At 51.9% G+C, this 271,984-nt stretch overlaps 2 protein-coding genes, 1 long non-coding RNA gene and 1 pseudogene across 11 annotated transcripts; 1 reads left to right on the plus strand and 3 right to left on the minus strand.

Annotated features, from left to right (window-relative positions):
• Positions 1-294: 294 nt before the first annotated feature.
• Positions 295-60,872, minus strand: DNAJB6 (DnaJ heat shock protein family (Hsp40) member B6). Of its 4 annotated transcripts, XM_072964049.1 has the most exons (11): positions 60,719-60,868; positions 35,079-35,169; positions 32,415-32,524; positions 30,569-30,628; positions 29,693-29,803; positions 20,685-20,816; positions 19,122-19,263; positions 18,547-18,617; positions 5,416-5,631; positions 1,341-1,456; positions 295-904 (listed from the first exon to the last, which is right to left on the minus strand). In XM_072964049.1, the coding sequence occupies exons 2-10, from the start codon at positions 35,141-35,143 to the stop codon at positions 1,374-1,376; spliced, it is 990 nt and encodes a 329-aa protein (XP_072820150.1). In that variant the 5' UTR covers positions 35,144-35,169; positions 60,719-60,868; the 3' UTR covers positions 295-904; positions 1,341-1,373. The 4 variants fall into 4 exon arrangements, with proteins under 4 accessions (XP_072820150.1, XP_072820151.1, XP_072820149.1 ...); XM_072964050.1 differs by having other exon boundaries at positions 295-1,456; positions 20,685-20,813; positions 60,719-60,869; XM_072964048.1 differs by having other exon boundaries at positions 295-1,456.
• An 82-nt stretch (positions 60,873-60,954) lies between these two features.
• LOC116278578 (uncharacterized) lies at positions 60,955-69,381 on the plus strand. Of its 3 annotated transcripts, XR_012074099.1 has the most exons (5): positions 60,955-62,113; positions 62,681-62,959; positions 67,434-67,637; positions 67,947-68,246; positions 68,413-69,381. It is a non-coding gene; the product is annotated as an uncharacterized lncRNA (long non-coding RNA). The 3 variants fall into 3 exon arrangements; XR_012074100.1 differs by lacking the exon at positions 62,681-62,959 and having other exon boundaries at positions 60,968-62,113; positions 67,434-67,560; XR_012074098.1 differs by lacking the exon at positions 62,681-62,959 and having other exon boundaries at positions 60,984-62,113.
• A 23,153-nt stretch (positions 69,382-92,534) lies between these two features.
• Positions 92,535-95,056, minus strand: LOC102531959 (large ribosomal subunit protein eL18-like; annotated as a pseudogene).
• Positions 95,057-103,149: 8,093 nt separating this feature from the next.
• On the minus strand, positions 103,150-203,632 carry UBE3C (ubiquitin protein ligase E3C). Of its 4 annotated transcripts, none has more exons than XM_072964053.1 (23): positions 203,191-203,632; positions 179,791-179,844; positions 176,726-176,800; positions 176,237-176,383; positions 173,073-173,188; positions 172,758-172,915; positions 170,050-170,203; positions 169,308-169,528; positions 168,664-168,818; positions 165,880-166,067; positions 158,964-159,050; positions 154,780-154,937; positions 154,417-154,649; positions 146,892-146,996; positions 144,372-144,459; positions 143,960-144,057; positions 142,578-142,710; positions 134,608-134,855; positions 120,285-120,497; positions 114,653-114,841; positions 114,510-114,576; positions 109,758-109,888; positions 103,150-104,659 (listed from the first exon to the last, which is right to left on the minus strand). In XM_072964053.1, exons 1-23 carry the CDS (start codon positions 203,254-203,256, stop codon positions 104,489-104,491), a joined length of 3,255 nt encoding a protein of 1,084 aa, XP_072820154.1. In that variant the 5' UTR covers positions 203,257-203,632; the 3' UTR covers positions 103,150-104,488. The 4 variants fall into 4 exon arrangements, with proteins under 4 accessions (XP_072820154.1, XP_072820156.1, XP_072820153.1 ...); XM_072964055.1 differs by having other exon boundaries at positions 154,780-154,844; positions 168,589-168,818; XM_072964052.1 differs by having other exon boundaries at positions 168,589-168,818.
• Positions 203,633-271,984: the final 68,352 nt, after the last annotated feature.

The raw sequence follows: 271,984 nt of genomic DNA on the forward strand, positions 1-271,984 counted from the left end.
CCTTGTCTCGCCGGGCCCGAGTCCAGCACATCCGGGACGGGGCCTGAGGGACGCCTCTCATCCCCCGTGCTTCCCGCTGGTGACCGTCAGGCTGCTGGTCTCCCACAACGAACGCGCAGTGGGAAGGGCAGCTTTAGAACGACGACGTCTCCACCCTCCAGGAACGCACCTCAGCTCCAGCCTTTAGCCCCCAAAACGTCACTGTGTCTCTCACTGAAACGACGGAGAAGAAGCCGTTCCTCTGCCCACTAGTAACTGCAGCCTCCTGGCGTCTGCAAATGACGGCAAGGGAGCGTGAGTCAATGCGCTTGCACTTTATTGACGCGGGGGGCACTGAAAACCCACGATGCTTCCATGGTTGCGTTTTCCACACCAAGCATTAAACCCTGTCCACTCTTCCCCCGAGTCCGCACCGCCTCCTGCCACCACCCGGCCTTCAAACACAGGGCACGCTCGTTCCTGGCTTCCACGCCCGCGGTGCTGCCGCGAGGGCCGTGCCCCAGGTGCCCAGTTCCAACACTGCAGGGTCAAAGCTGCCACCACTTAAAAAAGCTGCCAGTGTCTGAGAGCAAAGGGAGGGGGACCCCGGGGGCCTGACCGCAGGTGGCAGGCGGGCGGGGAGGGGGGCAGCACGGGGTCCAGTCGCCCTGGCGGGAGGGAGGGGAGGAGGCACGTCCCGCAGAGAAGTAACCGCGGGAAGCTGTCCAGGGCGCAGTGGCCCCGAGGAGCCGGCACTGGCTGAGCACAGCTACCCAGGTGCAGGGAGTTTGTCGAACCTCCAGCAGGACCGGAGCTGAGAGCCAGGGTGGTGTGGCCAGACCGAACTCTGTAGAACCCCGTGCACACGCCCAGAACAGCTATGGGTCCAAGAGACGTGGGATAACTCCAGCTGCATCTGGACCCCCTGGAGAGGATTAAAATTAAAACCACAAACACGAGGATGACCACACGCCTGACGTGACCGGCCAGGGGCCACCGTGAGGGTCTGGCTCCTGAAACCAAGGAACGGCCGCCCATGTTCAGGAGGCACCTCTACATTCCCTACGCTGCACTGGAGTCTAGAGGCAAGCGCTGCGGCCAGCAGGAGAGGAGGTCGCTCCACGAACACGCACACGCCGTCCGTCCTGGGCACACAGCTAAAGCTACAAGCGTCTTGGCACTGCGCGCCGGGGGAGCGGGGAGGCGCCCCCGGCGCAGAGCCGGGGAGGAGAGGCAGGGACGGCCCGGGTGGCTCCGCGTCCCACCACCGCCACCCGTAGGCCCCTCCCCGCCTCTGCCAGCGCGTCCCCCGCGCCGTGAGCAGGTGTGGTCTCGGGACGTGGAGAAGCAGGTGCCACTACCTAACGCGCGCGCACGGCCACGGAGCGGCCCGTCTAGAGGTGCCCTTTGGTCGACTTCTTCTTCTTCGACTCCTCCTTCTGCTTCTGCTTCTTCCTCTTGCCACCTTCTCTGAATCCTAAGGAAACAGGCGTGTGAAACACTGGGCAGGAGCAGCTGCTTCCCCACCGAGAGGCAAACACCCCCCAGGTCAGAAGACACACCGGTCACGCCCCCTTCCACCTGGTCCGCACCCAAGCTCAGGGAAAACGGGGACTCACGCAGAGCTTCAACACAACCCAAAGAGCGCCACAGCCCCGCAGAGCCGCCCCTGCCCGCCACCCCCGCGGCCCGGCCGCGGGCTCCAGGCTCGACGTGGCTGAGGCCTTTCGTCCCCCATGTCATGTGCCTGCCTGGAGCCCACGGACAAAGGAGCCAGCGTGACCCGCTCGCCCTCCAGTGGTTCTGTCCCGGAGCCAGCCATCCACACGAGGGCTGGGACGCAGGGAAGCGCAATGCTGACCTTGGGTCACAAAAGATCCACGGGGTGGCCTGCCTGGACCCGGCCTGGACCACTGCACTTAACACACACGGGCCCCAAGCCTGCTGGAAAGATTGCCTGAAGGCACTGCCAGGATTTTAAACTTGATGGCGCCCCTCTGGAGCAGACACACACGGAGGGCAGGACCCTCACGCATCCATGCCGGGGCCTCCGGTCCTCACAGAACGGCAGTCCCCGGCGGGCTGGGCCTGGTGGCGGTCAGGTGGGCGCCTCCAGCCAATCCATAACGGCCCGCGACGCCTGTGACCCATGGGGTCAAGGGAGACGCACGTGCCTTGGATACCGCAGGGCTGCAGGTGCCCCCGCCCGCCAGCCTTCCCACCGACTCAAACCTCACACACACGTGCTTGCCGCGGCCCCGGCTGACGTGTCCCGAGGGCTCCGTGAGGCCTGCGTGTCCTGCCCACCTCCCTCGCAGCTCGGAGGCCATCCGCCCATCAGGAGCCGTCAAGGCCATGGGCTTAGGGAAGTGGCCCCGACAAAGGGTCTGGCTCACGAGAGGGAGAGGACGATGGCCTCTCTTCCCCCACCGGGCTCAGCTACATGCACAACAAGCCAACAAGAAGGAGGGCAGCACCTGCCAACGTACCAGCATCCACAGACTCCCGAGGTCCCTGTCCCTGCGACTGGGCTGCCCCTGGGCCAGGCCAGGCCCCACGGAGGCACTGGCAGGCCCGGTGACGTGCTCCCTCCTCCCACCTGGGCCCCACACCTGTCTCTGGTCATGAAATCCTACCACCTGACCCAGAAGGGACCTGGAAGCTCTGGGGACGCAGAGGGCAGAGCTGGGGCTCAGCCGTCCTCCCAGCCACGGCGCCTCCGGGGAGACCGCCTGCTGTCACAGCACAAGGCGGTGGGAGTCAATTCCTCACTCAAATTTCTTATTTAAACGCCACATCTGCAACAAGACACCTTCAATTTTAAGACACAGAAAAATAACCGCGGACAAACTAAAGGAATTCAGCATAAATGACAGGATTCCAGGGTACGTCCCACCGGGCAGGTGCCAGTCCTGTGCGTCTGGGGCGCCCGGGGGACACCGACCGGCCCGGCTACAGACCCGAAGGCAGGCACCAGTGTGGAAACCACCTCTCCTCTGCCCCTCCCCGCTTCAGGGACCGCTGCGGTCCAGGGAGCAGCCTCCAGGTGGCAGTGCCTCCCGTCACCAAGGACAGTCCTCGGATCTGAGCTACGAAGAGCAGTGCCGCTTATCCTGAGAGCCGGCTGTCAGCAGGAAACCTCCACCTTCTGGAAGGTCAGCGTGTGGTGGAAACTACCCCAGGGTGACGCGCGTGAGCCCTGCGCACGACCTGCACTGGTACCCGAGGCCTCAAGTCGGGGGGGAACGGAGTGTCTGGGGACATGGCGGGCCCCCGGCCACACGCGTCACACAAATCTCAGGGGGAGTCAGTGCAAACCCGGACAGACCTGCTGCTGCGCCACCACCAGGGCGGCCGGGCCACGTCGCTAACCTCCCAGACAAACGCAGCCGAGATTCCAGCCCAAAGAAATCACAGGTGCTTCTGGGAAGAGAAGCAAGCAAGCAAAACCGCAGCTTCCTTCCTGCAAACCGACAGGACCGCCGTGCAGCGGCCACGGCTCCACCACCCGGAGCAGAGGCTGTCAGGCTGCGGGAGCCAGGCACGCGGCCCACCGTCCAGCAGAACCAGGCGGTGCTTTCTCACAATGCGCCATGTTTAGGCAAAACCCACGTCTTTAACTCTTTGGTGACTTCACCCAGACACTCCTTTGAAGGCCTCATGACTTGATTTCAAAGGAAACAAGAAACGAGGTTGACTCGGCAGCCCTCAGAGCCCGCCGGCTGCGCTCCGCCACCACCCGCCACAGGCAGGGGTTCAGCAGGAGCCAAGTCCGTCCCTCGCCCGTGTGAGGATTCGAGCGGCTCCTAAGTCAGCTGGGCCTCCCCACTCAGAAACAAAACCTGGTAGGGCCCTGGGGGTAAAACTGACAAAACCCCGCGATTTCAGAAAGCGGCAGCACCTTCTGCTCTTCCTGCAAACCCCTGCTCCCGGGGTCCCCCGGCAGCGCCGCCACCCCGGGACCCATGGCAACAGGGCCTTCAGCTGGCAGCCCAGCCCGAGCCCCACTCCCTCGTCCTGCTCCAGGGGCCGGCGGACCCTGCTCCTGCGACTGGGACTTCCCACCTAGCGTCCTTCCAACCGGAGGGACGCAGCCGTTACGTCACTGCTGGAAGGTCACCTGTTTGGGGAGACTGAGGCACAGCCCTGCCCTCACCAAGGCCACCCCCAGAGCGGCCAGCCCCGGGAGCTGACCACAAAGCCGGGGGAGCGTCCGCACACCTATTCAAGGCAGAACAAGTTTCCGCTGAACTCACACAGCCCTTCCAATCACCTCTACTCTTCATTTAATCACACAGGAAAAGGCCGTTTCTGCCCATCTGCCTTTGCCGGCTGGCTCCCCGGCAGCCGGTGGCCAGGTCTGCACCCTTCCGCGGGGCTCCGCGCCCCGGCTGGAAGCCCAGGATGTGCGCCTTCAGGGGGACGCAGGGCACACTTCCTTTGGTCCTGCTCAGAGCCCGACACACACCTCTGCTGCACCTGAGAAGGGCTGGAAGGGGCTTCGTGCAACGGAGCTCCCACAGGAAGTTCTGGAGGAGGGACAGGCTTCATCCCGGGAGGTCCTTGCCCAGAGGCACCGCCCATCCCAGGCCCACAGAACCGGCCTCCAGCACGCACCGAGACGCCGGCCTGACGCGGGACCAAGGACGGACGCACACCTCACAACCTGCCGTGGTCACCCTGGACACTCCCAGCGCTGAGAACCAGGACACAGACGCTTCAAACTGACGGATAATTCACACTAAATCACTGCGGCCTTTCAACTCAGCCAGGGTCAAGCCTACGTGCACAGCCACACCACCACGCCGGCAGAGATAATCCAGAAACTCCTATGGGGAATTCGCTTAGAAGACCCACCTGGGCTCTCTAAGAAACTGTGCGCCAAGACGCAGGAAGGGGGCAGAGCTGGGGCCCCGGAGACCCAGGGCAGCGAGCGCCCAGGGCACCGGGGGAGCGGTGAGCGCCCAGGGCACCCAGCGGGGGGCCTCCCCTGGTGAAAGCGTGGTCAGCACCCGTCCAGTGGACGGCAGGCCCCCTCGGCGGGTGTGAGGCCGAGCTTTCAACTCAACACAAAGGCGGGGAGCAGCACAAAGGCGGTGGTGGGGCCCCCAGTCTACAAGAAAAGATCCCCAGTAGTGAGCCGAAAGCTACAGAAAGGAGCGTCGCATGTGAACACAGCACCTGCCGTCTTCCACCCACCAAGAGAGACTGCACCCGCTTTAATGGGGGGTCTGGGGAGGGGAGGCGCCTCCCCCTGCCGCAGCCCTCAGGTCAGGACGCAGCAGCACAGGAGCGACTTCTGTCCTCTCGGGGCCGGGGCTGGGGTTGGGGTTGGGGCCGGGGCTGGGGCTGGGGCCGGGGCCGGAGCTGGGGCCGGAGCTGGGGCCGAGGTGGTGGGGGCCGAGGTGGCGGGGATGGGCGGCTCCCGGTGCACACCTGCCGAGAACACAGAGGGGGGCTCCCAGCTGCCGGTGGCCCAGGGACGGCCTGGCTCGTCCTCGTCATCACCAACGTAGTGGGATGCGTGTTTGGGCAGAGAGGCGGGCCGGTATGACCTCAGTGAGCGAGCGCTGGTGCTGGCGGGCTGGAAGGGCAGCGCGCTCTGGCCTCGTCGCCGACACTCCTCCTCGAAGGCGTCCTCGTCGGCCACACCTGAAAGCACAGGACAGAGACGCACGTCAGGTTCTCCTACCCGACCTGGACACAGATGGGGCCACCACCCCCACCGCCACCATGGCCCCGCAGCAGCAAAGGAGGGCATCGCCTCACTCCCCCCACCGCTCTGCTGGGGCCTGGACTCGCCTTCCGGGGAGCAGCCGCTCCCCACCAACCCTCAGCACACGTTAGTGGGTCTGAGAGAGAGAGGGTGTCCTCTCGGAACCACGGTCAGGCTGGACCAACCGCCACAGTCGCATCGTCAGAGTCAGCCCAGGAGCCCCCGGCAGGAAGGGCTCCGGACTGTTGGCCTCCCCCGTAGGCAGCTTTGGCTCCGGGACCCGCACGCGGTGCTGAAACGAGCCTGGGGTGGGGGCAGCGGCCGTGGGCCCTGCGGCCCGCCCGCACCAGGCGCCTGCCACACCAGAAACACCGCCAAGGACCACCTCACCGCTCGCAGGCCCGTGCTTCTGCTGGGCTTTTGAAACCAGGAGTTCTGCAGGTTAGGCGGGATGCTGGGGATGGACTCCAACACAGCGGTAACGTTCACCGAGAGGGTCAGCGCCTTTCTCTTGAGACGTTTTGATGGCCAGTCACGTGGCGGAACGTGAGAAAGGCGCTGCTGGAAGTCCAGTAACGAGATGGCAAGCCCACCCGTCTGCTGGGTGGGCGCAGCGGCACCCTTCCTGGGCCCCTGGACACTCGGCTCCATGTGTGCAGGGGGCGGGGGGTCCCAAACACCACGGCAGCCAGAGCCTCGAAGCCTGAGCCCAAGCAAATGAGCCGGAAGGGTCACCTCCTCGTGGAGTGTGAACCGAGGCTGGACGCCTGCGTGAGCTCTTCCTCTGCCCCCTGTGCAGGGGCCCCTCCACTCCTGCCTCCCCCGACCACTAGGCAGACCTGGTCGGGGAGGTGCTCCTGAAATGAGGCGTTTGTTACGAGAGACCTGCACTCACGGGGCTCCTACACTCACAGCTGCCTGTGCTGCACACGTCGGCCCCGAGTGCCAGGCTGGGCGCGGGGAAGAGGTGCGGGGCCGCCCCTCCACCTCACCACACACCCGCACGCACGGCCCACCTGCACACCACACCTGCTCGGGCCCCGGCGTCCCCCCTCCGCCGGGTGCGCTGTCCGAGTCCCACCACCCACACCACAGAGCAGTTCGCGCCTGAGACCCCGGGGAGCCCATAACCTGGGTGGGGCCTGCGATGCAGACTCAGTTTCTGCTCCGGGACGGGCCACGCCTTATACAACCCAAGTGCCCCCATCAGGGAACAGCATTCTGGGGCTGGCGGAGAGCTGGCCTCCAGGCCACAGACCAGTCACAACCCCAACCCTCAAATAGAAGGGAGACGCGTTATCTGTGGACCCACGGAGGCCCTAAGGCTGGGAGGGAGGCCTGGCGCTCCGTGCCCAGGGCCTTGGCAGCCACCACGTCAGATGCCCTGTCCTCAGTAGCCCTCCTGAGGACCACTGGCCGCCCCCACTGCGGGTCCTCAAAGTCAAAGGCCAGGCTGAAGAAACAGGCCCCGGGCCCGGCTGTCACTCCAGCCTCAAGCAAGCCCTCCACCTGGGCGTGTGCTCCGTGGGCCCAGCCTCGCCCCCAGTGTGACTGCTGAGGAAGGGGCCACAGGCTTTGGAATGAACACGCCTGTTTGCCTGCAGGAGGGCGGTGTGTAGGGCGGCTCCTGGGGCAGGGGCACTCAGGGCTGCAAAGTCTAACACCCACACGTGGGCCCCGTCTGATTCCCAGATACATGGAGCCCTTTCAAGGGAGTGGGACCCATGGAGCTGGGTCCAGGAGGTCACTGCCGTGGAGACCTGACATCAAACCTGCACTTGAAGCAGAAAGCAGGGAGGCGCTGGCGTCTCAGCATGACCCCAGCCCACGCTCAGCTTCTCCCCACCTTGGATGGAAGAGGACCTGGACCCTGTACGGGGAGGGGCTGTGGAGACTCCCGGGGGCCTGAGGCCGAGCAGTGGTCCACTCCCTGGTGGTTCAGATGATTTCAGGGTGACACCTTTGGGGCACAGGACACGCTGGCACGTTTGATCTGAGAAGGGGGGTGACCACAATGGCCCTAGACTTGGAGGAGGCAGGGGCCTGAGGGCCATTTTCAGCGGCTTCACTCACCTCACCTGCAGCGAGGTCCGCACCTCAGGTCACCCCAAACCCACGGGTGCCCGTCAGCTGTTCAGGGAGACCCGCCTCCACATCCCCCATGTGCAGCCGTGGCTCCGCCGAGACTCACCTCCCATGGCGGAGCGCGAGGCTGGTCTGTCCCGCCGCTCGCCTGCGCTTCTCCGGGATGGTCTCCGGGAGCCAGAGTGCGGGCGGGGAGGTCCCCCCGGCCGTGCTGTCACCCCAGGCACACCGGCCCATCGCCTGGCTCAGCTGCCAGCTTCCTCCTTCCGGAGCCGCCCCGCCCCGGGCCCTGCCCCTGATCTCAGGGCTGCCTGCACACCCTGTGTCTGCTGTTCAGAAGATGAAATAGTCACTCAAGTGTTGAGCTTGGCTGTCAGAGAACAAGCACTCGAGCATGGGAAACAGTCACCACCCAGGCTTAGGGTCCCAGTCGTCTCCCCAAAGGTCAGGCACTCTGGGACCCTGGGACACACTCCGCGTCCAGAGGTGGTCGGACCACTGACCAGAGAGCACGGAACTGCAGGACTACAGCGGCCTGGCATGACGGGCCGCTCTCTCCTGGGTGTGGAGCCCCTCCCTGAGCATCAGGGCAGCTGTGCCTCCCCGCCACTGCCCAGGGCAGAGCCAGCTCAAGCCCCTCTCTCCCACACAGGCCCTGAGCACCACCCGCTTCACGCCCCGCCTCTGCCAAGCCCCCCTCTCAGCCGGCCCACGTTCTCTGCATCAGGGGTCACCCAGGGGCAGAGGGAGGGGCAGCAGGTGATGGCCAGGTCTCGGGCTTGGCCTCCCAGAAAAGCCCCGTCTGGGGACACCCAGCCGGGATGCCGACTGCCCCATGTGGTCAGCCCTGGAGGCCCCCAGACAACGTCCCGAGCTCCAGAGGTCCTGGGTCTGGACCCCACAAAGTCTCCATGACGCCCGGCTGCGCCTCAAGTACCAGGGAAAGGGTTTGAAGAAAAGAGAGAAAGGTGGTGACTAAGAACCTTACCCGAGCATCTCTGCTGGGGACCTTCTGGAAGGAAGCCCTCGACGTGCGCTTGTTCCAGCACTCATTCTGAACCCACTGTACTAAACCCAGGATTCCACCAGGTGCTGACAGATTCACAAAAGGACGCCCCATCCTCAGAAGGGACACAGCGGTGCGTGGCACACACCCACGGGAGGGGAGCTGACTGGGGCGACAGCTTTTGTCAAAGCCAGTGGTGGGATCCTCCTCCCAGACAAACTCAAGTGGCCTGGCTCTGACCAGGCGGCCAGTGGGGCCCGTGGCCTCCAGCGCTGTGACCCGCACTGTGGACAAAGCGTGAACGAACTGGACTGGTGCCACCCACAGCTTCTGAGCAGGACAAACGAGAAGAAAATGGGGAGTGGGTCAGCAGACACGCGCAGGGGAAGGAGGGCAGTCCCGGGCCGGGAAGGGCTGTCCTGTCCCAGTGACCCCAGGGCCAGCTGGCCCCTCAGAACAGCAGCCCCGACCTGCTCTCCACCATGTGCAAACGGGCTACGCCCCAGGAGCACTGACCTAACTCCTCCTGGACACAGACCGGCCGGGGTTTGAGAGGACCCCAGCCCGGGTCCTGAACCACTGCCCCGAGACGCCCCTCGGGCCTCCTCAGGACAGGTCCTGCCCAGAGCAGAGGCGGTCCTGCCTTCGGGGCAGACAAGGCTGCCGGACATCCGAGCTTGGCACTGCGGACACCACATCCCTGGGGGCCGTGGGACCCCAGAGTGGCCACCCATCAGCCAGGTCCTGGACCAGAAGTACCAGGCACCCTGGAGACGAGCGAGAGCGGTGCGCAGAGCGGGGCCTCTCCAAGGCAGGGGGGTCTGGGGGGCGCGACCCAAGAACGCATGGGAACGGCCGCTCCAGCCTGAACTCCGCTGCAGCGCATCATCTGTTTTGGGGCTTTCCTGTCGCAGTGCCTCCAGACCTCATCCTCACAGCCTCCCCTGTACCCCAAATGTCAGAAGGCCACGTGACACTGGACACGGAGGCACCTGGCTGCTCCCCGAATGGGCACTGGCAGAGAATGCCGTCCCCCGACTGCGAGTGCAGGTGGGGAGCCCCTGAGCTGGTCTTCTGCTCCGGGATCCCCGTCCTCCCTGGCCTCCAGCAGGGCGTCCTCGGCGGCAGAACTGAACTGACCTAGACGGCAGGGACGCACTGGCCTGAGGGCGCAGCAGACGGTGAGCGGGCGATGGGAGCCCCGCTGAGCAGCCAGGGTCCGGAAGTCAGATGGCAGGGGGGGCACACACCACCTGCCCAGCTCCGTGAGTCGGGCTGTGAGCCCAGCTGTGCAGGAAAACACGGCTGCCCTGAGCCCGATCACAGAATTCTCGTCTAAGACCGTGCTTCCCAAAGCAGAGGGGAAGCTCTCCGCTGGTGGCGGGAGCACCACCAGGAAGTAAAGCCCCGAGGCTCTCCCTGGCCAGGTGCTCTTGACCGGAAGACACCATCGCTCTGCAACTACACAGAGCCGTGCCCTCCCCAGAAGAGGCACTCAGCCAAAAGCAACTTTTCCTTAAACGTCTCAGCCCCACAGCACTTACTTGTTACTGTCAGGATGAGCCCGGCCCACTTTCGTGACTAAAGACCTGGGGTCGGTCTCCTTCCTTTCTTGGTCCCCCCACGTGGTCGTCCCAACCACGGGCTAAACGAGAACTCAGAACGCCCGTGCTGTAAGTTAACATCATCTGGCAAAAACACTCTGAAGCATCTTCGAGTCAGAGAAGGTGAGCCCGCAGTCGGCACCTGGAAGGACACGCTGCCGCCCCCTCACGAGGAGAGAAGGCTCCCTGCGGGCCACGCCCCACCCTGGGCCACCACGGGGAGCGCCCCAGCCCTGCACACGGCTCCAGAAGACCCCCACCAACTAAGACCCAGCGACACTACGCTGACACCCATCCTCATGGACCCACATGGTGCCTCGGGGTGGACCCAGAAAGCGAGGGTTGCCACTCCTGTCTCAGCCCCACCCACAGTCCCGGCTTCTCTCCACAGACTCTTCCAAACTCCCCACGCTGCTGTCAGTCGCTAACACACTCCTCTTCGGTGGAAGTTTACCACTAACTGTTTGTAGACACTGTGAGTTCGGCAATCTGCGCTACATAAAGGCCAGACGCGTTACTTAGAGAAGCACAGATGAGCCACATCTTAATTCTACAACCCAAACGGAACTGACTGTTTTGGTATAGTTTCCACTAGCCTTTTCCTGTGCACAAATTAACGATTAAAGCATTCGAATTAACTAAAGTTTACCCTGCTTACAACGGATCAGACCCCCTTCTCATTTCGGAAGCTGAACACACCAGGACACCCTGCCCTCTAGGACCAAGTTCAATGAAATTTAAAAACAAAGCCGAGATCTGCCAGGATCCCCGCCAGAGCACACTGAAATCATGGAGCAACTATGAAAGGAATGTTCCGGCCGCTGTCACATGTGCACAGCCACCACACCAAACACTTCAGTTCTCTCCCCAAATGGAGTTCGAATGCAGAACAGGAATCCGGCTGATAACATGCAAATAAAAACAAACTTCCACATATAAAGGCACAATCACTTTACCCAAATATGTACAACCCAAGAGGCCTTGCTTATGGCTGGTTTCGGGCTTTTTTTTGGTTGGTGGGGGCGGTTAATCTCATACTTAATCAAATCATGAATACCACCCTGACATTTTTAGATTATTCAAACATCCAAAAATGCATCCATCCCTGGACGCAACACTGTAAACTGACTGTACCTCAATCAGAAACGAAGAGAAGGGAGGAGGGACGCTAACCCGTGGTTCCGGGGGTGGGGGCACGGGTGCACACGCTGCACAGCGCGGCACCGCTGGCCAGCACGGGGAGCTGCGCGCTCAACTCCTGGCAGCAGCCACAACGGAGCAGAGCGTGAATGCGAGTACCTGCACATACATACGTGCAGGACGGAGACGCCCTGAGGCAGCCCCACACGCGGACTTGACGTCAGTTCAGCGCACTTCACTGCCTGACCTGCGGGCGTCGCAGCTCAGCCCACCTCGCACGTGCCGGGACACTTCCATCAGCCCACAGCCGGGCCGTTGTCTAACACAGCTGATTTTATAAAGCACTGAATATCTAAAAAAACAAAAAGCAGCACCAGCCGGCTAGAGCCCGGCAGCGGCCCTGGCCTCGCCCTGGCCCTGCAGGCACGCCGCAGGCAGGGGCAGCAAGGGCGGGGCTGCGGGAGGTCGAGCCGTGATTAGGGCGCAGCAGAGAGCAGCTGTAAAGGACGAAGTGCAGCACAAGACATACCCAAAAATACCTCGTAAGCTCAGGAGCTCTGAGCGGCTTTAAACAGGGGAGTGACTTAATCCTCGTAACCAGATCTCGGGACGCGGTGGCCACGCAGACGTGGACGGAGAAGTGGTTCCAGGAAGGGGACACCAAGTGGGGAGGGCGTCCAGGCTCTGGCGGGAGGGGCTGGCAGCAACTACGTGGATACAGGAACACGGGCCCAGAGTAAAGGTCAAGGAGGGCACAGAAGACACTCCAGCCCGAGCCTCTCGGAGTTTAAGACGAGCTAGTGCACAGAATCCACACCAAGGGCAAAGGTCCCCGCCCCCCGTGCAAGCGCAGCCGGGCCTCAGCGGGTCACACCTGAGGACGTGCACCACTTCACAGCCGTACAGAACGCAGGATGTTCTCACACGGCAGCTGTCCCGTCACCGCACGTCAAGTTTTCTCCCAGTTAACCCAGCAACTCCAACCAAGCAGGGGCGCGGGGGGGGGGGGGTGCCCTGAGCTGACTGGGCTTCTCATCTCAAAGAGGTAGAACCCCCGGCAGAGCTGGGAGATGGCAAAGGCGACGACTGACAGACAGAGACTGGGGATCAAGTGAGACCAAAGCACAGAAGGAGAGGCGCCCGAGGCAGCTGCAGGCCCCGCAGAGCTGGCAGGCGGCAGCCCTCAAGAGGAAGCTGGGGGAAAGCTGGGTGCAAACTAGAGCAGCAAACACAAGCGAGGGCACGAAGAAAGCACGCCTAGTGTGCGCCTGCAGGACGCCCACGGCGGTGAACCTGTGGCCACCAACACACACCTTTCCACTGAAGAAACCGGGACCGCGGCGCAGGGAGTCACAGGAGCACGTGGCGACCGCACAGGACCACCCCTCAGCAGAGCAGACAAAGGGCCGGTAAACCTGGACTCAGAGGCGCTGGGAGGCAAGGCTCTGCAGAGAGGCAAGCCTCTCCCCGCCAGAGGCGCGCCGCCCCGGGCCTGAGCGGAGAAACTGCTAACAGTCAGTACAGGCAGATGTGAGGGCCCCACCGTCGACAGGAGCGTGCTCTTGGTGCAGAACAACTTACGACGACTGGATTCAAACATACACATTTCCCAACCCAGTCATGCCACCTCTAGGCACCTCATTTAATGGAACTCCTCCGACAAGAGCACAGACTCGATGCAAATACCTCAGAAATCAAGGGAAGGAGATACCAACCTCTACTAGGCTGCGCCAGGCTCTCAGGCCAGGGCCCCAGCGGGTGCAGGTGTGCACAGCCAGCGAGCACGCACCACGGGCCTGACCACTGCTCCAGCCTCGCGCCCACCAGGTGACGACTCAGGACAGCAGGTGACCAGCAGCAAGCGCGGGAGTCCGCGGGAACCTCTCCTGTTCCTTCTGAGGCCACCACGCCTCTCACACGTCATCACGGGTCAGCTGTGCACAGACTTTTCATCAGAGTCCCCAGAAGAGGGTAACACGAGTGGCGCATGGACAACCCCATTCCCTTCCTGGCTGGATTCCACCCAGAATCTCAGGTAGAGGCACCAGCCTCGGCTCAGGCCTGGCTACCAGCAGTGCTCCCAACTTTAAGGGCGGGCAGGACCTGGCAGCCCAGCAGGGAGCCTGCAGGTGCCTCCTCCTCCTCCCCCCGCCCCGAGGAGAGGCGGGCAGCAGGGCAGGGTTAGGAGACCCGCCTGCAGAAGGGGGGGCGGCCACACTCTGGGCTGGTTCCCCTCCTCCTCGTGTGCAGTCACTGGGACTCGCGGTCAACTCTGGTGAGCGCTAGGTTTTCAGGAGCTCCGGGAGTGTCTGTAATCAGGAGGGAGGGCCACCTCATTCCAATTGTAAGTACAAACGCTCCCGAAGAGGTGAAACCCCTGGAGCTGCCCCGTGGGCACGACCGAAGAGTGGCTTCTGCAGGAGCGCCAGCCAACACTGCGTGGATGCTGGGGGTGGTTTTCATATCCGCGGTGGAGTCCTACGTTTCCCGCACTCTGAGATCTTTACTTCTGTCCCCCTGTTGGCTTTTGCTACAACTGTTTCCTAGAGAAAACCACCCCTTGATCCTGGCTCTCCCCGTCAGAACTGGTGCCCTGAACACCTGCAGTCCAGGCCTCCTGGACACTCAGCTGACGTCCGCACATGCGTTCACACCTACACACAGCGCGGGTGACACTAAATTGTGTATCGGTGGGACTGGGAGATTCTGGTACCCAGCACCCTCCTGAGGAAATTCTGCCTCCAAATTTTAAGCTGGAAAGCCATTTAGAAAAGAATCACAGCGATGGGACTTGTTAGATTTTTGGTACACATGTTAAACATTGTGTGCAGACTGAAACGCCTTGTCTGAGTCCCAAAACCACCAATAAATCTCAACTATGAAAAGAAATGGGGGGAAAGGCCTAAGATGAGCAAGTCTCAGAAAGCGGGCCACGCTGAGCTCACTCTCGGGGTGGGTGGGCCGCCCCCCACCCCAGCTCCAAGCTGTCAGCTCCACACTGACCACACAGTAGGCAGCCCCCCCAGCTCCCAGCCCCACACAGGCCACCCAGTAGGCAGCTCTAGTCCCGTTCGCAGAGCAGCAGGAGACAGGATCCCACCAGGTTTCTGTACCCGTTTCCAGCTCTGGGGTCCCACGGCACGTCTCCCTGGGACCTGCTGCAGGTGAGGCAGGCCTGCCCGCGTGCAGGACACACAAGAGGAAGGGGAAGGGGAGAGAAGGGTGTGACGCAGCTCCTTTTAAGAATCAAGCCAATCCCCCTGGGATAGAAAAGGCTGGCGTGGGCCCAGCCGGCTCACCAGGCATGGAGACAGGGTGCCCCAGGCCCACACTCCAGGGGCACCGGGGAGGTGAGCGCTGAGGACAGCAGCACGCTCTGGGCTGACTGAGCAGGCACTCGGGGACGCTCACAGTGCCACATGCTGGGAACGCAGAGCCCCTGTCTCACGGGATCTGTGCTCCGGGGGGGCTGGACTGCAGGGCAGGAGGGAAAGGGGAAGTCTCAGTCGTCCCTGAAGTGCACAGCTGACCCAGGTCCAAAAACTCAGTTAATGGTTTATAAGCAGTTTGGTAAGATCAACGGACAGAGGACACGAAGCCAAGGAAGCAGAGCAAGTGGCAGGCCTGTGACGCCCAATGCCACTTCCAGCAGCCAAGACGCCCAGGTCCCAGCCAGGCCTCGTCTCTGGAAATCCGGAGTCACCTAACTGCTAGATTTCTGATGGACAGAGAAAGAGCCGCCGTAACTTTCCCTCCTCTGACCTTCCAAAAAGCAGGGTGGGGGGAGGGGGAGCGGACAGGAGCCGTTCATATGATCGATCGTGTGTCAACGGCTGGTCACACTGAGCACCAAGTCTCCACCTCGTTAACCCAATTTATCAGGAGTACAGGAACTAGCAGACACAAAGGCGCCGAGACGGGAACGCAAGGCCTGCCACGCAGCCGGCGTGGGCAAGTATCTAGAGCACAAGTGGGAGAACGGACGGGGGAGACGTGACAGAGGGAGACCCTGATCACTTCAGCAGATGTCTCTAGACTCGCGTCATGAAACCACCGTCAAAGCACCAGCCACCTTGGAAATACCTCAAAGGGAGACAGAATCTTGTACCTGCATTTAAAAAAAAAAAAGGGCCGTCGGATCGCACGACCATCCCTCCTGGACCAACAGTGCGTGCGTGACCCTGCCGGAGGCTGCGCCCTGAGGTGCAGCAGCACAGACAAATCCAGCTCAACATTACTGCTGTATTCTCTGAAGATGTTTTCGTGGGATTACATCGAGCTGAAAGGCAGGGCAAGCAGAGCGGGCCCCTGAGGAGGCTCACGCAGCCCGAGGGCGACCAAGCCGACACGGGGGCTCAGCAGGCGGCGGGCAGAACGAGCCCTGGCGGGGGAGGCGCTGCCCAGAGCGCCCCAGAGACGTCGGCAGACCAGACCCACCGGGCCTAACCCGGGGTATGTCAGGGAACTGAGGCCACCGCGGCAACGTCCACAGCCCGCCCTCGGGAGGACACAGGGTGTGGGGGGCCCCCACGCAGGCACTCCGGTGCCGTCTGTACCAGACTCAGCTGCTGGGTTCCCACAGCCACAGCCGAGAGCTTGGGGACTCGCCTGTGTCAGACAGGACACGAGGCAGCAGCACTTACTGAACTACGTCAAACCCGCCCAGGGAGGAGCCACGGGACGAGAGGAGCAGAGCCCAGACAGCCGCAGCACACGGCCGCCCCGCACGATGCTGCCCGGGGAGCTGCACGAAGACCCGCGCCTCCAACGGCCGCGCGGGTCCCCCAGAGGACACGGAGCACCCGCCAGTCCCCGCCTGGACCGAGCACACCGCCACCGGCAGCTGGGGGCAGCGGGCACTCGGCTTTCCTGCTGCAGAGGCATTCAGGACCACAGGAAGTTGGTTTGGTTTTTTTTCTCTTTAAAATCAGGAAGCATAGGGACCAACAAATGGCCAGAACCTGTCACGTAAATTACCTGCTATTCTTCCAAGCTGCTCCTTCTGTGAGTGGTGCTCCCAGTGCTGGAAACACTGGCCTAACTGTTCCAAGCCACCTCCCAGGACGCTGGGCTCAGCCCCCAGGAATGAACTTGACCGTTTTCAAATACTGGAGGAGCGAGACCTGACAGCAGCAAGTCCTCCCACTGCTAGATCAACCGTCCCACTGGCAGAGTGCAGAGCGGCAACTGTCCCAAGTGGAAATGACAGACCGCTAACTGCGGGGGTCCCTCAACAACACTTCACATGAGTCACCTTTACCTGCAACGTCAAGGTCAAGGTAACCGTTCACAGCTGGGGCTGCAGTGGTTGCAAACTCTGCCATCCGAGGACGCTGAGGCATGTGAAACCAAGGTTCCGATCAAACGGTTCCTCGGAAACCAACCTCGGTGGGCTGGACACGACTCCGTTCCTTTCCCTGGTCTCCCTGGGGACCCTCAAGCTGGCTCTATCCAGTGGTTTGTTCCAACCATCTTGACAAGTATGCGCGCTGCGTCTGGGGAGGGCCAGTTACTCCCATGTCTCTCAGCAACACAGAACCACCCACCCTAACAGCAGGAACGGACGGAGGCTCTCTGGTGCTCAACTTTTGAGTTCGTGAAACTGTATTCTACAGTGTGGTTTCCAACACGTGACGTATCTGCACATCCCCCTTATCCAAAGGGTCTGTGAACTAAGATGGCGCACTGACGCACCTTTTCCACTGTTCCCCTTATTTATCTTCGGGTACTTTTATTTTGCAATGACTTTTTAAAAAATACATTATTTGAGGTTTTGAGATTTAAAAAACACCTTTTACTTGTTTTCAGGACTACATTAGATTCTTTAAAGACTGTGCGGTACCGTCTGCCTTCAGCCAAGCCTGCACTGACAGGAATAACCCTCAGCAACCGCTCGTCCGAAACACAGGCGAGCGTGGCTCTGTGAACGCACTCGTCTTCCTCTGCCAGGAACTCTCGTCACCAGTGGTCACCACGACAGAGTATACAGATTGAAAACCAAAACACCTTCACTTTTGCCCACACCTGTGTCGTTCCACAATCTTACCATTCGTATCTTCTTTAAATGAGCTGGCGTCAAAAACCACCCAGGAGACTAGAGCGCACTCTGCAGAGCAGAGAGTGGAACAGCCGCCTCCCCTCTCCCCGCAGAAACGTTATCCCCCGGGACATACACTGCCGGTAGTCACTCAACATAAAGCCGAGAATCGTCATACAGATCTTCATACGACTCCAAACGTACCGAAGAATACACGTAACAATTTCAGCGTCCGCCTCAGCGGGCAGACGCAACCGTCAGGAGGCGACACTGGAAGCCCAGACACAAAGTCACACGGACACAGGAGGCCGCGCCTCGCTCAGGAAAGGATGCGCCAAACACAGTTGCATTTATTTTCTTTTTTTAAGCAAATAACAAAGACCCAGTTTACCAGCTTTACTTTTTTAAACCTAAGCTTAACGTTACATATCTAAACAATTTTCAAAACTTACTAAGTTGCCAGCAATCATGCACAACTAGAAAACATCCTCAATTTATACTGAACCAGAAATGTGTTACCATTAACGCGTTAGTGTCTTTCGCTACTGAAAACACTGAAGAAAACTGGAATTACTTTTGTGGAAGGTTCGTCCTGGCAATGTTAGCTTCACAGCAGGCTGACACTACTTGGCTCACGCTGCAAGCAAATGGGAAGCAGGCCCGTGCTGGTGTCAGTGTACGAAAGAGTCACGGCCGCCTTGAGTCACGTTTAATAAAAAGGCAAAGTGCACACAGAGATTTACAACAATCTTAAAGACAAAAAATGGTCCTATCATGTGGTCCCAACAATAAACTCAAAAGTCTATGACAAACAGGGCTCCGACGAGCTGCGTATAAATACGTTAGATCAGGTACAGTTACACGGAAAGGCGAGTTCGTCTGAAACCTGCCAGTCCTCGGGGCGCCCGCCACACGGAACGTTCCTGTGCCATGCGGGCCGGGAGCTACTTGTTCTCCAAGCGCAGCAGCTGCTCCTTACCATTTATCGTCAAGGACTTTAATTGGCCGTTCTCTTCAACTTCCACTCTTTCCTGACCGTTCTCGACAATCCTGGGGGATAAACAGCATTTTAAAACCTTTTTGTTAAGTATGTACATGAACACAAACGCATGTTTTAAGAAACTGCCACAGAGACACATGAAATCCCTCCTCTGTGGCCGAAAAACACAGCTGGAGACAAGCTAACTCGCGACCAGTGTGTCTTCGCGGGGTTTATTCCGACAGACGGAGCTCGTCTCTAACACCGCACCGCGGAGCACCGAGCCGGGGACAGACACTGTCTCACAACGGCCAGTTTCACTGCGAACGGCCTCCCTCTCAGCACGCCGCCAGGGCTGCCAGCACCCACTACACGCTGACGATGGCTCCAAACAAAGGCGACGTCTAACAGTCAGCACTCAGCCAAAGCTTAGAAGGAAGAGCTCGAAACCGAAGACCAAGAATCCCGTGGTGCCAGGCTCCCCGTACCACCTGCGCCCCCCACGCTGCAGCGTGCGAGCAAAGCGCGCCACCAGGGAAGCACGCCGCCTGCCGATGAGAGCCACCGCCACGTACCTCTTGGTGGTGATTTTCCTGCCGTTGACCATCTTGGTAGACGTTGACACAGATTTGTAGTTGCCCATTCCACCACCGCCAAACGCCGTGGAAGAGAAAGACGTGATGCCTCCGTGGCCTAGCGAGCCGAAGGACGTGAATCCTGAAGGAAAACAGGAAAGAAAGGACATCAGAACCAACACGCCTGGTGCTGACTTAGCACAAAACTGGCCGCTCTTCAGCTTTTCATCAGAGCCACGGCGCGGGAGGAAAGACGTGCTCTCCTCTGCATCGGGGGAGCAGGAGGAGAGCCAGCCGCCCCTCCTCTGCACAGGGCCCTGCGGCCTCACCGGCACCTCACCCTGCGGATGGGGACAGCCTGGTGCGCACGTCTCAGGAGCGCAGCGGACTTCTGCCACAGTCTGGCAAGCCCAACTCGTTTGTGACCCCCCACTGCAATGTGCCCGCAGGGGATGAGAGTCCATTATTACAAAGCTAAGGCCACTTTATGAAGGGGGCTGCAAATGCCCCGGAAGAGCACAGATCCAGAGCTCACGGACTAATGCCCAACACAGCGTGTCCGCTACACACACTACAAAGTCCTGACTTCCACGTGTCACACTGACGCAACCTGAGGCCGGTCTGCTTGTTACGAGCTCACTCCCTGTCCCGCTCCCAAACGTGCCCATGAAAGCAGCCACCCGGTAACTCCTTGGCGTGACCCTACACAGGGCTCGTTAAAGGTAAGGACTGCAGCCCCACAGCCCTCACGCCAGCCGCACGTCTCTTAACTGAAGCACTACTGCACTGATACTTTTAACCAGCTTTCTCTTGTTCTCCAACTTCAGCATATTACCTGGCGCCTGACGAAAGAATCTCTTAAGAAAGTTACCCCTACAACTGCCCTTTGTCAACTCTGACCACAGGTCACTTCCTCAGCGCCGTCCTGAAGGGACAAGCACCGGGAGCCGTGACACGTGGGGCAGCCGGCCAGTAAGCACTGCCATTCAAGACCAGAACAGACGGCAAGCGGCTCCCGTGAAGAGGAACTGGAGGGCGTGGAGGACGAGCTACGAGCCCCACCCTGCAGGGGAGACCCGGGGCTCCACCTGCCGGTGCACCTGGCACCCAACTCAGCACCAGCCGCCTTCGCCGACAGCCACAAGTGACTGCACCTCCCAGGGAATCGGTGTGGCTCTGGCCACACACGGACCTTATGAAGCCCCACCTTCTGACCCCGCCAACCTGGACTCGTCCAGGATACGAGAGTTGGTTTTTTGATTTTTCAGTGAGGAGGTTAGATACAAAAAGATATAGTGAGACTGTCTAGTAGGCAATTTCACATTTGCCCAAAGCCACAGGATTCATTACATGTTGGCTTCAACAGTTAAGAGCAGAAGCGGGTTCTGCAGTGTAACTTCTTGGGAAGAAAAGGGGTAAGAGCCAGGTCACTAAGCACAGCTCTGTGCACATCCACAGAGCTGTCCTAGCAAAAAGCGTCCACACGCTTCAAACTGCCCTAAATACGAGAACGCTGCGCTATGTCTGCTCAGACACTGGAGACTGAGCCCGAGGGATTCGTACCTGTATCAAAAGAAGGAAATCCCCCTCCAAAGGCAGGAAATCCACTGAAAGCGGAGAACAACGACCCTGTGCCTCGGTTCCGGCTCCTACGGGTGCCCCTCTGATTCCCAAAGAGGTCCTCAAATGGGTCTTCTGAAAACAAACAGAAGTGCTCTGTGAAGCCTTTATCCAAGTCTGTTTTCTCACGGGAGAGCTGCAACACGGGGAAGCGGGTTAGCGCCTCGTATCACGGTCCCATCAGGAACGACGGCCGACCCCCGAGGTCCAGCAACGCAGCTCGCGGGACAGCAGCTGACGTCCATCCAACCGGCGTTTCACGTACCTGTTCAATGCAACTAAAGCTAGACCACAATGCGGACTGATTTAAATCAAAAAAAAAAACACAAGGTACATACATGTGTAAAACTCCGCACCACTAATACACAGACTCGGACAGAGAGCTGCTTTGATACGGATTTTCCCTGAACGTTCTGGCAGACACTGTCCCAGCAGATGCCACTTAAGAGGTCAGGATGGTTTCACAGCTAAGTCGTTGTACTGCACGGAGTCTGGGCTGCTCCAAAATAATTCAGGAATAAAAAAAAAAAGGATTCCCCTTACATATTTACTTGTGACACAGAGAATGTTGCAGCAAGTGAGGCAAAATTTAACGGCTGTCATGCTGTACCACGTGGGTGTTCAAGAATCCCTTTCACTTTTCTGTAAGCTTGATGTCTCCAAAAACTTTTAGAAAACGTTAGCTAAAGTCAGATTTGGCTAAAGGTCAATCGGCAGACATTACATTGTTCTTTGATAGAAAACCAACACAACAGGCATTATACAGCTACCAAAGCTGCCACGATGCCCCTGGAAATAAAAACAAAATTAGCCTCGACACTTTAGGGATTGGGGAGGGGGATCAATGAACACTTACTGAAAACATGAACTATATAAACTTCGTAAAACATTAGCTGAGGGTCTGTTTTTTATATTTATCAGTGCTGTATTTTTTTGAGGATATGGGAGTCCTTTCAGAAATAAAAACAAGGACCCCTGATGGATGGACAGCAATGCACGAAGGGAAAGAGAAAAGCAACCTAGGACACAGAAACTATCAACTCGTACGGCATATCCTTAAGACAAGGCAGGAGTGACCACAGCAGGGAATTAATACATTTGAGAAGCGGAACAATTAAAGTAAACAGAACAGCACACAGGGAGCATGAAACCAAGTAGAAACTGAGATCCACGGTGCGCTTATGTTTCCAGACAACATGGCCGGAGCAACGTGCCACCCGCAGCGGAACTCGGGCAGCGGTCTGGGAGGACGAGCCCCAGGACAGGGCACCTGTTCCCCGAGACCTGGTGACGACGCAGGGGGAGGTGAGGCCAGGGCGGCCCCAGGAAAGCACGGGATGGTGGCGGGGGAAGAGGAGGCAGAAACAAGGCCTCTCAGAAACAAGAGAGGCACTCAGAGCGCAGGGAAATGGGCCTGGAGAAGAAACATTCAGAAAAACCGGTCACCGCCAGCTTGCTGAGGGACCCAAAAGAACCAAGCGCTAGCGGAAGGACAGCGCAATCCCAGCAGCCCTGGGGCGGTTCAGGAGTCCTAGCCAGCGGCAGGCGACAGCTGCTCCTGCTCACAAATTAGCCCCCAGATTGTGCTAATTTTACCCAACACATTTTGGGAATTTCTACAAAGCATCATCCTGTTCAAATAAAATCCAAGCGTTCTCTAAGGCACCTCATCCCTTACTGTCACGGCAGCGCCGAACTCAGACCCAACACCCCTGCATCATGACCCCCCCTTCCCCGTTAAGAGAAACTTTACAAACTCAGTTGAAACTCACAGTGAAGTAATTTTCTCTCTCACTCCCAAGTGACCATTAGAAAGCATTCACACGGCCAGCTCCAGGCTCTTGCTCCCCACCCCGCGTTCCTGAGCCCGGCGCTCTTCCGTGCACTGAGAGACTTCATCTACGTCGGCGCACTGCAGCCTTCCACAATGCGCCTTTTATCACAGCTATCACGTTAGTTACTGTTTCTTAAGCTTCGTACACAGCAGCGAAACCTTCCAAGGTTGCTCGTGAGGCTTTTGAGGTGTCCGCTGACACCAGTACCGAATAAATGGTTTTAGTTTGTTTACGCCGAGCTGATTAAGACTTCCCCAATTACAAACCACCTTCTTCAGAAGCCACTTCAGAGAAGGCAGCTGAGTAGTAAGGATGGACAGATTGTGTCATCCTCAAGGGCAGCACGGTGCCCTGCCATCAGTGTGTCTCAAAGTGCTTCTGGGTGAGTGAGTGGACTGAGCAGAGCAGGCTGGCCTCCCCAGTGTGGGAGGGACCCGCCCAATCGGCTGCGGGGCTGAACAGAGCAGAAGGCTGACCCTCCCCTGAACACCTGCGGATTCTCCTGCCTGTCCTGTCGGCTTCCAACCTGCAGCGCAGCTGCCTCGGCCTCTGGGCTCAAACTGGGACATCAGCTCTGCAAATGTGGAAGCTGTCCGTCTCCAGTCAAGTGACCAATTACTTAAACACTGAACTTCCTTAGATAGATTTCCTAACTTCCTGTTGGCTCTGTCTCTCTGGAGAACCTAGCACAGAACTCACAGGTTTCTAGAAACTGGTCATTTCACAAGTTCTTTCGTCAGGTCTGTACCCCGTAACAAGACGGTGCGTCCTGGGCCACCAACGTCACAGGAAACAGGCATCGGCCTGCAAATGAGCCCTGACCTGTCCTTTCAGCGCCCTGGGTGTCCTGTATCAAACTCGCCCTCAACTTTATACCCGCCTGCTCCTCTGAGATATTACACCAAGTCCAAGAAGGTGACATCCACAAAGCACTCAACTGACCGACAATCCAAGTGACAATGTCACATTTACGGCAAAAAAGTACACTGAACTGAACGCTGTGGGAAAAAACCGAGCGCAAAACGTGACAAACGTTCACATGCACACGTGTTAAAAGACTTGAGGAAAAACCAAGTCAAACAAATGTTTAAAGCCATCCATTTCCTTGAATTTTACCGAAATTCAGTATCTGACAGACTAACCACACAGCAACAAACAGACATCAGCTCAAGTCCAATGCTCTACGCCCGTCTGAAGGGCACCGAGCAAGGCTCAACGCCAAGGTGATGGCCAGTCCTGCCCTCGTCCTGAAGGAAGACGTTCCAGTGAACACGAAACCCAAGCAATGAGAGGCCAGAACCAATGACCCAAGGTGCCAGCCAGCCCCCTCCTCAGGGCCTCCCACACCGACTGCCCAGGCACCCGGGAAAACTGGACAAGACACAAGCTCTAAACACATCACGGACTTGTCGAACAAAGGAAAAGTCCTCACAGTGCACCACAGGCGTACCCAGAGCGACCCTCACAGCGCACCACAGGCACGACCAGAGCGACCCTTAGGGAAGAGAGAACACGTGAGATTCGAAGGCCGGGGGCAAACAGACCTCAGGGAGGCGATCTCCCAGCTACCCAACACTTCTTCAGGACGAACCAGATTTTTAAAGCATTATTTCTTACATTTTATTTGAAAGGATCTGAAATAAACAAAAATGGGAGCAAACTAAAAACACAGCCATGATGGTGTTAGGCTGAACGGGCCCCTGGGGAGCACGGGGTCGGGAGTACATGCTCCACTGCGGCGCCTGGCAGCACACAGTAAGCACGTAGTAAATACCCGCCGAACACATCACCACACGTTCAACTTTCCACACAATTGTCTTCTTACAAAATGTAACTTCCAATCACATCACAGGTCTGTTTGGGACAATATTTTCTAAGGGCTGCAAAAACCCATCCAAGTCAAGAACCAAAATACAGACACTGCATCCAAATCATCCATCTCAGACACCAAGGGCCCAGGTTCCTCGAGAACCTCGCCCCCTCAGAGAAGGACCCTACAGGTAACAGCGTGTCTTGCCTGGTAGGCTCCCTCTGCCCAACACCAACCAGCCAGAGATACTTTCTCCCTTGCCTCCGCCCTATGACTCCCGCACACCCTGCGCTGTGCCTGTTTTAATTCCCCAAGTGGGAGGAGGCCGGCCAGAACATGACTCTGCCTCACCCGCCACCTGCGGTCGCAGAACATCTCCAACCGCCCTCAGCCACAGGGACCACAATTCCACGAGAAAGAGATCACGAGCAGACCCTGCAAGGCACTCAGGAAACCCTGACCCACGTGGCCCTGCAAACTGCGTCACAAGCCTCCAAACCACAGCACAGGGAGGGCTCTGCTGCCAGCACGGTGCGGCTGAAGACATCTGCAGACCTCACTGCAGGGGGCACACCCGCGGGGAGGCGCACTCCAGCTCTCACCAGAAAGACCTTGTCAAGAAACCCATTCCTCTCCCTTACTGGGAGCAGGGGTGATCAGCAGAACACAAAGTACACAGAAAAGCTGAATATCGCCAGAACATCCCCCCACGTTTGCCAACAGATGAAAAAGTCTTATGTGAAAATGAACTGTTTTCAAATACCAGCTCCACATTCCAACAGGAAGCTCTCCAGGCGCAGAGAGCATCCTTCCTGCCCCCACGCCCACCACACCGGGGCACCACCCACCAGGCAGAGGAGCGGGGCGTCGGAGCTGCCTGCTCCAGGACCTGGCACTGAACGGGGGCCTGCAGTTGTTTCACAGCTGCGTGAAAAGTGCTTTCAACTACCTTAGCTGGACACCTGACACGTTTTCATGTAGATCTGAAGTCTTACTCCTTGCTTCTCTCAAATGAGCCGCGAGCAAGTCAGTCTGAGCCAGAGTAAGGCGGGTACCCCGGCCCCGCACCGTGTCAGCCCCGCAGGAAAGCTGTGAGCTCGCTCTGCACAGCACCGCACTGCACCGTACCTGACTTCTACTCCCAGTGCATCTGACTTCAGAGGTGTCCCCTTCTTTCCCCTTCAAAATCTGCTGCTTCTAAACTGTATAGACAGCTCCATACATTGGAGGATGAATTTGGGCCCCCACCAAACGGAGTGAAATTCACCACCCCAGGGCCAGCGAACGCAACCCTATGTGGGAAACGGGGGTTCTGCAGACCACAGGGTCAGGATGAGCTCATTCGGGTGGACCCTGACCCCACACCCCCATGTGTCCTGATCAACAGGAAATGTGGGCAGAGGCAAGACGTGGAAAGAGGGCATGAGGCGAAGACACAGAACGATGACACCTGCAGGCCAAGGACCATCCGAGGCCACCAAAGGCCGGGGAGAGGCCTGGAAGAGGGACGCAGCCCTGCCCACACCCTCATCTCACACCTCCATCCTCCAGCACTGGCGTCTCCACCACTCAGTATGGGGAGCTTCCCGGGTAGCCCCAGGACACTGACACAGGCAAAGACACTGTTTCCAGGGTCTTCAAAGTTCAGGGTGGCCTGTAGGACAGCTGGCTGGATGCTCCTGGGGCCCTCCTCTGCTGTTTCTTCAGTCATCCCCAAAACAGCTGCTGGAATTGGCCACGGACGACATCAAGGCACTAGCAGCAGAACTTTTTATTCCAGGTACACTGAGCAGGCAGGCCAGCCTCCTCTCGGGACACTCGCGGGTACACGAGCAGGGCCTCGAGCTCAGGCCCACTGTCTTCGCTCAGCGGCCCCTCACACTCCTCGATGATCTCCTCCAGGTCCCCCAGACTCGCCCCACCCTCACTGGACAGGGACTCCAGGTCCTCCCTGGGGGGCCTGCCCAGGCCCCAGCCCCCGCCCTCACTGGGCTCGTCTTCGCTAAAGAGATCGAGCTCCTCGCTGGACACCACGTCCAGAACCTCACTGTCCTCACTCCAGCTGTCTTCCACCGCCTCCTCTTCAGGCTCCCACTCCTCGCTGGCCACCTCCTCGGACCCTGGGTGAGCAAAGCGACTGACTCACTACCCCCTGCTTGCAGAGGGCAGAGCAGAGGCCGCCCCTCCACACCCCACCTGCCTCGTCTGCACGCCCAGCACTCCCTCTGCTGAGCGCAGTGACTGTCCGCCACCGAGACCACTGCCGGGGGGGGGGGGGGGCGCTGAAGTGAGCACGCTCTCTGGAAGCAGTTTCCGGCTGCAGAGCGTGGTTTGGGCTTTCGAACGTGAAGGCACAAGCCAATAAGCATGTCTTCCCAGCAGCACTTCCTGCCCTGACTCGCTGCTCTCCTGCCTTAGAACACGTTACAGAGCAGCGGAGTCCTTCACTAATAACGAGATCACCCTGATTCGAATTACGGTAATCCCTACTCATTTGCTTCTCCAATTTACATTCTCACAAGGGCTAGTTTTTGTGTGCTCCATATTTGGGGAAGAATTTAAACAAAGTCGGCTAGCCTTGAAAGTCTGGCCCGCACCCCTCCGTCTCAGAGCCAGTGCTCAGGGCAAGTTCAGAATCAGCCTCCACTACCTCCCCACCCCCGGAGGAGGGCTCCCACCAGCAGGACCCCAGGTCCACATCCTCTCTTCACAATGTGACGTTTCTCAGAGCTTGGTCCCCAGGCACAGAATTGCTTGCAGCCTGTCCAACGCCCCTCATACCTTCACTCTCCCCACCAGCTTGCTGGCTCTTCTCATTTCCTTCCCTTTTATTTGGGGAGTCTGAAGTCAGACATGGCATTTTATATTCTGACAAATGCACAATCAAGCTCAAAATGTCTTTTAACAGATTTCGAGCTATTTTTCTTGGTTTTTTGGTAAACCAAACAGGAGAGGGGGAAAAGTGGGTCGTGTCAAAAGTGAAGATGAAAAGACCACGCACTACTATGAATGGACATGGCAACAGTGCTGAGGGAGCAGGATCTGGAAGCTGATAAACACGAACCCAATCACCACCAAAGCAGAACCCCCAGCCCTATGCCCACGGATCTGCCCTGGACGTACCGCCAGCGCACTGCACCGTGAACTCAGACACGCAGTAGCCGTGGGCCAGCTTCTCCTCCTGTGTGTAAATCCTGAGAGCCTGAAAATGGAAGGCACCTAGAACACCTAGAACGGATGAAGACGGAATCACTGCCACACCGCCTGTGGGCACCACAGGGAAATGTCTGCTGTTAAAACCTCAAGCGCCCCAGGATGGAAGGCAGAGGCTGGAGAGCCCTGAGTTACGGGAAGGCTGGGCACCTCCTAAACTCGGCTCTGAGTCCAACAGAAGGCACTTCTGCGAGCGGGCCACAGCGGCAACCTCTCGCGCTTCTCTGTGAAATGCACGTGCCCGCCAGTGCTTCGTGTTCACAGTGCTCCGTCTAGGAGACGTTGAGCCAGCACGTTTAACAGCTGACAGTGGGGTAATGGTTACTCACTCACCCACCCTTACTCTAGAAAGAGCTGCTCAAGGAAAGCCACTTGTAATGAGAAAGCCTGGCCTGTCTGATCTGTTCCCAGGAAAACGAAATCTGGCCACCATTCAGGTACTAAAGGATTCGCCCTCACTGTTCTTTCTTTTGAAAGGAAACTAAGTGCTCAAGCAACATGAGAGAGGCCCGGCCTCGGCAGGGCCCCCGCCTCATGAGCCTCCACCTGCAGCTGGAGGTCCAGAGAACAGAGATGGGGCCCAGGAGATGCGGGCTACCAAACACAGGCCTCACCCAACACTGCCTGCTCCCCAGACCAACGCTCTAGGGTGTGCCTCAGACTGTGATGAAACACAAAGGTAATTTTAAGACAGGAAAGAGAATTAGAATCCTCTGCTTTTCCTACAGTAAGATTTCTTACGTCCATGAAGGACAACTGATAAAGGACATGTGCTACTGTCTGTATTCACAGGGATCCTTCCCAACACGCGCCTGTCTGCGGTAGCCGTGTAATTACAGCAGAAAGTCTTCCAAACCCTTTCATGGTCTCCTCCCACAATCAGCTCCTGTTGTCACATGTCAGTGAAAAAGTACATACATTAACACACACACACCACTCCCTCCATAAGCTCCCTTCTTAAAAAGTCACATCACACCACAGAAAAAACGAAGGACGGTCTCCGAACCCCCGTCTGAAATAAACCGAGGGGTGCACCATTTAAAAGGCCCAACACCTACCAGACACGGCGGTGAGGATCCCTCCTCGCGCCCGCGATGGGCAAGGCCCACCGTCTCCCTGTGGGACTGTGCACAGAGCTGTGCTTCGTGTCTCCCTCCGGAGGGGCCACAGATGCTGTTCAGTCTTCTCAACCAGCCTCCCGGGAACCAAGGGGCAAACACAGGATGTGTTTCCCCTCAATGAGCCGAAAGACAACAGTGGCCACAGCAGCGCAGTGAGCCCAACCTCCCAAGTCACCCAGCACACCGGACAGTCCCTGCAGCGGAGGAGCAGCTCCAGCAGACACCACCGTGGGCTCGCAACACTGCCCACGTCCAGGACTCACAGGACAACCCGAGTCGGGCACGGGGGCCAGACGTGCCGCTGCTGAGAGACCCTCTCCTACGACGAGGCAGCAGCTAGAGCGGCAGGGTCTCCGTGAGCATGACTGTCCCTCCAAGATGGGAACCGGCGACGCCTCATCCCAGAGACGCCCCTTCTTCCCGGAAAGTGTGACCTTGACAGTCACAACACAGCACAATCAGAAAAGCACGCGCAAGAGGAATATGGACACAGTCTGTATTGCACGACTGAAACATTATCCTGTGCACCAGAAACTGACACATAGTATACTTCAATTAAAAAAAAAAAAGCACGCACACAGATCAAATTTCTCAAAGTCATCTGCTATGATGCACAGTGTCTACTCAGGGTGTGACAGGGCAAATTCACACAGAATTCACTGTTCAGTCAGAAACAGCACTTCTGGGCCCTTCGTGTCCACAACCTTATCACTGCCTAATCACAGTGGCAAAAGAAGTTAATTAGAATCAAAAACAGCAAATGGATACATTACAGCCTTTATTATGCTCATGTGCAAGGCTTAAATTTAAAGCATTTTCCCAAAGGGAGAAGAAAACGAGGTCTGGTTAAACCCCTGCACTGCTCAGACACAGTTTAAGAACAAGTCCCAACCGTGGGTAAACAGAAACAGGACGTCAGTCTTCACGTGAGCCAGACAGCCACGTCAGCGACGGCCCAGACGAGGAACTTACCGAAGAAGTCGAATGAAAATGGGTCCCTTCCACCAAAAAATTCCCTGAAGACTTCCTCTGGGTTTCGGAATGTGAAGCCAAACTCAAACGGACTGTCAAAGTGACTTCCACCTGCAGAAGCACAGCACAGCTTTCAGTTTTTGGACTCCCAAGCTTAGCAGGCAATTACTTGTCTACAGAACACTGTATAAATCGTGACCTAAAAAAGGAAGTATTTCATAACCCCGAGGCTCCCTCAGGCCCTGCCTCGATCAAAAGGACCTGTGCCTGGAGTTGGCGAAACCGCTGGACTTCAGCGCTCCTGAGATGCCTGCACACAGGGCCCACCACCTCTACATCTGTGATTACACTACTTGCATTTCCGTTGTGAAACGTCCTGGAAACCAAGCACATAAACATTCACTCACACGACGTGTGTGCGGCTGGCTGCAGCGTTCACGCCCAATGCCCACCGTGGAGCCGACAGGACAGTGGTCACTGCGGGAACTTTTCATCAAAAACACACACATCCAGGCCTCACCACCAGAGGCAGTTCCTCTGGTAATTTTCCAAAAGAATCTGTTTTTCAAAACCTAAACATATTTTGACAAAATATCAGGTACTGACCTATGGGTACAAACTCACAGTAAGGTTTTAGATTACTTCATAGAACATTAAATATACTCTCTAGCCTAATAAAAATTTTTATTAGACTTTTCCAATGCTATCAATTTCTCCTTCCTCTCCCCAATTCAGTCCACTCTCCAGGCTGCAAGTATACTATTTACTGAAACACAACTGTCCAGGGGAGTAACAAACTGAAGCCCTTGTGAGACTCGGGTCATCAGACCACCTCTCGGCAAAAGGCCAAGAGAAGGACCGCATGCACACACGTACCTCCACCGCCACCGTTTAATCCTTCTTTGCCATATCTGTCGTAGATGTCCCGTTTTTTAGCTATAAATTTAAAAAGAAAAGTCAGTAAAGACTAAGCTCTTTACCTTCAAAATTTAATAAAGCATTTCCAAAGTTATAAATCAAAGAACCGATGCAGTTCTCAAATTTTCACCATTAGTTTAAGGAGCTAGGCCGCCCTTACTTTAAATGCAAAGGGGGAAGAGGGAAAATCTAAGTACTTACCTCCTTAAAAACAACTCAGTACAAAGTCTAAAATATTTATTCCCTCGTACTGCCCACAGAGCCCACGCAGACCACACGAAAGCCACACTACGAAGCTGCAAAACCATTCCACCCTCCAAGTGCCCCTTCTCACTGTCAGGTCTGACTGGGGGTGAGATCTGCAGCACTTGGTGAGGGTAGAAAGCAGAGGTCCGCAAAGCCAGAATAAGAGCCAGTCCACACCCTACAGCCTGATCCCCCAGGAAAGCAACAGGCCAGCCAAAGCCTTATGATGCTCTGCTGTGCCTGGTCATCTTATCTTTCATGTTCTAGAAGAAAAAGGATTAAGATGTAGCCCTTACAGACACATAGGTTATTTTGATAGACCATCTGTATTCCCCTAAAATCTCAGGTTCTACAGAATCGTGTGTGAAATAACAGGGGTGACAGAGGAAACAGGTGGAGAAGCTAACCATTCAGACACCCTTTGATCATCAGTCTCTTAAAAACAACTGTGCACCTGTGACAGTTAACTCCTGACGCTGAAGGCGATGTTAAGAGACCACGAAAAATACAGTCTCTCGAAAAAAAAATAAATAAATAAAAAATAAAAGTAAAAACGAACAAAAGCATTCCTATGGGAGTTTAAAGGTTCTCTTTCTGCCAAAAATCAAGTTTGACTTTAGTCCTCAAATTTTTCTAACGCCCCTGGTCCCACAAATGTGGGAGTAACGGGTCAGCAGACAAACAAACGGCAATGACGATGACGAGTTACTTGTGAAGTAAGACATCGGGGCCTTCCTTTCACACAGAGGGGGAGGGCTGCCAGCAGCTAAAACAAGCATGGGCACGTGTTAACCGTTATCACGTGGTGAAGGTTACACAGAGCTTTTTCTAAAATAAAAAAATGTCTTTCATAGTGACCCTGACCATATGTAGCTACACTTGGCCCAAGTGTCCACTCTCTGCGGTCAATGACATGCTTCTGCTGTGACTCACACCAGGCCACCCAGCACTGCTTCCAGGCAGAGTGATGTCAGCAGTTTTCATACAAAGTTCTGCAGTCTGACCCTAATCCCAGGACCCTCACACGAGGCTTTTCTACCGAGAACCCAGCGGTTCTAACTGGCGAACAGCTACCTCTGCATGATCCATGAAACTAAGCCACAAGATCTGACTTTCAGTCCCTACTTTCAACACCTAAGCTCTCGACCTGGGGTGGGAAAACCTACCCACATGTTGTGAAGTCTGAATCTCAGGGGCATGCACAAAGCTGTACTTCCTGAAACTAAGGAAATCCTTTCAAGCAGTAAACGCAGAGTGGGCTTCAGTAAGGAACTGTGGGGGAGAGATCACGACACCAACAACACGGGTGGCCTCACCACCACTAACCCGGAAGGACTTCCCCATCCTCTGACCAGGGGGTCAGGAAATGGCCATGCTAGGAGAACTCGCCAGAGGCCAGGGTGCTCCACAGTAACAGAGGGGCTGCCGGGAACAGCAATGTCAAATTGTCACAAGAGGAGCAGCTTTGTTCTCAGTGACCCCAGCCTCACTCAGCCATATGTGTCCTCCCCCTCTGCGAGCCCTGGGGAGGGTCCACCCCCAACGCGAGGCTGCTCACCGTCTGATAACACCTCATACGCCTCAGCCACTTGCTTGAATTTTCTCTCCGCTTCTTCTTTATTCTCAGGATTTTTATCTGGATGCCATTTCAGGGCCAGTTTCCGATATCTTAAAAAGAGCAAAATGGTACTGTTCACATCCAATGTCCAGAAATTCAACGGACTTAGAAACATAATTAAGCACAATAAGAGCTTCAGAGCTGCAAACTAGTGAGATTAATATTAGTTTCTATTGTAACATCTCCTTTTCTCCCAGAATGAAATCAACAAGTTCTAAAATCCAGGCAGCATAATACAAATCAACCTCTAGAGACAGGAAAAACATTTTAAAAATGTCTGAGGACCAAAGTGTTATGCACAGTGTGCACTCATGGTGACAGGCTGATGGAGTCCGGAGGGCCCTGCAGACGAAGACCCAGCATGACTGCGTCCGCGTGTCTGTCAGTGGGCAAGGCCAGCCAGCAGCCACAGCACAGGCAAGTGCTCCTGGTATCTTCACAACTCAACATCTCAATTCAGGATCCACTCAAACAGGTCACGACCAAGGTCGGTCTGCTCCAAGGTTCCAGTTAACTTTCACAAGCACATGCTTCCCAAACACCAAAAAACAAAATGAAACAAAGCAACCTCTTTTCTAGTTAACCAGGCATAAGCAGTCCACATTGCAGAGGGGGGACACAAGGAGGGGAGCGGGTGTGACCCTTAGAATAAGAACCACACTGACCTTTCAACACTTACTAATGTAAGGCTGCTGTGGTTCGAGTTCACTTTTGTCATTTTAATAAAAAGAAAAACCTCAGCACAACTCATTAAAATCTGATTAGAGCTGGGATCGTAATGCTAAGCCAGTCCTTTATTCTCCCATCACTGTGGCCCATCCGTGTAGTAGCAGACCAAGACCCCTGAAGTGCTACAAATCCTCCATTAAAAAAAGAGACAAGCCACGTGAAAGACTAGAGAGAGAAAGAACAACTGCTCTGCACTAGGGTGCTCACGCGAAAATGAAAAAACGGGAGTCCAGGGTAAGTTTAAAGTGTCTATGCCTTGTGGAAAACTACACATTTTTTCAGACTCCAGGCCTAACACATTAAGTTAAGGAGCACCACACCCCCTTCGACGTGGACCTCTGACTCAAGTCTGACCAACACACCACTGCTTCAGTGCCGGAGGGGAGGCTAGCACTCAAGTGGAGGGGAAGCGCTCGGCCTGCAACTCAAACACAGAAAAGGCTGCAGGATTCGCAGGAGAAATGGGAAGGGAGGTGCCAGCCACACACGGCTTGTCCTCAAGGAGAAGTTCCGTGGTCCCGGCACATAAACAAGGGCAAGAGTCAACAAGAGGGGCTGTCCGAAGAATACGCCACCAGCAGCTCATTAAAAGTAACGAGGCGGGGGGGGGGGGGCTCGGGGGCAGAGCGCGTGCTCAGCATGCACGGGGTCCTGGCTTCAGACCCCAGAACCTCAGTTTAAAAAAGAAAGAAAAAGAAAAAAAGAAATAGGTTAAACTGTAGTCCAAGGCAGTATTTACTCAACTGCACACTTAACAGAAAAATCTTGATCCTTTCACCAGCAGCAGACTGCACACTTCAAGGTCCCCCCGGAGACTCCGACCAGCCCGATGAAGACCTGCTTTTCCCTGAGTGAGTCATGGTGCTGTGCACATACTACATTTATTCAAGTACAGTACAAAATTTCCAACTGTATCAAGCTGTTCTTGATCGTGCCTGTGACCAGGTGTGAGCAAGTTCACAGGTGACACAGCTCTACGGTGCGTCCTCATCACCTGGCCCTGACTGAGCAGCTGCTCCTACCCAGTGTCCTGGCCCAGGTTTGACCCGGGGTGCTCTGCAAGCAGCTTCAAGTACGCCCAACTCCGCGGCCAACCTGCTGTACTGGGGTTCAGCATTTTAAAATAAACCACTTGGCTCAAAACCCCTCAATTTCCACCTACAAACCTAAGACTAGTAGCACAGACTTCATCATGTATTAAAAAGCTGGTTCCTACAACACAAACGGGAGCTTCGTTCCCATTATTTCAGGCATCCTTATCAGTTTGGAGCTACGCTAAAAACCTGTAAAATCTAATGACATTTTCTGCTATTCATTAATTCCAGAAGACTTAAGCAGATCCCAATTTACCTTGAGATCCGCCTGTGACCCAAGACTTGCCTCGTGTGCTCACGTGGGGCAGGCCCTCGTCACACAGGTGAAGGCAGGACAGACAGCAGTGCAGGCCTCAAGCTTTAACGTGGACCAGATGGGGTCACGCAGCGGGGATGCTTTTCAACGACTGCACCGAGGGGGTTTTGGCAGCATGTGCTGTGAGTGCCAGGGCAGCTGCACTTCGAAGCCCAACGTCAAAGCTCTCTGGGGTTCTTTCACATCCTCAGTTAGTTTGCATCTAATTCCAGAGGAAATGGAATCCACTGTCCCAGGGCAAAGTAACAGGAGCTCGAGTGCCCTTCTCCCTAAATGCGAGTGGTACGGTGGGCCTAGGGCTGAGACGGCAGAAGCTACTGCGCTGCCTGCTTCTAAAACTGTAACTAAACCATGGCCTTCAAAGACTTACACCACGTCCACTGCCACACTCAATGTAAACTTGCACCCCCGAACGACCAACGTACAACTGCACAGATTTACTGTTTCAGAAACATGATTACTTACGCCTTTTTAATGTCCTCAGCTGAGGCATGTCTCTGCACGCCTAGAACTTCATAGTAATCCACCATGTTTCAACAGGCTGCTGGAACGAGTCCTGCAATCAGAAAACCGTGGTCAGTGACAGGACTGCCGAGGCTGGGCTGGTCATGGGGCTGGGAACAGAGCAGGAGGGAGAGTATGTCACCCGGCTGGGCACGAAGCACCAGCCTGCTGGCTGGGGCCTCCTCTGGGAACTCATTCTGAGGCTCGTGCCCTGTGACCCTTCTCGTTGCGGGGGGGGGGGGGGGGGGCGTGCTCTGAAATAGGCTAAGAATAGCCTAAACTAAATAAAACTGACAGATGACCCCGAGGCAGAGACTCAGGCCCCGGGGGAGCGTGAGTTCCCTCCTCCCTGGTGCACTCCTATGCGGCCACCAGCATGAACACGCTGTCCCTGCCCCGAGGACCCAGCATGGGGGCCACACAGGCACCTTCCAGGTCAGGCGGCTCTCGCCAGGGACCAGCCAACGCCCTCCCAAGCGCCCTTTGGAGGGAAAAGGGAAAGGGCTCTGACTCAGGGCTATTCCTGCACCGTCCTCCCTCTGGCCTCAAACGCCCGTCCCTCTGACAGACAAACTTATGGTGCCCTGCTGCCAGTAGAAGGAAAAGATGCCCCGAGACGGAGCCTTCACGGGAAACTCAGCAGCGGAGACCCGTTTCCCCTGCAGCCGCTTCCAGGGGCCGGAGGGTACAGTCCAACAGGTTTGGCCTCAGGCCCCACATGTGCTCCCTCTTAACACGGGACATCTAACGGATGTACACCTCTACTTGACTGGCTAAATCACTTCATTAAACCAATGACCAAAAACTAACATGAAAGGCCTATTTCACACAGCAGCACAGAATAGCTTTGCCCAATAAAGTAAGTTCTTTGCTCAAAACCGAAGCTAGCTTTCCTGCAGCCCTTCCAAAAACTCAAATTTGAAAAGAAAGGTAGTGACTGTAAACAAATACATGAGATCATAACCTCCCTGAGGCCATTTTGCTGAGGTAGAACAACGTTAAAGTTGTGTACTGTCACAACTGGGAAGTATTCCTTGTCTCAGGACAAGATGCACAGTTGTATATTTCTACTTTCCAATCCTGGGGAGCAACCACTGGTTGGGAGGGGGTACCTGTTACAACATGACTCCGCTTGAAGTCATGTTGTGACTCTCATCAAACACAGAACTCTGCACAGAAGGGTCAGGAAGAAGCACACACAGAGAAAGCCAACTTGGTACCAGTCCAAGGACCCCAGGCCAAATTCACTCAAAAATGTCACAGGATAGTCAAAAATAAAAACCCCTCCTACCATCTCAAAAAAATTCCAAAGACCATGTCTGAAAAGACAGCTGAGCTCCCAAGGAAGCGGCAGCTCAGAAACCACCTGAGAACTAACTGCAGCCGGAGCGGCGCTGGAGGCGGGAGGGCAGAACTGCTCCTGAGGCACAGGAAGCTGGCGGCGGCGAGGAAGAGCCACACAACGGTGGAGGCTCCTCAAAAGGCTGCAGCTGAGAGAAAGGGGGACAGAGAAGAACTCTTCTCTACTGAACTGCAATGAAGGGGCGGGGAGCACCCTGAGAACCCACGTCTTCAGCCTCAGGTGCGCAGAATGGACTCTCAGGACCGCCATCAGCCCACAGTGCTCCGAGCTCTCCACCACATGCCACCCCAGGACAGGGAAGCACACACAGCTGCACTGGACAAGTAAGTGTCTACAACCCATGTCACAGAGATGCCAGAGGAAGACAATCTCTGCTGAGATGAGCTCAGAAACACGAGAAAAGCATCAGATGGGTAAGAGCTAGAAGCCCTCCAGGAATGTGAAATGAGAACAACCCAAAAGGGAACACATCATAAAGTGTTCAGAAAATAATCACAATAAAAGTGGAAACCACATTGGGGGTGGGGGACCATCCACTGCTCTGGAAATAACTGCAATAACGGTAGTAACATTAACACAGCCGCTGTGATTTACAAGTGGATTAAACAGAGAGTGATGTGGAAGTTAGAGCTGAGAAAATCATCCAGTGAAGGAGAGACACTGAAATAGAATAAGATAAAACATAAACCTAGGGGAGGGGATGGCTCAAGCACTAGAGCACGCGCTTAGCAATGCACAAGGTCCTGAGTTCAATCCCTAGTACTTCCTCTAAAAACAAATAAATAAACCGAATTGCCCTCCCCCTCCAAAAGTTTTAAAAATAAATAAAACATAAATCTAAAGATAAGCAAGAGGCCAAGATCAAGAGGAATGAGAGGTGGTGTTGAAACTGGTCACTCGTCTCCAGAACTAATCAAACATAAAACAGGGCCAACTCACAAACCAAATCCAACAACACAGTAAAAGGCTCATACACCACTAAGCAGGATTCATCCCAGGGACGCAAGGATTTTTCACAAGTCAATCAAGGTGATGCACCACACTAACAAACTGAAGAATAAAAACCGTACGATCATCTCAATAGACGCAGAAAAGCTTTTAATGAAATTCAACATCCATTTAAGATTTTTAAAAAAAAAAAAAAACCTCCAGAAAGCCAGCACAGAGGAAACATACCTCAACACAGTGAAGACTGCTTATGATCCACTCACAGCTAACATCACACTCCATGGTGAAAACCTGAAAGCATTTCCTCTAAAATCAAGAACAAGCCAAGGATGCCCGCTCTCACCACTTCTGTTCAATGCAGTTTTGGAAGTCCTAGCTAGGGCAATCAGAGAAAAACAAACAAATGGAATCCAAATTGGAAAGGAAGACATAAAACTGTCACCATCTGCAGATGACATGATTATTCTCCATATAAAATCCTAAAGACACCACCAGAAAACTACTAGAACTCATCGATGAATTTCGGTAAAGCTGCAGAATGCAAAATCAGATACAGAAATCCACTGCATTTCTGTACACTAGCAACAATACCAGAGAGAGAAATTAAGGAAATAATCCCATTACCACTGTTATCAAAAAGAATAAACAACCAGGAATAAACCTACCTAAAAAAAGGCAACAGACCAGCACTCTGCAAGCTGTAAGATGCTGATGAAAGAAAGTGAAGATAACACAGATGGAAAGATACACCATTTTCTTGGACTGGAAGAATCAACAGTTAAGATGATCACAGTACCCAAGGTGATCTACAGATTCGACGCAGTCCCTATCAAAGTACCAAAGGCATTTTCCACAGCACTAACCAAAAAATAAAACATCTGCATGGAAACACAAGACCCCGAACAGCCAAAACAGTCTTGAAAAAGAATGGCACTAGAAGAATCACGCTGCCTGACTTCCGACTACACTACAAAGCTAGTCATCAGAACAGCACGGCACTGGCACAAAAACAGAGATCAACGGAACAGGACAGAAAGTCCAGAAATAAGTCCATGTCCTCACCTTCAATTCATCTACAAAAAGGAGGTGAGAACAGACAATGGAGAGAAGACAGTCTCTTCAATAAGTGGTGCTGGGAAAACTGGACAGCTACATGTAGAAGAATGAAATCAGAACATCCTCTAACACAATATAAAAAAATAAACTCAAAATGGAGTAAGTACCTAAATGTAAGACCACACACTATAACAAAACAAAAAGACAACCAACAGGATGGGAGACAGTATTTGTAAATGATAGGACAGACAAGGGCTAATTCCCAAAATATACAAAGAGCTCAATACAGCTCAGTATCAAAAACAAACCCCATCAAAACATGGGCAGAAGACCTAAAGAGACATTTCTCCAAAACACACAGAGAGCCAAAAGGCACATGAAAAGATGCTCAACATCGCTACTTATCAGAGAAATGCAAATCAAAATTACAGTGAGGTATCACCTCACAGCAGTCAGAATGGCTATCATCATCGTCAAGTCTACAAATGATAAATGATGGAGGGAATGTAATTTGGTGCAGCCGTTACAGAAAAGAGTATGGAGATACCGTGAAAAACTAAAAATAGAGTTACCACAAGATGCAGCAATCCCACTCCTGGGCATGTAACCAGAAAAGACAAAAACTAATTCAAAAAGACACACGTGCCCCACTGTTCATGGCAGCACTATTTACAATAGCCAAGACATGGAAACAACCCAAATGTCCATCGACAGATGACTGGATAAAGAAGTTGTGGTACACACACATACACACACATAGGAATACTACTCAGCCATTAAAAAGAATGAAGTAATGCCATTTGCAGCAACGTGGATGGACCTGGAGATCGCCACACTAAGTAAAGCCAGTCAAAGACAAACATATCATCTGTATGTGGAATTATTAAAAACTTACACAAAGGAGCTTATTTACAAAGCAGACTGTGGTTACGGGGCGGGGGGGGGGTCTGTAGGTGCACCTGCTGGCACACCACAGATGGACATGGTCCTGCCGCACAGCCTATGAGCATCTATAATGAAAAGGTGCACGTGTGTAACTACATCACTACGCCGTACACCTGAAACACTGTAAATCAACTACTTCAATAAAAAATGTTTTAAAATGGAAAAAAGAAATAAAAAGATGATTTAAAAACCAGGGCCAACTCCTTTTTTCCCCAGCTTGATCAAATTACACTTGACAGAATTCTTAACATTTAAGGTGTAAAACGTGCCGACATACACTATGAACTTACTACAATCCAGTTCACTAGCTTTTCCATCACCTCAGATACCATTTCCTTTTAGTGCTGGGAGCACCTAAGACCTCCTCTAAGCAAACTTCAAGTTACGTGACACTCCACTATTCCCTCTACTCACTGCGCTGCACGTGAGGTCTCCAGAACTCACTCGTCTCTTACTGAAGGTCTGCACCCTCTGTATGACATCTCCCGGAGCCCCCAGCCCCAGGCAGTCACTCTTCTACATCTGCTTCCTTCGTGTCAGTTTCTTAGGTCCGGTACAGACGTTGAGATGCAGGGCTTGTCTCTGCCTGGCTTACCATCCTCCACTTTGTCACAAGTGGCAGGCAGGATTTCCTACTTTTTTAAGGCTGAGTAGTTCAGTTCACCCTCAGCCCTGCCGCCACCTGGGAGCACCCAGAGCCCAGGGTGCCATGTGGACAGCAGAAAGCACAACCTGCTGCTCAAGTGTAAGGATAAACACTGGTCGAAAACAAGCTTGAGGACAGCACACGAGGAAGACAAATGCGCAGGACGTCAGTTCCACGCGGACCTTACAAAAGCAGGAACAGTATCATGGTGGTCACCGTGGGCTGGGAGAACCGGGGAGGTGTCGTCCAAAGTGTACAGACCTGCAGCTGGAAAACGAATAAGTTATGGAAACTGGACGCCCAGTACCGTGATTACAGCCAACAAAACAGGATTTTATAACATTCAGAGATGCTAAGAGACTAGATCTTAAATGTTCTCACTGCATAAAAGGTGATTACATAATGTGACAGAGGTGTTAGCTAACTCACGTAGTAATCATACTGCAGTACATCAATGATTCAAATCAACCTGTCTCAACTCAATTACATCTCCATTTTTAAAAATAAAATTTCAGAAAGAAAATGTAACCTTCCATGATGAGAGGGAGGGCCACACAGGGATCCTCGTGGGAAAGCGTAACACAGGACTCCAAAATTTTTTAATTTAACAAAACATATAAGCAGGCATAATTCTAAGTGTCCTAGAAACATTAACTCATTTAACTCAAATACTTCAGTAGAACAAAATAAAGATATCCTAAAATTGAATGTTTTGTTTTCTCAGCTTTTTTAAGACACAACTGACATAGAACATTGTACAAGTTTAGGGTGTACATCATGCACCTTAATTTCATTAAATTTTTTTTTAAAACTACAACTGACCCTTGAGCAACGCAGCTTTGAGCTTCCCGGGTCCACCTGAGTGCAGATTTTCTCCTTCTTTCTTTCTTTTGCGTGTGTGTGGGGCGGGGGGGGGGGGGTGACTAGATTTGTTTCTTTTCTGAGGCGGCGCCGGGACTGCACCCAGGGCCTGGTGCACGCAGAGCACGCCCTCCACCACTTGAGCCGTGCCCTCTCCCTCGGATTTTCTCAGCGGACATGCTAGTAACTTTTTCAGATACTTGCCACAATTTGAAAAAACTCACAACTGTGCAGCCTAGAAATATTGAAAAAAATTAGGCACATTATGAACACAAAAGAGATAATGTAGATACCAGTCGATCCTCACATAGGCATAAGGTGAGTGATACTTAATATAAAACTAGTAACATCTTAGTCTTCTTACTGTTTTCAAACTTTGCTTCCAAATTATTACATCACCATACAGAATGTCTCTCCCTCCCATGTCAGCTTATCATCGCAAGGAAAAGTGTTTTTTTATGTAACAATGTTTCCAATACTGTATTATAAGTAATTGTAATACTGTAAGCCATAAAAATGCTGTAGGATTCGCTCCTTAGTGTGCAGGCCAGGCTCTCTGAAGCCTCACAGCTATCACACTGTGCTGCCTCAATAGTCATTCACTGCTGCTTCGTTATCAGTGCGTGACTCATCACACCCATAAAGAGACGTGAATTTCTTTTCCACAGTATCTTTTCATTTTTGTTGTCTTGTGTTAACATCTACAGTGTTTTGTATCACATAAGACAATACTGATGTAGGTACTGACAGACAATTCACATTCTAAACAGATATTGTGGGGGGGAGGGTACAGCTCAGTGGTAGAGCCCATGCTTTTAGCAATGCACAAGGTCCTGGGTTCAATCCCCAGTACCTCCGTCAAAATAAATAAATAACCTAATTACCTTCCCCGCCTAAAAAAAAATTAAAATACAGATAAACTAAAAAAAAATTTTTTAACTGTGTAAAAACGGTATCAGTTAAGTACAAAAATGTATTTCTCTTTATAATTTTAATTTTTTTCTACCTTTCTCTATGGTAAGAATACCATGTAATAAACACATAAAATACGTGTTCATCAACCATGTTATGAGTAAGGCTTCTGGTCAACAGTAGGCTCTAAGTTAAGTTTTCAAGGAGTCAAAAGTCGTAATTTTCAACTGTGGGGGGGTCAGCGCCCCTAACCTCATTGTTCAAGGGTCAGCTGTACACTGTCTTGAGACAAACTCATGGGCAGGAAAGATGCACGAGGCGAACACTAAGTGTGTGCACAGCAGCATGACTCTCAGGAGGCATGCACTGGAGGAAGAGCATCTTCAGGAACAGTAACTTCACGAGGATAAAGCACAGAATTCAAAAACTAGCGTGGCCTCAAAACAGCCCGACCAGCAACAGCATTACAACATAAAAGGAAGCGTGCAGGACGCCAGCGGCTGGGGGGGACGGGGGGTGGGGAGTCACTGCTTTACGAACATAGTTTCAAAGCGGGAGGGCAGAAATGTTCTGGAGACGACGGTGGTGATAAACACACAACAGTGTGAATATGATGCCACTGAACTGTTCACTTAAAAATAAGGTGCTGTTATGCAGAAACACGGCACATTAGATTTAGAAGCACTTTTTATATATGTTTTCTTTTTATACATTATGTATCTGAAATTGTATATTACGCTGTTTTTATTTAAAAAAATACTTTTTAAAAAACACACCCACAATCGTATCATGAAGCAGAGAAAAAGTTAACTGGTAAGATTTGAGCACATTTAACAAGCTTGATGTAATGGACGTTGAAATAGGGCCCCACAGCGGACATGAGAAAATACCAAGGCCATGTGGTCTGGCATGCTTAACACTCACGCTTAGAAGGCTTACAAAAACTATGGAATTAAGAGAAAAATCAATTATGACAAACCACAAAGAAATAGCTGCGAAAACAACACTTTCTTCTTTTTTGAGAATGCCCTTGGGTCGAAGAAATCATAAAGGTATTAGGATATATTTAGATGTACAAGAACTACGTATCAATTTCATCAACTGACCACAGTGAAATTCAGAACCTCAAATACATTAATAAAAGTTCTAGATGGCAGAAGGTTAAGAACTCAGAACAGGCTACAAGATGTGCCATCTTTACAACATACAAGTATATGAATGTAAAAATACGTATCTTTGTCAAACAGAATCTCAATTTTTTAAAATTACAAATTAGGGATAAAATATGGTTACTGTTTTCTTGTAATTCCTCCCACTTCACGTTAAAATCCTATCAGCTGTGACAGATACGCAACAGATAACCAAAACGCTAACTGGAGAACATACTCTGGGTACACGGTTGCTCAATGCACAGCTTTTCTCAACTGTGTTCAGGTATGTTCAACATAAAGTCCCGGAGAATCTGTTCTGCACACAACCAGTTATAGGAGCGAGCACCCAGTTACAGAAGGTTTCTCTGTTGATAATTAGAAAATGCGAAGCACAGTGGTTGGCTGGTGAGAGCAGCAAGTTCAGTCTGGAAATCACTAGGCACAGAAGAGCTGGCCGGCAGGAACACAGCAACCTCGGATCTTCTGGAACTAAACTCTTGACCATGAGCCGCTCAAAAAGCAGCATCCCTTCACTGGGACTTCCAAGGGCTGTAACCACCTACCCAAGACCAACCCCTTTCACTCTGCAGCCCCAGGACTGCCGCGTGGGTCTGCAGGGACGCGACGCGCGGGGATTACTGGGGACACCAGCTCACCGCCACCCACGGAACCAGGGGAGGATCTCCCCTTTCCTAACAGCTGAACCACTGCCTGAGCCACGCGTGACCAGAGGTCGTCCAGTGTGTCCGATGGCACTGCTCAGACATCTCTGCTACCAGTTCGCAGCTCACGCGTTTTGTCTCGTGTCCGCAGTAAGGTGCCAGCGTCTGGGCGGATGACGACGACGGTGAGGAGGGAGATCCTCGGGGCAGGCAGTGCCAGCACAGGAAGGTGGGCTTAGACTCCAGTGGCCTGCCTGCCAAGCGGAGTGCCGAGACGACTTACTTAACCTCCTCGAACACCCCCTGGAAGGCTGATCTATCCCCCAGAAGGGTCTCTGGGACTGAGGGCGCGCAAGAGCACCATCAATTAACAGCGCCCGGGATACGAGCAGCACTCAAGTGTTGGCTGTTTCTCTCTCCTCCTAAAATGGAGACTACCCCACGAAGAAAGTTCAAATGAGCCAATTGTCCAAGGAAGAGCCCCAAACCTCACCATCCAAGGCCCCTTCTGTAGAACTCTGGACACACACCACCTCCCTACTCCCTCAATCAGTCCTGTCCAGCTCCCACCCCTGCACCAGAAGCTTACTCGGCCTTAAGGTCAAGAGGGGAAAAGCCTCCCCCAGTAGTATCCATGCACTCAGGGCTCATGTGTCTGACTCCCCAGACCCTAAACGCACGAGGGCTTTCCAGTCACATGGCCCGCGGTTTGCCTGCTCCCCTCGGTCAGCCGTGAGCATCAAGGAGGAGAGCAACGGGCCTCGAAGCCCTTCTCTCCCCCTGTGCCTCTGTGCTTCTGTCGCTCTCATTATTCAAATACCGTTGATGCAGCAGTGATTCCCTAATTTTAGGTCCCACTTTGGCGCTTGAGACACAAGTGACAGATGGCTACCTGACGTGGCCATCTGGATGCCTGACAAACATCCCAAATAGAACATGACCCAATGCAGCTGCCGCCCGCCCCACTCCCACACCTGGTTTCTCCCTAGTAAATTCTACCCCGTGCCCAAACTGCTAGGTGGGAAACTGTCCCCAGCAGTGATCGACACTGGTACACCCACATACACTCAACTAACCAACCCAGAGCTCTGCCTCATTTCTCTGCAGAACAGCTCAGTCCCGCACTCTTCTCTCGTTATCCGCACCAGACACCCCACCCTGAGACACCGCCAGCCTCTCCTCTCACAGCCAAGGGAACACATCACAACAGACACAACACCCAACCCGGCGCCAGACCAGAGCGGCTCTCAAGGACGCCATCAGCTCCACTGGGGATCGCTGCCCTGGCTGCTTCGAGGTCCAAGGCAGGGAAGGCACAAGATGCGCCGAGGGCACACGCCAAGCAAGCAGAGATGCTAGCAAGAGGTACAGGCCTAGGCCTGGAAACCGAGGGAAGACCATGCAGCTGTGCCAGGGTGGAGGGGCAGGAGTACCTGACAGCTACGTGCCACGTGGGCTCCTGGACTGGTGTCTGGAGCAGGAAAAGAATGCCAGGGGAAAACTGGTGAGATGTGAATGAAGTCTGTAGTTAACAGGAACGTACCGATACTACTTACTTAGTTTTGAGAAACACAATTTAGTTACATGCATTATACTAATGACAGCTGGGTAAGAAGCAGGCCGGCAGACTCTTTACAACTGTTCTGTAAATACAAAATGGTTTCAAAATAAAGTTACTTTCACTTATTTTTTAAGTCAAAAAGAGGAGTACAGCCATGTCAAAAGGGTATCGGAACACCCCTGATGAAGCCCCACAGACCAGCGGGCACTCTGGGTGGCCATGCACCTTTTTCTTGCCCGTTTTACTGAAAACAACCCGCCACAGAGCGCGCTCGGTTAAGGGTACACACAGCATGCAGCAATCCCCGGTGAGCTTAGTGCCTATCACATCACAGACACAGAACAAGACAGAGGGCCTCTCCTTGCGATGGGGACCCAGGAGCTACCCTCCACTTTCACGTGTGAACACACAGCGGCATCAGTCGCACTTCCCAGGACGCACACTGCTCCCAGCACTCGCTCATCTCGTAACTGGAGGGACCGACGGGCATGGCGCGCACATGGACCAGCACCACCACCACCACCACCACCACCACCACCGAGCGTTTATTTTACATCACCGCACTGTCTCTCCTGTGCATACTGCCCCTGTACCCTGACAGCTGTTGAGCCAACACTCTTTTTACAGAATTCCAGCAGACAAATGCAGGAGAAATGTGAGCACTGGAAAACTCTCATCCTGAAACCCCGACTCTGCGGCTCTCAGAGCACTGACGTGACTGGCAGCGTCCGCACCCTCGTTAAACAAAAAGGGCCTTGACAGAAATCACATAAGCCTTGCCGCAGAAAGCACCGCCACCGCGTAAGCACTAACCTGTCCCCACGGTCGCTGCTGAACCCACTCCCGGGAGCAGCCCGCAGTCTGGTGGCCCTGGGCTCCCCTCGCGAAGCTCGGCAGCAGGCCCCACAGAACGGCCACGCCTGGTCTCCGCTCAGGGCCCACAGCGCAGCTCAATGTCCCCTCCGTGCAGCTGTCTTCACACATTCAAGAGCTTTACTTCCTATTTACTCTCCAGGCCGGCACATCCTCACGTCTCTTTCAATTACTCCCCAAACCACCGCCCTGGCCTCGCCATGAGCAAGCCCCAAAACTGCAATCCCTGGGCACCCAGAGTCCAACACTGCATCGAGGACACACTCCCGCTGTCACAACAGAAGACTGTTCCCCACTTCCCTCCTGACTCCCAGGGAAGCCCAGAAGCCTCTGGTCGCTGTCCTCCCTGTCACTCCCTTGGTGCACCAGTGGCTCCTCAGACAGGTGGGGGGCACGGCCTGCCCCACAAAGTCCACCCTGGGTATCCTGGCCCACTGTCCTAACACATCAAAACCTTCTGGGTATCAATTACATCACCAACACATTCAGTCCCAGGAAAAAACAATGATGCGGTTTTGAGTGCATTTCACTAAATAAATTTAACATTTGTAACAATCATATGCTACTTCTGGGGCCAAGTCACCCAACTGTAGGAGACAGATGCGCACATACAATGAAATGTGTACGGTGTGCTGTGGAGAGGTTGTGGAGACAGCGTAGCAAAGAAGGCTTAAAGGAACACTCCATTCACTGAAGAACTGAAGGACAGGAAGCAGTCCCCTGAGCAGAGGGAAAACCTCAGACAAAAGCACAGCTTATGCGCAGTAAACATGATACAAGCACACAGCTCACGTGAAACTCAAGAAGTCAGTGTGTCAAGAGATTTCAGTATGAGGTTTACTAGCAAGGGCTCAAGACAAAAAAACAGAAGAATTTCAGAACATGCTCCAAATTTAGGACTTTTCAACTCTAAGGGCTCTTAAACATCAGTGTAAAGTAAACGGGGGCGGATTTGAAAAGGTCACGTATGGTGCAAAGTAAGCAGAGTTCCAAAGGAAGAGAGAGATGATGGGGTTGGGGGAGATCCGTTAACAAAACATTCTGGAGAGATGCATGTCCGAATCAGAGCCACGACAGCAGAGACGGAGGATAGAGTAGAAGAGCGAGGAGATGCTCTGACAGCTGTTGAGGGTCACTCTCTAAAGCAATGAAATGTCACTGAAAAGGTTCCATGCACAGCCACAACTGTTGTATGAAAAATGTCAAAAGACTTCCTTCTATTTCCATTGAAAACACAACAATTTTAAAAAGCTTTTCAATCCGCGTAATTACATCATCCCGCTCAGTTTAGTACTAATGACGGCTCTACCAGGTAAGAAGGAGCTGAGCCGGGGGCTCCCGCACTGGGCCTTCTGATTAAGCACAAACCCTCGTCACAAGCACAGCTGTGGGGACCGGGGCAGCCAGAGGAATTCAGGCCACTGCCCAAAGTTCCAGTAAACTCAAAGCCCACAGTCTGCCTGCAGAGCTCCCACCACCGGGGCCAAACTGCACTGCCAACTCAGCTCACCAGGACAAGCGAGCCCAGGGCCGAGGGCTTCACATGAGCACACTCTTCACATCAACACCATCTCTTCAGTGTTTAACAAGTGCCAGCCAAGTTACCAACTCTGAAGACAAATTCAGATAAAAATGTGCTCCACACAGACAGTAACATGAGAATACCCCAAGGTCTAGAAATGGAGATCCAAGTAAGGTGCTGAAGACCTCAGACCTGAGATCTGAAAAGCTGGCCTGAGTACTGCTACTGCAGCTGCCACCCGCAGCAGGAGCCACAGGTCAATTCACTTCCCGCTGCTTCGGAGTAATCCGGCACAAAAGAAACAATTTAAAATTTGACAAAATCCAAGAAAGGTTAATTGCGTTCACATTACTTCTGATTAGCCCCAGAGTTTTACACAAAAAGCCACTTACACATTTGTATCAGCAATTTCCCTACAGAAGTCAGTATTTCTAAATATTAACAGCATTATTTTAAAAAACTGATAAACTTATACACTAATACAAAAAAGAAAAAAAATGTATACATTAAATGCCCAATATTTAATATACATTAGATGAGATGAAAAAAGGACCGTCAAAACCTAGAAACACTACCCAGCTCCAAAACAATTTTAAGTAAACCGCTTAACCAACAGGTAACAGGCTAGCATACAAATACTATTTCACACAGAGACTATTTCCCATTGACACAAACCTTCGTTTAGCTTCAATCTTTCTAACACCATCTTTCTAAAGCACCGAATATATATGCCTTTATTTTCAGAAGGATGCCGTCCATGGCACTAAGACACTTCCCACGGCCTTCCCACGACGGTCGGCACTGGGGTCCACGCCAGGAGCTGGTCTCCTGACCTGCCTTTCCTCTCATCTCCCTCGTTCGGGGATCAGAGGAGGACAGGGAATGCCAGGAAAATACAGGCCCTCAGAGGGACTGAGCTCCCCCGGCGCCCGCCTTCCTTGGGTCAAGGGCAACAAGCTCCCTGCTCACTGCCCCAGCCCACTGCCCACACCCGGAAGCCAGTGCACGCCCCTCAGCGCTGGGGGCAGCGCAGGGCCCTGCGGGAAGAACAGGCAGAGCAACGTGCCCACCAGGACTTCAGCAGGTGGGAACGCAGTCAGCAAGCACCGCCTCACACCGCACTGCCCAAAAACGAATCCGCCAGCCAGATCAGCCACTTAAACTTCAAGTCGTTAAAACCAAATACTATTTGAGAACGCATTCCCTCTGGCACAGGAGCCGCACTTCCAAGGATCAGCAGCCAGAGTGGCTACTGGCGTCCGTCCTGGAAAGCACAGGTAGAGGGCACAGTCCTCAGTCGGGGCCAGTGGGAAGCATCCTAACAGAAGTCACCTCGGACTCCGGGTTAGGAGCGGAGCGGTGCTCTTAGACTGCACTCATCATCTTTCCTGTAACTTCCCACGGACACCACCTACTGTGTGTTAAGAAAGCTATAGGAAATCAGTGCTTTTATTCTGAATTAAGGGAAAAAAGCTTCTTAGGACAACTAATTTGTTAATCTATGCAGTTTCCAACAAAATAGGCCTAATCAAGTGAAAAAGATTTAACTCGCCCTCTTCAGTAAAGCCACTGTCTACCCTAGTAACTATTAACCCAAAATAACTGCCTCCTCCAATAAATCTAACCCCCTTCATGTTAGGACTTTGAGAAAGCATGTCACATCCAAGTCCAGCAGTATCCACTCATCTGAGTACCACCTCAGTGGAAAAGTGTACATGCACGCATATTTATAAATTATGTCCAGATGCCTCAGAGATGTCGTGTGTGCAGTTCCAGACCATCACGGTGAAGCCAGTGAAGTGGGTCACACACTTTTAGGGGCTTCCCAGTGCATAAAGATATTTTACACTGCAATCTGTTAGGTATGCAATAGCACTATGTCTAACAAAACAATATGCATACCTTAATTTAAAAACAATTTATTGTTTGAAAAAACAAAAAGGTAAAATAACCATCATCTAAGCTTTAGCATCTTTCCGCTGGTGGAGGGTCTTCCCTCGATGCTGATGGCTGACAACTGCTCAGGGTGGTGGTTGCACGGCTGTGGCAATTTCTTAAAATAAGGTGATGAAGTTTGCTTCATTGGCTGACTTCCTTTCACAGAAGATTCCCTGTAGCAGGCAGTGCTGTGTGATGTTTTACCCACAGGGGAACCTCTTTCAAAACTGGACTCAATCCTCTCAGACTCTGCCCTGTCAGCTAAGGTTCTGTCACACTCTAAACGCTTTGTTGTCATCGGGACACCGTCACAGCGCCTTCACCAGGAGAGGATTCCGTCTCAGGAAACCACCTGCTCTGCTCACCCTTTTCCGTGCACGTTTATCATGAGGCTGCAGCAGTTCAGCCCCAGCTTCAGGCCCCACGTCTAATCCCAGTTCTCCTGATGTTTCCACCACGTCCTTCCTGCACTGAAGTCTTGAACCCCCCAAAATCATCCATGAGGGTTAGAGTCAACTTTTTCTGAATTCCTATTAATGTTGATGTTTTGATCTCTTGCCAAGAACAGTAACTGTTCTTTGATGAATTTATGATGGTGAATCCCTTTCAGAGGGTTTGCAGCTGACTTTTCCCAGATCCATCAGAGGAATCAGTCTACAGCAGCTACAGCCTTATGAATGCATTTGTTTAACACATGCAAATTCAAAGTACTCCCTGATCCGTGGGCTGCAGAGTGGACGCTGTTACAGGCATGAAAACAACATGACTCTCACTGTCCGTCTCCACAAGAGCTCTTGGGTCACCAGGTGCGTTGTCTAAGAGAGTAATATTCTGAACACAATCTTTATCTCTGAGTAGGTCTCAAAAGCAGGCTTAAAATATTCAGTAACCACGCTGTAAACGGGTGTGCTGCCACTCAGGCTTTGTTCCGTTTACAGAGCGCCAGCAGAGTAGATTTAGCATCATTCTTAAGGGCCCTGGGGTTTCTGAAATGGTAAATGAGCACTGGCTTCAACAGAAGTCACCAGCTGCATTCCAGAAGCAGCCTGTTCTTTGCAGCCAGGCGCTGACTTCTCTCTGCCGTCCTAGCCGGCACCGCCCTCAGTGTAGCGTCGCCTCACCACAAAGCCGCAGCTCAGTGCGGGCCCGCATCAGCCCAGCTGGACCTTCTGGAGGAGCTTGCCGGCCTGCACCTCCTGCTTCACCTGCACTTTTATTTTATGAAGACGATTCTCTCCTCAAACCTCACGGACCAACCTCTGCTGGCTCCAAACTGTTGTGGGCTGTCTCACCTCTCCCAGCTTTCACAGAACTGAGCGGGGTCACTAGCACCGTGCGCTGGGTGAGGGCTTGGTTAAGGGAATGCTGTGGCTAGTCTGATCTTCTCTCCAGACACTGAAGCTTTCTCCCTAACAGCAGTAAGCCTATTTCACTTTCTTACCACTGGTGGGCTCACTGGAGGCGCACTTTTAATTCCCTCGAGAACTTCTCTGCGTTCACAACTTGGCTGTCTGGCACTAGAGGCCTAGCTCCCCACCTATCGCAGCTCCTGACAGGCCTCCCTTTCTGGCTTCTGATTTAAAGTGAGAGATATGCAACTCTTCCTTTCACTTGAGCAGAGCCCACTAAGGAGTAATTAACTGGTCTAATTCAATATTGCTGTGTCTCAGGGAATATCGGGAGGTCGGACGTGGCAGGGAGAGACAGCCCCCTCAGTGGCACAGTCAGAACACACAACATTTATTAATCAAGCTCGCTTTCTTAGATGGGCGTGGTTCGTGAGCCGCAAAACAATTACAACAATAACATCGAAGATCACCGATCACCATAACAAAGTAATTCAAAATACCTCAAAAATTACCGAAGTGTGACAGTGACACAATGTGAGCAAATGCTGTTGGGAAAACGGGGCCAACAGACTGGACAGAGGCAGGGTTGACACAAACCTTCAGTTTGTTTTAAAAAACAAGGCAGAATCTGAGAAGTGCAATTAAAGCAAAGCACTACAATGAGGTCTGCCTGCACCTGCCCTACTACCGTGTACGTTAAAGCCAGAAGTACAGTTACAAACGAGGAAATGAAGAACATTGTTTGTACTTACCAATTATGATGGCTTCACACCATCATCAGCTCATCTCGAGGGACACAGTCAGGAGGAGAGACCACCAGAAGGCCCTGACAGTGCCCCCTTCCCCCTGGCAGGTGGGGGTTCCGTGCAGAATCTCCCCCGATGCCCAGCCCCTGCAGTCTTTTACCCCTAGACTGGTTTACAAATACAGGTATCCCTTGCTTTTCCAGAGTCCAAAGTTCCCTTAACACGTCACTTTTAAGAAAGAACCACATTAGTACCTGTTTTCACTAACCAAAAGAAATACAAAGAGGATTTTCAATTTCACAGGAAAAAAAAAAAGCAAAAAGTGAAAATCTCATCCAACGTGTTCTGCAGCGAGCGCTACAAAGGAAGCAGCGCCCAGAGCAGTGGGAGGGGCCCCGCCAAGCCCCTTCCTTCCCGGGACCACCCACGGCGTCTCAGCGCCCAGTCCCACAGCTGGGACTGTGTCTTGAGTTTCACCTCTAGGAGTGCTACCAATTCCCCGGAGTGAATACTGGAGGAAAAAAACGTCCTGGTGCTTCAGTCAAGGGGAGGGGGAAAGGAACATAACTGAGGAATCTGATAGGACAATAAAAACCTCAAAAACTGAAAAACAAAGAGACTAAAACAAAAATAGAACACCCAAGAACTGTGGGACACACATAAGGAGGCCACCAGGAGAAGGGAACAGGAGCAATGTTTTCAAGCACGAATCAGTCCTGAAGCAATGACAGAATTTCCCTCAAATTCACATCAGACACCAAACCACACATCCAGGAAGACCAGAGACCACCACACAGGATAAATTAAAAAAAAAAAAACCAAGCCTACGCTTATTATATGCAAACTTCAGAAAAATCCAAGACCAAAACATCCTGGAAGAAGCCAGACAAGAAAAACCCCTCCCCTACGCTAGCAGAGCGGAGTGGGGGGGAAAAGAAAAAAAGAAAAAGAAGCAGAATGGAAGGTCTCAAGTGCTGAGAAGGGGGCGGCGGGGCACCAACCTAGAACCCTGTAGCTGCAAAGTTATCCTTCAGAAGTGAATAGAGATGTGCTCTGGCAAAGAAAAAGAGGAATGTGTTGGCATCACGTCTGTCCTGTTAGAAATATTAAAAGTTCTTCAGAGAGAAGGAAGACGATACAGATCAGAAACACAGATCTACATAAAGAGCATTAGACAAGAAACAAGTAGATGTAAGATAGACACTTACTTTTCTTAGGTTTAGTTGATCTAAGAGATAAGAGTGTATTCAAACAGGAGCAGCGATGTGCTCGGCTGTGCAGGCTTCTGTGCACACCTGAGCCCATGTGCAGGTAGGTACAGTCAAAGAGGCCGACACAAGGGCGGGGAAGGGAGACTTAGGAAAGTGTGGTGGGCCAGTGCCCAACTACCTCCAGAGCCACGCAGCACTCATGACTGTGTACTGCAAACTCTAGGGCAACCATTTTAAGTTTTAAAAACATACATTAAGAAAGAAGAGAAAATGAAAGTATGCAAAATGTTCCATTTAAATCACAAAAGGCAGAAACAGTGTGGAAGACCAAAGTATCAACAAACAATAACAATCACTTTAAACATCAATGGTCTATACACCACCCCCACACCTCCCTACCAGAATTGCTCCCAGAAGCTGCACCTCTTGGCCCTTCACACAGGCAGGACCTGCTCACCCTTCTTCAGTGAAACTGTGAGTGGAACTGGGGCCATTTAAATTACTAGCTTTTTCTTAACTTTTGGTAGAGCATGCAAAGTGGAAATTGGCAAATAATGAATCCATGTGAAATCAGAAAATACAAGGATGATCACGGGACATGATGAACGTCCAGCTGCACTACTGTAGTAATCACACCGCAACATGCAGATGTGTAGAACTAACACGCTGTACACCTCCAACTTCCATGTCAATCACACATCAGTAAAAAATTTTTTTAAATCCAGGATACATTATCAAAATCAAAAATCTATGTACCACGACAAAAAAACTGACAGTGGAGATACCAACAGTGGAACAGTCAGCTGGCAAGTCGACACGAGGCCTTCCCCTGAGTGGCTGAGAACTGGCAGGGCCGCTTTGGAAAAAATATTTACCGTCCACAATTTCCCATTTTAAAATGAAAAACACCCTGCAGGGCGGAGGGCATGGTGAACACGTGTGGTATTTGAATGCTTCCGTGTCAAGCACTGGTCTAAGCAGTAGGCAGACACTACTGCAGCCTAACCCAAGGCCAAGTACGGGTCTGGGTCAAACACCACAGCGGGGAGCTAGGAGTCAAGATCACCCCTAGGTGCTCCAGTGACAGCTGCCGTCTTCATCAATGCTCTGTGTGACAGGAACCATCTCTCTAGGCAAGATGTAGAAATTTCTGCATCAAAAAATTTATGCAGCTGAAAAAAAAAAAGACTGCGTAACTGTCTTCCACAGAGGTTACCAACTGCCATCCTAGCCAGTGTTCTCGGCCTCACGTTGGGCCTGAGCCTCAGCCCTCAGAAACAATTACTAACCTGTTCCATTTTTCCAATCAGTTAGGTGAAGCCTATCTGACTGCTCTGCACTCATGGAGCTGAGCGTCTCTCCCAGCTCAGAGCTCTCTGTAAGTGCTCCCTGAGTCTACATCCTTTGCCCATTTCTCCACTTAATTGTGGGCCTCTTAACTTTTCTAACCACATCTGACAAAGGCTTACTGGGATCACTGGAAGTCAAGTCTCGACCACGTCTCCTAATAACTCCTTCAACATGGGGATGTCCAAGGGTGTTGTCCACTGCTAAGCTGGAAGAAAGCCGCACGTCAACAGTGCTTCTTGGGGGCGGTCTAGCTCAAATGGGGACGGTCTAGCTCAGTGGTAGAGCGCGAGCTTAGCATGCATGAGGTCCTGGGTTCAATCCCCGGTACCTCCATTTAAAAAAAAAAAGTAAATAAACCTAATTCCCCACCCCCTCAAGCGTAAAAAAATAGTACTTCTACCAACACGGGACACTGAATGGTGTTGAGAAGTGAAGCAAAGTAAGGGTTGCGGAGAAAGGAGCACGTACAGACACCAGAGAGACGGGCACGCAGTGTGCATGGAGAAGGGGAAAAAGGTATGCGCCTAGATGAGGATTCCTGGCTCCATTCCAAAAGACGCCATCTCACCCAGCAGCATGGCAGCCTGCGAACCTGCATTTCACACAATACCTCAGGTGACTGACACAAACATCCACCCAGAATGTGAGCCTGACACTGCAGTCCACTTACCAAGATGAGCCATGAGAACCCAGGCACAGCAGCAAAATGCGAAAAAGGTACTGCACACACAGTACACGCCCGTGTTACACACTCTGACCCCGGCCTCCCACCAGGCAGCTGCATGCACCCAGGCGACCAACTAGCTTCTCTCTGGAAAGATGAATTCCTGCTTGTCTGAACTCACATTTCTGCAGTCCCTCCAGCACAGAAACAAGCCCTGTGATCTGGAGCTTCGTTCACCTGAGGGCTAGTGCTGCTGGAGTCCTCACAATACAGATCCCCTCTGCCTCCAAAAGGCCGTCCCTGCTCCCTATTCTCTAGACCAGCAACCAGCTCCCATTTCCACCCCTACGAATCCAATCCTGCCCATCCAAGACTCTCACTTCCTCCAGATCTTACAAGTACAAGAAAGAGCAGAGGGTATACACACACAGGACCCAAGATGCTCCTTCTGGGTGGGAGTTCAAACACCCATTTCGCTACTGGTGTGCACACTTTAAGCAACACCCAAAACCAAGTTCTGGCTGCCAAAGCTAAATCAGCTAGCATCTGTTACAATTACGGTACAGGTGAATTAAACTATTATTAAGTGCATTTGTAAGTTTTACTTTATTACTAGACAGTTCTTGAAAGTAAAGTCTGGGTAAAAATCTAAGATTTTCCTTCTATTAAAAGGAGGAAAAAGTGCATCATGAACATCTACACCTGTGCATCACTGGAAAAGTACTAGAAACACACTTGACAGGTTCCTACACCCCTTTGTTACCTTCAAAAATTCACTTCATTCGCTTTACTTTCCTTGACCTATCTCACCACTCCAAGTTCTTCTGAATTCATGGGTAGTAAATACAATACAGCCCCCTTGAATCACCTGCATGCAGCCCAGGATGCAGCAGACAAAAGATCTAGCTACAAAGATAACACTCCAAAACAAAAATGTAAGTTAAACTTAAAAGATTCACAGACACCATTAAAACAGTACAAATTTAACTTAACCCACTCCCCCTACAAAAAAAGAAAGCAGAAGACAGAAGCGATCCCTGTGGGACAGGCAAAGATGAGGTCCATCCCAAGGAAACAGCAGGGCCAGAGTCATCTCCCAAGACCTCAATCGCCTACATATAAGGCGCATGTCCCTCCTCCTTCCATGCATTCTCACCCAGAAAACTGCACCTCCTGACACCTCAGACTCTGAAAAATACATCCAAGTTTTGGCTATTTGAGGTGCTCTGTGGTGAGTTAGTTCTAAAAGGCCAAGTTTTTTTTTGAATAGCTTAGCCGATCCCTTTGAATTATACAATTTTGGTTTTAATGATTTCTAAAGAATTTCCAAGTCATTACATATGGCCCATCTTCTTAACAACACTTAAAAAAAGTGTACGCGCCCCACATGACTGTTACAAATATATCACCCTCCTCGCCTCCACAAGATCATCCCTGAGTCAGGTTACTCAAGCTCGCTGCGTGGCACAGACCCCTGCATTCCGAGGCCTTCTGCTAGCTCTGTCCCAAATCTTGGCCATCCACACATAGAAGGTGTGTAACTGGGCTTAAGTGATCGTTTTTCCACCCACAAGACCTTTCTCAAATCTCTCTCCATCTAACCCTAAGAAACCCTGCTCTGCTTGCTATAAAAGTTGCTCCTTTGTTCCTTTCCAGTCCAAGAGACTGGATGTTGAAACTGGAGCTGAAGGGAGGAAAATTACCTTCCTCCTTCCAGAAAGCCTTTCATTACTTTTCACCCATAGACTGCTACTACCCATTATACGCTGTTTTACACAATGCAGTTTGTCCACTGAACACATTCCTTACCTTTAGCTTAAAAACCAGCAAATAAACTCATTACATCTACTAACTTGGAAAAGGAGAAATTTTAAAGGGAATAGTCTCTCTAAAGGTTAAATTCATGTCATGACATGAAACTGATTTTGTGCATTACCTACCTAATGGAATGAAAGCAGGCAAATATAAAAGGAAATGGTAGATCTTGTGGTAGCTCACAGCGAAAAAAAAATGTGACAATGAATATATGTATGTTCGTGTATAACTGAAAAATTGTGCTCTACACTGAAATTTGACACAACATTGTAAAATGACTATAACTCAATAAAAAAATATAAATATAAATAAATAAGTAAATAGTAAATCTGGACAAGTATCCTACGTATCATGTCATTATCTGAAGGATTCCTAGCACACACATAGGTAAGAGGAAGACAGAAATCAATCAATATTCCTTATTACAGATCATCTGCTTACATATTTTGTTCTTACCCGATATGCCCTGAAGTATTACTGAAACAAAGAAGTTATTTCCTCTATAATTCAAGATCCAAGACCATTCTTTCAACTAGCAATCATCACCTATTAGACACCTACAGGCATGACTAACCTCGTTCCATTAAAATAAACTATAATCCATGGCAGGTACTCAGCCTCGGTTATAACACCTGGCAGGTACTCAGCCCAGGTACTTGTAAACTGAATTTGTAGATGCACTTTTCCCCCAACTTTCCTGAACTCTGGATTCCATTAGTAACTTCGGAAGGGTAATGGGGGAACAGACAAACCAGGAAAAGGGATCCAATTCAACCAGTATTTTCTGAGCACTCAGGTGCAAGACAATGCTCTGGCCGTGAAGGAACACAGACGTTCAAATTCCAAGCCTGCCTGAGGGAGTGCACAGGAGGCCCGGGTGTGCCACCTCACACATCCAGCAAACTCTCAGCGCCTTGCTGACAAAGGCAGGACGAGAATTTTAAAGGGCACAAAATCACCTGCTGCCTGAGGAAGTCGCCCTTCCAAAGACAACTGACCCTTGTAACTGAGTTTAAGAATCCTAAACTACTTGGAGTATTCTGACATACAAATAGTTCTACTGCCTCACAGCCATCTGCAATGGTTGCTGCTTTTTATTTAGAATGATCAAAAAATCCTTACAAATTTTAGAAAGGGTAACAATTTTAAGAGAAACCTGAGCTATGCCTAAATAAGGTAGAGCTTTTGAAATGACGTGAAAGATGTAACTTAGATCCTCTCTGCTGTGACACGCTCTGCAACCCTCACAGATGTGTCTGCTTTCACTGTTTTTTCAGAAAGCATTTCCCCCACCTTAAAAACAGACTGTTTTTTAAATTTACTTTTCTTTTTTCGGTTCAGAAGCAAAGTTTTATTCTTTGTTCAAGCAGGGAGGCGCTCACTCCCGCTCCAGAGCGGCCTCCAAAATTTACTTCTTTCTTAAGTAGAATCAAAACAAAAGCAAAACAAGTTTATACTGTATAGCACAGGGACCTATATTCAGAATCTTGTAGTATCTTATGGTGAAAGAATATGAAAACGAATAAACGTATATTCCTACATGACTATGCCGTATACCAGAAATCTACACATTATAAACTGACTATACCTCAATAAAAAATACTAAAACAAAACAAAACAAAAAAAACTAAAAACAGTCAACTGGGTTTTTGTATGTCCCACTAAAAATACAAACTTCGAAAAAAAAACCTTATTATCATATATAATAAAAACATCAAGATTTTTCTAGCTGACACATCCAGTAACCATTCTCTTCACAGGCTTTAAAACTGCCTTTCTATTCCTACATTATCATTTTTAGCAGTGTTCTTATTTTCACAAATCTCATTTTTCTTCTCTCACTTCACTTTTTTGAAGTGTGAAATTCTCTCAAATTCCATTCACCAGCGAGAACTACAGCTCTTCTTAATCCTGCCACCGACCCCGTCCTGATTCACTGATAAGCCGCAGTTACCCGGCTTCCACCGCTGGGTGGTGTCCTGGACAAATTTTAAGCAAAGCAGAGTTTAAGCACAGAACACCATCCTAAATTCAAGATTATTCCCACAAAAAAAAAGTTTTCTAAAAATCCTGTGAGAAGTAACGCCAAAATCACTAAGGTGACATGGTGAGGATTACACTGCGATCCGGAAAACCCCAGATAAAAATAACTCTGCCCTCTTAGAAACTAAAAAATGCACATAGACCCTCCCCCCACCCCAATCCAGGTTTCTGAGTTTGCTAGGCTGAAAACGGCATTGGTGACCAGTACAACTTCCTTGTTTGCAACTGTCCAAAACAGAGTTGACACGAGGGTAAACGTTTCCACCCTTGGTCCTAACACCTGAAAACTAACGGGCTTGTTTTGCGAGGAAAACTACTGTATGCCACTTGGTTGCAGGTATCACACTACAATTCCCCATCCCTAACTGAGTACTCAGAGTATTACTCAAACAATACTCTCTATCCAGGCCTCCAGGTGAGTCTCAGTTCTGCAGCCAGAATCTCCCGGATCTACCGCTTCCAAGTCAAGAAAACGAATTTTAAAATACTGCTATTTCGAATTATTATACTCACCACATGCCAAATTCCTTAAAAGCTCTTCAATTCCCAACTCGCCTGTCTTGTACAACACACCGAGCCTGTTAGACACATTTCGGGAAAGCGGCTCCTCACCCCCTTTTGTTCTCCTCCCACTTCCTGTCAAGTCATTCGCACCTACAAACCACTGGACCAAGCCAATTTATGCCCCAAATTCATACGCTGCATAACCCAAAAAATCCCACAGCTCACTAGATAGTATGCACAAAGGGCACTCATTTTTATTAGGGACCACACAAACACTAAAGTCCTAAACCCATGGGAGCTGGGGTCTCTTCCTTGGAGCAAGTACAGCCTGGGTTAAACCTCCCAGACAGAATCAGAGGACGGGGTGGTCTGGGCAGAGGGAGTACACGACTCCTTCCAGATACTGAGAAAACATTCTGATGCACAGAGTTACTTACAACGTGTGGGTAAAACCTGAAGAACAATCAGCAAATAAACAAGTTCAAATGGTTAAGAGTTTGTTTCTCTTTCCTTTTTTGGTCATTCACCCTAACTTCCAATAAATCAACTAATTCTCTCAAAAGATTTCAGCCATAAAATACAACTACGAATCCACACCTAAAATAAAAAACGTTGAGAATACAAAGGGCGCCGTCAGCCTACTCTTCCCCGGGGAGGCGGTGGGATTTTTCCGCAAGGGCCTTTCCGTGACTCACGGGAGTTAGCAACGAAGCTTTCATGTCTGACTAGCAAGCCACACATCTCTGAAAACTTTCTGCGACAATACGAGGTTCGCAATTTCCACTTCTTGCGTTAGTTCTCTCCTAACTTGTGCAAAAGTTGATATAAACTTGAGTTATATAAACTGCCGTACACCTTGAAGCTAAGCCAAACAAACCGGCTCTTCCAGCAGACTGAAAGCTAGGCATCTCATTTCGAAAATTAACAAACTTTGGGAAAGCCAGCGGGGAGTCCCGGATACGCGGCCCGGCCTGCCCTCGCCCGCTTCCCGGTCTCCGTACTTGGCAGCGCGACCTCCCGCGAGCTTCTCTCTTCCTATAAACCTACCTCCTCCTGCTTTCAGGGTCACGTACGTGGGACCTTAAAGAGTTAAAAACAAGCCTCCCCCGCTGTAAGCCCCCGGCCCCCGGCTCCCGGCTCCGGCCGCAGCCGAGCGAGACACGGAGCCACCTCGGCCCCGCGCCCGCCGCTCGCACGGGCCCACCCCCAACCGCCTGCTCCGGGCCCCAAGGACGCGGGGGAAGGGGACCTGAGAAGGGACCGGTAAGGCGGGCGGGAAGCCGACCCCAAACGCGGCCCCCGACCCGGGGGCCCCTTCCCCCGCATCCCGGCCGGCGGCCCCACACCCGGCCCCGGCCCCCGGGCTCCTGCCCCCCGCGTCCCCGACCCCCGGCCCGCCGCGGCCAGGCCCCCACACGCCGTGGCCAGGGCCGGGTCGCGTCGGCGGCCGGGCCCGCCCCCCGGTTGCCGGCGGCCCTCACCAAGGACTCAGGAGCCGGCGGCGGAAGGCGCGGCGGGGTGGCGGCCGGGGGTCCTCGGCTTCGGCTCGGCGGCGCTGGTTGGAGGCGGCGGCGACGGTCCTCGCGCTTTCCTTTCTCTCCTTTCTCCAACAACAAACAGGAAGTGCGTCACGCGGCGGCGGCGCGGCGACGGCACTTCCGCCCGGCCCCGACGCCGCGCATGCGCTCCGCCCCGCCCGCCCCCGCCTTCCCGAAGGTTCTGCGGGGCCCAGGGCGCGGCGGCCGGCGCGCGTGCGTAGTGGAGGCCCCACCGCGGGAGTCGGACGGTGGCGTGAGTGGAGTTGGCGCAGGCGCGCCTGTGCGGCCGGCGAGCGGCCGGTCCCCGCGTCCCCGCCCCTGTCCTCGCGTCCCTGCGTCCCCGGCCCCGGAGCCCGGTTCCCGCCCGCTGGTCCGGGCCGCGGTCTGGGGCGCCGGGAAAGCCGGGGGCCCGCGGTCCCCGTGTTCCCTGCGTCCCCCGGGTCCGTCTGTCTCTTAAACCCTCGTCGTCTCACCTGGAGCTCGTGGCAGGTGACCAGTTGGCCAAAGGAAGAGCGTTTGAGTCAGTCGTCTGTGCCTTTCTTGGCAGGTTATATAAATCCGCGTCCGAGGAGGGCAGGGCAGCGGCCGCTGTCACCGCACCCGCCCGCGGCCCGGAGTCGCTTCCCTCGGTGTTGACAGTGCTGTCCTGCGACGCCTCCCATGGAAATAGGTCCCTGCAGCAAGTGTGGGCTAATCTTGAAACGCAGACAGCACGAAGACATGAATTTTAAATAGTAAGTGGTAGGCTGGCCACAAATAACTTTCCCCACCTCGCTCCAAAACATAAATAGATAAAATATTTATTAAAGCATCTGTCAACGCGCTGAACTGTACGTGAGAAAAATCAACCAGTGCAAAACAAGGCAACCGGGTGTTTTTCTGGGAGAACAGGAAAAAATACCTTGGAAATTAAAGAAGTGGCAATGTTTAAGCAACTCTGTGAGACAACAGGGAAGATCTCTCAAGAGAAGATTAAAGGCTTATTCCAAAGTCAGTGTTACCCCGATGGGGCGGTGCTGCTGGAATCTGCTTCACTGGAAGGTCACTTCAAAATGCAACAGCAGGGGTTTGAACTGGTGTGAAGGCCTTTGGAGAGAAGTCAGGACAAGGTACAAGGGCACCCGGTGGGCCTGGGGACAGCGAGCAGAGGTGGCAGAGACATGGAAGGTACTGGGGCCTGGAACCTGCTGGGCGAGGGAAGCCAAGCCGCGACAGGTCGGGTTTGCCGGACGGACAGAAGAGCGGGGAGACTCTGTGACCGTTTCCTCAACTGCAAGATGGGGATAGCAGGCTTGACGTGAAGGTTAGCTGTGTGGGCTTGGCGCACACTAACACTCAGTAAGTAACAACTTTCCCGTGTCTTGGCCTCGTCAAGAAACTGACGAAAGGCAGGGACTTCTCCCCAGCAAAGTGCAAATGGCAGGAGGGAAGTCGTAGACACATGTTCACACACACCCTGCCACCCCCACCCCAGGGTCCAGGGACCTCAGGTGAAGGTCTTGAGTGACACAGGCAGTTTTTACTATTCTGTGAAATTTACCTTCAATACGAGGGTAACATTTGCAAAAATTTGCCCTGAGGTGGTAAATTCAAGAAAAGAGAAAGAAAAAGTAGATACATACAAGGTTATTGATCACAGCTTTGCAGATGACCGGTTCCTCCTTACCAGGAATACTTTGCAGGCCAGACAAGTGATAGCGTAGTTACACTTACTAACATCCCATGTATCCAGTACGCTACTGAGGTAATATCCCATTTTTGTAAAGTTGTATTCGTGTGTGTGTATGTGTTTGTGTGTGTATACATATAATTTCCCCTCTATGCTTTTGAGTTCTCGGCTGAGACTCCCTATGATCAAAGATAAAGGAGAAACACAAAGAAGTTTACTAATAATGTATACTTCAGGAATGTAGGAGATATACCAGGAAAATGAAGCAAACTGCACAGGCTGGCCCAAGCACCGCCCGGCATAGCGTCTTCACACAAAGACAAAGAAAGTTGGGGGAAGGGAAGCCAGTTAAGGGAGATGAATCAGGAAAAGCACAGCGACCAGGGGCAAGGTTGTCATGCAGATTCCCGTCTGCTGTCTTCTCCACGGACAAGAGACTCTTGTGATTTAGAATCAGCCTCCTCTTCCTGGTACCGAGAGAGACTCGTTTACAAATGGAGAGTTCCCTTTTAAATGTAAGTTTCCCCTACAAAAGGGTAAATTTCTATTCTCTTTTCAGAGTTTCTCCTGCTTCTGCAGTTTCTCAAAAAAAAGAAAGTTTGCGCAAAATAATCCTTATGCCAAAGAGGCATATTCTGCTTTAAAACACACATGGGAAACTGGAAAACACTAAATTATTGCAGTTGTTTATATCTAAGTAATGAGATTTCACATCATTCTCGCTCTTTTGCATTTTCACTATTGTTTGAACTTTTCTGTTTGCGGTGTGAGACGGTAAGAGGCTGGAGTAAAGTGTCCGATGAGCATGCTTTTATTTATCCACTTAATCGGTCTCATGAGCATAAATTGAACACCTACTGATGCAGGAAAACAGATGTGGGGTGTGAGGAGGGCTGTGTCCCAGGTCTCGTCTGAGCCCCTGGGACGTGCCCACCAAGCGTGGGTCCTTGGTTTCGCGCAGGAAGGAATTCAAGAACGAGCCACAGTTGAGTGAAGGTACGTTTATTCAGAGAGAGACATTGAAAGGCAAGAGAAAGGCCACGAGGTATGGGGGTCGGGTGCTCAGATTAAAAGTAGGTGCACACTCCATAGACAGAGTACGGCTGTTTCCGAAGAGGGAGAGGGAGGGGCGGCCGCGAGGCGCCGTGTTGCTGGTTTTTATGGGCTTGGTGGCTTCATATGCTAATAAGTGGAAGGACCCGTCTTAAGTAGCCTGTGGAAGGGGCTGGGATTCCCAGGAAGTTGGCCATTTCACACTCTTTGACCTTTTGTGGCCAGCCTCGGGACTGCCATGGTGCCTGTGGGCGTGTTATTCACCATGTTAATACATTACAATGAGCGTATAATGAAGCTCAAGCTCTGCTAGAAGTTAAATCTCTCATCATCCTGAGCCTCAAGGCCTCCTGGGGGTTGAACCTTTCACCATTTTGATGTTAATTGCTGTGGCATTCCTTGCATGGCTGTGCCCTGCCCCCTTCCTGTCTCACCACCGTACGGCAGCATGACCTGGGCACAGGTCAAAGAAGGCAGGCCTCTTCCCATTAGGATCTTACAGCCCCATGTGGAAGGCGCCTCTACACAGCAGTAGTTCCCGTGCCCTGTGCCCAGGCCCCAGGCCCAGGGGAGGGGCCCCCGAGCCAGGATCCGAAAGGGGCAGGTGGTTGTCAAGACAGGCTTCCCAGAAGAGGCACGGAGGGTGGAGAGAATTCCAGACAGGAGACATTTCCAAGGGTAGCCAAGGCCAAAAATAAGTAAATAAATAAATAAAGGGTACTATTTTTAAAACTAAAGCTGTTCCACGTTCTAGGAACAGCAGCAGGATTCTGATTTCAGGAGGAGAAATCTTTTGGTTATGCAAAGGTAGGGATACCAACAAGGTCTAGAGGAAAGAAATGCGGGCAGAAAGACTGCAGTGAGGTGAGAGACCTCTCAGTGGGGAAGGGCATCTCCGCAGAAGGGCTGACAATTTTAACTGAAGAAGGGGGACAGGAAGGGAGGACGGGCAGGGAGCAGGGCGGGGGGTGGTGAGTGGAGGCTTGAACGGGGAGGAGGGCCAGTAAAGGTAGCCTTGGAGAAAGGGTGCAGCCTGGGGTTTAAGAGCCTCATTCCCAGAGAAGCAGTGACAGCTGACGTCCCAGCATAAAGGGTGGTCTCCGAGCTTTTCCAGTCCTTTTGTGACATCTCAAGTCTTCAGGAATGTCTGTTAATCTTTCTGGCCTGCTGTTACCTTTGTGTGTGAACGGGAGCCTTGAAGAGTGAAGGAAGGGCAGGTGTGTGCGCAGGAGGCGACAGTGACAGCTGGACCGGTGCCTCTCTGGGGGCCCTAGAAGAGGAGCCCAGCGAGGGGCCAGGTTCTGGGCAGCTTGCAGTCATTTTGGCAGGAGACCCAAAGTATTTTATTGGACAACTAAAGAAAACAGTGACTGTGAAGGCCTTGGAAACGTTCAGGGTTATAAAAGAAAAATCTAGAGCACTTGTGCGGACGACGGGGTGAAGGGAAAGGAACAATAAAACTTAACTGCGCAGCATGAAGGTGTTAACCGGGAGAGGTGACCCTCCCGGATGGGGTGATCAGGAGGGACAGCCACTTTCGGTGGAGGGGAGAGTTAGGATGTTGGCCCCGCGGAGAAGGGGGACAGCGTGGCTGTAAGAAAAGCACCCGGCAGACGTTGTCACCGGTCACCGGGGGCTTCGAAGACCTGTGGAAGCGCCAAGTCACAGTTTAAGAGGCTCGTGGCTGTGGGAAGAGAAGAAGAAGCTGGGACCCAGGAAATGGTGCCTGCTGCCCTCCAAGAAGAAGGAATTTCTGAGAAAGGCTTGGGTAATGTCATCCTGCGAGAGCCAGAACGAGAGCTGAGCAACGTCGTGGTTGAGTGTTGGTGGCCCTTGCTGGCGTCGTTGCAGGAGACTGGACTACAGGGGGGGCATTGTGGGGATCCCAGGCAGCAGGTAGAAAGACGTACCCCCAGCAGAGAAGGGAGGAAAGACGCCACCCAGAGCAGGAAGGTTGAAGAAGGCCTGGCGTTTGTCTGGTTCTGTTGCTCCTTTCTGCCTGTCAACTCGACGACGCACCTGCGTGCGTATTGCTAGCCGCAGGGCCTGTGGGCAGAAACGGAACTGAAGGCGTTGGAGAGACAGCGATGGTCGAAGTTCAGTCTCAGGGAGTCTGGAGGTTTCAGGCCCAGCGTAAAGGTAGAAGAACTCACCTTGAAAAAAGGAAATTTACACCTTCCTTCAAAATAGATGGTAAGAAGAAGGAGGTGGAGACGGAGAGGTCAGATGTGGAACTCTGCCAGCACGCGGCCCAGCCAGCGCACAGAGGACTAGGGAGGAACTCTTAGCTCTCAGAGCTGTCACTCTGCCAGGCCTCAGGACAGTTTGGTTCCTTGGGTGAGTCGGGGAGGACAGAGCACTGGCATCGGGGACGGTAAGGAACCCTGGCTGCTTCTAAGTAGGGACCGCGATGATGCAAGACTCGGTGCCTCACGTCCCCGGGATGCCCAATAAAACATCGATGATGACGGTGCCACGCCTTTAACCAGGCCCCGGGCCTCAGTTTCCCCATCTGTGAAACAGGAAGATGCTGGCCACTGCCCCGTGTAGATGGGTTGGAAGTAACTAGTCCTTTGAGATTCCCAGATGAGAGGGCGCACCGCAGCACAAGATGTTGAATGAGAAATGGGCTGTTTCACGTACGCAGGTGAGTGTCTCTCTAATCAAAACACTGCCTTCAAAGCCCCGGAGGAGGAGCGTGCATCAGTCAAAAACCTCAAGGGCACCCAAGATTTCATCACCTTCGAAGAGTCCTACGTAGATAAATGGTTTATCTTTTAGATGGCCTGCTTTCAAAACAAACTGCCCACAATTTGTATTAGAAACGGCAGCCTATTCCTGATTGATCTAGCACATTAAACAAAACTTTCACTGTACTACAGAATTATTCAGTCCCACCTACACATACATTCGCAGGAATCACTGTTAATGTCAGGACGAGTTGCTGGGGGAGGCACAGCCCAGCGGTAGTGCCTGCTCAGTGTGTGAGGTCCTGGGTTCAATCCCCGGCACCACCTCCGTGAACAGCAGAAAAGACACGTTGCTAATCGGGAGAAAAACTGTGGAACAGCGTGTGTGTGTGTGTGTGTTCTGCCTTTTGTGTGAAAGAGGAAGAGTAAGGGCCATTTGTGTTACTTAGAAACTCAGGGATCACACCCTGGAGACGCGGAGGGTGGGCCTGGGGTAACGTGAGACTTTTCCCTGAACGCTTCCTCTGTTTAGAGTTTGAGGCTATGTGAGTGTATTCCCTGTTGAAACTTTTTCAGAGGTAGGTCTGCACACAACAGGGAGAGAGCCCCCATCCCACAGGCTCAGCTCAGAACAGGGCGTGGAGCAGAGCCTGCTGGTGCGCACGGCTTCCAGGGCAACCTCCCGGGGAGGGCAGAACGGGGCTGGGGCGACTGGGGACCTCAGTCTATACTTAAACACCGTTTGAAGTTTTTGGTGTTTTTTTTTTTCTTAAAAAGAGGATTAAAAAGAACCCAGCATCTTAAGTAGTCTCCCAGATACCTTACGACAACACTGGGTGGCCGTGGCTATGATTCTGGGCAGGAAATGAGAGCAGGAGACCATCCCTGCTGTCAGGCACCAGCCACTGGAGGCCGAGTGAAGTGACGTTTGCAGCTGACTGCGAATGACACACTCCGCACCCAGCTGCACGTGTGCAAGTGTGCGAAATCATCTGAAGCCAGCTGCAGACACAATACGTGTGTGTGTGCGTGTGGAGAGAGACAAAAGGACTGTGGCAAAATGTTAAGAATTGTTGGATCTAAGTGAAAAGTATAAATATTTATTTATTCTTTTTCTTTTCAATGGAGGTACCGGGGATTGAACCCAGGGCCTCGTGCTTGTCAGGCATGCGCTCTGCCCCTGAGCTCTGCCCTCCCTCCCATCCTATAGCTTTAACTTCTCCTTGTCTTTGATATTTTTCAAAAGGGTTGGGGCCGGGACACGGGAAGCAGAGGATGAGAAGAGGAATTTGTCCACCTGGTTGTTTGACTCTTGCCCAAGGAAAGTGGATCCACCAAGAGCACGAACAGACGCCCGACAGGAGGAGCCCCTGGTGAGCACCGTGTGACGGGTCTGCACGTGTCACACCCCCAGAAGGCCCGCTGTCGGGGTTTCACACCTCCTGATCAGGTGAGAGTGTGTTCTGTCCGCTGACCTTGAACGTGGCCCAGGCCGCTCTCAGCGGCTCTGGTCCAGCCCTGAGGCATCATCCACTCACTCGGCATCGGTGTGGAGCGGCTGTGCACACCGAGAGGCAAAGGCCCCTCACTGCCGACGCATCCCCGTAGGTTCTTGTTGGCACCACAGCTCTTCTTTGCTCCCCGCCTGCCTGACCAACACCACGGTAGTCACCTCACAGACCATGCGGCAGTTTTTTTTAAGTGATGAAAATATCCAGAAATGGTTTGTTACTGAGTTCCTTTTGCTTGACCCGCACAGCGTTCGCAGCTGCGGGGACACCCTCAGCCGGTGCTCCGCAAATGCCCCTCCGTCAGTTCCGGATCCCAGAGCTCCAGAGCGGAGCCTTGAGGGCCTTCAACAAAGCCTGAAGAGGTGGCCCTGAGGGGAGATGCAGCGGGAGACGCAGCGGGAGCCGCAGGGCGGCCAGGCTCGTCCCCACCATGCTCAGAACTGTGGGACGGTCAGTATTTGGAAGCTGCTGGATTACTGCACGTGGCTCCCCGATCCACTGCGGGAATCCAATCCCCTTCCTCCAGCCCTGAAGGGCGCACTTCACAGGTAGGTTACGCCTTATGTACAAATGAGGTACCTCTGTGCCTGCAGTTCACAAATGAATTTATCTAGAGTCAGCAGCTACACAGGGCCAGGACAGAGCAGTCCCGCTTTCAGCACACTTGGATTCTGTGAATTTGCGAGTGCCGTGACTTGTGTTTATGTTCTGCAGAGGTGCCCCAGGAAATCGGCAAGCAGACGAGAGACTTCCACGAAGTATCGGAACACCTGGATAATCACTTAAAGCAACCAAAAGCTGCCTCACGCCGCACACAGAAATTAGCTCAAAGACACCAAAATGTAAGTCTAAATCCATGAAACTTTTAGGAGAAAACAGGGGACCATCTCTGAGACTCTCACAGGCAGAGATTGTCCACACATGCAGAGCATTCGACATAAAAGAAAAAAATTAATCAACCAGGCTCACTAAAAGGAAGAACGTTTGTTCTTCAAAGAGCACAGTTAAGAAAGCAGAAAGACCAGTCGGAGGCAGACGAGCCCAGCCCTGGGACCAAAGCCCTGATTCCTGCGCACCCCTTACACCCACTGGGACGGTGGCTGTCGCAAAAGCAGGAAGTAGCAAGTGCTGGGGGACTGCAAAATGGGGCAGTCAGCACGGAAATGGTATTCCCGTTCCTCACAAAATTAAAACCAGAACTTCCGCCTGACCCAGCAATTCTAGCTTCTGGGTGCTCTCGCTAAAGAACAGAAAGCAGGTCTCAAGGAGACGCCTGTGCCCCGTGTTCCTGCAGCGCCATTCACACTGGCCCAGAGGTGGAAGCCAACAGGTGTCCCTCGACGGGTGATGGGTGACAAACGTGGTCCCTCCCTACAGTGGAACATCAGTCAGCCTTAAAGAGGAAGGAAATTCTGACCCCTCCTGCAACACGGATGGAGCTTGAGGACATGTGCCCAGGGAAACGAGCCGGTCACGAGGGGACAAGCACTGTGATTCCACTTACATGAGGTCCCTAAGGTGGACAAGTTTGTAGACAGTAGGACAGCGGGTGCCAGAGACTGGGGGAGGGGAGAGGAGCTGGGGTTTCATGGGGACGGAGTTTCAGTCTTACAAGATGCTTTGTGGAGATGATGGTGGTGAGTGTGTTTAACACCAGTAAACAGGACACTTAGAAATGGTTAACACAGTGAATTTTATGTTTTGTGTATTTTACCACAAGAAAGAAATAGGAGGGGGAAATCCTATGTGGGCTCTTTCTGGCTGACCGCAGGCCATCACAAGGCTTTGTCCTAGGCTCGGCCCCACCCTTTGTCCCTCTCACTGGACTTCAGCCCTCACTCCGGAGCTGCCACTGTGGACAGCCCGCGGGACCCTGGCCGGCCCCGGGGCAGAGGGGGCAGGACTCGGGCAGGAGATGGTGTGCCTGAAACTCAGATCTTCCCAAGTGGGGCGGGCTCCTGCAGGGCAGTGAGACCCCCATCCTGGAAGCGTTCAGAGTGTAAACTAATACAGTGGGAGTGTCTGAGAGGAGACTCAAGCCACGAGGGTTTTTCTGGAGGGGAACTGGCTGCTGGCTGGCTCAGAGCTTGTGGGGCGACAGGGCTGGTAGAGGCTCCCACAGCCCGTGGCACAGCGAGTGGGGATCCCTTCCCTTCCAGCCACGTATCCGTTTCTTTATCTAACCAACACTTACCGAGCATGTAGTATTTCCCACATGTGCCAAGAAATGCAGAGCCGGTGACAGGCGGCCTCGGCCCTGGTGGGATGTGCACCCGCTGCACTTTCTCCGACAGCTTCGGGAAGGCCGCCTCTGCTGCTCGCGGAGCCTGGTTTAGGGTTAGTCACGGGCAGGGGGGGGGGGTGCTGCGCCGGCTGGGCTCAGGACCATCACCGCAAGGACGAGCCCCTGATCAGGCCACTCCACCAGTCGTGTCTGCTCTTTGGAAATGTCTCAGATACCTGCTGAAGGAAATCTCAGTCAACAAGTGCATGCAACCTTAGGCAGCTGGGATTTTAATAAAAAGCACTGAGAGTGTACGGAGTCCCTGGTCGGTTCCTTCCTCTTTCCTCCCCCAGACATAAGACCAGCTCTGCCACGGCGCTGCTCACCCGGCACACGCTCACTCGGGTTTCCCAGACGAGGAAACTGGGCTCAGGGACACTGGCTTCCCTGGGCAGTTTCTGGGTCTGGGAACTGGAAAGAATGGCCTGGGTCTCTGGGCCGGGCCTCCTCCACCGGAAGGTCACTTACTCCCCAGCGGGGTGACATCAGCTTCGCTCCTCCACCTTAGACTCAGACCAGCTGCTTTTACGGAGCCCACCCAGCTGAGCAGAAGAAGGAAAGTGAAATCTGCTGGCCTCAGAAAACTGCCGCCTGTCGCAGTCATGTTTGAACCCCGAGAGTGGAAGCAGAGTGAGGATGTGCAGATTCTGTAGCGGCAACTGGCACACACGCCTGTCGCTCTTGAAGGCTTCCCCAGCGCTCCACCTCTCCAGCAAAGCCCCTGCGGGATGGCTGTGCTCTGAGGTCCGGGAAGCTAGCATGTTTCCCCTCACTCTCCCTACTGTTTCGAAGCCCAGGTGAGTCTGGGGAAGGCCTTTCCAGGGTTGAAATGGAATCTGTAGCCAGAGGACCACTTCCCACATTCAGCGGCCCTGCAAACGGAGCCCCCAAACAGAGCCAGGGCTCCTGGGTCCCCACGGTTCAGGCAAGCAAACCGGGGCAGCCCCTGTACTCTGAGAGACTGTCTCTTCAACACAGACCATTCCCTGCCGTCCCGAGTCCTTATTTAATTTTTCAGACCTACAGGAAAAGTGAAAAACCAGTCAAATGAACACAGTGACCCTTCCCCTCCGTTCACCAATTGCTGCCGTTTCCCGGTAGCTTGGTCTCTTCCTTTTTTAGCTTTTGCTGAACCATTTGAAAGCAGGTTACAGACAACGTGACGTTTTACTCCTGAATATTTTAGCATCTGTTGCCTAATGAGGAAAGGTTCCTACAGACCCTCAAAACTACCATCACTTGTAAGAAAACAAACATGTATTCGCGAATACAGTCTGCCAGGTAACTGAGGGGGCACCGCTTGGCACTCGGTCGTTTGAGCTGAAGGCAGCTAAGACCCAGCAGGACCTGCCTTTCCTCTGCCTTAACTGCCGGAAGGAATGCGGACAGGAAGAGCGCTGCCGCCAGAGACGGCTTGTACATCACAAAGACTTACCCGCGCGGCCTGGCGAACACCTGTTCCTGACCAGCTGCTCTTCTCACCCTCCTGTGGACCAGCTTCCTCCGCTCTGAAGCCGGGCTCCTGCCCCCGCCCCGGAGCTCGGGACGGTGCAGATGCCCCCCTGCCTGCCTGCCTTGGAGTCTCGTGTGTTTGTGTCTGAAGTTGGCTCTTCTCCTGTTGATCTGTCTTATGTCAGCTTAATTATTGGACCAGCCAACGAACCTCGAAGGGAAGAAGGAGAGGATTTTCCTCCCCAGCAGAATCCAGTTCTGAACATCCCCAGTTGCCTCCAAAATGACTTTCACCTGGTCGTTACGCCCAGGCTTCGGCCACGGTTCATGCGTTGCTTTGCTCGTGTCTCTTCTGTCTTTTTTTTGGAGGTACTGGGGATTAAACTCAGGACCTCATGCACATAAGCACATGCCCTACCACTGAGCTCTGCCACCACCCCTCTTCTGTCACTTTTGTCCTAGAATAGTCCCCCGAGCCCCCACCCACATCTCTTATTTTTCTTGCCAGTGAGTTTTGACAAGAGCCGAGACAGGCCAGCTTGCCGGATGCGCCACACTTGGGATTCATCTGATTCTTTCCTCACGATTACATTCAGGTTAAATGCTGTGGCAGGTCCTGCCCCTGCCGAGGGCCAGTTTGTCCCCACGGTGAGAGGTGCTGGAGGGCGATGGACAGGCTGTCTCGATCGCAAAGGCTCAGGTTTGCCTTTGCAATGAACACGTCGTCTGAGAGGCGGCAGGCCGCGGTGGCAGCGAGGACTTAGTCCATTAGCAGGGTCGCGGATCGGAAGGCCAGCCCACCGAGCTCTGCATCTGCCCTCTGCAGATTAACACGGGACACGTCCGTGGGGATGGGCGGAGACGGGGTGGTGCCGCAGCGTTCACCATCGCTAGGTAGTGGTGAGCTTGCCGATGATTTTAATTGCCTCCCTTGCCATTTTTGCATCTTCTAGATCTTCTGCAATGAACACATACTGCGTTTATAATTCTGAGGGAAATGTGTTCAACAGTTTCGAGAAGAGAGGACGAGGGCAGGGAGGAGGGAGGTGAACCCTCAGTCTGTGTGGGGCAGGCTGGTGTGGAGTGGGGTCAGTGTGACGGAGGAGCAGTGGGCGCCCAGGTGCTGGTGCCTGTGTCGGGCCACCTCGGGTCGGCCTCGCTGGCCTGGACAGAAGCCTGTTCCCTCTTGCTCGCCGTGTCCCCTGGGCTAGAGGCCTGGCAGCTGTGCAGCCACCCCCAAGTCTGTCTTCCTGCACCCGGCACCCTGGGGATCAGTGCCTTTGCTAAATAAACTCACCTGGGCTTCTCCTGGTTGGAGTGAGCGGTTTCCTCGTGGACACCTTGGGTCCCTCCTTTGGCATCACTGTCCCCAAGCCCTCCTCAGTGTTGGCTGCTCCTCTAGCCGGCAACCCCGTCCCTTGTCCACCCTGGAATTCCCGGGGCCTTCCACAGTCTGAGGTGCAGAGTAGGTCCCCTAGAACACTGATGGACTAAATGAGTGGTGAGCACGCCCGTGGACGTCTGGAGGCTGGAGGTCTTTGTGCGAGAGAGCCAGAGGCTCAGGGACCTCACTCCAGTCGGAGGGACCCTGACCACAAGCCTGGGCCCGAGAAGCCACCAAGAGGCGGGGCTTCTGTGACGGGGCTGATGGGCCAGAAAGGAGTCTCTGAAGGCCGCCTGCCAACCCAGGCTGCAGAGCAGAGCTGGGCCTGGGAGGGTCCCAGGGCGGCCGGTTTGAGGCCCATAGTCTTGCTGGCCCGCAGGGGGGTCAGGCTGAAGTCCCTGACCCCCGTGGAGGGCGCAGAGTGGCTCCTGGGACCCTGCGTGGCGCCAGCCCCAGTGCGGGCCGGGAAGGAGAGCCCGGCCACACAGACGTCCCCGAGTGCCGCGTCCGGGGCTCATTCCTTTCTGCGTTCTCCCCTTCATTCTGTCTCCGGTTCATTCTCCAGTTCAAGCGCCGTCCAGTCGCCAGTGCTGTCCCTCTCCTGGGAGGAGGGGCCTGCCTCTGCTCCCAGGGATGCTTGGGCTGGGGTGGGGGGGACGCAGGCAGTCGGCTTCCAACGGCTCCAAGATGCAGAGAGATTAAGTTTCTCTGCTGGGGTCGCAGGGCCGCCCCACCAGGACTCTGGCAGGCCCCCAGAGCCTTCCGCAGGGACCCCAGGTGGGCGAGGGCACGCCCCCAGGTTCGAGTACATTTTGTGTGCACCTGCTGAGGGTCGCTGAAGTTAGCTTTTGACACAGCCTGGTGTTTTCCAGAAAGAGTGAGGGGTGGGGAGGCTGCACGGCCACCTGCTCCGTCACTTAGACACTGTCGCATCTGCAGAGCTGTTCCAGAAGCACAGGGCACGTGCGCATCGCCGAGGTGACAGCAGAAAAGCTCACACCGCGGAGCAGAGGAGAGGGGTAGTCAGAGTGACGGCTGACAGCAGGGAGACGCTTCTTGTCTTGACTGCACCTTTTTTCCTTCGGAGTAAAAGTAGTTTCAAAGTTGGAAAATCATGACAACTGTGTTGCTCACGAGAAGCGAGATCATCACGCTCTCACTGCCGCTTTACCCGTGGGGCCAGGTGGCTCTGGGTCCAGATCAGGGAACTGTAACAGGGCTGCCGTTCTGTCGGCATCAGGTGACGGGCGTCACGGCGACCTAACCTGACAGGCGAGGACACGCGGGGCCGCCCTGTCCTTGAGCTCCCGCTGCGCCGGGCGCCCCCGGGCCCCCACCACCCAGGAACCCTTTCTGTCCGCAGCCGCACACTCTCACCACAGCTGTAACCGCCTCACCTTCCCAAGCACCCCCATCACTTGGCCAGTATTCCTGGTGTTAGCAGACTCACGGGCCAAGCCAGTGGCGTCTGAGGAACAAAATCTGACCGGACGACACTGAGATACCTTCAGAGCCAAAGAGCTGCAGGCGCACCTGCTGCGAGGGGCCCACCACGAGCTCGGGGCCGCGGGCGGTGCTCCAGGGACGGTCCCCACCGGGGGCCTCCGGTCCTCAGGGAACGCGGGGCACTGGGAGGCAGACCTCGGCCCAGCTGGGTCAGAAGGTGGCTGTTCTCAGCGGCGCGGTTTCCCCTTTGTCCCAAAGAATTAAACCTCGCGTTCTAGCTCCTTTTAGAACGAAGACTGCATCCCAGCGTTCCTGGCAGCTCGGCTCAGGCCAGCGGGACCAGGTGAAGGGTCACGTGGCAGATTTCCAGCACTTTCTTTAAGATGCCCCAAGACTCCAGGAGCAGGGCCTGGACTCCTCCCTCCGCCCGCCCCCGGGGCTTGGGTGCAGCGCCTGTCCCTGGGCCTCTGTCGCTCACTGCTGACCCAGTCCTGAGTAAACAGCAGGAGGTACCTCGGAATCCCGAGAAAAGTTCGGCTCGCGTGTAGAAATGGCTGTGACCCGAGCCCAGCGGGTCGGCCGGGCACCTGTGACAACACGACGGGAAAGTAAGTAAAAACACTCTCCTGCCAACCCGGGAAACGGAGAAGGGGACGAAATCAACTCGACCCCTGAACGAGCATGACGTCAGAAGGAGACACGCATCCCAAGGGGCCCACGAGAGAGGCTGTGAGGACAGGAGCCCGTCTGGGGGCCGAGGGGACACACCCTGACCCGGCAGGCTTTGCAGTTTGGAGTCGGGGGCAGCCGAGGGCAGCCCGCCGCCCCGCAGGCGTCAGGCATCCGGCGCTGCGCGCTCCCTTTCAAAGAGATGCTCCCAGGCCCTCGAGGAGTCACTCAGGGCTGGGGGGCGGCCAGGGGCTCACTAGCCCTCGGAAGACCACAGACCTCTGAAAAGGTGGGAAGAAGAACTTTTGAGAGACACTCCGGGCGCAAGTGTCAGGCGGGCAACTGGATGTTTGGATCTGGAGGCAGATGTGTGAACGGGAATCATCTGGACACTGAGGGCAATGAAAGCCTTGGGCCTGGACGGGTCCACCTCCCTGTCTAGATGCTGACAGAGGAGGGTAGCAGGAGGTCCCCCGACCCCGGGCAAGAGGGCCCAGGGGCTCAGAGAGGAGGCTGCTCCAAGACATCTGAACCGCCAAGGCCGCCGGGCCAAGGAGGGGCTGGGCCAGGAGAGGGAGGGGAGCCCCCAGGGCTGGGGGGCACGCCGGGCGGCCTGGGCTCGGAGACCCCATCCTCTGAGGGCACATTGCCTTCCAGAACCACGGCACAGCCGGTCTGCCCTCTCTCTTGCTCCAGGAGAGCCCCAAGGTCACCTGGACCTTTGCCCACCACTGCTGGCAGCAGCTGAAACCCCGCCTCCATCAGGCCCTTCATGTGACGGTCCCTCGGGTTCACACCACGTAAGCCAAAGTTTCTATGACCAACCATTTGGTGTCCTGAAAAATTAATTCTTCTCTTGAATGAATGCCACTGTGCTGATGGGCTTATTTCTGGATTGCTCATACCGCCCAGCTGTGGAGATGAGTCTCTACTTAAGATGACAATTTAAAATCTAGGAAGCGCCCCATGGAGGTGAGTGTCCAGTGAGGCCACACCCCAGCAGGTCACGTCCCAGCAGGACACTCTGTGGAGACACATGAGCCCAGTTCACAATTGTTCAATCCAGGTCAACTCAGCAAATGTCTGCAGACAGTGAGAAGATTGTTCAGGGTTAAGTGGGGCGGGGTAGGGGAGGACAGGAGGGGACAGGAAGGGGCAGAGGGACAGAAGGGGACAGGGGGACAGGAGGGGACAGGAAGGGGCAGGGGGACAGGAGGGGACGGGAAGGGACAGGGGGACAGAAAAGGGAACAGGAAGGGGGGGGACAGGAGGGGGCAGGAAGGGGCGGGGGGACAGGAGGGGGCAGGGGACAGGAGGGGACAGGAGGGGGCAGGGGGACAGAAAAGGGAACAGGAAGGGGCAGGGGGACAGGAGGGGACAGGAGGGGACAGGAGGGGGCGGGGGACAGGAGGGGACAGGAACGGGCAGAAGAGAGCAGGTGGGGCTGCTGCTTCTCAGTGATCCGTCCTGGGCCCGAGGTCACACAGGCAGGGAGGCAGTTCAGTAACCTCTGTGCTGGGCGTTGGGAGCCATCAGCCTGACCCAGAGGAGCCCAGGTGGAGGGCTGGGACAGCCGGGTGGTGGGGGGGCCCACCAAGGTCAGGGCCGAGGTCGATGCCTGTACAGCACAGCTGCAGGGCGGCTCTGGACAGCATGTGGTCACAGTCCTGGGCTGCTGGCTTCAAAGGGTCGGGGAGCATTTGCCCCTCGAGGGGGGCAGACAGAGCACAGCAGCGTGGTTACAGGGCACAGGACACCGAGGGGGTGTCTCAGGGAGATAGGGGCTCTGGTGGGGCCAGCAGATTGGGGGTGGGGATGCAGCAGGCAGAAGGGTGTGACCATTTCGAGGACCGCCAGTGATGCTCATGAAGCAGAGAGGCAGGCACCGTGGCCCCGGTGAGCGTGTGCCCGAGTGACACTCCCTTCGCTTAAGCCCAGGCCGCACAGCAGGAAAGCAGCCGGGCCCGGCACAGGTGCGCTGGAGGCAGGGCTGGTGGGGAAACCATTTCACAGAGGCCCCTCAGATGGCACTGTGACCACCGTGTGTCCCCCAAAAGATATGTCAAGTCCTAAACCCCAGAACCTCAGAACGTGACCTTATCTGAAAGCCAGTCTGCGCTGATGTAATTGGTTAAGACCAGGTCACCCTGGAGCAGAGCGGGCCTGGGGCCGTGACGGGAGTGTCCTAAGAGAGGAGAGACGCAGACACAAGAGTGGCGATGGAGGCCGGGGTGGGAGGGTTGCGGCCAGTGCCAGGCCACCTAGGATTCCCGGTGGCACTGAAGCTGGAAGAGGCCAGAAAGGATGCTACCCAGAATCTCAGAGGGAGCGCCGCCGGGCTGCACCTGGCCAGTGCAGACTCCTGGCCCCAGAACTGTGAGAAAGTGAACTCTTACTCAAGCCACACAGTGTGCGGGCCCCCGTCACAGCAGCCCTGGGAACAAGTACCCATGGTTAGGGAGTTAGGCCCAGGTATGACAGGGCTACCTGAGATGGTCTGAACACCCACCCTAAGAAGGAGACTGACGCCACTGACCCGTCCCCATGGCTTGTGTCCAGTCCCTGGTCACTGGCCAGGACCAAGTTCGGAGTTTCCTTTCTGTATCAATGGAGGAGGCAGAGGGAATTCTACCCAGGCTGTGAAACAGATGCATTAATCACTTGGTTTCCAGGTCTGAAATCTGTTCATCCTGCACAGGCGCTGTCTGAGCAAGCCTTTCTATCAGGACGGCTGCCCCGCCCTGTTCTGACTCCTGCAGTTCCTGGGCTGGACCACGGAAAGCCGTAGGAAATTGCTATCAGGTCAAAAACTGTCAAATGTTGGTAAAAATCTGTCAAATAAATTTGCCATTTCATAGGAACCTGCTGAAAGTCAGCAGTTCCATTGGGTTCCATCTAACAAAGAGATTAAAATTCAAGTATAATCAAAAAAGCAAAACGAAAACTTTAAATAACACATGCTTCTACCATAGGATCCAGCAATCCCACTCCTGGACATATATCCAGAGGAAAATATAATTTGAAAAGACACCTGCACCCCAATGTTTACAGCAGCACTGTATACAATAGCCAAGACATGGTAACAACCCAAATGTCCATCGACAGATGACTGGGTAAAGAAGACGTGGTATATTTATACAGTGGAATACTACTCTGCCATAAAAAGAATAAAATAATGCCATTTGCAGCAACATGGATGGACCTGGAGATTGTCATTCTAAGTGAAGTAAATCAGAAAGAGACAGAAAAATACCATATGATATTGCTTATATGTGGAATCTGAAAAAAAAGGACACAAATCAACTTATCTACAAAACAGAAACAGACTCACAGACATAGAGAACAAACTTATGGTTACCAGGGGGCAGGAGGTGGGAAGGGATAAATTGGGAATTCGAAGTTTGCACCTCTTGCGGAGCGATGGAAGTGTCAGCTATCTTGATTGTGGTGGTGTTTCCATGGGTGTACACATCTATCAAATTTCATCAAATTGTTCATCTCAAATATGTGTAGTTTACTGTACAGGAATCATACCACAATAAAGGTGTTAAAAAAAAACGCACTTTGGGGGGGAATGCCAAGATGGCAGAGTGGGACACATAGCTCACCCTCTCCCACGAATACACCAAAAATTACAACTACAGACCAGCCAATTCGTGCGGAACACCTACTGAACTTGGGCAGAGTATCTCTTACTTCGAAATATAAGAGGATTCCTCACAAAAATGGGTAAACAAGTTTCTACTGTAGAGCACAGGAAACTGTATTCAATATCTTGTAGTGACCTATAATGAAAAAGAATCTGAAAAGGAAAATAGGTGTGTATCGGTGTGACTGAGACATGATGCTGTGCACTAGAAACGGATACGCTGTAACTGATTAAAGTTCAAATAAATAAATAACTACACGCGTTACAGCAAGTCATGGAACAGGTTTTTAAAATTATCTTTCATTCTCACCTAAGGATAAATTCCTAAAATACAGTTGCTGTGATGAAATATACATTTCGTATTTTAATACATATTGTCAGATTGCCTTCCCTGAAAATGGTTCTAATTTACACTCCCACAAAACAGAGCGTGAGAAAGCCCATTTCCGTACACCCTCAGCAGTGTCCAACTCTGTTTATCTCAATCTACGGCAATCTGATAGGCGAAAATACCTCGTGGTTATATCGATTGGTATAATACCAATAATTTTTACTGTTGATGTTACGATGATTTTATTCTTGAAAATAAAGAATGTTGTTAAAAAAAAAAAAGAATATTTTCTTGGCCTCGGGTACCAGGCTTTTCTCCCAAATTCTTCGCCAGTGGTTCTCAGATTGTAGTGTCAGTTGGAATTTCCTGGAGCGTTGTGACAACACAGAGTTTCCGACTGAGCAGGTCTGGGGTGGGGCCTGAGGCTGTGCATTTCTGGCGAGTTTCCAGAGGCTGCTGGCCCAGGAACCCTACTTTGAGAACCACGGCTTTAGGTGTGCTGTTTGGTGACTGACTGATCCTAGGTGACTTCTCAGGAAGTGAGGCCGGAGGCCGGTCGGGCCCAGGATTTGCTAGGGTCTCGGCAGAGACTGAGGGGACTCAGAGCAAGCCAAGAAGGTGGCACTTCGGTGGAAAGATTATTTTAAGGTGAAGACATTTGACATCAAGGGGTAAACAGACAAAGGGAGAAAAGACCTTCCTGGCACTTCCCTCACCTGACTAAAAACAGCGACCTCTGGGAAGTAAGGCCAGAAATGTCTCTTCTGGGCTGATCAGCTCCCAGAAGGGAGAATAAAACCAGCCCAAATCCCTCCCCAGGGGAAGGCGTACGGCTTCGCTGGAAATGGAAAGATGGCTCATAACTATGTAGACAAACATCCTCACAAAGTCTATCTCCTGTTTGTTCTCCTGAAAACCATTGATCTTTCTAAAAGTCATGTGTCTTCCCACAAGCGCCTTCCCCCGCCCCTTCACATGCTAACATGGTTTAGAAACCCCAAATTCTAACCACCTCTCAAGTCACTCACCACTGAGTCCTCCCATGTCTGTGTGTGTTACATGTGGAAATAAACTCTGCTTTTTTAAATCCTTCTCCTGTTAATCTGACTTTTGTCATTTTAATTTGCAGCACCCTGTGAACTGAACATAAGAGGGTAGAGGGAAAAGTTTTTCCTCCCCTGCAAGATCAACATGAACTCATGGGCTCGAGTCAGATTTTACAGTCATGCATACCAGTCTAGAGCCATATCCTGAGAAGAGCTGACATGCCAACAAGGAAAATCAGAACCCCTACCCTACAAGAGCTTACATCTAGCATCTCAGTTAATGCAAAAACACAGTTCACGATAGAAGGGCCCCAAGCAGAACACTGGCACCGTCTTTAGAGGAAGTGATTAGCCCTTCAGCTTCCACACTTCAACCCCTTTAGAGGCTTGAATGGATAATAAAATCAGGTGTCCAGCATTTGTGGATTCTGTGAAGCCTGGAGAGCGGATACAGAGCTGTCTGAAATAAGATAAGGACTCCCCGCTTTGTCTCACTGGAGCTGGGGTGCGGCCAGCCCAAGCCCATGGATGCAGGATCTTAGAGGCTGAGCCTTGCCCCATCTTATGCAGGCTTTACAGGGCAGCTGCAGTGAGATGCCCTCTAACCAGGGCTGGCAGCTGGCCTGCAGCAGCGCTCAGGGCTCAGCCCCACTGCACCTGCATTGGAACAAGGCCAGGAGGCAGCCCCAGGGGCCTGGGCCTGGGGCCGGGGGGCCAGGTCTCGGGACCCACGGCTCCTGCTGCTCTGCACACACAGCTGGAGGGGAGGTGGGGTGGCCCCCAGGGCGGCTGACCTGCTCTGACCCTTTTCTGCCTGGAGCCAGGCACTCACGGCTGAGTGAAAGTAACGGGGCTTGCTCAGCCGGTATCTCAGGGGCCTCTGCCCTGGGGACAGCCTTCCCTCTGGCTGCCAGGCCCCCCTCACACCCCGACCAACCTGCTTGGGTGTCAAGGCTTCCTCTTGTGAATTCCAGGTGACCCAGAGGAGGGTGCAGACACCCCGTCCCCAACTGACCCAATTCCTCACTTGCCACTCCAAATTCCGTGTTACCAATGATTAAACATCTTCTAGAAATTTCAAAATTGAAATGATTTGCATCTTTACAAATCATTACCAAGAATAACAATTAGGATTCTGTGAGAGTCTGAGGCTTTTTTAAAACAGTCTATACTTGTACGGAACGGCTCAAAAATACTCCAACACGTTCTAGAGCAAAGTCAGGGGGCCGAGGAAATCCTTCCACCAGCAAACAATGCGGGCCCGGGGCATCTCAGGAAAGCAGGCCTGAGAAGAAGGTGGAGAATGGGGGCTTCCGCGGGCGGACGGGGCGAGGAGGCAGGAAGGCCATCCGGCGGGGCTGCAGAGCAGGGGGGCTGGAGCAGGGAGGCCGGGCCCTGGGCTGAGGAAACCAGCCTGGATCCCGCGTCAGACTCAGCCAGCCTCCCGGGCCAGAGCCCTGCTCCTCAGACTCACAGGGATCTCGTGAGTCGCAGAAGAAGAAATACAAGGGGCCAGTAAACAGAAAAATAAAACGCTGCTAGTAAGTGATCAGAGGCACGAAAGCAAGACGCAGCCTCTGAGCGGACCGGCAGCGCCGGGAGCTGGGAGACTCGGCCAGGTCTCGCGGGGGGCGCGCCCGCCCCGTCGGGTGGCAGATGTGCAGCCAGCTCGGTGTCCAGACCCCGCGTACATGTTATCTTCTCACGTTCATTTTATTCTTAATTTCATTTATTTATTTTTTAATTTTTGTGGGGGAGGTAATTAGGTGTATTTATTTTAAATGGAGGTATCGGGGCTTGAACCCAGGACCTCAGGCACGCTAAGTACACGCTCTACCACTGAGCTGTACCCTCCTCCTATTTCTAGCTTTATAATCAAGATACAATTCTCACATAGCATAAAATTCACCCTCTTTTTTTTTAAAACACCTTTCTTGTGGTATGATTCCTGTACAATAAACGACACATATTTCAGACATAGGATCTGATGAAAAATTCACCCACTCATAGTGTATAATCCAGGGGTTTTGTGCATCCACTGAGTTGTGCGACCACCCCCATTGCCAATTGCAGAGCAATTTCTTCAGCCCCCACCCCCTCCCCAGGCACCGTCCATCTGCTTTCTGTCTCTGCATTTGCCTGTTCCAGACAGTCCATGTAAAAGGAACTGTTTTCTTTTTCCCTTTCAACTTAACTCGGATTTTATTAGGCGCAGCAGCGTCTGCGTATATTTGGATCAGTAGCATGTGTCCATGTGAGGCGCATCCGTTAAGCCGGCCTCCGAGAGCCTTCGGCCCACAGCCTCTGATGCACCAGCTCTGCTGATGGGCGCCTGCTCCCCAGGCACCTGCAGGAGAGCACAAAGCAGTACAGGCTAGCGTGTGCTGCGTGACTGGAGTAGCGGGAATGGAGTTACCCCAAGTGCTCGTTACTAGTCAATTGGTGGACTTAGCCATGGTGGCACTGTGCGGTGGAGTAGTACACAGCCACTAGAAAGAGGGCAGGTCCAGATGTTCTGGCTTGGGAGGCTGTCATTCTTCATGATGGACGTGTGTTTATGTGTCACAGGGACATAGATTAAAAGTTAGCGATAACAGTCAGCCAACAAAAGAAAAGACCCACACCAGACACATAAGGAAAACCATTCAAGACATTCATCTGTAAGCCACACTGCCCACGTTGAGATCAGAACCCTGTCTCCACCGTCACAGCCTGACCACTTCCTGGTACCAAGCTTCCCAGAAGCCACCTTTGTCATCAGCGTTGCTGGGTGAACAGCCCCAGGCAGACACAAGTGCGTGGTCTTGGTTGCTGTTCTTGCATTTATTTGGTTTCCAGAACAGCGACTGGTGAAGTGTCGCTGGCCCCAGATGGGGTCCACCTCCTTCTCCATGGCAACAGTCAACATCCGTCCTCAGACGAGGCTGCACCAGCGCCGACTAAGCTTGCTCTGCGACTTCCCCTTTCCTGGACTCCTGGAAGATCACCCCACTTTTTTTCAAAGGCAAAGACTTGAACTTTTTTACTGCAGCCCTGTGTTAGAGGCTGAACTGCGTCCCCCAAACTGTGTCACATGCTGGGGTCCTAACCCCCAGGACCTTGCATGTGACTGTACTTGGAGACAGTTCTTTAGGGTGAACAGGTGAAGATGAGTCCTTCCTTAGGGTCCTCAGGTCAATAGGGTGACCATCATCTGGCCTTATACAAAGGGGAAATTTGGACACAGAGATGGAGGTTGAGGGAGGGTGACGTGAGGACCCAGGGGGAGTCGGCCGTGTGCAAGCCAGAGAGAGGCCGGAGCAGTGTCTCCTTCCAGCCTCGGTTGGACCCAACACTGCCGACACCTTGATCTGGGCTCTTGGCTCAGGAACCATGAGACAATCAGTGTCTGTTGTCTAAGGGGCCGGTGCCTCGTTTCGGCCGCCCCGGCAAACCAGCAGGGGCTCTGTGCGCACGGAGAACGAGCACTCTGACTCCGGCCGTGACACACTGAATGTGCGTGACTGCCGTGTCCCATGCCATCACACAGATGCACAGCTGTGACAGTGATCTGAATCACTTACTGGTTTTATTTCTGTATTTCTTTTGCGGGGGGGAGTGTAATTAGGTTGATTTATTTACTTGTTTGTTTAATGGAGGCAATGGGGAGGGAACCCAGGACCTCGTGCATGCTCAGCACGAGCTCCACCCTCCCTGCCGCCCAGCTTTTATTTCTTTTTGCTCTGTGGCTGTGTTAACTCCCCAGCACAACATCCAAACCTGTTAAATGCTTCTCTTTAGACACATCTTTCTCTGTTACATTCTGACCTTATTGGATGTGTTTCCAAAATCCTCTCATCAGGTGATTACAGACCAGCCCTTGTACTTTTATCCTCCTTCATGAATCTTGATAGGTTCAATGCTAAGAGAGCACCCTTATCTCCACGTCCCAGGGACACTGCAGGGGGCAGGGCTCCGAGAACTTTCAGTCAAGGGCAAAGTAGTGTTTTAGACCTTCTGGGCCACACGTGGTCTCTGCTGTATGTTCCTCCTTGCTTGCTTGTTTTTTGCAGCCCTATAAAAAAACATGGAACCCGATCCTGGCTCCAGGGCGGTACAAAAACTGACTGCATTCAGTCCCAGAGCTATAGTTTGCTGTCCCCTGACTGGGAGCAGGATCGTGGAGTTTAAATTTCTGAAGAATTCAAAGGGGTGACGCTAAGTAAATGCAGTGAGAGAATCACCCGGTGGGAAAGGCGAGTTTCAGGGACACAACCTGATGGTCCAGGGCCCCTACGTGGGTCCTTGTCCGGGGAGAGCTCAGGTGCAGCTCATCCCGTGGACTCGGCCACGCTCTCCTTCTCTGCAGGTGCGTCTTGTGTGCCTGCACCGAGAGGGAGTGCAGTAACGGCTGTCAAAAGAATGAGCGAGTGAAATTCTCGTTGTTGTGCTGAAGATTCTGTGGGGGGCCTGGTTTCTGTCCTCCGGCTCATTTGCATCCATATCCTGTCCTCTTGCCAGCTCTGCATGCACTTGGGCCAGAAGCGGCCTCTGTCAAGGTCGGGCATCCACTCGACGGCCAGACCAGGCAGGTCCCGCCGACACGACGCCCAGATTTGTAAGTGAATTGAGGAATTCCCTGTTTCTCTAACAAATAAACGCGCATGAAATCATCATCATCAGGGAATTACAAACCAAAACCATTCTGGGCATTTATCTGCGGGAGAGCAAAAAGACGTTCACAGGGAAACTGTACCCAAGTGCTCACGGCACTTCACTCGTCATAAATAACCGTGACAAACTGTGACGGTCACACGGAGCGTGCAACACAGCCCAGCCATAGAAAGAAACGAACCGCGGGTCCCGCGGCCCTTGGATTAATCCCCAGGGACGAGGCTGAGTGAGCAAGCCCCCCAGTCCATTGCAGTGCCCGGCTCACAGCTCCCCAGACCCAGGCATTCCCTGAGCAATAAGAGCGATGGGGTATTTGTGGCTTGTCCCCCTTCCAGAAGGTGACTTCTGGATCCCACCCAAGGGCGGGCGCCGGCTGCCTGGGTTGGAGGGCTGGAGCTTTCAGCCAACCCCCCACCCTCAGCCCGGCCCACTGACCCCGACCTGAGCAGAGACGGGAGGGGCTGGGGCTGAGTCGTTCACCAGTGGCCAGGGAGTCAGTCGTGCCTCTGCAGTGAAGCCTCCACAAAACCTGGAGGACTGGGCTTGGGCAGCGGGGACGGGGAGGGTGGCGTCTGGGGGCAGGGAAGCTCCGCGCCCCGCGTCCACGCCGTGCCCTTGTCTCTCGGTCTGACTGCTGTTTCCTTCCCGGAAAATCCGTTGATCATAAATCGGAGGCGGGGTGTAGCTCAGCGGCAGAGCCCGTGCCTAGCAGGCACGAGGTCCTGGGTTCAGCCCCCAGCGCTGCACTCCACTAAAAAGCAAAAAAGTGAGTAAATAATCTTAATTGCCTCCTCCCAAAAAACAAACAGGACAAAATAATACAAAAAAATACATAGAGCGGAAGTCTAGTGAGTCTAGTAAATTTTCCTCAGTTCTGTGAGCCTCTCTGGCCAATTAATTGACCCCAAGGAGGACATCGTGGGGACCTCTGAACTATAGCCAGTGGGTCAGAAGCACAGGTGACAACCTGGACTTGCAACTGGTGTGCGAAGCGGAGGCTGGTCGTGGGGGATGGCCTCCACTTGTGGGTCTGACTCCCCACGGAGACGCGGTCGGGGCTCCGCCCCCTGCTGGTGCCCGAGGCTTGCTTGCTGGCGTGGGGAAGCCTCCTCAAACGCGCGCACACACAGGCACACGCACAGGCACAGGCACACGCACGCACACGTGTGCTGGAGCTGGAGCTGAAGGGGGAGGCTCTGGCCCAGGCCTCTCCTCCAGTTCCCGGTGGTGGCCGAGGTCCTTGGCTGGTAGACGCCTCACTCCAATCTCTGCCCCTTGTCACGTGACCCTCTCCCTGCGCGTGTATGTGCCTAAATTTCTGTCTCCTTAAAAGGCCACCTGTCATTGGGTCAGAGCCCACCCGAATCTCCTGTGACCTCACCTGAACTTGGCCACGTCGGCAAAGACCTCACTTCCAAGTAGGGCCCCACTCACAAGCCCTGCGGCTTCAACATGTCTTTCTGGGGGCACAGTCAGCCCCCCGCAGCCAGTGCCTGGAGAAGACGGCCTGTTTGCCTCTCGAGGCTGCACCCCCAGGCCAGGGGCTCTTCCTGGGGGACCACCGCCCAGGAGACGGTGCACACAGCAAACCTGGGCCACTGGGGCTTGTAGAAAGGCATGACACGAAGCAGGGAAGGAGCTCTGTGTTCTACAGCAGGTCACTCAAGGGATGCCACCTGTGAGCGTAAGTTACGCAGCACGGCCCACCTCGGAGAACCCGCCTCCCGGTGATGGGCGCTGAGCTAAAACACCTCTATTTGGCTCACAGGCCACATCCTGACCAGGCCCCGCTGATAGTGACCGGGAAGGAAGAAATTAACACGTCCCTTCCGGAGGCTGAGCAGAACCAGGAAGCGTTTGACGTGACCCCCTCCCCTTTTAGTATAAAACAAGCCTGAATTCTAACTCAGGCAACGTGGATCTTTGGGCCACACTAGCCCCCCAGTTTCTCAGTCTGCTGGCTTCCAGGATAAAGTCACTGTTTCGTGTCCTGACACCTCGTCTCTTGGTTTGCTGGCGCATCGTGTGGCGAGCAGTACCAGCTTGGACTTGGTAACAGTCTGATTAATGAAATAAAACTCATTTTAAATGTTCCTGAGTTTCCCTCCTTTCATAAAAACCCAAATTATAATTGCTGCTGCTTGAAGGGCCATGGTTACCTTCCGGTGTCAAACGTGGGGATCGAGCAGGACCCTGGGGGCCCTCCTGGGTACAAAAGCCCCTCTGCATTCTGTTTCTCGTTTGTAGAAAAAGCCTTCTGTCCCGAGCCTTCCCTGCGCTCCAGGGAGCAGGCAGGTACTAGGTAGGGGAGTGAGGGACCCGCAGAAACAGGGAGAGCGACCACGCAAGGGAAGCGCTGGGAAGGGTTCAGGGCTAGCCCCCCACCCCGCCCCCCACTCACACAGCCGCCTGCACCTCATCTGTGACTTGTCCTGTGGAGACTAAGACCCCTCCTGGAGGAGGGCTAATAAAATGGCCGCACTTAGGCCAACAGATGGCCGATTTGCAGGCTCGCCCTTGCAACGGCCCACTGGCCCCGCCGGCCAGTCGCTGCTCACGGCTCCAGGCCTGTTGTTGAAACTGAAGCTACTGGTGTTCCTGCTTCTGCTTTACTCCCGTCATTGCAGGTCATCGGCCTGCTGGGTCTCTGAGCCCTTCTCCAAGGAGGTCACAGGACTGTCACCTCACAAAACAGCCTGAATGGCCAGGAAGGCCACGCCTTGAGCGCTTACGAGATAAAGAGATCTAACTGCTCACTGGCCGCCCAGAGGCCTCTTGCGCCATTCTGCCTTCTGATGAGAAGATGGCTGTGCTGCTCGTCATCGGTGCTTTGGCGTTTGGGTTCTGCCTGTGTAACCGCCCCACCCCGTCCCAGAGGGGCTCGCAGTTCTGCAGGCAGCAGCCTGCGGTGGGTCCCCTTTGCCCAGCAAAGCAATAAAGCTGCCGCTTCTAAGCACCAAGGCCTTGTCTCTGGGTTGTTCGGCTCGTCAGGGACGGGGCCGATCTTTCGGCAACACTCCCAGGTGGAGGACGGCGGCTGCGCACTGACCACAAGCACGGAGACCCCAGACGGGACAAAGCCAGGAGGCTGATGACGGGGATTCCTGAAACGGGGGGTGGGGGGAGGCTACGGCTCGGTCAGAGCATGTGCTCAGCTCAGCATGCACGAGGCCCTGGGTTCAACCCCCAGTCCCTCCTCTAAAAATAAATAAGTACACCTGATTACCCCCCACCAACACACACACCAAAGGTTCCTGAAACGTCACCCTGTTACCTCGTCGCCAACCAGTCAGAGGAAAGTCTACCAGTTGCAACCCTCACCCCACGTGTTGCCTCTGCAAACGCCTCCCCTGAAAGCCAGCAGGGGTTTGGTCTTTTGACAAGTTCTCCTTGCTTGGTTGTGAATGAAAAATACTGCAGACCATATCAGTAAACAAAGAACGCTGAAGCCATCAAGTCATCAGCAGCCGCCACCTCCCCCAACCCCAGTGAGGACCAGCCTGCCGCCCGGCCTCTGCAGCCACTCACAGTGGTGCCCCCTCAGGGGACTCAGAACAAGAAAGGACAGGACACTGGCCCTAGACAGCAAGGTGCTTGTCAGAGGAATGGATTCAACGAGCCCAAGTGTTTGCTTCCTCCCATGCACAGAATAGCGCTAAATTCTTTCACTTAAGATGCCTGGTTTTCTTTAGATAACAAGCAATCTTTCATTGTTCCAACTCCCTGGTCTCTGTCGTAAAGCTCCTGCATATCCTGGCTCCTCCCCTGCCTCTTGGAGCAGCTCCTCAGAGCATCTGAGAGGCTGTCAGCCCAGCTCGAGTCCTCCCGCCAAATAACTCGCAACTTGTAGGTGTGTGTGTGTGTCAGTCAGCAGCGCCCCGCAAACGCACACTGGGTTCCTTCCCCGCAAGCTAGCGTCCGCAGGCTGGCTCTGCGGCCGGCCGGGGAGCGGCTCACGCCGGGTCCGGCACAGCGAGGCCCGTCCTGTGGGTTTTCCTCACGGCGCTTTCCAGAACTCGAATTAGAGCCCTGATCGTGGAGCCGCGTGCTCAGAGTCTGCTTCCCCACCGTGAGGTCGGGGCTTCGACCCGTGACTGCAGCTGGTCGGCGGCAGGCGCCCCGCCAGCCGTGGTCGAGTGCACAGGAAGGAACAGTGGGGAGAGTGGACAGGGTGGGGGTGGAGCTGACAAAATCACGCGGCCGCTGGGCTACAAACCAGGGACACAAGTACTACGGTTACAACAGAGTAGGCTGCTCACACTGTGATCCGGTAGCTCATCTTCGTGACTTTGAAATCTTTGCATTTTGAGCTTAAAGTCTGCAGACCCGGAGACGGGAGTCCTGACAGAAGGGTCCCTGAACATCCCCTGAAGCAGGACTGAATCTCCCTCACCGACTGCTCGTGCTCATGCTGTGACCACGGGGATACCGTGCACACCGGGGCAGGCGGATGAACGCCCTGCCGTGGAAAAGGCTCCGAGCCCTTAGAGCCCAGGTAACGATGTGCTCACCTGGGCCCCGACTGCATCGCAGGTCAGAGCTTTCCAGGAGGTTCTGGTGCCGGCTGAGGTCAGGACCCACAGTGTCCAGGGGCGGGCTCCTGGGGCCCTCGGGCCGGGATAAGATAAGGGCCTCTCTGAGCCTCCAGGGCCAGACGGCCCTCCTGCGGTCTCACCTGCTGATGGTAGGCGCGCCGCGCCCCTGGGGGACAGGCTGACCCTCAGCCCACAGTCCTGGGCCATAGTCCGCGCAGGCCCGGGGCTTTCTGGGGCTGGTCCTGGGATTAGCTGCGTGGCAGCCCCACCCTGCCCTCCCCACCCCGGCTGAGCCAGCCGTCCCAGCCAGGCTTACTCAGCACTCACCTGTGCAGGTGCTGGAGCCAGTGCCCCGCCTCCTTGACCCATGGGCCTCGCAGTCCGTCCCACGGGCCTGCCCCGGTCTCCCCAGCCTGGGCCCGTCCCTCTGCTTGGCAGAAGTGAAGGTCGGGGCTCTTGGCCCAAGTGCCCCCAGGGGAGGAGACACCTGTCCAGCTCTCAGGTGTGTGGACGGTTTTCCTCCAGGACCGGCCTGGGCCAGGGGTGGTGGAGGACCACAGGTGCCCACTGGCTCACACGCATTCACACGCACGCACTCACCTACACTCGCATCTCTGCACAAACACGCATGTGCTCAGCCCGCTCATGCTCCCCCTCCCCTCCCAACTCCTGCCCCTCAAAGAGAACCGGCATCACCTGTCCTCGCTGGGGCAGCTGAGGAAGGAGAGGTTCTCACCTGGAGACACTCTAAGCTTTAACATTGGTCAGGTCTCTGCTTCATGTCTCTTTAAATACCATGTTTTCAGTTGTGACATTAACATCAGCCCAAAGTAAATATTCAAACAGCACAAATGAGCCTCCACCCCAAAGGCAATTGCAGTCCCTCATCCAGCTGTTTGTCTATCCCTTGCTGTTTGTCTATCTTGTATGTAGTAGTATCTTCTGATCGCAAACTCCTAATTCATCCCTCCCCGCGACCCTTTTCTCCCTGATAATCGTAAGTTTGTTTTCTACGTCTGCGAGTCTATTTCTGGTTTGCAAATAAGTTCATTTGTATTATTTTTTTAGATTCCACATGTAAGTGGTATCATGTGATATTTGTCTTTCCCTGTCTGACTTCACTTAGTATGACCATCTCTAGGTCCATCCACGTTGCTGCAAATGGCAACATTTCATTCTTTTTTAAGGCCGAGTAGTACTCCGTTGTGTACACACACCACATCTTTATTCATGCATCATTCTTTAGGTTTTTTTTTTGATTGTAGTAAAATACACATAACACAATTTGCCACCGTGACCACTTTCATTGTCGAGCTCAGGGGCGTTAAGCACGTTCACAGTGTGTGTAACCATCACCACCATCATCTCCAGACCTTCTCATCTTCCCAGACGGAAACTCTGTCCCCATGACACGCCGACTCGCCATCTCCTGCCCCAGCCCCCGGCCCCCTTCCTGGTCTCTGCCTCTGTGGCTCTGATGCCCTAGGCCCTCGCATGAGTGCAATCACGCAGCCTCGGTCCTGCTGTGACTGGCGTAGTGCCCTGAGCACCCGTCCTTAAGTCTCTTCCGCGTTGCAGCAGGTGTCAGATTTCCTCCCTTTAGGCTGAATAGTTTGGGACTCGGACCTCGCAGAGACGGCCTGGCACCCCTTTGGCACCCTTTCACCCCTCTCCGTACCCTCTCTGTGCTGGGTCAGAGGCCTCCCTGCCAGATGCTCCAGAATCAGCTCAGAATTCGCACTCCTGGGCCCCAAACAGGAAGATGGAGGAATAATGAAACAACAGGTGACGTTTACCCTCCCTGTCCTGAGGGCTTTGTGGTCACAACCACTGCTCTTAGCGGCACCTCATCCCGGAGCCAGTGGGAAGGGGGCTCCTCAGGGTCAAAGCCCTGCTGCCCGGGCCCATCCCCCACTGGCACCTTCCCGGGGCTGCCTTCGTTGCGGGGCAGGGGTCCTGCTGTGTCCACCTCCAGCCACTCGGGCGGGGGCAGGGGGTGTGGACTCCTGACCCCTGTCCCCCGACGCCCTCCTGGCCACGGGCATCCCAGGTACCCGGCAGGTGCCCACCTGTGCCTGCCCCGCCCCCTCCTCAGGCACCCTGGCCTCGACCCAGCACCTTCCCTGGAGAGGCAGCCTCCAAAGGCCCCTGGAGACAACCCTCCCAGCTGGCAGGCAGGCGCTCCTCTGCCCTGGGGGCTGCCAGCTGTTCACACGCTAGCGCGAACAAGCTGATCTTGCAGTCTGGCTGAGACAGAGGGCCATTCAGGGGAGGGGCAGGGAATTTCCCGGGGAGCGGGTCTGGGTGGGGCCCCAGATTTCCCAGAGGCCTGCAGGCGATGAGCTCGGGGTGGGGCACAGAGAGGACAGACGTCAGGGCTCCCGTTCTGCTCGGGGCGCTCTTCCCAGGGACTTGGGGTGAGCGGCAGCCAGGCCTGCAGCCACTCTCCCTTGTCCAGGGCCGTCCTGGGACGAGGGACACCATCTTCTAAGTCTGCGTAAGCGCTGGGGGGTTGGGCAGGGGCCCAGTACTGACCCGTCGTGGGTCTGGCCCCCAGACGTCTCCCCCAGGAGACTGCCCAGCATTCACTCCAGTTTAACACTTATCCCCGGTCTCTCCACCAGGAGCCTATTTTAGTGGGTCTCATGTTTCTGCCCGTTTTGGGGGCAGAGACACTGGCTGCCTTTTCACGAGGCTGGCGCAGCACCAGTCTTGGTGGCAGCTAAGGACTTGCTGAGGGCAAAGGTCAGAGAAGACTGGTCAGGCACCCGGCCACCGCAGGGCCACCCCGTCCACGGGGCCTTCTCACCCCCGCGGGAGCTCGGGGTCAGGAAACCCACAGACACCAGGCCAGTGCCGGGTCCCCCTTGCTGCCCCTGCCTGTGACAGGGCTCCCTCGGCCTGCCCCGTGCGGGGCCCCTCGGCCCGCCCCGTGGGCCTGCAGTAGGGTGGGACTCAGGCTTGCCCTGGTCTTGTCACCTGGGAAGCACTGGCCTTCTATTCTCCGGGGGAGGGAGCCCTCAACAAATACAGGAGCAAAGTGCAGGCCCCTAGGGCTCCAGGTGGAGCTGCCGGCCAGTGGGGGAGCTCCGGGGTGCCCCGAGGAAGGGCCAGGCCCTGCGGGAGGCCCCCACCCCCAGCAGTGTGAGGACACCTGAGTGTGCCTCAGGGAAGTGAAACTCACTTTTCACAGCTTCTGGGGGAAGCTGGTATTCAGGGAAAACTTTCCTCTCTCTTCACCAGCCCTGCCCCAGCCCCTGCCTGGGTGCGGCCAGTGGGACCAGGCAGGGACACCGTTCCAGTCCTGGCCAGAACCCGCCCGCAGGCTGCAGAGTCCCTGGTGCCAGGCCGGGCAGGGCCTCGTGGGCCTGGGGTCCCGAGGTGGGGTTAGTGTTTGTGGCCACGGCTGGCACGTTGCCCTCTGGCACGCCCGAACTTCCGGCCCTTGGACCATACATAGGGTTTGGTGTGGCTGTGTGGGGTGCCTGGGGCCTGCACACGTCTTGGCCCTCGTGAGGACCGGAGAGCAGACAGTGCCACAGCCCTTGGGCGAGTCCAGGGCCAGCTGGTCGAAGGTGAAGACCTTGCCCCCGGCCTTGATGCAGCAGCTCCGGGCACGGCTGCTCACTCGCAGGGCACGTGCCTTCCGCTTGGGCACCTCCGGGACACGCACATCGTTGGTTATGGTCCCCACAACCGCAGCTGTTCTGCCTTCCTGACCAGGAAGCTTCATCTTCCGGATCGTCCGAGAAAGGGACAGAGGTGGCCGGTGGGTGCGACTCATGAACCACCTCTTCAGTACAACCTGACTGAAGGTGGAGTTCATTCGTCCGGCCAGAAACGGTACAGCTTGCCCAGCAGCCTTAGGTAGATGCCTGGCTCCCGGGCTCCTTGCGCCGACCCTTTCGGCCTCGTTGTGGCGGATGTCAGCTCCCACGATGGCGCCGCCTCCTTAGCCAGGTCCGGAAAAAGGGGAAAATACACATTTTCTGCATCCCGAGAAAAACCACTTGAGAAGCTGGTAGAACAGGAAAAAGGATCATAATTCTTCCGCAAGAATTAGGGTTTAATAATCCACCCAAAGACGTCACCAGCTGGGGGGACTCCCTGGGGTCAAGTCAAAAGCTGGAGCCAGAAATGCGGACCGCGGTGTGGGAACTGGGGCAGCGGCCGAGAGCCGGGCAGCATCGCTGGGAGCTGCCGTCCCGATGGAAGCGCGCGGGCAGGCCCGTCCGCGGCCGGCGGCCAGTCATTCCCCGCCGGGAATCAGCGCCAGCCAGCACACCCCCCCAGCTGACTGCTCAGACCCTGCGAGACGTGCCCCCGCAGCAACGCGCTCTGGACGCCCCTCGGCCCTCAGTCTGTGCGAGAGCTGCCCTTGCTGGCGGACGGGCGCCATGTTACCCCAGTGCTCCCCCGGAACGCCGTGTCACGGTCCGCAGGCCTTGTGCGTGCTGCTAAACTGATGCTCCTCATTGCACAGAAGTCTTCAGTCTCCAGGACGGTGAACACAGAGTGTGAGAAGTGTCACAAGTACTTTCAGAAAGATGAAGGACATTGACCAAGATGTGGCCGGAGCTGTTTTAAATCAGACTGAACCATGTGTTTATTATTTTATCTTTTTAAAACAGAAAAGCCCCCAAACTTTTCACGTGACCCTATCAGAGAAAAATGATTTACTCGTTTTAAGCAATCAATACTCCTTGGAGACGTGCAAACGACGTGTTATAAAGAAATACAGATTAACTCAAGATTGTAGGAATTTCTGATAATTCTCAGGGATTCTGACTTCTCATTCCCAGATCTTGAAGATAAAAACCTGGCAGAAGGACCACCTGAGTCCCACCCGAGTGTCAATTCCTTCTGCCCATTGCCTCCTCCACCCCTCCCCTCTGCTGTGTCAGGCCCCTTACTCATTCAACAAACGCTCCTTGAACTCCGACAATGCCTGGGGCTGGGTGAGGCCCTGGCGGGCAGAGTGAGTGGACACAGGCTCCGCCCTCTGGGAGGACACGCGGGTGGGGGTGGCCATGAACCCAGGGTTAGAACGGGGAGGGCGCAGCTCAGGGAGTGCCAGCAAGTGAGGCGGGTTACCTACCGCGCCCCGACAGGCCTGCTGACAGGACGCACCGGGCAGGCTGGCCTGAGAGGACAGGGCGTCGGGGTGCGGGGTGGGAGGGGTGGAAAGGACAGGGGGTAAGGTCTGCGCTGAGGACTCCAGGCCTTGGGGACCCCGTCCTGGCATCACCAGCAAAGAGCCTGGGAACCACCCCTCCCCCACTGTGGGCCAGATGCCCGAGTCTGTGCACAGCAGATGTGCGGGGGCAATTAGAGACAACGCATTAGGTCATGGAGTCTGGGCTCCTCCTGGGGCGGGGCAGCACTGATTCGCATAGGTGGGGGGGGCAAGCCGCCGGGAGCCTGAAGGGTGAGTGGCTGCCGGTGAGGTCAGGGAGCAGACGGCTCTCCCCGGGCAGCGGGAGGCCGTAGTCCTTCCTCTTAATGGCCCCCGCAGTGGGAGTGTCCTGGCTCCAGGGGCTGGTGGGTGTCCCTATCGTTACCTGGGCCTTGCACCGACTAGGACAACACTTCCAAGTGTCCGCCTGGCAGTCCCCAGGCTCGGCACCCTTCCCCAGCCTTGCACCTGCCAAGACAGAGGGCTGGGATGAGGGTCCTTCACAGGAAGGTGGCTCTGAGACCTCACGGTCACCCTCGTCCTCTGGAGCCTGTGACGCTGGCCGGGGGGACAGGCTGCCTGAGTGTCCCGGGGCCATCTCAGAGGGCAGCGTCTGCAGGACAGAGTTGGGTGCGCTGCGGCCCGGGTGCAGGTGTTCGGGACCTCCGCCACCCCGCTGGCGGCCCCCAGTGTCGTTTAGGGGAGACTCAGGGGCCCTCCCTCCCTCCCCCATCCTCCTACGGTTGCGCTCAACTTCTTCCTTATCTCTAGCCTCTAAGGTTCTGACCCTTTGACCCCAAGGCTGGGCTGGGGCAGAGGGCAGAGGGCAGAGGGCAGAGCTGATCCTGTCCCCAAAGCTCTGCCCCAACCTCTGCCCTTGGACTTGGGCTGTTTTAGCACCTGAACTTTGGGGCAGACGATTCTGCCCTTTGCTGCCACCCTGGCCGGGCTGGGGGCCTCCTAGTCAGGAGTCAGGCCAGGCCACGCTGTGGCCCGAAGGAGCACCGAGAAGATGCCAGGTGGCCCTGAGAGGGGTTGGCTATCCTGGCTGCCACCTCTGTCCACCCGTCCGCCCCGTGCTGACCGTGGACACACTGCGCTCCCTCTGCTTTGGCTGCCGGGAAGGTGGGAATCCTAGTCAACAATCTGGGGCACACTTGGGTGTCAGATACTGGTCCCTGTTTGCCTGAAACTCCCTTCCCACTGGACGTGGGCGCCTCAGGCCTGGGGCGGCCAGGACCTCCCCGGGTGGCTGGTTCTCGTGGCCCCGGCACCTGGCCCCGTAGCAGGGCCCTGGGGGGCAGCGCCGGGCACTCCTCAGCCCAGGAGCCCTGGTGGAGGGGCTGCGGAAGCAACGTTCTCCCCACTCCATGATCTGTAACGGAGCGAATGCTCCTACCACGGCCTGCGCCCTCCTGTTGGTAGAGTTAACACGACCCAGGGCTTTGCTGAATTGTGGATAATTGAAACTGCCGTTGGCGGGCGAGAGGCAGCGGCCTCCAGGGCCGTGTCGGGTGTGAGGTCAGGAGCTGCGACCTGGGACCGGGGGTCTTGGCCCGTGCAACATTCATGAACTCGTCTGTCCACGCATCCCAGGGGCCCGAGCGTGAGCTGGGTCAGGCAGGGCTGGGGACCGGCTGTGACTGTGTAACTGACCAAGGTGACATCAGGTCGTCAGCTGCTCACTTCTTTGGGCTCCGGAAGCCTCCGAAAAGAAGTGGCTTGGAAGTAAGGCTTCCGGGTAAAGCCGACGCCGCTCAGCCATTAGAATGCAGATCAGCAACAATCCCTTTTTAGTGCGAGTGTTTCCCACACGTGGCCCGAGCCGTGCACGCACTCTTCCTTACGCGTGGGAAATTCAGCCGTGACAGAGCCCGGAGCTTCCCTCTGCCGTGCCGGCAGCCCTGCGGGAGGAGGGGAGTTCTCTGCACGTGACCACAAGGACTGAAGAATCAGCACCTCTTCCCTGCAGGGGCAGGTCCAGCCCTGATTTGACAAAAGCAGCAGCTGAAACACTTATGATGAAGGGAGGGGTTGGGGGGGGTCCCTGTGGGTGGCTCCCAAGAGCCCCGCCCTGAGCCCCTCCGGGGGTGTCGGCTGCAAAGGCCTTTGACCCACTCGTCAGCGCTAAGGTGCATTTTACAGCCAGTGACACTGGGTCCAGAGGGGTGAGGGGCTGAAAAAAGACAAATTTAAACCCCCACAAAGACAATGTAGTGAGTGACACCAAAGAATCCAAGGCCCTGTGGCCTCAGGTCCTAATCCCAGCCCCTCTGCCCTGGGTGGGCACCCCCAGCTGGGTGTCACGCACTGGCCGAGTTCCAGCGGGGCCAGGACAGGGAGACCCCACAGCCCAGGGTGGGGGGCAGGTGGGACCCAGGCTCCCCTTGTGTGCTCCATGCTCACACGGGGAGTCTGTCCGATGACAGCAGGCTCCCCTGGGTCACCTGGGCCTGGGAGGAGGGAGGGGGTGCCCACGGGCAGCAGGACATGGCCTCTTCTTTCTGAAGATACATTAGAAAGGAGATAAGTGTGTCCAAACTTTAGGAGAAGTCCAGCCTCTCATACAGGCCTGTCAAGACCACCCCTCCACTCTCCCAGGAGCAGGATCCTGCCGCGGTCATCCAGTGTCAGCTGGGACGGGCAGAGGGGGCCCTGGGAGGGGTTCATCCCTGCTGCCTCCCCGGAGTCTGGCTCCGCAGGGAGCAGGTGTGAGTTACCAGTGTGTGTGCACGCATAGCGTCATGTGAGCGCCTGGGTCCCGTGTGCTGTGTGCAGCCCCAGCGCCCCCTGCTGGCCACATCGGGCACCGCGGCGCATGGGCCCAGGCCGGGCGGCTTGGTGGGACGCCGGGAGGCCTCCTGTCTCCTGGGCCCCCAGGGAGCTGCTGGAACCTGCCCGCGAGGACCAGGGCAACAAATGTGACTCACACAACTAACCATCCAGAAACTAGGACCAGCGAAGAGACGGCCTCGTTGGCCAGGAGCGAGGTCGCCCGAGCCCTGAGGACCATGCAGGCTCCTTCCAGGCCTGCCAGGGCCGCCACACAGTTTGAAGCAAACTTGATTGTTTCGTTTTATTCATTTGATCTTATTCTTTCCAGCTTTAAGGAGCTATGGTTGACAAGAATCGTTATCTATTTAAGTTGTATACTGTGGTTTTTTTGAAGGTGTACAGCGTGACGATTTGATACCCGTGCACCTGTGCGATGGTTCCCACAGTCGGGCTGCTAAACAGACAGCCCCTCGTAGGGGTGTGTGTGTGTGTGTGTCTGTCTCTGTGCGTGTCTGTGTGTGTGTCGTGTGTGTCTGTGTCTCTGTGTGTGTGTGTCTGTCTGTGTGTGTGTTGAGAATGCTTAAGACCCACTAGTCTGTTAAAAATCCAAGTATTGACTACAGCTTCCACGTTGTTCACCAGCTCATCAGAAAGTACTCATTCTAGTCTGTGCCCTTTGACCAAATCCTTCCCCCGCTCCTGTGCGTCCCCCTCTCAGATGCCCCAGGCAAGCGAGATGGTACAGCGTTTGTCTGCCTGCCTGAATTCCAGTCGCATAATGAATGCCCTCCCTGCGGTCACACATGGCAGCGTTCCCTTCTTTTTATGGCTGAATAACACTCTGCTGTGTATATATTCACAGTTCCTCTACCCGGTCCTCTGGGGACATTCAGGCTGTTCCCAGGCCTTGAGTGTTGTGCCCAGAGCTGCAGTGACCGTGCGGGTGCAGGTGTCTCTGGGAGGCCCTGACCTCAGTTCCTCTGTATACATACGCAGAAGTGGGGCTGCCCGTGGTCCTGACTGCTCGAGCAACCCCCACGCTTCTGCACGGCGGCTGCACCAACAGCACGCGGGGCTCCGCTTTCTCCACACCCTCCCCAGCGCTGGTTTTTCTAGTCTTTCTGATGGTGGCCTTCCCGACAGGTGAGGGGTGTCTCACCGTGGCTTGGATCTGCAGGTCCCCGACGGTTAGAGATGCTGAGCGGCTTGTGATGTCCCTGGCGCCACCTCCGTCTTCTTTGGAAAAGCCTATCCAGGCCCTTGTCCACTTTGCAATCTGTTCGCTTTGGCTGCTTCTTTCTGCTGTTGAGTTGCACGGGTTCCTGTGCGTTGTGGACAGCAGCCCCTCGTCGTATGTGCGGCTGCATGGATCTCCCCCGTCAGGCCGCCTTCTCACTGTGTGATGGCTCCTCTGCTGCGCACGTGCGCTGTGGTCTGACGAAGCCCCACCCATTTTTTCTGTGGTTGCCTGTCCTTTTGGTGTCATGTCCAAAAACAACCATTTTATCATTATTCGTCAACAACGGATGGTCACTGTGAGTCACAGGCTCTGCGTGGACCTGTCCCCGTCTGCCGGGGACAAGCCTGGAAGTGGAAGCGCGTGCTCACGTGCCTAAGTTCTGAGGAGCCAAGGCGGTGGACGGTAAACCCCATTTCAAGCTTTTATTGAAAGCCTGGCTTTACAGCCGGCCGCTTTATCAGCCACCTCAGGGTGAAGGCACAGGTGGGACGGCCCTGTTGACCCCGTGATGGACGCAAGTCCCGAGACAAGTCACTCGCCCCCAGATGTGGCCAGTGGTGGGATCGCCCAGGGAACCTGGGACAATATGTGGAGTCACTTCCAGGGCCAGCGGGGAGGCCCTGCCTGTCACGTGTTGGTCACACAGACTCGCAGGCCCTCGCTGGCGACCACCAGCTGGAGCCTGTTCGCCATCCAGGAACAGACAGGCGGAGGCCTGGCGAGGAAGCTGCACTGGGGAGGGCAGGAAGGCCCCTCGCGCTGGATCTGCAGGCACCAAAAGGTAGGGCTGCAGAACCAAGTGCCCGGGCTTCGGGGCGGGTGGCCGGCAGCGGCAGGTGGACTGGTCACCACAGGTGCAGAGGGCTTCTGACTTGGGCCCGATGGGCCAGAACCTGGAAGCTTGTCAAGGCATTAACTTGGGCAGCAAGAGCCGACTTCAGAGGAAAACCCACCCATCCGACAGTTACTGGGCACCTACTGTGTGCTAGGCGGCACCCTAGCTCAGTACAGCAGCTGCCTAAACAAAGTCCTGCCCCACTGAATCTCGCAGTCCAGGGGCGGAGACACAAAACACCAAGTGCGTGAAATGCAGCCTGCATCAGACAGAAGCAGCGCCCCAAAGTGGCAGTGGGGGACAGTGACGAGCCCAACAGGTGGAAGGGAGGCGACTCCCAGCACAGCCGCGCCTGAAAAAAGCAAGGGAGCAGTCCGCTGAGCGTCGTGGGGAGCGGCTTCCAAGGGCCGGGAGTGAGCCAAGGCCTGAGGCTGGGGAAGGAAGCAAGCGGGGCGAGGCCGACTGCACAGGGCTCCCGCCCTCCACCCCTCATGCTGCGGACCCTGGGAAGCCCTGCCTGGAGGCAGGGAAGGCACTGCCGGGCCCAGGCCGAAGTTGGGGGAGGACAGGGGTGTGGAGGACACCCGGAGGCCACTGCAAGTCCAGGAAGATGGCTTGGGACAGGGAGTCGGCTGGCGCTGCTGCGTTCTAGGCGGGGCTGCAAGGTTTTCATTGGGCGCAGGGGTCAAGGAAGAGCCAGTGGTTTGGGGCCAGCAGTCTTGGCCTCAGGGGGTTTGGGGTGCTGACTCGAAGGCCAAAGGCAGAGCTCGGGGTTGGGCAATGCCTGCTGGAGACACGGGCCCCATGTCTGCACTGCAGTCCCCAGGGTGGATGCCGCCTGTGTGCCCGCAGCGGGTGCGGGGGGTGCAGGCGGTGCCTGGCCTTGCCCCTCCTCCAAGAAGCCCACACGGGAACACTGTGCTGACCTGACCGCTCGGGAAATTCTGAGCCTCTGAGAGGTTCTCGCGGTTATCTGACAGCCTGGGATGCTTTTAAAACACGGACTTACGAAACCCTCCCCCAGAGAAGGGGCCACCTCCAGGCAGGCTTGGGAAGCTCCAGGCCACACGGCAACGGCTGAGCGAGGCGGCGGCGTTTGCAGCTTCCAATTAATGGACACATCTTCAGACCAGATGCAGTGGGTTGGAAGTGAGGCCCACGCCCCGAGTCCAAGAGCTGTGAGTGTGACCTGACTCGGAGAGAGGGTGGGTGTCATCACCTTGAGGCCCCTGAGGTGCAGTCACTCTGGGAGTGGGGGGGCGCTAATTCCAGCAGAGGGGGCAGGACTGCGGCCCCTGACCCCGGTGTCAGACTCCCGGCCCCAGGACTGGCAGTAAACTTGCTCTACTCGCCCCGCTTGTGTGACCCTGTCACAGTGGCCGCGGGACCTCTGGGTGGCACAGCCCTCCCCACAGACCCTCTATGGGCAGCAGTGGCATCTTACCTCCCTGCCTCCGACTCCCGGGTCCAGGCAGAAGCCGCTGCCGGCACGCTCAGTGACTCACGCGCTGGTCCTCCACCTGGAGGGGCGACGCTGCCACGTGGGGCTGCATCCCTGCCCGGCCCCACCTAGTTCAAGGACCGACTTGGACCCGACTCACCAACAAACCTCAGAAACTCTCCCAGGAAAATTTGGAAAATCTCCACATCAAATTCAAGATTCCAAAAAGCTATCTCCCAGGAAACAGAATCCCTGTCCTGAGCCAGTGACACTGGACATGCCTTTTGTTTTTATTCTGAATGGAGAAAGAAAAAAGGCCACGGGCCTCTGCAGAACTGGGTCAGGTGTGCAGACTTTCAGCTCTGAGTTTCACGTGTAAAGAAGGCGCCTGGTGAGGTCACAGTGAGCCGTCAGTTGCTGCAAACATGGAGACTGGGGACCGGAGGGGAGGCAGAGCGAGAACCCGGCCCTCACAGCCCGCTGCAGCTGCGCCAGCTGTGTGTTCAGAGCAAGAGTGCGGGGCAGGGGGGTGGGGAGGCTTCACGGTGACTGTTTCCTGTGTTCGCAGCGGAAGAGGAACGACGCTGTCTGAGGGCAGCGCTGCTACCACTAAGGCCCTGGTCAAAATGTGGCGGCTGCCACCCAGGAAGTCAAGCCACTTAAGCCGAGGGAAAAGGCATGTTTACGGCTCTGAGCACACCTTCACAACACGCCCGTGAGGCCCGAGAACAGCTCCCTGCTCTCCTAGGGCAGGGTGTTCCCAAGACAGCTTTCCTAAGCTGAAAAGGCATAAAGGGAAGAAGCAGTTACCTGGGGACCCGTCTCGCTCAAGGGGCACAGAATCAACGGAGGTGAAGCACAGGTGCACACGGACACGGTCACAGCTGGGGGCTCGGCGTGGTCCTGGGGAATGCGCGGTCCCGGGCGGGCGCTGCCCTGCAACTCTCGGAAAACGCACTGGGCTGAATGAGATCTTTGCTTTTTTTCTGTAAAATTGAAAGTCCTCTTCGGATTTCTTTCGGTGAGTGAACACAGGTTCTAACGTGGCCTTTACTCGTGGGGGAGACCTGTATCTGGATCATCTCCATTTCACAGATACACAAGCTGAGGCACAAAGTATTCAGAGTCAAGAACTCGCAGGATTTTCTGCAGGCAGAGCCCCCAGGTGGCCAGTGACGCGCCGAAGCCTAGAGGAGCCTCCAGTCTGGGCTGCCTCGGGCCTCCCAGCTCTCACCCAACCTGCCCACCTGGACCTGCCGGTCACCTGGCCTCTTGAGGGCATCAGCTCTGGCCACCATGGCAGGGCCAGGAAGAATCCTCCAGAAGCTAAGAACGAGCCCAGAGACTCACCGCCGTTCGTTTGGGGAGTGCAGGTAACTCCCCCACGTCGAATCCCAGGGACTCTGCTGCCTGGTGTGGGACAGACCACCATGACTGTAAGAGACTGTAAGAGACCAGCTAAATCCAGCGTGGCTAGCTCACCCCAGGCTCCTGTGCTAGGCCAGGAGTTTTTACTTTATTCGCATTATTACATCTGTTTAGCTTTTATCTCCCTATAAAGCATGAGGCAGCTTGGACCTCAGATTATGCCCAGCTCGGCAGTCCGCCCTGTGGGAAGTGTCCCCGGGCAGCTGGTCCCAGCGAGCCCTGCCCGAGCGCCAAGCCCAGGAGCCTCACAGCTCCGTGCGCGCGTCTGTCTGGGCGCCTCTCTGGCTCCCGCAGGCTCCCCGGTGCCCAGAGCCGGGCCGCACCCCCCGCACCCCCCAGCCAGGGAGCGGCCAGCACTGCAGCAGCACCACCACGGCCTGAGCACCAGGTGTGACGACACCGCCCCAGTGAGCTCTCCCAGGACACCAGGCAAGTCTGTTTGCAGACAGCAGGTCCTGAGAAGTATCTGGAACCACCTCCCCTGGCTTGAGCACAAACTTAGCAGCAACAAGCAGAAAGCGGGACAGGACAAAGGCAAACAGGACAATGGAGACGGGAATCTTCCTTCAGGCGCAACCTCTCTCAGTAACGTAACGCTAAGCCCAACGAGAGCCGGCCAGGTCGCCCGGCAGGTGACGGTCGCTCCGGGGAGCCCAGGCTCCCAGCTGAGCACGTGCTGCCACAGCCCCACCGTCTCGGGCCGCCTCTCCCGGGGCCTTTCGGACGACAGGCACCGCGGTCGAGCACGTGACCTTGAGCAACGGGCTGTCGTCGCCCTGTACTGACCGACGACGGCCGGACACCTGTGGTGGCGCTTCTGCTAGGGCAGAACGGAGCGAACCGCAATGATCTGGGGTGTGACTCCACACAAACTTGGGGGAAAAAATTTAATGCAAATACGTAGCCACTGGAACATACAAATAAATAAGTAAGCAAGCTCGGAACAGCTGAGGGAAAAAACCCCAGAGACGCGTAGCCGCCCAATTCTCTTCAGTCCCAGATACTCCATTTCCAAAACACTGAAACTGAAACACATAAATCACCTAGCAAGAAAGAAAGATACAAAACATCCAACACAAGATAGCCCCAAATAAAAACAAAACCAAGGACAAGCCCTAACTGTTTTATTTCTGTGTATCAAGACCACAAACAGCATTTAGACACTTAATTTATTATTCAAATTAAGAAATTATACATTTTGTTTTGATAATGGTCATTACCTTAAAAGTGTCATTCGGCTCCCCCCATTTAAAAGTATATTGCTAATTCTGTCAACGCAACGGCCAGCCCCAGAGCCCCCGTGACAGTGAACACCAGCCGTGGAGGAGAGGAGGCGGGTGAGACACCTCCGGCCCCCCGGCAGCAGCAAAGGGCCACTCTGCTTTCACAGGTGATGCCTGAAACGCTCTCCGCTTTCAGAGGCCAAAACCACCCAGCAACAAGTCAGGTCCTGATAAAGTGCCGTATCTCGGGGGGGTCACCAGCACGCCCCCTACTGGTCTGGGGCCGGCCCGCTTGTCCTGCACAGCAGCACCGGGGCTGGGGGGGAGCGGAGGAGGCAGGAGCACAAGTCACCCCGACACCCGGGAAGACCGCCGCTGCAGCCCAGGCGAGGGTGTGAGAGCCGCAGTGCAAAGGCGCAGCGCCACTTTGGTTCAAGTGACTTGAGACCGTGCCGTGGGGTCTCCTCCCCCTGAGCCATCGCTCACGTGGGTCACACACGCCGCAGGGACTGGACGGAGACCCCTCCCCTGAAAGCTCTCCAGGCACAACGTGGAGACAGAAATGGAGAGAATGAAGCACCCACCTCGCACACACCCACACACAGAACGTCCAACCATCCCGACGCAGGTCAGTGGCACACCGGGAGCAAGCGTGCTCGCCCCGTCTGGGGGAGATGGCTTAGAAAACACAAGTAAAATAGCATCACTTTATCTATTTTCCAAACCTAACCACTTTGGGAAAAGGCAGCAGGAAAAAAAAACGCCTTTATAGTTTTAACAATCAGGCTTGTAAACAATTCACCCACGCGAGAAGCAGCGGCCCTGAGAGCAAGCGCCTCCCGTCGGCCCCGGGGTCTCCGCGGGCAGGGCCAGTCTGGGCCCCCAAGCAGCGCTGTCCGTCTCCCAGGAGCCCCCTGGCCGCGTGGCCCAGGGAGGGCCCGGCTCCGTCCGCAAAGCCAAAGCTTCGTCTTTGGTTAATTTCACTGAGTTGCCACTAGTCTGCAAACTGTGCTCTTCTCGGCAAAATTACTAAGTGGGCCACATGGCACATAACACATGTTATTTTAAGGATCTGAAAAGCAACGTCCATCTATGTAAGTGCGCACAACTTAATCAACCACTGAAAGATGAAGGGGGCTGGGGGGTGGGGCCAGGAGAGCTTCGGAGTCCAGCCCGAGCGCCCCTCGGCCTGGGCGCTGCTCACCGGGCGGGGTGCTGGCGGCTCAGCTCAGCTCGAAGCCGGCGGCACACTCGATGGCGTAGAGCAGCTTGCTCCGCAGCAGCGCCTCATCGTGGAACTCGGGCAGCTTCAGCAGGTTCATGCAGGTGCTGGCCGTGGGCAGCCGCTCCAGGTCGGAGCCCCCGTTGTGGATGCAGAAGGCAGGGTACAGCTCCTGAAAGACAGCAGGGCAGGGGTGCGGTCAGTAGGCGTGGCCCCAGAGGAGTTTTTAAGAATCACACAAAACTGGCTGTCAATGGTGAAAAGTGACGGCTGCTGTCACACTTTCCCAAGAGGACACTCGCTTTTTTGTCACACTCAAGGCTGCTCTGGGCGTCCTGAGCATCTGACCACAGACTCAATGCAGAGACGAGAAGGTATTTTCTCCTCCCTTCACTTAAAAACCAGCAGACATTACACACACCCCTCTGTGCTGCGACTGCTCGTCACCCACTAACGCCCACCGCTCTGGGAGACTGCGTGGGGCTCCCCGGACGTGCAGCACAACTTGTAAACAGACACTTAGGTAGTTTCCATCTCCTACGAACGACTACGCAACAAACAAGCACACGTTACGGCGTGTGGCACGGCGAGCGCGTCTGCAGGCGTCACACGCAGACCAAACACGTGACACCTCCGGAGACGCTGGTCCTCTGAGGCCACAAACGACCAGACAGGCTCTCAGACACGAACCTCAGCAGACACAGGGTGTGACTCACACGCCTCCCTCCCAGAGGAGCCCCACCAGGGCCTCGGCCTGCCAACTCTGGGGCCTGGCGAGCTCACGGCGGAGGCCGGGCTGCTTAAACATCCTCACAGAGAATGGGCCCAGCGCCGGCGCCTGGCGACAGGCGGGAACCAGGAGCCACTGGCGGGGCGCGCTTCCTGCTGAGAGCCGTGATGGCAGGACAGAGGCTTCAAGTACCAACATGAAAGCCGGTCTCAGCGGCGCTCCCTGCTGACAGTGGGGACTGCCAACACTTCTCCAAGCTCCACCTGCCCCGGGGGGCCGGCTGACTCTGGGGGGCAGCCTGGCAGGAAGGTGAGGGGCTCACACACATGAGACCCTTAGCACGGCCTCGACTTCTAGGACCGCATCCCGAGACGACACTTGGAGCCGTGGCTGATGGTTTAGGTACCAGGATGCTTGCTGCACTGTTAGGAGGGAACAGCTGTAAACAACTAACAAAAAAGCAGTAAGTAAAGGAGGTAAACTCACATAATGGGACATTATGGAGTTGATCAAAGATACTTCAAAGGCGATTTAACTTTCAGAAAAGTGATGTTGGTGTGATGCGGAGTGAAAACCGCCACCTGTAAAGCAACACAACACAGCTGAAGCTACGTTTTAAAATGACGCGTATCTGTCCAAGCCTGCGCCCACACGTGTGGAAACATGAGGTGGGCAGAATGGGGGAGTGATGGGTATTTTTCCTTCCTTACACGTAACCACAACTTCCAACTTTCTGTAACGAGAATGCTACTCTCGCTGCAAGGAGAAAGCCAGACAGTACACAAAGACCCCCTGCTAAGCACCACGGAGGAAGGCAGAGGACAGGACCGAGCAGGGGCCCGACGGGGCCCCCAGCTGGCCGAGCTCACTCGGCTGGATTTGGCTCCATCTGCCTGCTGAACTCAGCATGTGACGTGTGACGTGGCAAGACCGGGCGCGAGCACAGCCCGCGAAATGCTGAATAAAAACACGGTGCTTCTTGTCAAAGTCCACGCGATCTACGTGCATGTGACACGTGCTCAAAAGCCACTGCTTTTCCTCCCTAATGTAGTTTACATGCTACTTTAAATCTCTCATTAAAACGTCAGAGCAGGAACCAAAAGAAACAGAAAGAACATGTACTACTTATCATTTAGCGTTCTAGGTACTCTGGGGGCAAGAATTTCCCACACACTTGAATGTGCTAAAATAAAAACATCACATTTTTGAACCAGAAAAGGACTTCTGAAGGCAGGTCAGTGAGGGCTGGATACGTGACCGGTAAATGGAAAGTCTGAAATACATTTTGCAGTCAAACACCACATTTTAGTGTTTCTTTCATGTTAATTGAATTTCCTACTTGGAGTCTTAAAAGTTAAAAAAAAATGAAGTTCTGCATTGAAATCAGAATCAAGAGCACCGTCTGTGCACCATTAAACAGAGAGCAACAGGAATTTGCATTAATTCAGTGAGGAACTCAGGGATTCATTCTGTGGCCTGATGGCGACTTCACCATTTCCTACAGCACTTTAATGATTTTTTTGTCTGTAACAACCACACTCATTAAACACATTAAACTTTAATCGGCTTTAGAGATGAGCCTCTGCTCCAGTCGCCCGGCAGGAAGGGGTTTCACAGCTTGTACGAGCTGCGCTCCTGCCACTGCTACTCACAGGACTCCAGCGAAAAGCGCCCTGTCCTATCAAGCCTGAATCCCGTCGGCCCTCTCCCAGGCCCGCGGAGCTAACTAGAAAGCATGCGCCTTACGGTGATCTCCCCAAATCCGGAGCCTAATGACAACTGCAAAAGCATCTGAAAACTCCTAAATACATTTCACATTTGACATGTTTTAGGTCATTGAAAAAAAATCTAAAATAGGAAGGCTGGCTCATGGTCCCCAAAACATACTTTCCACCATGTGGCGGTAACTCGATTCTGATTACATGGGGATCGTCACCAGGGGACCAGAGGACCGTCACTGCAACTCGGTTTGGGGTCTCAGAGCTACTGGAAGTCCCTCCACTTTTCCCACTGGCTGCCAGAGTCTAGAGCCCACCCCTTCCGGCAAGGCTCCTGGCTCCCACCTCAGCAAACACCCCGCACCACTAACGAGCGAGGAGCCGGCAGAAGCCTCCGCGTCCCCCACTCGGTTTCAACGGACAAGGTGTTCCAAACTTCCCTTTTTGAAACTAGGCGCTTAATTTTATTACTTCCAGCTTTGGTGTAGTTTTGAAACTGTAAGATACTAGAAGCTTCATCTCTTATAATACATGTTACTGATAAAATTGTCCAATCATATCAAAAGCTTAGCATGTAAGAGTTCAGTTCACACGACTGCTTCCGTCACTGGCCGATGGCGCCTTTCACCAGCCCCACTTACTGCCGGCGCTGGCCCAGCTCACCTGCGTCCTCCTGCTCTTCAGATCTGACTTGGCAAGGCTGCTTGACTTCACTACACGCCCAAGAGCAGCCAGAAAGCAAAGACGTGTTTCTTGCAGGTTGATGGCTGCCCACTTTTCACTAGACTCACAGAGGCCAATGTTCATGTTCGGTTTCATGGGCCAGCGCTCAGAACTATGAAGTAGACCCACCTACTTCTCTGGGAGGAGGGGGATGACCCAGCAAGCCAGGGCACCACCAACCCGTCCTGAGTCACCGTGCTCAGGTGTGGTGCTCTGTACACAGCAGTTTTTTCTGGCCCAGTCTGACCCCTCCTTCTAACAGACGAGCTGATTCTGGGCGTGGTCACTGCTGCCACAGTTCTGCCTGCCCCTGGTTCTGTGTTTTCTACTTTACGACAGCACTTTTGATAGCTGCATTAAGCTACTGATGTCAATTTCTAAGAACATGATAACTGAGGTGTAATTTACACACTGTAAGAATTGCCCATGTAAACGTACAACTCAAGGAATTCAATAAATTCAGTTTCAGAATGTTGCCATTTCCCCTAAAGCGCCCTGTTTCTGCCTCAGCCCTGGGCAACCACTGGCCTCATGTCTCTGGGCACCTGCATTTTAAAGACATTTCATGTGCGGGAAGCCACATAATTCACAGGCTGTGCGCTGTGCACGTCTTCACTCGGCGTAAGGTCTCCAACCTCCACACAGGCGGAGTGCGTAACAGTAACGCGTTCCTTTCATTTCTGAACGTACCCCACTGTGTGGACCCACTTCCAGCGGGGGACAGCTGGACTGACTGTCTCTGGCCGTCACTGGCAACACTGGTCTGAACACTCGCGTGAGCGCGGTGTGCACGTGTGCTGCCTGTCATCTGACTGAGGACTTCATTCCCAGGAGCGGGGGCCCCACTGTACTGAGGACATTCATTCTCAGGACAACGGGCCTGCACCTGCTGAAAGCGTCACAGACAGACTGGAGGAACCAGCGGGTGGTCTCGGGCTGGACTCCGCTCGGGGAATGGGGTTCTACGAAGGACACTGTGGGACAGCTGGGGTCACTGCAGTGGGCCTCAGACACCCAAGGGGCAGGTTCAGACGGGAGGGTTGGGCCTGCTCCCCGAGTTGGTTCTGTAGGAGTGACAGGGGGAGGCCTGAGAACGTTCACTTCTAACGTGTTCTCAGGTGAAGCTGCAGCTGCCAGTCTCAGGACCACACTCTGGAAACCACAGGATGAGACACACTGCACAGGCCTTATTTGCAGCCCAAGCTGCGGTTATGTGTGTGGTGATGTGAGAAGCGTGCAGAACACCAGGCCTTCAACTTACTCCCAAATGATTCAGAAAACAAACGTGCAGAAGAGAACGATAAAACAAACGCGGCAAAACGCTAACAATTGGTCAACATGGGTTAAGACGGTCACTGTCCAATTCCTGCAACCTCTCTATACATTTAAAACCATTTCAAAGCAAAAAGTTAAAGAACTGATACACGCCTCGCCCATCCAAGGTTCCTGGAAGGTGAATGCCTCTCTGCAAGCTTCACAGGCACAAGAACAGACGATGCTTATCTGAGTCGACACCACCGTCCTACACGGCACTGAGTGTCTCTCTGAACTGTTACTAAAGCTCTATTTAAATTACCAGAATAAAGGAAACACTAACTGTCCCTTGACCAGTTTTAACTGCTAAAGATATTAAGCCACATCATGAGGTCAAGACTCAGCTGTCAGAAATGGTTCGCTAAGGCTAGGTAACACAAAGTAAGTAACAGGAACCACCAGGGAGAAACATACTTGTGTTCACACATCACGCTTACCAAACACACGTCATCACTTGTAGCCTGTGTTTTCTTCAGTTCTGAAGTAAAAATGGCCTAAGATGCAGACAGACTTCTGAGGCTGACAAAGTCCACTTCAGACAGCCCACCCGGCTGCAGTCCCCGTCTGTTCACAGGCCACCCCCACAGCCACAGGAGAACACGGTGGATGTGCTCAGAACACCCACCACTAAACCGGCACCAGGTACACAGACAACAGCCAACACTTCACTGACCAAGCTGAAGTGGTCAGCATCGTAAGTCGCAGTCACGCACGACGATGGGGTACACAAGCGCGACGCGCTGGGAGCGTGTGTGCAGCTTCCTTCGACCCCCCAGCCCCCCTACCTTGAAGCCCAGCAGGGGGGGCCGGGAGCAGCTCGTCACGAACTTGAGCAGCTTGCGTTTCTCGGCGTCCGTGAACCCCTCCACAACTCTCCAGAAGACTCTGATCACGGGGTGGTCGGCGGAGTAGCCTCCTGTGACAAAGGGAAGAGATGTCCGAGGACAAGCAGGGGACCAAAGTCCGGCTCTCCCAAGGGCGCCCGGGCACGAGCCACAGGAGCGGCCGCGGGCTGTGCGGGTCGCGGGGACCACAGCCGCCATTCCGTCCTGGGAGGGGACGGGAGCCTCCGAAAGACAGGCACCAGAGGCCAGAGCAAGGAACCAGGCCTGTGGCTCCCGCTGCTGGCGCGTGGGGCCCGAGAGCTGGGAGCCCGCGGGGCGCGTGCCCCGGCCTCTGCTGGGCAGCACAGGCCCAGGCCCAGCAGCGGAGGGTTCACGGGCCGGTCACACGCCTGACGACGCAGGCGCACTAGAAGCTTTGTTTTTAATAGGGCTTGCTGCTTTGCCAACAAATCTCAGTATCTAAATTCCTTTTATCAGCCGGCCTTCTGACAGTTAAGGCACAGACCACGTCTACCCGGCAGCCCAGTCCACGATTAGACCACTGTCCTGAAGTGTAATGTCTGCTACTTACAGCTTTTAATCTAGTTAAGTGCTTCCTAAAACTGAAATAATTGCCATATATTGTTCCCTCATTGATAATATACTCCAGAAATAACATCAATAAAATATCTTAAGTGCATTAATTGGCACCAAAATGAATATGGTAATATTTTAAACCTATTTACTGGAATAGCTAAGGTCACTAAAGGTACACGTTCCCAGTGCAGACAGGACAAAGCAAACTGCCCAAGACAGCTTCTTGGCGAAGGGAAGGCTGGACTGATTTCACTTCTTAAACCTAAGACTTGACGGAGGACAACGTGACCTGAGGTGTCACTTGCCTTTACACGTGCATCAGAGCCCAGACTGGCAGCAACACAAACTGCAGAAGCGGAGACGCACGCACACACGCACACACACGTAAGCAACCAATGCCTCAACCCACTTACAGAACATTTCCACTTCCTCAAAAAAATCCCACGTCCACGCCTCCGACAACCACGGCCGCTCTGTGCCTAAGTGTGCCCTCAAAGAGGTTTCGACTGAAGGAAACTAGGCCCATACGCTGCGTGGGCAGTGCCCACTGGGGCCACACCCAGCATCTAAGCAGAACGGCCCTGCAGGGAAGGCTGGGAGGAGACTCAACGCAACAGGGGGTCTGGAGAGGTTTCCCTTTTAAATTGGGGTAAAACATGTAACACAGAATTTTGCACGGAAGCCATTTTCAGGTGCATAATCCAGAGCATTAGCTACATTCACACTGTTGTGCAACCATTTCTGCTGTTTTCAACCCAAACATTTTCTTCACCCCAGCAGAAACCCTGTGACCACTAAGCAGTAGGTCCCCCCCCTCTCCCCAGGCCCTGGTGACTCAGTGGCTAGTAATCTGCCTGTTCTAGGCATTTCACATGAGGTGAACCACACAATCTATGTCCCTTTGTGTCTGGCTCACTGCACTCGGCATCATGTTTTCAAGAGCCACCTGTGTTGCAGCCTGTATCTGAACGTCACTCCTTTTTAAGACTCAGTAACATTCCGCTGCATGCTCACGACACACTTGTCCAGCCATTCACCTGCAGATGGACACGCGGGTGTCCCACCTCCTGGCTACTGGGAACACAGTCTCGGTCTCCGGCTCCAGTTCCTCTGGGCACAGACTCAGGAGCAGGGCTGCGGGGCTATACAGCAATTCCACGTCCAGCTTTTTGGGGAACTGCCAAACCACCTTCCACAGGGGCTGTCTGACAACCCCAGCAGCAACAAAGGGGGGCTCCAATCCCCCTGCATCCTTGCCAGCACCAGTCACTGTCTGTGTGTGTCCGTGTGTGTAGGGACAGCCGCCCTACCACCATGACCTGCTCCGCGGTCAGCGGTGCCGAGCGTGCGTCTGGGCGCACTGGCCACGTCACCTTCCCGGGAGAAAGGCCCACGCCCGTCCTCTGCCCCCCGGAGGCGGCTCGCGGCCTTCCTGCTGGCCCGCGGGCCTTCACGTGCTCTGGACGCCAGGCCCTTCCCAGACGCGTGGCCTCCAAGCACCTCCTCCCCTTCTGCAGGGGACCTTTCCACTTGCTTGATTCTGCCCTTCGATGCAAAGCCTATAATTCTGATGGCGTCCAGCTGATGTGCTGCTTCTCCTGCTGCTCCTGCCTTCAGTGTCATGTCTGAGAATCCACTGCCAAGCCCAAGGCCACGAGGACGTGTCCCTGCGTTCTCCCAGGAGCTTCAGGGGTGAGAGTTCTTGATCCATTTCGAGTTAACTTTTGTGTACGGTGTGAGGTGAGGGTGGAGCTTCATTCTTTTGCAAAAACCCCGTTGTTCTACAATTAACTTTGTAAGCAACTGTAAACTTTCCCGAAGAGGTTCCACCATTGCACGCTGCCACCAGTCGAGAGGGTCCACGTTTTTCCACAGAGTAACACTGGGTACTGCCTGCCTTTCTGTAACATTCCAGTGGGTGAGTAGTGGTGTCTCACGGGGATTTAATTTGCATTTCCTTAACGACTATTGGTGTCAAGCGTCTGTTCACGTGCTTACTCTTACTTGCTTACCAGACATTCTTGTATATCTTCTGAAGTGAAACTTTTTTTTTTTGCATATGTTTTAAAATTTTGGTTGTCTTATTACTGAGCTGCAAAAGTTCTTTATATAGCCTGGACCCAGGCCATTATGAGACGTATTACTTGAAAATATTTTCTCTCTTTTTTTTTTTAACATTTTTTATTGATTTATAATCACTTTACAATGTTGTGTCAAATTCCAGTGTTCAGCACAATTTTTCAGTCATTCATGTACATATGCACACTCATTGTCACATTTTTTTCTCTGTGATTTATCATAACATTTTGTGTATATTTCCCTGTGCTATACAGTGTAATCTTGTTTATCTATTCTACAATTTTGAAATCCCAGTCTATCCCTTCCCACCCTCTACCCCCCTGGTAACCACAAGTCTGTATTCTCTGTCCATGAGTCTTTAGATTCCACATATGAGCGATCTCATATGGTATTTTTCTTTCTCTTTCTGGCTTACTTCACTTAGAATGACATTCTCTAGGAGCATCCATGTTGCTGTAAATGGCGTTATGTTGTCAGTTTTTATGGCTGAGTAGTATTCCATTGTATAAATATACCACATCTTCTTTATCCAGTCACCTGTTGATGGACATTTACGCTGTTTCCATGTTTTGGCTATTGTAAATAGTGCTGCTATGAACATTGGAGTGCAGGTGTCATCCTGAAGTAGATTTCCTTCTGGATACAAGCCCAGGAGTGGGATTCCTGGGTCACATGGTAAGTCTATTCCTAGTCTTTTGAGGAATCTCCACACTGTTTTCCATAGTGGCTGCAGAAAATATTTTCTCTTAATCTGTGCCTTGTTTTTTCTTCCTCTTAATGGTATCTTTTGAAGTACAGAAGCTTTAATTTTGAGGAAGTCCCATTTTCTATCAATTTTTTTTCTGGATCACGCTTTTGGCATACAACTAAAAACTCTGCCCAATCCAAAAGTCATGAAGATTTCCTCCAGGAAGTTCTTTTGGAAGTTTTGCAGTTTCGGCTTTGCCTCCAAGTCTCTGATCCTGTTGGATTCATTTCTGCACATCTAAGCTCATTCTCTTCCACGTGCACGTGCACGTGCACACTGTCCCAGCACCACTGAACTGTGACGTCGCGCGTCAATTAAGTGTGGCCCCCAGGGTGTGTCTCTGAGCCCCCCATTATGTCCATCCGTCAACATGCCGCTCTTTGTACCAATTTCAGTGTCTGGATTATTGGCTTTATAGCAAGTTTTAAAACAGAGCAACAGTCCTTCAACTTTGTTTCTACAAAATTGTTTTGGCTATTTTAGGTCGTTTACATCTCCACATAAATATGTTTATTTATTTATTTTAATAGAGGCACTGGGGATTGAACCCAGGACCTCGGACATGCTAAGCACATGCTCCACACTGAGCTATAACCCCACCCCCCTATTTAAATTTTAAAATCAGCCTGTTGATTTTTACATTTTAAAAAGCCTGCTGAGATTTTGAGAAGGTATTTAATTTGTAGATTAACTGGGGCGAATTACATTTTGATGACGAGTCTTCCAACCCATGGGACTGACTGTCTCTCCGTTTACTTACAGCTTCTTTAACTTCTCTCAGCAGTGTTGGAACCACTCACACTGTGAGCATCTGTCTGTTCACTTACTGGACACTTAAATGTCTTCCTCTTAGTCTTTCATCTTCTTAAAGAGCAGAAGCAGCCAAGTTTAATTTAATCAAATACAAGTATTTCTATGTGGTTCAGTCTGCAGTTTTCTCTTTTATTGTCAGTGGGGGTTTCTTGCTATCACTTCTTTTTAAAAGCAAAGACCTGAAGCAACCCAATGCCCCAAAGTAGAGACTTAAGAGGACAAGCTGTGAAGAGAAAAAAGCAAAATGCAGAACAGTGCACACACAGCAGGAAGATAAGGGGCAAGCATGTGTCTGTGTGTGGCACATGGTGGGCACGGGTGGGGAGGGACGCAACCGCAGGAAACAGGACATGGAGGGGGACGCTCACCGTTCACCTCGCTGCACAGTCTGGGTTTTAAACCATGTCAGTGAATCGATCACCTGGACACACAACCACCTGCAGCATTTTCAGAAGCAGCCAGCAAGGGCAGCGTACCTGAGTAGTTCGTGAAGGACTTCAGGTCCTCCAGGCTTATGGGGACTTGCGCACCAGAAATCAACACCTGGAAAAGAGATTTCAGGTCATAAACTCCGAGGCAGGTGTTCCGCAGCCTCCGTCCCCGAGCGTGAGGAGCGCACCTGAATCTCCTGCTGGTCAAACATGCGCAGCCACTCCAGACTGACCACGTTGGCCAGGCCCTGCCGGAAGGCCAGGCAGTGCTGGCGGATCTGCCGGTTCAGCCTGTAGTCGGCCACCAGATGGATGTACGCAATCCGGTTGGCGCTGGTCACAGGGATGTCCTTCCCGCCCAGCTTCAGCTCCACCACCTGGGAGATTAAAGCAGAGCCAAAGTTCGGGTAAACAAAAGCGAGAAACAACTAGGTCACGGCAACCCCGCGGGGCTGCTCCACACACGAGCGCCTTGGTAGGCAGCAGCCGCACAGACGCGCCCCTGCCTGACGCTCGGGGCCGGCCCTTCACCCTGTCCGGCGGTCATCACCCACCCAAGTGCCAAGGGACCACGCAGCAATGCAACCGCGGCAATTCCATTCAAAAAACTAGAAACCACAGAGGGCAAAGCTATGAACAGAATGCCCAACGTGAGTCAGGAGGGTTCATCTTGGAGAAGACACAGCGTGAGGCACTGAGGTGTGGTGACATGATCGCTCGCGTCTGTCCGCATCGGCGGCACCCGCTCCTCCCTGCGTTTCTGTGCTACCGCTGCAAAGCACTGTAGGTGTGATTTAAAGGGTGGTGGTGACAATCAGAAGTAATTCCTCAGCCCATGTCTCATGTGTGTAAAAGAACGAGAAAGAACTTTCTTACCACATGTAACGACCCCCACAACCTGTGGGCTAGCGTCGGGTCAGGAGTGCCCCTGGAAGCCCCCGAGTGCTGGTGGGAAGGCCCTGCGGTGCGGACGAGGGGCCCAGCCCCAGGGCCGCCCTCGAGACGTTCCCTGGGCCCTGCACGTCGTCGCTGAGACGGTGGTACTTGCTTTGCCTCTCTTGGAACTGTGGTGGCAGAACCTCACGTGGACACAGCTGACCGAAGAAACCCCACAGCCACAGATGTGCGAGCCTAACTCACGGGGGCGCGCCTGGAACTCCCCAGCCCACTGGCACTTAAACAGCGGACTCGCGTTCTCTCCTGGGCGCACCCGCACCGGGTGAGGCACTCTACACGAGGAGAAGGAATACACAGCGCATCCCAAATAAGGGCACAAAGGCGCTCCAGAGCGCGCCAGCAAAGGGCTGCCGCGGCGCAGGGAGGGAGCGGACGAAGCCTTCCCGAGGCGCCCGCCCTCGCGCCTCTCCCAGGAGCCCTGCACTCCCAGGGCAACTGTGACACCCCCCACCCCCGGTGACGGCATGCCACAAGGTTTTATCACTTCACAGAAAGGCTATTTGAAAATCTGCTCGAGCCTCTACTGAAATCATCCTAGCCTGATGGTTTCGGGACCACCCGCAGTGTGTGCCAGGCGACGCGTCACTCCTCGCCACTTCTTGTCCTGTCCTGGGTGTCAGAACCGCCCGGTCTAAGGAAGGGCTCTCGTCACCAGCCGTGGCGCCGGCTGCTCTGCGCCAGTACCTCAGCTATCAGCTATCACCCGCGCTCCTGTAAGTGGATTCAAGGCAGGGAATAGACGAGGATGTGCTGAGTGACCAGGAAGACAGAGGGCCCCTGCCTAGTCAGACAGCCCTGACACCTCCAGTGACCCGAAGCCGGCCACACCGTGGCAATCTAAAGTCCTGTCTCGGGCTACACCTAAGAAGCTACGTATGTTAAAATTGTGTCAAATCTGTCCTAACAGTTCCGTTCTGAGGGTGTATTTAAATCTTTAAACCCGGAGCTGGAGCAGCTCTTAAAGCACGAGCTCTCCTCTCTGCCAGCCTCTGTCGACACTTCACAGCACTTCGCAACCACAGGCCCGCCCGGGACCGCTCGCCTGGGCTCGTCGCGCTCTCCTGACAGCTCACATCCTCCCAAAGAGGAAGGGCTCCTGTGACTTGCCCAAGGTCACAGAGCAAGGCAGCCGCACCAGGCCCTGAGCCGGGTCTCCGGATCAAGTTCAGTGTTTTCCTACAGGACAGTTGATTACTCATGGGTCCGTCTTAAACCCGAGCATCTCCTTGGGGGAGACGTGTGTGTAGATCAGTCGTCTAAAAGTCCACGTTCGTTTTCACACGCGCTAACGAGCAGCTGTATCGATTATGTGAAAGAAAACAAATTTGAGAGCAACAGCATTACTTAAAAGGGAAGATTCATGAACACAGTGTGCCGACATCATGAAGCACCTGCACACCACAGACCTTTAAAACGTGGTATTCTGTAAACCTGAACCTGCAGAGGACCAGGTTTTTTATCTATTTCTACAGAAATCCCGTGCGATCTCCCCGAACAAGGTTAAGTGGCTTTCGTTTTTCCAGTTAAACTCTTCAGTTCGATTATCCTTGTGCCTCATCATCCATAGCCTCTCCGCTCAGGGGGAGCTCCCACGACTGACTGGGACATCTCAGCGTCACTCTGAGTTTCGCTCTGAGCGGATTACTCCAATGTGACCAGAGTCACTTTAATGGGCCTCTTACATGTGCGATTCACTGCTACCATCTACCTCAAAAGGCACATGGAAACTCCCCGTCAGCGAAGGCCTGGGCAGGTCACTGGGAAGCCGGCGGCCTCAGGCGCGTGTGTCGCTGCCGAGCGCCGCCACGAGCAGCAGCACTGCCGCGTCCGGGGAGATTCCCTTCCGACAGCGACAATCTTGAAAAGCCCTGAGTTTTGCAGAGCTGATACTTCAGCTCTACGGGACGGAAGAAGGGGTCGAGTCGAAACCCACCAGGAGAGCTATGGCCGTGAGTGCCCCTCCTCACGCTGCGCTATGGCGCTGGTGCCCGCTCAGAGACGCCCAGCCACCGCCGAGGGGGCCCAGGAAGTACTGCTTCCTTTACTCCTATTTCGGACTTAATCAGCACCCATTTCTGAAATAGGTGGTGGCTTTGAAGTCTAAGAAACAGACTGAAAATTCAAAGCCCACGAGACGATCATTCAAAACACATCCCGGGAGCTTAGGTCCTGGGCTGCATAAGTCTTTGTGTTCTGAAGACATCACAGTGGTGCACAAACCGCAGGACGGTTGTGCAGTCCGGAGAGGAAGCCAGTGAGGACACCACACCTCCGAGCTTTCCCGAGGAGCGCTCAGGGCCACAGCTCAGCGCTGCGCTTTACCTGCACGATGAGACAGCACTGCACGCTCAGGAGGACGGCTGTCGTTTAAAAAGAAGGACCACTGGGCTCTGGTGGGAATGTAAACAGTGCGACTGCCGCGGGAACCTGCACGGAGGCACCTCAGGAAGGTGAACACACAACAGCCACATGACCCAGTGATCCCACTTCCGGTGCCACACACAGAGCAACTGAAAACTGGGCCCAAAGAGATTCACACCACAATGTCCACGGCATCCTCATCCGTGGCAGCTGCCACAACAGTAACGCCCACAGGCAGGCGGATCCACAAACGTGGTCCATCCGCACGGTGGAACGTCAGTCAGCCGTACAAAGAAGAAGCTCTGACACCTGCCACCACGGGGACGGGCCTCGGGGTCGCGACGCCGGGTGAAGCCACCAGTCACATCAGGACAAGGGCTATGCGACTCCACCTGGGGGTGCCGAGAGCTGTCGTGGAGACAGAAAGCAGACGGCGGTGTCAGTGGCCGGGGTGGGGGACGTGCAGCACGGGAGTGCCCTGCCCGCCCCACCCCTTCTCTGACTCAAATAAAATCGACTTAGTTCAAGACGCTGATCCAGAGAACGCAATTTTAAAGATGAGAACTACAGCAGAGGTCCTCTCGTGAAAACTGCCCGTTGCTTGACCGAGCTGGCTTCTCTGAGTTCCAGGACCACCTGCTCCCAGGACCTGCCCTGACTCCCAGAGCCCAAACCTCCGCTTCCTCAGACAGGAGGCCCAAACGTCCACATTTCCCTCTCATTCACTGCCTGTCAGCTCGGGCTGGCCTGCCCTGAAGGGCCCTGACCAGCTGTGGGGTAGATGAGACCCTGGTGCAGATCCTGGATGTGGGTCCAGCCTTCCTACAAGACCAAGGCCTCACAAGGTTCTCCACGGTGACAAGGTCGAGCCCAGACTCCCGGGGACCCGCCCACCATTCCAGCTTTGTCCACCCACACGGGGAACCCCTCCCCACCCTCCACGGCCCCTCCCCCTGAGCTACCTGGCTCTGAGCTACCAGCAAACCACACACATCTTACGACAGAGTTCGTATCAGCCTCTTGTTAGAACGTACGCGCCCTCACAGGTGAAGAAAAACAATCTCCCATGCACAGCACAGCACAGCGCAGCGGCGGCTGCACGGAGCGCTGCCATGAACGAAGGGAAAAGAACAGGCGTGGCGGTAAGCAGGCAGCGCGGTACAGAAACCACCAGCGCTGCGTCAGCCCGAACTGGCCAGCGGGTGTTTACCAGAGGCTGTCAGCGCTCGCGCTCACGCTCCGCGGTCAGTGACCCACGTGGGTCAGTGCACTGTCAGTGCTGACTGGACTGAACACTAAAGATCCACGAAAATGATGCTTTTACGTTGGCAAAGCTGACAACCTTCGAAAACCTGGATTAGAAACAAGCCAAGTAGTAACAAAAAATTAGAGAAACAATTACAAAGTTTAAAGACACTATTTTTGCAGTTAAAACCCAACTACCAGATTCAGAAAAGATTATCAACCTATAAGAACAGCAGAAAACACGCATCTTCCCCATGGAAGAGACATCTGTGTGAAAACCAAATTAAGTCAGAAAAGCATGAGTTGGTTACTTTTTTTTAGAGGCAGATTTTTGACAATCTAGCTGAAAATGTATTACAAATCTACACATATAAGATGATTTAAAAATTCCAAATAGACATCAGGTCACATCTACTCTTGGACATTTAAATTTTAATCTACCATCTCTCCTAGTAAAGTATTGTATTACTACTCATTAACACATTACATGATCAGAAAGTTATATTCACCACAATCCACTCTTATTAGAATGTTAAATGAAAGCATAATATAATATAGCTATATCTTATAAACACAGTTCACTCCAACTTTTACTAAATAAAGCGTTAATATTGACTGGCAGAATGAAAAGACACTTTTGAAAATGGGGATAGTGGTGATGGAGAAAAACCAATAGGAAAAGAGAAATTAAATGATACTGAGAAATACAAATTTAAAACACTAAATGAAATTACTTTAATCAGGGAGAAAAAATTCATGTTGTACCATTCAGTTAGTCAAAACTGCCCTTAAATTTTAATATTCAAGTGAATTAATGCTTAACCCTTATGGCCACTCATTATCTTCCCTATTTTATCCAAAATTGACTGGCTATTATTGTGCAGGGAAGCAAGAGGCATTTAAAAACACTCAGGAACATAATGATCCAAGTTGGTTGCTTGAAAAGTCTAATAAGAGATATTAACAAGTATGACTTCAAAAGTCCTCACCTTGATCTGCCCGAACGCATTTTTTAAAGGTTTGCAAATTGGAGTCCATGCTGAAGCAGATAGAACTGTATAACGAGCTCCACGTCCCCACCTACAAGCTTCAGCAGGTGTCACCTCGTGGCCGACCCTCCACGCCCTCACCTCCTGCCGTGTGCTCAGCACGCTGTAACTCTTCGAATGCGAACATGCAGGAGCTCACACAATATCCAGCAAACGTGTCTGCACACAACAGGAAACTCGCAGGCTTGTGACCAAAGCCCTCACTCACCTGTGCCTCTCCGAGGTCATTGTTCACCACAGTGAAGTTCAGCCCCAGCTCCTCCACATCCCCTTCATAGCTCTTGAGAAAGAGCAGGTTCCTGTACACCTCCGGGTCCAAGGAGGCCAGGTGGTGGATGTCCACGTCCGCACTGGTCCCCAGAAGCTTGGACAGGAAGAAGCCTGCGAAGGGCAGCTCCACCAGCATGTTCTCGTAGAGGGCCTTCAAACGGAACAGCGACACCACAGTTAGCACGTCCTGGGACCTCTGGTTCTAGGCTTCCTCGAAATAAGAAACGGGACGTCCAATTTGATATTTAATGGAATCCTAAGAGAGCAGATACTTTTTCTCTCGAATAAGGATAAGGATGGTGGAAGCTAATACCTGGTGAGCATTTACCATGTGCGAGGCCACAGTTTGAGCAATCAATATACATATTCACTACGTAGAAAACTCTGGAACAGACTATCGAAGCATGTTAGGGATGAGACACCAGTGGGGACTTTCCAGAGCCAGGCCCTCCATGCTGTGCGGGGCCTGCCAAGCGCTCCCTCTGCAGGTGCACCGGGCTACCAGGGCTGCTGCAGCGAGCGCCACAACCTGGGTGGCTGCAAACCACAGAAACTTACGGCTCAGTTCTGGAGGCCAGAAGTCGGAGGCCAAGGTGTCAGCAGGGCTGAGGAGGAGTCTTCCTGCCTCTTTCAGCTTCTGGCGGTGCCGGCGCCCCCGGTGGGCCCTGGCAGGCAGCTGCAGCCTCCCAGACCCCACCTCTGCACCTGCTGCCTTCCCTGTGTGTCCGAACCACCCCGCCTCCACTTACGGAGACGTTGGTTGTCAGATTCCAGGACTCCCTCTAACCCAGTATGCTCTCAGCTTAGCCTGACTGCAAACGCTGCCTGACTTCCAAGTGGGGTCGAGTTTGCAGACACAGAGTGTTAGGCACTTGAGCATTATCTTTTGGGGTCGCAATTCTACCCATGATGGTAGGCAGACCACTCGCCCATTCTGCCCTCACAGCACAAAAGGAGCACAAAGTGTGGACGAGGGAGGGCCGCCGTGTGCCAAAGCTGAGCTTCATGTAGTTTCCAACGTCAAGAAATAGTCGTCTTCTTTAGATTTGTCCCCCAACCGTCAGTGGAAATAAAAAGAGCATCCTTCTCAGCTCCCTGGCCGACCACACAGAAGCAGGTGGCAGGCTGGACCCGGCCCGCGGGCTGCGGCCCTGCCAGGCCCTGCTCTAGACGTGGAGGAGCCGGGCCTCGGAGCTCTGGGAGGTCTGTCCAGATGTTATGAGTCAGCAGGTGACAAAATTGGCTTCAAAACCCAGCTTCCCTGATGCCCAGATCAGTGTTTTCATGGCAAGTCATCGTCTGCCTTTCCATCGAAGGACAGCAATGTGCAATGATTCAGCATTTATTTACACTGAAATATAATTTACAGACAGTAAAATGAAATGTACAATTCAGTGTCTGACTTCACCCGTGTAATGACCACGCAGCCCACAACAGAGCACATTTACCCTCTCTCCCTAATCACGAGTTTCCTCAGGCCCTGTGGTCAGCACGGCCCCAGGTTAGCCCCGTTGTGTTAGCACCACAGGCGGGCCTGCCAGTCCTGGAACGTCGTAACTGGGATCGCACAGCAGCTGTGCCTTCCAGCTGTCCTCTGCAGCGTGTTTCTGAGATTCACTGTCACTGCTTGTCTGTTACTTACTCACTGCTTGGGCCCCACCTCTCCCTCAGCCCCCAGCTCCGGCTCTGCGCAGCGAAGCTGCCAGAGGGCCGTCGGTGCGCATCTCAGTGGGCATGTGCTCTGACCTCCCCTGCCCGTGTCCCTGAGAAGGTCTGGCGACATGGAAGTACCCGTATGAGACGCTGACATGCTGCTTCCTGGAATACGAGGACTCCCACGTGAGCAGCAGTGCAGGAAGGTTCCAACGGGTCTGCATTCCCACCAGCTGTCAGCACCGTGACTCTTCTACGTGTTAGTTGCTCTGGTTGGTTGGTGCAACGAGGCACCTCACTGTGGCTCTGATCTACACCTCCCTGGCGACCACTGGTGCTGGAGGACACTAAGTGTTAGGACTACCGTGTGAATCCCCGGAGGTCCTCCAAGGTGGGTGAGAAGTGAAACTCCGTAAGCTCCCAGCACGACGGCAGGGTCCGCCTGGCACGGTAACTACTCCCACGGCCACGGCTGTCACATGCGACGAGGAGTCAGCAAGGCGCTGCACAAGTCTCAGGAGCATGCCTGTTATTTTATTCTAACAGTTGACTGACTTGGAAGCCACAGAAAATCTTTCTTGCCAAAATGCTGCAATGAAAATAACAGCTCCCCTTACTGAGTGCTGCTCCGGGCCAGGTGCCGCGCTCCCGCGTGTCCGCCTGGCCCAGCGGGACAACCCGACTGCCAGGCGAGAGGGACTCTTACACGGGAGTCCGGGGAAGCCCTGCATCCCCCACGAAGGCCACTCTTGTTAGAAAGTGGCCAACCTGCACAGACGTGTCCCCGGCTGTTCTTGAGGATGCTCCTTCCCGGTGGGGGAGGTGGGCTGTCCCCACACTGGGTGAATGCGGAGTGGCAGCGGGGTCTCGAGCACAGGTGGTCGTGAGCTTCCTCTGACTGAAGGGCAGCCTGTGACCCCAGCCCAAGACGGAGTGGCCCCAGAAGGACAGACAGGGAGGGGTGAGGGCTGGACCCAGCCCCTGAGAAGGGACCGCAATGAGCTGCACGGCGATACATTCACGTCCTCTTTAAACCACCACCGCCGCTGCTCTGTGTCCACAGTGGCAGAAGAGACGCGTGGTTTGCCCTGAGGGGTAGTCATTCAGCCGGACGCCAACTTCACAAGTCGCCCTTCCAGAGGCCGCCCGATCACGTCCACACACACTGAATGCTAAACACGAGGGCTCACTGAGGCAGATCTGCGTGAATTAACTCCCACGGGAGTGAGGCGCTCTCAGACAGCCGGCACCCCGCTCCCTGGCTCTTCCTGCACACACGAGACGACCAGCCCGGGAGGGGCCGCGGCGTGTCCACGCGCGGCAGCCCGCACGTCCCTGACCCTTACGCACCCACCTCGCACTCTCACACGCGTGCTCCCCCTCTTCCCAAGCCACCAGAGAAGTGCGCATAACCCGCAGAATGACATCTTAGCCCTACCACTGGCATGACCGGAGGAAACGGGAAAACGGCCGTCACACGTCCTCTGGGAATTGCGCGCCTCGAGCAGCACCCCCTCCTGGTCCCCCGCCCGCCCGCCAAGCCCACGGGTGTCTGCCAGGTTTCCACGTGTGACGTCCCTGTGCTTTTATCTGATCTGAAGACGAGTGATCACCCAATTAATTTTGAAGACGGCAAAAAAAGGACTTCTTAATGAGAGAGGGAGTAATAAAAAGGCAACTAGCACTTGAGTCGCCTACTGATAATGCAAAGAGAGAGCTGTCGTGAAAAGCCAGTTTGCTTCAAGTTAAGAACTCTAGCACTATTAACCGGGAGCACTTATAAATCTCATCACTTCTAAGTGAATGATGACTTCAACGCGAGGCGCGCATTCTGCATAAGGCACGATCGACCCCAGGTGCTGAAGAGAAGCCTCATCTGTACAGCGGACCGTGAAGTGAACCAAACGTGTAAATCACCTGGTGCTCAATATATACGGCCACTGTCCGCCATCTCTGCATTAGAACAGTAAACCTACGAAACCCGCGAAGGCTATCAGGGCTACCTGAATTTTAAACAGAAATTCCACCGTGACTCATAAAATGTAAATGCATAGGTGTAATTTTTTACATGCGGCAGGTTTAAACCTTTAGAGCATTTAATACACAAGCACTAACAAATGGCAGCACTAAAACCCTGACTGCATCAGCTAAATGGCTTATAAATTAAACTTCCATAATGTCTGCAACCGAGACACAAACGTAAGCATAAATCAAGGTATTTTCTAAACACAGGTTAATTACACAACTTCAAAAACTGCCAATTTTTTATGCAAAATAATCCACTTAGCATTTTTCACACGGGCCTTTGTCCTCAGCCAGCCGCACACACTTGTTCCTAGAAGCACATCAATAACGCCTGTCATGAAAAGATACCAATAGGTGTATGGAAAAAAGCTGTACGTGTTTTTCAACTGCCTGTCTTTTACGAGTGTTTATAGCTAGAAATTGTGCCAAAATGATTTGAAATAAAAAGGATTAATTATGGTAGAAGCCTTTTAATATAAGAGAGTGCAGTCGCAATGCAAATGCAAGCCGCGGCTCTGTCGTGAGAATAAATTGAGCTGCACCGAGGCGCTCTGTTTGCTGCCAAGTAACTCCAGCAATTTACTACATTAAGAATCAATAAAAAAATAATGCTTTTCAAATGCATCGCTATCACTCTTCAGGTAGTTCTAAAGTGAACATTTATAACTTAATCTAAAAACTGTATCAGAGATGTCTTGTTTTAAACAGCTCTAACTGAGCCAGAAAATAATAATTCTAATTATTTCAGGTCATGCTAACCTTGGAGTTCAAAAAATAAGAAAGATCCGTAAAATCAGGATGTAAGGGGACGGTGACACACTGTGTAGCTCAGTCGCTGTGCTTCACAGCTAGTAACTGAGAGCTGGAGCTCAGTCTCGCAGGGTGGGGGACACTGTATGGTGCCCAGGCATTTAACACATTTCTTAAGTGCCAGCCATGTGCCACGACTGATCTTCAGGCTGGAATTCTGCATCCACGAATTTGTTGACAGAAAAACATTTACTCTCTTTTGAGCCATCTCAGGTTATGCAGAACCATGGAGATGTCAAACCACATTTCACACCCACCGCCCTCTTGCCCCTCTTGCTCCTTTAAGCCTCTGCCGGCCCCTGCTTCTGTGACACGGCGTGCGCCTGCGCCCAAGCCCCCTGGGGACAAGGGGTCCCACCAGCCCTGGAAGCGAAGGTTTCAGGAGGAGAGACTTTAACTTGTTCACCGTGACTGATCATCTGCACTGAGGGTCTGACAGCTTCAGGAAACCCCTGGGGATGCTGAGTGGGTGGAGGTGAAGGTCCACTCCTCCCGACCCATTTTCCTACTGGACACCCAGGAATCCGTCCGCCGCACGGAAGCAACTCCGACTGGTGGGAGTGGACCTCCCGCCCCCTCCTCCCAGCTCTGAGGCTCAGGTTCCACCAGAAACGCCTCTGCTCCCCCTGCCCTGCCCACAAGAACGTCTAGAAGATTGAGAACTTACACCTTCAAGGCCAAAGTCACCCACATTCCCATCTCTGCCCACAAGGAGTAAGTGTCAGGAGTTTGAGAACAGCTGTTCACTTCCTGCCTCTGAAAAGAGATCCATTAAGGTGCCCCACGCAGCCAGGAACTTTTTCCATAATTAAAAGGCCATTTTTCAGGTCTGAAAATTCTCCTTCTACCAAACAGGACGATGAAACACCAGACCTCTGACAAGTGAGGGTCCTGATGCCCCTCAAAGGTGAGGGGGCCACCCCAGGGCCTGAGTACCCCTCCAGACAAGGCATGGCCCTGCCCGTGACTGCTGCTGGCGACACTGAACCCACCTCACAGCCACCTCTCTTCCCTCCTCAGCACTCAGGGGCTCTATCAAAACCGGTGTTACGGTGTTATTTTTTGGTAACAGCTTTATCGAGATGTAACTCACGTATCTTACAATTCACCCACTTAAAGTGGACAACCCAGTGGTTCTTATATTCACAGTGTTATGCAGTCATCACTTTTTGCACACTCCCTCACCCCCGAGGGACACCTCCAGCCCTCGGCCGGGGCCCCTCCTCCCCGGACAGCCCCCAAGAGCACCCCCAACGTGCTGTCTGCAGCACAGACACTCCGAGGGTCTGTCCTCTTTCACACAGAAACGAAGCTCCACGAGCCCCACGCCCCGACAGCTGCAGCTCTGAGTTTCTGAACAGAGACTCCGCAGCAGAGCGGGCTGCAACCGCCTGCCCACCCTCCTCCCAGCCCTCCTCCGGGCGAGCCGCAGGCCCCACGCCAAGCTCAGCATCCGCAGCGCGAACCCACTCACTGACAGTTCCGCCCCCCGACGGAAAATGACCAGCAACCCAGAAGCCCCTCTCGGGCCTCCCCATCACCACCCTCCCGGGATCAGCCATCCAGACGTGCAGCAGCACAGACCAGCGGCTGTGCTGGGGACCCGTTAACACATGATCCAGCACCATCGCCCCTCGGCTCGATCCCCGCTGGCGGGCCAGGAATCCCAGCCCGGCTCTCATCATAGGCCTGAGCTCAAGGACCTGCTGCCGCCTCCCACGCACAGCCGTCCCCACCCAGAGGCGTCAACAGTGCCTGCAGACATCGTCCCCGGGCTTGCCTTTCATAAACTTACGAATTCTAAGCGACTATTTAAATGTTTAGAAGGATTCAAACGGGCTAATTTTACTTTCAGACATTTTTTCTGCCCTTGTCGCACAAATAAAGGCCAGGGACAGACAAGCAGCAGACTTGGAGCAGCACCAGCAAGAGCGTGTTCCTCGTTCTCACGGCCAGAATGTCACATGTCTTAGAAAAAGGAAAACTCCCCGTACAACGCTGACCCAGGTTAAACTGGCGCCTGGAGCGCTTAAACGGAAGAGGCGGCATCTCAACAGTGGGCAAGATCTCCTTCACGCAGGAGCAGGAAGAGTTCTGGCGAGCACCTCAGAGCGCTTAAAGCCACGACACTTCTGGGCACCGGAACCCACTGACTTCTGGAATACACCTGCCATTTCTACTGTACAACGGAAACCAGTTCTGTCTCATGCTTAATTCTGAAAACTAAATTCATCTAGAAGCCATGCCCGTAACTGCCTGGGAGAAGAATCTCCAGATGAGCGGCCGCTTTGCTCTTAACGGAAACCAGGGCAAACCGTGACTGTTAGAATGTTGCAAGAGCAGGCACGGTTCTCAGAGGGGGCAAGTTCCAAGCGAAGTGATCGTTTGTGAATTACGAAGTTCACTGGTTACACGTTTGTCAGTCGTGATTTCTGATCCTCCTGTTTCTAAAACAAGCCGAGGCCAACCAGCGTGACCTGACGCTCAGCCCCCCGCAGCGGACCGGGAGCGCAGAAGTGGCTCCTGAAGCCCGCTGGTGCCCCAGTGAGAAGTCTTAACACTGACAGGAAGACATGTGTTAAGCAGAGATCAACTATTTGCTGAATGTTACGTTTAAGAAAAAAATCTAAGGGAAAGCTGTATTGACGTTAGTGATCAGAGCACTTCGTCCGACCACGGTCGTGGAGCAGCTCACCTGCACCTGCCCTTCACAAGGCTGAGCTCAAAACAACATGGTACAAACGAGAAGCTCTGCCATTTAGGGACCAGAGCAACTTCAATTACCAGTGTTCACCTCAGTCGACAGTTTTAAAGCCTCAGCAAATTCAGTGAGCATTTTATAAAAGGACTCTAATGAACAGAAAAATAAATTATCCCAGCTCTCAAAAAAATTTCAGGATAAACTGTTAACGGCCAACATTACACTCTGTGATACATTAAGTGCACGCTGAATTCTACTAAAATACAAAATTATAAATGACACCAAAGTCTCGTGATCTGCTAATTAAAAATCTGAAATATATGACCAAGATATTATCAAATAATCTGATTTATAGGTCTCCTGTTCCAATTAAATCAATATTCTGAAGCAAGAAGAAAAGAGCCATTTCCAAATAGAATTCAAATATGATAAAAGATTTCCTTCAATAAATATTCTGAACTTAATCGGCTTAAATGGATCGAGGTGCTTCTATTTATTAAAAAAAAAAATCAGGATGCCATTACCACATCCTTGAGCTGTTTATTTATTCCCTGTCTGAAGCCGGATTTACAGGTGGTGAAATGCAATCACAACCCAGACCAGAAGCAGGAATCATCTGCTAATGGAACTTTTAATTGAGGAGTGACCAGTGACATGAGGTAATTCTTCGTACGTATGGCTGCTCTTGAAGCCCCCTTTGCACTTTATCACAGTAAACAATCACTAACATATGCATTAAAGAAAATTTCAATACATTATGACCCAATAAATATCATAATCAATCAATATACAATTTTCCTCTCTTAAAGATTTAATGTTCAGACAGCACACTATTAGTGCCACACTCTCAACACTCACTTAGATCTGGACAATTTTTCACGTGTTGGTACAAAGTTTAACCGTTTGTAATCAGAGGCAGAAACCAGTATCCCCTTAGGGATTTCCATGCAAAACACCGTATCAGTAAAATCACAAAGATGAGGACTTAAGTTAAGTATCATCCTCAAATAGCCACAGTTACCAGTGCTTTTGTCTACACTTCATTACGTTAAAGAGCTTTACTGAGATGCAATTTACACAAACTTCACTTCTGGGAGAAAGATCTATATGCCAAATTTTTCTCCCCGGAATCTGGTCTAAAGAGGTAACACACAGCACTCTGCGAGAGAGGCTGTGTCTCAGCAGCTGCAGCCGTGGGCAGAAGTGAGCATGGTGAACAGAGGGACCCACGGAGTCACCAGTGCCCCGGAAAGCGCCAGTGCGCCAGCAACATCCAACGCGCCTGCCTCTGCACCACTCAGCGCATACACCCAGGAAGAAAGACAGCACAGAATTCAATGAGATTGTTTATGCAAAAAAAACTTCGCTGCCGTCTGCCACCGCGCGGTGTAAGAACCACTGAATTCAGGGAGTGCTTCAGGTTAGTCTGGCAAGATGCAGGCTCACCTTCAGAGGAAGGTCAGTGGCACAACATTTCAGAGACTGCTGATTACGAAACTCACATCCCTGGCAGGGAGCCGGGGCTGAGTGGAGAGGGACCACGGACAGGGAGAGGTGCTGTCTCACTGAGCACTGGTACCAAAGCCAGTAATCAGCTCCAGGGGGAGAGATACACTGTGCTTCAAAGAGAATTAAAGTGAGAAAGTGATCTGTTTGAAATTTACGCTAAGGAAGCTAACATCAGGTCAATGCCTGAAACCTGTCACTGAAATAAGCGAGCCTCAAGAGACACCCTGTTAAGACGGCGAGGTCCCGCTGAAGCCCCTTTCTCAAGCCCAGCCCTTCACACCTGCACCGTTAGAGCAGCATTCGGGACCCGAACAGACACATGACAACCGGGCCTGTAACGACGCACCTCACGGAGGTGCACAGGGCCCGACTCTTACGCCCAGACCCTACTGCTTCCCACCACCCTCTGCCTTGCTAGGCCTGGGGTCCCATTTCCACCTGTCACTGGCAAACACACGCACACACAACACAACACTCACGACAGAGCTCCAGTAACCAAAACAGTGTCACACCAGCACCAGGCCAAGCCCAGAGACCAACCCAGATCTGAGAGTTCAGCAATAAACCCTCACATCTGTGGCCACCTGACTCCCGACCACAGTGCCAGGACCGTCTTTTCAAGAAACAGTGCTGGGACAGCTAGACATCCACACACAGAGGAAGAGAGTGGGACCCCCTGAATCATACCGCCTACAGAAATTAACTCAGACTGAATCAAAGACTTACATGTGAGAGGTAAGCTACAGAACTCTTACAAGAACACGCGGGTGCGCATCTCTGTGGCCCTGGATTAGACAACGGTTTCTTAGATGAGGTAACAAAAGGAAAACAAAAATTATAAACTTCTGTGCTTCAAAGGACAACACCCAGAGAACGAAAGACAACCCAGAGAAGGAGAGACAGTGTTTGCAGACCACATGCCTGATAAGCAACCTGAAAGCAGAATATATAAAGGACTCAAAAAAAGACAAACTCAATTTAAAGAACGGGCAGCGGACACGGGCAGACATTTCTCCACACAAGATAAGCGGCACACGAAGGTGTGCACCATCATTAGTCACCAGGGAAATGCAAATCCGAACCATGATGAGATACCACTCCACAGCCACCAGGACGGCCTCAAGGACAAGGCAGAAGAGAGTAAGTGCTGGCGAGGCCATGGGGAGGATGGAGCTCCCCAGCGTGGCCGGTGAGAGGGCAAAGGCTGCAGCGTTAACTCTGGCAGCGCACCCCAGACCCCACCACTTCCGGCCGGGGTGTGCGCTCCTCTCGGGGAAGAGGAGTGGGAACATGCTGTTCACGCAAGGACCTGAACACGAGTGCTCACAGGCACTGTCCGTCACAGCCAAAAGGTGGGGACGCCGAAGCGTCCTCCGACGGACGAACGGGAGAGCAAGAGTGGTCCATCCACAAGGCGGACAGCGTCACGAAGCACATCACGCGCCACCACACGGGGAACCTGGGCAACATCGTGCCCAGGTGAAGAAACCGGCCACAAAAGGCCACGTGCTGTAGATGAAAAGCCCAGAAGAGGCACATCCAGAGACAGAGGCAGGCTGGTGGGCACTGAGAGCCAGCAGCACCAGCGCAGGATGGGGAGTAACGGCTACTAGACGCAGGGCTTCCTTTCCTGGGATCTGTTCTGAAGTCACGGTGCTGATGGCCACACAACACAGTGAATATGCTATAAACCACCGGATTGTGCTCTTCAAAAAGCTGAATTTTATGGGATGTGAATTGCACCTCAAAAAAGTTGGTATTTCCAAGTAAGTCACGAGCTGAGTTTCAATCAAGCTGCTTCTCAGACGGGCGAGTCCTGACCCCGGCTCCCAGGCAGAGCGGCAGGCAGGTCTGCTTACTGTGACAGGCACCACAGGGAACAGAACTGCCAACATGCCCTGAAGGGAACTTCATGATGACGTTAAAAATGACTACAACTGTGATAAATTTCCACAGGAAACAACCACACAGCAACGTTAGTTCCCTACTTACTTATTTAAAGATGACAGGGCTACTGAGTGACCCTCCCTGAACCCTGGGCGTTGAGCACAGCACAAGTCGGTCACCTCCGGGCTCCGGGTCACCACCGCGGGCAGAACGGCGTCCCTCACGGTCCCTGCCCTCCAGACCTCACACACCTTCCCCCAACACACCGTCCACCTGTCGTCCTTGATACACTGTCTTCGCTGAGACCCCACCCTCTCTGGTCTTCCTCCCCACCGGGCCCTCCCCAGAGTCCGTCTAGACACCAGAGGGCATCCCCGCATTAGCTGGGCACCTGCCCGTCCCCCTCCTCTCTCACCTTGTCCAACAGCGTAGACCGCGGGCCCCCTCCCTGTTCACGCCTGAAGCTGCCCCGCACCTGCACTCAGAGCTGCTCGGCACTGCAGCCACATGCATACTGATGAGAATCGCCTTAAAATCTGATTCCCTGCACAAACCCCCCGTCAGAGACACCACCTCCACCACCGCAGGAGGCTTTCCTGGAGAGCACGGCTCTGGGTCTCACTGGCTCATCAGTTCTTTGCTATGTCTTTCCCAGGACCCCAAACCACCCCCCTTGTCTGGTTCTTTACCAAACAGCCACTCTGTCTTTGAAAACCAACCAACCCATCCACCCACTCTTTCCTGGAACTTGCCCTTCCTCTAGGGGTCCCCTCTCGGTCCCCTCTCTCCTTCCCTGCAGAGCCGAGCCTGCTAGAAAGGCCACCGACACACTTTCCATCTGTAAACCTTCCATTTCCTTCACTGCACCTCAAAGCAAACCCATTTTTATCATGTCACCCCACTAGAAAGATCACCGAGGACAACCCTCATGTCCAGCAACTGAGGAATGGTTACAGAACATGGCTATCATAGAACGGAATATTAGCCGGCAATGAAAAGGAACAGAGTGCTGACACACATCGTGACTTGATTGGTTCTTGAACACATGCTAAGTGAAAGAAGCCAGTCATGAAAGGATACACGCTTGACAATTCAATTTATAGGAAATGTCCAGAACAAGGACGTCACACAGACAAAAAAAGTAGATCAGCGCTTTGCCCGAGGGCAACTGTTAATGGGTAAAGGTGATGAAAAATTCACAGGTCGTACAACTCTGTGAATATATTAAAAGTGTGAAATGTACTCTCTAAATGGGTGACTGCATGCTTTGTCAACTCCACCTCAGCAAACTTGTTATGAGAAGAAAACACCAAGGAAACAAAAACTTGCTGGTAAACCCAGTGGTCACTTTCCAGTCCTCAGCTTACCTGAACTCAGCACGACACCAGTAATTCGGGCCACAGCACTAAGGACCTGGGTTACGGCCCTGTGCTCTAGGAGCCACTCTCCTCGCAGTGGCCAGAGGGTATCTCCGCAAGTGCAGTCAGCCCGCCACCTCAGTCACGTGCCAACACGGCGACTCTCCCCGACCCACCGGATGAAGAGCACTCTTCACCGAGGACGCACAGGCTAGCCCTGCAGCAGGGCTGGCAACGCTGCCCTGAGAGGGCCCAACAGCACACGCGGCAGCACTGCTCGCCTCTGCCCCTGCGGGAGCAGCCACAGGGAACGTGGAAAGGACCCGGCATGGCCGCGTCCCACTGAGGCCCCTTTAGCAATAAAACAGGTGGGCAGACTTGGTCAGAGGCTGCAGCCTGCTGCTCGTAGTTTCAGAGGGTCACCTCTGGTCGCTCCTGTGACTTGCGGCAGCCATACTGATTACAACCCTTGCGTCACAATCCAGTCTGGCTCTAAAAATGTGTTGGACAGGAAGTATTAAACACGAGGCATTCCTATGCTACCGTCTCAAACCCAGGGAAACAAAATGCATTCCTAGAGCATCCAAACACCCCAACGAATTTAACCCCAAACACCATCACAGATGGCGACCTGTCTGTGTAACAGCACACCAGGGGTTCCGGGGTAACACACAAAGCCTGCACTTCACTCATTAATGACCTTCTTAGCGGACATGGTGTGTGCACCGAGCAACGGCACTTTACAGAACCAGATGTCAGCTCCCTCTTTCATCGATAACTGCAAGAAACATCCCAGTAACTAAAAGAAACACGGAAGTAACTCGACGAAGAGCTCTTCTGAACTGGACCCTGGACGCCTCGCAGAGGCGGATGCCGAGAGCCAGGCAGTGGGGTGGGAAGATGCCCCCTCATCCGGATGAGGCGGGCCCGCCGGGCCTCTTCCCCACCTCCCGCCTCCACACTGGGCTTCTGACTCAGAACACGGACCTGGGGTGAAACTTCTGGATGGTTCTTTCAGGGAGTATTGGTAGTTAAAGAGCTGCAGTGCCAGGGAGTCCCTGCACACTTGCCCACGCGCACCGCACTCCATCAGTTACAACCGGTGCAACGAATTCACACATTCAAAGAAAAACCAAGAATCATTAGTTTTCGATTTCCCACAGGAATAACCAGACGCTCCCCCCCCCTTAATGTGCAATAGCTTAGGCACAATTACTAATTTTACTGGGGTACCTGTCAACGACAGCCTGCTAGGATTGGTAATCATCAACACAATTTATTTAAAGTGCAAGGGACAAAACCACCCAGAAAAATAACTTGCATTTAATGCTCTCCTGTTTAAAAATGTTAGTAATTAACTAAAAAGACAAAAAACAAGCATAATCACTTCCCTGGAGGGCTGGACTTGACCTGTGGGGAGCAGGTAGACACTCCCAGTTTCAATGAAGTCTCACCTCCTCCTGTGCCCCACCCACACCCCCAGGCTATGCTGTGGTCTGGATGCTCCCTACAATGTGGGGGTATCAGGAGACGGGGCCCTGGTGCTGGAGCCCCTTCCACCACGTGAGGACACAGGGGGAAGGCGCCAGCTGTGAACCAGGAGGCGGGCCTCCACCAGACAAGACCACGTGGTACGCTGACCTCAGACTTCCAAGCCTCCAGAACTGTGAGAAGTAACTTTAGGTTTGTAAGCCGTCCAGGCGGTGTATTTTGTTACAGGAGCCTGCGCAGACTGAGACGGGCGGGGACTGCCCCAGCTCAGTGATGGACAGGACTGGCAGCAGTGGGGTCCTCGTCTTGCTCCTGACTTTAACGGGAGGGTGCACTCTGAGGGTTTACCCAGGAAACAGGAAGTTTCCAGTAGGTTCTATAACCAAAGTTTCCTTGCATTTCCAATAAAGAGCAAGGTGTGTTTGCATGTATGGTGGAGACTATCAGGTGTGACGCTCGAGGTACTACAGCATCACCATCACATCATCCCCGAGTGGCCAGTTTTCACGGAAGCTGCATGCAACAGACAGCACACTTAACCCGTGCTGGGTGACTGCGGTCTTCCACCTCACAGGGCTTTGAAGACTTTATAGAACTTTAAAAGAATCGCTTTTAGCGCTGATTACCAACAAGAGCCGCTGCGCAGACTTCAAGTGCTTGCAGCACCTGTGCCCACGCAGCAGGCGGCCACCGCAGACCTGCGCAGACCACGCTTCCTGCTTCCTGAGCTCCAGCAACCTCTGCACATGGGTAATGTATGCTGATGCAGTGTAGCTACTGGGTGCATCTGGGGCCCAAGACCCGCTCGTACGCCACGTGCACTTTACCTTTCCAAGCATCCTGCCCAGGAAGTAGTAATGTCTGGCGAAGGAGCCTCCCACGAGCATCTGAGCGGCCGGGCTGGGGTACAGGAGCCCTTCGTTAGTAGTCTTAAAGAACCCCTGGTTGGGGTTAAACCCTGACTTCAGCAGTTCATTTAGGAACTCTCTGAAAATGCCACCGCCGTCAATGCCAGCTTCGTCCAGGCCGTGCGCGTTGAGTAAGTGCACACGAATCCGCTTTTTCAGATCAGGTTCTGTTAAAAAAAAAAAAAGGGGATGGGCAAGGAGAAAATATCTTTTTAAAAAGCAATAAAATAAGCTGGTATTGTAGAAAGTTAGGGACGAGGAGCGAGGATATTAAAAATATTTTAATGCAAGACTTAAAAAAACCAAAGACATTAACAAGAGACAATGAGATAGACTGACCAGCACTTCCCTCAGAGCCCACACTGAGGAGACGGGAGACAGAAGTCCCCTCATGTGACGACATCAAGTACGGAGCTGGCGGGGGAGGGGAGGAAGGTGTGTTTAGAAGAAAATAAAATTACCCCACATCTGCTAAAGGACACAACAAACAGAAATACTAGGGGAGGAAGGGAGCGGAGTTACGGACCTAAGGATAATACGGAAACAAAAACGACCAACAAAGGCAGAAAGAAGACGTCAGGGAGACTAACATTACAGAGACCTTCTGAAAGCAGCAAATGGTGCAGGGAGTGAGGACGCCAGAATCTACACCATCACTTACAATGATATTTGGCTGGAAAATGGGGGGAGGGGTTGGTTATATACTGTGTCACAAAGATTAAAAAAAAACAAAAAGCTGCAAAGCTGCTCTAGTCTGCCTGACAGCGAGAGGTCCTCATAAGGGCGGCCCTGCGCAAGCAGGACACGGGCCCCAGGGACACCAGGTGGGGTCTGGCAAAGTAACTGGCTGCCCTTCACTGTCCCCACCAATGTCCTTCAGGTGCTCTGCAAGCAGGAAGAGGGGCAGCAGGGCCCGGGGGGTGGGCCCGCACCCAGGTCTGGGCTGCTGCCACCTTGAAAGCACCCCAGGGACAGCGGCCTCTAGAGAACAGGCGGGAAGGGGGCGAGCAGAGTGCTCCTGCAGCAGCGCCCCAGCCCTGCCGCGCCAGTGCCCGCGCTCCTCAGGTCACGGGGCGGGGGAGGGGACGTTCCACCACGCGGTCACAGCGGGCGACAGCTGACCCTGTGGCCCAGGGGGCTAGGACACCCCCATTCTTCAGGGAGAACGCCAAGGACAGGGAGGGCTGGGGTTATTACCTGAAGACACACAGTTCATACGGCAACAGGCACCTCTACAACTTTCAAACGGGTATGTATTAGCTACAGCACTTCTTTTCTACTAAAGCGTACCTTTATTTTTAAAGTTTAACTATACTAGATAAAGAACGTAATATTCACTGATGATTAAATCCCACCCATAGGTTATTTGCATCTCTTTGATCAACATGATCACAAAATGTTCCATCTCAAGGCCTAGGTAAAATGCAGAAAGAATTCTAAGCAGATAATCATGAATGCAACACAAAAATACAGTTGAGCATTTATCTTCACGTATATCCTCCTAACAGTCAGTTTTAAGAATGAAATACAAGCATTTATTTGTCAAATGTAATTATTTCTCAAACTGAATGCCAGCACTTAATACAGCATCAGATTTTGAAAATTCTAAGTGTAAACATTTTTAAGTGGGAAACGCTCAATCAAAGCCCGCGAACCCTCTCATTCAAACGCAGCCCTGATACCCCTGCGGGGGGGGCGGGGGGGGCGGGGCGTCTGCATCTCAGAGACTCCACGGTCATTCACAGAAGTCACCCCCTCAACTACGGCTAGAACTGGGGTTCAGCGTCCCTGGAAGCCCATTTCTGTGAACAGCAATACATAAAAGCACAGCATTTTCAGAATCAAATCTAGTCGCCTGGGCATCTTGCCACTTCTTGATTCAAAAGATGAACTAGAACTGTCTACTTACACAGTAAGGCTCTGGTGGAGGGGAACCTAAGTCAAGTACTACAGCTGACCCTTGACCAACCTGGGGGTGAGGGGCTCACGCACAGCTGAAAGCTCACATGCAACCTCTGACCCCCCAACCGTGAGCACTAACGGCCCACTGGCCAGAGCCTCACCGACACATGACAGCCAAGCAGCATGTTTTGTATGGTGCGTTGTGTCCTGTTATTTCTACGGCAAAGCTAGAGAAAAGAAAACGTTGCTAAGAAAATAAGGGAGAGAAGTACTGTGCTGGGTTCATCACCACAAGCTTCCACCACGTGTGTTCAGGATGCACGGCCTGCTGTCAGGACCTGCATCAGCCCTGTCTTACACGACACAGAGCACTGCCGCTGTTCCGTGTGTCACTAGACATTCGACATCAAAGATGAAAAGATAACGTGAAAAGAAATGTGCATCCGTTCACAGGTGTAAGGACTCATGCACTGATCACGAAGCACCAGGAGTACGACTGCTCCCAGGAGCCTGGCTCACACCCGGAACGAGTCCCGCAGGGTAAGAGCTGGACGGCAGGCAGGAGCGCCCGAATTCAGACTCACAAGGCGGCACTGGTAACTGTTACAGGTTTAAGCCGCTTGCCTGTGTCCATTAGCTGGTACAGTTTCTCCAGCTACAAGAGAGGCCTCCCGCATGATGCTGCAGTTCTCCGAAAGCAGAGTTACAGACGAGCAGGAGAACCAGCACACGGCGGGCTTTACAGTCACCGTCACTCACGCCGTCCTTGTGCAGGGGCGGGCCATGCGCTTCAGGACGCGTCTTCCACACGAAGGTCTACACCCGAGTGCTCAGGCGAGGGAGCAGGACGCAGACATGCCCCCTACAGTCAGCGGACTTGCACGCCAAGATGCTCGCACGCACACAGCAGGTAAGTTTCAACGGTACGGCCTGACGGCCATTTCCTACTCAGAAGTGGACGAGGACTGTCACAAAGGTCTCTGTGCTGGTGGCCCTCGTGCACAATGAGCGGGGCTGCGGGGCGAGGAGACGGACGAGGAGCAGGGAGGCAGGTACCCGTGGTGTCACTTCATGGAAGTACGTCCTAACTTCTGTCCGCCTTTCTTGCTTTTTCGTTCCTCTAAAACAGTTTCTGTGCAGCACCAGCCCTCCTTCCACCATCTGCCTCAGTGCAGAGCCCGTGTATCACACGGGGCCTGCGTCGTAGAGGAAGTCAAACGCGGCGCATAATCTTCTTGATCCTCGCGTGACGAGAACCCTGGTTAGGCCATCCAACGCCAGGCTATGTCCTGGCACCAAGTCTTCGATGTCTCCTTCCTCACCGGTTGTGAAAGCGCTCATCTCCTTCAGGTCACCTTCAGTTAAGTCTGGTGTAGGGTCTATCAGCTCTTGAATTTCAACAAGATCCATATTTTGGAGCCTTCACCCTACCTTTCCTGCCGTATCCACAGTCTCTTTAAAGACTTCCTTGATGGACTTTGTCTTGAATCCTGCAAAGCCACACCTGGACAGTTTTCTCCAGCAGGAATTCACTGTTTTGGGCTTGCCAGCTCTCCCGTTTTTCTAGAACAACGATGGTGTCCTCAGTGGCGGGACCCTTTCGGAATCTCACAGTGCTCTCTCCATCAGAGTCCCCTCCACAGTGCTGCCACCCTTTCTGTAGAGCTCCGACCCCGATTCGGGGGCTGAACAGAGACACTGTGCTCGGGGAGACAGACCACTCTGACACCTTCGGTGTTGGACTCGCGGGGCTCTGGGAGGCGAGGGGCACTGCCCAACACCAAAGGGACTTTAAAAGTCCGTCCCTTACCGACAAGGTACTTCCGGCCTGCAGGAACAAGGCGAGGATGGAACCGGTACAGAGGAAGGCTCTGGTGGTCCAGGCCTTGGTGTTGTCCGGCCGCAGGACCGGCAGCTGGGGTTTCTCCTGCCCTTCAGGACTGCCCTTCAGGCTGCAGACGAGGGCAGCCTGACCACACCCCCAGCTACACCCACATCCAACAGCGGCTAGCCGTCCCGTCCCGCCTCACATGCCGGTGCAAGCTACTTCTCTTCCGCACTAACCCACGTCCTTTGTGGCCTTTTCTCCCAGAATAGGGCACTTCCGTCTGCATTAGAAGCCTGTGCAGGCCGATGTCCTTTCTCCTCAACGATTTTCTTGCCGGCATCTGGGAATTCACCTGCGGCCTCTTGCTGGGCTGCCTCTGGTCTGTCATCCTGACAACTGAAAACAAACTTCTTTCTAAAGTTACCAAAACAGCCTTTGCTGGCATTAAGTTCTCCAGCTTTCTTTCCGTCACCTTCCTTCTGCTTTAAGCTGTCACATAAAATACAAAGCAGCGTGTGACACACTATTCTGAACAGACCAGAAATAAACGTCAGGCCTCTCCTGACAACTCCAAAGCTCCCCTAGAAATTCCGGGCAGTTCTGAAGCAGCACGGTTATTAGAAGGCTTGTGCTTTTTACGGCCAACGAGGGAAAGCAAGTTGAAAAGTGCGTTAGAGAACGTAAATCTCTAACACAGCGTACGGGTGTATTTTTGGAGTTTGAAAATTCTTTAGAAAAAGTAAATTAACTGAAAACATTTCTGGCTTTTATACAAATAAAATATGTGAACTTAAAATAGTACATTATGGGAAAATACATCACAATTTCTTACTATATTTTCGATTACATCAATGTTATTGGAAATTACACATGTGGAGAATTAATGAAAGCACGAAGAAAGAAAACAAGGTGCCATGTCTGAGGATTTCACTTTTTCTCAGATCGTACTCGAGTCCGTAGGCACACCTCTCTCACAGCAAGCCTGCACCCACAGAAACGCTGCCTTTCAACACAAGATAAAAAGGTATTTCGCAATTACAAAGCTCTCGTGTCTGCAGCCACAGCTTCACAAGTTTCCTTTTCCCCCCACACTGGTCCTTACGCCAGATTCATCCATCTTGCAACAGCGGCAGCTGCGGGACAGGCCAGACAAGTCCCCATGCTCTTGTTGCGCCGGGAGTGCTCCGAAGGTTCCTGGCACCGCCCGACACAACGAGGAATTCGCCAGAACCTCGAGGTCGCTTTTTACTGGATTTACCAGAAAGACGAGTGGCTCAGGTGGAGGCGACCAGCGTCACGTTGCCTCGGGCGGGCCCTCACACCACCCAGCTCGGCGCCACGTCTCCAGAGCAGGTTTGCAGGTGACACTGACTTCCATCTGGCGGCGACTCCAGAGGGCGCCTTTCCCTGTGTTTACGTCCCTCTTCACTGCGAATGGTGCCGTGCTCTGTGTCTGTGTAAGTTCTGATAAATTCTGACTTCTTGTAACAGATCTGTGCGTATTTCATGGCAATGAACGGTGAAAACAGACTAGCTCCTACCTGTATTTGATGCACCCACGACACACCTGGTTCTTAATTTTTTTGAGTATTTCTAGGCTACATGATTCACCTGCAAGTTTTCTGAAACTGTCACAAATCTCAAAAAAATCTGCCAATATGTTTACGGAAAAAAATCCGCATAAGTGGACCCATGCACTGTGCTGTTTGTTGCTCACGGGTCGACTGTACTTTGATTTTGCCCTGTTATCATTCCTTCTTCAGAAGAACGATGTAACAAATCCTGCCCATTAAACAAAACGAAGCAAAAGCAAGCGACGCACAGAAGCAGGGACACGAGAGGCTCCCAGGGACTGACCACGGGCAGCCCCGAGCCGGCTCCAGTGCGCCCCCCAACCCCGGTCACGCAGGGCACTGGAGCTCACCGGGACGCACCGTCTCCATAACCCTCGCAGCACCCGGAAGCAAACCCGCGCACTTCCCCACCCTCTCCACCAGGAGGAACGGACGTCCACACTGCGCTCAAACCGGGCAGAAGGCTGCAGTGTGGCGGCTCGGTGTGACCAGCGTGCTCAGGCGCCACTGCGCCAGCGCCCGTGTCACCGGCATGCTTGGCACCCACTGCGGAGAGAGGGCACTCAATATCCCTGAGCTCCACTGGGTCAGCTCACTCGTCCAACGGGGCTAAACTCACACTTGAGAAAACTCTTCTCAGATGAGAGGAGACAAGCAGTACCCGTAAAGACTGGGTTTGCTTTGACAACTACGGGACACATGGAATAATCGTACTGGCCGAGTACATGCAAATGATCGGTCAACAAAGCACGTCAAGTCAACTTTCCGCAAGTAAATGAAACATTCTGAAATGACATTTAATTTTACAATTTGCATAGCAAGATACCAAACAATTTTAACACAGTTATGGTTTAAAAATTCTTATAAGGCCCGAATCAGAGACCATTTGTAAAGATTTACGGCACTGTAAAATAAGTATTACGAGATTTTTCCAAATCCTTTAAATCCAATGCAATTATCAGCATGCACAAGTAGAGAGCTGGAGTATGACCAACTTTTGAATAATTTTTAAGCTTAAGGATTCATTAGGAAACTTGGGGCTTGTTGTAACCGAGCAGTAATGTCTTAAGCAATCAACATGAAAGTTTTAAAAGTTAACCGAAAATCGCTGAGAAGCACGTATTCTCGCTTGGGCTAAAGAGGTCACAGACACGTTGCCACACCCTAGGAGGCCCGCGTGCAGAGCCGGTTCTGCCAGGAACGTCCATGCCCTGCGTGGTCATCTCGCTGGGAAGACTGGTCCCTCTCTCCTACATCCTGGCTCAAGTCCTACCTCTCGTGAAGCCTCCAGCATCAACCACATCTCAGCTCCTCTCTGAACACAACTGCCAATCATTTGCAAATTTATCATCATAAACAGTTATATCTCCTGATTTTTCCCCAGGTTCAGTCACAATTTCAGCAAACATCTATGGAATGCCAGCTGTGTGGCCCGAAGAGACCCCAGGAGCCGTCCCAGACAGGCCCTGTGCTGGAGTGAGAGAGGGACATGGAAACCACTAACACGGTAACACAGAACCCAACACGCAACCAGTGTAACAGATACAGGAGCAGCTGCAGGTCCCAAAATGGGGGGAACTCTTACCACAAAAATACGTCAGACGAGGAGTCAGAATACCTGATTTCTGCCTCAGAAAGTACAAAAATCATGAAAACGTGGTACCCTCGGCATGAGGAACCTGGGCAGTGAGGAGCTCGGGGCCTGTGGTCAGCCTCAGTCTGACGCTCGACTCGGAGGACCAGGGCACAGATTAAGTCACAAAACTAAACCACACGACAAACAAAAGCTTCACACACAAGACTGGAACAGGGCAAGGGAGCAAGAGACGCCGGCCTTCCTCTGCTGGCCCCGGCGTGCGACAACACTAGCTCTTTCTCTAAGAAGAAAAGAAGGATTCGCAATCAGAGGTTTTGCTCCCCGAGAAGAAAGTCAACTGCTCCCCAGAAGGAGGCAACTGTTACCTCACATTTGACAACCCCCACCGGCTCCCAGAGCTGCAGTCCAGAGCCGGCCAAACTTCCGCGCTTAATTCCTGCACCGACTGAATGCAGCATCGGGACGCCAGGTTATGGAGCGCACGTCGCTGGCCTCTAAGTGCTGTCCGGGTTCTGGTCACAATGAACTCGTGTATCTGGCAGCACTGCCACTGAGGCACACTTACCTTTTCACAGAGAAGTCTGGACTGCAGCGGTGTTTACTTCAGTGTATTTAATTTGCTTACAGTTTGGTATTTATATAAATCAACTGTTATATACAAAACATAGCCTGTAAATGACTGTCCACTGACATTTTTAGAATTACAAGGTTGTCAACTAAATTTTAGATAAATAGTTGGAGGCAGGAAGAGTTTCTTGCCTTAAAAAAAAAGTCAGTATTTGAAGAACTTCTGTTGCAATAATTATCTGTCAATCTTAGAAATGTTATTTGGCAACAGACAACTCCCAAATCTGACCCACTACACTTCAGGTGTAAAAAGTCATCACAGAAAAAGGCAACGAGCATGCATGCCCCATGATTACCTTTTTCTGTAATCCCCCAGCCCCCCGCCACACGTACGTGCACACACAGAAAGAATCATGTATACCATTCTCTGGGGAAAGCTTGTCATAAGCATCTTCATAAATATAATTTCTTCTTATTGTGACATTAATTCCATCCAGAAATGGACCATCTCCTTGAACGTCTTGCTTGTCTGCATAAATCAACCTCTGAAAGATCTAACAGAGGGGAGATTGTAAGGTTATACTTGAAGCAACGGACTTCTTGTTAAAACATAAGCAACCAAAAGGAAAAACCGCTAAATAAATCAGCTTTTGTGTCTCCATAAACTCTGAAACAAACTTCAAAGGCCAACGAATCAAACTGATTTCATGCCTTCCCAGTAAACGCGTAATCTTTATCTATTTGTAGTATCGCTCCCTTTCCCTCCTTCACAGCACATTTCTAAAACCCCATGCCGTGGTGTATTTCAGTATTTTCTTTTCTGCAGACCTTTTGCAAAGATCCCGGTGGTGGAGGAAGAGCAGCTCTGTAGAGCTGTCTATTAGCATTAGCAGGAGTAATGACAAAGTCAAGTGATCCCACCCGGCACTGAGAGGCCAGCAGAGGGCGCCCAGGAACCAGGCAGCGGCACGTGTGCACGAGTGTGAGCGCGCACGTGTTTCAACGAAGCAACACCAACAGCTTGAAAGGGAATTTGTTCTTATGCTCACCCTGTGAAGAGTGGGCAGCCCTAAAAACACCATCTTGAAGCCATCACCTAAGTACAGAAGTGCAGCAGTTTTTCGAAATTTGCTAGGTAAGTTGGTGAATACAAATGAAACATTTTAAATTTGGAAACAGATACATGTAAACAAAGTTCTGCACATCAGTCAGAAGTCATTATGTGGTGGGGAAGGTACAGCTCAGGGGTAGAGCATGTGCCTAGCATGCACGAGGTCCTGGGTTCCATCCCCAGTGCCTCCACCAGAAATAAATAAATAAGTAAATGAACCTAGTTACCCCCCCACCAAAAATAAAATAACAGTTGAACTGCCATTAAGAAAAATAATTACACAAAAAATTAAGATAGCCATCCATGTCTTTATTTTTTTAATAAGGTAACATTTGTGACAAATAACTTAATGACATATTGTACAGAGGACTATCTTCAAAAAAATCTGCATTTTCAAAAACACAAAACTTACTGGATAGAAAGGACCTTACACAAAAACGATAGTGTAACAGGCCTTTAGTCACAAACAAGGAAAATATATTTCAAGTTTGTACAAAGAGCTATTTGGCTGGATTACAGTTTTACAAATCATTGCCAACTATCACAGGCTAATGAGAAAAATCTGAATTATATAATCAGGTACCCAGGATACTTCAGAGATTCTTCCCACTGGCGTTAATTTTCAAAACTGAGATGCTATAAATAAGCACAAAACACACGAGGTCAATGCGCAGAGAAACCAGATTCCATACCTTTACTCGTTCTTCAAACGGGACCACGAAGGGCAGTTCTGTTAGGATGGCGAGCTGCCTCTCCTCGGACACAGACAGCGGCGGGGACTCCGAGCCCACTGCAACACAGTTCAGACCCCGTTAGCCGGGCGCTCTCCCTTCCAGACCCGCCAGGCTACGTTCAGTTTGAGACATTCGTTCTTCAGGAGGCCAAACCGTATGCAGGGACACCACCACTAGTCTGGTTGCCAACGGCGGGGCAAGGGGCTGGCTACCAAGGCACGAGGCAGCTCCTGGAGTGACGAAACGACTCTACCTGGTTGATCGTGCTCAGAACGCACAGCAGAGTAGACCGAAGAGCGGCGCTTCGGTACGTGAGCTACCCCGTGACGCACCTGAGCTGAGGGAGATGTGTGGGGCCCCGGGGACTCACCATCCAGGGTGGACCGCAGGGGGCCGATCCTCCCCATTCGCCGGAACCGCCACGCGTTTCTAGACGCTGGCACGTAGAGTTGGGTGACCTGTGGGGACCAGACACCCCGCTCAGCACTGCCTTCGGCTCCAGCACAAACATTTAACTCATCTCAGTCACACTGAATCAGCGTTTCACGTTCAGTTAGGCCCCCTGCTCTGACTCAGGTTCTTTACAGGAGACCTTTTCACACTTTCTCTCTGTGCTGCTGCCCTGTCACGCTTTTACTCTGTAATTACTTTTCCTAAATACGCCCCAAGAAATCTCTCCTTGCTCTGTTCAGTGACTGACAGCGTCTGGACACAGCACATCATCATCACGTGGTTGCTGGACGGATCCTACCCTTGCTTACGTTACCCTTAAAGGACTGACAATTTCTTACTGTTACCAAATATTTACTTTCTCAAAAAAATACCTTATGCTATCACTCACATGTGGAATCTAAAAAAATGACACAAATGAACTGTTTTACAAAACAGAAATAGACTCAGACAGAAAGAACAAACCTACGGTTACCGGGGAGGTGGGAAAGGGGGTGGAGGGATAAATTGGGAGTCTGGGATTTGGAGATACTAACTACTACGTATAAAATGGATCAACAGCAAGGGCCTGCTGTGCAGCACAGGGAACTACAGTCAGCACCTCGTAACAGCCTATAATGGAAAAGAATCTGAAAAGGAGTATGTGTGTGTGTGCATGTACAACCAAAACATCCTGAAGCGTTATGCTGACACCAGAAACTAACACACAGTAAACGGACTGTACTTCGGTAAAAAAAAGAAAAAATTTCACTTTCTCAAAATTAAAAACACACTGAGCATCCAGATAAGGCTGGTATCGCATGCTATCTCGTAAGCTGCTTTACTCTGTCAGGTCCCTTCCGCCCCGTAACTGTCGGTGGAGAGGCAGAAACATCTGTCCTGTAATCTCTCTCATCATCTGGATCTTGCTAATTGCATCTCACGGTGTCAACATGTCCTTCCAGGCCCTCCACTTCCTATAAACTTGCGGTTACAGCTGGAGGTTTCACCACACTCAGGTTTGGTTCTGCAGAAACACTTCAGAGGTGGACGGTGTTCTTCCCTCAAGAGGCACATGTGGTTCAGCTGCTCCAGGTCTGTGCGCTGTTTCCACAGTTCAGCACTGAGATCAAGAACTTGTGGCAAAGCAGCAGTCGATTATGCCACCAGACACACTGCTCAGTCAGCTGGTACTTTCCTGGAGCAAAACTTCCTGGCGCACAGCAGCAGCACAGACCTGCCGCCTCCCGGGGCCTGTGTGGGGACACCTGCGCGGCACGGCCGACACGGCTGCCGGTGCTGGGGCCTGTAGGACGGCGTGACTCCAGTCCAGAAAGGCCTTCTTTGTGCATCGTCAGCTGGGTCTACATCAAGAAGTGCCTCACAGCATCGACTCCTTGGCTAGCCCAGGTACCGACCACACAGGAGGGGCAGGCTGGCGTGTGGCACTTCTCTTTGCAAACCAGTACTCAAAACTCAGGTGCGTCCTTCATGAATGGCTGCTGGCGTGCTTCTTCTCAGCATCCGTTTCGCAAATGCACACACACAGGCTACTCCGTCCTCTGCGCCCGCCTTGCCGATGCTCCCTCCCACCCCCTCTGGCAGCTCCAGGCCTCACACGGCCTCCCACGGTCTCTGGCTCCCTGGCGACAGAACAACCCACACCCATCTCGGGTAGCTCTCCCCCGGGCCTACAACCCACCACTGCGCCGAGGACTCTTTCTCTCCGGCAGGAAATGCTGAGAAACCCCACGGCGGGCCCAGGAGGTCTCCCCGCTACAAGGGACTGTTGCGGCTTCTCAGCCTGGTCAGTGGGCAGAACCAGAGCCACGTGTGACCTTGAAGATGCAACCTTTCACGTGGACAAAGCAAAGCTGCTGAACCTGCTCTACAACACCCTTGCTCTCTTTGAACATTCCCGTAACCTGGTTTCTTCTCTACCCGGCTCTCTGCCCCACCCTCGAGATTCTGAGATCAATCCTGTCCTGCCTTTTTCTGACAGACAAAAATGAAACCCCTCATGTCCTTTGTTAATGTTGTTTTAATTTATTTTCAAACAGATTATACTATTAAATCTACTTTAGCTCTAGATCTTAATACTCAATCTGTCTGTATGCCTTTAGAAAAATCACAAGTTTCATTTCTTTTAAGCACTAAATATATACTGATAATAACAATAAAGGCAAATTTTTTTTAACTCCACCCAGAACTATTAGGCTTCAATACACTTTGCGGTTAAAAGGGAAATGAGGGTTAATAACAAACGCAGGACGCACACGCTGGCCAGTGATGCCACATACACCTATCGTGGGCCACGAGCTGCTCATGCAGAAGTTTACTACTACTATTTAGGTGCATGCTAAGTAATAAACAACTTTAAAGGATTTATTTTTCTCCCTCGAAAGTGAAAAGCTGAAAAAAACATTTAATGAAAAATACTTGAGAGATCTTTCAGTAGCACCTTATCTGCTTTAATGTCTTCTTGTTCTGACAGCCAGTGATTTGGAGGACAGAAACTTCTCCTTGTGTCTCTGGACTTCAGCATCTTCACCAGGTTGGTGATGACCTGAAGAGGAAACACAGGACCACGTCACACACAAGCTCGGGTGGCCAGGGCGCAGCAGCAGCAGCGGGAGCGAGGCCCGCGCGGCTCCTCACCGACATGCCGGAGGGCATGCGGGCTTCCACGGTTAAGAACCGGCCAGACGCCACCGGCCCAGTTTACAGAAGAGCATCTCATTCCGCCACCAGAAGAGCTAAGTCCTTCGTACAAAGTGGCTGGCTATCTACCAACAAAGAGAGAAAAATTAACACAAATATGTGCAAGACCCGATTTTTTAAAAAACTACAAGGGAGGTAGGTTTAAAACACAAATCTGGAAATGCATTAGCTCGAGCACAGCACTTCCCCTAAGGTCAAACACAGGTCTTACTTCTCTGAAAGCCACCACCAAGGACACCAGGGTGAGAGCCGCGTCCTGGGAACACCTCACATCTTCCAAAGAAAAAGCCAGTCTCGGGGCTCCTCTCACGCAAGCCTCTGGAGTTAGGTCTACTTCCCACCACGCTTCCACGAGACTTGGCCTAACTCCCTCCGTGAGGTTTCCCAGATGCCCTGGCCTACCCAGACTCCCCCCCGCACCCCCACAGCTCAGCCCTTCCGTGCTTCCTCCTGGCGGGCATGAGCCCCCCCCCCGCAGGAGGCGCCCATGAGCAGAGCCCGCCAGCCCCCGGGACACCTAGGAGGGGCCTGACGGCTGCCTTGGGGTCAGCAATGAACTGTAAACTCTGTGATGGATGATTAAAGAGATCAAACAGCAACTGTCTCTTTTTAAAAGATGAAGCTGTATGTTAAGTAGAAACGTGTTTTGTAATAAACAACGATAAATCAATACAAAGTTGTAAATCCAATTTCAAACCTTTACAAGCAGGACTGGATCACACAGCTGCCATGTAGTTTAAAAACTATGATGATGTTTTCAGAAAAAGCCATCAGGCTTGTGTACACATTGCCTTTAATTAGATAAAATACAATTTGGATAAATAAATTTCACTGTGTCCAACGAAAGTGGGTGAGAACGGGTCCTCGGCTGGCGTCTCAGGCCACTACAACATGAACCCCACTGGGATGACATGTTCACAGACAGAAAAGGAACACCTGGGCAGTTTGGCCAGCAGACAAAACCACGTGAGTAAAAGCCTCTCGCGATCCAGCGCGCAGCCTGTAACTGGTGGGTGTGTTCTACCAGCTGAGCCGTGGTGCCTGCCTTGCGGCGCTTTAATGCCTCTTGTAACACTGTGCTAAAATACCCTCTGGAATCAGCAGAAATTAGCCCAGGTAAGTCGTCAGGGTGAATTCAGAGTTTATTATCCCTGACTCTGGATTCTGCTGTGGCTGCCCAGGGGTTCAGTGACACACACACCATGTTTTATGATAACTGATTTTAGTGCAGCTGAGAGAAGCCTAGCTTTTGGTTCTATCTGGTTAACTGCTGGTCATAAACAAAGCATGGTCACTGACCTAACGCACTTAATTCCTGGAAGTCTCTCAGCTTTGCTCCTCCAAAGACAAAATCTCAGTGAGTTACAGTGTGTGTGCTGCCGTGGTCACACAGAGCACGCCACAGACACTCAACAGGTGCTCTTCCAGCAGCGGAGACAGGCGCAGTCTTTTGGTATGAAGAACATTATGTCTTCTCTTTTCCATTTACATAACCAATTACACTGATATTTTAAATAAATTCAGATTTAACGCCTACTGTGCTGAAATCTACCCATAACACACCACGAGTGCCGACAAAGACTCGACCCTGAGCAGCACTCGCGCATGTGTGTGAGCTGTCCTCTTCCACTCAGGGCCTTTGTGCGTCACCCCCCATGCATCGCCTCCACCAGACTCCACTCCAAGGAGGAGCAACGTGCTCAAGTTCACGTGAAAGGCAGGACGAGGGCTGCCCACCTCCTGATACTACTGTCCAAACCCCATTTCTGAGGATGTCTACTTTCTCTAGGTCACAAATGTCACTAAACTATCTAAGAGGCAACTGATGGAACAATGTACATTCCTCTTTTAAATTCTGGTGAAGTTAAGCATTATGAAGTTTCAGTACAGGGCAACCCCTTTCATATTTTCATTCTAAGTATGGAAAAGGAAGCAATAAACCATTCATAAAAATGTCCTATCCTGGTGTCACTGATCTTTTCCAAAAATTAAGGAAAGAAAGAGAGGCAGGGGGAGGAAGGGGAGGGAGGAAGGGGGGAAGAAGGAGAAGGAACAAGAGAGATCTGGGCTGAGAAGACTCGGGAGGGGAGGGGGATGGCAGAAGTCACTGGGGAAAAGCGCATCCTAACCAGTCACAGTTGATGGGAGACAAAACTTGAAGGTGAGCCCCCGACAGGCCTGCCAGAGAAAGTCCAGGACTCCTAGGTGAATCTGAACTTCAGATAAACATCAAGTCAATCTTTTAGTGTAAATATGTCCCAAGTATTGCTTTATTCAAACTGTAAGTATGTCCCAAATATGGCTTTTTCGAAAGTATAAATGTATCCAAAATACTGCCCAGGACATACTTACATCTAAAACACATTTGTTATTTACCTGAAAACCAAATCCGACTGAGTGACACCTATTTTGTGTGCTAAATCTGGCAACACTAGCCCTGGATTAACTCCCCAAACACTTAAAACGTCAAATTTTAAATTCAAGTATTCTAAATTCAAGTAAGAACACTTCTCTCCTTCATTTCAATGATTTATCTTCTAAGTTTTAGAGAAAAATACAAGTTGTAAGAAACCATGGAAATTTAACTGGATCCCTTTTGTGATTTCAAAACACCTTTGAACATGCTCCTTTCCTCTGCATTCACTTTCAGTATCACAAACTCAACTGCTACTGAAAAAGCAAAGCTTAAGAAGTAACCAATAAAAAACCACACAAATTGACGAAGGATTGTCAAAGGTCAGAAAAACTGGAGTAGCAATTTAAAACTGGATCAACAGACATCCAGTGTTGAGATCAAAAGAGTTTTCCTTTCAGTTAATTTTATGCAATTTCCTGGCATATAACTGCCTACCAAAGAAGACTGCCCCAGAACGGAAAGACTGACAGAGCTTCAGACTACACAGGCCCCAAGTCATGGCTGGTGCGATTCTGCAAACTGAGATCAAGGGTTACAAACATCAGTGGGTCTTAATCCCAGCTGCACATTAGACCCTCCTGCAGACAGATGCCTACATGGGGCGCCACCAACAGCAACTGCACACTGCAACCGGGACATCCTGAGACACAGGGAAGCTTGAGAACCAGAGTGTTAAGACATAAAACATAAAACTGCGAACAAGCAGACCCTGGAGTAACCAGATGCACCTCGCTCAGCACACAGTTCTAGCAGACTTCACCAGTGATGAATACAGCTGCATCACATTCACATGACGCATTTAACCCTTGTCTCCCAAGTCATGTCCGTGCCAGATCCAAACTGTAGATCAAACACTCAAAAACTAATAAAATTATTTAAGCGAGTACTCAGAAATGCACAAAACTGTTATGCATGCTCGATTATTCATCACTGAATTTAAAAATAGGTGACATCTGTAAACAGGTCCCCTTAACCTCAGTGTTAAAAAGATCACGCAGATGATGGCTCAGAAACACAGACTACTCATAAAAACCCCACCTGACAACTGCCCAAGCTAAGGGCGCTCAATTAACACGCCTACTTCACAAGACCGCTGTCTGTCCGACAGCTCGCGGCTATGCTGGCCACAAGAGGACCTGACCAGCAACCTCAGGGAAACAGTCTTACTAAACGGTACATATATTATTACAGCAGGTACCACATGTATCTATGTATTACTGACAACAATACACACGATGGCGACTCAACCACGGCACTTCTGAAAGGAAACCCCTGGTGTTCAGTTACACGACTGCAACCAAGAAAAAGTACATACAGTTCAAACTCTGAAAGGCAACTGTGAGACTAAATGACATTATGTACATAAAATAATAATTTCTTCTCATCTTAAATCTGACATGTAAAATCCCGTAGGTAAAATCAAACATCTTGGATAATTATTTGAGAACTTCAAAACAAAGCACGGGACATAGCACATAAATTATGGGCACCTGGAAGTGCGGTGAATACACATAAAATAATAACTCTTTTCGATTTTCATTTCACAGTGAAGCACACACACAGAAATGAAACAAGTGAACCAGCAAGGCACCAGGTCTAAGACGAGCATCCCGTGAAAGGCCAGAGCGCCGCCGCCCTGCCGTGAAGCGGGGGTGCAGGATGGTCTCAGCAGCCGTGCTCGCCACCCATCTGCCCCCAGCTCTGTTCTAGCTCAGTCAGCCGGAAGCCTGTCTTCTCCACTACATAGAGACATTCAAAGAACACGGACTCTGCCCGACTGCACTTCTGGCCCCCAGCACAGGGAGGAGCCAGTGCTTCCGGGACACACGATGCAGGTGCTGAAGTCACTGCCAGTGACAGCGCCCTTGCCTATAAAAGACAGAGGTGTCTGTCCATGGTTAACACAGTGTGACACAGCCCTTAGTCACTACCTGTTGAAACTGTACAGTTTTAAAGTTAACAGTATTCTCCAGCACATCTAAAACACCACAAAACTATTTCTTACAGTATCCATTTGATTTAGGAGTCAGACCAAAACCAACAAAAATCTTCCAAGATGGAAAAGGACTTGGCACAGCTTGGCCACTTCTGAAGGGAGCCTGGTCGGCCTGACTCGGACGACCTGGTGGGTAGTGGGGCACGTTACCATGACAGCTGGGGCACTGCTCTTGTTTCCATTTTCCACCTTTTTAAAGAGTCTTTTTGAAACTGAAAAATACAAATCAACCACCAGGAAAGCAAAGGTCCCTCATAGTCCGCCCTCTCTGTGCAGAGATGTGCGCAGATGAGGAAGGGTCTCCCTCCAGCCCCCAGCACACCTTCCCGACCCCAGGGGGTGACCCCACTGCAGGTTGGCAGCTGCGCACAAAGGCAACTCACAAAGGAACTCCCATCTCCTCGCGGGGCTAAAGCAATTACAGCTATAAATTACACTTCAAGAGGAGTTTATAAATTTGATAAATGCATAAACTGTTTTAGCAGTGTCAATGCGGGGCTTAGAAACTGACCTCAATTCTTACAGGGACAAAGAAAGATGGCTCTATCCACTTAAAAGTCTATGTTGTGCGACCAGCCACCAGAGCCTCTCTCAGAAATTAGTTCGAGAGGACCATCAGGAGTCTGAAAGATGAAAATGGCTGGTGGTCGAAGGCATCGGGTCTCATCACATGCACCTCTGTCAACGTCAACTGAGGGCAGGAAATCACGGGCAAAATGCTAGTACCTTCTTGGCGTGATTTTACCTTGAATTCTTCAACTCAGATTTGACACTGGGATACACAGAAAGTGCTGAAATGCTACGCTGGTACCCTCCAGAGGGGCAATGGAGAGGAGCAGCTGAGTTCAAGTGCTGGCTCTGTCGCCCGCCAGCCGTGGGGCCTCACCTGTGCCACGGGGGTGAGCACAGCGTCTCACGCCCAGAATTATTGCAGGAAACGAGCGAGCACGTGTAAGGCCCTCCAAGTGCTGCTGGAGACACAGCAGCCACTGAGGGCAAATTCTTCTTATTTCACACCAAAGATAATTTTTTCTTAGAAGAAAAATTAATAGCAGTTGAATCCTTTCAAAGACTGTGCCTTGATTTGTTTTGTTCTGAGGACTCAGCTCAAGAGCAGGCAGTGAAAAAAAAAATCTTTCTCAAAGAACAAGAATCCTGTTCAAAAAACTGTCCTCAAACAATTCTGTTCTAAACTCAGAAGACCTTCATAACAACTCAATTTCAAATCTAAAACAATCCTGTTCCAAAAAAGTGAAATTTCATTTTAGTTCTTAAAACAAAAACAAAACCACTCAACCCTTAATAAAGTAGCAACGAGGCATTTTGAGGCACAGGAAAAAATTCAGTACAAAATTCCATTTAATGCTTAAGCAAAATAAACTAGGACCAGGGGAAAACACCTTACACAGCATTATTAACTTCAGAGATTTCTGGGTCCTAAAGATAAGCCTGTCATATGAAAATTATGAAAGTCTGAACAGGTGCTATAAAACAGCAAAATTATCTGACACTGTACACAAACCTGGTATCACACATAATGGAAGGTCTTACTAACAATGATCCCAGAGTTTAATTAAATACTTAGAAGAAAAACACATATGCTACCATTAATACCCATATCCAGGAACAGCTTACATAAGAATTGTAAGTTTAAACGGGTGATATAGCTTATTTTTAACTCAGAAACGTTGCAGAAGTGTCGGTCTTTAAGCAAGGATATATTAAGGGCTCAACATGTGACCTTAAAAGTTTACCCAGAAACAGAGAGACAGGCAATTAAAATAAATTGTGCAAACATATATTACCTCAATCTGCACACATTATAAATTCAATGGTGCATTAGTACTGTATTCAGTGCAATCAAAACATTATCAGTTACTCTCACCACTACTGACGCTCGTGCTCATAAGTGAAATGTGTTGTAAAACCAGGCAGAATGGGCTGGAGAGGGACTGCCTCGCGCTCGCAGGATGAATAAGCGTCCTTAATTAGCCCATCAGGTTAAGTGCAAGCATTAATGGGCCTTTCCTAAAGTCTAGCTTGACATCTCTCTCCAAACATGGCCAAGAAGAAAGTTCCATTAGCAATATTAATACAAGCTTAGTTGATCATTTTCATTCAATTAACTTCTTTCAATTAAATAGATAGCTTGACAAAAGCAGTGATGAAAGACCTAAAGGGACAGCTGATGACTCGAACTGAACATTAGTGTGCGAGAGGTCGCCGGTATTAAACGGACTGTAAATCTAGCATTCAATTTGGAAAATGCATTTCTTCTGCTCTCACCCCTTTAATGAGCAGTTTTAGCTGACTAGATGTGTTTGCTGCAGAAATTTCATGGGAAGTCAAGCACCCTTTCTCTTTTCTTTTTTCTACCCCAACAGCTACAGTCTCAGTGGTGGTGGTCTCCTGCCAACACTCCAGCCATGGCAACTCATAACTTCTCTCTCTACACGGCTAAAAATGAAGATATTTTGAAGTAATTTATATTCACCTTGCATTAAATTAATGACCTTATTTGATATTTATTAATTAATTTCTTTAAAGATTAAAAAATTAAATCAGTATGAGATCTTTCAGTCAAAAATAAAAATATTTAAAAAAATTTTTCATTTCTACAACACGTTCTCACTTTAAGTACTTGGGCAATTTAGAGAAGATACCGCTAACAAAAACTAGGCTTTAAACGGAGGCAAACGTAAAACGAAAATGACTTTTCTTAATTTAAAAGTTTTGTGAACTAAAAATTATGCCTGAACAAACCTGTACTTCTATTCTTCTAAAAGGAGCCAAGTCAAAAAAAAGTTGTACATTATTTGACCTCAGTAAAGCAAAAATGCACACGCTGTCTACCTTAAACAGCTGAATCCACCGCTTCTGCTCCATCTGTATGCACCGCTGCATCTCCGAGCTCGTAGTGACTCCAATGCTGCGAAACGCCGTGACATACTCTTCCCGAACCTCTGGCTTTGTCTCTGGGTACGCCAGCTTGATGATCCCCAAGCAGGCGTCTCGAAGGCATCGAGACAGTATTACCAGCTCTTCTAAAGTGAAAGGCATCATTGACGACGGCCTCTGACCTACAACTGAAGATGGAATCCGGCTTCTAGCATGTTTTTTTTTTCTTTCATTTCTTAACACATATCAAAAGACTCAAAAGGCTTAAAACTTTTCTATCATCTATGAAAATGGACAGGTCAGCAATAAAATCCTTACCTTCCATGGGGTCACCGAAGAACTCGTTGTCATGGATGGAAATCAGTGAATGACTAAACAAGGAGCTGAAAAGGTAAAAGAGGGGGATGATTCTACTAGAATCTTCAAAAGACATTGGAGAGCCCCTTGATATCACCTGGAGCAGTGGAACCATAGACCTTGAATTGGGGAAAAAGAGAAAAAAACCAACAATAAGCTGAGGGGCAAATTAAGACATGACATCAGACAGGCATGATCAGGGAAAACAACACTCAAGTTCGCAATCACACAGCTCACGGGGCAGGCAGAGGCTTCCTACCAACACAGGTTAATACGTAACGTGAGCTAGACTCGGACACCAGCATCACCCTCTCTGTACTAAGGTCCCTGCTGTTGTCCTCACGGCATTAAGCTCAGTGACTGAGGGGGCACCGGCGGCCCCGCGGCCACTAGAAGACAGAGTTCCAGGAGGTAAGGCCACTCTTAGAGACACACTTGACTTGCATGTTGAAAGCTGGCCCTCCCCCCTTCACATATTTAACAAAGGCAGATGGTCCTGGTCTCATGAAAAACGTATCCTTGCATTTAGAAACATCCAAAACAGCTAATACTGAACCCAGACTGGAAGCCTGCAGCGTGGTCTCCCGTCTCGGGCCCGGGCCCCGTTTCTGTTCCCGTCACCCTGCCGCCCAGAGCGGCTCCGAAGGGAGCAGCCTCCGGAGCTCTGCTCACCCCCCAGGAGCGGCAGGCCGCTGAGGCACCTCTCCCACCGAGATCTGCTCCCTGTCCTCTGGCTGGATGCGGCCCCTCTCTCACTGAGCACTCAGCTCAGAGGTTTGCTTGTGAGCTCTCCCTACATGAGAAAAGCGCCCACGCGGACAGGAGCGCGCTCGTCTCCCTCCATAGGTGCCACGCCTCGAGCATCTGATCCCACAGCTCCGTAGCTACGGGTGAGGCAGCCGTGGCCAGGCGTCAGGACCACAAATCAAGGGGATGCCCACCACCGTCAAAGGCCCCGGAGACAGCGCAGCAGGGGAAGGCCTGGCACAGGGGCCTGTCCTCGTGGGGCTGTGGTGAGCCTGGAGGAGCCCCCTGGAGCTTCGGGGTCTCCAAGGAGCAAGTTCAGGGGGCAGCACTGAGACAAGGGACCCGGCTGAGCAGCCTGCGCTCTGAGCAGAAATACTGGCCATTGGCCTTGGCACCGTCAGCACGCCCTTTCCCTTTGCGCAGTCACAGCCCTCGGCATGGAGCGCTCCGCTGACAAAATAAAGACGCAGCGAGGGTGCGCACGAAGGACAAGGCACAGCTCCCTCCCTCACCGCCAAGGCAAGGCTGACGGAAAATGGCTGTGTGCGTGCAGGACCGGACCCTCTTCTCTCTCCCGAGTCCCTCCCCACCAGGCCTCGCTCGGGGCTGTCCACACAGTACAAGTTCTGCTGACGTGCAGAGGAGAAAAGATTCCTGTCACCTCTTTTGCTGATACTAGTAAAAATAATGGTTTGTATCTTTTATTTCCCTTGCCATTAAATGCCGAAGTACCGACACAACAGATGCTACCGATAAATACTGTTTAGCGGAACATGGTGCAGGCTGAGCCACCGAGCTGCAACGTGGAGAGAGTATTTCCTGAATCGAGAAAAGCAACAAAGCCACTCTCAGCTGTGATCCCTATCAAGGATCCTTGCATTTAAGATCACCACCACCATTCACGCACATATGTACCAGCAGGCGCGGAACCCTTACACTGGTCCCCTAAGAAAAGATGAGGGCGCCCCTGCAAAACTGGCTTGTTTGTTCTCTTTAGCCCCCGTGAGGGAAGCAGAGGGAGCTAATCATTTTCACTTTAACGAGAGGAGGTGTGAGGGGAGCGGAGGCAGCTGTGTGCCGTGGTCTCATCCACCCGGGACACAGATGAAACATGTCCCCTGACACTCCGCTGACTGCTCTTTCTGCCACAAACACTGACTCAAATATTCCTCTGAAAACAGGCCACTCTCTAAGTCTTACGTGCAAATAAAAAGTTCATAACTGACTGCAATGGAAAGGAAAAGACATCAGCTCCTAACCCGGAGAGTCGGCTGGATCACGAGCGTCAACAGGACCTCAGAAGAGCCCTGGCCTCTGGACACACCCTCAGAACTGAGGCTTCCACGCTGGCCTGGCAACTCCCCCGCCCCCAACTGCCAGAGCATCCGCCACAGCCAGGGGTGGACGTGGGGCTGGCCTCACTGCGCAAGCCAGGAAGGGGCGAGCGCCCCTGCTGGGCGCTGGTGCAGGGACGTCACAGACACACAGACCAGCCACCCCGTGTCCCTTCACCCTTGCCTGCATCCCAACCCTGCGCAGCCTGTGAGGCCACAGCCCTGAACCCCCGCCTCCAGGTCGGACAAGGAAACTTCAACAGGCTCCTCCGAGGACCCTTCCACTCACTGAAGCCCAGGGTCCCAGCTGTGGAAGCCCTGCTGTGAAACTCTTCTCAAGTTAAACAATGCCATTTTCACAGGAGTCAGGCATTTCACCTAAACTTTATTCCAGTAATAGATGTGATGAGATATACTTTAGGGATACGTTAATACACTGTAAGTTTCTTAAAGGACTTCATTTTAATAAATTAAACAAGTGAAAAACTGATTCTCAAATGAGCACTTAAGAAACAACAAGTTTTTAAAATAACTTTACCAACTTATAATAATTTAATGTAATTAGTACTACCTCATTTTTCTCTCGTACTCTGTGACGCCGTCTCCTCAGCAGGAGACGAACGCCGTGGACAGACAGGCACTCCCCAGGCGCAGCGGGGGACAGGGTGCCTGCTCCTGAGCTGAGGCGCTCGGAGGCCGGCGACAGCTTCCTGCGCCCACGACCCCCAGGCTCCTTTCGCCCCAAGCCAGCCTGCCACCCAGGACGCCAAGGCTGGCACAGCCGTTAAGTGGCTGAAATACACAGAATAACAACAACGCCAGTAGTAGCAGCAAACCTGACACCTCAGAGGTGAAAGGATACAAAAGACGTTTTCTAGAAGTTAAGTGCTGCTGGGTTTCTCTCGCATCTCTGCTCACTGTCGACACAAGACAAATCGCTTAACCTTCGAGAGCTTTACCAGCTGCAATGCGGGCATTAAAAACTCCCTTCAGTCACTTAAGATGCCTTAAAACTAGAAGAAAAAACATGAAAGTAATGCAAAGTAACGCTAGGAATACCCCGACACGCCCTTCATCGTGAGAGCAGTGGCCCCTCACAAAGCGCGACTGGGAGGCCCCCGAAGGCCCTGGAACAGGACCGCCGTCCTCTCTACACACCAGACGAACACGCTCCAGACCCAGCAAGTCCAGCACACGGAGCGCATCGCCGACCAGGTCGGACGGCAGGCGCGGGCACGCTCACATTCTGGACACCCCAAGTTCACCCACCAAACAGCCTTTCTTTTTACTTCTTGTCTCAAAAGAATTTTTTTTAAAAAGTAGGTAGACACTCTTCCTTCCCAACTCTGGCCCTAAATCCGAGAAGTGCTTTCCTGTGCAGGACCGGCTGGCTCACAGCTCGCAGGCGAGCTGGGACCGCCGTCCCCACCAGCGCAGTCAGCACCTCGTGCAAGCGCACTCACAACCGAGCCACACTCTTCACACGCAGTGCAGACGGGTCAGCTGGGACCTCTGCACAGCAGGCGCCGGCGTGGGAACGGGCTAAGCCGCTGACCGGAAGGGTGTTGACGTGAGTACTACATTCCCCACGCATCACACAGTCAATGAGGACACACACGGCAAAGGCTCCAGCCTTCAAGTCATGTAATGACTCATATAAAAAGTCAAATCATGTCAATAAAAAGGTCTAAACACAAACTTGCACAGTATTTTACCTGTTCGTAATGGTGTGAAATTTGCTTCAAATCTGTATGTTCACTATCAAAACCACGGAAGTCACATGGAGCAAAGAACTGTCAAGATTCTGGTTTTCAAGTACTAGGATTTTTAAAACAAATTCACCCTCAGATAAAGCCACACTCTGAGTAACAAATACAGGTAAACAACTGTAAGTTAGGCATTAATTTTTTTCATTTTGGGAAACTGAGACCATTTAGAATTTTTCTTCTCATATAAAACAAGCTAAGAATAGCAGTACTTAAGAATACCTTCTTACAGTACTTTTTATCAGGTTGCCACTTTCCACGTCTTTAAGCTCAATCTGTAAGTCTGGGTAACACATACCCTGTGATCATCCGTGTTGTCATAGAAGATATGAGGAACCAGAGATGTCTCAGAAACCTGGCGTTAAAGGCTAAACTGTAGAGAAGCCTAAAAGGAAATGGGGGAAACGAAGTAAGAGTTAGCAAATATTTACTCAGTATTTTTCTTCAAAAAGAAAAAAGCTGTAAACTGAAGATAACGCACCATCTGGAAAACATCTGCACGAACACCGCAGTGGGCCGCCTGGGGAGCACGCCCAGGCAAGGGGGGCTGCACAGCACGAGCTGAGGCGGCCTGCCCTCTGAGCACAAACCATAATACACCAACAGGCCGCAATACTCTGCGTCACTAGTGTCACTGCTGCCAACACACACTAACATTTGTAATGCTTAGTGGCTGATTTTAAGGACTCCTTTAAAAACAAACACATTAAGACATTTTTTATGTTAACTAACATCTCAAAAACAATCTAAATCTAAAAATACATTTTAAAGGTTTTTAAGAACCCCTCCTGTATAATATCAATCTGATTAAAAAGACTAAGGAACGTTGTGGGAAAAGGGCGTAAGTTTAACTCAGCATACTATACTTATGTAACAGGACATAACTTCTATTTACAAAGTTATAATCAGGAAAGCTTGCATAAAACATTTTTAGAAGTGCAGGCGTCAGAAGTTAAATTTCAAACTTATGAGACCAATCCCAGTGAAAAAAGGTTTAGAGTGGCAGGAGAACACGGTTGTAGGAAAGGAATGTGATGGTCTTCAGAATCCCCAGGACAACAAGGAGCCAAAGAGCAAGCACAGAGCACGCCGTCTCGGTCTCCGCCTCCGCCACGCGACTGGGACGCACGCTCGGGGGAAGCACCACGGGAAAAGAACGCCGTGTTTGCACACCCACCCATCCATCGTGCGGTCTTGTGCACTCTCCGTGGGAGCTGAGCAGCACCGTCACCGAGTGGGGAAGAGAGTCACATCGGCACTCAGCAGAGCAGGCAGCGGACCCCAGGGGCCCTGAAAAAAGAGCACAGGGCTCCTCCAGCCCCCCCGAAGCGCGGCCACCAGCCAGGGTCTCTTCAGACCACTTCCAGGTCGTTTCATGAGAAACGGTCATTCACAGTAACTGGATGACCTGACTAAATGAAAACACTACGGAGTGTGCATCCACAATCCTCTGTGGAGCTAATCACCAGTCACTGTGAACACCGGACCGAGTATAATATTAGCTATTTTAATAGACTAAAATTTGCTGGTAGTGCATTAATTTAAATACCCATAATAGAAGAGAAATGAACAGGGGTTAAATAAGTCACTTTTCAATACAAAAATCTCAAATTTAATTGAATATTTTTCTATATTCAATCCAGAATATCAGACACATTCTTCAGGATTAGCATTTTCTGAGTACACCACAGGGGTTAGGGAGAACTGGTCTGAAAAATCCAGCCTTACGTTATTAGTGTGGTGAGTTTTGTGATGTCCACATGGCATTAAAAGCACAATCACTTAAAAACAGTGAAAGCATGAAAGACTACGTAAGATCTCCCTAGAATCACGAATCTTAGCCTAGAAAGAAATCTCTCAGCTCACTAAGACCATCCCCCCTTCAAACGCCACGGAGGCCGGAAGCAAGCCTCCGCTAAGTCAGAAAACAAGGAGGCCGTGTTACGCCAGCTCCAGGGTCTCCTCCAGCCCAAAGCGCGATGCTTCCACGGGAGTGAGTCAGGTTCGTTACACGCGCATATATCCAAGCGGTCATTTTGTAAGAACAAAATTTACTGGAAGAATGACAAGTGGCGATAACACAGTAAGTTGTAAGAGACCAATTAAATAAGCCGTGTTATTAAGTGCACTGAGTCCTTGTCATTCATGTCCAAGCAAATTTCCACTCAGAAGTCACTTCAAAAAGATTTTACTGTTGAAAACTAGCGCTGTGTTGGAAAATAATAACGCACCCCACCTCTGAGATTTAACACGCCTGCCACACGCCTAAATGTAAACGAAGAGTCAGACGTCCACGGGCTGCCTCTGTGGCTGCTCTGTACGCTGTGAAAGACACCCAGAGAACCACACGGGAAACAGAGTAAGCTGGACGCCATAAGAAACGTAGGCTTTCAACATAAAAGGACTTTGGAAGGTAGTATTTGCTTGCCTTACTTCTCTTTAATCAAGATATTAAGTTCTTTTTATAAGAATGTGCAATTTCACTGGCAAGCAAGATCTCTTAAAACTGTGTTAAATATGAATACTAACAGCACCTCAAAAATCTGAAGAATCATCTATTTTAATCAGGTTTGTTTCCTTTCCTTTTCCTTCTTAACAGCAACACAACAAGGCACAAGATCATTCACAGTATTTCATCCCACGATCCTGGAAAGAATCAGGGACACTTACTACCTGGGAATAAATAAAACGTCCAAATGAAAATGAGGTTCTCCAACATACTCGTATGACACGGTTTTTCAGTTAATATTATAATTAAGATCTTTCCACGTGAATATATATACATTTCTTAAACATCATTTGCATGGCTACATATTTCAAGTTATATTTCAAGTTAATTTTGAAACAATTATAGTTCCTAAATTAATCACGTAATGGGCAACAATAAAACAGATTATTAGACCTTTTATAAAGTAGTAAAGGCTATTTGGGGCTTTACTGCTAAAAGGCAAGGCCGTGCTATATCCTTTAGATATACTGGGATATGTTAAAAATTACCCATTAAACTTTATTTAGCTGAGATAACTCCATGAGTTAATTGGTAAAGGGCAACATTTTCAACCCAGGTCATAAATTTGGGCCAGTTGTCTGCAAGGACTATTTAAGTTATTAAAGAGAACACGATGGAGCACACGGCGCACACGCAGGAGGAAAGGTCGCAACTGCAAGGCATCCCCAGGCACCCCCTCTGCATGGAAAGATGCCACAGGTACGGGGCATCGGGCCAGCCAGCCGCCCAGACCCCTCCACTCCCGCAGCACGCAAGTGCAAGTGCGACACTGTGTTTTCCTGCTCAAAGTGTCACCTTATTGGCAAAAGCAGTATTAAAATACATATACACCATTTCACCTCTGAGATAATGCAAGATTAAAAATAAGCTCTAAATTTCCTTAATGATAATAAAAGTTTTAAGATGTATTTCAGTTTGAGGCAAGTTGCCAAAATTTTTTCCTTTACTGACAAACTAGGATCTAAGAATGGAAGATAAGCTTTGGACATACAGCTGCGTTAAACTAATGTCCCAGCGCTAAAACCACGGTTTAAACAGACACCTTCCTTCCCCTGACAATCGATTTTCTTTAACTTTAAGATGAGCAGACTTGGAGTGTGCTTCCCCCTACACTGCAGTTTAATGAAAATGGGAGAAAGCAGTGCTCAATAACCTGGGTGTCTTCCTTCACATTCCTTCCCCGTATATCTCTTAACACTTTTCTTAAAAGAAAGCTTAAAAAAAATTCTAAATAGCCTCTGTGCATGCTTTTCTCATGTTTACTTGCATTTCCTGTGACTGACTCATCATTCTTAAATATTCAGGAAATTAGAAATTTCAAAACTCACTACAAATTATATTGCTAAATTTGACAAAAAGGAAGCCTATTAACCTGATGTCTCTAACAACTGTCAATTCACTTACAATCTACATGACTTCAAAACACACATAATAAAATCACTGTGTTGACGTGTTAAAAAGCTCACAAATTTTACTTGACCTTTTTAACAATGCGAGCGAAGTATAACAAAACCAACAGCTACTTAAATTTGTTGTTTAAACCAAAAACATTGCTGATAATGAAAGCAGCATGAAATCACAGGCTAAAAACTAAGTATGTTTCTCTTTGTAGGTACATCTTCCATATTTCTTCTAAAATACTATAAAAAATTTGTTTATAAAAATATGTAACAATGTGTACTTCTACAATATACACGTAACACAAATCTACAGTTTTCTTCACTGAAGTCACTTGCATAAGCATTCTATCTCCAACTATTAAAGACACCATGTATAAATCAAGAACTAAGGTGTCTCCGTCACCACACTCACGTAATAGTGCTTAGACAGCAGATGAGGAAATGGCTGTCCTCTTCCAGGGCACACGATCATTTACTCACACAAGATTCATAACACAGACACAATTAAGATGGCTTGTTCTGTTAGGGTTTGATAGAAGAATCAAGCAGGTGTTGCAATAAAACGGATTTTAATGGTGTATGATTCGATGTATGAACAAGGGAACTACAGGCAAATTGTAGTACCAACCTTTCTGATCCCTAAAGCACTACTTTTAAAATTCCACTGCAAAGTTTTAGATCTCAATGAAATGAAAGAGCCAAGTTCCAAAGAGCACGCCCATCTGCCCACCCTGAAGCCAAACTCCTCAAAATCGGCGCTCTGAGAGTGGGTACCTACCACAAGAAGGAAACCTCACTGAAAGCGGGAACCACAGGTGAAATCTCAGGCTATGAGCTCAGGAAGCTTCTGAGAGAGGGCACCCTCCGGGTGCCGCCAACAGACAACTCAGCCGAGGCGGAAGGACGCGGAGGGCAGCCGCCAGCACAGGCCGGAGGCGGGGCGTGAGATGCGGTGCGAGGGGGCGGGGGAAGCGCAGGCGCCGAGGCCTGGCTGGGGCGGACACTCTCCCGTGGCCAGAAGCGGGATTCAGAGAGGTAGCCGAACAGTAAGGAGAGGCCACGCACAAATCAGTAAGCCAAGCTGTGTGAATCTTTTCCTGAACGAAAAAGGATTCGCTGGTAGATGTTTAAGCAGGAGAGCAAAATAACGGGGGTTCTATTCCTGACAGCTCAGTCTGGCAACACCTGACACAAAGAACGCAGCGCCCGCACATCCGGCGACAGTGCACACGAGGACTGCTGAGAAAGGCAACCCAGCAGGACTTTCTGTGGTGATGGAAGTGGTCCCAGCTGTGCTGTCCGCACGGCAGCCACTGGCCACACATGACTGCCAAGCTCTGGAAGTGTGGCTCGTGTGACTGAGCAACTGGGTCTGTACTTTCACTGAATTTCTACTAAAGTGAAGCAGTGGCGTTTCCCAGTGGCCGCGCTGCAGGCTGCTGCAGCCCAGCGTGGCCCCCACGCTCTGGGGAAAGGCGCTGCGTGCGATCTCGGGCAGTGACAGGAGTGCGGCAGCGCCCGCCGAGCAGCCGGAAGGAATCTGCAGCTCTGGAGAGTGGACATGGCCCAGAGAATCCACTCAGGAGAAGAGAACCAAGACACTCAACAGGAAAAGAAGTCTCGGGTCCAGGAAACACTGAAACAAAGAACCTCGCACAGAGGACACTGAGGAGGAGCCCAGGAGGAGGGGGCAAGTCACAAGAGGACCCTGTCTGGCAGGCAACGGGCGGGCCGCTCCCAAGCTTCCTTATGCAAATGCAAAGCTGCTTTCTCCACCTCCCAGACATGGAAAGATTATCCCCATTGTTCTGTATCTTCCTTTTTTCACTTAAACATAGATCTCAGAAATCTTTCCAAATCAACGCAGCAAGGCCTCCACCTTCCTCTACACATCCTGACAATCAACATTAAACAGAAATTACAATCGCAAACCACAACCCTGAAAATAAGAGGGACTAACAAGGACCCGGGAGGAGCTGAGAGGGAGTTATCAGTCTAGGAGTTTACTGATCGTCTTGTACAAACCTTAAAAAAAGTAAGCTGAGAGCAGTTAAAATCCTCAAGAGCTAAAGTAAGCCTATTTGCTCCTTCGTGGGCTATGAAAACATTCTGAACACTCGAAACCTAATATATTTAAACCATAAACAGAATTCCTAGAGTACTTTCTTAGAGGAAATAGGTGCTGTACTCATAAAAGCAAGGCTACATATAAAGCTCCTTTCCCATTAAACGCCTTTGGGAAGCGGTTCACTAGTAAACCCCAGGCCAGGGCAGTGATGCACTAAATCCAGTCATTACCACCCGAAGCAATGGACTTTGTGCTCCAATAAAAGCAAGTGGCCTGGCTCAGCCGCAGAGCCTCAGATCTCACATCCTGCTGCAGTGCAATTAGGCCACAGAGAGCTAATCACCTCATCTAGGGAACACAGTTTCACTGACATCTTACTTCCTCCGACAGTAATAAACACCAGAGAGCTAAGACAGCACCTGATTGCCGGCTGCCTCAGTGTTTACAAGGCAGCTGCAGCCGATGACGTGGTCCACGCACACAGTTCATTTCAAAGACTGCTTTCCTAGCAGAAGAAACAGCTCTTTCTACGTTGGGGGACAGCACGTTACAAGAGAGGAGGACTCTAAGCCACGCAGACCGGCGGCTGTGCCGCAGTGGGGCTGGCCTGCAGCGCCGCTCCGCGGGCGGCCCCCGGCGCCTACTACACAGCGCAGCACCGTGCTCGTACGTTTTTCTGTTGAACTCCAAGAAACCGCTCAACTGTCACTCCGAATAGAGGGAAAAAATGGTTTAAGACTGCTGTCATACTCATCTGCCACATTTAAACTTCCATGTTTTGTTTTGTCCCTCTCAAAAATTTACTTCAAAGTCTTGTAAAACTTTCTTGTTTCAGTATTTCAGATACTAGAGCACACTGTCAAGGGCAACCTGACAAAAAGAGTGCTATGAAAAGGCCTAAAAAGAGCATAAATGCTGGTTCTAGAACACAGGCACGAGGCAGACTTTTAAATGGGCGGCCAGGCCTAAGCGCCCTCCCCTCACCCAGATACTGCACGAGAACGAGCTTCTTTGATTTGTGAGCATGCTACAGGAAAAGGATCTCAAAGTACTGGCTAGTTCAGAAAAGAGAGGCACAGAACAACTTCCGTCTTCCGCAAAAAGCAAGAACAGCCGCCACTCTAGGCCGTGCTCCCCTGGCAACGGCAGACACAGCTGACAGGCTGCGGGGAAGCTGCCCGCCAGGAGGGGAGGGGCACCAGCCCGGCCGCACCGCCGTCCACACGCGGACACTTGCCTGGCCTTGGGCACCATCACCCGGTGCTGCACCATGAGCGTGTGGCAGATGCCCGCCATCAGCGTGAAGGCCTCCTCGCTGGCCGAGTCCCTCCAGACCAGGTTCAACAGGGTGTTGGTCTGCTGCTTGGTATCCAGTTTTTTCAGACACTCCTCTGTTATGTACGGTACTGACAGTCTACCATCCTCCTAAAACACACCAGGTAAGTTAGTTAATAATGTTCTATCAGAACTGAGCTCTACCCTACAAAGATACATAGAACCTTCCTTTCCTTCAAGTGAAAACAGACAGGCGTTATCTGAAACGTATCCACCTCACGACGAACGTATCAGTATCTCTACTAATGCACCCAGTAATCTAAAATCCTCCTGAGAGCCAGAGTCACTATCTGTATCAGGCACCAGTTCTGCCCAGCACTGTAGCACAGAACTGTGAATGCTCAGTTTTTGCTTACTAATGTGACAATATTTTCAGTCTGTACATTTTAAGAAAAGTTTCTTTCATATTTTTAAGATTGCATTGTACTATATACAAATATGTGTGAAAAATGTTTCATCTGATAAAATTTCCATTTTAAATTCTTTGCGATATCACAGTTTAAGCAAAATACTCAGATATAAAGAACCTATAATTTAATCAAATGAAGTAAGTTATTTCGTATCTTGACTTTTCAAAAAGATCTGATTCATTGACTAAAACCTGCGCTAACACTCTATGCAGTTTACCTATCTGGGATATTAACCAAAGACATATGCCTTTTTCATATGTGTGTGTACATATATGAATATATAAAACTGGCCATATACACAACATTGGGTATTGCTGACTTACTGTTTGGAAACTTGGATGAATATAATTTATGTAACTTATAATAATCTACCAAATAAAACACTGTATTAGAGATACAGCTGATATATATCTTCACTCAGAAACAAATTACACTGCGTACAGGCACAGCCTGGAGACACTGCAGGTTTGGTTTTAACCATCACAATAAAGCAAGTATCTCAACAAAATGAGTCACGAATTTCTGGTTTCCAGCGCAGATGAAAGTTATGCTTACACTCCAGCGTCATCAATTAAGTGCATAATGCAACAGCATTATATCTAAAAAAAAAGGGTACACACTTCAACTAAAAAATGCTTTATTGCTAAGATGCTAGCCATCACCTGACGGCACAGGGCTGCCAAGACCCTTCCACTTGTAAATAATGCAGTGTCTGTGAAGTGCAGGGAAACGAGGTGCACCTGTATAAATAAAATTTTTATTTCACAGATTTTCTAGAAGGTAAGTAAGTGTTAAAAACTATCTTCTATTTACAAATGTTGGCCACAGATTAAAAAAAATTTTCTTCTGTACAGCTCAGGGAACTATGTTCAGTATCTTGTAATAACCTCTAAAGAAAAAATATGACAACGAATATATGTATATATATGTGTGACGGGGACACTGTGCTGTACACCAGAAACTGACACGTTGTAACTGACTGTACTTCAATAAAAATATGATAAAATAAAACACTATCTTCTAAAAACAGAAGCTTTATCTACATTTCATCTACAGGATCCCACTTCTTTTTTTGACCATACAATACAATTTACACTCTTTGGGGTACAGTTCTGAGTTCTTACAGATGAAAAGTTCCAGCATCCACCCAAAATTCCCATTCTGCCCCCTTGTCATCAGCCCCGCCCCGGCAACAATGACTGTGTTCCCCAGCCGCCTGTGATGACTTCCTCGCACACACGGCACTGCCTCGCCCTTCCACCCCACCCCACCCGGCAGACCCAGGCCGCTCTCGAGCGCACTCTTCCTGGGACTAGACTTAGCACTGATTAGTGTGAAATTTCGTCACAGAAAAATACTTCACACCTAGTACAGCGATCCCTCAAGCCACTTCAATTAAGAGAAAAAAATTAATTAATAATTAAGAGAAAAAAAGTCACTTAGGTAAGACACAAATTGCGCATACGTATATAAGACATAAGGTTTTTTATTCCTTGAAAACACACAGTAAACAGTGAGAGCTAAGAAATGAGAGAAGGGGAATCTGCAAATAATGTGTGACAATGCATTTAAAATGAATTCTAAAATAAATCATAACATTTACCCTCTATGAAGTTGGCAAAAACTGACAAAAGACGTTACGTGGTGTTCACAGACAGGGTGAGAAAGAACTTAACCTTTTTTTCCTTTAGGGGCAGGGAGAAGCGGGAAAGGGAGTGACTGCTGTGGATGCGTGTGGAGTGATGAAGACGCTCTGAAATCGGAGCATGGGGGAGGCTGCACAGCTGCGCTCGTATTCTAAAAAAATCCCTAAATTTTAGATTACCTCAAAAGGGTGAATTTTACGGTAAGGCACATGGTGAGTGCACTTTCTCAGAACTCAAAACTCAACTCATTCACCTTTCAACCCAACAATGTCACTTCTAGGAACACTTCCTAAGTGACAATTAAACTAATACAGTGTGACCTGATTCCACACAAAACCGCCGAACACAAGCGCCGCAGGCACGTCTGCAGACGTGCAGGAGGAGGTGCGGAAGAGGGCATCTCCAGTCCCTAGGATGTTATCTCTGGGGACACAGCACAGCAGCAGAGGGGGCGGGAGGCCACAGCTCCACAGGCTGAAGGCCTCACCACAAGAATGCCTTCACGTATGACTCATGTAATTAAACCATAAGGATGGACACCAAGTTAAAAAACACCTTCAAAGCCAGAGGAAGCCGCGGGCAGTGTACGCCACACAGGTGCACGGGCCGGCGGGCAGGAACGGGGCTCACCGGGGTGCTGGCCTGCTTGCCCGTCTCCTCGCTCTCGTCTTCAGAGTCACTGGCTGAGTCCTGACAGCTTGCATTAGCAGGCGACACTGGTAACTGAGACAGGAAGGTCTGGAGCACTCTCAAGTACACAAGCAGTCCTTCCTCAGAGAGGGTCCCTTTGTGAAACGGTGACAACACTTAATTAGAAGGGATCAAAAAGAAACCTGAAAACGCAGGTGATCATTTTTCTTATTCTCAGAGAGGCATTTCTGATCAGGACTTACTACAACCCTAACAACCCATATACAGAAGTACGCGTCAAAATACATTAGAGGACAGCAGCAAAACTCCAGAACAGGCACATCAGTAGTTCACATACATGAGAGAACCGTCTCTGTGCTGAGGAGAGCTCCCCCATTCAACTCTAAAACTCGTTTTAATCTCCACGGCCTCATAATATGCATCTGTAACAGACTTCTCACCGTGCCTGGAAACCTTCCCCAGGGACACAATCCAGGTCACAGCCCTTCAGCAAAAACACTCTTCCCAGAAATTCCCAGCCCAGAGGCCACCTTGACAACATGACACCCACCAGGCACTCCCCTCCCTTGAGGTGCTGACACTACCTCCGTGTGAGTGTGGGCAAAATGTCTTGCAGTTCATACCCAGGTAATTTTCGCCAACAGTCAGAACAAAGTAGAAGAGCCACGGTGTCCCACCGCTTGTCCTCGGACAGCCGCTCTCTCCCGACAGCAGTGCACTCAGAAAGGGCTCGTAAGGGAAAGCAGCCTGCACGTCTGCTAGAGCTGGGATGACCAAATGGAAAACCTGCTCTGTGAAAGGCGCTGCCAACACCTCCTTTGTGAAGGCTGTAAAAACTTGCTGCCTGAAAAAGAAAACTGGAAGCTTTTAATAAAATCGAAACATGCTGTGCACAAAATCACTGATTAAAATTACCTTTCAAAATATCCTTCCAGATCAAAGTTCAGCGGTCGACATCAACTAGGTCACCCTGAACCTAATTTTGTGTCTTCCCTATTAAGAAAACTCTGCCACGTTTTTGTATCTTTTGGTAGCTACTAGGAAAGCAAGAAACAACTAGGTCAACAGAATTATATGTTTGTATTAGGGTGGAGGCCAGACAGAAAAAGGACATTTTTCTTTAAACTGAGTCATACTAACACAGCAAAAGTTTGACTTTCAAGTCTATATTTAAAATAGTATCTTGTGTAAGTTATTGTTAGATACAGATCTTGGGAAACTATAAAAATCAACACTTTTTCTCTCACTTTTTTTTTTAAATGGAGAAACTGAGGATTGAACCCACGACCCTGTGCATGCTAAGCATGCACTCTACCACTGAGCTGTACCCTCCCCCATAAATCAATAAATTGATTCCATTCTCACCTTGCACCTTCTGGACAGGAGTTGTAAGTAAAGTGCAATGGTTTTAAAACATTCTCTAGCAAAATTTTTGCTATAGGAACTCGAGATAAATCAGAATATTCAATACTGGATGGAAGTTTGCTGTTAATTAACAAATAGAGAGATCTGTAATACCCTAAAAGAAAAGAGAAACGCAGTTAAAACTTGGTACCTTTTCTTACGAGGAGGGGTAAAAACCGGTTAATTTTTAACTGCTTTTTTATAAATCTCTACAGGTACAAATTCAAGTTCAATCTTCTTCAACTTTTTATTAAGAAATACGCTGAGTACGAAAGCAGCCTGAGATGATGCAAGCCCACGTGCCAGCGCCCAGCACCACCGCTGATCAATTGCAGCCAACCCCACGCCTCCGCTCGTCTGGGAGCAAACCCAAGGTATCACTGTTGCAGTGTATCACCAAAGGTAGAAACTTTCTTTCCCTTAAAAATACCATTATCGCAGCTAAAATGAATTAACAGTAGTTCCTTAACATCACAAACACCTAGTCAGTGTTCAAGTCTCCAGCTGTCTCATGTTACAAAGTTTTATTTAACTAGTTTATGCGAATCAGGATCCAAGTGAGGCCCATATACTGTTATTTTTAAAATTTCTCTCCGAAGCATCCTCCATGTAAATAAGCAGTCGCAGCATGTTGAGCTCAGAGTCCCACCGCGGCCGCCATTCTCCTCACTGACGCTCCAGCTGTCCTGACTGGCCGATGGGGTGAGCCGAGATGGGCTCCCGGGGCCCAGGGGCCACCAGCAGCACCTCCACTATTTGATGGGACGAGATGCCCCAGCCTCACCTTCTCGTCTCCCCATCAGGACTCGCATCAACCTTTCTCCAGGGGTTCTCCCTTTCAAAGGAAAGGGTCTCTCTGGAGACCACAGCGTGGGCACCAAGAAGCCGAGTGTTTCAGAGGCAACCTTCACAAAGCAGCAACAAGTTCCCAAGCTGCATGGGCTCTCTAGGCGTGCGGTGGGCATAAACCCTGCTATTCGCCAATGACGCAAGTCACGCAACCTTTTAGAAACACCCGCCCCTTCCTTACACAGCAGATGGAGTCTATGTCTCATCACTGCGCACGCACGTTTGATGGCGCACATATAAGACACAGGCATCTGCTCGGCAGTCCTCTCCAGCCCTGCGCCTGAGGTACCGTCGCTCAACACTGACCCTCCGTGCTCTATCACTGCACCTGCTTTGTAGCCACCCCAACTCTAACCTCACACACGCTCATTACTGGTGAAACTCAACAAGAAAGCTTGAAAAGACAAAAATACATGGAAAAAACTGTTCTACCACATCAAGAAAACTTTTTTCAAGTGTCACGGCATCATGTAGTAACACCGACAGAAGTGCACACCGAGCAGACTGGCAGCACAGCCAGAGTGTTAAGCACAGGTGCCTGTCGCGCAGCTTCGCACTGAGTCACAGCACGCAGGGCACAGCCGCGGTGCAGACCGCTAACAAGCAGAGCGCTACGCTTCACAGACTAACGTCAGGAGGCGATTTACTTAAACAGGTGAAAAACGGCTATACCAGAGAAGATGCTGGAAGCAGCACTTTCTGCACGGAATTCTGAAACACCTCCTAGTTCCAGATTCATTTAGAGTCATGTCTGTTCCTCAGTCACCGTCTTTACACTTTTATAAAGAAGGGTGAACATTCTCACTGAATGCTTAGCCTTAAATCAATATATAATCATATAACACATCAACTGACATAGTGGACCACTTATAACTACCACTAATTTGTTTTTTAAAAGATCAAATTCTACAAATTTCTACTTACTTTTAATTACCACAAGCTAAGCAGAGTTTCTTTTTTATAAACCCAAGTCAAACAGTAAGTGTGGGATGTGTAAGATGTATAGGGTGTATGAATTTAATTCAGTTTTTACTTTTAAGTTTTAACCTGAGGATTAAACTAGCTAGATTTAACCTAGATTGGTACATTCCGAGAAAACAAAACCAAAGTTATTTATGTTTTTATCAGTAACCACTGCCTTCTAGGACTCCCTGTAGCTCCTTTTATGACTAACATACACGTTTAACATCAGTATTCCTGGAGTCCAGGAGCCCTGCAGTGTCTGACTTGCTACCTGCGAGAACACTGGGAATCAGATTTTCAAAAATGTTTGTTTTATTTTACACTGTTTAAGTCATCATAAAAGTGTTAAAAACCACGTGTATTTCAAAGCCTTTCTGTGAGACAGTGTGACCAACGCGTGCTCAGAGGACTCTCAGAGCCAGGACGTCACATGGCACACACGCAGCCCTCTAAGAAGAGTGTCTCCGCGTCAGTCAGAGAACCCAAGTGAGCCAAGCGTCTTGTTCTGCCCTGCGGAGCTGACGGGACCGACGACGCAGCCTCTCCCCGCCAGTGGACGGTGTGCACCCGGCACCACCGCCCCCCGCAGGCACACGTCGGCAAGCGCGCCTGGGACAGCTTCTGAGAGCAGACGTTCTCCCGCTTCATTGTCAAGCAGCAAGGAAAACCAGGTGGAGAGACGAAGCACGCTTCCCAGTGCTTGGGGGGGGGGGTGGAGAGGAGGACCAACGCTAGAACACAGAGCCCTCCGGGACGCCCCCGACCGAGCACAGGCTTCTGCTCCGAGGGCCCCGTGCAGGGTCCGGCTAGGCGGGCAGCCCGGAGAGGCAGCCTGGCGTGCGGACACCCCCACTCACCATTCTGAATCATGTAGTGCAAAATCTGTTCAATTACTGACACCACATAGCTAGCATCTTGTAAAACAGGCAAGTAAGTGTTCTCGGAAGAAAACACCTCAAGCATCCTCATTGGAAGTGCAACATGCAAACTGTCATCATTACAGTTCTGCAGCAACCTGCAAAAGTGAAAAAAAAAAGTATCACATACCAGACGGCAAGCGTCCCCAACACCTTCCTCAAATTCCCGCCTTCACCGCGAGTGTTCGAGCCATTCTGCGCTAAGCCTACAGCGTGCGGGAGCGCGGAGCACGCCGCACAAGCCGCCGGGCTCACCTGCAGCACAGGCCCAGCAGCCTCTTTATCTGAAACAAGCACGTGAGCCTGTCGGAGCCGTCCAGCTGCTGGACAAACGCAGAGCTGTACTTAATCAGGTTCTGACACGTCCAGATCTGAAAGAGCAGAACAGACAAACCACAACTCTCAGCCCACAAAACACTAGCTGCTTACACAGCACACCAATCCCCTCCACGGGCAAACAGACAATCACAGCAGTCAAATCACGCTAGCAAGGGAACCTTCGAAGTCAGGTTTTAGTTGGTACAGACACGTTTTGGACTCTCCATCTTGAGACAGCACGCCAGCGTTAAGCTACATTACTAAATTTATTACTAGAAGTTCACTTTGGATACTTTCCTTCCGTAACTCCATGAAATTCTGGTAGAAAAGACAAGCACACAGCCCCATTATTCCCAATAAAAGGCCAGATGTGTAACACGGGAGGTGCTGGACGAGTCACTGAACTAGATGGGAGGAACCCTTTCACGACGTTTACGTGTATCAAACCATCGCCGTGCACGTGACATTACCTCAGCTTTATCTGTCAAGTACACCTCAGCACAGCTGGGAGGAGGAAGAGGAGCTGGCCAGAACTGCCCCAGCCCTGGACAGGAGGGCTGGCAGTGCGTCCAGCAAGTGCTGTCAGGAGGCCCATGGAGTCCAGAGGCCGCTCACAGAAAGGGCTCTGAAGGCGCAGAGCCCAGCAAAGACTCGCCTGTGCTTTCTCTGCTGACTTCTTGTTATCTGCTCACCTCGTAAGACGCCTTTAGAACCAGTTAAAGTTGAGGCAGCCTCATCAATGGGCCACATAACCTTCTCTTTGCCCATCACCTTTAAGGAGTTTCTCCTCTGACAGTAACACTTATTTGATAGAAAATGTTATCAAACAAAGCACTAACGTAAGTGTTTTGCGTCATAAATCTGAGCATGTCCTAAGTTAGGTGGAAATAATTCTGAGACCCACTCCGAGTGTTAACCTGCCTACACCAGCTTTCTCCTGTTGGAGCTGCGCGTCTGCATCTTCCCAGGAACCGCTATGACACGAGTACTTTCTGTACCATCTGACCTGTAGTTCATGTTAAAATCTGTACTATCCACTTAACAAATAAAAACGGGAGGTACAGTAAGTTGACATCATAGAACCTAAAGAGCCACTGCAGGAGCGACAAGAATAAGGCTGTAAATACATTAATCAAGGAATGATGTTTCAAGTTGCCTGTGACAAAAAAAAAAAAACCTCAGAGCATTTTATATGAACACTTTCTGAACAGGGGGTTTTAAAATTTTGAATCGAGGTAGAGTTGATGTACAGGTATGTAAATTCAGGTGCACAACACAGTGATTCAGCTTTTACAGGTTAAACTCCATTTATAGTGATAAAGTATTGGCTATATTCCCTGAGCACAGTCTTCTTTTTTGGGTTTTGATACTGGGTTTTTTTTGTAGCTCTGACAAATGCACCACAACACCCCCAAAGTTCTAACTACATCAGACAGCTGCTTTGCTTAACTTTCTGTTGCTGCTTACTAACACCGATAAGTAAAGTTTTACAAACTTCCCTTCTTCATCATCCCTTCTTAGGAAGTCAACTGGGGAGGTGTATCAGGAAAACAAGGGGGTGAACCAAGAAAGAAGGAAGATGCGGAATCAGGAAGGAGGATGCGAAACCGAAGCAAAGCAGAGGTCTTCCCAGGGACGGCAGGCGTGGACAGCAGCCGGTCACTGCTGGGGCAGCTGGGGGAGGGCGCACGGAGGCCCTGACTCTCTGATCATGGGAGATCGTACTGAGAAGCATTTTACTGCTGGAAGGTCGAAGACGACTTTATCAAGAGATCCGAAGGTAGTTAAGTAAACAAAAGTGATGCAATTATTAGCTCCAGAATGATTCAAGAAAACTGCACACAGAAGAAAACAACCACAGTACACCGTTTCAGCAGAGGGCATATTTATAGTCACAACAAAAATAAATAAATCAAGCGAGCGGGGACAGCCATACGTGCTCATGTGTGCACAGAGCACGCCAGGGAAGCGACCACAAGAGGCCGCGCACCTGTGCTCTACGCAGGGACTGGGGACTTACAGGAGCGGCACAGGGGACTTCCCTCTCACGTGTGATGTATTCACTGCTCCTGCATTTGTTTGCAAACTGAGCACACATTCCAGTTCCCTTTCATCTGTGAACCAGGTCTGATGACATCTAACTCTGCGTGGGGTCTTTAGGGCTGGGCAGCGGCCCTCACGTAGCTGTGCTCCGCAGAGACGGCTCAGTCTGTGAGGTCAGAGCGCGTGAAGACGCGACAGATGGCCCAGCGAGAGGCCTGACAGACCCCGCGCTGCCGCACTTTTCTAGCCCTCCTCCTCGTCGTCTTCAGACAGCGAGCCTGCAAGGAGCCTACGCTGGGAAATCCCAGGGCGAGCAGCCTAAGCCGCCTCTGCTGCCTCTCTCGACAGCTCCAGGGCACGGAAAGTCCGCCCCATGTGCCAGCCCGCTCCGTCCAGGAGGAAATGCCGGGTTTTAAAGCCAAACGTGAGCTAAGCAGTGAAGGACCACCACACCCTCTGAACTTCTGTCTCACGTGGGGATCTTTCCAGTATGTGTGTTTGTGTGGAAGGCTTACTCTCACGGCACACCTGTCTTCTATCTTCAGATGTCTGTTACAGGCAAACAAGCATTCCTAAGGATGAACACAGACTTCACCTAATAATCACGCGTGAGTCTCCTAGCACTTCCCGGGAGACCCGGAACGACGGCAAGCCCCGCCTTTCAGACGGCAGCTCACTGCGTGTCTCCACCGTGAACGCGCACTGCTCCGCGTGGCTGACAACACCAGAGCCCACACACTCTCAGAAGCAACACAGTTACACTCCGGCTGTTGCCAGAGGCCCTGGGCTTTGGAGGCCCCCACCGCAGCGCTCAGAGGGAGCACGCTGTGAGCGTCGGGTGCGCTGCCCAGGGCTGGAGGCACAGGCGTGGAGGCTTCTGTGCGGAACAGGTGCTGACTGTCCGGACTGGGACATGGGCACACAGTGGCGAGCACAGCACGCTAGCCTGCCTTTTCTTACATTGGAAATTATCCATAATAAAAAATTGAAAAAACCTACTCAAAAGCTGATTTTTAAAAGGTACAAGAAGGGTTAGTAAAAACGTGGTTAACACTCACCAAACGTTTTGAGTCTTCATTCTGTTTGTAAAAAAACAGAAGCTGCCTCACCAAAAGGGTAAGGTTGGGACCGCTGGCAAGGGAAAACGCGCCACCGGACTGGGACAGGCTCGCGCAGCGATCAAACGCACTTCTCTGGATGGAACACTGAAACCAAACAACACAGAAGCACCGGGCACGTGATCGCATGGTCTAGACGGTCACCAAACGTTGTGACTGGTGTGGGGGGACTGACAGTTAATCTCCGTTACCCGAGGCGCTGTCATCGGTAAAGGGTTAATGAACCCCAGAAGCCCGGCATGCAGCCACAGACCCAAGCGCCACGCTGGAGTCTTCCCCCCCGCCTGCCACTGTGATCTCCAGTGGTGCTACGGCCTGTGTTCCCATTTTATTATTTGAAGCACATACGAGATAAATTCCACTTCCAAGAATCCATATTTAAAATAAGCTTGCACATGCCTGACTCTCTCAGCTTGAAAACAAACTTACTTGCTGCTTTCTGTCTCTGTAGCCTCGAATAAATGATTGGATAATTACTGCATTTTTCAGTCTTCGCCTTTCTTCCTGAATCATATGGGGACAAAAGAACAATCAGTCAGAATCAATGACAATGACAAAGAGCTAGATAAGACTCAAAAAAAAGAGGTATATAATTCACATGCCATAAAATTCACTTCTTTAAGAGCACCATTCACCGATTTTTAATATATTCAAAACTGTGCAATCACCACCACTATCTAATTTTGGAACATTTTCATCAGCTGTCCCCAGTGAAGCCCCTGTACCCGCTGGCAGTCCTGCCTCACCCCTGCCATTCCTCCCCCAGGGCCCCACCCCTGGCATCCACCGATCTCTCTCTGCCTGTATGTTCTGGACACCACGCACACACGGGATCGTAACGTGTGGCCTTGGTGCCTGACTCGTCTCCCAGGGCGGGATGCTGCACCACGAGTCAGTACTTCCCTCCTTTTTACGACGGCTCACATTCTGTTTGTCCGTTTCTCAGCTGACGGACATTTGGGCTCTGTCCGCTCTGGGCTGCTAGGAATAATGCTGCTGTGGTCATTCATGCACAAGTGTTTGTGGGGACGTAGGATGTACCCCTAGGAGTGGAATGACTGTCGGAGGAAATGCTAGACTATCTTCCACTTTACAATTCTACCAGCACAGTAAGACTTCTTTAAAAAGTTTCTTTTTAAATATAAAAAGAATAACAGACAACACAAACATCTATTTTTAAAGATGTTTAAAACTTTGTTTTCGAGCAGAAAATTCCAACTTATCTTGACTTGAGACTATCTGTAAAATTTTCAGTGACCCGGCAAAATCATCCAGTCCTCATCATCACCATAGCCGCCGTGGCTGTGACTGTCTGAGAAGCGCCTACGTGCCCGCATTCGCACAGAACCTGTTCAGGTGAGTGCTACTCCTGCTTTAAAGACACAGAAACTAAGATTTCCATAAAGATGAAGTGATGCTGAATGATGTACGAGTCACAAGGTATAACCAGGTGACACTAAACCCTGTCTTATCACAGGACATGTTTCACATCTTCTGTGAATGTCGCCTACCAGGCCTGAGAGGCACACACACTCCCAGCACCTTGGGGTCGGAGAACACACCACCCAGTCACGAAAGGGCGCTTTCTGAGCTCGAAATGCGGTTCGGGAACCTACTCATAACTATGATGAGTCTAAGAGCACTTAATTAAACACTCATGTATCATCCCACGAACTGTCAGAACATTTGTTTTCATTCAGTCAGTTGTTTGCTGAGGAGGAAGTCTTCGGAACACGCCGGCCGTCCGGCAGATGCCTGGGAAACAGGTTGACCCTCCCAAGGACTGAAGGCCAGCTTCAAACCGGCTCACCCCGACAGCAGTTATAGGCGACCTGTCCCTCTCCCTGTGGCCTGCCAGAGCACATGTGAAGCTCTCCAAAGAGAGGTCACGTTCTAGGGCCTGAAGGTCTCACTTCAGTTTAGAATGTGCAATGTCTGGTGTTCAACCAGAAATAACTAGGCCAAAGGCAAGAAATGAAAATCAACAGGACGAACAGAACAAACGCATGGGAGCTCCAAATACTGGAGTTTAAACACTATCTTTAAGAAACTACAATTATGTTCAAGAAATTAAAAGATAAGAGAATCAAAGAAAATTCTAGAACTGAAATAAAACCTGAAGTCCAGAACTCAATGGGTGCATTTAGCTATCAGACAGTCCAGAGGCCAGAAGCTAGATGAGCAGAAAGCACCCAACCGAAGCACAAACGTCCGAAGGGACACACGTCAGCAGAGAGCACAGGAGACACACGGGCCATGAGGCAGAGCCTGGACGCCCTCCGCTGCGCGTCCCAGAGGAGGAGGAGAGGCAGCGTGCAGCAGAAGCACTGCCGGGAGACGGCTGGCGGGGAATCCCCAGAGAGGGTTAGACACACCAGCCAACACACAGCTACCCCACCTGAGCAGCGAGTCACTAGTGAGGGCAACTCTCTCACCGAGGGACCACCGGGTCGTTTCTGGAGACATTTCTGGTTGAATCAGCCGGGGAGGCGGTGCTGGGGCATCGCACGGGGAGAGGCCACAGATGCTGCTGAACACCCAGCAACACACAGAACAGTCCCCACAACAAAGCATTGCTCCGTCCAAAACGTCAACCAGGCTGAGGGTGAGAAGCCCTGCCTGAGAGCTTCCGCGCCTGCTGTTCCCTTAACCAAGACTGCTCTTCCTCCAGCTTCCCACAGCTCTCCTTTCTCATCCTTCAGGAATTCACTCAACCCTAACCAGCTCAGAGACACCGTCCCCAGACACCCTATCCACAGCGGCCTCCCCAGTTTCAGTCACACTCCTCCCCAGTCACCGCTGCGGCACCCTGACTGACGCCTGTGCTCCACCACCCAGCAGAACACTGTCCTACCTGCCACCTGCACGCTCAGCAAGCAGAACGGTGCCTGCAGCATGACAAACTCTCAGTATTTCTTAGGCGGGACTGAATGAATTATTAAAAAATGAAACAAAAACCTATCTAGAAACGCAGGCCACAAGACACCAAAATCGCTGATGACTCAACAAGTAAAGCCATTTTAGGAAGTTATCTCTAGAAAGATGAAACATAAAATAAAGAATAAAACAGCAAATGCCCCTGCTCCTCTCATCTACTTTGCTTCTTCACAGACAGCTCAGACACCTGCCGCGACACTGAGTCCTCTCCCTCTGCTTGGTCAAATACAGACACGACATACCAAGGCTTCCCAGAGCTTCTGGAAACCCACCAGGAGCACGCAAGCGACCTGAAGGCCCGCTTTCTCCCTCTGTTCTGGAAGCTGCCCCTTCAGCCCATCTTTTCCACACTGGTTCCAGGATGGATGACTTACTGTGAAACCCAACAATCCAGAAACGTCTCCCAAGTTTAATATGCAAATAAACACACAATGAATGAATGAATGAGTAGCGCGATGCCACACGCAACACACCTGTATCTGTAACAGTAAAACCAAGACTCATTTAAATGCCACAGAAAGTGCTCCTTGTGGAGACTATCACAGAACCACTGTTACCTCTCTCTTTCTTCTCTCTTCCTGAGCACGATGCAGCAGAGAAGCCTTTTCTTCCTGCACAGAGAGAAAAGATGAAGACTATAATTTCAAATTCTAAAATACTCTCGTACAAAAATACAGAATGTTCCGACCCAAAAGGATTCGAAAGATCATGCAATCAAACCGTCTGACATAACGAGAAATCTGAGCCACCAGAGGTTAAACGGTTTCCCCACTCCCACTCCCAGGTCACAGATCTAATTAAACTTGGCACTTCAGTAGTTTTTCTAGGAATCAATCTGATTTCTTACACACATGCACACACACACAAACACACACACTAGTTTAAGTAAAACTGGGCGGTCTGTGTAAGACCAGTGCATTGCACACACATCAATATCCTGGCTGAGCTCACACTAGTTTTGCAGGGGAACTTAACTGACGTGAACAAGAGTCCTTTCTGTGTTATTTCTAACAGCTGCATGTGAGTCCACAATTATCTCAATTAAAACCTCAACAGAAAAATCAATTTCTTTATTGTTACGAAGTTTTTAAAATTATTCTCATCATAAGTAAAACTGTATTTTGAACAAAATTGCCTGATATATAGAAGGAACTGAAACAGTAAAGGAGAAAGTTAAACATTTCACATAAAATAAAAATACTGAAAGACAGCCTCCTTCCCCCAGAACAGTCCCAGCAGGCTAAACTATATGTGAATTTTATTTTTGCAAATTTATAAAATTAAAGTCTAAGATACCAGTGTATGGATCATTAGAAAATTCAACAAACTGAACTTTCTTAACACAAATACACACCCCATCAGAACAGTGTCAGAATGCAAGTAATTAAGTCAATTTAAACAGTACACTGATACGTGAAGGAACACACAAGGTGCAGAATGAGGTTTCTCACTGACAAAATTTAAAGCCAAAGAAATAAATCCTCAATATTTTCCATTACAGAAAATTCAATCTCCTGAATTCAAATAAGGCCTTCATCTACCATATTAAAGGTCAGAAAAGTACTTTGTTTCTAATTAATTAATTAAAAGAAGAGGGGAATGGAAAAATCTCAAGCAGAAAGTGCAAAGTTGCGACGCTCAGAATTCTGGAAAGCTTCTAGATAAAAACACAACCATATTCCTGGTCATTATCTTGATGTATGAAAGAAGTGGTATGAAAATGCCTATAATCTCTTTTCCTTTATTCCATTTGTCCAGATTCAATATGTGTTCATTACTTGGTTATAGCTAAAGACTTAAGATTTCTTAAAGTGCCACTGCTGTTACGACTGTGAGAAAATATACGTAGTGTCTGACATTAAATGCACAGTTTACCTTTAAAAGTGGTCCACGCTGGCAAACAGTCGGCAAATTTACTCCACACATAGCTCAGTCCTAACCCAGAAGCCCCATGGCTCAGGGCCCCGCCTGCACCTCACCTGTGTCCCCACCATCTGCTTCCAGGTCTGGCATGTGCAGGTATTCAGTATTTACAAAGTAATGAATGAACGTTTCCTTTAAGTAAAACAAAGCAGTCTAAAAGAAAAGTAACCATTCAGCTGAAAAGCACTTCTGAACACCTGCAACACAGCACCTAGGCTGCAATATTTAAAAAATCAAAACAGATACTAATTATTAAAAAGCGTAACTGGATTCTAACTGGACACTTAGAGTTTCCAGAAACTCTGCTCTAAGTCTGCAGCCTGCTGTGTGCAGGACTGTGACGCACAGGGGCCCGTGTCGGGCGTGCGGAGGGCGGACATCCTTGGCCTTTGATGGCCTGCAGGGCACTACTAAATGTGAGCGTCATTCTCTTGCCCGTGCTCAAGAGCTATCAAGATTCCTCCTTAAAAAAGTTCATTTCAAAAATAATAAAATAAGCACAGCGAGCATATCCAAAGTCTTGGGCACACATACAGAGCCTGGCGTGTGACTTCAACGGCAAAAGCGTATTTTAAATGTTAAGGCCTTTCAAAGAGCACTCGTGCTCCCTGCACAGTTCACAGAGGAGGAAAGGTCTACGGGGGAGTCCACCAGGGACAGCCGGCTCCAGGGACAGCACTAGCAGCTGCCAACACTGACCTGTCCGCACCCGTCCCCGGCCCGAGCACAGGAGGACGAGGGGAGGCGCAGGGGCCACCTGAGGACAAACACGGGTGGCGGAAGCACCCCCCACGTGCTGAGCGGCACCCTGCACCTCTGGGCTCGGCTGGGGCTGTATCCCTCAGCACAACTCTCTAAGGAAGTTCTGCTGTTCTTGTCCATAGACGACAAAAGTGAGCCAACTCCCAAACTCCCGACGGGTCCAGAGCCTAAGTCATCGAGCAGTGTGCTGTTTACTTTGAAAAAGGACAATAAATATGATCATATAATTTCACATTTTGAGGAATTTAAGAAATCTTTTATCTTCATAATATGTAAGTCATCTGGAAGGTATATCAGAAAAGAGACTGGTGGGGAGGGGGAGGCCACAGGAAAAAACTTTCTGATCACCAAAATGTGGCCTGAGTTCTGAGTGCAGGGAAGCAGGAGGGGCTGAGAAACAAAGGGGGCAGCACATCTAGAAAAGGCCAAGCAGGTAAGCAGAGAGTCCCGGGGCACGAAGGCTGCCACCAGGAGCCAATTCAGCACAGAAAGAAAAGCGTGGCGGCGCACCATCCACGTCTGTGAGCCATGCCCACCGTCACGGGGCACCCGGGCTGCAGCCGAATCCCAAACCAGAACCAGGGCTGCCTCCTGTGCTTCCCGCCCAGGGACCGCCCTGTTCAGTCATCTGAGGAGTGAGAGGGCCATGCTGGGGACTGGAGAGCTGGGAAGTAATAAACGCATTCGCTCCCGAGGAGTTCCTGGTCTGTCTGGTGGGAGATGCAGCAGCCTGTTACTGAGCACCTCCCTGGGGGTGACACAATCAGGCCTGAATCAGCGGGCTCGGGCCCTGCCCCCGTGAGCACACATCTCACACAGGCAGGCGCTGGGTGCGCACCGCACCGACTCTGCCCCAGAGCACTCGGAAGAAAAGGTGAACTTGAAAGAAATCTTGGAAGGATGTGTTCAGAAGGACGACAAGATGGAAAACACAGCAGCAGAGGGAGGAAGCCCATGAAGCGGCAGAAGCGGAGGGACAGCGGGGCGGGAGGCAGGGCTGACCTTGACCTCGGAGACTCCTTGTGGGAGTCAGAGGCCAGAATAGAGGATGGAGCTGAGACCACCACCTCTGGCTACAAACCTCGAACCAGGACAGCTGGGACAGAAGGGAGGTCACGATGACTCTGAAATTCACTGACTTGAGATTCTCTGGGTGGAGAGCCAGGAGACGTGTGGACGGACCGTCCAGGGTTCAAGCTGCCCGTCATCTGAGTTCAGACTCCCCCCATGGCATCACTCACACGGGGCAGCCACACCCTCAAAACAAACAAAAATCAGTCTAATAATCATTTCCTAAAAGACCACTGAACACTAAACAGAACCATCTCTTCTCAAAGCTCAGTTATTGAAGTTAACCAAACTCATGTAAAGCTACTATACTACCCTCACTCTTCTCTTTCGTGGTAGCCTATCTGTGAGCATGATCTGAGAACTGCCAGCGGATCATCAGAGATCAAGTTCAGACAGCCTTCAGCACAGCAATTTCATGGCCAAGCGTCTCCTCCCTTTTCTCCCAACTATGTCCCTCATACCATCTCCAGATGCTGCCTCCCACACATCCTGCCCTCCCAGCCCCTTCAAGCCCCCAGCGCTCTGCTCCTTACACCCAGGCTGGCCTGCCCTCCTGACACTAACACGTGCACCCGGTGAGCACCCGCTCCCCTGAGAGAGACCGCGTGAATGTCATCTCTTCCATGGAGCACGCCCTGGAAGACCTCGCCCACCCCCGCGCCCCACAAGGACCTGGTGGGTTCCCCGATGTAGAGACTGCTGTAGCACACCTGGCGTTCACGGACGTGTACCCGGAACACAGGGCTGACCACTCAACATGCAGAAAGCGACTACCTGCGCGGGTCCGGGTCACGGAGGCCAACATGGGCATCACCCACAAAAACGTGGCCACCCAGTGCTGTGGAAGGTCCCTCCAGCAGGTGACGCCACAGAGCCAGTGTGGCTGTGACTGTTCCAGAGAAGAGCAGAAAGTAAGAAAACAAAACGGACTCCATCACTGAAAACAGCAGGAATGGGTGATCACAGTGCAGCAGACCTCACGCCGGCCCAGAGCAGGGTGCGTGGCGCACAGTGCGCAGGAGGAGCCCCTCTGATAAGCACTGACGGCCTGCGGGAAGACACCAGGCTGCCGCCTGCCAGCGTGCTCCAACCGCACACAGCTGATCATACAGCATTCAGCAGGGTCTGTATCTACGTGCCTAACAGGAGCTCCAGGATTTGATCACATAGAAAAGTACCTCTTTAAAGAGAAAACCTTTTTTCTCTTACTGACCCTGGAGAGTGGAGAGTGAAGGTAACTGTAACTGTATTTATTTGTTTCTCCTTTAATAAATTATGAGTTCCTTAAGAAGAGCCTGTGCCTTATTTCTCTTTAAAATCCTGGTGGTTAGCAATGTGCACAATTTTATGATTGAAGGATTAAATTTAGAAAGCATAAAGGTAAAATTGGAAAACTGAAGCTTAAAAGATTTTCAAGTTGAAAAACAAATTCATGATAAATAAAGAAACTAGCCTGCACAGCTACCCTTCTGCAGAGGCCGACATCAGAAAGCCCTATGCCATCCTGCCAGCACTACTTGGTGCCACCCAAGTCAGAATACTGGCCAGGCAAATCTTAAATCCAATGGACAACTCCAACGTTCTACATTCTCTCGGGACGTCAACAAAGAATTTCAAAAATACTGTAACATCACAAATGTCATCACTATTCCTTACCTACGCAGCCGCTCATTTTTATAGTCTACTGCAAGACACTGAAGCCAGGCCCCGTGCTCTCCAGCGGGACCTCGACTCTCTCCGTGAAAAACGAGTCCTAGGTGCACAGGCTGCTCCTGCAGCCTCCACGCTGCTCGCGCTAAGCATGCAAACCCCCTAGAGAGAAGCCTTTAAGCAGCTCGCCCACAGCACAGTCTCGACTAGGCATGCAGAGTAATCCACGCCATACACCTTCAGTCAGTAAGAGCAGAAAGACAGAGGGACTGCAGCCGGAAAGGTGAGGAAGAGCATCTCCTCTGAAGAGGCGTCAAGGAGAGACCTGCCTGTGGTCCACAGGGCAAGTGGGCGCTCAAGCTTCCGCAGGCAGGCTACAGTTCAGCCACCTGCTTTCAACACGAGTGCTGAATTGACACCATTAAAAACTACTTTTTTTTTCTTTTTTCTTGATATGTGGTCAATTTACAATGTTGTGTTTCTGGTGTGCAACACAGTGAATCAGTTAACACACACACACACACACACACACACACACACTCCTTTTCGTAGTTTTTAATTATACGCTATTACAAGGTATTGAATTGGGTTCCCTGTGCTGCACAGCAGGACCTTGCTGTCTATTTTGTATGTAGTAGTAAATATCTGTAGATCCCGAACTCCCAATTTATCCCTTCACCCTCAACCCCTGTAACCACCAGTTTGTTTTCTATGTCTGTTTCTGTTTAGTAACTAAGTTCAAAAGAGTTAAAAAACAGAAACAGACTCACAGACACAGGAACTACTCTTAAATATCCTGGCATACATGAGACTCACAGGACTGCCTTCTGCATAGAGAGGTCAAGTTTCCGGTGCTACGACAAGGGACCAAGCCCCTTACTGAACCACCACAGTGTTTCCTACTATCTTCTGCTTTTCCAGTGACATCGTGTGTTAAGTCCGTGTTACTTTTTGTCACAAAGTCATCAACGGATTTTAAAAGATGTCCTCTGATTTATGAGTTAGATTAAAAACGTCCTCATGGACTTGTTTATTCAGCTCTCAGCTGACGAACAGTCACGGATTAGCTGAGTTTGTAACTTCGGGGGCTCTCAGTCCGCCCTGAGCAGCACCAACCCCACCTTCCCTGGGAGAGTAGCAGCTGCTCCCCGTACCTGGCTCGTCTCCAGGTGGACAAAGAACTCTGTCCCCGAACAAAGGGATTTTACCAAGCACGCAATTTGCTTTGTCACTAATCACCACTTTTAATCACAACTTTCTGTGCATTTGGCCAGTTAGCAGGTCCAGCCTCTGCCATGATGTGTTCTCAGCTTTTGCACTTTCCATTCCTGTCGCCGTGTGCGCTTACTTTTATTCTGATTAGAAGTCTCCTGTTTCTTCCCAAAAGTTTAACAAGCTTGGGGTGGCATGCTTATGGTTTCAAAAGCATGGTTTCACACTGGAATTTGGTTCATCATGGGATAGGCTCACTCTCTCAGCCAGTCCAAAAAAAACCCCGAATTTCAGAAATCTTCACTGCATTTGTTTGATTCATGTTTTGTATGCAGGCAACAAATTTACAAAAATAAAAGCTAGTTCCAGTGGGTCATTAAAGCAATCAACTCTAGCACCTGAATTTATAAGACAATCTTCACCACTAGGCTTTAAAGGCAACACTGCCTCTTTACCGCCCAACCTGCAGCCAGCCCTGCAGTCAGGCGCAAAAATAAAGGCACAGGCCCTCAATTCACAATTCTGAGTTCCTACACGTGGCTCGAACTGGTAAGTAAGTACCAACTTCCGAAAGTGAAAAATTCACCCTGCTGCTGCTGCAAAAAAAATTAATAAACAAACCTACTACAAGGCACAAGGAGCTTCTGCGTCCAGGAACCTTCCCGAGCGAGGTGGACCAGGGCTGGAGAAACGGACCACCTGTGGTCCACCCCGGCCCACCATGATGCTCCCTCCTCCCTCCTCAGGAGAGCAAGCATTTCAGGAAAACCACAGGTTCAATATCCTAGCTGTATTCTTCCATCAGGAGTTGAAATACACACTACGAAAAAATTTAAATGTTCGTTCACATACCACCGGAACCACGACACACCAGGCTCTGGGACACACACTCACCTACACTAACGAGGCTGAAGCGGGGGCAGCCGGCTCACCGCCATGGGGCTCCAGGGAGACTCACCTCTGACAAAGGCGGCATTTCACACCTGAAGACAGAAGTGCATTGCTCAAACACAGCAGCACCGCAACCACTGGCGGGCCTAACAAGTGACACTGAATGTCCAGTCCTCACGTCGGAACAGGCTCCTGACAGACCTGAGGTCTGCACACACACGGCACCGCATCACATGGGAGGGTAACGCGGGAGTAGTTTTTAGAATCTCCGTGTGGAGGAAGGCTTACTCTAAGAAAGAAATACCACATCACACATTGGGTCTATGTTACTGTCTGTCATTATTTAATAATGATAAATTTGACCACGTAAAATTAAACCTTTCCACACAGAAAAACATCATAATCAAGGGTAGAAGAGTGGCCAAGTGGGGAGAAGCATTTGTAACACTGCAAAACCAACTATTTGTAAAGCCTTAATAATAATCAACAATCAAACAGAAAAGTTAGCAAAAGCTATGAACAGTACACAGGGAGATCTTTTAAACATAAGAACTTCATCTTTACTCATTTTAGGAAAAAATGCAATAAGCACACAATGAAACAGGCTCTGTACCCTGTCTAACTGGCAAACTTTAAACTGAGATAACATGCCAGGAGGACAACGGAGGAGCAGCTTTCACGCACTGATACGATTTTCTTCAAGGGCAATTTGGAAACAACTACAAAACTTTAAAATGTACACGGCCTTTGGCCCAGCACTTCGACATTTAACCTGCAAATACTAGCTGGCACATATACAGGGATATGCACTGCAATGACGTTTAAATTAGCAAAAAAGCTGAAAACAACCTAAATGGCTATTAAAATACATGACAGCTAAGTAAGTTACAGAACATTACATGAAGTATCATACACAATTTTCTTTTTTAAAGGCACAGATCTGTTTGCACTGATCTGAACTCTCTCCAGACAGAGTACCGGGGCAGAAGGGAATTACAGCAGACGGCTCAGCACGCTCCACGTGTGTTCAAACAAGAGGAGAGGGCAGCGATGCCCACCTCAGTGGCTCTCCTCTCAGAGCAGGCTCTGCTCAGAGCAGGCTCCAGGAGGACAGGAGGAGCCCAGCAACAGACCGCGATGAGGGCGAGGGATGCAGGAGGGGACAGCGGGGGAAAGGCAGGGAGGCTTTTGTTTGCATCTTTATCTTCTACTGCTTGAATTATAATCCATGTACATGTAATACTTTCTCATTGTTTTAAAATAAGAAACTATTAACTTCTTTAAAATAAGAATCTTTAAACTTCTTTAAAGTTTAAAGAATTTAAATTTAAAATAATGACACTATTTAAGAACAAAAGCTTTTAAAAACAGCTCAACATAACCAAGACTAAGTTCACAGTTAAGCGGACTGCAGGAAGAGGACAAGGTGCCAGCGAACAGCACATTCAGATTTTGACTCCTAGCAAGTTCTTGGTTTCAACTTATTATTCTTGGACTATCTTTTACCTCCTAGGTTCCACTGGCCTAGAAAACAAGGGGAGTCCTAGCAGCAGTCAGTCACACGCCAGTTTTGCATCCACACTGACGACTGACTGCCCTGCCCCACTGGACACAAGCCGCTTTCAGAGCTGGCCGCCCACCTCACGGCTGTGGCGCTGCGCCCACTCACCAACACGGAACAGCGGTACATCACGGCAGACTCCCTATCTGATCTCTTAGCTTCAGGCATGTTGTCTTCTCCTCGGTTCTGCAAGCTAAATATGGCCAAACTTCACAAATACCATTAATAAAGATGTTTTTTTAAATGGGGAAAAATGCTTTCTTCATGCTAATGAATTAAATGGTAACAAAATGAAGTATTTAAAAAGTAAGTCATATACAGTTTAAATTAGATGTCATTAAGTCTCAGAATAAAAAAAACTGTATCATCAAAAATTTGAATATAGCTCAAGGTAAATTTATGTAACATGACAAGGTCCATAAAGCCAAATGCTCAAACTGACCACTAAACATTTGTAAAAAGAACTTTAGCACGTTAATTAATACCTCACATTTTAAAAAAAACCATGAGGTTTCCTATGCTTCCTCTGTCTGGGTCATCTTCCATTAGCAATTTACTCCACTCAGCAATGTAAACAGAAGAGTGTCACATCCGTTTCAAGTTAGTATATTTCCCCACTCTCAGGTATTAACACAATACTAGTAGTTATGCACAAATCGAAGAATATGCAAGTAAAATACTTCCTTTTGAGTTAATTAAAATGTTAAGAGTTATCAAAAGGTTTATTTTTGAGTAACATGAAGCCTACGATTTGTGGGCTTTCCCTATTTTTGCAGGTCTGTGAGGAGGACCCTTTGTGAAAGTATGCGAGCAACCAAGCTCACAAACACGCAAAATGCTTAAGGTGCCTGAAAACACAGCAAGTTACTAATAAGATACGACTCCCAGTTCAAACAATAAGAGAAAAAGACTAGAACAAAACTCACACACATATTAACAGTGTCATTCCTAAGTCGTGCGTGGACTCCAAATAGGTAATTTGCTTTATATGTTTCAGTGTATTTAAATTTTTCATGATAAACGTTACTTTATAATCAGAAAAGAGCTAACTTTAAAGTACCAAAACATAGTTAACAGTCTTACAGTCACTGGGGGGAAAGGGGAGTGGCAAGGGATAAATTTGGGAATTCAAGATTTGCAAATATTAACTACTATATATAAAAACAGATTAAAAATAAATTTCTTCTGTATAGCACGGAATTATATTCAATACCTTGTAATAACTTTTAATGAAAAAGAATATGACAATGAATATATGTATATGTATGACTGGGGAAAAAAATGCCTCATCTTCAAAAAAAAAAAAAAGATTCAGGAAATAGAAAAAAAATGACAAAAAAGCTACTCATTTTCCCTCTTTTATTGAAGTTCCCTAAACTCAACATTCTAAATTTAAACCAAATGTTCTAAAGGAGGTTGCTCTGAAATAGGAATAGTACATTCCTTTCAATGGTTTCCAGAGGCTCTTATTTAATACATGCATATTACACGAGAAAAGAAAATTTCCTTCATTTAAATGTTAAAATGTATGTTACTATCTTAAATAAAAATGTATGTATAAACATTCAAAAAATGCAATAGTTTAAATCCCATTATAATAAATTCCAAAAGACTTTCTTTTCTTACCCCCAAACCATGTGATGATTATGTTAATTACTGTTTTAATGTCGAGACCCAGGAAACAGCCTGCACGTATGTATCTATCAACAGCAAAGTGGTTACATGACACAAACCATGTGATGGAATATTACGCATCCACAAAAATAACCACACAGACCTAAAGGTGCTGGCACAGAATTATCACTAGGATGCAGTGCTTGAGAGAAGAATGTGCTCTGCTCTCCTTTTTATTTAAAAAGGTCAGGGGATATGTTTATTTATATTTACTCTAGTTCTGAAAAAATACTAAGGAAATTGGTAACGTTTGGAGTCTCAACAAGAGGAAGACTTCATTATATGCCCTTTGGAAGAATCTCAGTTTTCATAACCTTTTTCAATTAAAATAAGGTAACTGTTTTAAAAGGGCCACTGGATATAGAAACATTATTAGACCAAGGAGGATTAATGATAATCTAATTTAATTTTCTCATTATCAAGAATTATGACTTTCCCATTACAAGACGTGAAAAAGAGAAGCCCAGACGGTCGTGGAGATGAGCATTTTTTCAAGTTCCCATTATACTTTTTACAATTTCATCTTATGCAACAACGATGTGATACGAACTGTGCTGTTTGCCAACATGCTAGAGTTCACTAACGTTCCTTAAAAAATTATAAAGAGCATTAAAGCTGCATTATAAGGAAAATTAATTCAAAAAGACACAGGACTGTTAACGCACCTTCTCAGCACCTGCAGGACATGGTCCTCGACTTGCCAGACAGGTACAGGAAAACTTAAGCAGAGCAGGGACAGAAACAAGACATGCAGGCTACACACACCCAGTCGAGGCTCAGTGCACAGACCAGGGCTCACATCATGGAGCCTCGTGGTTCTCACTAAATGACTTGGAATCTCTGAACCCTGATTTCTTCCTCCACGGGACACAAGCACCTCTTCCGCACAGAGCAGGAGCCAAGATGAGATGGGAGTGCAGCGCCCTGCAGGGGACAGACAGACGCTGAGGATAGCAGCACAGGTAACTGTAACAAGTAAGGAAAGAAAACAAACACCTGGAGACAAAACGCCCTCAGGGTTCACTACACTGCGCTCTGCGACCACACACAGCCGCCCAGAGGCAGCACCTCACTGCAAGGCCAGGGAGTGGAAGCCCACGTCATGTGTTCTAGACAACAAAGCTTATCGCAGGTCTTCACAACATGTGCACTCTGGCCAAGCAATCCAGCTTCTTTCTGCAATTTATCCTAAAAAATAATTATAAATCATTGGCTATAAAGATGTTGTTCACAATAAAAAAGAAACAACCTCAATGTTCAAAAGTGAAGGACAAACATGTATACTTCATACCGAGTTCATACAAAGAACAGCTACGGCAATTTTAAAAAGAGAACAAAGCTGGATTTTAGAAAATACTCCAATCCTCAGCTGAAGGACAACCCACAGTATAAACGTCTCTTTAAACGGCGGCGTAGCTGATCTGCAACGCTGTGTCAGTTTCGGGTGCACAGCAAAGTGACTCAGTTATACACACGTGTGTATACATCTGGTCCTTTCCGCAGTCCTTTTCCAGCAAAGGTCGCTACAAGATATTGAATACAGTTCCCTGTGCTGCACAGTAGGTCCTTGTTGTTCATCTATTTTATGCATAGTAGTGTGTGCATCTGTTAATTTCAAACTCCTAATTTATCTCTCCCCACCCTGCTTTCCCCTTTGGTCGCGTAAGCTTGTTTCCTGTGTCTGTGAGTCTGCCTCTGTTTTGTAAGTAAGTTCATTTGCACCATTTTTTTTAGATTCCACGTGTAAGCGATATCATGTAACAGCTCTCTTCCGCTGTCTGACTTACTTCACTTAGTTGCATAATCTCTGGATCCATCCATGTTGCTGCAAATGGCATGATTTCATCCTTTTGCCTTGCCTGGGAGAAGGGAGCTTCAAGTCAGTCCTCTCTCTCTCCAGTTTTCCGAGCTCTTCTAGTTTACCGGTTCCTCTGCCTGTGCTGGTTCCAGACTGGTGGAGCCCGTCCCCCCACCATAAGCAGAGGGGGGCAACAGTGACGCACTCAGTTCAGGCCCTGGGCGCTCCCCCTGCTCTCTCAGATCGCCGGCTCTGGGGAGGCCAGCTGCCCTGCTATGAGGACACTCAGGCGGCCCTAAGGGGACATCCAAGTGGCAGGGAGGTGGAGTGAGTTAGTGACCCAGTGCTGACTTCCAGGCTCGGCCTGCACCAGGCTGGCGTCCGAGAGCCCCTGAGCCAGAAGCACCCAGAGCTGCTCCCATACACCTGCCCCACAGAACAGAAGAACAAAAGTAGTGCTCTAGGCCACTCTTAGGCATGAACAGAGAACGTGTCCTTTATTCACCGTTAATTCAGAAACTGGTAAAGCAGAGATCACAACTGTTCAGACTGACATAATTTAAGTGCAGACTGCAGTACCGTTTTGCAATCTGTTTTCATTAAAACGACACATTTAATACCTGTAATGAATAGACATCAATAAATTACAACACTAACAAACATACATCATGACCACTTTAAGTAGCTTTATAGTACCTCACTGCATGTATTACTACCATTTGTTTAACAAATTTCCTGCTGTTAGACATTTAGGTTGTTTTGAATTTTTCAATGTTGTAAGTAATGCCACAAACAAAATCTTTTCTTTCCCGGGCCCTATCAAATTAGTTTCTGAAAACAAATTTCTAAAAGTAGAATTACCGGAGTGGAGGGGCCGGACCTGTCTGAGACTCTGCACACACACCACCAGACCGCCCCTCTGGGAGGCTGGGCCGGCGGACGCTGCCACCCACACCCCCAGCAAGTATTTCTGTCTTTAACTCGGTCAGCACAGAAGACGACGGACTCTGGACAAACCGCACCAGAAGAAAGGTGCTGCTCCTGCCTTCACGCCGGCAGGCCACGCTGGCCACATAAGGTTTCGTGAAGAGGCCGTGGCAGTGGGACGAGGCATGAAACGAGGGTCAGAGTCAAAGAACAAGGTGCTTAACTCCCGACCTCCCAGGTGCCAGCGTTCTTTACAGCTGCAGGAATAAAGGCAAAGCCACTGAGGGAAGCTCTCTACTGCTTCTGCGGCGCCCTCTTCAGAAGGCTCGTCTAGGTCCTATGAGGTGACCTACTCACCGACTAACTCAGAAACCTAGCTGGCAGCTAGCTCCACAGCCCAAGCACATCAGCACACAGGAGCATGCACAGCCAGACAGGGCCCGGGTGAGGCAGGCCAGCGTCCGGGCACAGAGCTTACGGAGGCGCTCACTCTCGGGGCTGTAACCCAAGCACCCTCAGTGCCTTGCTGGTCTCACCCAGGCTCTGCAGACAAGTCCAAAGAGAACTACACAAGTGGTCTCGTCCTTCTATTCCACCAGATCAAGAGTTCTTGACCTTACCTGCTGCAGGAAACACAGGTTTTTGGTCTCATCTGTGCAGGCTGCAGATAATTACATTCAAGAGAACAGATGCAGTGCTGCTGCTGGATAAAACAGTATAAAGTAAAGAACACCAGTCCTGACAGTAAATTAACATTTTAAAATCTCATCTATGAAAACATCCCTATTTCACCTGAAGCCAGATCTGCGAGAAACAGCTCCATGTTCCGCTGCAACACAAGACAGAGGAGAATGACAACACATACACCAAATGTCACCTTTTCCAAGTAAAGCAGCATGGAAATTTTTAAAGTTAAAATATTTCAGGTAAGACCTTCAATTACACAATAGAGGGCAGCTTTATAAAATTGGCCGATCAGAGTGCCTATCATCTGAAGAGTGGTCTAGACCAGTCAGAAGGGGAAACCACAATTACAGAGCTGGCCTCAGCAGCCCTGGAGCGCAGCTGACTGGAGGCCAGCGGCACCCTAGTACCAAACTAGAATAAGACACGACGAGAAATGAACTACAGACGGATCTCTCTTATGAACATGGATGCAAAACCCCACACAAAATACCAGGAAACTGAACCCAACAATGTGTAGAAAGAATTACGAATCACAGCAAAGTGGGACTTCTCCCAGGTACGCAGGGCTGGTTTAAGCTCAGAAAGCCCTTAGTGCCATCCACCATGGCAACTGGCTAAAGAAAGTCGTACGATCCTATCAGCAGATGCGTTAAAAAGCATTTAACAGAACCCAGCACCCATTCGTGATAAAAAGTCTCAGTGAACTAGTACTAGAGGGGAACTTCCGCAACTTGGTAAGGAACCACCACAAACACCTACAGCTAATATCACACTTAATGGTGAGAAACTAGAAACTTCCCAGTAAGACCAGGAATAAGGCAAGGATGTCCTCTTGTCACCCCGTCTTTGACATCATACTGCAAGGCCTGGATAATGTAGTAAAACAAGAAAAGGAAATAAAAGGGAAGATAGGGAAGAAAGAAATAAAACTGTCTTTGGTCACAGATGGCATAACTGTCCACGTAGAAAGTCCCAAAGAATTAACAAAAAACCTCCCAAAACTACTAAGGGACTATAGCAACACAGCAGGATACAAGGTTAATACACAAAAGTCAACTTGCATTCCATGTAGCAGCAATGAACAATTAAAATTTCAAATTAAAAAAAATGTTTCCACTATGGAAAGAATATTAAGGTTCCTCAAAAAATTAAAAACAGAACTTCTTCCTGATCCAGCAATCTCGTATCTATCCAATGGAAACGGAAACAGGACGCAGAACAGGTATCTGCACCCTGATACTGCAGCACTACTCACAGTGATCAAGATATGAAACAACCTAAGTATCCATCAAACAGATGAGTAGATTAAAAAAGGTGTAGTGTGTGCACACAATGGAGTATTATCCACCCACAAAAAAGAAGGAATTCTGCCATTTTAAAAACATGGATGGACCTTGAGGGCCTTGTGCTAAGTGAAATACGCCGTAAGAGAGAGAGACAAGTACTGTATCATATCACTTATACACAGAGTCTTAAAAAAAAAAAAGTCAAACATTTACAAACAGAGTAGAAAAGTATCTGTCAGGGGTCAGGGGGCGTGGAATAGGGAAAAGTTGGTAAACCATAAATACAAAACTGCCTTCATATACACCAGCAACGAACATCTGGAATTTGAAATTTAAAACACAGGATCTGTGTACTCCAATGTTTATAGCAGCATACTTTACAATAGCCAAGGCATAGAAACAACCTAAATGTCCATCAACAGATGACTGGATAAAGAAGTTGTGGTATATTTATAAAATGGAATACTACTCAGCCATAAAAATGCTATCTGCAGCAACATGGATGGACCTGGAGAATATCATTGTAAGTGAAGTTAGCCAGAAAGAAAAAGAAAAATACCATATGATACCACTTACATGAGGAATCTAAAAAAACAAAAGCAAAAAGCCCCACAAATGAACTTATTTGCAAAGCAGAAAAAAACTCACATACATAGAAAACAAACTTATGGTTACAGAGGAGGGATAAATTGGGAGTTAGGAATTTGCAGATGCTAACTACCATATATAAAACAGATAAACAACAAGTTAATACTGTACAGCACAGGGAACTACATTCAATATCTTGTAGTGACCTTTAATAAAAAAGAACATGAAAAGGGATATGTGCATGTATATGTATGACTGAGACATGATGCTATGCACCAGAAACTGACACGCTGCAAACTGACTATATTTCAATAAAATAATTACTTAATTAAAGGGTAAAAAAAAAAAAACAACTCCACAGTATCATTTATATCAGCATGAGAAAAATGATATACTTCGGTCTAAACCTAACTACATATATATATACACACACACACACATATACTGAGATAGAAGGAAAGACATTGTCTATCTGAGGTAAACTACCAAAGTCTGATGCATGAAATGAAAGAACTAAAGCGCTGGAGAGACACTCCATGTTGGACAGGAAGACTCAGTACTGTCAAGATCAGTTCTTCTTAACTTGCTTGACCTACAGATTCAACACAATCTCAGTCAAAACCCCAGTAAGTTACTTTGTGAATATCAACAAACTGACTCAAGGCTGGTATGGAAAGGCAAAAGACCCAGAAGAGCCAACGCAATGCTAAAGCAACAACAACAACAATTAGGAGGACTGACACTACTCGACTTTCAAGACTTAATATAAAGCTACAGAAATCAAAACAGTATAGTATTGGCAAAAACAAAACAAACAACCCCAAGAAACAAACAGACCAATGGAACAGAGTAGAGAGCCCAGAAACAGGCCCACAAAAATACAGCCAACTGATCTTTGACAAAGGAGCAAAGGTAATTCAATGAAGAAAGGACAGCTTTCCATCAAACATGTTGGAACAACTGGATATCTACCTGTGAAAACAGAAAAAAAGAAAATCTAGACCCAGACCTTAAAACCTTTCACAAAAATTAACCCAAAATGGATCACACACCTAGATGAAAGATACAAAACTATACAACTACTAGAAGCTAACACAGGAGAAGAGCTGGGTGACCTTGTGTTTGGAGATGACTTTTTAGACACAACATAAGAAACATAATGTGTGAAAAAAAATTGATAAAACTGGACTTCATTACAATTAAAAGCTTCTGCTCTGCAAAAGACACTGCTAACTGAATGAAAAGACAAGCTAAAAACCGGGAGAAAGTATATCCAAAAGAAGTATCTGAAAAAAAGACTTGTATGTGTACAAAATACACTAAAAACATATATAGGAACTCTTGAAGCTCACCAGTAAGAAAACAAAGAACCCAGTTAAAAAATGAGTCAAAGACCTCAACAGACACCCCAGCACAGAAGATACACAGATGGCAAACAAGCACATCTGAAAAGACTCTCCACACTGTGGGGCATCAGGGAACGCAGATCAGACCAGTCAGATACCACTACACACCTATCAGAACGGCCAAGATCGAACACTGACAACACCAAACCCTGGCGAGGACGTGACACAGCAGGAGCTGCAGTCACTGCGGGGTGAGGGGGATACAAAATGGTGCAGCCACTCTGGAAGACAGTTTGGTGGTTAGTTACAAAACTCAACACAACCTCAGCACAGGATCCAGCAATCGTGCTCCCGGCATTAACCCACAGGAAGTGAGAACTCTGCACACACAAACCCTGCATGTGGATGTTTACAGCAGCCTTACCATAACTGCTAAAACCTGGAGGCAACCAAGACGTCCTTCAGCAGGTGAATGGATAAACTGGTGCATCCAGACAATGGAATACTACTCAGCCATTTGGGGAGTGGGGATGGTATCAGTCAACAGAGAGCAACTTTAAAAGTTTATTCCTAAGAGAAAGAAGCCAGTCTGAAAAGGTCAAAACCCACAGAATGTACACCACGTGGTGTGAACCCTAATAAAAATTAAGGACTTAATAATTATACATCAACACACATAGCCCACTGGCACATGAAAAGATGCTCAATATTCCTAATTATTAGCGACATGCAAATCAAAACTACAGTCGAGTAACACTCACACCAGTCAGAACGGTCATCATTAAAAAGTCCACAAACAATAAATGCTGGAGGGTGTGGAGAAAAGGGAACCCTGCTACACTGTTGGTAGAAATGTAATTTGGTGCAACCACTATGAAAAACAGTACGGTAAGTCCTTAAAAAACTAAAAATAGAGAGGGGAGGGTATAGCTCAAGTGGTGGAGCACATGCTTAGCATTCATGAGGCTCTGGGTTCAATCCTCAGCACCTCCCCTAAAAGTAAGTAAACCTGATTACCTCCCCCTCAAAAAACAACAACCAACACACACACACATACAGACAAAACCCTAAAAATAGAATTACCATATGATCCAGCAATCCCACTCCTGGACATATACCTGGAGGAAACTAATTCAAAAGGACACATGCACCCCAATGTTCACAGCAGCACTATTTACAATAGCCAAGACCTGGAAGCAACCAAATGTCCATCAACAGATGACTGGGTAAAGAAGTTGCAGTGTGTATGCGCACGCACACGCGCACACACAATGGAATACTACTCAGCCACAAAAAAGAATGAAATGCTATTTGTAGCAACATGGATGGACCACGAGATTATCATAACTAAGTGAATTAAATCAGACAAAGAAAGACAAACATCATATGTCATCACTTATATGTGGACTCTAAAAAAAATGATGCAAATGAACTTATTTACAAAACAGAAATAGACTCAGATATAGAAAGCAAACTTATGGTTACCAAAGGGGAAAGGGGGTGGGGAGGGATAAATTAGGTTTGGGACTAGCAAATACAAACCACTATATATAAACAGATAAATAACAAGGTCCTACTGTGGAGCAGAGGGAAATATATTCAATAGCTTATAATAATCTATAATGAAAAAGAACATATATGCATAACTGAATCACTATGCTGTACACCAAAAACTAATACAACATTGTAAATCAACTATACTTCAATAAAATAAAGAAATAAAACTTTTTTAATTTAAAAACTTATGTATCAACATTGGTCAATCAATTGTAACAAACATATCACATTATGGCAAGAGGTAAATAACAGAGAAAACAACATGGGGTGGAGATGGAGTGTGTGAGAACTCTGTACTTTCCCAATTTCTATAAACCTAAAACTTCTCTAAAAATGTCTGTTAATAAAAAGTTAAAAAACACGCAAGCTATCAAGCTACAAAGAGGCATGGAGAAAACTTAAATGCGTATTGCTAAGTGAAAGAAGCCAATCTGAAGAGGCTACACACAGTATGGTTTCAACTACAGGCCGTTCTAGAAAAAGCAAAACTATGGAGACAGTAAAAAGATCAGTGGTGGCAGAGGGGAAGAGGGGTAGGGGCAAGGATGGAGAGGTAAAGAACAGCGAATTTTTAGGGCAACAAACAGTTACATGTGATACTGTACTGGTGGCTAATGTCATTACACAACTCTTCAAAACCCACATAAAGTACAACATATAGAATGAACTTTCCTGTACTGATGCTGGTTCATCAATCGTAACAAATGAAGCACACTAAGGCAACATGGTGGTAACGGGAAGTGTGAGGTGGAGGGGGAGACATGAGGAAACTCGATTTTCTGTAAACCTAAAAATTCTCCATAAAATAAAGTACATCAATTTTTTAAAGCAATGGACAAACGTTAAGGAAATATTAATTCCACTGCCATGCTTACCTCAACTATCCATGGAAAGGTAGAAAGGAAATTTTAATTTCCTTCCTCCTGTCTTTAAACTTTGCTATTTCCACATCCACTTCTTTTCTTTAAATCCTGAAACATTTCCCTCTTCTGCTCACACCTGATCCCTCCACTCTTGCCTCCCCCAGGACTGACAGCACTGCCGCCCCCTCTCCTAGCTCCTTTGCCGGTCAATACACCTGCTCAAGTTTCTCCCGCCCCAAACAAAGAAACCAAAACCTTGCTTTGCACCCTGGGTGCAGCCTTCTTCCGCTTCTCAAAAAGAGTCCACCCGCTTTGGGACTTCCTGTCACCTCTCAATGAGCTGCAGTCTGATTCCCACCCCCACCCCCACCCCGCTCCCCTGGAATATGCTCCCTCCAAGGTTCCCCAGGTCTTCCTGTGTCCCCTGGCACTGCGGTCACTCCTCTTCCCCTGACGTGTGATTCTTTGCTAAGCACTCCCTTCACTTATTAAATGTCGTCCCACAAGACCCCCCTCCGCGCCTTCTCCCTAGATGACTTCACCTATCTGCTTTTAATGCCCAAATCTGCGCACCCAGCCCAGATTTCTTCTCCGTTTCACACGTGTGCCTGTTAGCCCCACTCTGTCCACAGGAACTGAGACATTTCATCCAACAGCCACCCACCTCTTGGAAAGTGGACCTCCCGCCCCTCACACCTAGACTGCTCGACTTGTACCGGACTCCAACGCCTTCTCTAGACTCTGCTTGTGAGGGGAAAGCCTAACTTAGGCCCATCAGATTCCCCCTCCTGAGAAGCAGAACTGAGATTCACTTGTTTCAACTGGACCAGAACTAGGAAACCACATCCCGCCAAGATCCTGTGCAATGGAAAGGGAGGAAGCCGCTCTGCAGAGCGCCGAGAAGCAAGGACACCGCGTAGCCCAGGCGAAGGACTGAGAGCGGCCACGTGCCAAGGTGCTGATGGCTTGGTATCTGGGTATGGTTCTGCCACGACATTCCGTGAGGTACCTACTAAGCCAGCTTCAGTGGCTTTCCATACTGGTAATCAAATGATCCCTGAGATAATCTTCTATGCAGTACAAAGAAAAGAAAAGAAAAGAAAAGAAAAGAAAAGAAAAGAAAAGAAAAGAAAAGAAAAGAAAAGAAAAGAAAAAAGAAAACTGCCAATAAACTATGTCATGCCATCAAGATGTGTCCTGACTTCAGAAATATTACGAAGTGGAAACCTATGCGACTTAGAATCAGTGGAACCGAGTACAGACCTACCCCTTACACCCCTCTGCCCACCTGGAATACTTTCGTCTCCCACTGGCCTAACTCCCCCCACCCCTCAGGACTGGGCCCCAGCCAACTCTTCCCTTTCCCAAGTCAGCCCAAGGGAAAGCCAGATGTGGTAATTACTCTCTATTGTTATTGAACTTTTAATTAAGTTTTTTCTTCACAACTAGATTATAATGAAGGCATGGACTTCTCCTCACAACGTTTCAGACCCTACACAGAACCTTCACAAAGAAACACTGAAAATATTCATTTAATCTGAGGAGAAAAAAGATGTATTTACTCAAAAGGTGGCAACTACTTACTTTCCACTAACCTTAAAAAAGGGAAGACTTCAAATAATTTAAGACATGGGGGAAAGAGCATTTTAAGGTTTTGTTTTTTAAATGAGACAAAGGACTCATGCTGCAACCAAAGAGCACTAAGGAAAATAAGCACATGTGGGTGTTTAAGGTCACTAGATGCTAAGAAACAAAATTAAAAACACAGGGAAACTACACAACCACCAGAACTGCCAAAAGCAGAAGGACTGACAACGCTAAGTGCTGGCAAGAAAGTGGGGCCACCGGAACCTCAGACACTGCAGACTTGCCACCTGGGGAGACACTGCGCCAGAGCTATACCCACGGGTCCTGTGACCCAGCACACAAGAGCACGTGTTCCCCAAGAGACACAAACAAGTACGGACCAACCGCGGTATGTTCAGATAAGGCAACAAAATGAGATGATGAATTCCACTTGTGAGACAGAAGAAACCACATCCAAAAAAAGGGGGACCCCCAAGCACACTGAAAATTCAACAGGCAAAACTAATCTATGGCAACAAAGGATGGAACAGTAATTATCTTCGGAGAGGAAGAATTCAGGACGGAGGGAGCAGGAGGAAGCCTACAGGACGCTGGGAACGCTGCCTGGTGGCAGTGGTGGTCTCGGGGGTGGGTTCATATGTAAAAATCCTTCCAGCCAAACTTACAGGTAATCCCCCAGCATAGATTCCTGTACACCCAACCTCCTGCCAGTGTGAGGGAGCTACAGCGGGCTCCTTCCTCTCCTCTCTCAGGAGAACTGCTCTCAGCTGAGAGGCCAGCAGGGTTCCAGTCCCACCCTCACCCGGGCAGCCTGCAGACAAAGACTAAATGGTAAGGAGATACAAAAATGCCAGCCCCCTTACCTCAAGGGGGCTGAAGCTGCACTTCAACCCAGAAGGCCCAGGTCCCCTGCCCTCTCCTCTTCCCGCCTCAACTTCACCTGCACAAGGATTTCCGCCTCAGGCTCCTCCAGGAGACACATACACTTAACGCTTGTACCTCAATGAAAAGGAGTGGGTGTCGGGGAGGAAAACTGTTTCGCACAGCTGAAAAGATGTGAAATCTCCCTTCAAGGTTCTGATCAATAGGGAACTATTTTCCTCGAAGAAGAGATGTGTTACTCGGTGAGAAAACAAGCCCAACACCCAGCAGGACATGCCGGTGCACTGCTCTGTGACAAATCACAAGGTCCTACATCAACAAAGTGATGTGGACTCTGGTGGTGACCCGCCTGCCACTGGCTTGCTCTGTGTGTGTGCGATCACTCAAGGGCTCCTATCTTACCTGTAAACTAGATCTGAGCCTGAGGTTCTCCTTGGCCTCTTCCAAGAGCACAAATCCTTTGTTCTCATTTGGAATTTTCATGAGTACCCAAGCCACTGAATGTTAGCCACGCCAACTCTGCCGTACCAATACAGCACCTAGTCTGGTTCCTGGTTCTGCACACAGCCACCTCCGGCCAGTCGCCATCGTTCAAAACCCAAAGCTAGAAAATTATCAGCACTCCTCTCCCAACTCCCTACCAGGTTCCCCTCCTCCACCCTCAGAAACCACCAAACACAAAAAAAGAAGAAGAAACCCTCATGTGCACACCTCGACTGCATAACTTTTAAAGGAATAGCCTTAACGTGGTTTTGAGCATCCACCTTAGGGTCATGGGCCAACCGAACCTCAGGGTCACGTACCAGTTAGTAAGCGTAGCATACAGAACATGCTAGCACAGAACACATGAAGCATTTAAACGGCCTTTTAGAAAATTATTTGGTAAACAATCAGCTAGTTATATTCATTTAAACTGTTCAAACACCCTCAGCACGGGGTACCACACCTTTATTTTTAATCTGACAGAACTAAAACAGGTAGGAAAGGGATCCAGCGGAGAACTGGCGGAAAGCAAGCAAATGAAGCAACACTGGCATTGAACTACGGGCAACTCCACTGAATCAAGAGACGGATGCCAGACGGGGCAGCAGAGCAGCTAGTCTGCCCACCCTTACTCGAAACCATTACCTAAGAATACCTGTAAGACCAACGGTAAACAAAAAAGTCCTGGAGTTTCTGCAGAAGTGTTTTCTGAAGGCGGGTACAGAATAACTTTCACAGCCTTGGATTCAAACATGTGGCCGATGGTGAGGAGTTCTGCCTCAATTCCACAAACTGTTGTCGTTAAAACACACACTCTGCTCACTTTCCACTTCAGAAAACAGCCCTAGGCAATCAGTACCCGAGGTCAAGTGCGGTAAGTACCTGGGCTCATTTCTGAAAGAAGCACTGTCTCCTGCCCCGCGTTTTCCACCAAAATTGAAAAGTCTGCCGCCCTCAGCATCCTTGCAGCTTCTGGGCCACTCGGGCCCGCAAAGCCCTTCTCCCCATCAGCCATCCTCCCGGACCTGCTTTCGGCCACTGGGACAGGTGACCCGGCAGCCGGCCTCCCGCGCCGGGGAAGGAGCCCGCGGGCCCCGCCCAGACCTGGGGCCGGGCCCCGCCGCCCGCCCCCGCCCGGTCCCTCCCGGCCCGCGCCCGGCCCCGCCGCCCGAGGCCCCGCGGCGCCGCGCACACGCAGGCCGCCCTTACCTTCCGGCTCGCGCCTCCCAGGGACACCTTGGGCCTCGTTTTGAAATCCCCTTCGAAACTGAACATCTTTACAGCCTATCCCATCGGGGAGGAGCCCGACCCCGAGAGCAGCGGCAGGGCGGGACGGCCCGGAGACGGTCCCCGGCGGGGGCAGCGCGGGGGACGGGTCCCGGCGGGGCGGGCGCGGCGCGGACGAGGCCGCGCCGGGAAAGGACCCCGAGCCCGCCCCGGGCGCTCGGCCCGCCCGGCCTGCCCTCGGCGGGAGGGGCGGCGACACTGGGGGGCGGCCCGCCGCCACCTGCCCCTCATCCACGCGTCCCGCTGCTCCGGCCGAGCCCGAGCGCCGGCAGGGCCGCGGACCCCGCGCCTGCACCGGGAGCAGCGCCGGGAGGAAAGATGGCCGCCGCCGCCGCAGCCGTGCGCCGCCCCGCCGGCGTGCGCGCGCCCGACGCCGACGCCGCGGCGCTCCCCCGGCGGCCCCTCGCGTGCGCGCGCCCGCACGGACGGCGCGTCGGAGCGTGGGAAGGCGCCGCGGCGCGCGGGCTCTGCAGCCGGGGACGGGGGCGGGGCCGGACGGGGGGCGGGGCCGTGGGGCGCGGGGGCGGGGCCGCGCGGAGCCGGGGTGGCCTAGGTGCGGCGCAGGTGCCGCGGGGGCGTGTCGGGGTCGGGCACGAGTAGTCGGGGCGCCTCGGCGCGGGGCAGCCTTCTCCCGGGGGCGCGCGCCCCTAGGGATGCTGGCGAGCTCCGCGCCGGCTGCGCTCCGAGGACGGGTGCAGGGGTTGGTGGACGCCAGGACTCCGAAGCCGGACTCGGATTTTGTTTGTGCGCATTTCCCAGAAGCGGGATCGGAGCTCTCGATAAAAAAACCACCCTTGATTGATCTGAGAGGAAAAAGATCGCTTTTATTACTTGACTCCCTTAGGGCGTGCGTACACTTAACGTTGAGACCCAGCTCATGCGCTAACTCTGGGCACAAGTACGCATGTGCATCATACACACACACACGGATAAACATACAGCACGTACATACAGATGCATAGAAGTGCATATCATGTACACATACACATACATAAATGTGTCACATGCACATAAACATACACAAATCCATCTCAGACATACATATAAAGATAACATATACACAGAGAACTGTGTATCAGATGCACATACACATACCACATACATTTGCATAAAAGTCTGTATCATGTATATGTATGTATACATACATAAATGTCACATGCACATAAATATATACACAAATACATATCAGACACATACGTAAAGGTATATACATATATATACACACAGAGAACTATATCATATACATATATACATAAATATATATCATATACATACATTTCATATACATATGACTGAAACCAAAATCTTAAAAACTTTTATCATTACCGTGTGGGATGCACTATTTTTTACTCTGTTGTCTTTTTTTTTTTTATACTAGTTGCAAATCGCTAGTTTTTGAAACCCATTAATGGGTTTCAATCTCATTCTAAACAGTTCTGCCATTCACACACACACACACACACACACACACACACACAATGTGTATGCATGTGAATTAGATCGTAGCAGTCAGGATCAAAAAACTTTGAAAGCCACTGCCTAGTGCAGTTTCCCAGTTAATATATAAGCTACTCTATATCAAGAAAACCTTGACTCATCAAAAATGTACAAATTTTATCAATGTGGAAATTTTACAGATTTTATAAATAAATCGTCACAGTTTTTTTTAACCTATCAGATGAGTGAAGATTAAAAATATTGGTAATGTCCAGTAAGTAAATATTTGTAAAATGTTAATAAAGTATTTTATTTTATATAGATTATATTAGTAAAATATTGGGTTTTTTTAAAGTAAGTAAAATATTGGTAATATTCCTCAGTAAATAAGTCCACACTGAGGTCTAAGGTTTTGCCCCAAGATCAGTGCCACGAGTGAGGAGAAGGAAACCCATTTAACTGGACCACCAAGCCTAGTTCTCCAGTATCAGCTTTCTTGGTAATTAAGATATGTTGCCTGCATCTACCAGGTAGTTTTCAAAATTTCTACATTGGCTAAGGACATGTCTGTCAATATTTTTTAGTTTCCTATCATTGCTATAACAAATTAGCACAAACATAGTGGCTTCAACAACGCAAACGTATTATCTCACCGTTCTGGAGGTCAGAACCTCACTGGGCTAGCATCAAGGTGTCTGCAGGACTCTATTCCTCCTGAGGAGTGGGCCTAACCTTTATCTCACCATTGCCCTGGTGTTGGGCACTTAAGTTGACACCATTTTGTCATTGCTACAAATTTTGCTGCAAGAAGTTCCTCGCCCACAAGAGCGAGTTCTTCCTGCAGGAAGGACTCCCCAAAGCAGGGAGCCGTGTTGCAGGCAGCAGGCTCACCCTGGCAGGGTCCCCAGAGCATACACCCCTCTGCTTTGGGGCCATCCTGGTGAGCCCTGGGAGTGCTGGCTCTAGTGCCTCTAGAGTGAGTCCAGAGAGAACGTTCAATAAATTAACACCAAGGTCACTGGACACCCCAGGCTGGAAATTTACTCCTTCCATTTACTATCCCAAATTATGCCCAGCCACATTGACCAGTGCATTCACCAGAGCTCATGCAATGAGCTTAAATGACCACATTTAGATTCTCCAACAATAAAATGCCAAGAAAATTCCAATGAGTAAAACTGTAAAGGAATACACAGAAAATTTTGTTGCCAACATAGGGATGGTTGTTACTGATCAGAGAAGACCTTGGAACGAGATTGGAGGTTACTGGCAACGTTGTTTCTCAACGTTCAACAATGTTTCCCCACACATGGTCTTCCCAGGGGAGTCTGCTTTGGTACTGTGCTTTAAAATGTTGATATATGTTTAATACAGTTTCTGTGTGTGGAACGATTTTGATGATAACTTTCTCTTAGAAAAAGCAACTTCATTGTCTCAGTTCAGGCTGCTGTGACTGGCTGCCACAGGCTGGGAGGCTTATTTACAACAGAAATTCATTCCCCACAGTTTCGGAAGCTGAAGGCCCCAGGTCAAGGCTGGAAGATTTGAGGTCAGGTGAGAACCCGCCTCCTGGTTCATAGCTGGTGACTTCCCTGTGTCCTCACGTGGGGGAAGGGACGAAGGAGCTCTCTGGAAGGGAGCCTCCTTTTATTAAGGGCCCTAATCCCACTCGTGAAGGCTCCACCTTGTGATCTAATCACCTCCCAAGGGGCCCACCTCCTAAAACCATCACATTTCGGCTTAGGATTCAACATATGAATAGGGGTGGGGCACGCATTCCATAACAGTCATTAATAAAATGGGAACAATAAAATGCCATAAATTTGAACATACACTCCTCTCCCATTATCACATTCCAGGGGAGGTTAAAGTACAAAAATTAAATCGCCTTGCAAGATTAAAATGCAAAGGTGAAAAAGTCCAAAGGAATCAAAACGTGCAAAAACAGGCAGAAATGAAAGGAGAAGAAGAAAATTTGCCAGTAAGAGCTGTCGATTTCACTTTCCCACTTTGAATGCTAAATAGACCATCCAGAGAGAAGGTCAACAAGGAAGAAAGCCCTCCATGCCACTCTCAGCCAACTTGACCTCACAGACGGTGGCGCACAGCCAGCACCCACAGCAGAACCCCCGCTCCTCCAGGGGCACGTGCCAGAGCAGGCAACAAAGCAGGTTCTCCAACCACAATGGGATGAAATTAGAAGTCCAGAATGGGGAAAGTGTGGGAAACTCACAAATGTGGAAGTGAAATAGATGACTTCTAGGAAGCCCATGGATCAAAGAAAAAGTCCAAAGGGAAACCAGAAAGCACTGTGAGGTGAGTGAAAAATCGAGATAACAGACCGGAGACCACAGCAGGGGTTCCACGGCAATTAAGGAAGGGTAGAGAAGACTGCAGGTTCCTAAAAACGCAGTGGCCGGATCCCTGCCAGATGCTCTCAGTTCCTGTCAGAAGTGTAATTACGCACCGACCTGAGGGATGGGGAGTTTGGCCTGTGCAAACTCTCCCTTTCAGAAAGTGGTGCTCCAGACATGGTGGCCTTCCATCTTGCAAACTTCACAGATCTGTGTGCTGGCAGACCCAATAGCCAGATTTGAGTGCTTTTCTCTCCTTGCCCAAATATCCCAAACCCCTGAGCTCTTTGCCCCTGCGTGTCTCTGATGCTGGATGCCCACTGAGTCTGAGCTCCGCCCGAGACATCGGCTGCACGTTGGCTGCACGGGGAGCCGTTTCGAGCCACGACGGCCCTCTGCCTGTGGCCCCTCACTTAGGGAAGCTTCCTCCTACCCCACGTTGGCTCCAGCTGAGCTTCCCGAGCTGAGCCTTCTGTGGGAGTTGCCATGGGAGCACGAGGAGCCCTTCCCTCCGTCTGCCCTCCTCCGGTCCCTGTCCTTCCCCGCCCAGCACGTTCCACGCCTTGAGCTGCAGTTGAGGTCATGCTGCTGCGGCTGCCGGACCGCCCTCCTCCCGAGAACCCAGGCTGGGGGCTCAGTTGCCCTCCCAAGCCAGTCCTTCGCCCAGGGTCTCGCCTGCTGCAGGATCAGCACAGTCTGAGCACATGTGGTATTCTCAGGTGGGCCATGCCACTTCAGCTGCAGTCACCCAATAAGGTCAGCATTGCAGGTGGCCCCAGACCAGCGTCCTCTTCCCCTGTGGCAGCAAAATGCCAGCTGTACAGTGGCAGGAAGTAGCTGCCTAGCAGGCTGGGAGCGGCCCAGCCCTGGGAAGAGCCACCCTGGTGAGCTGGGGCTCAGGGTGCTGCTCTGAAGCCCAGGGGGGCATGCCGATGCCCCGCCAGGCCTGTGTCCTCAGAGGTGCGTTTATAACTTTATGTAGGACCACGTCCTCCTGGAGAGAGAGGGGTCCTGGCCGGGCGGTGACCTGGAGGGGCAGGTGCATAGGTCACGAAGACAAGGGAGGCAGAGGGAGCCATGGGGCAGGGCCGGCTGGTCTCACGGCCGGATGGGAAGCAGGAGGCAGGTGCATGCAGAGGGACGCCCAGAGATGCTGATTCCACATGGGCCGGCTTACGTTCATCAGGGGCACCTTTTCTGCTCTGTGTCATCAAGCTCTTTATGATTAAGGACTATGATTTTTTAAACTAAAAATTGGACTGTGTCCTACACAAAACAGCCCACGCCCTCATCATTTCCAGGCTCGTTGCAGGGATGCTGGGTTATTCTTCAGGGAAACCTTATTCACACTGTCAGCAGCAGGTTAAGCCATATTCACGGGTACCTATGCTTGCTTGCAACATTCAAAGGAAGCTGAAGCTGAAGATGTTTTCCTCGTGGCCAGCACTGCGCAGGGGTGGGTTTGGGTCCCAGGCCTGCCCTCCCCAGCTGCGTGGCCTTGGCTAAGTCGTCTACCTTCAGCGACTTCACCTGCCGAGTGGGCCAGATGCTCCCTGAGCGGACAGCCTGGGCCTGATCCACACGGCTCTCAAACCAAGGCATGGGGCCTGTACTCTGGTGACACAAGCATGTCGGATAAGCCTCGTCTTTTTAGACTGCTGTTATCAGCACTAAACATCTAGAGCATTTTGCTAGGTTCATAGGCCAAAACAATTTTTTTTACCAATAAACAATCTCGAAAGACCAACGATTAATATGCTGTTAACATTCCACCGCTGCTATTTTTATGCATTATCACATCGTCATTTTAATCATTTAAAAAGGTTAGACAATTAGAAGTGTGTTTGGCAGCCAGTCAGCCTGGGGAAGACGGAGGCCAGGGTGCAGAAGCGCCCGACAGCCTCGCACAGCCACGAGCTGCCAGAGCCCGCAAGGGGAGCCCCTCTTCCTGAAGCCCAGCCCAAGTGTTCGGTCTGCGAGCAAACTGTATTTGGGAAAGATATACTTACACTTCTGATTAAATTCCCCTGAAATAATTAATGCTGGAGTGTACAAACCTGGCATGGAAAATAAAAGCTACTATTCATTGACCGGTCACTTTCCGTTGGGCATTACACTGAAAGCTGCAGGGATTTTTATTATGTAACTCCTTACAGCTGGGGAGGAAGAGAGTTAGCAGTTTGACTGCTGGCCAGCACGGGGCAGCTGGGATTCAAATCCAGAGTTCCTGTGTAACTCCAAAGCTGGTGCTTCCCCTGAAACACATCACTTTATAATCTATGGTCTGCCAGGGTTTAATTTCTAGCAACATAAAGAGGCTTTGCCTCAAAGGTTTCCATAAAACTTTTTTTGTTTGTTTGTTTACTCTGGGGGAAAAAAGTGCTGTAAAACTAGCCGACTTTGTAAAGACAATATTGCAAAGAGCACTTCACTTAAGTACCTCCTGATAGTTACACATCAGGGCAGCAGTCCGCTGCCAAAGAATGAAGACATTTTATTTAAAATTACACTGGCGCAAGACCATCAAAGTATCCTTAACATTTTCATTAAATTGAGATACAGATATACTTAGGGTAGTAAATCTCTTCTGATACAAAGAGTGCACTTGAGAGCCAAGGTTCAAAAGAAAATCCAGAAACACGGACACCTTGTTCAGAGCCCTCAACGTGCAGCCGGGCCACACGGTCAACGGCAACTGGATCAGGATCTATGAGGGTGAGCCTCCAGCTGTGCCCTCGCTGAAGTCTGCACCAGCACCGCGGGCAGCAGGCGTCGGCAGGGGTGGAGACAGCCAGATTGTCACTCCCGGATCTCAAGGGGACAGGGTGGGGGCGCACCCTGGGGGGCCACAGGGGAGGCACCAGAGCAGGGCAGGAGGGTCAGGAGGTTCAGGGGGCGGGGGTGGGGGGAGCACTCACTGTGGCTTCTGCGGGAAGGAACGAGCGAGGCAGTGCCAGCAGGCTCAGGACTGGCCGTGGGAATTATTTCCGCTGACCCTGGGGCACAGGGGCTGCCCCTCCTGGTTGAGACCTGCCCGGAGCCTGGTGGAGAAGGGGAGGCTGGGGTGTGGACCCTGCAGTGCTCATTTGCGATTGTAATGTGCACTCACAGGTGAACGGGTGTTGCTGTCTGTGGGAACTGGCTAACCCTGCGGCAGCTGTCCATCTGTCCGGTGCCATTGAGGCCCCAGAGGCTGGCTCCCTAGCCCCCGCCAGCTGACAGGCAGGAGAGGGCAGCACGTAGGCTGTGGAGCCTTCCATGGGCACAGGCCCGCGGGAGACCTTGGGGGACAACCGCCCAGCTAACCGGCCCCAAATTCCCCGCCTCCAGGCACTGAGGTGCTGGATGTTTACTGTTTTAAGCCACCAAGTGCCAAGGCAATTTGTCAGGCAGTGATGCATTGCTGACACACAGCTGGGTCTGTGAGGTGTCGGCAAGGCCAGGCCTGTGGGTCTGGGGCGCAGTCACGCTGGAGCTCAGCAGTGCATTTACAAGTGCTGGAACCGGTTTCTAGTCAGTTCCAGGGATTTCCAGATGGACGTCCGGTGCTGGTGGGGGTGGACTCCTGCACCTGTGCTCTGGTCTGCTCTGCAGATGCCCGCCTGACGGGAAATGGCCAGTGACCGAGGAGGGGGTTGAGGTGACCACAGGCTCCTCCCAACCAGAGGGTCTGAACAGATGCAACAACACCTCCAAGCCTGCACTGTGCCCCTACGTCACCCGGGGCCACACTGACACTTGTAAGAAAGAAAGTTTCGTTGTAACTCACCTGCTTCTGAAATGCCTGCTCTGCTCCTCTCACCCCTGTCTCACTGGTCATACCTGGACTCTGCTCAGAGAGCACTCAGGGTCCGCACAAGGCCACCAGAGATTTTCCACCAGCTGGTGGGGCTGTGGGGAGAGTGTGTCCCAGGATGGGTTGGATTCATTTGAACTTTTTTTAATGGAGGTACCGGGAATTGAACCCAGGACCTCATGAATGCTAAGCACGCGCTTTACCACTGAGCTCTACCCGCCCCAGCCATTTGAGCTTTTAAAGTTATTTGAAAATTATGAAACTTACAGAAAGGTCACCAGCACAGCTCCCTCGCGGCTCAACCGCTCTGTGTAACTGTCTCCCGACCCATTTGAGAGTAAGTTGCAGAGTTTCTCCCCCCCCCCCCCCCAGTTTAGAGTCCAGTCGAAGAGCTGGCATTATGTTTACCCGTTGTGAATCTTCAACCTCATTTTATCAGAAGAGGTTACTTTCAAAAGATCGTTAACAGCCGGCACACAGGGCACTTTGTGCTTCCTGCCTTGCTCTGTCTTAGCCTCCATCCCTCCCCTGCCTCGCTTGCGCACGAACTTAAAACATGGGCACGTGTGGTATATTTTGAGCCCCGTTTTTCCCCTTAAAATGTGCCCAGGGCTAGAATAAAACGCGGCGCCTGTCTCACGTGAGAGCCAGGTCCTCCTCGCTCCGGCACAGGCAGGCGACGCCCCTCTGCGCCCATGAGCGACCCCCCAACCCCGGGCCGTCGGAGAGGCCCGCTCGCTGCCCCTGCCGGAGCGCTCACAGGCGCGCAGGCCTCCGCCGCGGCCCGCGCGCGGGGCGACGCCCTGGGCACCGCGCCGGCTCCGCTCCTTCGGTCCCGGGCCCTCGCGCAGGCGGCGCCAGGCCTGCGAGTGGCCTGCGCCTGCCGCCGGCCCCGCCGGGATGCCCTCCCGCCCGCTCCCCCGCGCGGGGCGCCCGTCCGTCTGGCGGCGTCCGCCTCTGCACCGGCTCCCCACGTTCAGGCGCGCGGGCCTTGCTCGTCTCCGCCCGCCCTGGAAGGTGTGGGGCGTGCCTGAGTTTCTGGTTAGCGGATGCAGCTGGGATCCTGCCCGGCGGCGCAGACACGTTCTCAAGCAGCAGACGAGTCTCCTCGAAGTGCGGACTCCGCCAGTCCTCTGGGCCGTCCCAGTCTAACTCGAAAGCAAACGTGTTTTCAGTAACAAACGATTGAAAGGCACACACAGTGTATCTCAGAGGTGATGGAGTCATCGTATCTTAATGTTACAAACAGAAGTTAATGCAGATGTGGCAGGCTGCTACGGCCACAAAACGTTTCTAGTCCACCTTCCAGAACCTGGCCACACAGCTTCCATTCAAGAGTCTAAAGAATGAGCTAACCTAACCTGATTTTACTCATGATTTTTTATTGTGGTAAAATACCCACGACATAAGATTTACCATTTTAGCCTTTTTTTTAAGTGTACAGCTCATTGGCATTAAGTCCATTTACCGTGCTGTGCTACCATGCCTACCATCCACCCTAGAACTTGTTCATCTTCCCAAACTGAAGTGCTGCCCCATGAGCACTAATGCCCCTCGCCCCAGCCCCCAGCCCCTACCTTCTGTCTGTGTGAATGTGACCACTCTAGGTCCTCATGTAAGTAGAATCATTTCGTGTTTGTCCTTCTGTGTCTGGCTTATTTCACTGAACACAGTGTCCTCAAGGTTCATCCATGTTGTAGCAGGGAACAGAATTTCCTTCCTTTTCATGGCTGAATAATATCCCCTTTATGGAGGGACCTCAGTCAGTTTGTCCATTCATCTGCTGGGGGACATTTGGGTAGTTTCCACCTTCTGGCTGCTGTGGACAGTGCTCTGACCATTGGTGTCCAAGCATGTTTGAGTCCCTATTTTCAATTTCTTTGGGCACACAGTGAAGAGTTGAGTAAAACTAAACTTAAGGGGGGAGGGTATAGCTCAGTGGTAAAGTGCATGCCTCACATGCATGAGGTCCTGGGCTCAATCCCCTGGGCCTCTGTTAAAAATAAGTAAATAAACTGAATCATCTCCCATCCAAAAACAAAACAACAATAACAACAACAAAAAAACCTGAACTGTTAAGGTAAACGTCTCTGCTATGGCAAAATCACAGCCACAAAATGAAAACATGAAATCCCGTATGCACAGGAAAACAAAGGATGACTTAGTTGCTTTTCCACCCAAGTCGGTTTCTCAGAGAACAATTGCAAGACTGTGGCTCCGCGGGGAAGAGGGACGCAGGGCTTCAGATGCATGGACGCTTCCCCCTGGAAACTGGAGACGGCACCGGTTCACAGTCTGTTTAAGAGCATGAGCCCTGGGACTCTGTAATAAGAAAAATACACAGAGTGCAGTAGAGACAAACATTTCGAACGACAACTTAATCGTAGCCTGGAATCTGGCTTTTATAGTCACTTGTACACAAAACACAGCAACATGATAAATGGACGCGGAGCCATAAATTCCAAACTAGAAAGCAAGCCTCTTAAAGCCACCTGTGGCTCGTCTTTCAAATTAAATTTGCTAAGTAGGTTTATGATTGTGTTTTTCCTGAGGAAGTGTGACTACTTAAAAATATTTTATGCATTTTTGAGGCACAAAGACTGACATACAGATATTAAATAGAAGTGGTATGGATAGGTGTGGATCTGGTCCAGCCCTCTCATTTTACAGATTAGAAAATCTGAGCTCAGAGAAGTCAAGAAAATTACTCAAATGGATGCAAATTCCAATTCTCATCCTTTACATTAATATCATGATGCCTTGTTTATTATCCTAAAATTATCTCAATCTTGTTTCAGAGAGAGCCTCCTTCCTGACATCTCAGGGCTGGGAGGACCATGAGCAAAGCACACAGAGGAGCAGCCAAGCCGGCTGCCTGCCCGGCGCCCTGGCCTGCGGTCTGCTTGTCTTCAGGCGGTGCCAGGAAGCCCTCTCTGTCAAGGGCACCTGCCCTGTGTCCGCATTTCCTAGATCTTGTGCCTTATCTGTTGATCTGGAAATAAGTGGCCAAGAATTACTGTTTCATCTGCTCAGGTGACATCATGGAAAGTTTTAAGGCTTCTTATTGGGGAAAATTTTAGACATATGCAAAAGCAGAGACGTATCGTAAAACCTCACGTACCGATTAGCTTCAACAATTAGCAACCCGTCACTGGTCTTGTTGCCTCTGTGGTCACCTGCTTCCCCCACTCCCACCCATCCTCTTCCAGCCCCAGTTATTTTGACGCTAACCCCAAATGCTGTATCATTTCATCCGTAAGCATTTCAAGGTGGGTCACTAAAAGGCAAGGACTACTTTTTTCCCCTAAACCACAACTGCAGTTCTTTGGCACACCCAAAGGGATTCAAAACAATGACATAACTTGTGGGCATAAAATGTGCAGTGTGGGGAGTATAGTCAATAACTGTCATATCTTTGTATGGTGACCTTGTGACTAGACATTGTGGTGATCCTTTTGAAATGTATAGAAATATGGAATCACTACGTTGTGCACCAGGAACTAACATAGTGTTGTAGGTCAGTTATACGCAAAAAATAAACAGACTCATAGAAAAAGAGATCAGATTTGTGGTTATGAAGCGGATTGGGTGGAGGTGGTCTAGACGTACAAACTTCCAGTCACGAGACGTCTAAGCACCAAGGATGTAATGCACACGATGAAGAAGAACTGCCGGAGGTCCTACGTGACAGTTGTTAACAGAGTGCATCCTGAGTTCTCATCCCAAGGACGTATTTTTTCCTTTTTTCCCCTTTGTATCCATGTGAGATGATGGATATTGACCAAACTTATTATAGTCATCATTTCATGGTATTTGCAAGTCAAGTCATGATGCCGGACACCTTAAATTGATACAGTGCTGTGTGTCAACTACATCTCATAAAACTGGAGGGGAACAGTGAGCTAGCAGTGCACTGCAAATAACACTAAATTGCTTAATCCGTCAAGTATCCAGGTGGGGTTTGGAGTCCCTGATTGTCTAATAATTTTTCACTTTGTGTCAGGATTCAAATAAAGGTCACAGGTCACAACTTGTTGATATGTCTCTAAAGTGTTCTTTAATCTCTAGGTGCCCCCTTTATTTCTGTCTTTTTCAACAATTCATTTTTGAAGAGACCGGGAGGTGCTTTGCGTGGAAAGCCCCACAGCGTGTTACGCAAATGCACCCCTCTGGTGGGGAGGAAGGTGCTCCCCTGGAGACGAGAAGTCGGATGGGGGCTGGGCCGCTGCAGGTTCAGTGTTTGGCAGGACTAGTTCCCAGGTGGTGTCGCGCTGGTCACATTAACTGTCACCGTATCCTGGACGCCATGAGGGTTTGCCAAGCAGAGGGACTTTGGTGTCTACATTCCAATCCATCCTTCTTCATTTCTAGTGAAAAACTGCTATCGAGAGGAATTTCCCCTCATCAGCATTCCATGACCCGGTACAACGACTCCGGGAAGAGAGGGCAAGTGCTTCACTGGTTTTCCCTTCGGCCACTAGCTTTGAAAATGACACGTGTTTCCTGGGTACTCTCCAAATGTCAGCAGCTGTGCAATAAGGAACTTGGCTGGCCTTTTTCTGACCCCTAAGAGGGACACTCCAAGCCCCCCTGGGTCAGGGCGAGTCCTTGTTGCTCCCGTGGACCACGCCTGACCGCTCATGCTAACGAGGCGGCGGGGGGGGGGCAGCCCCGGGAAAGACCCAGTGCGTCCTGGGCGGGCGCTGACCCGGGCCGAAGCGGCTGGGAGCCAAGAAGCAGCCCTCTGTCAGCGCAGTCACACTGGGGTGCCGGGAGGTCAGCATCCCTGAGGACCGGGAAGCCCGCACGTGGGACACGCCCAGTCCTCACCCTGTGCCTCCTCACCAGTTTTTTATAAAGTATCAAAAAACCCCAAAAACCCCATGGTGGGCATGCTTTAGCCACTGCAACCGTCATCCTCACTAATGCTTGTACAACCCCAGCTTCGGCTGATGGGAGCCTCGCAGCCCCGGCTCCCGAGCCATCTGGCAGGACTCTTGTCACCTTTGATAGTGTCCTTGATCTGGAATGACAAGATATTCCAGGCTCAACTTATATAATTCCTGCTTCATTTTCGACACAGTCCATCATTGTGTCTTCTGACCAAAACGCACTGCAGATGACAATACTGTATACAGACAAGTCGTTGCCGTGGGGAGTTCCTCACTCTTTCACTTTTTTTGTGAAAGATTTCAAGTGCAAGCACAGAGCGCTTAGCAAATTCCTGTGTACACACCACCTAGATTTGGGAAATATTTCCCACTTTCGCTTCTCATCCTTTTTCCTTAAAGAAATAGGAGTGTCAGGTACCGTTGGAGCCGCCTTCTTGCCTCCAGGTGGCCCCCCCTCGCAGAGGGGAGGCGTGCATCCTCCCCTCCACGTCATTCCGTTTTGCCGCCTACCTGTGTGTCCATGGATGGTATGGCTTGGAGTGTTGTTCTTTTATAGGTTATTTTTAATTTTTATCAAAGTAATATATCCACATGGCTTTCAAAATCAAGTGATACCACAAGGCTTTAAACTAAAAGTAGGTCTCTTTTCCAACTCAACAGCAAAAAAGCAAAGAATTTGATTTAAAAATGGGCAAAGGAACTGGACAGTCATTTCTCCAAAGAACACAAGCCAGTGGCCCTCAGATGTGTGAAAAGTGATCGAGGGCACTTGATCATCAGGGAGAAGCAAATCAAAGCCACGCTGAGATGTTGCCTCCTACTGGCCAGGCCAGCTATTATCAAAGTAAACAAAACAACGCTGGGAAGGAGGTGGAGAAGAGGGAACCCTTGTGCCCTGCTGGTAGGGACGCACATTGATGCAGCCACTGTGAAGAGCAGTACAAGTTTCTCCAAAAAATTAAAAACAGAGCTACAAATGGTTCAGCGGCCCCACTCCTGGAAACGTGCCCGACGGAAACGAAACGAGGCTCTGCAGGGGCCGTCTGCACTCGCAGGCTCACTGAGGCGCTCTTCACGTTCGTTCTTCAATGCACGAACACATACAGAAAACCTGGCGTGTATTTTATGTACAATATATACGTATACACATGTATGTATGATGGAATGCTACACAGCCTTTAAAAATAAGGAAATACTGCCATGATAAAATAGGCAAATACTGTTTGCAGCGTCATGGATGAAGCTGAAGGACATTATGCACTAAATATGTACAGCTTTTTGTATATTTAAAAAACTTTTTTTTTTAATTAGGTCTCTACCTCACCCTGCCCCCAACCCCACAGGTGGCCATTTTCAGTTCTTTCAGTGTTTTTATTTTGTTTTGTTTAAGTTTTTTAAAAAATAATTTATTCTTATTTTTTAATAAGGTGGGGGGTTAGGTTTATTTATTTATTTTTTAAATGGAGGGACTGGGGATTGAACCCAGGACCTCGTGCCTGCTAAGCACGTGCTCTGTGCCTGAGCTCTACCCTCCCCCACCAATTCTTCTGGTTTTGATTCCAGTTGTTTCCTCCTAGTTTCTGTGTAACGTGCACCTGCCTCCATCTCTTGACTCTGCCACCTTCAGCACTCTTACATCGCGGTGACGTCATGTTGTGGCTGAGGATTTTAGCTCTCTGACACCACCTGCACCCCTCTTTTCGCAAGACAGGTGACTCACAATTTTATATTACATCTGCACTTAGTGATTTCATCATCATGATACTGTAAATACCGTCAGCGCTGAACCGAGTTCCGTGCCAGCGCTGTCCAGCGGGACGTTCTGTGGAGACGGAGACACTGCATCCGAGCTGTGTGATACCAGGCGTGTGTGGCTGTGAGCTTTGGTGACCAGCGCAGGAACCGACTCTTATTTCATTCCAGTTAATTAAAGTGGAAGTACACACTTGCATCTCTTGGCAGTCATGGGGGGAGCACAGTAAATCTATACTGTGAATTCCCTTTTTTGTGTAACTTTTCCCCCTGCAGTTAATAACTGTCCACATTTTTGTGTCTTCCCTTTTCTGTGAGATGTGTCCATTTCCTCGCCTCCCACGGCCCTGTGTCCTGTCCTGCACCGTGCCCAGTGCCCTGCTGGTGCAGCTACCCTGTGAGCCACGTGTCCCCGGGGGCTGCACAGCTGTTGCTTCTGGAAACGCTGCAATTGCTCAGGAAGAATGTAAGAGAAGTGGATCTGGCGAGATCGCCAGCCCCTGAGCGTCCTCCTCTGTGCTCGCCCACGACCGCAGTGTGCGTGCGTGTAGGACAGCATGCCCGTTGTCATGTCGCTCGCCCTGAGGGTCTCGGGGATTCGATGAGGCTGTGACCCCCACCCCTTGCACGTGACTGTGTCTCTCCTCTCTGGAGTCATTCGGGATCCTCCCCCTAGTGGTGTGTACCTCACACCACGCGGGGCCTGTCACATTCTTGACTCGGGGATGTTGAAAAGTCCCTTTCAGTCTCAACCTTGTGCCCTTCCGCTCTGGGGAAACGGCCTCAGCTATCCCTTTGATTTCTCCCTCCTGCCTTCCCTCTGCTTCCTCCTTCTGAAGCAGTCACTGCAGTCTGAGGTCGGGCTCCCGGGTGCCTCTGGCCCTGCCAGTCCCAAGAGCTCTGGCCGGCTCCCTCTGGCAGAGTTCCCCAGCCGTTCACTCGTGTGCTTTCCTGTTATCTCTGTGTTGGCCTCTGGTTGTCACTCACGGTTCTCCTGCGCCTCGGAACTGCCGCGTTCTGCCTCGCTGGTCGGAAGGTCCTGTCATTTCTTCGGCGGTTTTCTCCCTCTCCTTCCATTGTCTCTGTCTCTCCTGAGACCCTTCTATCCTTTTACTGGTCTTCATCTCTCTCTGGCCTGTGAGAAGTGTGCCATGATGTTCTTGGCTGTCCCTTCGATTGGTGAAGACGCTGAAGCCCTTGTGGGAGTCCTGCGGTGGAGGGACAGTGCCTGGTGTGGGGCGGACTCTTCCACGGGAAGACGCCTCCGCAGTCGGTGGCGTTTGTGTTCTCTGTCGGAAACCCCCGAAGGGCAGCATCGTTTCCTCCAGAGTCCAGTGTGTCCAGAGCAGGACGCTCCGGGCTCCTGCCCCAGGGGTGTACAGCTGCACTGTCCCTTCCAGAGCTGCAGGGGGCATGGGGGGCTCGTGGGTCCCACGGCCGCACCTCACTTCCCGCCCCCACGTGCCTAGTTCCCAGTCCGGGCTCTCCCTGGTTCAAGTTCTCCAAATAATAAAACTAAACCCCTGGGTGAATGGCTGTGGTTGCCTGTCTGTGGGGGGTGGCAACTGGGGCTCACTGGTCCTTATACAGATTTTCAAGCCACACTCGTGTTTGAAGTGCAGAGAAGACAGGAGAGAGGAGGGGTGAGGCGGAGCCTTTGCTCTGCGCTCACCCTTCCCCGCCGCCGCCTGTCCGCATCCCAGGGCCGGGGCTGAGCTCACCGCGCACCCGGCACCTGTTACGCGTGGGGCCCTAGCAACCACCAACAAAGTCGGTGCTGGCGCTCAGGGAGCTCCTCGCGGGTCAGACGCCGTCCCAGGCTCTGGGCAGACAAGACTGGAGGGCGGGGTGCTGACTGGGCGGCGGGGGGTGCCCTAAAAATGGTCAGGAAAGCTTCTTCCAGAGAAGGTCACAAAAGATGACCTTTGACTGAGAGCTGAGTGTTCGCAGGAATCGCCCCAACAAGATTTGGAAGAAGAGGACTTAGGACGCAGGGAAGAGCCCAGAGGGAATACTCCGAGGCCGAGCAGTTTGGGCCTGAGCCTGCACTGGGAGAGGATGTGGGCCGACGGGCGGGGCCGGCCCGGGAGCTCTAGGCTGTGAACCAGAATCTGCCCCGAAGGAAGGGCCCTCTCCACCCCCAGCAGGAGGGTTTGAAGCAAGGCAGGGACGAGGTTCTGCTTACGATTGACGCTCTTTACCTTTCTTCTCAAATTATGAGCAAGTTTTCAAATCATAGTCAAAAAAGTCAAGGACTTTTGGAGTATTCAGACTTAAAAAGGAAGGCTATCCTGACACCTGCTACAGTGTGGATGAACCTGGAGGACACGGTGCTCAGTGAAGCAAGCTCGTCGTCACAGAAGGACAGACACTGCTTCCACCTACCTGAGGCTCCTGGAGCGGTCAGATTCATAAAGACAGAAAGTAGAAGGTGGGTGACAGGGGGTAAAGGGCAGACGGGGACTCAGTGTTTGATGGGGATGGGGCTTTTGTGGACATGAGGAGAGAGGTTCTGAGCGGATGGTGGGGATGGTTGCATAACAACGTGAATGTGCTTAATGTCACTGAACTGTGCATTTCAAAATGGCTAAGACGGTACAGTTTACATTACATGCATTTTATCATAATTAAAATAGAAAGTAAAAATGAATGTTGAAACAGTCAAGGAATTGGAAGGGAGTTTTGAGAGCAATCGGAGAGAGGAGGTGCAGAAGAAGAAGTGGGTTCTCCGCACCCCCATCCCGGAGTTCCGCTCTCAGTGCGCCCATGCCTTCCGTCCGTCAGCCAAGGTGCCCCATCCTACCCCTTCTTCCCAAACCCCAGGGTCCCTGGGGCGACTCCCCGCCCTCCCTCCCCCTTTATTTCCTGTCTGTCCTTTTCTTCTCCCTCTTACCCTGGGGATGGCCAACAGCAAGGTGGATGGTGTTCTGAGCTGAAGAATTTATTGATTCTGGAGGGAAGGAACCTTTCAAAGAAAGAAGTGAACAAAGTGAACCTGTAGCCCAAACACTCTCGAGAGGTTCTCAGAAATCCTGATTCATGGGTGTGGGTGAAGGGATGACAGGCTGGCTGGCAAAACCAGGCAAGTGGGGCAGCGTCAACCTAAAACGCTTCCACGGAGCCAAGGAAACCGTCGACACGATGGAAAGGCAGCTACGGAGTGGGAGAAAATACGTGCAAACCACACATCTCATAAGGGGTTGCTGTTCAAAATGTATAAGGAACTCATATGACTCAACAGCAAAAAACAGCCAGACTGAAAAACAAAGGACCCAAACAGACATTTTTCTAAAGAAGACACAGAAGTGGCCGCCAGGTACATGAAAAGATGCTCACATCACTAATCATCACGAAGATGCCGATCCAAACCACCGTGAGACACCCCCTCACCTGTCAGAATGGCGAGTACCCAAGACCCAAGAGATTATGAACGTTTGCAGGGATGTGGAGAAAAGGGAACCTTGTACGCTGTTGGCAGAAGTGTAGATTGGCGCAGCCAGTACGGAAACAGTACGCAGTTTCCTCAAAAAATTACAAATGGAACCTTGCGACTCAGCAGTCCTGCTTCTGGGTATTTGGCCGAAGGATGTAACGTCAGAATTCCAAAGACGTATGGGCACCCTCCTGTTCACTGCATGGCTGTCCCCCTTAACCAAGACATGGACACAACCCCAGTGTCCTTCTGTGGGCGAGGGGGACACGCACACAACAGAACAGCATCGAGCCTCAGAAAAGAAGGAAATCCTGTCATTTGCGACAACGTGGACAGAGATGGAAGGCATTACACTAAAAAAGAAAAATCTAGTCACAAGACAAACACTGCATCATCTCACTTTTGTGTGGAATCTAAAAACAGTCAACCGCAGGGGGAGTGGAGAGCTCAGGGGCAGAGCGTGTGCTTAGCACTCACAAGGCCCTGGGTTCGATCCCCAGTCCCTCCTCCAAATCTAATTAAATTACCCCTCCCTGCTAACAAAAAGAACATGAATTTAAAAACAGTCAAACACATAGAAGCAGAGAGCGGCATGGTGGATGTCGGTCACCGGTGCACAGCTTCAGCCAGTCGAGAGCACCTCTGAGGATGCAGCGCGCAGCCGTGTGACTGTGGTGACCGCTCTGTTGTGCACTTGGAATCTGCTAAGAGGACGGCTCTTAAACTCAACCTGCTCGCACCACAGTAGCTGCCACACAAGACGGCTCCTATGCGAGGGGATGGGTACCAGAGCTTTTCACGGCGTGTACATGCGCCGAGCAGGGCATCTCTGAGGCCCTGGGGCTGGGGCTGCGGCTGCGGCTGCGGCTGCGGCTCCTCCCGCGGCTTCCATCTGGTGGCACGCTTGGAGGCCCCCCGAGATTCAGTCAGCCGACAGCCACAGCGAGCCCAGGCACTCAGGTAAACGCTGGCGGACAGGAGGGCAGGCCTGTAAAAGCTCAGAGGAGGGGCACGTTCACACGGCTAACGTGCTTCTAAAGATTCCAAAAGAGTAAGTGAGTTTTGAAGGAAGAGGAAAACATCTCAATTTTTCTTGTTGGCAAAGCCTGTGTCTTCCTGAGCTACGTGCTAAAGTCATTGACCCTAAAAAGAAATGCATTTTCAGAAATTATTTTTAAAAGCCGTGAGCTTTTCCAGGAGTCTCGAAGCATAAATCACGCCTTTCACAAAAACCCATAAAATACACTCAGCCTGAGCGATGAGATGAAATCCAGACAAACCTCATGATCACAGTCACCAGCCCCGAGTCCAGGCCTGGACAGGAGGCCGCTTCCGGGGTTCTCTGCTCTCAGACAAGCAATCCATAAACCAGGATCGCAACCTCGCCAAGTCTTTTGCTCTAGAAGTTGACATTCCTGACACATTTTGACACGGCCTCGCTCTCTGGGATGTGTAATCTGTCCCACTGCTAAAGCAAGTTTCATCTCATTTCCTTCTGACACGCTGTTAGGAATTTGGAAACTTGGAACAATTTGAACAGTATTTTGTCACCGAAGCAGCACCGATTTGAGATGTTCTCATATTATTTTGATCAGAAGCAGCACAGCTTCATGTCCGGAAGGAGCCGCACGTTACCACCAGTAAATTAGACGCGTGGTGACAGTCGCCTTGCACAATAGCCGTACATCTGTTGTACCTGACGGGGCTCTAGGCCTGAGTTTGGGAAACCCTGGAACCTTCCCAAGGAATTCAGAGTCTTAAAAAGCAAGTTGGACAAATTCTCAAGGTTAAAATAAATGTTTAACTCTCTTTGACTTAAAAGAAAGTATGAACATCAGATCATGTGGCTGAGAAAAGGTGAATAGATTGTGAGGGTGCACGGAAATGAAAATAAAAAGTAGAGAATGTCGAAAGCCAAACACAGAGAATGTCCCACCTATGTGACCAAAATGGCTCAGTTATTCTGAGTAAGTGACTAGCCATTAATAATGCGTCAGACAATCTCAGACTGGCCCGTTGGTTGCTGCAGACAGTCTGAGTAAGCCAGAGAAGCCAGCGGGGGCCTTGGCGGAACGTCGGTGCTGCGGCCAGAGGCTGAGCGAGCCCAAGCAAGAGAAGCAGGTGCTGGCGTCTGCAGGTGCCGCGGGGCCCCGCCGGGCGCTCCGTTCCCTGAGCATCAGGCTCGTCACTCCCCAGGGATTCTGGGCAGATCCTGACTCCAGTAAACATTGCTCTCATGGAGCAAGGAGGGCTCTTGTTTTCAACTGCAGGAGGTGATGATGTCCGTGGTGGGTTAGTTTCCGGTGGTGGCTTAACAGATGACCACAAATTTCGTTGCTTAAAGCCATGCTGGGTTACGTTTCATTTCTAAAGCTCAAAAGTCTGACTTGGGGGTCTCTGGGCAGCAAGAATGGTTCCTTCTGCGATTTAGGGGAGAATCTGTTTTCTCACCTCTTCTGGCTCCTGGAGGCAGCCACGCTCCCTGCTCGAGGTCTCTGACCGGCCATCACGTCACTCCCACCTCTGCTTCTCCCGTCACGTTTCCTTCTCTGACCGACCCCCTGCCTCCCTCCTACAAGGACAGCTCCCCTGTGTCTGCGTCCTTAACGTTCGCGTCTGCAGTTGTTCCCTTTGTCCACAAGGGGACATACTCACAGGTTCTGGGGGTTGTGACGTGGACACGACTGGGGACCATCACCCCACCAACCACGAGTGCATTTCTTATTTAACATATTTGGAACGGAGGCGGGTAGAGCTAGCAGTGGCAGAGCGCGTGCTCAGCATGCGTGTGGTCCTGGGTCCAATCCCCAGAGCCTTCATTAAAAACTAATACTAATAAAGTAAAATCACATTGAAGAAGGAGGGCTTTTTGGAAGCGCCCGGGGGCAGAATTTAGTATCATCAGAGCAGAGGAGCGACCTGGTGGCACCTGAGGACATGTGAAGGCAGCCCCTACCTTGGCCGGAAGCCAGTGAGTGACTCCCGCCGCAACTCGGCGCAGGGGGCTTCACAGACAAAACTGGAAGGGTCTCTGGGACCAGGAATGGTGCCATTCAGGTCAGTCCACTGAGCAAAGTGTTTTTTGAGTGCCCACTGTGTGCTCTGAGGGACAGCCTGTCCTGAAGACGCTTACTGTCTCGTTCAAGGACACACAAAGCATTGAGGACGGCCAGCCTGAGACGTGAGTGGGGAAGGACTTTGCTGGGGTTGCGGGAGCCAAGGGAGCAAAGACGGGGGAACCGGGTCCCCTCATCCACCTGCTCCACGCCTTGCCCATCACGGCCCTGAGGGCATCGTCCACCCCATTCCCGTCTGTCCACTGCTGCTCCTGAGCTCCGGACATGGCTGCCACCTGCCTGCCTCACAGACACCAGAACTCAACACGAGCGTGTTTCTAAAACCCTCTCCTTTCCTGGATTCCCTCCTGACACTATCCTCCCTGCCCTCGGCCAGGAGCCAGGGCTCCCCTAGACTCTGTTCTTCTGGTCTCTTCTCTTCCTGTCCCTGGACCGGCTGCTGCCCACCTGATGTCTCTGTCCAGTCGATGTCTCCTTGCTCTGTCCACTCATCACCTGCTGCCCACGCCCTGCATCCCCACGGCCTCTTACAGGCTGTTCCTCCTTTCCAGGCAAATCACCAGGTCTGGCAGAGTACACATCACTGAAGCTCGCAGTTGGCACCACTGTGTTTCGGGTCACGGTCTAAAGCCTGTTGGTGCCTGGGTGCCCTCATCACCTGCCTGGGCAGGGTGCCCCGTTCTCGTGGGTCTCGGGGGAGGCTCATCGGCCCTGGACCCAGCCCTTCTGTTGGTGTGGCCTCTGCTAAGAGTGGCCCAGCACCAGGGATGACTGGATGCTGACCCCAGCTGCTCGGAGACTGCTCCCGGCAGAGGAGGAAGGCTCACCTGCCCGCACTGCCCGCCAGGTGAGGGGCAGCGCTTCAGAGTCCATCACTCAGCCCCAGCTTCCTTCTCCAGCAGACCTGCCCAGGCCACTGGGCAGCCCACCCTGCCTCCTCTCCCACCAGCCTCCTCTGCGCTGACGTCAGACTGATGGATCACAATGGCCACCACTTGGAACAGTCAGAAGAAAATGCCAAGCACCATTAAGAAACTTCTGTTTTAAAATAAGTGTTCACTGCTCAGACAAGAGGAAACCGGGCTCTGTCCTCGTGGGCCTCCAGATGTCTCCAGTCACTTCTGGTCCAAGTTCTGGAGACGTATTTCATGACCAGTTTCTAAACTGCCTGAAACAAAGCGATCTAGTGACCTCTTATCAGTGTGACGTGGGGCACACATGTGCAGCCCTCCCCTTGTGAAATAAATCAGGGCCCGTAATGAACAAGGACTGGTGCGATTGCCAGCGCAGGGAATTAGTTTGGGCACCACCTGCGGGATCACCCGGCACAGCAGTTACAATTAATGGATTTAATTTTAAATGCAAGGGCCTCCACATCAAAGTGCTAAAGACGTCCATTTTGGCATTCTTATGACTCTTTGATTGTAATTGATGTACCTGGGAACGGTGTCAGCGGTGCCCGTTTCCACACAGGTGCTGGGCCCCCTCAACACGCCCCCCCCCGGCGGGTGATCGGCGGCGATAGGCAACATGGTTTTGATGAAATCCAAATTTATTAGGGTTATTAAAAGTCATTAATTATTTGGCACCATCCAGATTTCATTTGCTTCATCCTTAATGAAAATTGACAGCTTTACATTTTTAGGTGTAAAGAGTGGGATTTAGCTTTAAATGCTTTCTGTCCTGTTCCTATGGCTGTGGCCTCCCCTATCTTTCCCTCGTCCCTCCCCCGACCTTTACTCCCCCTTCCCCCCACTCCCCCCGTATTGATTTGCAGCCCTTTCCCTTTCAGACGCATGGGTAATTTGTCTTCCCCTGAGCCCCTCTCCATGGGCCCTGTGGAAACTCCCCTCCAAACCCAAGGACAATGGTTTCGGGACAGAAGTGGGCTCTGAAGGCGTGAATCCAATTACCCAGCCTGGGGAGAAGCAGAGCCGAGAATTAAAAGCCCTGTTCTGAAAAGGAGCAGCGCCATTTCATCTGGCAGTGCCCCTCCTGCTCGCGTAACGTATCTGGGTGTTTAACAGCTTAGCTGGTGGCCGTGGAAGAAAACACAGCCGTCTGCGGGGTCACCTCTCACACAGGAGGCCGGGCCAGCCATCTGTCCCCTGCTGCCGGGCGGGTTTGCCAGTGAGGGTGTAAATGTCAGGGGAGCCCTGGTTGCGAGAGGCACCAACTGGGCAGGCGACTCAGGCTGGGAGAACTGAGGGCATGAGCTGCTGCTCTTGCTGCGCTGGTGTCGCCTGGTTTTCCTCCCAAACCAGCAAGGCTGCAGTGTGGAGGCCCGTGAAATCCATGCTGTGACCTCTGTCACAGGCAGACACTGCCTCCCACGAGCTAAGGGGGCCCCAGGTCACTCAGGATGTCTCGTGTGGTGGGCATTCCCGACTGTGAATAGAGGTCGACTCAGGGAGGGGGGAGCTGAATGAGGAAAATGCAAATCTTGGCAAAGTTCTGCCTGTACCTGTTCATTTTCTTCCTCTGGAACTGGAGAGGCACCTGCTAAAAGCGCAGACTTAGCCACCACAATTTACTCTGTATTATTTCCACTGTATGCACGTAGATAGACGCAAAAGAATCCTTTCAAAGAAACAAAATTTCCCCATTGTCTATGCAGAAAAAGTGGAAATGAACTAAAGGAGTTATTTGTATCCTTCAGACGAAAATGCTGTGACTCAGAAAAGAGTTTGCACCTGAATCCTTCGACTCTGCTGCGCTGAGTGAGCCCAGGGCCGGGGGGCCGCGTGGGGGGCGCCGCCTCCCCGCTGCTTCCCTCCCTCTGCTCCTGTCAACACAAACCCACCGAGGGCCGCGATGCCCTCGATCGATCGGAGGGACGGGCCTGGGATTAAGGCAGGAGTCTCTCCAAGTTCTTAGTTAAGATGAAAAACTCCCCGGGAACGCCGTCATGTGGGGTCAAACAGGACAGTGAGGATTCTCAGCCTGGGCACTGGCGGTGTTTTGGAGCAAGGATCCTTCTCCGCGGTGGGGGCGGGGGGCGGCCGCTGGCAGCATCCCTGGTCTCGGGGCGGCGTGGCGCGCGGGAACCGGGCGCCTGCGAAGGGCGTCCGCTCACCTCTGCTTTCCATCGCTTGCCGGAGCCAAAGCGTTAGGAAACAGCAGTGAGGACCACATCCGCCCTGAAGAAGCTCGTCTAGCGGAAAGGCGAGCGCAGGACTGACCCGCTGACCCGCTGGAGGGGGGCACCGCGTCCTGAGCCCGTCCGCTCCCTCCGGGGGCCGCCTCCGACACGCAACTGGATGAGCTCCCGTGGCTCGGCCAGCGCTGCTGAGGTTTTCTCTTTTCGCTTTGATTGGGAAACTGCAGGCTAAGAGCCCGCGGCGCGCGCTCACTCGGAGAACAGCAGGCTTCGTGCCGGCGGGGTGCAGCTGTGCCCGACGGTCGCGCGCCCCGCCTCCCTCGGCCGGGCTGCTGGCTTCCCTCCCAGTCACTGGGTCAGAGAGGGGAGCGCCGGGGCTGGTCCCACGGGCCGCAGGAGGGACGCGGCCTGGCTTTGCGCGCCTCCCCTCCGCGGCTGTGATGCGGCTGCTCCCCAGGGGCGTGGGCGGCGGGCACCCCGCACGGAGCCGCTCCCCGGCCTGCCCCGCTCTCCTCCCGCAGACCCTGACGCCAGGAAGCAGCTCGTCCCAGCCTTCCCTTTATAGGGTTTGAAGTTGCAGAGGCAACAGTAACTTCCCCCAAGGCCCCGCATGGTGACAGCTACCAATCTGGAGGCCCAGGGAGAACCAGCTCAGAGGGCCGTCTTCCTGCGTCTGCGCTGGCCTGGCCCCCTCCTGCACGGGGTCGGAAGTGTTCCCCTGGTGAAGTGCAAGCAGCAGCCCGTCTGTCTGCTAACGCCTCGGCGGGCATGTCTCAGACTCCGCGGGGAGAACGCGAGACCAGGCGGCTAAGACGGCAGCGCTAGCAGGAGTGAAGGAAACGTTCCTTTCTTCTGTCTAATCAGAGCGCTGGTGAGGAGCCCCCCATACACCACGGGAAGAAGCGGGCTGAAAGAGCTCCAGGATGTCCTGGGACGTTCTTCAGGCCCGCAGCACACTGGACCACAGAAGACCATCTCTGGGAAGGAGACAGCCCGGGAGAGTGTGCAGCCCCCACACCAGGTCGGGTCCAGACACCCCCCGACTGTCCCGACAGCAGCCACCACCAGCACCTGGCAGCGACGGGGAGAAGGGACCCTCTTCCCCACTTGGTCACCTGACTCAGGGACCGGTCCCTCATACCCAGTGACACAGGCCACAGGACAGAGGCGAGAAGCACATCCTGTCCTTGCTAAGCTCTGGCGGCTCACGAGGGGAGCAGGAGGACCTCCTCGTCTGTGGTCACGGCCCTCAGCTCTCAGTCAGGCTCCACAGCTTTAGAAAATGCTTTACACGCTTAGCAGCCCTTTCTCCCAGTAGTTTGAGGTCCCCCTGGTGCCACTTTTAAGTACCGTTTCTCTCCTTATTTTCTATGTTTTCTCTTGTGGGGCGGGGGAGGTAATTCAGTGTATTCATTTACTTTGAGAGGAGGTGCCGGGGATTGAACCCAGGGCCTCAAGCGTGCTAAACGTGCGCTCCACCCCTGAGCGCTGCCCTCCACCTTATATTTATTCTCAAATATGCAAATGTTGAAGCCACAGCAGCTTGAGACTCAAGAAGAAAATCTGAATATAAATTTAAAGGAATTTCTGGCCCCCACATTTACCGGGGCAGGTAGGTAGTAGGCTCAGGCCAGCCACGGGTGTGTTTCCTTTGACCCGTTCAGTGTTTTAGCGTTCTTCCTTTCACTTGAACGCTTAGAGGCCACTGCAGGTTTATTAACCGGCCTAATTCCAATATTGTTGTGTCTCAGGGAACAGGCAGGGGGCCCAAGGAGAGGAGGCAGGGTGGGGGGAGCAGACACAACACACACAGCATTGACAACACACAACACACACACCACGTCACATGCAGGCGCAGACATGGAGCCCCCAAACTTCTACAAATGGTAACATCAAAGATCGCTGATCACAGGTCACCGTGACAAATGTAACAATAATGAAAAGTTCAGATACCATTAGAATTACCCAAATACGACAGAGACACAAAGTGAGCAAATGCTGTTGGGAAAATGGCACCAGCAGACGGCCTGGGTGGAGCCGCCACAAACCCTCAATCTGTGCGAAACGCAGCCTCAGTGAAGTCTCATAAAGCTGAGCGCAGTAGCGCGAGGTCTGCCTGCACGTGCAGGAGGGGCACGTGTGTGTGCATGTGCACATACGCAGTTTTTGCTGAAACATCTGAAAGTAAATTGCAGACGTGACTTTTCACTCCTTACTACTCTGTCTCCTAAAGGGTGTGTAAGACTGCTGTATCGTTATCACACCAAAGACAGCAGACAATTCCACAGCATCACGTGGTGCTCAGATGTCCCCAGCTGTGCCCTGAAGAACTTCTAGAGCTGAATTTTAGAAGTTCTGACCCACTCAAGGTTCATACACCTTGGGATGCCTCTTGGTTGATGTCTTTAATACGAGAACCCCCTAGCGGGGTTTTCATGACTGAGTTGCCAGGAGAGGCCAGGCTGGGGTCTCCCCAGCTCTGCAGAGGCCCTGTTGTTTCCTCCTGATGTGATGCAGGCCAGCGTCTCAGGGAAGAGGGTGACACAGCTGAGGTCTACGCCAAAGGGTGTTCTGTGGGATGCGTTTTTGAGGGACATGTGCCCCAGCTCCCTGACACTCGTCACCCAAGTGCTCTGGCCAGCCCCCCCCCCCCGCCTTCCTGGACCCTCTGTGTCGGATGGCTTCACTTCCCACAGCAGGAAGGCTGCAGTCGAGACCGCGGTGGTGCAGCCGGGGAAGGGACACTTAACGCGGCCTGCTGGTCAAGCTCGTCGTGTGTGAGCCAAGGCCACCCCACCACACCGACCCCTCTGGGGACTGAGGGACCTGCAATGCCAGGGTCAGGACGCCCCCAGGCCTGATGGCTCTGGGGTTCGGGGTTCTCAGAAAATTCATGAATTCTGCCAGAACTGCCAGAAACGCCAAACAAGCCACAACACGAGCAAATCTGTATATACAGTGCTCCATTTCCTAAACATTTTCCCACATATGATCTAATTTTCAAAGCTGCCCTGTGGGGTAAGCGATTGTAAGACTAATATTTCAGAAGAGCCAGCAGGTGATGTGGTGATGACAAAACACAGACAGCAATTTGGGCAAGTCATTCTGGGAACAGCAGCAGAGATGGCACAGCAGCTGGAAGGCAGGCAGAGTGGGGCCAAGAGGCGTTCGGTTATTATTTGTCCGAGGTGAGAGCTGCTTGAGCGTGCACCGCAGCGTGTTTATCCATTAACCTGCTAAGGGGTATGTGGGTTGTTTCCAGTTCCTGGACATGAAAAATTAGCGAAGACTAGTATTTCATTTTACTGAAGAAGGTGACTTTGCAAAGATAAAAAAGACAGGAACCAGCACGAGGCAGTGAGAACCAAGGTGTGCGGACCTCAGGCAGCATCGGGCAACCACCTTCTATGACCACAAACAGATAATGGAAAGATCTTTCTAGATTGGACCTCGGCCTGGCTGTGCTGATGGTCACTTGGAGGAGCATGGTTTCCATCCCCAGACAGCCCACGAACGAGCACCCAAGGAACAGGGTGAGGTGAAGGCTCACAGCGGTGCTCAGAGGGACCAGGACTGCCCACGGGGCCCCAGGGTGCCAGGGGAACGACTTCGGGGTGTCCTCAGCAGGATCGGTAGTTCTCAAGTAGCCCTGAAGGGTGGCGGGTCCACACCTGAGTTGTCCATTGCAGCTTCCCAGGGAAGACAGAAGGGTAGAGTCAAGAGGGAGGGACGGAGGGCTGAAATTTAACAGAACAGCTGGAAGCATATGGACCCCCCCAGCTTCACCCTGAGTCTGGATAAACATCCAAGTCTAGGTTTAGAAAGAAAACACAAAGGCACTGTTCGCAAAGCTTTCCAGGTTATAAGAACGTTGGCCTTTGAAAGCCATTTGGGGTCAGGCTGAATGCATTCATTTAAAGACATACTGCTTTTGTTCAATGTAGGATTTGTGCATGTGGAAGCGAAACACTGGGAAACCAAGAAAAAACAGCAGAAATCAGTCACTACTTACTCTGTATTCTGCCTTATATTTAAAAAGGGAGAGAGAGAAAGAAAAGAACACTTTCCCAGAGGTTTAGCTATAAATTTTGTGGTAAATAGGGCACCTATTAAATTAATTCTGTATGATATTATAGTGATTAGGTTTGCAGAAAAACCATCAGCTGAAGTGCGTTCCTGCTCCAGCCAGCGCGGTGGCCCAGTTTCCATCCGCTTCCCCCTGATGTCTGGGCACGGCTGGGAGTCCTCAGTCAAAGTTGGCTTCCAGGCGCTCCTGTGATTCTCAATTAGGTAGAAATTTTAGGAGCAACAAAAATTATGGGAGGAATGTAGCTTCATCAGTCATTTTCCCGCAGGAACAGTGGCAATTTGAAGAGTTTTACCACTCTGAAGGTCAAGATTAAAAACCAAGTAATTTATTACCACTGATTTAGAGATTAACATGGTGCCAATTAATCAATTACTCAATGTGATGAATTGACGATTAATTGACATTTCAGTTCCAAGCTGGCAAAGCTTTTTGACTTCCATAGTGAATAACTGACATCTCTCAATCGCAAGGTTATGAGGATTTCCTCCAAGATCAAAATGAGAAGGAATAAAAAAGAATACATAAGGATAATCATCCCCCAAATTGTCACATAGGGAGTAGAAGCCACTGGGCGAACCAGCGAGCCGTTGACGTCACTGGACAGCCGGGCTCAGCATGAGGAGGATGAGGACCTTCTCTTCCTGACGATTTAGGAGTGTCTGCCCAGGTTTATTCTCGTGCCTCTGCAAGACTCCTTCTTGCCTTGAGCCGCGAGCTCCGGGGCCGTCAGAGCCCTCGGCGGCAGCCCACAAACGAGGGGTTTCCTAAAGGGCTGACTGTGCTCGTTTAGATGGCCCTCTGAACAGTTCTCAGCGTTCAGTGCAGTCAGGCCAGATCCAAGGTCAAGACGACCACGTGCCAGTTGTCCAGCTGAGATCACACTGCTCCCTCCGGGGCTGAGTGTGGCGGGCTGGCCAGGGAGCCAGACGCCTGGGCAGTCAGCTAGGTCACGGAGAGTGGTCAGAGCTGGAAGGTCTACTCTGAAGGCCAGGAGCCAACAGACACCTTGATGCTCAACAGACAGGTGGAGGGCCTCCCGGGAAGGGCATGTGAGGGAGGGTCGGGGACGCACGTGAGGTTTGGAAGAGACCTGGCTCTCCTTCCGGCTCCTGGACCCCCTTCCTGTCACCGGCCATGCTTGTTTCAGAGCCTGCCTGGCAGTGACTGCCTGACCTCTTGGGCTCCTGACCTTGGCTTGTTCTGGGACCCTCAGCCCCACAGCACCTGAGACCTGCGTTTCCCAAAGCAGCCAAGACTCCTGATCAGGAGGAAGACTCCCTGAGGGGGAATCTCCTCAGGAAGAAGGAAGGAGCTGCTGCCACATTGGAAGCACGGTGGGAACTGTCACCAAGTCCACGCTCATGCTGCTTGCTGCTCGACAGGCCGATAAATCCAGCAACGAGGTGCTGGGACGAGGAAGAGCGACCGTATTCGGAAAGCCAGCAGACTGAGAAGATGGTAGTTGGTGGACTAGTGTCCCAAAGAATCATCTTGCCTGCGTTAGAATTCAGCCTTCTCTTATACTAAAAGGAGAGGATGTAAAGTCTGGTCAGGACGTTTCCTGTGAGCTAAACAGAGGTTTTTTAGCTTAATGCTCATGACCTGGGAGGCAGGGTTCCCAGAGATGCGTCATTATGTGTAATTTAAGCTTACAGGCAACATCGCTTGAGTGGCTAACTTCTACTGCGAAAGCAATGGAACACAAAGATGGAAGTAAAAGGGGCAGGTCCAGCGTGGGGTCAGTTATAGAGCAGCATTCAGCTTCTAAGAGCCCGAAGTCCACTCAGGCAAAGGCATGGTGGCTGCACTGCAAGGGAAGATGGAGTTCTTGACAAAAATACTGGCAAATGAAGTGACAGGAGACAATTTTAAATGTGTGCTACAGCCAGCAGACTTTCTGCCACCCACACGCACTCGTCTGAGCCCCCCAGTGAAGCCGCAGCCTCAGGGCCCGACAGCCCGTTTGCCCCCCAAGGCACTCTGCTGTTTCAAGGCTCGTGTCGACAAACTGCAAGGAGGTCAGGGAATACTTCCCCGCTGGGTGGGCACAGCTCGGGTGTAAGAACGCCCACAATAACGCCCACAGGTCCATTTCTCTTCCTCTCACTGTCTGCCCCACCCACGGGCTGCCTTCAGGCTGGCCAGCTTCCAGCGAAGGCAGAGGTGGAGGGCTGGTGCCTCGCTCAACAGTACAGTCAGGACCGGAAGCTGAGGCTGAGGTGGGGATGCTGGGGAGGGAGAGAGGCCACCAGCAGAAGTCACGGTCGAGGACTCAAGAGGTCAGTTATCACCAGGCAAGCGCTGGGAACAGGGCAACCGAGACAGGAGGAACAGAGGCCGTGAGAGTCAGGTTTATAGCGGAGAGGGGGCTGGAGCCGGCCAGAGTGGCTCCTGCTGATAGCCAGTCGTACCCAGGCGTGTGGGGCGACCGCTGCTCGTCCAGCCCGGCTCACCGTGTCTCGTCCTTGTCTCATCACCGTGGTGAGCTCCTGTATTAGCCGGGAAGGCTACCAGTCAGAGTCAGAAAACCAGTTCAGCAGGGGCTCCCTTGCCCGGGACTCTGTCTCACACCGTGAGAAGTTCTGAGGAAGGTGATCCACGCAGGTGCGGCGGCTCACAGATGCTGCCAGGGGTGCAGGCTCCTTCTGTCTCTGCTCCATCCTCCCAGCGTGGCGGCTTCCAGACTCGGGCTTCTCGCCCGGTGGCTTCAAGTTGCAGGTCGCCTGTCCGGAGTGCATCTGCCCTCCTGGCAGGCGGGAGGAAGGGAGGGGAAGAAAGGGAAGGAAGGAGGGCTTCCTGGAAGTGCCCGGCTAGCGGAGCTTGCCCAGAAATTACAGCTGTGCTCCCCCTCGCATCGCGTTGGTCAGAACTGCGTCACACGGTCACCTGAACTTTCCCAGAAGTCACACCCGTGCTTCTCCTTGCATCCCCATTGGCCAGAACTGCGTCACGTGGTCACATAACCCCCCCCCGAGTCTCCCCCATACTTCTACTCACACCCCATTGGTCAGAGTGTGTCACATGACCACCAGGGCTTCACGGAGGTTTTGGAGAACTAGTGTTTTAGTTGGGCACATTTTCCCCTCCTCCAAAATCAGAGTTCTTTTTGTAAGGAAGGACCTGGGCCTTAAACGTGAGTGTCCCACTGGTATTACAGAGTCTGGTGAAATCTTGGGTGGAAGGTGAGAGGACAATTGGGTAGAGGAGGCATGAACACACAGTGTGTCACCAGTCCCCTAAGCAGGGGCGACAGATCTCAGTCATGCCCACCACGGACTGTGACCTGGAAATTATGTCTCCACAGGGACGCTTAGTTTCCAGACCAAATTGTTCTTTAAGCAAATTAGAGATGGAGGCCAATTGCATCATTTCTCTTAATTAGCAAACCAATCTCTCTCAGAGGCTGAGAGTCCAGAAGTGAAATCTGTCATTCCAAGCTCTCTCTCAGCTCACCCTCCAAGCAGAGAGGGACAGGTATGGACCCGATGTGCCCTCCAAGCCCACCAGCGAGGACGGAGGCGGAGAACACAGGGGAGCGTTGGCATTTAAGTGGCCTGTTAATGTCTGGACCCCTGAACAGTCACAGAACAGCAATAAAGGAGCTCTTCAAACGTTGCTGGAGACTGTCCATAAGGAGGATATAATGAAAAGGACGGCCCGAGTGTGCAAGGATAATACAGTTAATGTATTACTTCTTTTATTATTTTATCATCTTTCATTAATTGCTGGCAGCACGCCTGCAGGAGTTGGTTCCATGGAAAGGGCTTTTAGTTAAATGTCTTAAATGAAACGACCACTTAGAACCTGCGAACAAGGTTGAACCAAGGTTCACCTGACTTCAGTAAATCTTGTCTGAAGGGTACAGAGGCGGGAAGAAGGGGCTTCTTGTGGGACAGCCTGGCAGCGCCAGCACTGAGACACCCCGGAGCTGCTCGGAACTGCCTCTGTCAAGTTGGAGAGCACAAGGGTGTGGTTTTTTTTTTTTTAAAGTCCTTTCCCTACCGTTTGCCACCACTAATGCGCTGTGTGGTCCTGAAGATGTGACTTGCAATCTCTGAGCCTCAACTTCCTCACTCAGCAGAGACTTTCCCTGACACCAAGCTCATTAACGTGCTATTTCAGGGTCACCAGGTCATTATCAATTAATGGGGAGGGTGGTGAGGTTGGGAGGGAAGAGAGGTGTAACCCTAAACCAAGAGAAGGCTCTAGAACGTGGATGCCAGCTGCTCAGGATTGCTCTGAGGCCCCCAGACACTCGCTGATGCTCCCCTAGCGGTCCTTCATTCCTCCACGTGCTCTCTCACCTCCCTGTAGACAGCAGAGTGCCAAGGAGCAGGCAGACCCTTGGTGCCAAGACGCTCCTGCCACGTGGGCACTTTGTAACCCATCTCTTCTTCCAGACAGTCTGGGGGAAAAAAGCATAAAAATGCTGCCAACTCCTAATTTCAGCAACTTAACACTCCTGTCTTTTTGCACATCTCAGATCCCACCCCATTTCGTTCAAAGCAAACATTCACGGAGCGTGTCCTGCGTGCCTCACGCTGTGAGGGCGGCTGCAGAGATGCAGGCACCAGGCGGCGTGAGCCTGACCTTCCGGGGTGCCTGTGGGACGGAGGCTGGGGACCCAAACGGGCTTGCAGGGAGGGAGGCCACAGCACGGCGTGACCAAGTGGGCGAGGAGGTGAAGGGAGAGGAAGGAGCCAAGGACCCTACTTTTAAAATTGTTTTTTAGTTTTACTTTTTTGGGGGGGGAGGTAATTAGTTTATTTTTTAGAGAAGGTTCTGGGGGTTGAACCCAGGACCTTGTGCATGCTAAGCATCCAAAGACCATTCTAAAACTGGCTTTTTCAGGCTTGACCTCTGGGTCTGCTGAACATCACCACCGGAGTGCCCCAGTAACACCCAAACCATCAAGTCCCAAACCAAAGGGACCAACTTTCCCCCAAGCCGAGTCTCCTCCCGACGCCCTGACTCCTCTCCATGGCTCCATCACGTTCCTGATCACCAGCCCTCTGTGCATCCCCCCACCTCTGGCCCCTGTTCAGTCCCCTGACTCCATCCAGGCGCAGAACCGCTGCCTCTAAGCCGGTACAGACGAGGTCAAGTTTGACGCAAGTAGATGCATAGTGGTTTGTGGAATTTAACTGGAATGGTTTGAAACCTGCCTGGGGTAAACTCCGTCCTAGTTACCACTTCCACCGCGCCCCCCCCAGACCTTGCTGGGTTGCCCGTCCCACCCTCCCCAGTCCCGGTTTATTATCTTATCATCACGTTTTATGCCATTAACAACGATTTTCGCCTTCTGAAATTATCTCGAGCATTCATCTCCTTGCGCATCACCCATCTTCCCCAAGCAGAGCGTAAACTTCACAACGGCAGAGACCTTGTCTGTTCCGTCCCTTCTGTCTTTCCAGGGCCAAGAACGGGGCCTGTTGGATAGCAGGAGCTCGATAAATGCTTGCTGAATTCGTGAACTCGTCATCTTTTCTTGAATATTCCTCCTCAATCCATACTGCTCACCGCTGCCAAGGCAGACTTCCCAAGGAATGGGCCCACACCTTCACCTGCTGCTCATAAACACACAGGGTCCTCATGTCACGGGGACGGGGCCCCAGCTCAGCCTGCCTCACCGCCCCCGGGACCCACCCGAGCTGGCCTTCCACCCGCGCCCTTGTGCACGTGCAGTCAGTCCCCCTTCGTGAAGAGAAGGGGCTAGAGGTTCCACCTTGCCTGATGAGAAACGAAAGGAGCTATGGAGACGGATGGTGGCGATGGTCGCACAGCAGCGAGTGGACTTAGCGCCCCTGAGCCGTGCACTTCAAAGTGCTTACGGTGGTCAATTTTATGCTATGTGTGTTTTACCACAGTTTGCAGGGGGAAAAGTGGGGCAGCATTTAGCATAGTGAGAATAAGGTTATAGGGGTGTTTGAGTCAAGTGTGGACAGAGGCAGCCCCGCCTCGGCAGGGACGACACCAGGGAGGAGAAACCCGCAGGCCTCCATACCTGCCCCTTCTGCTCCCTCCCCGCCCCTGCCCTCAGTTCGCGGCACAGCACAGGCTTGCAGGCCCCACCGTGCAGACTGCCAGCCGCTGAGCCCCGGCCTCCAGCTCCCAGAGCGGAGAGTCTGCGTGACCTCAGCTGGGTCAGGGGCTTGTCCTCCCCAACGCCCGCCAAGACGCACAGATTTAGCTCTGGGGTCCTCCTCGGTGACCTTGTTTTTAGAGCCATGGTCGTTCTCAGGGATGGAAACTATTTAGAAAAGGGGAAACACCCTAAAAAGGACTTGGGACTCACCTTAGTTTGGATTTACCTTAGTTTAGACCCAAAAGCTTTCCTGAGGAAGCAGAATTTAAGCTAAAATCTGAAAAACAAAGAGGCATGATCTGAGCAGAAAGAGAGCAGAGACAGGACTTTTGTGCTGGAGCTGGTGTGTGTCGAAGCCTTGAGATGGTGTATAAGTGAGTTTGACTGTGTGGGATAGAAAATCCAGAATAATGGAGGCCTTCACTTCTTGATTCAAGAGGATGCTTAAGCTCCAGCCATCACGCCTATATTCCAGGAGTGAGAAGCAAAGGGTCCACCCTTCCCTTAAGCGTCCATTCCAGACACCCCTTCTGTTACAAAGCACTGGCCAGAACCTCATCCCACAAGCCATCTGGATGCAGGGGAGGCTGGAAAGGGTCCTCTTTACTCTGGGTGGCCATGAACCCAGCGAAGCGGCAGGGCCTCTATTTCCGAAGAAGAAGGAGAAGACAGATTCGGGGAGAAGCGCAGCAGTCTCTGCGCAGACAGGCAGGAGCATCGCTCTTCCCAGGAAATGGGAAACCCCCATGAGAGGAGCACAGAGTTAAGGGGACAGCCTTTGACTCAGAGTGGAAGGTTGGCCCCACCTTTCTTCCAGTTACTGCTTCTTTATCACTGTCCATGGGCCAGGCCTATTTTTCAGAAAACTTTGTATCTGGCAATAATTAAAGATTCACAGGAAGTTGCAAAGAAATGTGCAGGAAGGCCCCCCACACCCTTCCGCTGCCCACCCCCAAGGTGAACATCTCCCGTCAAAACCAGGGACAGGGCGGGGTCGGGCAGCGGTTCAGTGGTGGAGCACGTGCTTTGCATGTGTGCAACCCCCTGTCCCTCCAGCAGAGAAAAAATAAAAACCACAGAGACCAAAACTCCTGTGTATGTGCAACTTATCGCACACATAGCTTCATGTAATCACCACAACCCAGCCATGTAACTGAATCACCACCATAGACCCTTCTCACCTCACCTGCCCTCTCTTCCTCATCTGTAACCCTGGAGACCACTCAACTGATAATCATGTTATCCTGCGAACTCAGTATGTAGCCTTACAGGCAGCGTAATTTCCGTGAGGTTCATCCAAGCTGTTGCATGTTTCACAGCTGGCTCCAAGTTGTTGCCGAGTCCTCTTGCAGGATGGCTGGGCCCTGGTTTAGCCCTTCACCTCCTGAAGGGCATCTGGGTAGCTTCCAGTTTGGGGCTGTTGCAGACAAAGCTGCTATGACTATTTGCTTACAGGTTTCTGTGTGAAAATGAGTTTTTATTTCTCTGAAATACACGCACAATTTCTGGACGGCAGGAAAAGTCCATGTTTACGTTTTAAAGGAATTGTCCCCCTATGCTCCACTGGGGCTGAACCACTGTGCACCCCCACCAGAAATGGACGAGCGAGCTGCTTCCCCGCATCCCTGGCCGCACTCACCACAGTCTACTTTGATAGACGTGCAGTGACATCTGCTCGTGGCTTCCATTTCCTCGTCTCTAATGACCAGCTTGTCACCAGCTTGTTCTGCCTCGACGTCAAACGTGGGATTGTTGGAAAACGTGCGTGAGACCCGCAGTCCCCTCCCCACCCCCGGAACCCCCGCCCTCCAGGAGACCAGAGATTTCTTCTCTGGAGAGATTGAACGAAAGAGGCTTCTTCCACAAGGACGTCTTGCGCAGGTGGATGGAGGAGTGCGGGCGGGCTCTCAGGACACAGGTGGCTTCGTGCTGTAACACCTGCTACCTGGCTCCCAGGCTGGAGGTGCAGTCGATACACTGGTATCTGGGAATTCCCGAACCAAGAGGCCAGTCTGCCACCTGACCACCCTGGAGTGAACACACGGTCACCCTGCCTGTGCACACACGTGGTTATCTATGCTGGGTAAGAAACATCCCCAATGCAGTGGCTTGAAACAATAACCACCATTTGTCTTACCCACAAATCCACACGTGGGGACAGCTCATTTCTCTGTCACACCATGGACTGGCCTGACACCAGCTCCCAGAAAGGCCCCCTCACCGGGCTGTCAGCCGGGCGCTCAGCCCGGGCTGCTGGCCTGACCCCCCTTCCCCGGGGCCTCACCGCGTGGCGGCCGAATTCCACGAGCAAGAGTCCCAGAGCGCTGAGGCAGAAGACACAGGCTGCTTATGATCGGCCTTAGAACTCTCAGGACGTAAGTCAGCGGCAGGACTGCAGAGTTCAGGGCCGTCTTCAGTCGGCCACCCACACGGAGCTCTGGATAGACTCTCAGTGCCCTACTCCCAAGTGTGAGCAGGCGGCCAAACGCCCCAAGGCGTTGGCGGGAAGTCTCCGATAGGAAGACGGACGAAGGAAAGCAAGAGAAACTACAAACCTACCACAGTTACCACCTTCAGAGAAGTAAGGGAGGAGACTGGGTTCGTGAAACAACAGAATGGAGCGTCATTTTAAAAAGGGCAACAACTTACAATTGAGAAAGTGCTCTTAGGTCCTGAAGGTACAAGAAACAACAAAGCGGGGAGGGGAGAGCTCGGAGGCAGAGCGCGTGCGCAAGGTCCCCAGTGCCGCCATTAGATAAACAGATAAATAAACTTAATTACTTCCCCCCAAAGTAATAAAAAATTTTTGATTAAAAAAAAGTCAAAAAAAAAAAAGAGAAAAAGAAACAATAAAAATTCAGAAAGTTTGGTAAAGAAAGTTGAAGGGATCTCTGCAAACAGAAAGTGCAGACAGAGACCGAGCAGCAGGATGGAAATGAGGAGAGTAGAGGATCGGCCCCAGAGTCAAACGTCGGACGAACAGGGGTCCCGGGAAGGAGGGGTGGGACAGAAAGGGGCCAGGTACCGGAAAGTCAACACCAGGACGCTTCCCAGAACCGAGGGCCACGAGTGCCTGGCATGGCCGGGACGAGCCCATGACCCTGTAAGGAAGCTTCTGATAGGAGGGTACGGGTTTGAGACGCCCGCCCGCGGGGTCTGCAGCGACGGCTTGGTGTGCACTGCCGTCTGGTGCTTCGCTGAACGCACAGCCGCCATTTGTCTACCCGCTCTGTGGCTGATGGGTTCCACTTCTTTCCAGTTGGCGCTCGTCGCACACTTTGCTGCTTCGCACATTCCTGTCTGCATTGCCGGGCAGGCTGGCCTTGCACTGCCTTTGGGCTCGTATGGAGAAGCAGGATCGGGGCCACAGGCGCAGGTGTGGTCAGCGTCGGTCATGCTCTTAGACAGTTTTCCAAAGTGGTTGAGCCACTTCTGTTCCCATCAGCAGCCCGGGAGCTTCCCTCCGGTTGTCCCCACACTTCTGTCAGCGCTGACGTTGTCTGTCTGTTTCACCCGTTCCTTTTCAGGTCAGCATAATAATCATAAAAAGACCCACAATGAGGAACATAGGAAAGTCGGAAGAACTTTAACTCTTGTTCTGGAAAGACTGAGCAAGACAGTGGTATAAGCAAGGCCGGGAAAGCCCCAAGCCGCGCAGGCCTTCGCTGGCCACGTGATGGTGCGGACTTGACTCCACATGCGGGAAGCTGCTGAGGAGGTGGTTCTGAATGCCCACAATGTCGTTCTGGCTTCACTGCGAGACACGGATTCAAGAAGCCAAAGCCAGCGCAGAGAGAGCAGCGAGCTGCTGCTGAAGTCGAGGGCGGAACTGGCGAGGCTTTGGGCGCAAAGGAGGAGTCCGCTCGGGTGCCGTGCAGGAGGCTCCAGGCGTCCTGGTGGTGGGTCCGCTGTGTGGGCTGAAGGTGGGGAGTCCGGGGGACTTACCCACCGGGGGAAGGGGGACCCGGGCTGGCCCTGCTCCAGACGAGCTGCAGACTTGGGGCTGAGGGGGCAGTCCAGCCTCGGGCGTGTTGAGTTTGGGGTGCCTGCGAGACACCCAGGTGGAGACCTCAAACAGGCGGCTGATGAACGCCGTCTGGAGCTCTGACCAGAGGTGGAGGGTGAGGATGTTGGTCTGGGAGTTAGAACCATGAAATCAGATCGGTCGCACAGGAAGCTAGTTTCGACTGAGGAGAGACACAGCCGCGAGCCCTCAGAAAACACGACGCTTAGCAGACGCAGGACGGGCGGCGCGGAGGCAGGGCGGCTGGCTGCGCGGGCGGTGGGGCGGGACGGGGGAAGGAGACCCGGCAGCTACTTGGCTGCACAGCTCTGCATGTGGATGGACGGGCCTGGGGGGGCCCGGGGGGACGGATCTGGGCCGACATGGGGGCTGGAGCAGGAAAACTGGGGGCGGACGGTCAGTGGTAAAACTCTCTTTTTGTCTGTTTGTTTGTAATGGCGGCTTTGGGGGTTGAAGCCAGCACCTCCTCGTGCTAAGAGCATGCCCTGCCTTCCCCTAAAACTGTCTTTAGAAAAAATTCTAGGTCTTAGGTTTTTCATCACCAGATGGCTTCCCTCTCCCTAACCCCCACTGACCGTGTCTGTCCTAGGCCCTCCCCTTGCCCCGTGGGGGACTCAGGTGAGGACAAAATGGCTGTTCCAGATTGAATGCTGCCAGCGGGCTCCCCAAGGTCAAATTTATTCAGTATGTGAAACACACGGACCTGGAAGCGGGTTTCTTTTCTCTTTCTCAACGAATGGCCCTGAGTTTCTCCGCTGCTGCCCAAGGAAGCTGAGGCTCTGGCTCTGAGAGGCGTGAGGGGCTGCTCAGAGGGCAGCTCCGGGGGGAGGACCACGGAGATGCAGGGGGGCAGGTTCTGACGACCTCCAGGCGGGTGGCCTGCCCCTTCACAGAGATCTCTTTGGAGAGTGTCCCGATCCCGGAATAAACGTCCAAGCTAGCCCACGACTGCTTTGCCCACACCGGCACCACCAGCAGCCAGCAGCCAGCAGCGTCCTTCACAAAAGCCAGAGGCAGCTTCCCCCGGGGAGCCTCCTCTGGGAAGAGCCCGCAGCAGGCCTGGGAGTGGACTGGGAGAGCTGGAGCCCAGAGCCGGCCTGGACCCCAAACTCGAGGTGCAGCGCCTGCAGGGTCACCTGTGCATGTCCACTCCCGGCCCAGATCCCTGCGCTGCGACCTTCCTGAAGGGTCCAGCTGCTGAAGCTGAAAAGTGGGGCATGTTCATTTGTTTGTGCGACGCTGACTGCCAGCGGTTAATCACCAAGGGTAAGTGGAAGAAATCATTCCTGTTCATTTGCAAATGGAAATCAGATGAGGACTTTGCCTAAATGCATCAGCATTTTCACTTCCAAATGAACGCGTTTCGGAGACAGCTGACCTTGGGGTGCCTGGCAGGCGCGCGTCCTGCTCCGGGCGTCCTGTGCCTCCCCAGACACTGCTGCCGGCCATCCCCGCTGGCCTGGGCGGACGGGCTTGGCTGGGAGAGTAGGAAGCGTGTCAGCAGCGGCCGGGAACTCACATGCACACAAACAGCCCCTTCCCCCTTTTTTATTACCCCAGGAGCCTGAGAGATGCTTTTACCTCACTTAAGGAGCCCCAGCAAATTATGCTGAAATCCTTCCAAGGGTTGAAATGAAACGTTTCTAAATTCTCCTTGCTGAACTGTTGGCCCCAAGAAATCTCACAGCACTAAAGATGTACGCGCTGGGGGTTTGGGGTTCTTTTTCTCCTCTGCCCTCTGAATGTGTGACTTTTCCTGTTCAGGGGGTCGGTGTGTTGATACCACATTCCATCTGCATTAACGCCCTCAAAGGCACGTGCCCGGAGCACCGGGGTAACAGCCCGCACAGCAGACGTGCAATGAATTTCCCTCCACGCTGGTGGATTCATTACCGTGATGTATGGCTGTTTTAATGTACACAACCTTCTTAAACAACTGAGTCGATTGTTCTGGAGCCAGACCTGGGTCCCTGGGAGCTGGAGCTGAGCCATCGTTCAGGGACTTATTGGTGTCCCTGGGCAGGTAAACAACCTTGGACCAAAGGCTCTAAGTTACCCGCAAACACCACTGATTGGAATAAGAAGCACCTTCTCGTGGGGAGGGGCACAGCTAAGCACCTTCTAGCCGGGAGCAGCCGCCTGCGTCCTTGGCACCTTCACTTCCCCAGGAGGGCTGCATGGAGAAGAGAAAAGAGGGTGGGGCTCCCACCCAGGGCAGCGTCAGAAAGAACCCACCTGGGTTATTTGATCCCTAAAGATCCTCCTTTTACTCAGAAGGAAACTTGGCGGATTTGCTTTTGATACTTTCAATTATCTTAAGAACAGCTTTAACACGGTGCCCACAGTTTCACCCTAAAGCAAGACTCGGGTGGTTATTCTCAGAGGATGGGGAGCAGAAACCCAGAGGGTGAGGGACCACCTAAGGTGTGGAGGTGGGGCGGCCTCCTCTGTTTTACATCAAATCACGGGGCATCTGTGGGAAGCTTCAGCTGCCGAGGGAGAGCTCAGAAAAAGAAAGAAGACTCCAGAAGCAGGGGGAGGGTTCTCTGCAGAGGGAGGGCAGCATTCTGAAAGTCAATGCCTGGAAGGCAGGGACCCCCAGGAGTGCCCTCGGAGGCCAGCGGGAGGCAGGGGTGGTGAGGGTGCTGGGGGAAGGTGCTGAGAGCCCCCAAGGAAGGCGCGCAGGGTTCCCGAGGGTGAGCCCTGGGTGTGGAAGGGCCTCGCTTTCCATCCACCAGAGGACCTCTTGGTCAAGGGCCAGTCAGTCCATCCACAGCCTTGCGTCCTGACAGCAGTGGACTTGCTGCCTTAGCTCAGCCCAGGGGACCAGAATCTGTCAGACTGGGGGGGGGCTGGGTTTTCAACATTGCGTGCTCAGCGCACATTTCACAAAATCCTGCAGCTTTTTGCTTTTTCTCCCGTGACCGTTTCACACACCCTCGTCTCATGCCTGGCTGGACCCTTGGTAACGAAGTCTTGAGTGGACCACGCCTCGCCTGATTCTCACCACTACCATTTCACTGATGGAAAAATTGATGGTTGAGAGGTTTGGAACTTGCCTGAGGAAATACAAATGGTTTCATACATAGGAAAAGAGCGCCTGCCTCACTGGTATTGAAAACAGAAAAGCAAATGAGGACCACAGTGAGCCAGGCTTTCCCACCCGGCTGACGGGCAAAGGGGAAACGCGGGTGGGGGCTGGGAAGCACGCCCTTCGGTCCATGGCCCGGAGCAAGGCTGCAATTTAGCATTCTCTCTCCAAATTTCAAATGAACAAACCCTTTGCCCCAAGAATGCCTCTGTAAACGTCCCTGTGAATATGTGGGAAGACGGCTTTATGGGGATATCCAGCGCTCGCTGTTTTTAGTGGCAGCACGGGTCAAGGGCTCCTCGCCTTTGCTGGTCTAAGGCATACGCTTGATAAATATTTGTCATGTAGTCTCCTCGCTGACCGTACGGGGCAGGTGGGGAGAGGTAAAGGCAGCGTGTGGAGGCGCGACAAGAGCTGGTCCTGGGCCTGCCAGGTTGCTAACCCACGGCTGCGGCAGGGCCGCCCGGGCCCCAGGCACCCGGCCGGCGCTGCCGGGGGACCCGCCCTCAGGGACAGTCGTGCTCCTTAAAGCCACGGCCAGCTGTCCTCTGCCATCCACGGCTGCCATTTCATCACTCGTTTACTCAGCAGTCGTCTACTGAACGCCAAGTAGTCGGGGTTCTTGGCTACGAGAAACGGCAAAGAAGGAACTTACTGGAAACACATCAGATAGTTCGTGGGCTGAGTAGAAGGCTTACAAAACGGCGGGAAGCAGAGGGGCTGGCAGCAGAATCGGGAGCAGGCACAGGCTGGCTGGGGCTTGGGCTGCCACCAATGACGCCGTCCTGTGAACGCTTCTACCCGGCCCTGCATCACTGTGCCACCACCTGGAGGTTCAACATGTGTGCGGGACCGTGACGGACCTGCCCAGACACGGGCTGGGACGAGGGTGGACGGGTCCCCTCAGGTTCTGCAGGGGAGGGGGCCCTTCCCCCACCAAGACTCAGGCTGGGGACCCCTGCCAGCAGCATGGATGTGGAGGCAGCAAACCACAGCTACACGGACTGCAAACGTCTGGGCCACCGCTTTGGGATCCGTTTGTTCAGTCAATCAACAAACATTTCATAAGCATTGAAACCGAAATCTCGCGGGTGTTTTGCCCCCCCCCCCCCGGAGACGCGGCTCCAGCCTCTGCCTTCTGGAATTTTCTCTCTTCTAAGTTTCCTCCTTAGCCGATCACACTGAAGACGTGCCCCCTGCCAAAGGAGAATCAACCCACTCCCGCCCGAAGCCACTCAATTTCTCCTCTTGTCCTAGAGAATTTGAACTAAGAGACCAGGAGTCAGTAGTGAAGGTGGGGACTTGAATGGAAGAGCAAACGGACTGAACCAGCCAGTGCTGAGGCGGCGGAAGGCGTGTGTGCACACACGTGTCCCCCGTGACAGGGAGGAGCCCGTCCTGGACAGCCCGGTTCTGCGGTACACTTGGCCCGGCCGTTTTGCTTCTGCCTTGGGCGGCCATGGGGTGGCCTGGGTATCCTTGCAGCAAAGCCCACCTACTCCGGCTAGGCGGGGGGTGTCTAGTCCATGTGACCAGACAACCCCTCATTAAGACAGACGCATCAGAAGTCCTGGGCTGGGCCGGCACCCCTGTGGCCAAGAGCGCGGCTGTACCTTGGGCAGGCGGAGGATCACAGATGAGCCACGAGGACTGGAGGGGCCTGGCTCATTCTTCGAGCTCCTTCCTGAACAGATGGGACTCCGAGGCCCAAGGTGGGTAAACTACACGCCCACAATCACGGGGCAGAGCTGAGCCTGGGGTGCAGTCTCCCCGCGTTCTTCCTGCTCCCTCATACTTCCACTTACACAGGACTCTCCCCCAAAGCTTGCAAAGAGCGGCAGACACGGCTGCACGGAGGGCCTGCCCCCCAAAAGGGCCACCCGAGGTCTGTCCCACAGAGGAGGAGCCCCCAAGTCCTGGGCTGGTCATGTTCCATCTGGGAGCAGAAACCTCGGCTGTTCCGGCAACAGTGCAACCGTCTGAACATCAGCTGACAAGTATTAATCAGCCAAACATGGGGACAAATGTGCTGCCTGAGAGGCCTGCAGTTTCCGCGCTGCAGTTATAGCTCCCTGCCCCCCCCCCCGCCATGGAGCACCCCCCCCCACGATGGGAAGAGAAGCAGCTGGATCCGAGAACACACGGAGAAGGACGTGCTTCAAGCGGGGTGGCCTCTGCCGGCTCCCCTGTCCCCATCCTTGTCGGGTCTCCCGAGTGTGGGCCTGAGGCCGGTGTGCGTTCACCTCACCCGGGATTTGCTCAATTCCAGCACGTGTCTGAGAGACAAGAGAGCCGGAGACACAGTTCCCGCTTCGAGAAGCCCCCAATTTCATAAGCGATACCATGCATTCTGAGCTGAATTACTTTCCCCCAAACTCACACATCGGAGTCCTAAGCCCGTAGCTCAGAATGTGACCTCATTTCCAGGGTCACTGCAGGTGTGGTCAAGTGAAGAGGAGAGCTTTAGGCTGGACCCATATGAACGTCCTCAGGAAAATGTGGACACAGAGACAGATGTCCATGGGGAGAACACCGTGTGAAGACGGAGGCAGAGAAGGGGCTGTGCTTCTGAAAGCCCCGAATCGCCAGAGGTTGCAGCGAACCACCCGGAGCCGGAGGCGGGCCCGAGCGGATCCTCCTCCAGGCCTCAGCAGGAACCCTCCGCCGGCACCCAGGTCCCGGGCCTCCAGCCTCCTGAGCGACCCGGTGAATTTCCGGCGCTTAAGCCCCCAGGCTGCGCAGCTCTGTTCCTGCGGCTGGAAAACACTGACAATGTGTAGAGTAAGGCACCACCGACCGGGACCCCACGACCCCAGCAGTGACGGGTCAGGGTGGCATCCACAGACGCAGGGCGCACTGGTCATTTTGTACCCGGACCAGTCAATTTAATTAAAGGGGGAAGGAGAAAACAATTATGTTGAACAACTGGTTTCGCTGATTTTTTTTCTGTCTTTCACCAGCATTTGCCTGAATTTACTTGGGTCTTTGACTGGGGGAGCGTTCCAGTCCTGTGACCCTAGTGCAGGGTTGGGGGGATCCCTGCACAAAGGTCGGCTGTGCTGCAGGGCTTGGCCCCCGCTCCCGCCGTCACCCCTTGACGCCGGAGACAACGTCCATCTCTGACCCAGTTCGGGGCTCTGGTGGCCAGAGACGCACGCATGTGACTCCAACTAGGACAGGAGGCTGCCCGCGCCACCACTGACTAATGGCTTGTTTGGGGCCAGGAAACTGTCTCCCGTGAGAAAATATATTATTCGATCATTGCCCTAAAATATTAAAAGTGGAGTTCTGCTCGGGGGAGGGGGGCGCCGATCTGCCCTCATCCACACCCCCTGAGGAGGAGACGCCTGAAGGGCTTTGGAAGTTAAACCCGGTTTCAGATCAAAGGCAGCCTCGGGAAAGGGGGCTTCCTGTCGCACCCCGACGGGTGCCGGCCGAGAACATTCAGCCTTGGAGACCAAAGGACTTCCACCCTCCACGGAGTGGCCCCAGGGCTGAGGCCGCAGGGGGGGACCGGGAGGGCAGCAGTCACTCAGAAACCGGGTACACGAAGTGGCTGCTTAGGGGAAGGGCGGCAAGTCTCAGCCCGAAACTCCAGGGACATTGGTCTCATCTACGCAGGGCTGTTCGTTGGGGTGTCGTGGACCCCAAGAGGCCTCCGGGAAACTCAGGAGTCCCTGCACTTGGATGGGAAATAATTATGTCTCTATTTTCACTAAGCTCCACCTAAAACTTGGCCCTTTACTTGTGAAAGCGGCAGCAAGGCACCGTCACACGAGCTTGCCCAGCATCTCGGTCACCAGCCCAAAGTCACGTCTAATGCCACGCGGTTGCGGACTTCTCCACAGGCGCCGCGTTTCTGCAGAGACCTCAGAGTGTCGTTTACACACGTCATTCCTTCAAGACACACACGTGTCCGAGCCCCGGGGCCTCGCCCTCTGAGGCGCCGGTTAAGAGGTACGCCTGGTACCCTAACATGTTTCTGTGGATGTTTTGATACGTATGTTTCGATACAACCGTTTTCTTCCCAAGCCCACATATTTTGCATAGTGCACTGAAAAACTCTCTTCTGAGCAGCAAGTCCCTGGGCTCTACCAAACAGCCAGGGCGACCGTGTCACAGAAGACAAACGATGGCGAGTCCCAGACCTCAAAGTGCAAGAGCGGGCCAGGAGTGGGGGTCCAACCCGGAAGCAGCGAAGACGGGGAGGCTTAAGGCGAAGGGAGGTGATGCAGGGCGCTGGGTCTCAGGAGTGGAGGGGCTGGGACGTCGAGCTGGGGTGGGGAGTTCTCAGAAACTGCAGCCACTGACACCGCCAACACCCTAACGCAGGAGGACAAAAGGAGGACTGGTGCCTACACTCCAAGGGCCAGGGGACCGGGAGGAGGCCCCAGCAGCTGCCCAGGACGCCCCAAGTCTCAGAGAGGGAACAGCGCCCTGGCTCCCCCTTCCTTCCTCCGAGGCCAAGGGACTAGGGAGCTTGGAGGCCTGCGGGCCTGGAGCCAGCACCGCCCTGCACACGGAGCCCCGCGTCACATCTCAGGGAAGATGTGAATGGGGTCATCACCTGTCCCCAAGGCCACCATGGCTCAGGCAGGAGAGCGGGGTGCCTCGAATCACAGCGCTTCCGTCCCTGAGTCTGGAACTCCCGCTGACGCACCCCTCCTGTCCCCTACCCCAACGTCACGTGGACAACAGCACGTGGCCTTGTGCCATGGGCGTGGTGTTGAGGGAGAAGAGAGGAAATTCTGAAAGGCTCTCATTGATTTACTCATCGCAGGCAAGTCTGATCCGCAGAACACAGTAAATATTGGTGGTACCTGGAGGAATTAGAACAATCACTGACTTATTAGTGTTTGGCACCAGAAATAGGGCTGGGATTAATGCCTTGGGATCCCGGCTGCTCCCTGCAATCTTATCTGTTTCACAAGCCAGCTTTGCCTTCTGAGTCACCGAAAGAACCGCAGTTTTACATCCATTACATCTCCATTAGTGCTGAGATATCTCTTTTCACAGAGCATCATCAGACTGCAGATACACAAAATGCCAATATTCCCTCTCACTTCATTATGCTAATCTGTCCACGCCTCGGCCGGCTTCCTAGAGGACTCGGCCGTGCGCGCTGATGCAGCGGTTACAGGCAGTGGGACTTCCCGGGTGGCAGCGCACTTCCCACATCTGCGGACACACGGGTCCCGGGCTGACACTGGAGTGGAGGCCCACGCGGCTGCCCGAGCGACCTTCTGACCGTTTGGGCACGTTCGATCGGTCCAGAGACACAGCAGTGCTGCTCTTCTGCTTATCCATCAGCCCCTTCCATGCTGCAGTCAAAAAATGCTCATGTAAATGACTCAGGAAGGAACAGTGAAGAGGCTGGATCTCCTCCGGGAACTTGCTCTTCGCCTGGTTTTCCGCTGCTGCCCCGGCCGACCTGTGGCTGGAGCCGATTCTCTTCACACCCGAGAGACAGAAGGGCAGTGTGACATCCCTGTCGGTCACCCAGTCGGCCGCCCTCTGGAAGATGTAAGTCCTGAGTTAATTTCCCTTCCTGTTTTCTGCACACCAGGGCAGCCTCTCTGGAAGCAAAGCTCGAGGCAGAGACACGGGTGCTCTTGAGGAAAACCTGTGGCAGAAGGGCTGAGCAGGGCAGCAGGGGCGGCTCAACAAGGGGACGGATTCAGGGCAAGACGGGCCTTGGTCTGATCTTTGAGCTGCAGTTCATCCTGCCTTCGGGTGGCGGGGCCAGGCCTTGGGCAACTGCCCTGCCTTCTGCAGCCAACGCCCCACAACAGCGGGCGGACGGGACGGTCTGCTGGCCTCCTGAGTGTCTGCTGGGCTTGCCAGCCTCCAATTTCTTACAGGAAATCTCTTTCCACACACACACACCCTGTTGGTTCTGTTTCTCTGGAGAACGCAGCCTGATGCGAGCCCTCGTGATGAAGTTAGGGCCCTTATAAGAAGACACACAAAGATGCCAAGACAACTCAGGGGGGAAGTAATAGGTTTTTCAACAAGTGGTCCTAGGGCAACTGGAAAGCCACGTGCAAAGGATGACCCTGACCTCTTCTTTATGCCCTAGCGAAAAGTTAACTGATAAGGATCATAAACCTCAGTTTAAAAGCCAAAACTATAAAATTCTTCAAAGAAAACGTAGTAGCAGGTATTTGTGACCTGGGTTACATAAAGCCGCCTTATAAACGACACGAAAAGCATGAGTGACGAAGGAAAAGCAAATTGTACCCCACAGAAATGACACGTCTTTGAGCTTCCACAGACACCACCAAGAAAGTGAAGACAGCCCACAGAGGGGGAGAAAATGTTTGCAAATCATGCATCTGAAAAGGAACTTGTATCTAGAATATATAAAGAACTCTTATAATTCAACAATGAAAAGACACATGACCCATTAAAAAAATCAGCAAAAGATCTGAAAAGACATTTCTTCAATGAAAATACTCCCATGACCAATAAGAACGTGAACAGGTATTCGACATCCTTGGCATCAGGCAAAAGAAATCAAACCCACGACGGGATGGCCTGCCACGCCCACCAGTGTTGCGGAAAAATGCGTTGCAGCTCGGGCATTACAGCTCAGTTGTGACAGCAACCTGGATCCGGGCGCGACACCAAGCAGCACTAGGAGACCTGGAGAACTCGGTTTATTACACCACGACCCCACAGACTTTAACACTCCAAGCTCGGGACCCCAGCTATAGGTTTACACAGGCCTTTTATGGGCTGCCAGTTTTACACTTTGCAACATCATATGCAAATAAAGTACAACAGAAGTTGACCAACCAGGAACAAGCTTTGTAGAAATAGACCAATCAGGAGTGAGCTCCATGCAAATGAAGTACTACAAATGGACCAATCAGAAGTTAGCAAAGTGGACCAATCAGAAGTGAGAGTAATAACCAATCAGGAGTGAAGGAAATAACCAATAACAAGTGAACTCAGGGAACCAATAGAATTCTAGGTGTAAGTTAGCCGCTTTAGAGGCAAAAAGTGAGATAGAGCCTCTGGGCCAGGGAACCGGGCGGTGCTGAGAGGAGAGCAGGCCCTGCCTAGGGGTCCTGCCGGTCTTTTTATGGGGCTTCCCGCCTCACCGGGATGCTACAGTGAAAAGACAGGCAGCAGAGGTGTTGCCAGGACGCGGAGGAAGCCTCGCCCACCACCAGTGAGGGGACTTCGAAACGCAGTTTTGAAGCTGATGTGCGCCAGCATCAGCTGCCGTAACACATTCCTCAAAACGTTACGTGTAGTGTCACCACCGGACGCCGCAAGCCCCCTCCTAAGGAGATACTCAAGGCAGATGAAAACGTACATCTACACAAAACTTGCACACGGAAGCTCACAGCAACACTTTTCCTAGCAACCAAGGGTGGAAACAACCCAAATGTCCATCAGCCGATGAATACATCAGTAAAATGTGGTCTATCCACGCACGGAAATTGTATTTGGAGTAAAAAGAGAGTAAGCGGTGACACAGACTACATCGAGGTTGGCCCTCGAGAACATGACACCGAGTGACAGGCGCCGGCCACACAGTGTGTGATCCCGTTCATATGAGATGTCCAGCCTCGACAAACCCATCAAAATGGAGGCTGCTGGGGGGGCAACTGGGAGTGAGGGAGGGACAAGCAGTTAGGTCCAAGACCACCCACTTGAGGTGAGACCGGTCAGCGTGGCTGTCTTTCCGCTGCAAACGTGTGAACACAAAGAAAACATTCGTGTAATCAGCGTTGAGTTTTGCAGGGCGAGCATGAGGAAGAGGGGGCGGGAAAGGGGTGCAAAGGAGTTTTGGACGTTGAGAACGCTGTAAGACGTCGTCACAGACTGCACAGGGAAGCAAATCCTTCCTGCGCCTGGGAACGTGGGCGAAACAAGACTGCAGCTGGAACACGGGAAGAACCCTTTTCCGTTTCTCTCTGCAAATTTCACTGTGTTCGGGAACCGCTCACCTCCTGACTGGCTTTCCTGCTTCCCCCAGTCGCTGAGATGGAAGCGTCCTGTTGTGTTCTCTCCCAGACAAAAATACCCATTGAGAGAGAGATTCCCAGAGCGTCGCAGGCCATCTTAGATAACCCAGAACTTGGCCCTGTTTCTCTCCGTTACGAGTGCCAGTCTTTGTAAGCAAGCAAACAGTGCTACACTTAAAATACTGACACATGTTTTTAAAATAGCAAAATTAAATTATAAATTAAAATCAGGGGAAAATAATTGCAATAGATGCGATAACCGAAGGGTGAGTCCTTCAGTCTGTAAAGGGTGTTTGTAAATCAGTAAGACAGAGCTGAGCACCTCGTGGTGAGAAGTGGCAACATATATTACCTAAGAATGTGTTTTCTACCACAATTTCTGAAAAAGAATGAACTGGTGATATATGATGCAACATGGTTGAATCTCAAACTAGTCATGCTGAGTGAAAGAAGCCAGATGAGAGTCCATTCTCTGCAGTGGACACATTCTATAGTCTACATGTGACCTATAACCTATAATCTATACACAACATCCACGATCTGTAGTGACAGAGAGCAGGTTGGGGACTGCTTGGGAATGGGGGGCAGTGGGGCGGGGGAAGAAAGGCTTCAGAAGCGCACAGGAGATTTGGGGAGACGATGCATGTGTTCCTTATCTTGACTGTGACGTGGTTCCACTGCGTATGGATACCCAGGTCAAATCAAGTGGCCGATTATGTATGCATTTTAAAAAATTCAACGTCTTTGGTAACTAAAGAAAGTAAGTCAGGAGATATTACCTGTTACCTACCACGCTGGCAAAGAATTTGTGAACGGTCATGTCTAGCTCTGACATGAGTTCGGGGAGCAGGCAGACCCTGACCTTCGCACCAGAAGCCCGCAGGCGTAGGGCCAGGCCTGCGGGGAGCTCTCCACCTTCCCCCCGCGAGGACCCTGAATGCCAGGTAGGTGGGGGCAGCGGGCACAGCCGGCAGCATGGAATGCCCGTGTCCACCAGGGACCCAGCATGAGGCTACGCGACCTGAGGGTCAGCGGTGGGCCCGTACCTTCGCCATCGCCCTCAGCTGTCAGCTGCCCTGCTGGGGGGATGGAGCCAGGTGACGGCGCTGCCCCTGGGGGGGGCCGCTGACCACAGGTCCTCTGGGAAGCTCTGACATTGGACTGGGGCCCCCAGATGCAGAGCGCAGACCCTTGATCTGAATCCCAGCCATCCCTGGACAGGCTGCCCGAGGCTGTGCCCTCTGCTCGGGCAAGCCTAACCCAAAGATGCTGAAGGCTGCCTCCTGCCACCATCCAATGAGGCAGCAAGAGCAGCCTGGCTGGACAGCGGGACTGCCCTTCACAGCAGAGGTGGTCTCAAAAGAGCATCTTCCTCCCAGGCAGGAATAGCCACGATTTACAGCTGAGTTGATACTGAGACCAGGGCCAGCCCTAACTCCAGGGCAGAAATCCTGGCTCTGCACAGTGGGTGCAGGGCCCCACCGATGGGGATGGGTGGGGCCGAGTCACTGGGCCAGGACCAGCCCCCCGGCCTGGCTGGCAGGTGCCAGTGAGCACAGCGCTGGCAGGGACGCAAGGAGAAGCCGGGCCCCCGGCAAGGGCAGGGCTGACTTGCCAGCGCGGCCATCGACCCGCATAATGGAGAAATGACGAAAGTAACGCCGGCAGTCTCAGTAATAATGACAAATACACCCGTGGCCCTTCTGATGGATGTTCGTGGCCCAGCAGAGCGGATGAGGCTGCACCAAGTAATGGTCCCTGTTCGTTCTTGGCCCTCTCTGCTGAGATTGCCAATTAAGATAGTGCTCTAAGAGGGATGCGGATTCCCAGCGGCCCGAGGGTGCTGGAAACCAGCACGTCAGCCCAGGTGCCAGGCGTTGCCCGGTCGGCTCTGCTGAGTAGCAGCTCCTGACCTGCCTCTGACCCCGAGTAGCAACGCCATGGGGAAGACGCCCACTGTCCCTGAGGGAGCTGGGGGGCCGTGTGCACCTGCCGCGTCCCAGAGCTGTCCTCGCGGACCCAGCCACTTCCTCTCCGGGGGGCCCCACCTCTGCCCCTTGCACGCATCCCACGGCCTCCACGCCTGCACACGAGGCTGCCTCCAGGGTGGGGTGAGGATTAAACCAAGAAACACCGAGCAGCCATAGAGGCAGAACCACGTGGGCACAAAGAGGTGCGGCCTGGGGGGACCCCCTGAGGAGTGGGTGGCCAGGCTGTGGCCTGGCCTCCACCAGCTTGTTTCCCGCTTTGCTGGCACCTGTACCAAGAACTGCAGCATGGCCAGGATGGGTTCCTGAGCCGTGGGGGCTCCGAGATCCCATCACCCATGTGCAACCACTGTCTAAGCCCACGTAAGCCAGGGCCACCGGGTCCCCTGAGGCCAGCTCCTCAGCAAGGCCTGCACAGCCCCGCCTCAGGCATCGGCCTGGCCCCTGGAGTCTCCACGCGGAGAGAGAACAGAAGACAAACCTCACAGCTTGGAAACTGGACGTGGCGGTCTTCCAGGGCCACCAGGGCCAACCAGCAGAAACGGCATGGCTTAGACAACACGCGTCTACGGCCTCCCAGTCTGGAGGCCAGAGTCTGAGATCAGGCCCGGGGGGGCCTGTTCTGGGGGTCTCTCCCGGCTCCTGGCGTTTCCCCGACTCGTGGCGGCAGAACGCCAGTCCTCCCACAACATTCTCCCTGAGCTCACGGCGGTGTCCGGGTTGCCCTTCGTTATAAAGACGCCAGTCACACTGGATTAGGGTCCGCCCTGCTGGCCTCGTCTTCGCCAGACCATCTGTAAAGCCCCACTTCTCTAAATAAGGTCACTTTCCGAGGCACTAAAGATTAGGACTTCAGCACACACATTTTGGGGGGACACCATTCAACCTATTAAACAGGGGAAACAAGCCCGAGCCAGTAAAAGGTGTGAAATGCAGATTTTTGTAAAAGAAATGCGACATTATACAATCCAGATAAATGCACTGGGAATGAACAGGCTACAGTATTCGTGCAAAAGGTTAACCAAAGTCAGAGTGTTGTCCAGAGGCACCCTGTGCCCCTCAAAGTCCCCACACAGATCTGCCAGAGCACCCAGAGGAGATGGACAGATGTACCTCGCCCTGACTCCGACAGACTCACTCACAGAGCTGAGGCAGCCGGTGAGATATACAGCCTCAGGAAAGCTCAGTATTAAACTGTCATTTTGTCAATAAAACGTCATTTCATCAATATAATGTCGGTGTGCCTGAATGTTTCTGCATAATTAATTCTGCTGATGCATTAAGGAATGTTATACACAATATTAATCAAAAGGTGGTGTCAATAGAGGGTAATATATAAACCCAGCTAGAAAGAGCACAAACCTCCCTGAGAGCCGTATTCCCACCGAGACACTTCTCATCGAGAAATACTCGGATTTTTTTCATAAAACTGCTATTTAAAAAATTAGTCAGTCAAGGAAAAGCAATTAGAGTAATATACAGAAGCCTCTTGGGAAATTAATTTTGTACAAAGTGTATTTTAATAAATTGCATTTAGTGTTCAGAAAGTCCTCTAAGGATGGAGATGGCCCTGTGGCGTCCCCGCCGCGCACACCGGCACCCCGCTGCTGCCCTCACAGACACCCCGACACTGGGACGCTTCCTCTCTGGCTGCTTCAAAATGTGCAAAAGTTTGTCTTCTTGGGGTGCCCCTGGGGGTTCTCCCAGCACACATACACCAGGGAGGCCAAGGCAGGGTGCTGAGCTCTGGGGGGTCTCGGCAGAGCCCAGAAAAGCCCCCACCTGCTCTGTCTGCTGTTTCCGAAGCACCGCTGCCCAGCTCCTGTCCAGCTCCTGTCCAGAGGCAGGCGGCAGGACGTGTCGGGGTGAGCAGTCCGACCCCCCCTCAGGGCTGGCCCCACCGTCCCCTCCACAGCTGTGCTCCCGGCTCTGCCCTCAGGGCCTTCCGTTAACTCGCATCAGCCCCACTCCCTGCCGGCCCGCGGCCTTGTGAGCCCCGTCTCTCTCTGCCAGCACCCCCCACACCAGTACAGAGGCGACTGGGTTCGCTTTGGGCAAGAGAGGCAGAGAGAGAGGTGAGAAGCCCTAGGTGAGCAGAGACGGGCGCTCACAACTGCCGAGGTGTCCACTCTCATACACCGTGAGCCTGTCGTGCTGAAGGTTTGGCCCTGCCTGGGCCTTGAGCCCAGCGTGTCACCATCCAGAGGACACCTGAAACCACCCCCCGGTCCCTGGGGTGATCTGGAACCGATGCTGCGGCCCCAAGCCCAGCCCTCCCCTGGACACCCACGTGCCCTGAGGGCCGCAGCCCCACCTGCAGCCCACATCACTGGTCCCCAGCCTGCATGACGGACTTCTGCCCTGGATTCCAGCTGCAGACCCACCCCACCCTGGAATCAGACCCAAGATGCTCATCGGAATGTAATGGGAGACCCCCAGGTTTCAGATCCAGCTTGGCCACCTCAAACGCTGTGGCTGCGGGCAGCTCCCTTTGTTCAGTTTTCTGAAAAATGGGACGATCACGATGCCAACTGCGCATGTTGTGAGCACCTGATGTTCTCGTGCCAAACAGCGCTCGGCACGTAGTGAGGCGCCACGGGTGTCGGCCGTCGTGGGGCTGGGGCTCAGACTCCTGATCGTGCTCTTGCCTGGGGACCCCAGTTTCTGCCCCGGGGACAGAAGACCGTGATGCTTATAAGCGTAAGTCAGAGACACACTGGCTCAGCTGCTCGCCAGCTCCGTGGCCTGGACGAGTCACTCCCCACTCTGAGGAAGGCCATGGCCTGGCCCGTGTCCTGTGCTTTCTGAGCCTGGAAGAGGCTCAGCTTAGAAAAGGTGAGCAGGCATGACCAGTGGGCAGGCTTTCTGAAGATACGTGGCCCCCAGGTTCTGCTCACTGGTGGCACAAGCCACTTACTCAGGTGAAAAGACACAGAAGGGGCTGGTCAGAGCGGGACTCAGGATCCCCTCTCGTCTCTCCAGAGTGTCCTGGGCCAAGGATGGGGAGGCCAAGCTCCTGAGAGCAAGATTCCCCAGGTCTCTCCAGGGCACCTGTGTCTCCAGAGTGCAGCCCACTGAGTCCCCTCTGTGAGGCTCTGGAGGGACCAGCAAATCCAGCAACGCCATCAGGCTAACTCCAGGTGGGAAAACTTAGCAGCAGGAGGAGTTTTAGCAAAGCACTGCATCTCCCTTAGCCTCAGTCTGTTGACCTGTCAGATGGGCACCAACAGAATCTCTCTCCCCAACACATGAGGCTTCAGTGAGCTGATGCACTCAGACCATAGGTTGCAAACGGTCAGCACCACACATTCAGCTTCTGGTTCCCAGCTTTGTTTTTCTGACACTTTCTTAGTCTACTCAGGCTGGTATAACAAAACTGCAGCTCAAACAGCAGACGTCTGTCCTCTCACAGCTCTGCGGGCAGCAAGTCCAAGGTCGAAGTATCAGTGGACTCTGCTCTTGATCAGAAGGAGCTCTGTCCCCGGCTCGCCTCCTCACTGTGTCCTCCCGTGGGAGAGAGCCAGCCCTCTGATCGACTCCTAGAAGGACAATAATTCCATCACTAGGGCCCCACTCCCACGACCTTTCCTGCACCCCTCACCTCCCAAAGGCCCCACCTCCGTACACCATCACACGGGGGGGGAGATAGGGCTTCAACATACGCGTTTGGAGGACACGAGCAATCAGTCCACAGCAGGCACACGTGCAGCGGTTCCTGCTGACGCTGCTGTCACAAAAAGTCGGTATCAAACAGCACACGTCCCCCGGAGCCCGAGGGGACCGGTGCATATTAGGCACTCACCGTCACGCCGGGTGTCCCCACGTGTGCTCTCGCTGTGTTCCCAGCATCCTTGTTAGCACCGACAGATGTTATTACCCCATTTTACAGATAAGATAAGGAAACCGAGGCTGAGAAGGGTCTCGTGACAACCCGCAATGACCAACACCACCTGGCTCCAAAGTCCAGCTCCTCTGCGCCAACCAGGCTGCCCCCCAGCGCCACCTCCTAAGTGCACACGGGGCCCACCGAATACTGGTCTGTGTGTCCTGAGCTGCTCTCAGCTGCTTCTTCCACACCCCTGGCTGGTGAGAGCCTGTTCTGAAATGTTTGGTATTTTCCTCTCTATTCCACAAAGGGCTTCTGAAACTGAAAAAGCCACACTTTATGGAAAACGTTACCAAGTTTTTATTCACAACAGTAAAATAAGGATATTGTTGTGAACTGGTTTGTATTTGTTTTTTCTTTAACATTTTCAGAGACTCCATCTAAATGGATTTTGATAGAAAGGTCACCGTGGCGTTAAGAACAGGCAGACTGCCCTCTAACTGCAGAGGGCCCGTGTGGTCTTTTAAAACCTCTTTAGCTGGCAAGACAGATATTCTTAGCTCTGTACATCATCCAAAGGCCCGTGTTTGAATCAAGTAGTTCTTATTAATTTAATTATTTAACCAAATTTGCAATCATCACGATCTCTTTCCAAAGAAAAATTGTATTATCAATATATTTCCCATCAAGCATTCTGAGGAGCTTACAATTATCTACACATATATATCCGTGCTCTGAACGAGGTCCTGCACATTAAATATTTTATCTTCTTCATCTGATAGCCTGTATCATCTGGAAACGTTTTATAATCGTTTGGGGAAACCAAACTCCCTTCATCTCTTAAGTTGCAGGGCATCAGTGCACAGGAAGGTTATTCTGATATATTTAAGGCGCGCAGTAATTCCTTTGCATATTTTTTGTCTGTGTCGGAGCCAAGCAAGCATTTTCGCCTTGTGGTCATATACGTGCGAAAGATTCACTAACTAAAAATCAGTGTGGCTTGTAATCATTTAGAATGATGTGGGGAAAACTGGAAAGGTTAGGGTGACGGTGATGTTGATGACGAGAGTATTAATAAAACGTGTCCTAAATTGCTCTTTAACTAAATCAATAAATCCCAGCCTGGAATCCCCGGGTCTCCAGGCACCCATGAAGGTAGTTATGGGGGAGGGCAGTGCCTTTCAGAGGATTTCATCACAGTAGAAGCTTAATAGGAGTCTTGCATCTTCTTTCCTTGAGGCTGCCTTAACTGAAGTCTTCAGGATCTCTGGTTGGAACTACGTCGTCTAAGCTCAGTGCTGCATATGTGTTATCCCTCTCACGTGGACTAGAAGTTCCTTGTGTATTTGACTGACTAAAAAAAAGCAACCTGTAATGGAAAACAATCTGGAAGAGAATATATCTATCAATATGACTGAATCACCTTGCTGTTCACCTGAAATATTATAAATCAACTATACTTCAATTTAAAAAAACAAAAATCAAACCAAACAGAAAAAGCAATGCATTATTTTTTTAACTGAAGTGCAGTTGATTTACAATGTTGTGTTAGTTTCAGGTGTACAGCAAAGTGATTCAGTTATGCACACACATATATACATTCTTTATCAGATTCTTTTCCATTACAGGTTATCACAAGAAATTGAATAAAGTTCCCTGTGCTCTACAGTAGGACCTTGTTGTTTATCTATTTTATATACAGTAGTTAGCACCTGCAAATCTTGAACTCTCAATCTATCCCTCCCTCCACCTTTTCCCTTTGGTAACTGTGGCTTGCTTTCTATGTCTGTGAGTCTATGTCTGGTTTGAAAATAAATTAATCTGTGTCATTTTTTTAAAAGATTCCACAGATAAGTGATATTAAGTGATATTTGTTTTTTTCTGACTTACTTCACTTAGTATGATCATCTCTAGGTCCATCCATGTTGTTGCAAATGGCATGGTTTCATTTTTTTTTATGACTGAGTAGTATTCTGTTATATATATATATATATATATATATATATGTATATATATATATATATATATATATACCACGTTTTCTTTACCCAGGCATCTGTCCATGGACACTTAGGTCCTTCCATGTCTTGGCTACTGTAAACAGTGCTGCTGTGAACATTGGGGTGCATGTATCTTTTCAAACTAGACTTTTCTCGACAACACATTATTTTAAAATATAGTTTGGTACGCAAGTATAAGATTTATAGAGAAAAATGAGAGAGGTCTTTTCGTGTTGCAAAGTTTTCTAAGCAGACTAAATAAATTAGGGAAAGGTTACACACGGGTAAATCGATTAAAGTAGATTGAAAATGAACACCAAAATGCTTGGGTTACAGATTCTCATTACTGGCTCTCTGGTTAGGGAACCAGAGCAGAGTAGATACATTCAAAAAGACCAAATAAACCAGCCAGCCAGTGGCCAGGACGCTGGGGGAGTCCGCGTTCTCACTAGTCAGCACTCGGCACCGGCGAGGCGCTGGCCCGCGTGACGGCAGAGGAGGGCGTCGCTCTCGTCTACTTTATTCCAGAAGCGCAGATCCTCACTGTTTGAGAACCAGTCTCCCAGGTCATTTTGCTCCCCTCTCCCTTCCCGCTGCCTTGGAGACAAGCACCATGCAGAGCCTCAAACCTGCCTGAGGACACTGAAGGCCTTAAAAGCCCACGCCCCGCACCAGAACATCGCCGTGCGGTGAGTGTTCCGGTGACGGAAGAGAAATCCTGGCTTTGAGAACTTCCTGTGCGAGTTTGCCAGTGAAGGGGATAAGCCCACAACAGAAGTCTCCTGGGCCTCCCCTTCCAGCTCCTTCCACTGCAGCCGGGAAACCCAAAGAGGACACGTGCCCACCAAGAGCTACGGGGCTGTCAAATACTCCGTGGGTTCTCATAGAATTCTGAACTTAAAAAAATTAATTAATATTTTTAGAATTTTTTTTTTAGTGGAGGTCCTGACTGACCTTGTGAACACTAAGCACGTGCTCTACCGCTGAGCTCAACCTGCCCCCCTCAAATTCTGAACTCCTGAACCCTAAAGGTTCAAGACCAACCCCTGCCGAGCGGTCACTCAGCCCCTTCGGGCTTCTGTTCTCTCCGCTCCCAGGAAGCCTCAGTGCCAGGTGTTCGAGGCCTGGCGGCATTAGGTGAAACACAAGGTCATGCTGGGTTGATTTAGTGCATTATTAGCTGTTTATACAGTCCTGAAGCGGCACAGGACGTATGAAAAATGACTTTCCGATCTCAGGGAGTAAATCAGGGCAGCAAGCGATGCCACTTAATACTTAACTTTAGCCGGTAAAATATTACAGCTGTTATTATTCAGGGCAAACACAGCCCCTTCCATTTGCTTATTGAGGAAACAATTTATTTGAGGACATTTAATTGCAACAGTGAAGCCTGACTGGGGGCTAATCCCAGTTTATCGATGCAATTAAAGCAGTGTGTGCTGTGTCTCATATTCATTATCTGGGGCCGAATGTTGACACAGCCTGGTGTTGGGACGGGCGTGCTGGAGAGGGTCTGCCTTGCGGGAGGTGTGAGGTGCGGGCCGCCGTCAGCGCTCGGGGAACATCACTATTTGTGCTCTGTGGAGGCGTTTGCATAATGTAATTGGGGAAAGGCCTCTGATTTGATTTCGCTTGGAGCAATAAGGGTTCAAATTGGTATATAGATCCAGCACTGTTTGGTTTCTTGTCAATGATTCACGGCATTTTAATGCCCCCGGACAAACACCACAGCGCGTCATCGCACATGGGCAGCATTCCATGATTACCTTGGCCTGAATCCCACCCCCTTCCTCCCCTGACTGCTGGATATTCAGCCTTTTCTAATTTCTGGGCACCTGCCCCTCTCACGGGGTGATCTCCTCTCCAGAGCTGGTAGGGACCTGCCTCCTGGAGGGGGTGCCCCGAGGTGGGGACAGAAAGCCACCTGCTCACCTGGCAGCCCCCGTGTTCCTTTCTGGGGTCCACCATGAGACGCGTCCAGAGAAGGCAGTTCCACAGATCTTAAAAACATCTCTCCTTCCCCTCTGTTGGTTATGGTTTCCATTTTCCTGGTCATATTTCTATAGCTTTTATTCTGGCTTTGAAATTTTTTATCCTTACTTGTCTTTCTGTTTGATATTTACCTGCCAGCATCGGGAACCGCTTCCTTACTTACCTTCACTACATGTAACGTGAGGAGGAGAGCAGCCCGCGGTCTCTCCAGCTGCCTTCTCTTCCCTCTCTGGCTGCCTCCTTCCCCACAGCATTTCTTTACCGTCCCCTCCTCTGCCTCCGGTGGCCCTGGCCCTTGGCCGCTTCTCCCCGCAAACTGTCCCCGGCACACGTCGGCGGCCCTCTCTGTGCGCCCTAATTGCCTCCAGGCCCTGTGCCTGGTAAGACGCTGCGAATGTATTGGTGGTTGAACTCCAGCTCTTGAGTGGCTGTTAGCCTAAGGGCTGGCTGGGATTTCGTCAGAAATACGAAACCTCATCCTTCTGACAGGTCCGACTGTCCCCGTGCACGGCAGCAAATTCTCTGCTGCGAGGTACTAGACCTGCTGCAAAGGCATGTCTGCTCTGAGCCACCGGCTGTTGAAGGGACAGTGGTGAGCACGGAGAATCTGGGCTCTGGGGACCACACGGTCTGGGTTCACATCCTGGCTCTGCCCCTTGCTGGACACATGCTTTAGGGACAAAGCAACCAAAATCCCCAGGTTCCACCTCCTCCCCTGTAGAGGGGCCTAAGATCACACACAGCAGCCAGTCTGCACTAGATTCTCCACCGATTTAAATTACCCATCCTCCACCGAGTTTCTGCAGAATCAAAATAACCACAAACATTTTAAAATTCCCTTCTGTTTGATTATTTTATGATCCTCAATAGCTCCGTGAGGATGGACAGCAAAATAAATTTTTCACAGACGGTGAAACTGAAACCCAATGAAATCAAGCAAATTGCCAAGGTGATGGTTAATAAAATGAGAAATCAAGGCTGGAGCAGAATTCCACATCCTTCTGTGTATGACGTCGGGGAAAAGCAAGATTCTGACTCTGTTTGCTGTGCAGCCTGAGGGTCTTCCCTTTGGAAGGATCCTAGGAAAGACCCACCCCACGACACAGCCCATCACACACACGTGCAGGCTGAGCTCTGTTCCCTCCCTGTTGTCCCTCCTTCCTGTACACACGGTGGTGGTGTTTCTAATGCGCACCTACCTGTGCATGCTTTCTCCTCCTCTAAGAAGGAATCAAGTTCCCTGAGCACAGAAAGGTATACTTGAAGCTACTGCTTTATCCTCTAGTATCAAGCTGGCTGTGCAAAGTGGCTTAACAAGTACTGCTGACTTGGAGCCTATTTGGGACCAAGAGAACAGAAAATGTATCTGCGAGTGTCACTTGGGACAGGGGAGTCGAGGCTGGACTCCTCTCCCCAGCCACAGTGCGAGTTGTGGGGGCGCGGGGTGGGGGGGATATTCCAGAGCACAGTTTCAGTAAGCCCTCAAGTGCTTGTCTGGCAGAAAACCCACTTGGCGGGGTTACCTGTGCTCCCTGGGCCCTTGGCTGGCCAATGTCAGGCCACTGCTCTGACCACGTCCAGACGGAGCAGTGAAGATGAAAATAAAGTCCATCCATTCTGCCCCAGGCGTGGCGGACAAGGGCGTCGGCAGATTTCTGCAGATCTCACTCCTCCAGGGCTCTTTTCTGGCTGAGGACTGTTTTTCCCTTTACCTGGTCAGTAGGTGATCCCAGCTGACAACCAAGGGAAGGGGTGAGCACATTTTGATTTCTGCCCAGCAGACGGGCTCAGGGTGAGCAAAGGGGATGACCTGCCCTTTACCTCCCCCTGGGAGAGGCTGCTCTGCGGTCGCCCTTGCTGCTGGAGGTTTGCCAGGATCACTCCAGATTCCAGGATCCTCCCTCCTATGGTAGCTGGAGCTGCTGAGGGAGTGGGCTACCAGCTTCCAGGGACCTGAAATCCCCCTCTCCCCTCAAAAAACGCCATTGCAATGAAGACCCCTGCCCTGCCAGCTATTGTCTTTCCCTGGGAGCAGGTGTCAGGCAGCTCTTCTTGTGGAGGGGCGATTTTTGGAAGGAACACAGGCTGGGGGTCAGGAAACAGGCTGTAGTCTGGCCGTAGGACCCTGGGCAAGACCCTAGCTTCTTTAACCTGGTTTTCCATGGCCTCTAAGGTCCAGACTTAAAATGTTAAAATCCTCCCCTCCAGCTCTCCCCACAAGCCAGTCGCATCCCCGCATTCAGTGAGCAGACCTAAGGACAGGACCCTCCAGAGCACAGGGGCATGCGGGTTCTGTGGAAGGGTGTCCTCGACCCAGGCTGTGGGGAGAGGTGCATCAGGCTGCCTGGGAGGGGCTGGGACAGCCCCGGGGGTCCCCAGCAATCTCATGTCCCACTTTTAGGACAACCCTTGAAAAGAAAACAACCATCTCTTTGCTCTGGGGAAGAAACCCCAGGTGCCTAGGGAATGATTTGAGGGAGACCTTCCCACTCTAGGAAGCTGTGGGGAGGGAAGGACCCCTTAGAAACACACAAAGTAAATTTCTAATTCGTTCCCCTTAGAGGGAGGGGAGAGGAGGGGCCACGGGGCTCCTGAGACTCTTACTGGAGGAAACTGCCCTGCCTGCCCTCCCAGCTTTAAGACTGGCGAAGGCTTCTAGACATGGCTGCTGGGGAACTGAGCCTGCAGCTGGGTCTCCGGAGAGGTGCTGCCGCTCGGAATTAACCGGCCTGGCCGGCCGGAGGACTTGCTCTTAGCTGCGTCCAGGTCCCACCTCGCAGGGACCCCAAGGGGGCCGAGCCACTGACCCTCCCGTCAAACGAGAGCCCACGCTGAGGGGGCGGCAGCCAAGCAGGAAGCAGGGGAGGGGGTGGGGGTCCTCGGGCTCACCCTGAGCAGGAAATGGTGTGCGCTGCGCCTGCCTCTCACCCCTTTCCCCGCTGGGCAGGTCCACCGCCCCCACCTGTTGCACCGGCAGATGCAGCTGGGGTCCTGGGAGATGTGGCTGGGGGGCGGGGGCAAGGTTGGGGGTGCGCACACGCCAGCGGGTCCCAAATCACCCAGGCATCTCCGGCACAGGCGGAGGGGGCGCCAGCACAAAGCAGCAGCCACACAAATCTCGTCGGGAGGAATTAGTTAATTCGTCAATTAATTAAGGAAGGAAGGTGGATCCCTCCTCGTTTGGGTTGTCGGACGGTTGTGGGGAAATGAATGTCATAGAAGACAGGTGTCTGCCTGTCACGAGGGGCACTGCTCCCTCAGAGAGGTCGAGGGGGACTGGAGAGTGAGACTGGCCCAAGGCCATTTTCCGAAAAGTGATTTTAAAGCCTTTCAAGGCAGCAAAGAGGGAGGTGGCAGTGGAACAGAAGGTGCCCGGCGGCCCTCCCACCTGCCCATCTGCACCCAGAACCAGCCCAAGCCAAGCCCGCTCTCCACCCGCCAAAGGGGCCTTGGCCTGAAGGTGGAGGAGGAGGACGTGCAGGGCTGCTCTGCGGGTCTCCCTACCGCAGGGCTACCCGGCTGGGAGCAGATTTAAACCCAGAGAATTTCCAGCAAAGGCCCCGGGCTGCCTGCCGAGGTGCCTGTGGGGGCCGGGCAGACCCCGCGCAGTGCCCACCTCCCGAGCTGCCAGGCAGCCAAGTGGAGCGTTCTGGCCAGATGTTCAAGACAGATGAGGGACGAGTAGTTAAAACCCACATTATATAGTTCTGTCGGGTATAAAATTGCATGTGCTGACCCATATATTCTAACTGGAAACGGACTCGAGTCACTTAAAATATTGCAACGTCGATAGGACTAATTAATTGGAAATAAGAAACGAAAGAATACAATTAAACGAGAAGAGAATCATTTTCTAATTTAATAGAGGGACATTTATAAAGATCACAAGCTAAAAGGCATCGAATGATTCTATCGACATTCTATTAAATCAGCCCCCGCGCCCCAGGCGGGAGGAGGAAGATGGGGGAAGCAGCACCGGGCTGGGGTTCGGTGCCGGCGCCGCTTCGCTGTGGCCACAAGCCCCATGTTTGTGTCTGATCCAGAGCCGGCCCTCCCCTCAGAATTCACTCTTTCCTCTGCCCACCCCTCAGACCCCAGGCCAGGAGAATCCTGCCTCTCCGCCTGGGGAGTCCCAGGTTCACAGATAAATTACAACAAAATTACTAATTGGAAAATGAAATTGTCAGTAAAGCATCTCCCCACCCCACGTATACAATATCCTTAAATATTAAAGTATTTTATTAGACCCATTTCCTAACAATAATTTATTGCAATAAAACAGACACCACGGGTCCCCCTAAATTGTCTTTTCATAATGAATAAATTTAAGCAGACTAATTAATATATAAACTAGCCCGATTTGTCAAGTTGATTTGTATTTTAGTTAATTGTGAAAGTAATTACCACATGGTCAAATTAACAGCTTTCTGGAAATGACCAAGCCTGAGGTTTTATTTCCTTCCTGGGTGAAGAAAATTCATTTTTCCAAGCTCTTGATGTGATGAATAAAAGTCATAAATCTGGGTGATTGGTGCAGGCAGAGTCTAAATGGCTTCATATTTCATTTTAGGTTTAATAGAAATATTCATGCTCTGTTTTAATGAAATTAAATTGAGGGGGGATGGGGCTGGGCGGCGGCAGTGGCCGGGGGCTTAAAGGGACAGCACACATTTTCTTCCCTGGTGGGCAGGCGGGCCGGCCACGGAGGTCACCTCCAGTGGGCAGCAACTTGCCACTCCTGCCTGCGGGAGCCCACAGGGCCGGGGAGGTCCATCCGTTGCAGCCGGCCCACCTGGGGTGCAGGTGGAGGCAGCAAGTCAAGAGCCCCACCCCAGGTGCACAGCCGGTGCCCACTCCCTCCTTGCTGAGGTCACTAAGCAGGATCCGGTCAGCCCTGAGTGCAGGTGCAACCCCGCCCGAATAACACCTTTCTGCCTGCTGTCTACACTCAGGCCCCTGCGAACCAGGCAGAATCTGGGGTGCACTCTTCTCCCTTCTGCCTCTAGTGGGGACACGTAGGAGGGGTGTGCCGCCCTGGGCTCATACCCTCTGCTCCCCGCCCCCTGGGACATTCCCCTGGCCTCAAACGTGACCGGCCAGGACCGGAACCGCCAGGGCCCAGGACAGTGGGCCTAAAACGCTAGGCTGCAGAGGCCTCCCCTCGGCCTTCAGAAGCGGAAGGAAGTCTTCAGATCCAGCAACTCTGCCATGTGCATTCTTGGTGCTCACAGTTTAGAGGAGCCCTCGACGCCTGGGCTGGGGTGGGTGAGAGGTCCATTGGGATGTCCCTGGGCCCCAGGACTGTCCTGGGTCGGCAGACCCTTAATGGAGCGATCTGTGACTTGTTGATTTCCCCTGAGCAAATAAGGCTTTGATGCAGTTCCAGCAAGAGTGGCTAGCTGATGAATTGACAAAAACTAATCAGCTTTATTGGGAAACAGGTTAAGGGCACGGGCGTGTCAATAATTCTCCGCCTGACCCCTTCATCCATTAACCCAGGCGGGCTGATTAGAGCAAGAAGACCCTCTCGCGTTTTGCACTGAAATTGCTTTCATAAACTCACCATTATTAGCAGTCGATGCGAGCAGCTAATTTAGAGAAGACGTCCCAGGCACGTCACATCTATCATCCGGTTTATGTATCATTATCTCATTTACAGAATGTCGCAGTGTAATATGTGTTTTTGGCAATAGGCTTGGCCCCGCGCCTGGGCTGCGCTGCTCTTTTTAGCAGCACAGCGGGGACCTCCTCGCTGCCTCCCCCCACCCCGCATAGGGCCGGGAAATCTGCGTGCCTGAGGGTGCTTCCCGGGCGGGCAGGGAGGACTGAGAGCCAACCCCCACCACATGCATCCCCTCCAAATGCGCCCGTACAAACGCGTGCACACCCGCGCGCCACCCCTGGTGCGCCCCAGCTCGCCCTCCCGCATGGCCCTGGCGTGCGGCCCAACGTACGAATTACGAATTTGCTCCAACCTCGGAGCCGAATTTGCTCCAACCTCAGAGCCGCCGACTGCGAGTTTGCGGTTGTGCCCTGGCAGCCCCTCCCTGGAGCTCAGGCTGCTGCGAAGGTGGCCAGGTGCTGCCGCTCCCCTGAGCCTGGGGCCAGGGGCCTCCCTGAGCACCGCCCCCACCTCGGGATCAGGCCTCGGCCGGCTGGGTCCCAGAGACCCTGGTGCCCGGGGACAGCCTGCCAGCCCGGAAGGCCCCTCTCTGCCCTACTGGGCTCCCAGGGTGGTGGGCCTGACCTTCCCTCCCCAGGAGACAGTGGCTCCGCGGCCCAGATGCACCCAGGAGCCCTGAGTGGGCCACCTGTTCCTCCGGGTAATTATTTTAATGTAAGGGGCCCAGCGTCACTGGGGTATGTGCCTCCTGCAGTGACAGACGGCGGCGGGGCTGGGACCCTCTCCAGCCTTTCAATGGAATTTCCCAGATGGGCCGAGGGGAGGCCAGGCAGGTCACCAGGGGCCCTTTAACGAGTTCATTAGCCAAATTATCTTGCCAGCAGCACAGTGCCCTGGGGGCTGGGGAAGGGAGTGTGGAGGGGTGGGGGACTTTCTCCCCCGTCTCAGCGTGGAGACAGGTCTGCGCTAAGAAAGAACAGCCCAGCCCAGCGGGCGTCAGGAAGGACTGAGGGGCACTGTTGTTCAGCAGCAAACATCACAGCTCCCTGCCACTGCTGGGTTCCACAGGTAGGAGTCTGGCCGAGTCAAAGGCCAAGTGGGGAAAAGTGTTTTTAGATGCGTGCTGTGAGGAAATTATAATATGATAAGGGATGTGACTGACTGGGCTAGGGTATAAGGCCCCACTGCAGGACGAAGCCAGAGCCTGGCCTCTTTCTGGGTTCTGGAGCAAAGTGCCTTGATTTCCAAGAGCTTTAGTTTGCCCATCTGTAAGATGGGCACATGGGTATGTTTTCCGGTTATAATAACTATTGGATGAGACTATTAGAAGGTGCATTGAAACACTCAATACATAAGCATGCGAACATCCCAGCAGGGCTGGAAAATGCAGTCTTGTCCCTTCCCCACTTCGCGGACTCCCAGCCTTTCTCAGGGGCTCAGATTCCTTTTGGGTAAAATATTCCCTGTTCACCTGGTGGGCTCGGCAGGGAGTTCCTCTGCCCTGCCGACCCCACTCCATCGAACCCCACTTAGGAAACATGGATGGGAGTGTGGTGTGGGCACAGCAGTGTCCCGTTCCTGGCAAACCAGCCTCTTACTTGCAACCACAACCCCCCACCCCAAGTCCACTTCAAGCCTGAGTTCTGTCCTGGGGCTTTGAACTTGCCCCTGTGCAGAGAGGCTGGGGCAGAGTTGAAAGAGATGAACTTGACCCAGAGACCACTTGCCCATCTTGGGGACTATCCCGCAGCTTTGGGAAGTCCGGTGGAGATCCAGCCCCCCTGCCTCCTCTCTCCCCAGCAGCCTCGCAGCTTCTGCCACCTCAGCAACTACTAAACAGACCAATTAGCAGCGGCTTCCTGCCATTATCCACCCTGGACGGGGACGTTAGCGCTGCTATGCGGCCATAATCCCAAATCAGAATGCACTAGGAAGGTCACACACTGAGTCACACACTGAAGCATGGACGCGCCCGAGCAACACCCTCCCTGGATTTGTGCTTCTTCCCTGTGCTGTTGCCCCCGCCCCCCAGGACCAGGCCTGCAGGTCAGTGGGCATGGTCCAGGCTGGGGTGGACGCCAGCCTGTGCAGGTCTGACCTGGGGTGGGTGCAGAGTTGCTGGTGCTGGCTCTGCCACCCTCTGCTCCTCCCACTGAGAGGTGTGCCCAGTGGCCCTGGGCCGGTGCGGCCTGAACAGCGACGGTGCACCCTTAGAAATCGAGTCTTGGAGAAGACACATTCCCGCAGGAGACTGGAAAGCCGGGCTTTCTCAAAGCAGAGAAACATTGTTCTCAGTTTTAAAAAATAAGAACCCGCCCCCCCCCCAGGGCGCAGGACTCACAGACGCTGCAGATCACCGTTAGTGGTGGTTTGGAAGGGGTCCTGCCAGCCTCCGCCTTCTGAAAAAGCTGACTTCGCAGGTATGTGTGCTACATACCTTGTTTCTGACAACAGCATGGCATAGAGGGCGCTATGTGAACCTCCAATTAAATTAAATTAAATTAAATTGAAAATTAAATTTAAATCCTCCAGCAAGAATATAGTGTTCTTACGGAAATTTCTCATCTCTGTTGAGGGCTATTGTCCCCTAGTGTGATTAGAGGGGCTCAAATCGGGGTGGGAGGTATAGGTCAAGCGGTAGAGTACATGCTTAATGCGCAAGGTCCAGGGTTCAATCCCCAGCACGTCCTCTAAAAATAAAAAAACAAACAAACCTAATTACCTCCCTTCCAAAAACAAAATAATAAAGGAGCTCAAATGAGTGTCCCCCAGGCTCTCAAATTCTTGGGGGAGAATTTGTTCCTCTTTGTAACCCAGGAGCTTTGACTTTGTGCACAGAAGACGCTGGAGACCCCGTCCTTCCCTAGGGCAGACAGAAACCTTCGGGGGCTGGGGACTGCCTCTCCCGCACGCCCAGCGCTGGGCAGGGCACTTCCCTTCCCTTTGGTGTCCCGGGAAGCAGGGAGGTCGCCCAAGGTCTAACGAGATCGCAGAGACTTTTGTATGTGGAGGAAATTTCCAAAAATAGAAGGCCCGTAGGCTGCTGGATTGTTTGAATTCTACGGGTTTAAATCCTGCAGCATCCCCCGGACCTCTTAGCAAGCCCTCAGCAATGAGCCCGGGTTTGGGCTGGTGGTTGGCGGCCAGGGCTGGGTCGGATGGGCAGACCCGCGGCCCCAGGGCGCCCGGTGGTGGGCTCCGGCCCGAGGTGGGGTCGGCGGTGACGGCGCTCTCTAAAGGCCCGACACGAAGCCAGGTGCACGCGGCGAGGCCGACAAGCCAAGGCAGCAGCGCGTCCTGCGGGCGCGACTGCTGGGTCCCAGCCTCTCCAGACCCCTGTGAAAGGCGAGCGCCGCAGGGTCGGGGAGGAGGTCGGCAGATCAAAGGGCGGCGCTAACTGCGAGATACCTTTGGCCCTCGGGCTCCGCTGGTGGCGGCGGCGGGGACACCTGCGCGGACCCGCCCCTCCCCCGCGCTAGCCTTCCGGTGACCCCAGCCCCCCCGCGCGCCCCCAGGCCCCTGCGTGGGTCCCCGCGGCGGCTCCGTGCGCCGAGCGTCTCGCCCGGTTTCCGGCGCTCGCCCTTCTGCCTCCGGCTGCGCGCCCTGCCCAGCTCAACCAGCGTCTCCGCAGAGTAACCGCTGCCCGGGTTCAAGACCCGCTGCCGCCGCCAGCTTAGGTTCCGCCCTCAGGCGGGCTACGCAGCATCCCCAGGCCTGTTTCCTGAAGGAAACCCCCAGAGGGTAAACTGGAGTTCAACTGAGTAATCCCGGGGAGACGGCCTGGTTTCAGCCGATCAGGCTAAGTCGTCTGCGCGAGCCCTGGTCCCAGTTCTGGAAACTGCAAGCTCTGGGAAGCTCTGTGCAAAGGGGTTACCAGGGAAAGTCATCTTCTAGCCTGTGCTCCAGGGGCAGCATCGGGGCGCCTTCCTGCCCGTTGCTCTGTTGTGCCAGCCCCGCTTCACGTGGAAGGCGGCGATATGTAAGTGATAAAGACGCCGCCTTCCATCGTCTGAACATGTGAATATATAGGTTCCATCCCAACTCCAGATTTATGATCCCAGACATGAATGGACCTGGATGACAACAGCTTTTTCTTTCTCAGTTGTTCGTAAAAATCACCAGTCCTCCTCTCTAAGTAGTGGGAGAAAGGGTGACTGCAGGCAGTATTCCGCATCTC

Source organism: Vicugna pacos, chromosome 7 (assembly GCF_048564905.1).
Source record: "Vicugna pacos chromosome 7, VicPac4, whole genome shotgun sequence".
NCBI lineage: Eukaryota > Metazoa > Chordata > Mammalia > Artiodactyla > Camelidae > Vicugna > Vicugna pacos.

What these genes read in the sequence shown, in the direction of transcription:
- UBE3C (XM_072964052.1), bottom strand. Translation starts at nt 203,256, where the DNA reads ATGTTCAGTTTCGAAGGGGATTTCAAAACGAGGCCCAAGGTGTCCCTG. An exon ending in GGCTTCCTCTGGCTTTGAAG is followed by an intron (nt 166,068 to 168,588) that starts GTGTTTTTTAAC and finishes GGTGTGTTTTAG; the next exon opens with GAGGATGGTAGACTGTCAGT. An exon ending in CGTTTGAAGAACGAGTAAAG is followed by an intron (nt 142,711 to 143,959) that starts GTATGGAATCTG and finishes CCCCTCTGTTAG; the next exon opens with ATCTTTCAGAGGTTGATTTA.
- DNAJB6 (XM_072964049.1), bottom strand. Translation starts at nt 35,143, where the DNA reads ATGGTGGATTACTATGAAGTTCTAGGCGTGCAGAGACATGCCTCAGCT. An exon ending in ATTTCCTTCTTTTGATACAG is followed by an intron (nt 19,264 to 20,684) that starts GTACGAATCCCT and finishes GTTTTCCTTCAG; the next exon opens with GATTCACGTCCTTCGGCTCG. An exon ending in AAAGTCCTTGACGATAAATG is followed by an intron (nt 5,632 to 18,546) that starts GTAAGGAGCAGC and finishes CTGTGCTTTCAG; the next exon opens with GTGTGGCCGACGAGGACGCC.